The sequence below is a fragment of the Amphiura filiformis genome, chromosome 8, assembly GCF_039555335.1.
Source record: "Amphiura filiformis chromosome 8, Afil_fr2py, whole genome shotgun sequence".
Lineage (NCBI taxonomy): Eukaryota > Metazoa > Echinodermata > Ophiuroidea > Amphilepidida > Amphiuridae > Amphiura > Amphiura filiformis.
In genome coordinates, this window is record NC_092635.1 from 24275709 (window position 1) to 24564066 (window position 288358).

General features: G+C 34.5%; 4 protein-coding genes and 1 non-coding gene across 13 annotated transcripts; 3 read left to right on the forward strand and 2 right to left on the reverse strand.

The window, feature by feature from the left end:
- The first annotated feature begins 8520 nt into the window (after nucleotides 1-8520).
- Nucleotides 8521-211641, forward strand: LOC140158830 (protocadherin-15-like). 9 transcript variants are annotated; one of them, XM_072182069.1, is made up of 43 exons: nucleotides 8521-8879; nucleotides 35497-35655; nucleotides 141750-141770; nucleotides 157752-157793; nucleotides 158800-158859; nucleotides 159873-160027; nucleotides 161054-161131; nucleotides 163263-163358; nucleotides 164153-164263; nucleotides 164923-165033; nucleotides 168062-168220; nucleotides 168954-169056; nucleotides 169662-169774; nucleotides 175594-175803; nucleotides 176446-176583; nucleotides 176939-177121; nucleotides 178072-178283; nucleotides 178658-178790; nucleotides 179610-179692; nucleotides 180084-180168; nucleotides 180918-181046; nucleotides 181532-181837; nucleotides 182918-183133; nucleotides 183734-183853; nucleotides 184153-184278; nucleotides 184770-184876; nucleotides 185204-185313; nucleotides 185595-185759; nucleotides 186249-186379; nucleotides 187036-187272; nucleotides 187964-188214; nucleotides 189286-189501; nucleotides 190440-190460; nucleotides 191829-191921; nucleotides 193281-193316; nucleotides 195016-195054; nucleotides 196299-196319; nucleotides 198336-198372; nucleotides 198496-198555; nucleotides 200534-200646; nucleotides 201889-202171; nucleotides 207410-207463; nucleotides 210381-210494. In XM_072182069.1, the coding sequence occupies exons 2-42, from the start codon at nucleotides 35541-35543 to the stop codon at nucleotides 207416-207418; spliced, it is 5034 nt and encodes a 1677-aa protein (XP_072038170.1). In that variant the 5' UTR covers nucleotides 8521-8879; nucleotides 35497-35540; the 3' UTR covers nucleotides 207419-207463; nucleotides 210381-210494. The 9 variants fall into 9 exon arrangements, with proteins under 9 accessions (XP_072038170.1, XP_072038171.1, XP_072038163.1 ...); XM_072182070.1 differs by having other exon boundaries at nucleotides 207410-207458; nucleotides 210381-210484; XM_072182062.1 differs by lacking the exon at nucleotides 207410-207463 and having other exon boundaries at nucleotides 210381-211641.
- Trnas-aga (transfer RNA serine (anticodon AGA)) lies at nucleotides 194343-194415 on the forward strand. Its single transcript has one exon. It is a non-coding gene; the product is annotated as a tRNA-Ser (tRNA).
- Nucleotides 211642-226135: 14494 nt separating the features above from the next.
- Nucleotides 226136-240487, reverse strand: LOC140158832 (glyoxylate reductase/hydroxypyruvate reductase-like). The gene is made up of 8 exons (XM_072182072.1): nucleotides 240147-240487; nucleotides 235794-235924; nucleotides 233594-233666; nucleotides 232447-232563; nucleotides 231698-231888; nucleotides 229408-229543; nucleotides 228667-228797; nucleotides 226136-227949 (listed from the first exon to the last, which is right to left on the reverse strand). Exons 1-8 carry the CDS (start codon nucleotides 240416-240418, stop codon nucleotides 227828-227830), a joined length of 1173 nt encoding a protein of 390 aa, XP_072038173.1. The 5' UTR covers nucleotides 240419-240487; the 3' UTR covers nucleotides 226136-227827.
- A 458-nt stretch (nucleotides 240488-240945) lies between these two features.
- Nucleotides 240946-260272, forward strand: LOC140158833 (transcription factor A, mitochondrial-like). The gene is made up of 7 exons (XM_072182073.1): nucleotides 240946-241035; nucleotides 247361-247497; nucleotides 252914-252984; nucleotides 254570-254740; nucleotides 255478-255582; nucleotides 255936-255971; nucleotides 259269-260272. The coding sequence occupies exons 1-7, from the start codon at nucleotides 240953-240955 to the stop codon at nucleotides 259449-259451; spliced, it is 786 nt and encodes a 261-aa protein (XP_072038174.1). The 5' UTR covers nucleotides 240946-240952; the 3' UTR covers nucleotides 259452-260272.
- An 8915-nt stretch (nucleotides 260273-269187) lies between these two features.
- Nucleotides 269188-278372, reverse strand: LOC140158834 (carbohydrate sulfotransferase 14-like). The gene is made up of 4 exons (XM_072182074.1): nucleotides 278273-278372; nucleotides 273237-273393; nucleotides 272555-272784; nucleotides 269188-271671 (listed from the first exon to the last, which is right to left on the reverse strand). The coding sequence occupies exons 2-4, from the start codon at nucleotides 273331-273333 to the stop codon at nucleotides 270838-270840; spliced, it is 1161 nt and encodes a 386-aa protein (XP_072038175.1). The 5' UTR covers nucleotides 273334-273393; nucleotides 278273-278372; the 3' UTR covers nucleotides 269188-270837.
- Between the last annotated feature and the right edge of the window lie 9986 nt (nucleotides 278373-288358).

Consider the following 288358-nt stretch of genomic DNA (forward strand, 5'->3'; position numbering starts at 1 on the left):
ATATAAAAGTCATTTTTAAATGTTTTATAAGAAAATGCTACAACAACATTTTAAAATGTCAAAATGTTATTGTAGGATATTTTGGGCAAACATTCTTGCCAAATATTTTGTCAATGCTGAAATAGCATTGTAGTAGGATATTTTGTGGCAAGTTTTCCAAAATAAATTCCAATGTTATTAAAACATTTGATACCTTTATATGCCTTTGATATAACCCAACATTTAAACACTTTTGTTTACTGGGATGTTCAAGTTTAGAATAGATTTGAAATATACTGTAGGACTATATATACTGCATACCTATATGAAATCAATTTGATATTGTATTAAGAACCATTTGTACTATTTGTATATAGATATTTAAAGAAAACACTGTGAATTGTGTTTATTTATTATGCATAAAACATTGTTCATATTTATAACTGAAATTATTTTTGTGTTTATATGCATATATGTGTGTATCATTTAAGTATTGATGTTTATGTCATTATTTGATGGTTCTTTGTGGGAGGTCATGACCTTCACTGCAGATTCCAAAATAAAATAACATTCTTTTCAACAACAACAAAAAACATTTGAAATGTAGAACAATCCTGTAGGCTGATCGATCATCCTTTGTGTTTTATATTCTGTATTTTTTTGCTGGAATCAGGGTAGTACATTTCAACTGATTTTAGAATATAGAGGCATGAAGTCATGGTGCATTCTGTTTGCAAAATAAATTGGTCAAATTGGCCAAAGGCTATAACAGCCCAACAGTGCCAGTTTGGTCCCCTCTTATGACAATCCTATATGGGGATATCCCATATGGTGGTGCATGTTAATATTCACCATTTTAAATTCTTTTGTTTCATCATAACATTTTCAAACAAAATTGACTTGCATGTTAGCATTCAATATGACTATAAATACTAGACATTTTTATACTAGTGTAAAGATTTTTTTACTTCAAATCACAAAAAGGGAAAGACAGAAGTGAACAACATACACTATGGATTTGACCATGGGACCTTCAGTGCACTTGACCAATTCTCCAATAAGAGGCTGTTTGAGAAGCTATAGTGCTTTTGGCCTACTGCAGTTACATTCCATTTGGCTTTCTCAAGATGGTAGCATCCTTATGTGGTACATGCGCGATGAAAGGGGTTGCATCTGTAGTGCCCGATGCGGTGTGAACTGAATACCCTACTAAAATACTGTCCTGGATCACATGTTTATCACATGCAGATGTTATTGTCTCGAGGAATGTACTATAGTTATAAAAAATGGTTGCCTTGACGTGACATTACTTACTGCACTTAAGTTTGTTCAGCTTATAATTGGCAACAATTATTTGGATGTTGTTACTGCATGCGACAATAGAGTCCCAACTGCATGAATGCTATTCTAATTCTATATCAATACATGATGCTATGAGTCTTATTACTTTCGCCACTTATAAGCCAAACAAACTTTATAGGCCAGAAGCACAAGATGATTTTTAATCAATCATTTGGTGTACAATTCAAATCTTTTTACAATTTACATGTCTTATTCATGCTTACTTTAAGAAATCTCAAGCATGTTATGTGCAATTTACAGTATTTTGCTATGTGTGCAGAGATTACAACTTTCATGATTTTTCCTGGCCATAGATATTGATGAATTTACTGTGTAAATTTAAGATCTGTGATTGCAAATCAATCCTTGTATTCTTATCAGTTACTTTAGCTGTAATTATGATGATTGCATCAGGGCTGTACAGTACACATGCCAGCTATTTCCAGTGGTTGATAATTGATAAAAGGCAAGTAATATTTTAAAAGAACTGACTGGGGATTACCAAGTTTTGTATCAAATAGCAAGAAAACAATGTTACCTGAATCATGTTAAGTATTATATCCATAATGTAAATCATTGTACACTTGTTAAAGGGCTAAATGGTACTAGCTTTGCAGGCAATTATGGTAAGATACTAAATCATGCTGAAAATCTTGAGATGATCGTAAAAAACTAAACAGAACTAAAGAAAATGTAACACTATGAGATTATATGAGTCGTCACCTGTTACAGTGGATTCTCCAATACAAGTTTACTGGTATGAATGTCTGTTTTGGTTTCATACCAATAAGCCCATAGGAAGTGTTGTGTCCATAAGACAGAGGTTCCCAACCAATGGGTCCTGACTCCATTGTGGGTCACCAGCTCAAAACTTGGGGGTCATGAGACGTCACAGTTTCACAATTTTGAAATGGGTTGCAAAAAGTCAAGGAATGAGATCGAATTAGAGAGTTTGGGGATTCCTGCCTTCAAATTATGGATGCTGCATACAACTGCTAAGCAAGTAGTACTGTGGGCAATGCATAAGTGAATAATAACTCCACACAAGTGAATAATAACTACTGGTCATAGACTATGGTCTGCATTCTGATAGGCCTATTGTTAATGTTTCAGTGATTGTAACATGCATACTAGGTCAGCATGAACATTTTTATCTCGTCTTGTTGAAACAACTGAATGAATAAAATCTGACCAAACCAAGATATATTGAAAACATATTGAGTTGTCCTGTAGTTTATTTGAGTTCTGTGTATTATTTTTACCAAAGTTTGTAGGATTTTTTTTTGGGGGGGTGGTAATTTCACACTAGCAAATGCTTGGATCGATTCTACAGGCATGTACAACCCTCTACCTCTGGGTTATATCAAATAAGTGTGATGCAAATTATATAGTTTTCCTTATGAACAAGTCTTTTTTTAAGTTAAATAATTATTGAAAGAGTCAACTATCCCTGCAAAAGACCATCGTTTCTGTAAGGAGTGTCACCGAAAGACCACAATCTTCAATGTAAGGGACTCCAATAATTAACTGGCCACCCTTTGCACATGCCAAATTTATGTTTTTCTTAGCCTTTTTAGAGCATTTTCAGTCATGTAGGGGACCATAGATTTGAACATTTTAAAAATCCCATAGAAAAATTGACGAAAAATGGCTTGTCCCCCCTCCCCACCCAGATCATGGTCAGTGCTCCCGCCAGGGATGCAAATTGTGCAGGAGCAGGGATCACCGCTCCTAGGAAATGGCAGTTCAAATTGAGGAAACAATGCCTTGAGAAGAAAAAGAAAGAGGAAAAAAAGGGGGAGGGAGAGGAAAAGGATAAAGAGGAAAAAGAAAGGAATGGAGAAGAAAAGAAAGTGGCATAATGAGGCAGAATATGACTCGGAGGGAAGCAGATTTTAGCATAATATAGTAAGTTACGATGCGGGGAGTGATGCTACTAAATGGAAGCGAGGAAATCAAGACACTGGTTGTGCAAAATATTGAGGAATTCACATGATTGTTCAGGAAATAAGAGCCTTATATTTAAAAGAGGAGGGTGTTGGTGTTGGGATATGATATGGAGATGGTTAACACAATACATATTTGAGGAAATTTACACATCAGAGGAGGTATTCAATGTAAAACAGGAAAACAGAAGTTGGGGCCATGAAGGCAGGTGGAAATAGAGCACGCATCTCAAGAAACTTGTATAGAGGAGGCAATGGGGATTTTATGGAAAAAAAAGTCATAAAGGAAATTGAGTGTATTGTGATGTGCCCTGAGTAATTTAATTTAATTTAATTATTTAACTTTGTTTACAAGCTGAAAGTATTTCATGAGATGGGAAACCCCCTTGTATTTTGGAATTCCCCAAAATTATTGTAAACAAAGTCAGAGCTATGTTTGGAACTTGGAAAGCCCCAGTTCATTATTGCACCATCAGGAAAACCCCCCAGGAAGTGATGTAATGTGAATGTGTATAATTAATCTTGGGAAATCCCAAGATTGCAGCAATGTTGTGAAAATGTGATTGAAGTAATGGTTTATTAATAGATGATGGGTTTTTTGCATGAGTACTGATATAAAAAGCTGGAGGTTTTTGTTGGGACTTTACAGAATGCCGTGGGAGATTGAGATACTCCACATGTGTGTGATGGTCTTCGTGCTTCAAAAAAGAAGTACATTTTAACCAGTTTATATAGCCAATAATTGAGCTAATTTTAATACAGCAACGAAGAAGACAGCGAGCACACAAAAGTGCTCTTCCTCATCAAAGGATTAAAAGTTCTTCTGTCAAATTGCTGGAGTTTGCTGGGTTTGTGAAGGCCACGCATCTGTCAAAAAACAGCGGAGCTGTGTTAAAGAAACCTGTTCCCTGGAGAAAGAGAGAATGGTGAAAGAAACACCATTTTTGGAGAAAGCAGCGCAAGGAGATATATTTGTGGAGAAAGCAGCGCAAGGAGATATATTTGTGGAGATAGCAGCGCAAAGGAGATTGGAGGAAGCATCATCATTTTCGTATGAGGATTTTATGTGCAAGGATTTATAAATGCAAGTGTACGATGGAATTCGCTGATTTTCGCAGAACAAGTGAATAAGGATATATTACATCAGTCGTCCAGAACATTGCAAGAACTCTAGGATCACCAACAAGAAGACAGCTGGTTAAGTACTGATATAGTAAAACTGTCATTGTGTGATTTTATTGTATATGCGATATTGTTATTGTATGTACCAATCATACTCTGTTTTCAATTAAAGACTTAGATTTTGTTAGCTTAAACAAACAGTGTATTTGTGTTGTGCATTCGTGTGAGTTCGGGAAAAAGGTGATTTTTGCCTTGAGTCAAGTACCCATCGTAACAGTATCAATACTAAAAAATCATAAGTGCCAATGAGAACAGGACGACCAGGAAACTTATAGAGAAGAACCATAAATCACCTAACAAATGATTGTGTGTTAAAAACAAAGAGCAAGCTTTTAGGCTCACGATTTCCTCAATCTTACACCAGACATACGAGCGTAAAATAGATTTATTCTGCACTTCGAAAAATGAGAATGGTATTATACTCACATTCATGCATGGAAGAACCAAACGAATTCAGCGCATCATTGGGAATTTTATGGGTTGTTGCTGGATGTTGGCAACAGCTTCTGAAATTTCAATGCGATACCTGACAAAATGTTAGCATTTACCATCAAAATGTCTGTCAAAGGCTTTCCTCACTGCATTGTCGCAGCATTTCAGGACCATTCCATGGCACAAAAATAGTCTCTTCGTTAACACTTTTAGAGGACAGTTTTCCCTCTGGTTTATTGTTGTGACTTGTGGATTCTACTACATATTCAACTGCTCCCTTAGCACTTCGAACACAGTGGAGGAAATCTGGAATGGCATCATACAAGGCCGGATCTTTGCAGAATTAAAAGGGCATTTCGTGATCCACAGCATCATCCCCCCACTTTTCTCAAAAAAAGTTGAGATTTTTATACCACTGGAAACCTCTGGCTACATAATATTTATGTACCAAAAATTTCTTGCAGATCAATTCGTTTAGCAAAAATATCGTCAAATTTGAATTTCGTTTTGGTAAACCAGAACGAAATTACAACAGTAGCCTAAATCTTTGAGGCTGTTTTTCATACAAGTGAGCCATTCAGTATTTTTGACAAAGAAATTCCTCTGCCACTACCTTTTCTATTGCTTTTGCTTCTCCCAGTGTTTTAACAACACAATATCATTTTTAGGTGATTTATGGTTCTTCTTTATAAGTTTCCTCAAGATTTCCTGTTCGTCCTGACATCACTGGCACTTTTTGAGATGCGAGCTCTATTTCCACCTGCCTTCATGACCCTAACTTCTGTTTTCCTGTTTTACATTGAATACCTCCTCTGGTGTGTAAAATTATGTATTGTGTTAAGGGATGGGGTATGAACGTTTGGACAGTATTTATTGTGGGACATTAGAGCACATCAGACATATCGAATTGCATTCTGATTACGAAGAATGTCATTCTGATATCAAATAATTTTGGTTTTTGTTATTCGCAATTTAATACACATTTTATGGCAAATCATTAAAAATTGATATTTTTGATATTTAACAGGACTCGAAGTAAACTTTATAAATCTGATGATTTATACTTAACGTGTATGTAGGTGGGATGAAATGCCGACGATCAATTGAAAATTTTGACCTTTCGTATTGAAGATATGGATTTTTTTCCCAAAACACCAAAAAAATTAGGTCTTTTTGGGAAAAAATCTATATCTTCAATATGAAAGGTCAACATTTTCAATTGACCGTCGGCTTTTCCTCCCTGCTACATACACTTTAAGAATATATCATTAGATTTATATCATTACTTCGAGGACTGTTATATATCAAAAATTTGAAAAATATCAAATTTTTATAATTTGTCATAAAATTTGTATTATATTGTGATTTTCAAAAAATGAAAATTATTTGATATCAGAAAGACATGCTTCGTATTCAGAATGCAATTCGATAGGTCTGAGGTGCTCTCATGTCCCACAAAAAATACTGTCGAAACGCAATAAACGCTCATTTTAGATCCCTTAACCATCCCCATATCCCAACACCAAAACATTCCTCTTTTGAATTTCTCAATATTTTGCACGACCAGTGTCTTGAGATTTCATCTCTTCCATTCAGTAGAATCAATGCCTTCACCTTAACTTCCTATGTTATGTGCCTTATGCTGAAATCAATCTGTCTCCCTCCAAGTCATATTCTATCTCACTCCTCCTCCTCCTCATCTTTCTCTTCTCACTTCCCTTTTCCTCTCTTTTTCCTCTTTCTAGCTCCTCTTTTATTTTTCCTCTCCCTCCCTTTTGTTCCTCTTTCTTTTTTTTCTTCTCAAGTGTGCATTATTTCCTCAATTTTGACTGGCATTTCCTGAGAGGGAGCGGTGCTTCCCGCTCCTGCACAATTTGCATCCCTGATCGAATTTAAAATATAGGCCTATATGTTATACATGAATATATCCAACCATATTATAGGCTACAGCCGATCTCAAGAAGATTTAATAAAATGTGCACTTTTAATGATAGTAATCCACGAATGTGACCAACATTATGCCTGGTAAAATCAGTTTCAGTGATCATTCTCATCAGAGCATCTGCTCAGTAGAGTTGTCTTTATTTCCCTAAAACCACCTAGATGAAATGATGGCGCACATCATCATGACCTGCCAACATATCTCTGCTTCATCGACAGTACATGTAATAGCACAGCAGCATGTAACGAATAATGCGGATACAAATCCGACTTTTTATCATTTGTGTGCAAAATTTACCATTTTCAACCATTTTTGGTGGAAGTTTCTCTCAAAGTTGGTCAATCCCCCCCCCCAAAAAAAAACCCCACAACAAATAAAAAATGGGTCCTGGATAGGTCTATTTATATCTAGTTTAAAAAAATTAATAACATTTTTTTTACTTAAGAATTGGTTTGTTACGTTGCCCAGAAAAATGTGGGTAAAAAAACAAACAAAGAAACATTTATTTTGGTGGGATTTTCTCAAAAACTGAGAATGTTTGCCAACATTTGACCTCACTGATGGATTTATCAAGTTTTTGCCATGAGGCCCACAATTTTCCATAATTCTAGTGTTAAGACCAACCTTAAAATGAGACTTGCTTTAAACCTGCTTTCTTTATGGCTTTACTCCCCATTCCAATTCCAGAAAAAATTTTGATTAAAAATAAATCTTAATCCTTAAGTTAGTTCTGGCAATAAAAGTCAAATTGTAATATTTTTGCAATTTGAGGGAAAACGGTCCAAAAACGTGCAATTTTGCATGTTTTCTTACAATTGTAGTCACAAAATTGTAAGTCTAAGCATTCAAAATCTTGAGTATAGGGTAAGAGTTAGCTCATAATTTAAATATTTTATGTTATTTTTGCTAATTGGTTATGAAAAAGATTGGAAAATGCGTTTTCCAAAAAATTGAATGTATAACTTGATTAGTCTTTGTTCAAGTCTTTGGGCTTGATTGTTACAGAATACGATTCCCCATGGAACATGACTTGTCTTTCATTTTACTTCATTAGTTTGACTTAATTTGACCAGAAAACTACTTTCCTGACAGTTGTTACTAATATTTGGCAACGAACATCCAAATTAAAATTGGACTGAAACCGTATATTACGGATTTGTACCCTTTGAACTCATCCACTCATCTGCAGAAGGCCTATCTTCAGTAGATAGCAGTTGTGCTATGTTATGGGTTATATTATTATTATTAATAATAATAAGTGTTAATAAATAAATAATTTAATAATATTAAACTAATGCACTGATCTTAACATTATAGTTGTATCGTCAGAAATCGTCAGAAGTAGTATAGCATAATAACAGCAATATTTCTGCTATCAGCAGTAGATAGCACAGCATGCTGGCGTCATGAAACACTGGCCACGCGACCAATGCAGTTCCATTTTAAGAAAAAACACCTAATGACCATATCAAATTAGTAAACACGTAGGACAGTAAATTACACGGATTTCATTTGTTGCATTACTCCATTGAAATAGTAATCAAATGAACCTGAAATAAAATTCTCAATTGTTCTCCAATTGCGATAGAACAATAGGTTTGTATTGGTTAATTATAGAAACACCGGATTCATTCATCCATGCTTACGCCGCCGGGAGATGCGAGCGATTGATAAATAAAAGCATCAATTGTAAAAACGTTGGATACACGAGATGTTGTGTATGAGCCGATTTGTTGCCAACAACTTGCCAGACATTTAGTGAATTTTAACTGAAATTCACCGTGTTACAATGCCTTTAAGTGAGATATATACCAGTGTGTTATTATCATCAAGACATTTTGTTAAATTTCTATTTTGATCCGGATAAAATTTGTATCGAAAAGAGGACGGAGGACTTCAAAGTACCGGTGTCGTCTGCTGCCGTGTCCGCCACCGATTTCGCGTTGGTACATACTGGATTCGTGTATTAATGGTATATAACTCTGTATTGATATGGCTTGGATCTTTTTTGATGATATTGTAAGCTTTGCCAGCTGATTGATCAACCGGGATAATATGTAAGTATTGTTGTTAATGATAGTAATTTTAATTTTATGGAGATAGCTAGCTGAGTTATATACCAACTCCAAGTACAGGTTTTGTTCTGATAATCACACATACTGATCATTTCAATGGATTCAATAGCAACTCTTTTGGTTCATATTTTTTGTTCAATTTAGATTTAGGTTGATTGGCATGTTTTACATATTTTTTGTGTAGGCCTATATAGGCCCCATGTGACTGTGTATCTCCCCCATGGAGTTAGTTAGGACATTGAAAAGGTACCATATTTCAAACATTATGAAAGTCTGGGTAATCAAATTGAATGAAGGCTGCAGGTCTAAAACAGGACTGAAGCATAACATAAAACAAATTGTATGTGATGCAGTGGTGTTCAATGGCATAGCCAGGGGAGCAATGGGGAAGCTGCCCCCCTCTGAAAAGTCTCCCTCCCCGATGTGGCACGATAACATAGTCATAGATTTGTAGGCCTTTTTGTACTTTTTCGCCCCTTAAAATTTCCTTCCCCCCCCCCCCACCCTCTAAAGAAGTGCTGGCTATGCCACTGATGTGATGGGTAATTCTGCTCTCAAGTGGATACATTTTCAAAAGTACTTGCCCATCAGCCCCCCCCACACACACACACCTACAGGCGCAACATGCAGGCTGCATGGTTATGAGCCCGATGCTGGTTTCACTGCACCCAGGATGTCAAATGATTTAATGGATGCTTACTGACTTTTTCTAAGAGGCTAAAAATTATACTCTTTGAGACACTTTTGATTACTAATTATCACTCATGAAAATGTTTAGTAATTTTGCGGAATATTTACATAATTGCAAGTCAATGAGATAAAAAGACTTCCATCTGTTTTACATACAGTACATGTACACCAGTTGGCAATACTAAAGACTGCACATGTAAGTTAGTTGTGTATTTGTATTGTTCTACATTTCTGGGTTCATAAAAGCAGGGCAATATATTTGTATTTTATTTTATATTTTATTTTTATTTTGATGTAATATAAATATAACTTTTATATTCAAATTTTGGACATGTATAGACTTGCATAATTTTGGCAAAATATTGGCTTTGGATTCTCAAGATTTTAACATGATATAGATTTAGGCCTGGGTTTCAGACATTTTTGTTTGCACTTTAGTGGATTCTGTGCTTTGTATGCAAGCAATTTCAGTGAATATAATGATGTATAGTCATACTTAGGGACCGTTCACAAACACTTGTAAGGGGGGCTGCAAAAGGGGGCCCTGAAAAAATGACCACAAATTTTCCTGGAAAAATTGAGTTTATATGCTTTTCTATGGGGTTGACTCATAATTTTCATGTCAAAAAGGGGGGGCCCTGAAATTTTTGAGGTCTGTAAAGGGGGGCCCCAAAAAATTTTCGCGATGAAATTTTTTTGCATCAGGCCCCCCCTTACAAGTGTTTGTGAACGGTCCCTTATATTCATTTCAGTGAAATTGCTATAATTATCTTACAGATTCTTATATTAGTTCAAATTTCTATTGATTAAAAAGAAAAACATATACCATAACACATAGTTACTGTCTTAAATTGTTCATGTTATATAGCAGAAAAGGTTACTTGGCAAACATGTTGGCTCTTTGTCTTGAAAATGCACAAATAATTCAGTTTTCGACATTAAATGGAACAGGTCCATAATCTACCTGGTCATTCTAATGGAACAAACAGCTCTTGAGTGGAAGATTAGAGGTAAAACAGGGTGGGAAAAAAGACTGATTGGGCATACATTTTTATTCCATATGTCTTTATGTCAACCCAAAATACTTGATTCGATCCACTTGTCACCCCCAGTGATGCCCCTGAAATGCAACTAAACTAAAACCATTTACTCTCTACCAGTATTGTTCAAAAAAAGTGCATACATTCAGTGGAGGTATGTAACATAAAATCAAACTACCTATTCTCACATCTTTTATACTGGAATTTGATTTGAAAATGGTAAAATAATATACCTGTGCTGAGAGTATTACATGTTCACAGTTTGCCAGATTTAATGGACTATTAGCTACTATTTGCCAATGTTTGAATCTTGTCTCTTGTGTAGGAAGACTAGAATTGAATGTTTGCATTTCATACAGCTTTAATGCGTATGAAATATAGAAAGTAAATAAGAAAATTGTATTTGCTCTATACAGTAATGGTGAGATTTCAAATGACACTCTGACATTTTATTGTAAACTTGAAATATGAAAATTCCCAGACAGGCTTGATGATAGAAACAAATTTATCATTTTAGCAAATACCGCTTATAAACTGCTTTGCATAAGGCTGTGCATTTTTTGTCCACTTTTTTTCTGCTTTGCAATCAATTATTTCACTTTTTTTCTGCGTTGCAATCAATTATTTCACTTTTTCAGGACAACTAACAAAAACATTAAGACATAAAACACTGCAATAGTGATTTTTAAAGCTATGAGTATGATATCCCCTTTTCCTCTCTTTTAGCTGTAAAAAATAATTTATTTTATTCATATATTTATGGGTTATGATAACAAAATATTGCTATTCTTGTTTGATGCACAATAAATAACAACGATGACAACAAAAATAAATGACATCTTGACTATGGGTAAAAACATATTCAAGGTCAACATTATTTTATGGCAAGAATTGAGCATAATACAGGCATGCCGGTGCCCTGGCCGGTACACACACTTCTTTTGTTTACAGGTGACTTATGACATGTTTAATGAGCCTTGTCTGTTGCAGGGAACCAGTGTACTTTCATTCATTTCACTCAGTTTATGGGAACAGTGTGTAGACATCTTTCTCACTAATTAATCATATTATATATTGAAATGTTAGTGAACATTTGAGACATGTTCCCATGTGAAAAAATATTAAATTTATATTTGTAAACATTTTGATAATTATACAATACATTACACAAAAACCTATCTTTTCAGTCTTTGTATTCTCTTCAGTCTTTCTATTTTAAACAATGAAACTGAGACAAAGTACAGATACAGAAATTCTATGACTGGTAATAAATTATATAAATGTCTTTGGTTAGGCAAAAATGTGTATCTTAGCTAGCAAAGATTTTGTAATCCTTATGTATAATGTGTTTTTCTCTGTTGGTGACATAAACTCAAGCAAATAAGTTGCGATGAGATGTCCAAAACTTACATTTCTTATACAATTTTAATAAACATTTTTGCAAATTTAAAGTGTTAATTACAAAATTCTTCCAACAATAATATGTTTTACTAATATTTTTGACAAAAAGAGAAATTGGGGAAGAAGTTATTTTAAATTTAGCCAATTTATCTGATACAAATGCACACTGCCAAACTAACATACGTCATACGTGGCAGCTCTGAAACATACTATTTGGGGGATTACCTATGATACAATAGAGTTCAAATTCATATGCACATAATTATCCTAGATTTACAGCTGCAGATATGTTTTGTGTGCAAAATTTGAACTTTAAAATGTCAATATATAATGGTGTTGACTGTAACATATTGCTAATGACTCTACCCAAATATGTATTCTTTAAAAACATTTTTTTAAAGTGTACAATATTAGTTATATTATAACTATAACATTGACAAGTTTCAACCAATTATACTTAATATTTCATTTTGTAATTTCTGTTAATTCATATATCTTTTCTTTTAATTCTCTCTGCTTAACTGATATGTTTAGTTAAGTCCAAATTCATTCACAAAAATAGTATGCCCCATTGAATTTTGACAATTGTAAAATGCTGGTGGTATCCCAGTGCCACCTTTGCATGGGGTATAACAGCATGAATATGAATATGAAATTAAACAACAATTGTCACATGAAATCACCATTAATTTTAACATTTAACAATAGTATTCCCCAACTAGTAAGTCATATGATGGAAATAATAACAAAATATGGCATAGTTTCTGAGAGATGTTTTTAAAATTCATGCTTCTAAAATAATGAAATATCAACAAATTTACCTTTTTTTTTAAGTATCTCTAAATCAATTGTACAAACAAGGGATTCATTCCTTATGAACTATATACCTGGCACAAAATAATATTTTTGATAGCATGCAGAGGGTGTTCAGATAGGAGTGAGTTGTAAAATCTAGCCATATTTTTGTTAACAAATTTAGTTGTAAATATATATAATTTAGTTAGACAAAATTATCAGTACTATATCAGGTATAGTTCCAAAGACTAAGTTGTATTACAGTACCGGTACTATTGTTTGATAGTGTGTACAATATTAATTTGCCTTCTTTATACTTGATCACTCACTGTTCAAAATGAGACTTTGTGGTTTATCTTTGTAGAAATTTAACAAAACTGATACAAAACACTCACAAAGAAATGATAAGTTCGACATTCATTGACACTTTGTTCATATTGAAACTTGCCATCTGCCCTTCTAATTAAATATAAATTAATTCAATTAAAAATTACTTAAAATTAAACTTGACAGTTTTAGCATAATTTTGTATACCTAATATTTTTCAATGTGTGAAATTCTGATAATTCACACTATTATTTTCTATTGGAATTTTAATGCAGTAAATTCACCATAGCTTTGTATTAAGCATATCAACCTAGTGTAGCCTTCTGTTTTAATTGATCAACATTGATCCGTGTAATTTCGATCGGCCGTCCATCCACCAGATGTGGATAATAGCATGCATGAGTAATGTAGTATGGTAGGGAGGGTCTGTTCATGATGAAATACAATATATCTGGGAACACCCATATGAATTACGTGTAAAGTACATGTACTACTAATCAATACTTTTTTTGTTTTACTTGTGTTATGTGAATTTCATGTCCATATATTTTTATTTTTATTTCTGACATACAAATACCATGTGCAAAAATAGGCATACACATACCCACCCCTCATCCCTACATTTTGTATGATTTCTACAATCCCCTTTTTGTGGCTTACGAGGAACAAAACACAAAAGTAAAAAACAACAACAAAAAACAACCCAAAACCCAAAACAAAGAAATACACAAGGAAGGAATAATCAAATTAAATCAACAAATCAACATACATCTATTCACAGTCTGCTTTCTATGTTGAAAGCTTTATGTTTTCATTGCACAAATACACTTAAAATAAGTCTGTTAGCTTACAAACTAAAAATATTTAGAAGAGTTTTATGGCCAACAGCTATAATACAACTGAAGGGAAAAGCATCAACAATCAAATAAATAACAAAATATATGCATCGACAATCAAATAAGAAAAAAAGATATATGGTTTTCAGTTTAAAATCTATATACCTTTATGGGTTGAGATTGGAGATGCATCTTACTGACCAGTGCTGTCGTTAGACCAGTCAGAATTCGGGATTGGGTGGTCAATGCATTTTTTGCTGACAGAAATTGTGAAACGGTTTACCCGAATTACTTACGCCCACACCACAAATCTGACAAGTGGATGAGGAAAAGCCAAAAATTATTTTTCTACAAACATGTCATGCGACCAGAAATACACATTAAACATTTCTAAGCCACATTGCAATTTGCTGATCAGTTCATGATTTTGCCAACTAGAATAACTATTTGCCATCAAAATCTATTGGTGGACGTGAGCACCCCCTTAGCGACAGCCCTGTTACTACTAACCCATACAAATATGTTATTTTAAAGAAAGTAAAGGACTGATTTGTTTGTTTTTTAATATTCAATAACATCCAATCTAAACAATTGTGTTGTTGGTTGCTGGGTGGGTGCTTCATATATAGTGATGGATAGTTGCCTGCTCATAATGCCAGCTGCTTAGAGGTTCCCTCCCATTGGGTATTGTTAGACATATCACCATACTGTAGCTGATATTAAATTATTACCTGGTTGCATTGTTGCACATTAGTTTATAAGCGCACAGAATAATAATTATCATTTTTGGCCGATTTCCTGCTGATGACCAAGCGAACAAAAAGCACATGGTGGTTTAACATATCATGTATTTTTCCCGCATATGAAGGGCACTTAATCATTAGGCAAAAAAAAAAAAAGGTTCGTCTCAAAGCTTGCGCGCGCGTTTGTAAAATCCCACGATTTGACAAAAAATAAATGCGGAAATTTTTTTTATTTCAGAATTTTTTTTTTTATAGTTTTTTCCAGAAAAGGTCGGCGAAAATCAGACTTTTCTCTCAAAATACCATGAAAAAAAGTCAGGAATTAAAAAAAAAAAAAATCGCATTTCGCATTTGTTTTTAAATTTCTCGTGAGCTTTGAGACAAACCTTTTTTTTTTGCCTTATCAAACATTTTCACACATATGAAGGGCGCTCAAACATTTTCAAGAAGGGTCTGTATTTTTTTCAATAACTTTTCTAGAAGCTATTAAAGTGACCCTAAAATATCACTGATAGCTTACAAAATCTGGCCAAAATTTGATGATTTTTTTGAAAACATATTTCAAAATATTTTTCAAAAATGTTTCAAAATCAATTGATTTTGCCCCCAAAATATCCCAAAATGCAAAATCTGGCTTGGTCAGGCCTGTAAAACAGGGTGGTGTTTTTTTCATCACCTTAAGCTGCAATTCTCTTCTCTCCATTTAGGTTTCTATCAAGTGAAACAAATGTATTTTTAAAATAGATTGACTAAATAAATTCTTTCTGAATTATTTTGGAAAGTGATATTTGACAAGACTATATTTAGAACGAGGGTTCATTTTTTAATATACTGTGAAACACACACCTTATTTCCAGTTATTGACACTGTTAGCTGCTGTGAGCATGGTGAAGTTAAAATCTTTTTAAAAGCTTCTGATGCTTGAAGCAAAACAGATACAGGTTACAAATACAACTTCCCAAAATCCAACCTAGATACAATGCATTCCCAACTTGTGGTTAATTGAAGTTCCTCCAGGTTAGCAAAAGCAACATTTGGAAATGTGTGAATAGTAATACATGCAATGTGATAAAGAAAAAATATATTATTATTTCAAACAGACCAAAGAAAGAAAGGTTTTTTTTTTTTTTTTTTTTTTTACGACATGGCATAACTGGGCATTAACAGCAGAGACAAATAAATCATTTAGAAGCTGCTGACGAGGATGCACCCAGAAAGCGATTAACCTCCCTGCTAAAGCTGGCCCTCGATCTAATGGCTGGAATTTGGGCAGGTAGAGAATTCCATAATTGGGCTGTAGATGGTAGAAATGATCTTTCATGGCTGACAAGGTTTGATCTTGTCTCCTGAACTTTTGGAAAAAACAACAATTATGTGTTACATGATTATCTAAATTGTTTATTGTCCATCTAGGAAAGGCCTTCGCTCTGCGCTGGATAGTATTACTAGTCTTGTCATCATGGTCATCCCCAGGAGTAATAGAAAAATTGGTGATGGTTCATATAGTGTGTCTGGTCCTACCCTCTGAAACAAGTCACCGGTTACCCTACAGACTTCTCTTACAGTTGAATCTTTCAAAAAGGGGTCTTTAAACATATATTTTCTAATGTATTTTACTGTTGTAATTTTTGTATTTGTTTGTAAAGCGCAATGTTCATATTTTTGGTTTTGCGCTATATAAAGTGCCGTTGTTATGTTATGTTATTTGTTAGTTGAACAAACAAAAAAAAGCAACAAAATTATAAGCAATACACAGAATTTCTTTCTCATTACAGTTTTAGCCTACATTTCTCCACTTTTTTTCTAGCAACTAAATTAAAAACTGTCCAAACTAGAGAAATTACAAAGTGCTATCCAGCATTTTCTTTTAACTTGTTGGAAGTTACTATATGTAATTATTTTCAAAATTTTCCAAATTGTGTTGCCATCATTATGTTGGCAACAGGTACTTTAGCTAGCGGAAGTCGTTGCCATGGGGTAATTGAAATTTGGACATATTTAGGGTAGTCAGGTGGTATCTTTACAATAGATCTATAGAGGATTATTTGAAGAGACAGGAGAAATGGTGTCAGAAACTGATGGATGGGAATCCTGATGAATATCCGTTCATAGTGCTTGAGCCATTATGATAGTAGGCTTGTAACTAAATTGAGATGAGTTGTACAATATATTGAGGAAAAATTGAAATAGTGAAATCATCAATGCCAATATCAGCAGCAGATAGCTACTTCATCAATACCGATATCAGCAGCAGATAGCTACTTCATCAGTATCATTATCAGCAGTAGATAGCTATACATTATTGATAACAGTATCAGCAGTAGATAGCTATTTCACCAATACTTTTATCCATTCCACCTTTGATGTCACTTTCAAAGAGCTATTTGATATTATTTGATGAGACCAGGTGCCCTGTTCAATCCTTAGCATGTCAAGGTTGTATTGATTACAAATTTATTTGCTTAATTGGCATTAACACCCACAAACACAGTGAATAGAGTTTGTATCAGCATCAGCATAACAGTATCAGCAGTTAGATAGCTGCATCATTAAAATCAATATGACAGCAGTAGAGTTGGGCGACTAAGTTGCCAATAGTCGTTAGTCGCGACTATTACTGATAGTCGTGACTACGACTATTGAAAACCAAAAAGTCGACTAATGCAATTATCAAAAAGTGATAGTCGCCCAACTCTAGACAGCAGCAGATATCAACTTAATCCATATACCAACATCAGCAGTAGATAGCTACTTCATCAATAAGAGGATCAGCAGTAGATAGCTGATTATTTCATCAATACCAGAATCAGTAGTAGATAAATGATTATGTCATCAATACCAGAATCAGCAGTAGATAGCTACGGTACTTCATCAATAACTGAATCAGTATTAGATAGCTGTTTACTTCATCAATACCAGAATCAGCAGTAGATAGCTACTTCATCAATATTAATATTTAAAGCAACAGATAGCTATTTAATCAATACCAATATAGATAGCTATAATACAATGCTAGCAGTAGATCTTCTTCATCAAATATTGTTTCAGCAGCAGTTAGCAACTTAGTACCAGTATTAGCAGTATGGCTAATTCATCAGGAACAGTGTCAAATCAATGCTATGGTAGAAGTAGTGGACAGCTACTTTATCAATACCAGTATCAGCAGTAGACAGCTACTTCAACAACAATGCCAATACCAGTAGTAGATACTCAGCAAACAAACTGTTTTACAGAAAACGTTGAAATGTTAGGTTACGTAAAGGGCATATATTATTTTAATATCATTCAAAAACATATAACTTTCTGCAAAACATTTTAACATTTTGTTATATCAGTTTTGACAAGACAGTGCAAAAATGTTTGCCAACAAATATTTTACAATAACCCCTTCCTATTATGCAGACCCTGCAAAAATGTTTGCCAACAAATATTTTACAATAACATTTGACATTTCTAAAATTGTCTGTTTTTCGTATAAAACATTTTAAAAATGACCAAAACTAAAATATGTTTACAACAATTTTCAATCAGTGCTCTCTTCAAGTTCAACTGTGTACTGGTAGTTAATTTCAGTTAATGTGTCCAAATGGAAAAAATATGTATAATCATCTTCAAGAAGAATTCTTGTTCAATCCTACACTATTTCATAATTTTCTTATTTAGGATCAAAACTATCCATCCGTGTATTAATTAGATTAATGGGCAGCAAATTACTGACTGACAACTAAAAATTTATTGAAAAAACTATAATGATGACTAAAATTGATTGGATCTAACAAAAGTTAAAACGGGTAATAAAAATGGTAATAAATTATACATTAGTCCATAATTTGTATTAGGCCAATATGAGCGTACTTGATAATGCACTAAGCTTCCTGCTTGCAGCCTATAAATAGTCCTAGTACACGTCTGTAAAGCAATTAATTAACATTTTTAATAAACAGGGGAGCAATTCTTTTAGAAACCTTGATCCAGTGGCTAAACCAAACATATATTGGGAGTTATCATCAGAATGGGTCCACACAGGACCTGTATTGGCACAAAATTTTGACCTCAATCAACACATGTAGAAAGACCAACTTAATCTGGGCATTGGGGAGGGGTCTGCATAATAGGAAGGGGTCTATATAATCATGGAAAGGGAGATGCTTCTAACCATTATTATGGCATTATTTCTCTCAGCCCATAATTACAAGAAAGATAGACAGAGAGAATTTGGTCCAAGAAAGGGCTGGTTGTGAGTGAAATTTGCAGTATCATCTCCCTTCATTCAAAAGACAATATTTCTCAAATGCAACATTTGGCAAATCTAAGCAAATTAACAGATCAAGTAGTACTATAGACCATTTTACTTGCCAAATGAAATCATTTTGATACAGCCAGTATTGATGAGATTGGAAACTTAGATCCTACAAAAATACAGTCTTAATATTACTTGCATCATAACATCACCTTAAAATACAAATCAAATCGACTCTTCCTGCCCGCCAGCACAGACAAGAAAATTGTCTCTATACACACTCTGGGTTGCATTAAAATGGAACAAATTGACTAGGATTGGCTTTCAGATAATGGGCTATTCCAGTTGAAATCCATACACCCTATGGAAGACATGACCTTAATCTTCCACACAGGGGCCTGAATGGGTGACTCCATTTGAAATCTACACCCCTTGTGTGGAAGATTAAGGTCGTGTCTTTCATAGGGGTGTATGGATTTTAACTGGAATGGACCAATGATGACAGGTCTTGGTGCCTAAATGCTATTTTCTAAAGTAATATTGTTACATTTGGTGATGCATGAAAAAAAAATTGTATGGATCCCAAGTAAAATATTTCATCAGATTTATTTTCACAATGTTTGTGAAATGTGTGAATGTGTTCTTTTATGCATGAATGTAACTTGTAAGAAAACTTGAAGTTGTGAATTTGAAAACAAGTGAATTAGTTCAACATGGGCAAAGCATGAATAATTACACACACAAAAATGACTATAAGTATAATTAGGCCAAGTGTAATTGGCATGATGTAAGCGCACATTGAAATGATGGGAGCAATTAATATCTGAAATCACAATTGTCTGTATAGCATTAGCATGCAACAAGATGTCTGCCCGGGAATGTCTGTAATATTGTTTATGGAACATAGATGAAATCACACTTTAAGCTTTCAATATAAATATTTGAACCAAATGTTGTGAATGTCAATATTTTGTTATTTTGTTGAAAATCTTTTTCAAATGTAGGCCTATTGAAAGTGAATACACATTATTGCTCAAAGTCCTTGGTGTTATAAGTGGTCTAAAGTAGACTTATGTAAGCCTAGAGCTGCCTTTCACAACAAAAAATGTCTGCGATATATGAGACAACATTAACCACATTCACACTATTACATCTTCACATTTTACATGCTTTTTAAAAGTCAACAGTGTTAGCATATATACCTTAAAATTGTAATGAAAAAATGATTCCAAAGTTATGTTACAATAACAAATTTATAGAATAATTATGTCAACATTTTCCCATATTTTGAGATAGTAACAATTATTTTTAGATTGTTACAAGTAGATCAAGAACTAGCTAATAGTACTTGAAAACTTTTGAATACAAACGGCAAAATTGGTTATTAGTGGAACCCGAAGTTGCCAACATACTTTTTACCAGATGATCAACATTTAAGCTATAGTCCATTTTGCTTCATCAAGACAATAGCGTATATGTGTCATACATGCTCGGTCAAAGATGTGGCATCGCAAAGAGACTGCGCCTACTGATGCACAGCCTTTGATTTTGATCACATGGGTATCACACGCGGATGCTTCTGTCTTGAGGAAGCCAAATGGCCTATAGCTCATTCATAAGTCATGTTCACACTGTAGTTACTCCAAGGGGTAAACTTATGCTAACTGTAATAAAAATTCCATACATTTTCTGACCGTATGTCCAAACTAGCCTACTCTGACCACAATGCTGACCAACTTACTCCAAGAACCAGCTTCTGGTTGAAGCAAGTCTGCGGCAAATACCAGAAATACTAGCCCCACTTGCATTATAAACCTTGGTATTAAACTAACCAATATGCTCAAGTTGCGTAAACAAAAAGATAAAACATATGTTGAGTGCCAGGAGTAACAGCGTTCAGATGGTCAATTACTCATGGTGGTAACAGTGCACTACTGGCAATTGTAAGGATTAAATTGTCAGAAGTGCAGGTGGTGTAACTTATGCTAACTATCGTTCACACAGTCACTAATCCAACCGTTACTCCACAGCTACTCCTACCAATATTGTGCAAAAGATTTCACCAGACGTACCTCCAGCAGTATGTGTGCACAATATTAAGGCACCTGCCTGCAGTGCTTGTGTGTGCGATGATGCATGTTCAAGCCCACTTCAGATAAGCTTGTTAAATTGTGTGAAAAATTTGAGCCAGCTGGATATTCGCTGTTGTAGTGCATGTTAGAATATGACCGTTGCCAGGTCAACTGGATCACGCTTCTTTCTTACGAACCACTGATCGAAATGATCACAACACAAAGCCTATGGCATATCAAAATAATTCAGAACAGGTGTATGTGCCCAGGCTTGGAGCAGTAACAAATACTAACGTGCACTACGACAATGAATTCTCCTGTACAAGGCATTTTATCCTTATTGTCCAGATGTATGAAAACTTAGAATCTGATCCTGGCTGTGATAGTTATTCTATATGATTAGGGTACTGTGCTGTGACTGATGCCTATTGCTATATGGGTCACTATTATCTTGATCGCCATAGGCAGTGATTATCGGTGAAGCACAATGATATTCGTCAGCTGCATCACATACTGTATCAAAAGGCTGCCTTCTTTATTATTGCCATCGTATTGTGTTGAGATCTTCATGTACAATTAACTGTTGTATATTTTATCAATTGACTATTATTACAATATTACAATACAGTGTCCAATCTTAAAAGAGAGAAGCAGCCCATATAAAGATAACAGATGCAGTAACAGGAGTATAAACTGACCAGTTGTAGTCCTAATAATTCATGGCATATTAGATGGCGTAGGGGAAAGGTAGCCCATATTTGCAAGACTATCCTTGCCTTCAAGGTGAAAGAAACCTACTCATATGTTACCCTCTGGCTATGGTCTGGCCTGCTGACAGATCTTACCCAGGGAAAGATGACATTCCAATATTCCCCTTTAAATATCAAATAGTTTTTTATGCACTTTTTACACTAATTGAAATTTGAATCATAAAATTCAAAATCTTATCACTTAGATTATGACTGAGAATTGCAAGGGTCATAATCACATTATTGACAGATAAAAATTTAAAGGAAATATCTTACTAAATTATTACTAGCCATTTCCTCAATATTGTACCCCAAGCAAAATAGTAATGGTGATATGATGCTCTGACTTATCTTCTATTTTTACACCTAAATGGCCGGGAACTACAAGCTAGTTAATGGGGCACAAAAAACGGCATTAAGCACGCTTCATTATCACACACATCAATGGAATGGTGTTGTTAATAGTATTTGCATGGCCACTTTTCTGATCACATGTCATTTCACTTATAAAATTCATTTTGCTAAGTAACATTAATTTTAGATATTCCCAGAAGTCTGTCATTACTGATTGCTTACAAAAATTTAGTTATTTTTAGTCCGTGTCGAGTCAGTAATTTAGATATTGTTTTTTATTGTATCTATAAATGTAATGATGAGAAGTATAATAAAGTATACATTTTCAAAAAGGAAATGATGCAAGGAATCCAAATACCATAACAGAAACCTGCCAAAATGAACAGATTTTAAGAAAATCTCAAAATTTGATTGACTTTACTGACTCAAGGAAGTATAGTGCTAGTGAAGCTTGATATTGAAATTACAGTCATGCCATGTCTTTAAGGTACCATATCAGAATTCTGTTCCTTTAATCCAAGGAAAATGTTTGCAAATTACGTCTTGATTCTTTTCCAAACTTCAAGCATTTTAAATGTTTTATTTAAATAATTTGTTTTTATTGTCAATCAGGAAATGTGTACTTGAAAAATGAGCAGAAACACTAATAAAATATACATGTTAGGCCAAAAAAATAAAAGTTTGTCTCAAAGCTCACGAGTGGTTTGAAAACAAATGCAAAATGCAATTTTCTTTTTTATTCCCGACTTGATATTTTTATGGTATTTTTTTTTTCAAATCACACGATTTTACAAATGCGCGCAGCTTTGAGACAAACCTTTTTTTGTTGCCTGTTTATATATCAAAATAGACGTGACATGAAACACAAATAGACACTTGGCATTGTTATCTGATGTAAAATGCCTATTAAATGCACTGAATGGAACAAATGATATAATTTATCATGTCACAAAATAAACCCCCAGGGAAGAATGTGCACATTAAGCAAAGTATTGCATTAAGTATGTAACTTCCTATTTGTCAAAGTCATGATCACAGATGGTTAATGGAGTTAGAACTTAAGGTACCCTCAGTGGGGCACACATTTGAAGTAAACCATTTTGTTGCTTTGGGATGTAATGAAATTTGGATGGTCTATTGAGAAAATAACTTCTGATTATTTTCATGTAACACACAAACAAAAGATGTTCTAAAAAACATGTAATTTCATCAATGAGTAAAATTAAAACTGAATATGGATGCTGATTTTGATCAATTTCTGATGTGGAAATCAGATTTACTTTTATGTTATTATGAGTTCTGTCACCAAACACTTACTTAGAGTAGGGCACATTGAGTATAACTATAAGATAAGTCTAATATTTTGTGTCAAAGGGTTTCTTAGCAAACAAATAAATGTAAGAATTTAATTATTTGACATGTTTTTGCATTGCTTGAATCACTTTCATAACTGCAGCTCACTCAAAAACAATTGGTGCAGTTAAATTCTCAAGCCTTTTGCCAGTGTCTCCAATAATCCTTAGAACTATTACTTCTGTGGGATTATTTGCTATCTTCAGTAGATGTCTATTCTAAGTACATCAGGAAGCAGTCTGAAGCAATATCAATCACTGGTGTGCTTTTTTCTAAAGCTTATGTCAAATTGTCCAAACCTACCTTATATCAGGGGGCCCATGGATGTCAAGTGAATTTCAGGGTGGGAAAAACACCTAAAATTTGACACCATGGTCTATTTAAGTTATTATCTTTTATAATCATCACCATCAGTATCAACATCATCATCATCATCATCATCATCATCATCATCATCATCTTCTTCTTCTTAATCATCTTCTCAACCTTTAACCTTAGACATATTAAGACATTTTTCCTTCAAAAAAGCATCATGTCATCATCATCATCATTGATGTTAACAATGTCATCTTCATCTTCATCTTCATCTTCATCTTCATCTTCATCTTCATCTTCATCTTCATCTTCATCTTCATCTTCATCTTCATCTTCATCGTCATCGTCATCTTCATCTTCGTCATCTTCATCACCACTTTTGTCATAAGACTGTTATCATCATCACTATCATATAATTTCCATCATATTAATAACCAGCTTCTCAATAATTTTGTTCATGAAATTTAATCATAAGTAACTATGGATGTTACAATAGAAATTAGCAAAGCCAATCTGACCCAATGCCATGACCATTTGCCATCTTGCATAATACCATCGCAGTAGCATTCACACGTGGAATATTTAATTGGTTTTATCTTTTGACATAACCTTTTAAAAATAGAATGCATTACTTCCAGTCTGTGCATATGTATTGTTACTAAGCTCATATGGAGAAATGCGCATGAAGTTATTAAAACCGTTACCATGGATACATGTGACTTACAATTGGGAGGAAGGAATGTTATTTTCATTGTACCTACATTGTGATATCTGTAGTCTAGTTGAGATGACTGTCAGGAAGTGGGAACTCCAGTTTCTATATTTCCCGTCTCTATGCTTCATTATTTGGATAAATGGCATTAAAACCATTTTATATGGTGGCAAGCACCTTGTGATGCAATGAATCTATTATTAGCCGGTGTATTGAATAATTAGAATCTCTAATTTTTAAAAATTAAATTGTTTCTTGGTATCAGAAATTCTACAATATTATCAGATTTCTTTTCCTGAAGATTTGAGTTACAAATAAAAATTTCAGAGAGGTCTATATATAATCTTCCAACAGTACTAAAAGTCTAGTTAAAAACACAAGTGGATTACTTTTTTTCACAAGTTGACTGATCAGTGTCAGAAGTGGGTAAGTGCAATAGCTGCCTTGTGAACATTTGGCAGTTTACACACATTATATTGTGCTCATCTACACATGGCAGCTACATATAGCAGCTATTTCACTTACCCACTTCTGGTACTGAGCAGTAGATGTGTATGTTTTTATACAGGTTTTTTTTAATGGAATGCAAGAACCTGGAGACATTCATTTTGGAAAGTACACAATACCAATTTAAAGCCATTCAAAATATTATATTAGCAAAATTGGACTTGGGGCTCCTGAGAGTCTCTGAGATATAAAAATGTTCATGCTACTGGAACCTATTGAATTGTAACGAATTGCATACCGTACTATATTTGTTCCCAAATCTTGAGTGCGGCGTTTCCAACATATAGCGCATTTTATTTTATCACATTACTCGTCATGCTGTATAATCTCACCTCAGCTCTTCACTTCACAAGAAAATGGGCTATTGCAGTTGAATTCACCTGCCCCTATGGAAGACATGACCTTAATCTTATATACAAGGAGTGTGGATTTCAAATGGGGTTCTTGAATGCATGTTGACTCCATTGTATAGGAGATGAAGGTCATGAATGTCATGGAGATGAAGGTCATGAATGTCATGGAGTCTGAATTTCACACGGAATAGCCCAAATGTGAGATAAAGGATAAACACATTCAACAGTGCTCTTGAATTATCTCTGGCAGCTCCTTAGGAAAGCAACTTGAGAAAAACTGGAAAGTAGAATGTTTTCGTAAAAGAAATTGACAAAAAGCTGCAATTTGCTAAAAAATGTGTAGGGAAACATTAATTTTCTCAATGCAATATATTACATCAATAAATTGAGCAAATCTAACAAACAAGAATGTGAAAGTCAGAATTAATATTATCACAAAAACTCTTGTGAAAGTCAGTGTGAGGTAATTATACTATTACTATTATGATACCTAACACTTACAATTCTCTAAAGCCTTAAAGTGGCATTGATATCTAAGGAACTAAAAATAATGTTGAAATAAGTTAAATAAAAATTAATTCCTAAATATTTATCCCTGGTATTTATCGTAACATCGTTCGTGCACAAGATCATTGGAAATGCTTCTTGCCTCATGTGAAAAATTGCAACATGATTTCTTAATTTTGTCCATGACCAGTGAGAGCATCATTTACATGCATAACATGAAAAACTTCAAGGATGTATGTTTTGAGTGCTCTTATTTATACTAGCATTGATCTTGAACAACTCAACACTTCTTGAAACATAAGTTTAGGAAATAAACACTCGACTTGTCTCTTACATATTCATCATTAGTGTATCATCATCATTCATGCATGGAATCCATCCTAAAGTTCCTTAAAGGTAACTATATAGAAGCGATCCCATTTATCTAATAATTTGGCATACAATTTGAGATACAATATTAATATCCTGTACACAATCCATACAATTAGCAATTAATTTGTAAGGAATTCAGATTTGTGCAAGTAAATTACTGAATTTTTTTTTCCTTCAATTTATTGTCCAATTGTGTGGCACATGAAATTCTATTAACCCTTTGTACAGATCCACCATCTTGCTACCAAAATGAGGTTCTTGATGCGTGCTTGATGTGCAAGTCCATGCATGATTTTTTTGTGGGTTGGGTGGGGAAGGGGGATGGAAAGTCAAACTTTTTCAAATGAAAAGTGCACCTGCACAGATTTGTTGTAAGTATAGGACCTAATACCCCTAAAAATAAATTGCCCTTTTTGAATGACTTTCCACCAAAAATGGGACCCTTCATCCATTTTCTCCCGCTTTGAACCGTTTAATTGAAAAAGTAGCAAATGGTGGACCTTTGTGGATTTTAGGGGGATGCTGCCACCTTTTTGAATGACTTTCCACCAAAAAATGGGACCCTTCATCCATTTTCTCCCGCTTTGAACCGTTTAATTGGAAAAGTAGCAAATGGTGGACCTTTGTGGATTTTAGGGGGATGCTGCCACCACCCCCCTGCATATGGGCCTGTTGATGTGGATTGATTTTATGTGACACATTATAGTACCAATGTTGTCTTATCTCATTATTTTTTCATCCATACTTTTTTCTTTATTATCTTTAAATGTGTATTCCCAACATCTGCCATGTAACAACAAAATGGTCACCTATTTAAAACACACTTAGATCATTTATTAATTCAAGACACTTGCTTTCAAGCAAAAAAGGTTTATCCATGGAGGATTCTGCATGTGTTGTAAGTGACAGGATACAGGCAGCCATTTCATATACAAAAATGCCACTATTCACACTATTCAGGATGTTACTTAACACCAAGGTGTTACGCCAATCCCCAAATCAACCGTAGTGGAATTCCATTAATGCATTGGTGCGATATTCCATCATGCGTCATCTCACATTACCAATGTTAGCTTTTGTTGTAAATGACTTTGATAGTATGATACAAAACATAATCTGGGTGTTAAGTTTTGTGATTTGATTACTAGGTGGGTGACAGTATATCATGATAGTGTAGCTTACGCATGGTTTAAACTAATTGAAAATTGCCTCTGATAAAGTGTCACATACTAGTGAACCAAAGTGACGATATCTATGCACATGAAAAATTTCATTATAAATCACTAATTCAGTCATTTTCATATGATTAAAATATATCATGAAGGATGTTGACTAAATCTTGTAAAGGATATAGGTCTAATATTGAAGACTTAACATTGACGGACAAGGGCAAAGAAGGTGTCTATTGTAAATAATAATACTGTAATCCCAGGGATTGTAATTGATCTTAATAATTAATTGGGCAATTACAACTGTCAAACATGATTACAGAAGCACTTTGAATATATTTTAGCAGTGGTGACTTTAAGTTACAGGTGATCAAATATGAAATATAGTAATAATGGGTTTCTGTTTCTTATGAATGACACATAGAGACAAATTTTCAATTTTTTTTCATCATGTTTAAAAATCATTTTTTTAAATATGGTGGAAACCAAAATGAGATTTTAATCAAAAATTACTGATGTGATAAATGAATCTAGAGAAAAAAATGAATGATTAAAAAAATTCACATACCATAGTTTCAATAATTGGAAGTGAATGTTTTCTTCTAGTTAAGCACATTAAACAATTCATGTTAACACCAATAATAATGATAAGCATGTGAGTTTTTTGATGGAAAATAATATACTCAATGTTAATCATTACTTAGCTAGGTATTCATATATCAAAGCTGTTACAGCTCTAACAATAAGGTTCCAATAAATGCTAAATTATTCATGATATACATCATTAAACTATCATCATGCACTATTTAACACTAGTGTTTAACATTGAGGTACATCAATCATAGCAAGCAATTTCACACTTTCCTTACCATAGTGTTGTAAAGATCAATCTTAACAGTAATTTAAGTGGCAATTCTTAACAAATATAGACAACTTTCCCCATTTTCATCATCATTCATCATTTTAAATATTAAACTAGAGCGGTTCTCGGGTTGCGCGGTTTTCGGCATACACGGTTGGTGTGTAAGGTTGTTGGGTGATGGTGTGGGGGTGGTTGTGTTTAGATGTGAGTTTCTTTTCAGAACCCTGTATGGGCGAAGCCTGGATGGTGGATGGGGAGTGTGGGGTGATTAAAGAATAAGGAAATAATATGGAAATGTAATATGCCGCACGGCTGTGTAATGTTTATGTTTTACAAGATGCCCAGAGCACGGGTTGGGATATGGGATATCCCCTCGTGGTGTCGAGTTCACAACAGGTGTTGGTATTGCTTTACCAAAACAACCCTGTGGCGTTAAAATACCCACACAATTAAGTTTCTGACGATACAGTTCTTTCAGGGACACCCTGTATATAGCATGTTTGTACTACAGTGTCGATTTTATTGAAGGTCACTGGTAAACAAACACTTGATAGTCTGTGCCTCGGGCCAGACTGTATGTGGCTATCACGATGTTTGTTCGGATCGCCCGACACAAATTGGCTGTGCAGGAGACTAGGTTTGTGCAAACAAATTAACGACTTTATAGCGGGAGCGAGTGTTTCCAAAAAGCAACACAAAAGCAAACAAAAAATACACCCATTGCCCGCTATTTACCGCACGAAATGAACGACTCTAATCATGTACCGCACGAAATGAACGACTCTAATCAGCTGCGGCAATTCCCCAATGGTGGATAGGCCTATACTATACACGTATTCTTATTCGTGCATTTGACGGACTTGGGTGTTTTTGTTTTTGTTAAATATCTCCTCTCCTGAACACATATTATTATAGAAAATCTATCTACTTCTTCATTCGATTACATACTATATACCCTGCAACTTTCAATCTATACAGTGGCTAGATAAACCCTTAAACGTGCGAACAAATATTGCAAAACAAAATTAAAGTATGGCTCTCCGCCTATGGCTCCGCCCATACAATTAAATGTATCTGTGCCAGCCAAGGCATGGAAACTAAACCTCACAGCGATAGCAAAGTGTAATGCAATGCTTGTCTGGGATTTAGATTATGAGAGAGCAATACAAAATACTCATAATATAAAAACACAGCGGAATGAGACATGCATTTTTTCAAGCTTGTTTTATAACATTATATAGATATGAATTTATGGATTTTATGCATGTATGTTTGATTTGTTTGCTGGAAATCATGTTTACGTTTTACTTATTTATGTGCTGTTGTCTATATTATCTACCTCCAGTCAGTGACACTAGCTTTGAAGTTCAGCGTGTTTAGCTTAGTGTTACTTGGTGCGTACATACTTTTATGCGTGCAATCAAAGTGGACATATGCATACGCAAGAACAATGCTAAGCCAACGCAATACACGCTGAACTTCAAAGCTAGTGCCGCCGACTCTAGGTAGATATATAAACTCCAAGAGTAGGAACATTCACTCTGTTTTTTAGGTATTGATTTTATTTTCATAGATTTTTGGATGTAATTTATTGAGAGCAGTACTCTATCTGTGTATATCATAATACTTTTAGTCCAGGCCCTAGCTAGAACCCGGCCTACACCGGATAGGGTAGAGATTTTGACACTTGATTTGGGTTATTGGACCTTTGACGTTAAAGAATCACGGAGGTGCTTTTGCGTAAAGCGGCTTAATTCGAGAGTTCAAGATGGCCGCATGGCGTGCCATTTTGAAAATTTTAAATTTTAGTTTTCACTCAATATTCATGTGTAATACATCATTCTATAGGTTTTTGCATACAAGGAATCAATTTCTGACATTATTTTTATGATTGAAGGTCAGTATAACATGTTTACATTTAAAATGGTCGCCAAATTGTTGCCAAAAGATGGGGTTTTCATTAAAATGCATTTAGAATTCAATATTTTAACTTATTTGATGTTAAAAATAACCATGGGATGCTGATATTATGGTGACAACAAAGCATAAGTCATCTATGTCATTTCTATCATCTCCTGGATATGTTTAAAAATCAAAATGGCTGCCAAAATGGCCGCCAAAATAGTCTTTTTTTATTTAATTGTGTTACAGGAGTATTATAAAGTACCAGATTTACAATGAAATGGTGCCAAACATTGTGTTCTTTTGTATTCAAAGTATCCCTCTGGTAAAGGGGTAACAATATGACATCGGCATCAATTAATATTATCTCATATGGGCATGTAAACATTCAAAATGGCATAAAATGGCTGCAAAACATGATTTTTCATTAAAATGGTATTTAAAACAGCATTTTAATAGATGTTGTGTTAAATATTTCCATGGGCGCTGATATAATGTTAAAGGGATATTTCTATCCCAATTTCTTCCTGCTCATGTGTTTTTACATTCATAAAAGAATCTTAAATCCTAAATTTCATGCAAATCGGACATTCCGTTGGCGAATTATGGACTATAACATACCGTATATTTCAATGGTCCATAGGATTGTGTGTTATACTTTCGTTGGCGACAGAATAAAATTCAAAATCGAACATGTTGGCGGTTTCTCTGGAAAGGGAATATATTTGCAAGATTCCTCTTGCACATGATCATTATGCACCTAGTATATAAGGGGTCCCGTTGGTATGAGCATGCCGGCAGAATCATTTTACGACAGAATGTTAACCATATGCCATGAAGCTGAAAAATGACATCTCCTGTAAAAACTGGTATCTTGAAAGTTGGTGTAACAGTCATTTAAAAGAATATAATATACTCTTTTAAATGACTGTTACACCAACATCCAAATATTATTTTGGTGGCCAAGTTGAATTTTAAACATGCCCAATTACCCATAAGTCCATGCTGTTTTCCTATTACTGCTATGCTATAATGATTATGTGGGAAAATACTCTCCTTCTATGGCACCATCCCCTTGAAAACCAGATACCTAGTGTCGCTGTAACAGATTTTGATGAAAAAATAATATTTTGGTGGCCATTTTGGGAGTCACTTTTATTTCTTTGAACTTACCCATGGGATAATTTTGAATGACATATTTTACGTTACCCTTCTGCCACAAAGATATTTTTGGATCTCGAAGAAAGCACTCATGTGGCACCATTTCCTTAAAAAATCAGATAAATTACATGTTGTTGAGACATAATATTATCAATTTAAAAACTACTTGCATGGTCATTTTGGAGAAAAAAAAGAAAGGAAAGAAAGCACTATTGTTGCACATAATACATTATGTAAATTGTAAGTTGCTGGAAGGTATGGGTCTTGCTTAAAATGCCATAGTTGAAAGCTTTCCATCCTGTTTCTGTTTTGCGGAATTTGATGGAAAACAAAATATAGACTATGGGGCAGGTTGGCCCACTTGTGCTGGGGCAGGTTGCCCCCATTGTGTTTATGGGCAAGAGTTATGCATACTTTCTCCATTTTCACCCATTTTGTGTCAAATGAAGCAAAATACAATTTACACACCAACACTAGTCAGTTCCATGGATAAAATTGTTCAAAGGCGGAGTATAGTACAAACAAATCTATATTGTTGTCCTATTTGAGCACTTTTTGACTGGAAATAGCAATATTTCAATATCATATTTCTTTATAATTGGGAATTTGTACATAAAAAGTAATTCATCACTCAGAATAGTTAATAATGAACAAAAAGTCAATTACAATTGTTATCCACAGCCTTTCAGTTTTTCGTTATGGGTTTTATAAGATGATTGGTTAACGTTATTTCCTTGATTTTAGCTATTTCCTCAAGAATGACCCATGATGGCATAAAATGAATTTTATTTTTGATTATCTTGGAACTATGATAGGTGATATCGTACCGCAGTTGTACCTTTAGTATGTTTTATTGGAAAGAAATATGGCAATAACACACGGTTGTGCATAGAGGCCAACCTGCCCCGTTTGGTGGGCCAACCTGCCCTGCCTGGTTAATTTTCTTTTCGCTCTCTCCTACAACTACTATAACTTTTGTATAAGTCACAGAGCCATATAAATTTGTTAGCATTTACCTAGAGTAAACAGCTCTCAAGTATCAAATTGAGAGCCTCCTAACCCACAAACTGAGCTCTCCAGATAAGTGGGGAAAAAGGGGCCAACCTGCCCCGGTCTCCTTACTAGGTGCATAATGATCATGTGCAAAAGGAATCTTGCAAATTTATCTTATAAATTTATAATTTATATCTAGAGAAACGGGCCGAAATGTTCGATTTTGAATTTCATTCTGTCGACACGAAAGTATCACACACAATCCTATGGACCATTGAAATATATGTTATAGCCCATAATTCGCCAACTGAATGTCCGATTTGCATGAAAATTTGGGTTTAGGTTTCTTTCATGAATGTAAAAACACATGAGCAGGAAGAAATTTGGATAGAAATACTCCTTTAACATTATATCAGCGTTCAATGAAAATATTTAACACAACATCTATTAAAATGCTGTTTTAAATATCATTTTAATGAAAAAATCATGTTTTTGCAGCCATTTTGGCGGCCATTTTGAATATTTACATGCCCATGAGATCATATTAATTGATGCTGATGTCATATTGTTACCCCTTTACCAGAGAGATACTTTGAATACAAAAAGAACACAATGTTTGGCACCATTTCATTGTAAATCTGGTACTTCATAATACTCCTGTAACACATTTTAATGAAAAAGAGCGATTTTGGCGGCCATTTTGGCAGCCATTTTGATTTTTAAACATATCCAGGAGATGATAGAAATGACATAGACAACTGACCATAATATCAGCAACCCATGGTTATTTTTAACATCAAATAAGTTAAAATATTGAATTCTAAATACATTTTAATGAAAACCCCATCTTTTGGCAACCATTTGGCGGCCATTTTGAATGTAAACATGTTATACTGACCTTCAATCATAAAAATAATGTCAGAAATTGATTCCTTGTATGCAAAAACCTATAGAATGATGTATTACACATGAATATTGAGTGAAAACTAAAATTTAAAATTTTCAAAATGGCATGGCATGGCCATCTTGATTTCTCGAACCAAGCAGCCGCCGCATAAAAGCACCTCTGTGATTCGTTAACCTCAAAGGTCCAATAACCCAAATCAAGTGTCAAAATCTCTACCCTGTTCGGTGTAGGCCGGGTTCTAGCTAGGGCCAGGACTATTTAAATAAAACTGAAATTTATCAAATTTAACTCAACATGCTCATCATAGGAGTTGTCAAATGTGAAAGGCTAATGATTATTTATATACAGATTTTAATTAGACTGCACATTTCTCAAGATTTAGGTATAATCAGACGAGATATTAATAAGATATTGAATATTTATAATAAATATCTTATTCATATCTTATTTGATTACAGAAAAGAAAAACTTTGTTTTCTTTAAGACTGAAAGGTAACCATGGTAACAATTAATATATCAATATTAAATATCTTATTAATAATACCTTATCTGATTACGTAAATCTTGATCAATGTCATCATCAAACAGTTAAGTTTACAAATCAAATAACACTATTTATTTATAAGCAATTAACAATTTATTAAGGATGATAAGTATCCTATGCAAACATCTAAATTCTTCTTCTCTGATACATGAAACAAATCCTCTGGGCTCACCCTATTATTGCATAACAATTTGGGCTAATTAAACATACATTAATTGAAATAGGGTATCTATTAGTCTTGAATTGATAATGTCACTTTATCATGTAAATTGCACGGGATGAGTTGTATATGTGCACTGTTTTGATATTAGACTGGAACCTTAATGTTTTATATTGTGATGATCGATACAACTGGTTTGGAATTACTTCATTTTCTGTGACACCGAAAGGTAACCATGGTAACTCATTGATGTGAATGGACTGATGAAGAACTGATTTATCTACAAAGATAGTTCTTATTGCGGCTTGATCAAGAGGTATCAAACAGGATATTTAACTTCAAATACAGTTTCAAAATAGGCTAAAATGGTCACACCAGGCAAGTAGGAAAAATAATTTTGATTTCTTCAGTTTATATTATATAAGGTGATAAGGTGTGGTAGTGATTGGTTTGCATAGATTTAGTGATAATATGTCAAAGTTTTTGTCATTGTTTACCAAACATTTTGTGTTCATGTTTCAAAAAAGGTCCACTAGCAAGTTTTCTACATATTATAAGCCAGACTTGAGGATATGACATAGGGCTTAGCGGCTCATTTTTCATTTACTATACTGTTGAAATGAAACAATTTAGATAGAATTTTAGTAATTATTGTCATTTTACATGTAAAATTCTAACAGTGCTTATTACTCTGAATAGAATCTATAAACAAACAAACAAACAAACAAACAAACAAACAAGCCAACAATTAATGAACAGGTGACTTACTTGAGGCAATAATGAATTCTTGATTGTAACTTACAAATGGATCCTATCAATCTTCAACTTATGAAATGTCATCTTACAATTCATATTGGCAAACACAATAATCAATCATCATATTTGAATGTCATAATAAGCATATAAATTAGTTGTATTTTTAGCTAAGCTTTTCTAGATATCTTGGCTGTGATCTAGGCTGCAAGCATCACTTTATATAATAGCTCATGTCATATCATTTCCATTTTCTTCAGATGAAGTAGACCGGAGGAGGCAGACTTTGCCATGTTTGTATATTGGTTGCTCATGGAGAGAATGTGTACCTCTCATGTTTTGTCATCTGCCTTGGATACTATGGTGCATGTTTGTTTGTTTGTTTGTTTGTTAGTGTTCCGCTGCCATTTTGCTTGTAGTGTAGGCACAACAGAAAGGAACACCCCTACCAACCGATCTGTTACAATTAAAACTGCACACAAACAAATGAACAAGTGCTGGTATAACTGAATTTTTGCATTGTTGTCTGGTAAGCATTATTATGCACATGCTTTAAAAGATGTCAGATAACAATTTATTTCAGCTTCTGGGCCCTGAGACTATTTTGGTCTCTATACTTGACAATTCAATATGTCACATTTCCCACAGTATTACACATGTATAACATATATTCTCTTCTGTTCAAATCTTTGGTTTCATCTCCATTTTGACATTAATGTTTTCTTCCATGTTACTTATATAAATGAGATGAATAAATTTGATTTTCTTCTCTCTTTTCACAGATTGATGTGTTCTTCCTTATGTTGACTGACTCAGAACAGTAGAAATGGCTTTTGAAGATATGTGTGTAAGAAGAAGCAGGACATATGCCCACCTTATACAAAGCTGTTTAGTCTGGGTTATACTTACATTATGGCAGATTCAATACACTGGTGCACAAGGTAAGGAAGTCTATATCATAGTTCAAATTTGTCATCCTTTACGAGAATCAATATTTTTGTCATCATTTACATGAACCAATATTGATTCTCACACAGTTTTCTGATGGTGTAAATCCGGGGAGAATTGACTGATTGCTGTAACCTGTGTACTACATCATAGTACATGCAGAATGAACATGATTTTAGGAGAAACTTGCAAACAGAGTTTAAAAGAATTTTGGCGAGAATTGATTTTCTGATTCTCACAGAATTTGACTCCACAAGGTCAAATTCAAAAAGAAATGTTTACTTCTGTTTGGAACTATAAGAAGTGTGACACCACAATATACAGTTCCCATTTTGGTACACAAAATAACATTAAAAAACAAATTGTTTGGTATAGATGTGGGGAGTGGATGGCATGTCCAAGCAGGTGAATTCCCCATTTTTCTCTACCATGATCAGTCAGGAGAATCAAGACCGTCTGTGGTTCCGACTTGTGAAATCTTCCGCACATATCAGGATGTAATACATAATAGCTATGATCATGATGATGGTTGAAATCAGCTAGTAGGCCCCTAGTATCAGATCCCTCAGCCAGGGAAAAATAAAAGTCAGCCAATCGTTTTGAATGGACCTCAAAGACATGGTAACCTAGATTTACTTAATACATGTACTGGCAATATACACCAGAATTTCCTAAAAGAATAGGGAAGAAACAGTGTGCTGGAAGAAAAGATAAGAAATATGTTCCAGGGCCATTGGAGCTGATGCGGCAGTATTTAGCTAGACTTGCTCATCGTGTAAAAATATATAGGCCAATGTCTTTCTTGAAATGTTTTGAACTATCCATATGACATTAAATATTGGTCTTTTTTACTCAACGCATGAAATTTGACCACAACATATCATATACACCCACCTGTTTTATCTATTTTATAGGAACAATTGACAAGATAAGCAGAAATCTGATATTTTCCCCAATATTTTCTTCTTACAACTTCAACATTATGCTGACCATCTCAAATTACACCAAATTGCAATATTTTGAAGCTGTGTGTTTCACTTGTCAATATATTTCCATGAGTGTCCTGCCATGGCAACCTTTAAGCTTTAAGATGTTGTCAACTGGATTTCTAAATTAGGTTTGAGTTGAATTAGAAGCAACATGCAGCAAGTAGTTGCCTTCAAGGCATGTATTGTGTTATTTCTTAGCTCTTTGCACAAGGATATCCAGCCTTGATAAACAAGTAAGGTTGAGACAATTTTGAAGCTGTTTGGCCATAATTGTTGGAATTGTAGCAAAAAACAACAACAACAACAACAAAAAAACACACCAAAAAACAACACCAAACTATTTGTGCATATATTAGGTATAATATTTGTTTTGATACACATAAATCTGAAAAGTTGGTGAAATTCGACAAGTTGATGGTATATGTAACGATTGCAGTTACACATGAACAAAAGTAAGAAAAAGGTTGCTATCTTGCATGTGATGCTGATAATGAACGAAGTAATTGTTTTTCCATTTGCCCTTATAATTATTATGTCTTAAATTATTATTTAGTAAAAAGACAAAGTAAAAAATGAAAATTTAAATTACACAAATTGGCTAATTCCAAAAAGTCTGATCTGTAACCATGGTAACACTAAATCTGCCATATTGGATTGCCATTGATGGGGATCAAAATATTAAACCTCCCGTATATTGGCAAAGGCCTGAAATTGATTGAATATTGGCTCTTTGATCTTAGTGTTACACTAAGCATTACACACAGAAACTGAAATTTGCTAGGAGCATGGTCAGATGGTGTAATAATAATTTTTTTAAAACTGTTTTTCCTTCCATGAGACTCTGCAGACCACACTTCTTTGGTTAAAGCAGTGACCTTTCTTTACAATATTTTTAATTTAACTTATGTACGCACATTGTGCAATCTTCAAATGATGGCCGAAACATTGCTGACTTGATTACAGATTTACAGAACATCAGGTTGCATGGTCTTATCAAATCTGACACAAACTTAATGAAAAATGTGCAAGCAACAGCGAATGATTGTCATGTACGCTGACTGGACACTGACTGAGTGTGTTGTCATGATACAATCTATTTAGTAAAACTTATCTTATTTTGAATTTGAGATGTACTATATTTGTTAACCCTATTTTACATAAAATACTTCACATTTTACCGGTATAAACTGCTGATGTATATTACCTCTCTTAGAAACGTCCAACTGAAGTACTCTTGTAATGAACTCTTCTTCTAATACCAGGCCTTTAGATAATGTGATGCGTAATATACTATCTATATAAACTGATCTGCAACACAAGTGTATGAAAAGTAAATATTCCTTGTCTTGATCAATCCTGCAACAAAGTTGATGAAATATTCAGAGGTTTCCTCTTTGAGAGCATTTAATGCAGCAGATCTGCTGAAATGACAACAAATCTGTATTTAATGCATATTATTAAAGCTTGAAGAGTAAATATGCCAGATTTTTGTTAGAAGTTTGTCTTCACCTGTCAGTTTAGTCGATATGGGGCCCTTTTTTGTAGAAAAAGAGGAGAACGCATAAACAGACCTGTATGCTTTTATCAGTAAGTTTCAAAGTAAACTCAGTGTCAAGCTGATCTAAATAGATTTACACTGGCTTTGTCAATTTGTACACATTACATTTCGTTGAAACAGACTTACAAAGCATTTTCCACCCTGATGTCGCAGTGACATCAGTGCACATTTCATTGGCGCAGCAACAAATCGCCAGTGCTTGCTCAAACTGGTGTTACTCTTAACTTGAGATGAGACACCCCCATAGATATACATTGTGATCATGGTGAAAGAGATGTTGTCATGGGACAGGTAGCTGGGGAAGGGCTCCCTGTAAAAATCTTAAGGAAGGTAAAATCCAGAACATAATAAGTGAATCTTTTTTTGCCATATTATATACATGCATTTTCCAGGAACGCATTTCAACCATACACATACATCGATGATCGGTATACAAAATTATATATTTTTGTAAAATGTTGCCTTTAGTGTTAGTTTCATAAAAGTATTTGTTTTGTAAATGACTTTTAAGTCTATATCTGATCTTTTAGCATTTGATTCTATTGTTCATCCAACAAAAAACATATGGACTTGGCAAGAAAATTATTGAAAGTTGATCAACCATAAAGGTAATAGTTATGGTTGAACTTGCATGAAGTTCAGTTGACACTAGTAATTGAGTGTTTGACAGTTATATCTTCTTAAAATGACTGTTGCATGCACTTTTATATAAACTTCATTTTAGTAAAAGTAACAAGTGTCCCTTAAAATGACCTATTAAAGCACTTAGGGTGTTAATTTGGTGAGGCAGTGATCCTGATTAATATGTCGCTTGACATCCTCAGTGCGTTTCAATCTAGTTGTGGTTGTTATATTGGAAAGAAGAAATTGACTTTATGTCACTTTTTCCATCCCAGTTACACACTTGTATGTGATCAACTTGAAGTAACAGAAATTTCAACAACCTTTTGATAATATTCTAAAAATTATTGGATTTATATATAAATGGCTGTGTGCATCTTAGAATCTGTTGAGGAATCAGGCTATTCCAGTTAAAATCCATACACCCCCTATGGAAGACATGACCGTCCATACAAGGAGTGTGGATTTCAAGTGGAATAGCCCAGGTCTGTATTGGTCTAGAGGTTCCTGCATAAAAGCCAAAAAACTGAATTTTTTTTTCATACTTTTCCCTATTTTTTCTATAATAATTTCGACACACACCTCACACTCTAAAACTGGTGTTAATATATTACCAATACCTAGGTAACACTTTGTTAAAACACTTAAAAAGACACTTTCAAAGGAATTATGGACCTCTTAATATCACTTTGTTAACACATTATTGTTTAAAACACTTTAACACCAATTTTAACATTTATGTTACACTTTCACACTATTTTATACTACTTTTAACATTATTTACAAGAGTTCTGGTGTATAAATATTAATAATTTTAACACTTCTAAACTGTGAACATGCGATGATTGTCTATGTCTTTATTAACATGTTAATATTTTACACTTGAACATGCTAGAAGAATAGAAGATGGATGTTCATTAACAAAATGTTCAAATTTTGACAGAATAATGTGTTAATAAAAGGATTAGGTGTTAAAAAAGCATTGGTCAAATAGTGTTAATATATCAACGCTTGTTTTTAGAGTATGCAAGAGCCACATTGTCTTTAATCAATGGTTGCCTGCCCACCTTTCCACAGTGAAATGAAGATCAGGAAATGGATGTAACAGAAGCACTGCTATGTTATGCTAGAACAAATGTGCAATATGGGTCTGCAGTACTTGAACTTGCAGTGAATGTCATGGAATACAAATTATACAACCTGATGAAATAAGTTCTTGCATGTACTGAATCTAAATCCAATATTCAGACTTGGCTTTTCGAGTGTGTGACTCACTGGGTTCAAAATGTGGCTATATTGACCAAAATTGTTGCAAGAAAAATGAATATTCAAAGAGTTTTCTCAAGTAAAGTTAATTAGCCACTTGAATGAAAAATGCATTTATGTGAAGAGTTACTTCTATTTGAATGAAATAATATATAATGAAGGCATTGAAAATTTTGGGGTGGAAAATATTGTAGAATTCCCTGGGATTGCATTAACTTTTTTTTTTATAGATTTTTCCATTTTTTTAAAAACTTTATAATGATTTAGGAAAATTTCATGCATATACTCCTGACCTAATTCTAAGGCTCCAGGCTATCATCTTAGAAAGTGTAAAATCTGTCTTATCACAAGTTTATAAATAATTCAAATAATTCAACTCGTAGTTGTGTTGTTTCTATTGTTCTTCAAGGGGTTATTTGTTTTTTCTTTCTTATTTTGTGGCAATGCAAATTAAATACAAGTATATACTTATTCCTCTGACTCATCACCTAACAAAATATGTCATATTTACTTTGTTTAAACAAATTGGTCAAGATGATCTGTCAGATCAGCAGTATAGTTGTGATAATTTGCATTAATTAGATTGCCTAAATTAAAAATCTAGAAATTATGTGGTGGTACTGCAATGATTAATTTAGAAACATGTTTGGAAAGCTTTTCGCTGATGTAGTGCACGTTAGTAACCAATGGTTACTGGTTCAAGCCTAGGCTCATACACCTAATCCGAATTATGATATGCCATAGGTTTTGTGTTGTGATCATTTCGATCAGTGGATCGTAACAAAGAAAGCGTGTGCCAGTTGACCTAGCAACCGTTATATTCTAACGTGCACTACGCCAGCGAATAAAGGTTGTAACAAAAAAGTTATAAATTTTGAAAAGATTGTTGGGCAAACATGTCACTTATTGATTGTATTGGCCTTTACTTTGTTATCAAGATAATTTCTTAAGCTACTACATACATAACCTTTGTTTCAATAAAATTGGTAGTCTGTGAGCGAAGATTTGGCAAATTGTGTAATGTAGTCCTAAAATAGCTTTTGCCACTTTCATGTCTCTGTGTAGCAAAAGGAACTTGAATCATGAACCATCTGCAGGTCAGGGCTCTGAAAGCCATAATTATAACATTTGCTGAGGAGGACGCCCTCAATATTTTTCAAAATTCTGCTTTTTCACACAATTATGTTGTACTTTATTAAACCAACATACCCTGCAAAAATCAAAACCCTAGGTGCTGTAGTTTTGAACAAAAAAAGAAAGATAAGAAAAGGCAAACAATTGTCAAAGCTATCAATTTGAACTTAAGCAAAAACAATAGTACTTCATGAAATAATTATTCCACATACATGCGTAGACATTGCCTTATAAATAATTTCACGTTGGATACAAGAAAGCTCAAGTCAAACGTCACGCTAATGGAAATTGTGTGTGACATATGAATAAATTGTACATAATTGACCATGTCATAATGAAACAGGTCAATTGACCACAGCAAAATATGGACCAAGTAAATAGAACAAGCGGGTGGTTCTTTGTAATTAGTATTGATTTGACTCAATGTGGTCTATATAATTTTCTTGGGAGAGTAAGAAAAGTAATTGCAAAAAAAATGCAATGGCAAAAAAGTAAATGGCTACCTTGTCTGATATTTCAATGGGGAGGGGTCACTGGGTATTTTTGTATCTGGTATGATATGTTTACCACCCATCAGTTTTCTCTCTGGTATTACATTTGAGCTGGTGAAGCCTGTTTCATTTCCCCCATACATTTTGCCCAAATATTAGCTAGTATTTTGTAAACTGAAGTAAGTTTTTGTTCTTTTAATTGTGAGAACCCTTCTCTTAGCTCTACCTACAAAGTAAGCACTGGAATCCCTGGTGAAAGTTTTGTCCCCAATCCCACCTAACCCACTTTCTGTTATGTTCCCATCAAACACAAAATGTTTTACAGAAAACGTTTAAATGTCGGGTTATATAAAGGGTATAACACGTTTTTAAAACATTTTTGAAAACTTGATACAAAACATTCTAAACAGAATGTTATTTTGGGGTTGAAAAAATATTTTGCAAAAATGTTTGCCCAAAATATTTGCCCAAAAAAATGGTTTTAGGATTTGCTCAAACACAACAGTATTAGCTACTTGCATGGTTCCGCCATTATGCACTATGTGTGGGGAGAGCCTTGAACTGGCAGCACACATGAAAGGAAGAATTACGTATAACCTTACACAGAATGTTATAGGACTGGTTCAAATCCCATTCATGTATGCTGCCAGTTCGAGGCTCTACCCGCACATAGTGCATAATGGCGGAACCATGTAAGTAGCTAATACTGTTGTGTTTGAGCAAATCCTAAAACCATTTTTTGTGATGTAAGAATAGCAGCATTTTACCCAGGGCAGCCATTAAATTGTCATATAAATGAGCCTTTCTTGCACAAACATGATGAATTCAAGTCCAAGCAAAACAGACCTAATGGAATTGGAAAGATGGATGGATGGATGAGTAGATAAATTGATTGATGTAATAATTAGTGTGAATAAATACTTCCTGACAACCTTTGAAGTAAGGTTATACACAAACTGTTAATTTTACTTCTTGTCTAACAGCCAATGAACTTAAGACTATGGATATTTTGAATGCCTTTTATCAAAAAGACCTCAAGTATGGTAATTAAAAATGGATTAAAAATATTTTGATCGTTCGTATTGACGATATACATTTTTTCCCCAAAAGATCTTAAAATAAAATAATGATTTTTAAGCCAAGAAGAAATTTAAGGAAATATTAAAAAGTTGTATTTGATCAGTTTCAAGTGAAAGAATACATCTCAGCATTGGTAAATCTTGTATCTCAAATCTGGGTGTTGATGAATGTGTCTCCCCTTATCCTGCTCTAAAAGCACACTGGTTGATGGTGAACTGAACAACCATCAGTTTAGATATGCAGTGAAGGTATAGTGTAAGAATTTTAAACATCCTGTTTATTTTTTTTTTATATAGGGGAGGGGGCCTAAATGATTTAATATACTGTTTAGTTGTTAAAACTTTTAAACATCATTTTAACTTTGTAGGAGATTATAGATTGATGTACAAGATCCAGATATTGTTGTTGAAGTAGTGCTAAAACAAACAAGTAAACAAGCTTATTTACAAACATAAAAACAAATAAACATTTGAACATTTAACAAAATGAAGGCATTCTTGGATGTGTGAGAAACATTTTTGGAACAATATAGAGATGTAAGCAAGGTGGTGACTTAATATGATAACTCTCAAAGCTAGACAAATGTGCTACCCACAAGAATGTAGATACAATATTGATAACTTGATAATGATAGTAAACTTGATTAATAAAAGTCTTGAATGAATTTTTATATTTTAATATACACATAAGCTTGAGCTGATATCTGAAACATATATGCACATTCTCTGACAGTAATTTCAATGTATATGAGGTGGTTTTAATTATGCCTGATGAATTGCTTTGAATTTATAATAGCTTCTGGCGCCACACTTTTAATGTTTTTCTGCTTATGAGAAAGTGGATGTATTTTAGTTAAAAACCTGTTAGTTTTACCCTTGACATTAGCTTTAAGAACAGCATTAATAGATGACTTGCTAATAAGTCATTGCAATAAGCGATAATTAGGAAAAAGAAATGGCAATGTTTTTCTATAGAACATCCAACTCTCTTATTCTTTTACGAGATGAGCTGGGTGCCCAGGATTTGTAGGTTAAACACAAATGTCACCAACATTATCGCCCCAATTATTGCTAAAAGTCATCAGTATTCTTTGTATTACAATGGCCCATATATTTATTATGCATACAGGCTTCCATAAGTTTCAGACTAAACATCAGTACTTCTTGGGGTATAAATTAAAGCGAACTATTCAGAGAATGAAAGTGCCTGATCATTTGATAAGGTGAAATGTCAGCACGTTTTACAAATCACATGGGTTAAATACCTAAATGTGTGCTAAGTGAACTCATGATAATACTTCTGAATGAAAAAATACCATGTATACTTACTAGAAAGAAATTCAGTTTAATTACAAGAAGACAGCTTTTACACCCCTTTTGGACTCAAAATGCAACTATGTTGACAAAATACCCAATACTTAAACGTAAACAGAAAAAGTACCATTTTGGTATTGTTAACCATGCAACTCTGTAACTTGTCAAGCCCATTGCTTGCTCATATCCTGAGACCCTTATCCCCAAAACACCTTGTTTCATCTTTTCTTTGTAAGTATGAATATTTGTAGGGGTGTGTCACTAATGTGGACATTATACTTTCATGAGTAGGCTATGGTTGAAATCAAGTGCGTTGCCGTAGCATGATGCATAACATCCTTCTCTCATGCCATAACCTCATAAGACAACACTTGCTGCCATGCTCAATTTCAAACAGCATTATGGCTTGAATGACAAATTACTTTAAAGATGTCACATGAGCAAAGTTAACTTGTAGATGTGTGTAACTGAAGAGTGCTTTCCACACTTGCTTAGTCCAACATTTAAACTTCATTTTAACCTGTTTGGGTCATTTTGTAATAACCTTTTTAAAATGCCCCCCCCCCCTGCCATTTTTGGCGTATACAAATGTAGTTTAAATAGTATTTACCATTTCAGACAACAATTACCTGCATTTCACCTTGTAAATAATATTGGTTGTTTAATAGTGACCATAAACAGTACCGGTAGTTATGGAGGAACAAAATTATTTCAGAAAATAGTCTTCATTTGTGCGTTGCTCATAGTGTGTTGTAGCTGATGGCTAAAGATGAAGAAAAATCAGGATTAAACCTATCGTTTATATGTTTTAACAATTACAATTGTTTATGTGCTTATAGATTGAATAATAAACTTAATTTGTATACAAGCACATTATCTCGCATCATCTTTTTGATGTGACAATGAAAAAATTGAGGGAAGCTCAATAAATTCTTAGCAGACATGCATAATTTCTTATTGCTTTTTAACAAGATATTACATAATCTCACCTACAGTGCAGTGCTTACACTAAAACCATACCAGCCCTAATAAACTGTAAAGCCTAATGAATATTTCAAGTGTTTGCTTTATTTGTCCCAATTTGCTTTATTAATTAGGAACCTGCCTGACTTAATAACCCATTACATTATTGCATCAGGCTAATTACTGCAAAATCATTCCATTTTTACTTTGATTATTTTTTCTCGACTATAAAAATTTCCACTGATTAAAAACACCATTTCTTATTATCTGCTCTAATAACTTACACAGAAATATCAAATTAATTATAATTTAATTTTGAAGCATTTTTAGAACTAAAATTTCATGCAAATTTATTGATTTGTAAAATCTTCAAAAAATTAAAGTGCTTATAAAATAAGGTTCTACTTTTATTCAGGGTCTAGAAGTACATGTGAGCGAGCTATTTTAATTACTAATTCACTAAATCAATGTCTCAATTGATTTGACATTGTGGTATTTTGTAAAGTGGATCTGTTAAGTATATCTTACCAGCTTAATTATTCCTGTGTGTTAACATAATTCATTGATTGAAAGACTGACTGTTTAATTGGCACGGTTGACATGGTAACAGGGTGTTATATTAAAACACAGAGGGTTGTTTTTTACTGATATTGAAATACAGCATTTTTCTTCAACTTCACAAATAGTAACGGTGAAAGTGATTTTTGCACAATGTGCTATCTTCAGTAGATATTAAAATGTAGACAAATTGCTTTTTATACCTCCACCATAAAGCATACTGTTTTACAATATCCATGTGTACGTACCTCAAATAATGTTTTTTTTTTCAATATTTGTCACATTTTTTCCAACAATTTCTTTTACAAATTTGGTACAACAAAATGCATCAACATGAATGAAGCAACAGCGTAAGCTGGGAACCATGAAATTCTAGTTATTTTGCTTTTTTGCAATAATAGTCTCAGTAGATATCAAGTTACGTGGAAACACTTTGCACAATGTGCTATCATCAGTAGATAGCAAAAGGTGTAAAATGTTTCTCTTTTTATTTGTTTTTACAATCATACTACTAGTATAGACACCAAATGCACTTTGTGCTATCTTCAGTAGACAGTAGAAGATGAGCATGTCCATTCTTTACTTTTAGCAAATCCTAAGTGGTTGTTTTTTTTAACTAGAAAATATTCTAGTCCTGTGATAAAATTAAGGTGATTACAATATTGGAGGGTTTCATTTTGACTTTTTGTCTGAATGGAGATATTATCTTCAGTAGAAAGTAAAACAAAGCAGAAAAAATAGCATGTCTCTTTATTTGGGTAAAATGGTTAAATACATTAACTTGTTACAGAAAAGTAGTTTTAGCAGCCCAGGTCATTGACAGATATAGATGACTCAAATACACCTCATTTTATCCTGAAAGAAAATATTCCTTTGACTTTTCCTTTCTGTAATGAATTACACGGATTATATTGCCTACAGCGTTTGCTAAAATCACAAGCAGGTAGTCAAATTGGGTGATTTTAGAAGATTTGTACAGTAATTATTTACCATTTCTGATCTTATAGACACTAATAGTTCACTGAAAACAAAAACTCGTATTATGTAAGCTGAACTAAGCTTTGTTTAGTACCACTAGTTTCCCCTGGTAAACTAGTTTTTAATGTCGGACTAAACGTCCATCTAGTATGCTTGGCTAGTACAGCATGCAGTGAGGGAAATTGTTAGTACGGACATGCCGAACTATGCCAAATTATGGTACTTTACTAATAAGTGAAAATTAGTTGCACCGCAAAAGTTGGTCCAACTAACTTTTCTGGCTTTACTGAATTGGTAGAACGAATCATGGTTGTGGACCGTACCAAGGGTTGTACTAAAGTTGAATTTACCGCCCTTTTGATCACATGACATGACTCTTATGACAAATTAAGCTAGTAGAGCTATAGTCTCTACTAGCTTATAGACGACATTTCACACATGCAGCTGTAGACATAGCACATCTAGCGTCTTGAGATGGACATTTTAGCCCCGATTCTAGCCCGTTAGAAATGGTCGAAGAAATGGAAAGGTATGTTTTATTGACATTTTTCCCAAGCTTGTTTTTGAATAACTTACAAACCGTTAGAATTTGAAATGAGATTGTAAATCGGAACACAAATGTCATGATCATGGACCGTGGGTTTGTGCATGCATGGTTGAGGCTGCCATGGCTGCCGAATTGCGTGGAAACCTTCATCATGCCGTGTGTAGTAGAAAACAGGGCTCAAAAAAGCGGGCCAAATCTGTTTTTCAAATTCTAACCATGCTAAAAATGTTTGTAAGTTATTAAAAAATACAAGGTTGGGAAAAAGGTCAATAAAAGCGTAAGTTTCCATATAGTCGACCACTTCTACCGGGCTAGAATTGGGCTAGTTCCCCAGGCTATTGTTCAATTAGTTGAACTAGTCAAACATTAGTACAGAATGCCCTATTAAAAAGAATAGTCGTACTTGACATCGTTTTTGATAGTAGAGCCCATTAGTAGAACACCCCAATATATTAGTAGAGTCCCTAGTAAGCTCTAGTAGGTCTAGTTGAACTAATTTATTATATTAGTAGGTCAAGGTTGAACTAGTATTTTGATAGTTAAGTCCCTAGTGTATCCTGACCTACTAACATATAGTTTAGTCCAGTCCAGCCGTATTAGTTACAGGTTAGTCGTACTTGACATTGTTTTAACTAACTTTTCCTTAGTTAGTCACCCCAAGTTTCGTTTTCAGTGTTGAGGGAAACCCTTTTTTACTATGACATGGTGACTTTTGACTCTTCCCTGTATCATAGAATCCAGTGGTTAAGAGAAACATTTGGAGGATGTTTCCTTGATTGCATTGAAATAGGTCTGAAAATTGTATGGCAACACTGATTGTATGGACACTATATAAATCTCATTTTCTGAACTGTCATATGTGTTGCATGATCTCTTACACTCTACTCCACTCAGTGTACATGTACTTCTATTATGTTACATTATTACTTATGTTACTCCATGATGTGATGCAATGCAGTGTCTCGGTCAATTTTGTTAACTCTTGAGAAAAAAATCTGCACCCAGAATTTTGAATTTGCCCATTTTTTTTCATACACAATTAATTTTTATACCCAGATTATAAATTGTTTGGGCAAAATGCTTTCAAGTGAGTACAGACATGGGTCACTTCATATGAAATCAAGGAGGCGTCCCACCTGACCCCTTCAGATTTGCTTTATATTTTAGTCATATGTTGTACCTGTAAAATATTAAAAACCTGCAAATTTGAGGTCTGTAGCTCTTATGCATTTTCTGTGGCAGCCATTTAAAGTTGGAGTAGGGGGGCCTAAATTTGGACCCAAAAGTTGCCCTTTAAATAAGTTTCATCTTTGGGAGTCTGTGCCTTCTTTATAAAATGAGAGAGAGGTCTGAAACTTTGTATACACACTAACTGCATGCCCAATTTGTCAAAAAATAAAAAATAAAACATTTCTGTAATTGTGCGTTGTGTCACGGGGTCATTAAATATGCAAGAAAAAATTTAAGGTTTTGTAAACTGGCAAGTTTAGCCCCCTAAATTCACATTTTGTGTCAGACTAATTATTTTTTGTTATCACTGATGCTATATATAGGATCAATACAATGCATATCCAAAAAATTGAGGTCACAACTCATTTACATTTCGAACAGCGCCCTCACTAAGATGAAATTTATTGCAAATTCAACATTTTCAGGGGGCCCAAAGTCGATGTGGTCCACCTTCAAAATTTATAAAACATCACTTTTATATAACTACTAGTCTTAAATTACAGTAAAAGTCCCAGTAATTGTATAGGTTGACTTCATATAAAACGACAAGCCCAAAGTTGACCATTTTCTTATGATTGCATGTACTGCAAATGTGCCGAATTTGGAAGGCTTAAAAGTCAAATTGGCCCCAATATTGAAAATAAAATGGAAATAAAAGTAAATAGGGCCAATAACTACGCATCTAGTCATTCATTTTCAATATTGTGGCCATTTTGACATCGACTTTGGGCCCCCTGAAAATGGTGAATTTGCATTAATTTTCATCTTCCCGAGGGCGCTGTTGGAAATGTAAATAAATGTTCACCTCAATGTTTTGGATATGCATTGTATTTGTCCTATATATCGCATCAGTGACAACAAAAAACAATTAATCCGACAAAAAATTTAAATTTAGGGGGGCTAAACTTGCCAGTATACAAAACATTACATTTTTTTTGCATATTTAATGACCCCGTGACACAAAACGCAATTACAGACATTTATTTTGTTTACTTGTTGACAAATTGGGCATGCAATTTGTGTGTATACAAGGTTTCAGACCTTTCTCTCTTTTTATTAGGAAGGTACGGGCTCCCAAAGATGAAATTTATTCAAAGGGCAACTTTTGGGTCCAAATTTAGATTCCCCTACTCCAACTTTAAATAGCTACCATAGAAACTCTGTATATTGAAAATGAAATGGAAATTAAAGTAAATAGGGCCAATAACTACTCATCTAATCATTTATTTTTAATATTGTGGCTAATTTGACTTTCAAGCCTTCCGAATTCGGCACATTTGCACTACATGCCATCATAAAAAAATGGTCAACTTTGGGCTTGTCATTTTATATGAAGTCAACCTATACAATTACTGGGACTTAACAAGGTTGTAATTTAAGACTAGTAGTTATATAAAAGTGATGTTTTATAAATTTTGAAGGTGGACCACATCGACTTTGGCCCCCCTGAAAATGTTGAATTTGCAATAAATTTCATCTTTGTGAGGGCGCTGTTCCAAATGTAAATGAGTTGTGACCTCAATTTTTTGGATATGCATTGTATTTATCCTATATATAGCATCGGTGATAGCAAAAAATAATTAATCTGACAAAAATGTGAATTTAGGGGGCTAAACTTGCCAGTTTACAAAACATTACATTTTTTCTTGCATATTGAATGACCCGGTGACACAACGCGCAATTACAGAAGTTTTATATTTTTTATTTTTTGACAAATTGGGCATGCAGTTAGTGTGTATACAAAGTTTTAGACCTCTCTTTCTTTTTATAAAGAAGGCACAGACTCCCAAAGATGAAATGTATTTAAAGGGCAACTTTTGGGTCCAAATTTAGGCCCCCTACTCCAACTTTAAATGGCTGCCATAGAAAATCCGTAAGAGCTACAGACCTCAAATTTGCAGGTTTTTAATATTTTTACAGGTACAACATATGACTAAAATATAAAGCAAATCTGAGGGGGTCAGGTGGGCGCCTCCTTGATTTCATATGGAGTGACCCACATGTCAGGTATTTGTTCATTAGTTCTAGAGGCAAATCTTTGAAGAATTACAATATGAATTTTATATGTGTGTGAAATGTAGGGCCTAGATCTTAGTTTCCAGGCGGCGGATGACATGATCGAGCCGGCAACTCGTGAAACCGCCCGACCGTATGGCATTTTCCATATACTCGGTTCGTTTTGTGGGGTTCATTATCGACCCCCAACGGTTTTAGCTTGTATTTATATTATTTATCAACATAGGCCTATTTGTTTGTGATATTTCAAGCGTTTTAAAATTTCAAAATAATCCCATTCAATTACACGGTTGTGATGAAAATTTACTGAATTTAGGGACTGCACGTCATACACCACCTGTTAGTTTCCACTTGTTACATGATGATCTCAAACAAGCCAATCTGTAAGAACAGTTCTGTAACCTCATCTTGCACACACATCAAACGACCTTTGAATATGTTGGGTACAAAAACTCATACTCCTGAACTGAAGGTCACATTTTAAGCTATGATTGTATGTAATTGAACTTTGCAATTGGAAGTGAGATCATCTTAGCTATAGTTGTAGCTCATAATGTCCCTTCAGACATTGATTCTATTGCTACTCTCTAGTGGATCTAGTGTATAACAGGTCATTGTACAACCAGATTTTGAACTAACCTTCTGGGGACTGTTCTAAATGGATGAAAAGTCCCCGGGAAAAGTCCCCTTACTAGCAATTTTTGAAACACACTGGTACAATGTAATTGTTTTTGACTTAGAAGTAGTTTTATTGGGAGGCTGTCAAATCTAATATTGGGTTACATATGACATCACTAGTCATTATTGGGTGGTAGTTTGTGACATCACCAGGCTAAAAATCAATGTCATGTTCAATTTTGAGTGACATAGTGTGTTAAAAGTGTATAGTCACATGAGGAGATGTGTAAATACCTGTCATAATTCTTTGATAGTTGTTGATCTGGGCTGTGAGCACCTACATCACATAAAAAGGCACAATAACACATTGCTTGACCAAATGGTGATATTTTAAGTAGTAAGTTATAGTATTTCTATATCCATTATCACTGTACCGGTGCAGCCAGTCCCAGTGTGAGTGGTCAAGCTTTTGTCAGATTGATGAAGTCAGAGACACCTGACGAAAGCTTGACCACTTTGGAAGTACAAACATTAGGCTATCATATATTGTAAACACCAAACGTCTAGCATTCATCTTAGTTCTAAAGTTGTGAAGTTTTGTGATGTCTATTTTCCTATATATTTAAATTGTGTTTTACTCCATATTTTTGCCTCTATCTCAATATCAAATTTGCTCCATGGACCAGATCGTGTCACATATCGTAATACTATAACTTATTATGAATTTCAGTCAAGAATGCCTATCTACTTATTTTGTGATGTCTTTAGATAGGCCTACGTTTTGGACATAAAAGGTCAGAATCTCAATGACTATCTATGGCAAATCTATAGCATATCTGGTGTTTGTAAATGATACATGTTTTATGCTTGTAGATATGAGGGTTTCAATTTAACCAACACATTTTCCCCTCTGGATACATTCCTCTTTCATATTTAATAGAGTTGATTTTTATATCATTTTGGCACCTGTTTCCGCTTTCCACATAGATATTAATTCCATATGTCTCATCATCTATCATAGAATTGTCTTTACAAAAATTACAATAGGCCTAATGAAAGTGGTACAAAACTGCTATACATTCTAACATTTGTTAGTAATTAAGCTTTATATCTAAACCCGTACCAAACAATTTACTCATTTTGTTGGAGAATTCTGACGCCTTTAGTATACCATAAAAAGTAACATGGAAAAGCTTGATATTTTGCACATGATACAAAGCCAATGAAAGCTAGTCTTTCACCTAAACCCACATGAATCATGCAAAAAACGAATATTAATAAGTATATTGTACACATGGTTGTAAAAAATGGCTTTTGATTCATATCTGTAAATCATTATACCTTGTGACCACTTTTACTTGAAACAAATCCTGATGCAGATATGGACTTGCTTTTCTTCCCTGATTAGGTTACCATAGTAATTACAAACATGCTACAATTACATCTGTACATGGCATTGTATTCTCAACCAATTACTTTGTAAGGGGTAATTTTCACAATGCTGTTATTTTCGCTAATTTCACAAATAGAGGTTATATCGCAAATTTAACAACGCACGACTATGAAATTTTGTCATATGATAACTTTGGTAAGGTATGAATTCATGAAAAAATCAACACATACAAAAGTCTTCTGTGTTGGAAATCACTAAAATATATGAACGCAAAAATAACCATTTATACAATATCCTACATAATGGACTCTCATTAGAGATGCAGACAGACAATTCTCTAATATCAAGGCTATGTAGACATAATGATGTTTATTGTTTCAATTTAAAATGATCACACGATGTCTGAAGATATGTAAATTAGAAATTTGTGTTATGATCAAAATTGGTATTTCCTTTGGGGACAAAAAATTCAAAGTTTAAGGTAATTTTCTAAAAACAAACAAAATCATTATTTCATGTCTTCCCAGAAATTGCATTTTGACCCAAAATATAGGCCTAAGTCAAAAATATAAAGACAGAAAATGCATTGAAAATTGGTAACAAATAGCTGCAGCACCTCAATCCTGCTCATTGCCCCCATGTCAGACAACTTATGCTATATACACCTCTGATCCTGATAAAATCAGAGTCACACTTCAGATAAAACTTGATAACTTAAGTAGTCTGAGGTTATATTGAAACTGTGTTAATGTAAATGGATTTGTAAAAGCATTTTCTACTAGAACACTCATCACTACCATTTGAGCAATACTAATCACATTTGATTGATGTTATATTAAGTGACTTTTGCAATTACTTTATTTCAAATTCAACTCCAGGAAATTTGGTTTCCCTCTCTTCAATTTTCTGCCATCATCATTAGTTTTAGAATATCTAAAATGACAGCTAGGATATTTTGCCATCTGTCATTTGTTTTTTCATTTGAAGAATTTTGACATAAAAATTTCATTTTATGTATGAGAATTGGATTGATCTATATGTGTTATGATCGATGGCTTGTGCCTAGGTTTTAAACATGTTAAAAGGGCCTCTATTTTCTTTCTGTAAAGTGAAAGAGAGAAAGATAGAGTGTGCAATTTGCACAAATTTAAAAACAAATTCATAATTCTATAAATGTCAATTTTATTAAAATACAGTAAAAGTTTAAATAATTATTTACTAACAGTTTCTTGATTCATCTTGTAAAAGACATGGCTATAATTAGTATAAGATGCTACCAGTAACACAATTAAAATCATCATCACAAATTATTATAATTATAAAAATAAAGACAGACACAACATACATTTTTTTCATCCAATAGATGGCCTAAGTATGAAGAGTTTCATTGCAAAACACTATAAAAAGCCATTTCTGACATTTTTGAGTTACGATCACCATCCATCATACAGTTTAAAATGGTGCCTTTAAAATGACACTTAATTTATTAAACTCTAAAGTATGCTTTTTGAGATATGGTCAAAGTATCACATATTTGCTTATATTTTCCCTATATTTTAGCAGCTTAATTTGCATACATTATCTCAAATTGGTAAAAATAGATATATCGCATTTTGTGATGAAACTCTTCATATATTCCTCAAGAATTGTGGCAGTGAATTTATTAAGGTTAAACAAAGTGTTGAAGGGCTTTACCTCCAGAAAAAATATATTATTACCTTATACGTAAGAAAATATGTCTACTTATCATATGAAATAAAAAAAACCGGAAAAAATTGTGTGAAAATGTGTTTTTAGCCTATTTTTTTAGCTGTTATCAAGCACTATTATTCGATTTGTTTACAAGCGCCAAGCAACTGTCGTCTGGGAGAGTGATTGACATCTTTATTATTAGAGAAGAATGGAATCTGTATAGTTCATGAATATTCATGTAGTATTTACACAACCTGTATCCCAGCCATTTTTGCCTAGTTATCGTAATCGTTCATATAAGACGCCCATATGATCCATGGTGTTAAACTGATATTCAACAACTTTATATCTCTCGATCTTTGCGATCCGAAATATTGAATTTCAACTTTAGGCACATCTCTAGCAAGGTAATAAATACCTGTCACAAATAGAGGTCTTGAAATGTTACTTGCAACGTTAAAAATGTGAATAGAGAACAAATCGGGTTCAAACATGCTTCAAAAATATGAAGGTAATTGTCAACGCCTACTACCAGAATAGCCGGAAGAGGGCAGACTTCATAAGGGAGTGTTCATATATTTTAGTGGGGACAAAGAATTTGGAACTGATTTCGGGAAATTTCCTGGGTTTTTGGTTTTGTTTTTTTATTTTATCTTCCTGTTCGGGTGTTTCGGTTGGCACATTTTCGGGGCATTTTCATGCACTTTACAGGAGTTTTTCGTGGTTTCTCTGTAGCTGCCGTGTGTACTTTTCCCCACGTACAGGGTATAAATCCCGGGGTATAAATAAATAAATGAATAATAACATATAAAAAAAAGAATCTGGAACTTCAACGTCAAAAAACAAGACAAATTGTACCCTGCTAAAATATCAACCCATATCCTCTCTGAGAATAAAAATAATAAGACTCCAACCTCACCTGCAAAAAATATTTTTCGGGGATAATTTGGGATAAGTTCGGGCCTTTTTTATTGCGACAATTTTCAAAATCTATAAGGTGAAATGTGTCGTGGGGATGTGCGGCAGATTTGGGGTGCATTTTCAGCCATTTAGTTTAGACTCTGTTGTATTTTTAGCCATGATTTTATTGACCCTCAGTGTCATGAAAATTAGGTTCAAGAAGGGTATTTTCAATAAGTTTCTCGAAAAAGTAAATATTTGCGAAAACTTTCAGTCCAAAAGTTGATACAATTTTGGGTCTGTTTTCTTCAAATTTGGTTTAAAATCGTACCGTAGTTTTTCGGAGTCACAGCCTCACATCCTTACCCAAACCAGCTTGAGAAGGTTCCCCCGGGTGTGTGCAAATTTGTAATTTATAGGCCTACACTCGTTATTTAAGCCTAAAATAAAAGTGTTAATACCATTAACACTGCCATGGCCCGTTTTGTCGTGATGACTGGCTTCCAAAATGTAGGCCTATTTTAAATTATAAATCTGGTCCCGCTAGAGGTGTGTTTTTACCCCGGAGGTCTCTCCCTCGGGTTCGTGGATGTGCCACAGTTTTGGGGTAGGCCTACCTTTTCAACGACTATGATGGGTGGGTTTACAGCGAAGACCAACTTTTGGGCGCATTTTGGCAAAAGTGCCCTTAAAAAGCGCCAAATTAGGCCAAATTTGGATGACTTTGATCCTCAATGGTACAAATGTTTTGAAGAGACCCGCCGAGGTGTTTTTATTAAAAAAATGGTCGGGCCTGCAAAAAAAACCTCCCGGAATCAAGCATGGGTAGGCCTACCAAAATGCCTTGAGACCCCCCCCCCCCCCCCCCCCACCCAGCGCCGGGACCTACATGACATGATATTCTCCATGAGTCCACCAGAAAATATAAAAATACAACATTTTGATAGGCCTACTATATTTGTCTGTATAAAGAGCTAGGCGTGCAGGATTTGCCGACTCAATGTTCATTTTGAACCATTAATATTTGAGCCACGGCGCTCGGGAATGTGAAAAGGGGGGGGACGACGGTAGGAGCAACAAATTATTCAGGACGATGCGTGAGATTTTACTCATTTTCCAGCTTTTTGCGTGAGATTTACTACCGAGGCGTGAGATTATACTACCTTGGCGTGAGACCGTGAGAAAGTGACCCAATCGCGTGAGACTCACGGCCAATGCGTGAGAGTTGACAGCCCTGCTTGTAGGCCTACCGCGTATGTCTACCGTGATGACAGTAGCGTAGCTGCCGGGGGGGGGGGGCAATTGCAAAAATTGCCTATTTGGGCCCCCGCCCCCTAGTGCAAGGAAAAAAAAGAGGGAAAGGGGGGGGGGGGAGAAAGAGGAAAAAAAAGAGAGGAGAGGGTGAGAGGAGGGGCAGAGAGATGGGGAATCCAAACGATATGCAATACAGCTCAATAGGCCTACCATATACGATTATGATAAGCCTGGCAAAAATTGTCTATTTGAGCCCCCCGCCCCCAGTGGGAAATTTGGTGGATATTTGGGCCCCTCCCCATAGGGCCTACAGTCTTGCCCCTCCTGGAAAAAATCCCAGCTACGCCGCGGCGTGATGCGTGTTGCAAAGTTGCGGAAGTTCATTCATAAATTTCCCATTTCCACTCGACAACAACAGACCAGCACGCAGCCAGCAGTAGCTAATCCCCGAGCTAATCAGAGACATGTGCGTTTCTCTTTCAACAGAAAATAATGTGACCATGTGACTGACACGATGTACGCTTCAAATAATTATGCTCTCAGCGTCAAAAGTATGATAATGGAAAATATTTATAATGAACACTCCCTTATTTAGCCACACCTTTCTCGTGTTGCCTGGTATATCAGCAAAATCCTACACTATCGCCTTCCCTTGGTAAAATCCCTGATAAAAACTCGTGATATTGAAATTGAATTTCAGCGCCAGAACTTCCGTCATTCTAGCATCATGGATGGATAGGCTATGCAGTGGCGCCGCTGGGGGCAGTATTTCCCCAATATTTTTTCTTTCTCATCCAGTTTTTAGGCAAAATCCCCACAATTATGTAATTTTCCACTTTTGCGGCAATTTCAAGTGCAATAAGTGCCCCGTCTCAAATTCACTTCCCGGGCCCCATGCCCGAAAAAATTCTGGTTCCGCCACTCACGGGTATGGCCATAGCTAGGGGCCCCCGTTGCCCTTGGTTATGCTGGACGTATGAGAAATTTAGAGCTTGTTCAATTCCGCCAATTTTATAAATTTTAAAGGTAGGCCTATATACAGTGTAGGCATGTATATAGCCTATAGAAAACGGATCACAGTCAAATAAAATATAAAAATCGTAGGCCCAATAATTTTACTAATGGCATTTATTGAGCTGCTCACTTCTTGAAAATCCTATGGTTTAATATTGATATTATATAATTGAGCTCCTTGTCAAGCTGCTCAGTAGGCCTACACATAGGAGAGTGACTAACTGAGCTCCCGATATTTTCAGAAATGAAGGCCTGGCCTATTAAATGAATAATTAGGATTGAGGCAGCCTTTTGTTTCATTTTACAGAACTTTTTTAATCCCCCAAAATTAGTGGGTTTTTTAATGGGGAGTAGGCTTTTAAAACGAAATTCAAATTTGGCAATATTTTCCATTGCTTAATGAATTGATCTCATGTGAAAATGCCTAAACATGTGGCCAGAGCGGGATGACTGGTATAAAAATCTTAACTTGTGAGAAAGGACGAGGCCTATGGGGTTGTATGAGGCTGTGGATCACGAAATGCCCCTTTAATGTGTGCTAGGTAAAGTCATTCTTCCTTTCGACCTGCCAAAATTTAATTTTATTCCTCCCCCGGCCCCTGCTTGCCAACAAATTGCTTTCTCGCAAGGCTGTGCAATCAGTACCGGTATTAGCCTACTAATTATAAGCCAAAATTTCCAAGCGACTCGCTAAAAATCGCTTGCCTCCCGTCTCGCCAGCCGAAAATCGCTTGTCCGCACCCCCTGGACTGCCAAATTTTTGTGGCCCCCTCCCCTTGGCCTGCCAAAATGCCCCATCCCTTTGCATATAGCCTATATATAGGCATATGCCAATTTTTGGGATCCCCAATTTCCATACCCATACCCATACCTTAAATGGATTTCTAAATATCTACCTGTTGCAAGCGCAGCATTGTTTTTTGGCGCTGGATTTTAAGCTAGAAAATACCTAAATATTTTAAAATCCAAACTCGGCAACACCACTTGCCCTCGGCAACACCACTTGGCAAATACAGCCCGTCAGAATAATGTAAATGACGTAAACATGTGTTTTAAAAAGAAATGAGAGTGTCACTTCTGTCCAAAAAATTTCCAATTTTGGCCTTGAGCAGCGACAATCAGAGGTAAGAAAACACAGTATGACGCAGCTCGAAATATAGAATCACTATATCAATTTTGAAGTTTGTACTTCAAAGCAAAAGCCGAAACGAAGTGAAATGGTTCGAAAAAAAAATTGATTTCGCTGTATCTTTTTATCGCGAAACTAGACAATTTGGCAGCAGCGAGTCGGAAAAATAGCAAATATCTCAATTTTCTGCTATCGAAATGAAAATTTAAATAGCACCTGCATGCAGAAGAGGGTTTATAGAAATAATGTAGGTCAGAATTTTGTCTATGAAATCTTGCACGGAATTATTATTACTGGTTACAAAACGACATACAAGTGGAGGCCATTTTACTTCAAATTCGGCCAACATTTTAAGCTTACATAAAAATCGAGACAACCAATATCAAGAATGAATATGCACATTCTTTTATTGACTTGTTTGTAATGTGCGTCGAAGTTCCCAACAAAATCGCCACTTCCAATGAGAAATTATGGCGTGTTCCCAAAAATCTTGATGCTCGGATATTGAAAAAATTTGAAATGTTTGAAAAGTACATTTCATTTTGAGCCAAGTGGAAAATTCAAGCATAATAATGACCCTTACACTTTCAGCTTTTAGACGTAGTTTTGCGTTTTCTCTCTCCGATATTTATTTCCAGAAATAGATAAGTTTAAAGGGGGCTACGTGCATCCCATTTTGCTTCTGAAAATGGCAAAATTGTGTATAACCTTAAGAGCTGTCAGACATTCATAGAGATGAGCAATCTGGTGCTAATATTGAATTTGATCACATTTCTTTGAACTAGTAGTAGTACTAATAGTGACAGTAACCTAGCAAATGTTAACCTATTTTCATGAAATTGGTTGTGGCATGTACACTTCCTTTAAGGTTATTAATTATTTTAAACTGTTGTGATTTGGTAGTTCACAGCATCTTACGAATGGTAGTGAGCTTTGGCAAAAACTGAATTGCTCAATTCATAGCGAGCATGTAGAAGAATTAAAATATCACAGATGTACTTTTATAGGTGCTGTGGTTCTTGAGTTACGTTGTAAAGAGGGCTGAAACAACAACACTTTTGTAAAACGTACATAACTCATTAACAACAATAAATTAAGCAAGTTTGCAAAGTATACGATTTGTAGAATGAACTTTTGCAAAACATCAAGGTGTTAATTTTCAGTAATATATTGATCTAGATAATGGAAATCGATTTTTAGGTTGCTTCGACCAACAATACCTCGTCTACCCGTAAGTCACCTACTAGAGAAAACGAGTGTGATTTGTCCTAACTATATACTCTGTTCTCAAAATTGTAAGCAGTTTAGTAGGGTTACAAAATACAATGAGCATTAATGGGCATGTGTCATTTACCACTGCTTCTTTCTCTTTTGTGATTTATTTCTCTGCTATGGCTCCTGACCCATTTGGCTGATTTGTTTAAGACACTCTTTTTTACATAGAGAATTTATGGTTGTTGTGAGTGATGATTATCATAAGCAATGTTTCCATTGCAACATAAATACTCTTTTTCTTTTATAACATTAACATTTTGCTTGAATAATTGAAATATATTTGGTTGAAAATTGGACTTGAGTTGCACCACATCATGAAAGTTCAACTGCAGATTGGTATCATCAAATTAGTGAATACTCTTGATAATGTTTCAGTCACCAAACAATTTTATTGAGATGTCTTTTTCATATAATTCACATGCATTTTCAATCATTTGAATGTCTTGTAATTTGGAAATGAAAGAAATTTTACTCTAAATTATATTCACTATCTTTAATAGATAGCACAGGAGAAAATCGGTAAAAGAAATCTTTGTACTAAGTGCTTTCTTTAGTAGTTAGCATATGTTCTATATGTTCTCTATTAGATAATGATGTTGAAAATGTATATTAAAAGTTCTTGCTTTCTTCAGTAGATAGCAATGGTAAAAAGGTGTCTTTAAAACTATCCTTAGCAGATAGCCATTGTAAAATATACTTTCTTCAGTAAATAGCAGTAGCAATGGTACAGGGAGTTCTATGCTATCTTCAGTAGATAGCAGTGTACAAAAGTAATAACTACTCTCATTGGTTGATAACAAAAGTGCAAAGGTGAAAAGTATTGCTTTCTTCAGTAGATAGCTGGAACAAAGGTATATAGTTAGATTATTAAAAATAAAAATAGTACATGCATACTTGCTGCAGTATCTTTTACTTTTGTAGGCAGAAGTATTAAAGCAAAGAATATTGATTTTGCACTATCTTCTGTAGATAGTAAATATAACATTTGTTTTTGTCTTTTACCTTCACATTGAATACTATCATAATATGGTTTTTTTTAATCGTCAAAAACCCATCTTTAAGGTAAAAAGGAACTCACTTCTGTGAATAGATTTGAAGTGTTCAGTGTATCTGTCATATAGCACAGAGTAAGATTCAAACACTTCAGACTATATCTATTTTTGACAAGATTAGATTGTAATGAAACACATGCATGACTTATTTTCCAATCTGATGCACCAGCATTTCACAGAGATATAGCCAAGCAATGATGCACACTGATACACCAGCATTCAGCATTTCACAGATATATAGCTAAGCAATGAGGCAGATAAATCTTAGGCAGTATACATGATTTATCCTTGACCAGGTGACAGAATTACATGCTCAATATTTCAAAACTAACCTGGAGAAAAACAATGTCTATTCCATTAGGAGTAATGTGTGATATCTTGTTTGCAATATGTATGTATTATGTTACAGAAAAAAAATTCAGTATATCCATTCGATCAGGTGAGATACATGAATCTCAGTGGTAATACTCATGTTTTCAATGTTTTAAAATATAAATGTAGAATGGATGTTATGTTATCTCGTATTTCATAGAGAAATGTTTGCATATGGTTTTGAGTTTCAACAAGTGGAATAAATCAAAAGGGTGAAGGTGGAAGGGGATGAAAAAGGGAAAGGAGCATGTCTGAGAGATCGACACAAAGTGATACTTAAGAGTAGTTTTTATGGGCATGACACATATTTGAGTATAAAGTGTGTAATACAAATTGAGAGAGAGGTCTTATTAGAGGGGTTATGTATGTATGAGAGAGAGATAATTTAGATGATTTTGAGAGAGATGTTTTAACAAGAGGAGAGGTAACAGGGAATCATGGAGGAAATTTAAGTTCCCAGCAAACACAAAACGTATTACAGAAAATGTTGAAGTTTTGGGTTACATAAAGGTAACACTTGCTACAAAATATTCTAAAACAATGTAATTTAAGTGGTGACAAAATACATTTGTCAAAAACTAGTTTACAATAAAAGTCGGACAACAAAATGTAGTTGTAGTGTTTTTTCATATCAAATGTTTTAAAAACAATTTTATGACCTTTATCGCTCATTCTACAAAATCGGGTGCCAATAGCCTTTTTTCCATTCTTTGGTCCACAAAAACTTTGTCGAGCATTTAGGGCATCAAATATGTTGTTTTTCTGGTAGAACGCAACGAGATCTACACGGACATATATAGTTTTCCATACTTTAAATTCTTTCTTCAGCCTGATTAACCCTTGCAAAGGCTCAAAAATTGCTAAAAATGCGTTTCCACTGCTCAAGTGTCAAATCTGACCCTTAATATTTTCTTTGAATAAATGCGTTTCCTTTCCTTTTTTGTTCTTTTTTAATTAGATAACGCACCATCATATTGTTTATCAACATTATTTTTTAGTGATTAAAACGTCTTTGTGTAATTCTAAAATAAATTGCACTTTCCACCAAAACGCTGTGAGCTACGTTACCCTTTTTTAACACACGTTATTGGAAAGAAGTAAAACAGAGGTATGAATGTAGTGTGCTGTTTTTGAAAGGAAACACTCATAGGTTTTTAAAAATCACAGTAAAAATTGTGATGCTGTAGCATTTTTGGCATAGAAATGTTGGAAACATTGAAATTTAGACCGACCATGTTAAGAATGGTGAGCTATGTTACCAGAATTCTATAGTATGCACTTGCATAAGATGAACTTCCTAATAATATGTGATAGGTACCAGTGATCGAACACCATTTATATTAGAATTAAACGACATAACGCTCTAACGCTCACAAATCACATCAAAACATTAAAACCCGTGAACTACGTTACTGTGAGCTACGTTACGCACTCATCCACGCATCTGTAAAACTTCTATGAAATGGTGAAATCGGTTTTACATTTCACTCAAGTGATCTTTTGTTTGCTTTTTATGACCTTGGATTAAGTAAAACCAGCCCATTTTGGAGCCGGTAACGTAGCTCACATTACATTGAGTTTTAGTGTTAAAAAACATCATGACTTCCTGAAAGAAAAATATGCAAGTGGTGTTGGCAATCTTTTACATCTGAAAGTAGTGATACATTTACTCTTAAAAACACAAAAAGCAGGTCTTTTTGAACAACTTTTATTTTTTCAATTTTTACAGTGGATTGGCACCCGATTTTGTAGAATGAGCGTTATATAAACAGCCATTTAAATGTAATTAAAACTGTTTTACCAAGGCACATTTATAACATGATTGTAACATTTAAACACATTTGTTTGCTGGGTTAGAGAATATCAAATATTTTGGTTATTTGACTCTCATCTCATGGAATAAGAAAAGAAATATCTTCCTAGTAGTGTAGAAAAGAAGTATTTTGTGTAAACTCGACTCAGTACATGTGTCTAACTCTAATGGCAGTTTCCACAAATTTCACATTCACTTAACTTCCAGTTGAACTGCTAAATTGAAAAGCCTTATTAAATTGTGCCTAGCCTTTTGACTACACAATCAGTGATAGAATTTAAATGATTGCGTGTATAAATAATTCTATCAACTACAAATGATGTGCATATGGCTGGTAGCAGAGGGCAGGTGTACTTTGACGGAAATGCCATTTGAGATATGAAATGGTGTGATCAGGGAAATGTTAATTTGATCATATTTTAATGAAGTAATTGAGTGATTTTTATATAAAAGTCACATGTAGTACATACAATAAACATTCAGAAAACTAACTCGAGGGGTTTGTCTGGGGAATTTTGTGCATTTCATCTTTTCATGGTTATAAAAACTGAAAGAAATGATAGATATATTAAAAGCAAATTGGTCATTATGTATTAAAATAATTATTTCAGGAGCATAGATAACTAGAATAACATGCTTGGATAATTTTAGCACAACTTACAAATTTACCAGTTTTATTATAATTCATCTAAATCAACCATGAACTATGTTAATTTTTCACAATGGGTCACTGAAATGTCACCACATTTTATGCGTTATACACTATTGATTTTGGGTAATGATTGCAATATATATCAGCACAATTATAACGACACATGCGCATGGAGGCAAATAAATAACACAACACCCTTGATGATATTGATTATATGGGCTGCGTTGTATGTAGTAATTACCGGTGGATGGACATTAGTGAAATTTACGCAAATGTTCTAGATCCAGACCGGTTTGGATCGATGTAGAATTTATTGTCCAATGTGCATACAAGGCAAAGTGTTAAGAGTAGTTACAGTATCAAATGAAAACTGCAATATTTTAATTTGTAGGACATCTGCGCGAAATATGCAAATTTCTGGTCATATGATGCTGCCAAATTAGTGTCTGTAACTGACTTTTAGCAATATAGATTAGTCCAGTTTGGTCTGTCAGATAGGTTCATTTTGTGAATCACCCACTAAACTCCATGGGTGGTGGTTCTTTGAGTCATTCATTTTGCTACTTCAAAAGAATTTTTTTCCAGAACAACAATCACTTTATATGAAACAGCACTTAGGCAGACATTGGGTTATTCCAGTTGAAATCCATACAACCTCAGTGGAAGACATGACCTTAATTTTCCACACAGGGAGTGTAACTTTCAAATGGGGTTACGGTACCATAATGGGTGACTCCATATGAAATGAAATTTGCATCCTTATATGGGAGTTGGGGTTATATGGATTTCAATTAACTGGAATAGCACATACATGTATAATCATCACTGTGCATTAGGATGCATTTAAACAAAATACCATTTCATTTCAACAAATTTCACTTTTGAAGAATGGTGATTTTAATTTGTAAAGTAATTCCCTTATAAAAAGGACAAGCATGCACAGCATTTACAGAGTAGATTATAAAATATTAATTTCAAGTAATTTGGTAAACTGTTTCATGGTTCATTCAGTAATCTCACCTTGTAGGCTATAGCTTTTAAGATTTAAAAATCTTCACAATGTTTATGTTTAATGTAGAAAAAAGTCACAATTTATAGTATTCTGTGTCTGGCCAATACTTAGCATGTCTCTACCAAACGAATACATTTTCATGTAAAATCTGATATACATGAAGTTAAATTATACTTGCTTTTACAAACTTGCACCACTCACGATGTGACACAGTGAGGGCTAAAGAATATGCAGCTCAAGGCGATATTACTTTGACTAATTTTTAATTGAATTTGCAGTCTATAAAGGTGAGACCATTCTCATCATTAATGAACTAGGGCTGTAACTGAAGACAAATCATATCACTCTTAATACTGACAGTGAAATTAAATTGAGTGAAGTTCACAGGTTTGACATACTTAATATGGTAGATGAAAGTTGTATATTGGTAGAATGTGATATATTATCTGCAGATTATTTCAATCTTGTCGTATGGTGTAAGATTGCAGGGTAAAAAGTATATGCTGGAAAAAATGTTACAGGGGTAACATGGCTTAAAGCTGAATTAATTTTAAAGGCACCAAGGCAAAATGCTTAAACATTTGAAATGTAAAAGCTAAATGGGTACCAAGGAAATAAACACAATTTTAGCAAAACCATCGTCCCAAATCGCACATTCTATTACCTCCACGACTCATTATTCAAAATCGCGCACTGTGAAACGCGTCACGTGAGAGCCCATTATTCTGCAATAATGGGTCAAGCGCCGTAACACATTCTACGCACAGCATTACGCTTGGTTACGCGTGCAATATTTCCGCGACACACTGTCACTTACGCTAACGCGCTTCCACCTTGAAGTAAACAACTTAAAATATTTGTGCCAAAAATGACATTTTCTCTTTAAATTGCACTATTTTCTGGTAATAGAATAGAAATAAAGGGTGCAGCATTATCCTTTACACGCAAATAATGTGTCCTCGGCAGTAAAACCGTTTAAATAATTATTTACGTTTTTACTTCCTCGGACACATTATTTGCGTGTAAAGGATAATGCTGCACCCTTTATTTCTTAAATCTAGGTCGGTTGGGCCCGTAAAATAGGGTGTTTTTTTTGTCACCTTAAGGTGAAATGTGTCTTGGTCTATGCAGATTACACAGTGTTACCAAAGTATCCATCTCCAAAGTAGCATTCCCATATATCACAAGATGCCTTTCTACTCCTTTAACCAAAGCTTTTTTCAGATTGTGTGGTGTTACTCCCATTCCCAAGATCTTACTCCATATAATAATCTGATTGCATTCATGTAATAAATTCCAAAACAATAAAACATGTTTAGTCATATTTCGATTATAGCCGCTGTTTTCTGGGCTAATGTATCACAGTGCGTACCTTGGGCTACAATACTTGGATTGGATTGCACAAAATAGAACTTCTTTGTTGGCAATATTGAAATATAGATCTCTTTCTCTCAGTCCCAGGTCTTGATCTTTAACATTTTACCATGTGATTTGATATCAAAGATTTGTTATATTTATAAAATGAAAGAAATAGAGTTTAAACCAATTATTTTGAATCCCGGGGGTTTGAATATTATAATTTAATTTTGATCCAAGTGTGTGTGTCCTTTGCACTAGAGATTTGGTTGAGGCATATCTTGCTTTAACAGGTAAACTGAACAGCAGTTTGTTTAAATAATTAAACAGATTGTTTAATATTTTAAGCTACTGGTTTTCAGTTAACCTGTTAAACACAAAGCAAAATTAAAATTCTATGCTAGTCATATTTGATACACACACCAGAATGCTTTCTCTGGCTCAACCGGTGTCTTTAGCGGATGTTATTGCTCTGAGGATTTGTTGTTGCTAGTGATATTGAGATACCTCCAATGAGATATTTGTAGAAATTTGAGAAGCGTAGTATAATTTTGCAAAAGTTCTAATAACTCCTATTGCTCTGTATGAAGATACATAATTATAGCATAGAAACCATATCAACATGATAAAGTAGCAGTCACTTGGGGTAAAAAGCAATCAACAAGTTATTTCATAGTTTGTTGCATCTTTAAGCTTCAATGTTTAGCAGAGAGAGGACATTGATATCTGTGGTTGTTATAATGCGGCTAGATGTGAATCTACTTCTACAAATCAGGCCTGGGAATTGGGTTTATACATCAAATGTCAAATGAGGTGAAATTCTTACACAGCCAGTATGCCTCCTTTTTGGAGTACCACATAGTCAAGCTATTTTTATGTGTACTGTTTCACTTAAGTGTAATGGGTTCTCTTGGAGGTACATTATAGGTACGGGTACTCGAGAGGTAAATGTATATCTACACATCTAAACTTCATGGCAGGAGGTGTAATGCTCACAAATCTAGATCTGGGTCTCACAATACTGGTGTTTTACATTCTGTGTTTGTCCCAAAAAAGATTAACTGGTTTTACTGGTTAACTGGCAAAGGATTTTGGTTGTGTATTGTAAACTTCATGGCAGTTGGCAGGAGGTGTAATGCTCACAAATCTGGATCTGGGTCTCACAATAACGATGCATTCTGTCAAGTGTTTGTCCCAAAAAAAATAGTAACTGGTTTTACTGGTTAACTGGCAAAGGATTTTGGTTGTGTATATCTAGCGATGTACAGATATAGCCCATAATAGTCTCATATAATGAAATTGTTGCTGCTCTAATTGATAGTCTTGCCTCACACTCTTCATCTATTATTCATTTCACCACGTTTCCATTTAATAAGGTTTTCACTGGTAAGTGATTGTGGAAGTATTTGCTGATGGGAGGACCTAGTTTCAGAAAAGATAGTTGTTACAGTTTTAGGTTAACGAGAGCAATCTGTGGCAGTGGGGAATGACTAGAATTATGTCTTAATTAGTTTGTGAAAGTAAAATTGTGAGAAACCTATATTTGAATAATACCGGGGATAACTCAAATAATTTTGTGGTAGGTTTGAAACCAGATTTTATTTTATTATGATATTGTCAACACATTCTATATTGTTAACTTCATTTGTTTCTATTTTTTAATGTATATTGTCTTTGTGAATCATTCCAAGGTCATTTTAGGCATAAGGTAATCTATCAAGCCATTGTCATAAACATCCTCTTCCTCCTCCTCCATCTCCAACTTTGATTACATACAGCTATCACTGTTCGCCTGATATGCCGAAGGTTCGATATGTTGAATGTTTGCTATGTCAAAAATATGAAAAATAGATTTGCTATGTTGAATATGAAATACTGTCAGCTAGGGTTATGGTTAAAAGGGTAATGGTTGGATTCAACATAGCAAACCTTGTATCACGTTACACATGGAACCTTATTTGTGAAACTTTCAATGTAGTTAGCCTTCGACATGGAGGGATGTCACCTTAAGCATCATCATCACCACATCACCACATCACTATCAATATCACCAGTATTCATTATGACCATTATCAGTACTATCTTCATTAAAAAAATCATCCTTTGTTTCATTAATTTATTATCTATATCATTTGACCTAAGACTCATAGGTTAACAACCCACCAAACCACACGCCCCACTCTTTTATTTACTCCATAATCACTTATAGCTACCACCATCATCATCATCATCAGAAATTATCAATATCACCATGTCCATCAATTTTACTATTATCACCATTAACATAAACATCTTTTCTTTCATCATTATTATATCATTTGACCCACGACTGATAGGTGAACAACCCAATGAAACCACACTTCACTCTTTTGTTTACTAAACACAAGTTTTATTGTCCTTGGGAGGCATCATCATAACAGAACTCGGATCAATTAATTAATCAGGCATAATTAGCATTGGATGCACGTGCAGCATGTGATGAGTTCAATTTACGATGCTTGATTTATATTATGTAATTGATTTCTACTCAAAAACACTGTATATGCACTCATGACATCATCTGATCCAATCAGACCAAAGTCTGCATTAAAGTAGGTAAAAATGAAGAGAAAACAGCAAATTGAAGCAAGAAAAATGAAATATAGGCCTAAAAAGTTAATAAATTTGCAGCTAAATAAGCAAGCTTAGGTTTTAAAACTTTAGTCTGAGTTTGAGATTGTGTCACATATTCGCTGTCGTAGTGCACGTTAGAATATAACCGTTGCTAGGTCAACTGGATCATGCTTTCTTTGTTACGAACCACTGATCGAAATGATCACAACACAAAGCCTATGGCATATCAAAATTCGGAACAGGTGTATGAGCCCAGGCTTGGAGCAGTAACCAATGGTTACTAACATGCACTACGACAGCGAATTGTATGCAGTGAAAGTCAGTCATATTTGTTTTCCCTTAATATTGTCTAACATGCATCAATAATGACTGGTAGTATACATTTTAATTGGATACAAGGCTAAGAGAAATTTTCTGGTAAATTATTCAAAAATGATATTGATTGGTTTGCAAAATGCACTTTCAATTAAAAGTACAGTGAAATGGTATTCTTATTATATACACACCATTGTCATCGGCCCAACTTTGTGAATACAACTTGTTTAATGTTGGATTCATGAAAGTGGATGTGACCTCTTGACCATGTTGTATTAAGGTTCAGTAATATGTCGATAACCCCATAAATTGGTGATGGGTAAATTAATTGTTTTTGATGATTACTTTAAGTTAAAAAAAGCCCATGAAACCACCCAGCCATGAATCCTCTTACTGTCATTAAGGTATACTACACAATGAAAAAGGACTATATTTAATATAGCAAATTTCTGTTACCATGGCAATGTGTGGGTTGTGAAGATCCAAGAGGGCTATTAAGCAGTGAGGTCTTTCTTTTATTACACACTAAAGGAATGGTGGAGGAAAAGAGCAAGGGAAATTTAGCTAAACATATAGGAAGCTAATGAGATTGTTTGGCAAGTACTTGTGGTATCCAAATTAATTTAGAGGCTTGTTCTAATTGTATTGATGATTTATTTCCGACAGTAAATAGAGAAAGATGAGGAAAGAAAAGGGCAGGGAAGAGAGTCAAGAGAAATTAGGCTATAGCTAATGGGAAGGGCCAGGCGGATGGGCCAAAGTGCTTCAGCAGAATAAGATGAACATTTATGGCAAATGGGTCCTGTTTTACAGAACACACTCTATCCAGGATAGACTTTCCTTGGGGTGGTGTTTTTCCCCTAATGACCCCTAGCAAGGTCATCTCAAAATAAAGATCTACTTCCAAAGTGTGTGTTGTGTTGCTTGTGCCTTTCATTCTGATGCATTGCGTTAATGCGGGCAAAAAAACATGTATGTGATGTGATCAAGCAAAATCAGTCGGAACTCGGAAATATTGATTTTGAGATATAGCCAAACAAAGGAAATATTTCCTTTTGTTTCCTCTTGTTTTGGAAACTCTTTAATTGCTCATATCTTTGGAACTGATTGTTCAATTTCAATGGGGTTTTCAGCAAAAACCAGCTTTGCAAATGTTTTTTACTATCCTGCAAGAAACTGAAAATTTATTATTGCCGAGTTCCGACTGATTTTGCTTGATTGCATCACATATGTGCAGAGAACTTTGTTTTGGCAGCAAGATAGGGGATTTGTGCAAAGGGCAAATAGACCCAACTGGCTGTCTGTATGCCTATAAAGAGAAGTAGATTTATGCCAGTGATAAAGTAAAGTACAGTAACTGGAGAATATCATAGTAATAGCAAATATATAATGAGAGAGACACACAGAGAGGTAAAAGATTTTCAATTTATGCAATTTTGTGAGATTTATTTGAAATGATAAATTTAAATTTATGCATGATATAAGGTTCCAATGTATCAGAATCCTGCAAGATATTTGATAAAAAGTGTTTTAATATATCATGCAGCAGCATGTGAGCAAAAACAGATTCTATATTATATAAAATGAAATCTTGTGGGTGTTTCATTATGAAATGAAATCTTATAAAAGTGTTTTATTGTGAAATAATTCCTAACACACAGGCTGTTCAAACTGCTAATGACTTCAGGTATATCTACAAGGAGTCTTTTGGAAGATATAAAATGCAATAGCAATTCCTTGTTTTATCTTTAATACTGTATCTAAACAAAGCTTACACACTGAATGGTGCAGCGAAATTGTTCATACAGCATTAGGCAGCATGTAACCGACTTTGAAATGTGTTGTCAAAGTAAACTCTTTGATGGCATAAATATTCATGATGTAATATGCAATGCATATTTTGTATGCAACTAAGCCACTGAGAGCACCTGAGGTACCTGAGACCCATGCTGAGATGCTACCCCAGGATGCTACCAGACAATATTTGACAAAGCATAAGGCCAAACAAAAAAAAGGTTCTTCTCAAAGCTCACAAGTGGTTTGAAAACAAATGCGAAATGCGATTTTTTTATTATTATTAGTCTGATTTTCGCTGAATTTTTCCGGAAAAAACTTAAAATTGTGTTTTTTGAAATAAAAAAATGTCTGCATTTCTTTTCTTTTTTCAAATCTCAGGATCTTACAAATGTGCGCGCAAGCTTTGAGATGAACCTTTTTTTTTTTTGCCTAAGATAGTTATTGCATGCATTGAGATTACACATTGGTATTTTGCTATCTACAGTAGATAACACGGATTAACTGTGTTGAAGTATGTTAATATTAACTACATGCATTATTTATGTGCAAAGCTTTATGAGGACATACATGTACCTAGCTCAAAACTTAATTCAGGAGGAAGCATACATACCAGAATAATTATTTGCAGACAAACATGCAATGAAATATATTAGCAAAATCTAACAGTACAGCTATTTTCATATTGAAATATAACAAAGACAGACAGCCTTGTCAAATCAAACTCAATGGTACATCTACTAAGACAACTCATCACATTGTATAATAAAATAACATTGGAAACTTGTAAGATCAAGAGTGTCAATTCCTACTTGTATTATCTTCATCTCAAATCAAATAGAGCACAATACACCAGAGCCCTGCTAACACTGCTGTCTACAGTAGATAGCACTAGGGATTGAATCTGTAAGTCTATTGAATCATGAGATATGAACATGTTTCTCCCACAAGATTTGCAATGCATGATTTGTGGATTTGTAACAGACTGTTGGATGTTATGTGTTTGCTGACATATTTTGTTGGCAATATAATGAATAAATTTGTAAGTATTTGTTTTCTCAAAAACCAATCTTTCCTGAGTATGATCAATTGCATGTACATTCCAGCAAACACAAAATGTTATATAGAAAGTGTTTATATGTTGTGTTATTTAGAGGGTATAAAACATTTTAGTAACATTCAAAAACATTTTGGAAACTTGCTGCAAAACATTCTAAATATAATGTTATTAAAGTGTTGACATTTTGCACAAATGTTTGCCAAAAAATATATTTTCAAAATGTTGTTATGGTGTTTTTGGGTGGTTTTTTTTCCATATAAAACTTTTTTACGACTCTTATAATATACCCAATTACGTTTTTTGACCAAAACCAAAACATTTATAACATGCTTATAATATTTTAAAAAACGCATTTTGTGTTTTCTTGGATGCTAAATAACATCAACTCAAATGGACTATTTGTTAAGAAAAATCAGTCTTCCCTTCGATATTTTTAGCTATTGTACAAAATACAATATGTTGAATTTTCAATCAAAAGTTTAAGTTTCTGAGAAAAACCTGAAACACAAAATTAGAAAGGAAATGACAATTGAAGAGTAACAATAAAGCCACAAATAACTCATTTTGCTTGATCACATCATGCATTGCTTGCTTTGCAATGGATTGTTGGCTTGTGAAGTCTTAGTTCTGGAAAGGTTTAAGAGATATCTAAAAATCTATTGACTCCTTAACACCCCATGTATGATAGTCACACATGAAACAATGTTGAAATGCAGGGCATGCTAAATCACACATGATACGCAGATAACCATCTCCATGGCAACATTGAATTCAGAAAACTTGCCAATTGACAAAATCTCACAAATTAAAGAATTTAATATTTCCAAGACCATATTTGACATCTGTATGAAAAATGCATTGAAATGAGTACAAATAAGCCTACTATTGGTTCAGTGGTTTTAGAGATTGCTGTCAATTTTAAGGATACGTTTATTTTTTTTGTTGTATCTTGACATATAAAGTAATGGCAGCATGGAAAGTGGTAATAAGTCCAGCTATACTGAGGCTGTAACAAGACCCACTTTGTATGTGGATCACTGTCTGTTACAAAATTAGAGTAAACAATTTAGAACAGATTCTCTACAGCAATTGTTGCTAGGACACCTTTCTTTTAACCCTATCTCTACCATATCAATGTATGGTACTCATGATAAAAATGTAACATTATTTTTCCCTAAAATTGATCCAGAAGTTTGGACTTATGCTGTATCCTACATGTGCATGATTATTGATTTTGGTCATAAAAAGTGTTTTTTTAATAATAAACTTTAAAATTGACAGAGTAATTTTTAGAATTTGTGGTTGTGTATCAGCTGCATGAATTCAGGCATTAACATTGTTCACCGCAGATGATACTACATGATCCCTAAATTTAGAACAAAATCAGAAATTTCAATTTTGAATGAACATTACCAATAAACACACAATTAATAGCTAGTGCTAACACCCCTAGTTCCTGTTCAGTTGTAATTGACCTTGACATTTAAAACAAAATCCCAGAATAAACCATTTTTGTCATTAATTTCTAGTGAAATTACAGTCGCTCATACAAGTAATAATCTTTCAGCTGTAAATAATGCAAAAATGTTGCGGTGTCTTTTTATCTCTATTTTTTTCTAGGCCAAGGTTAAGTGAATTATGCAACAACAATAGCCATATACACACATATTGAAATGAAGAATGATTTATTTGGAGTGAAATGCATTCTGCTCCTTTTATTAGATGATGTGCAGTAATTGCAGTGGTCATGGTGGTGGCATCAGAATGTTTTTTGAGAGTGAATTTCAGGGGGTCAAAATCATGAAATTTCGGCAAAATTGCTGTGATTTTTTAAAATTTTTGATGGTGCCGCCAAAGAATGATTGTAGGTATGCCAATGAGGGGGTTTATAGGGATGTAGACAAACAAGTTTAGCAAGCCAAGAGGGGAGGAGAAAACAAGCTAATTTGGGCATTACTTGGGAGGGCAATTTTTGGAATGCAATTTTTGGGCATCTTTTTAATATCACCGTACAGTACAAATATATTACAAATGAGTGCAAAAACCGTACAAAACACTAAAATGAATCAATACGTAGAGTCAATATTTACCACAGAGCAATGCTACACTCAAAATGGCTGCAATAGTTACAAACATTTGCTGCAAAGCATTGTAACATACTGTTATTTAATTCAGTACTGACAAAATATTTTGATTAAATGTTTTAAAAAGACTATTATACGTCACATTTACAAACAAATTTGCAGTGTTTTTTCATACAAAACATTTCAATGACCTGTAAAACACAATAATTAAATGTTTAAAAACAGCACATATTTTCTTATTATTTTCTATATAATTTGCCTACATCTCAATTTGAGAAAAATGGATTAATGCATTTTGCATCTGAACTCTTAAAATGTTTTAGAAACATTTTTGTGTTTGATGGGAGCACGGTTCATCTATTCATCTGCAATATAATTTAAACGCTACTTATACTTTCTTTCTCAATCCAGATAACTTTCAAAATAAACTGAACCAAATTTTAGTCTGTGTCAATTCAATTCAATACAAGTTCAAATTGGTGTCTGCCTGGTAGTGTTATTTGAGCATGTCAACAATAGCACAGGATAAATTAAGCGTGTTGAAAGTTGGTTTTTTCGTAATAAGAGGAGACTTCCTCCTATTTCATTTTAAGATTATAACAAATTGGCAATTTTTATAGATGTGCTTTCTTGATGGATATGAGATATCAAATTCATGTTATTTGAGTACTGTACAAATGTGCTAAATTTTATTTTATTTTGGTAAAAGCTCTTGTTTAAGCATCTGTTTGCATAGGTTAAACAAAATCACATTTTATTGAATTTTATCTTTCTCAAGGGAGTATAGTTTAAAAACAAATATTGTAAGAAAAACAAAAAACAACAAAATTTGGTAACAAAGTGGTTGAAAAAAAGAAGATTCAAGGGAGAAATTCCACATAGCACATAGCCTTTTTTTACCAAAAAAAACATACAAACAAGAACAAATATGACAGGGTTTCAGGCAAAATTCACCGAGAAACCTGCTTTGTTTTTGCCCAGTAGAAATACAAAAAGGTCTTATGGTCTTATAATGAGCATTCAATGGTGGCTTTTAATTATCAATTATTAATGAATAAAAATGTAGCTTAGGATTAGTCATGTGTAGCATGACACACCTGATGACAATCAAGAAAAACAAAAGAATGACACGTAACACCCACCTGTTGGTATGTTGTGGGTGTGGTCAGGTTTGGAATACTGTAGAAACCCGTCTATAAGGAATAGAAGCGACTGTGATGATAGCATATTTCACGCTAGCGCCCTCCACAATATTATATCATTATGGAATTTGAGCAAATCATTTACCGACACAAGCAGGTATACAATGTATTATTTTATCTTTATTTAGCATCTCACGAGCATAGCTCACTTGGCAAGGCATAAGACTTTGGTTCTTTAGATCGGAAGATGGTGAGTTCGAGCCTCATCACGGTCACACAAACTTTTATAAACAAAATATTGTTCAAACTTTTCATTTATATTTTCTTGCATTTTCTAAAGACTCCTTTCGTGATCATTTTTTTTTCATATTTAGTTTAATTTATTCTATTGTTTTTCTTTTATTGTTTCTTTTCTTTGTCTTTTTTCTTGTTTAATTTTATTTTTCTTTATTTTTCTTTGATTCATATAATATTGGCAGGATAAGGAGAGGAGGGAACTAAAGACCCATTCAGTGATTTGCTCATCCGGACGATCGTAAAAATCATCAAAATTCACCTTTGTCATTGTCATAGATGTGGTAACATAGCCTGCTAGTGGTTCAGCAGAAAACCGTGTGACACATAATATACATTTGGCTACATTTTATTATACGATAAATACTGAATTTATTAAACATGGTAACAAATATTCTCTAGCAGATCGGTTATACGATGGAACTGGTAGGCATAGGCCTATTATAAATTCGGGATATTAAATATCTTCCTGACGAGACAGATCTGCGCATGTGGTCAAAGACGATTCCTTACTAGCCACAGACCGTCCGCTGGAATTAGTTGAATCGCTATGGCTGTTGGTCGGACCTCTCATCTCTCCACATCGATTGTGACCTATCCCCGACATTGCCCTTATGAACTCACATCCTCCTGTTTTATTTCAATACGCTGGCGAAGTTACGTAATAATCGGATTAACTATTATAGCAATAGGTGAAAACAATTTTTGAATATACCGCGTTATACACTGATACGTTCAGGCGGTACCTCTTCATTGAACCATATCATGCTGCACCTGTAAGATCTTTGAAAAGACCAGTATTGTATTCAATCTATGATTGCAGACATACACAGTACAGGTGATGAGTGTAACCTGCTTGTAGCGCAGCGCGATATGTTCAAAATTGTTTTCACCTATTGCTATGGTAATTAATCCGACATTACTTAACTTCACCAGCGTATAATGGCCGAATAAATTCTGACCATCACTTGGCTTGTTGGATTCGTCTATACTACAATTCGCTGTCGAGTGACGTAATAATCGCAATAACTACCATCAAGCAGATTGCACTAATCACCCGCGTATGTCACCAAACATAGATTGAATACCACTCTTTTCATAAATACTAATCTTACATGGCGAGTGATTAGCATTTCTTTGACAACTATGGTTTAATGCATAGGTGCCACGTGAACGATGAAGTGCAGGGCTATATATTCGAAATTGTATTCATCAATTGCTATGGTAGTTAATCCGATTAATTACGCCACATCGACAGCTTAATAGCCTATAGTATGGGTTCAAGTGGAACAAAAAATAGTGTATGTCCATTGCTAGCTATGGTAATTAATCATGTTAGTGTTTACATCACTACTTGTAGACAAGAGAAGTGTGCCTTCTCTACCAACGCCTGTGATATAACAGGTGCAAGCGAAACAAAATTGAATGACCAGAACAGTTTCCTTTGTCAGATGAATTGATTGAAGTTTTTGAAGACACTCTATTCTTGATGGGACAATAGATTCAAATATGGAATAATTATTATTCCTCATCTATTTTTTTTTTATTGAAAAAACTGCAATTGTGGCAACAGAACAATATTTATTTTGATTTCATTTCAAGTAGAAACAAAATCGTGCTTAAGCCAAAAACGCACCCTACCTCAAGAATTGGGATGGCACAAAGGTGGAACATAGGTTTTTATTGCAAAGACGAGGACAGACAAGTAGTTACAACACATCTGTCTAACCGTGGGTTTCGCTATTATTTAGAATAAATGCTTTTACTAGTTTCTATAAAACCACAAAATTACTAAAAAAAACTATAAAAAAAACTAAAAAAAACTAAAAAAAAAAAAAAAAAACGCACCTAAAATTAAAAGTAGAAAGGTAGATTTGAAGAAAGATAAAAAGAACATGTCAAAAAGTTAAAATTAAACGAGAATGAAAAAACGGAACGGTGCCCGGACCATGCTCTCTTCAGCATGTCTTCAGTTCCAAAGTCTGACGCTCTATCAATTGAGCTATACGATCCTGATATACGAAACAGTCGTTATTATGTCAATACAATTGATTGGTGTTACAACATACTTAGATGGAATGCATAGCCACCCAGTGCCAGTATATATTTGCTCAAACTCCAAATACAACAAGCAACCAATTTTATTGAGGGCGTTTCTTAGGTATATCCTTGTAGACGGGGTTTTACGGTACTGCCGTAGAAACACACTATTAATTCTAATACTATGACTTAAGGGTAGATGCGGTATTGTTATTGTCTAAATCAATATATTATTAAAAATAACACTTTGATGTTTTGCACAAGTTCATTCTACAAATCATATACTTTGAAAACTTGCTTAATTTATTGTTGTTAATGAGTTATGTACATTTTACAAAAGTGTTGTTGTTTCAGCCCTCTTTACAACATAACTCAAGAACCACATGACCTACAAAAGTATTTCTGTGATATTTGAATTCTTCTACACGCTCGCAAGAAAATGAGCAATGCAATTTTTGCCAATGCTCACTACCATTCGCAAGATGTTGTGAACTACCAAATCGCAACACTTTAAAATAGTGTATTACCTTAAAGGAGTATTTTGTGATTTTAGCATCCTCTTTTTTATGGTATGTTTAAGCATATCCATTAAAAAAGTTTATTCCCACAATTTTGGTTGATTCTAATTTTGCGTTTACGAGTTATGCATGATTTAATATGTATATTACATTGCTCCATAGGCTACTGTGGTGTAATTTTTTACAGGACAGGGTGCCCATCTCTCTTTCGTTAGCAATTAGGCCAGACTCCACCATCAAATACTGCTGTGGGGGGATCGCCACAACTTCTTCAACAGCGAGTCTGTTGCCTTCCCAGCATTGAAGCATTTATACACCTGGGTGGAGAGGAGTAATTGAGATAAAGTGCCTTACTCAATGGCACAACACAATGGCGTCACCGGGCTCAAACCTGTAACCTCACAATCAGTCTTTCCTAGCTATTTTCTTCCATTTCGTGCTTTGTTTATCAAAGCTATCTAGGCCAGCATGCATATTTATTAGCCTACACTGGCTATCCAGGCTTGTGCTGTTTTATAGTATGAGCTTGGAACGGTCTATGGTTTCCCCATGGATTAGTATGTGTTCCTCACGGACCAACCTGGGTAAACAAACAAACAAACAAACAAGTGAGTCAGAGCCTGTTCCACTTGCCCACCATGCTCCCACATGCTGTTAACAGAAATTTAAAATACAAATTAGTTGATATTTTTGTTATATATTCATTGTCCAGCAAAAATGCAGGTGCAATGCACGTACCTTCACAAATTAAACTGATTTCAACCCAAATTGATTAGTACCTTGCTTATTCAATGGGGACCATATTGCAGATGTCTGTATCCATATTTACAAGCTTAAGTTAACAAACATAATAGCATGCTTGACTAGAACTGACCCTGAACAGATGGTCACTATGAACTTGAATAACTAAAACAACAAAAGTTCCAACCTTGATAACCAGTTATCATAAAGTATAATCTTTTAATTATATGTTATTGTCTGGAAATTATGTATCCTTTTATAATTTAATAGTATTATTCAATTTCCACTTTTGGAAGGTTTATCACGATCGTGGAACCAAATAACTGGGCATATTTGTACTCATTATAATGTAATTTTTTCATAAGAAACTTAAATTTTGTTTCATAATGTAAATTTATGATTTTTGGTGGCATTTGAGGTGTGTGTGTGCATGTTTATTAATACTCTGCATGTTAGCCATATGCTTCAACATAAAAAGTCCCAAGTTTTGAGATATTTTCTCAAAATATCAACAGCTATCTCAAGAACCACTGAACAAATACCAGGCTTGTTTGTGCTCATTTTAATGCATGTTTCATGCTGATTCCAAATATGGTCATGAAAATTCACATTTCTGAAATTTTGGACTTATTCAATGGGGACCATATTGCAGATGTCTGTATCCATATTTACAAGCTTAAGTTAACAAACATAATAGCATGCTTGACTAGAACTGACCCTGAACAGATGGTCACTATGAACTTGAATAACTAAAAACAACAAAAGTTCCAACCTTGATAACCAGTTATCATAAAGTATAATCTTTTAATTATATGTTATTGTCTGGAAATTATGTATCCTTTTATAATTTAATAGTATTATTCAATTTCCACTTTTGGAAGGTTTATCACGATCGTGGAACCAAATAACTGGGCATATTTGTACTCATTATAATGTAATTTTTTCATAAGAAACTTAAATTTTGTTTCATAATGTAAATTTATGATTTTTGGTGGCATTTGAGGTGTGTGTGTGCATGTTTATTAATACTCTGCATGCTAGCCATATGCTTCAACATAAAAAGTCCCAAGTTTTGAGATATTTTCTCAAAATATCAACAGCTATCTCAAGAACCACTGAACAAATACCAGGCTTGTTTGTGCTCATTTTAATGCATTTTTCATGCTGATTCCAAATATGGTCATGAAAATTCACATTTCTGAAATTTTGGACTTTTTAATATAGGCCGCCTCCTTCTTCATTATTTACTATATAATTGGCCGCTGAGACACAATGAGAGAGTTATCATGGGGACTTAAGTTGAGATTGCCCGAGTACCGACTGTGAACTCAGGTAGTACAGTGGTAAAGCTCTGGACCGGTAATCCAGCGACCGGGGTTCAATCTGGAATTTTCATATGCCAGTTTGCTCGAGCCCCAATCACGTCATTTAAATTATAATTTCTCGGGCTTGCATCGTTTATTTCCGATCCTCGCATATATTAATTTTTGTGTTTCGTGATTGTCTTACGCCCTGCCAGGGTGAAGCATATAGGCCGCCTCCTTCTTCATTATTTACTATATAATTGGCCGCTTGAGACACAATGAGAGAGTTATCATGGGGACTTAAGTTGAGATTGCCCGAGTACCGACTGTGAACTCAGGTTGTACAGTGGTAAAGCTCTGGACCGGTAATCCAGCCGACCGGGTTCAATCCCGCTGAGTCCTGATTTTTTCTCTCTCAATATTTTCATATGCCAGTTTGCTCGAGCCCCAATCACATCATTTTTTTTAACTTGTCGTCTGCAGTCGACACCCGCGTGAAGAGAGTTAACATCAGTTGCACTCATGCAGCATTATTCATATAAAAGAGAGTTTATCTAAAACACAACTTGTACTGTAGCTTTGTGCATTTTGCAATCATCATGATTGCAATAATTTTAGCCAATGTTTCTTTGTTCCCTTGCATCCTATTGCTCAATGTGTCAGATGAAGTGGTGACATCTTGTACAGAAAAATGACCTCATTTATATTTTATGGGTTTGATTCAATAATAACATGTATTAACTTTCAGTCAGATCTACTATTATCATTATAATTAGGTTACACATGTTCTGTTAATGTGATGGAACAAAATAAAAAATTGATTGTTTTTATGTGATTTTGTAACATAACTGACTTACTTTTACTCTTATGATGATACTCTCAAACACCTCAAGTTGAGTCAGATGAAGATACTTACAACTTTAAACCAAAGATGTGAGACACTGAATAGTCAACAGAGATCATTAATTGGCAGGGCTGATCTAGCCTTTGCAGGCCTGTTTGTAGGAGTAAATTTTTTGGGGTGCAGGACTTCCAAAAGGTAACCTTTTTTGATGAAAAATATGCTTATGAAGATTTTTTTGTATAGGTCGACCTAAATCCCCACCTAAAATTAAACCTGTTTTGGGCTATTTGAACACATTAGCATCAAAAAGTGGACCTTTGTCAATTTTTTCTGCCCACTTTTGGACCTTTTTATTTTAAAAATGTCAGGTCAGAAAAAGGGCTTGTGTGGATGGGGGATACTGCTAGTCTGCTGTACCCCTCTTGCATGTGGGTCTGGGTCCTTGTGCCATAGCCTGCGCAACCCTGTCTTACACATTCACAAGTTTCAGTAAACGAGGCAAAGTGGATGCACTATTTGGATGAATGACCGCCCCATTCAGCACATGTCCAACGACAGTCAATCTGACATTAGCAGGACAATTTATAACTGGTATTTTAATAATGCTTAAAAGCATGTTAAGTGATGGTAACATCATCCACATTAAGCTCCTTAACTGAACTCATAATTCCACCTTACAGCCAGGATATGAGTTTGTTTTTCTTAATTCATTATCAGATTCAATTAATATGCATGCACTAATGTTGACTTTATATTCTTGTTTTCTTTTCATGTGCTGTCTCTGTGGAATAACCAATATAACCAGGTAAGAATAACAGTAGTAAACAATATAAGAAAAAGATATGTAGGCCTAAATGTGACCAATGTTTATGGTATGATCAGCAGCATAGCCAGCTTTTTAGTGTGAAGGGGTAACCCAAATTTTCGTCCCCATTTGTCAATTTTTTGTCCCATTTTTAGTCATTTAATGACATTTTACTCTTTGCCAACCCTATTATCCCTGAAAAATTTCTGTATGGGGGTAATTTGACCCAGTGGGTATGATTGTAAATCACTCTTGTTTGGTAAGTTTACAATTTGAGGCTCAGCAAATTATACAAGATTCTTAGGGGTGGTGATTATTTAAAAGGGGAGCTAAGGGGCATGGTCCGATTTGTTTACAACATTTAAACAAAAATACCTCGGGTATTAAATTTTACTGAGATAATGAGGAAGATATGAACTACCTTTTGATACCAACATCTCAGTTTTGATGAAGAACAATGGGAGATAAAGCTATCGATGGCCAAGGACCTATAGGCTGTTTGTTGTATCAAAAGATGTCTGTTCCAATTCATTGCTCATTTCAAAGAAATTTGATATTCTCTACTCATTAATATTACTTTTCACTACGTAACTTAAAATATTACAATTTTAGATTTTGTTAATAAATGGAAAATAGATAATGAAATCCATGTGGACAAATGAGTGAAAAATTTATACTATGAAAATTAATATAGGAAATAAAGGCAACAGCAGTATCAATTTTTGTTACAATATTGAACCAATGAAGAGGAACTAATTTACATTAAATGATTATAAAACCATTCATGCAATTTGAGTAGACAAAAAGGAAATGACATTATGGAGGTTCCTTATTACAAATTTATAGCATTTTACAATAGATCTATGTAGCTATTAATACATTCCATAGTTCAGGGCCGTAGCAAGGTTAAAAATGTGGGGTGGTCATCACTAATGTTGGGAGCCCAAAATACAAATATATGCCCGAATTACAAGATATAAAGAAAACCATAACAAATGTCTCAAAAAGTGGGATGGCCATGGCCTCCCTGCTTGCTATGGCCCTGCCATAGTTATCTCTTGCCTCTACAAAAATAGGAAAGTAAATATAAAACACTTAATTAATTTACAATAGCAGTCACAATCGACTGCCATAAAAATAAAGAAATTATCAATTTGTTCATGCTGTTTGACCTAAATTTGTTGCAAATTAACTTAAAAAGTAATAACGGACCATAAATTGATACCGGTAATAATTGTTAATTTCTTGTCCATCTCAGAAACTTATACAATGTTTGAAAGTCAAGGCCAAGTTCAAAATAATGAAAAGTACACTGACCCCGATGAAACAACGCTGTCTGCATCACTATGGCAACCATTTCAAGTGTGAAGTAGTTTAAGCACACCGGTCATGATCGCAGACAATAAAGTTACTTGCACGTCAGTGGTCACTCTCGCGCCTCTCGCTACATTAAGGCTTAGATGTTAATAATAGAAGCAATTCTTATGAAATTTTAATAAAATTAGAAAAATAATGTTGGAGTGGATGTATTTATAAATACAAAAAAGACAGATGTGGCATGCATTTGTGTTCATTATAAAAAATGAATAATGGGCAATTGTTTTTAAATGTGTTTATTTATCTTGTCAAGCGTGTTGGTATTTTTTATTGAGGTGGTCAAAATACGGTCAAAAATTGATGTATCAAATTGACAGACTTGAGAACATTGTAGTTTGTTTTAAATAAATAATGGACTAGGGTTTGGATTGCTAAATGTTTAATATGTCAGTACGTTGCTATTAAAAATTAATGTTGAACAGAGAGTTCATGTTTATAAATAGGAATGATAACATGAAAATTAAAATCTGCTTCCAGATTATCACATTCTGAATTTGGTAGGACTAATTAATGTAAAAGAGGAGCAATGACGTTGACAAACTTAAAAATTAAAAAAATGAACATGACTGAATGTTTTGTATAGATTCAAGTTAATTGAGAAAACACTATATGGAAATGCCGGAAATGTCAGACACTGTACATTGTGAGATTTAGGCAAGCTGAATGGCTTCAAATATGGGGAAAATCATGGCTAATTGGCTATTGGGCCTCAAGGAAGAACAGATGATTAATTGTGTTTTCAATCAATTGAGTGTCCCAGGATAAAGAAGAAATAAAACAAACAAACAAGCAAGTAATAAGAGTAATGTAGCAATAATGTATAAAAACAAACATAACACCCACACTTGGTTTGCTGCATCTACCCTATCAGTGAAGATTCAATCATTTGCCTATTTACCTTAATTATGTATCTATCCATCAGACTTTGTGCAGATATAATATCCACACCTTTATTTACAGTAATGGAATGTAAATGTATCTTTCTTATTAGATATTATTTGGTTAATTAGCGTGATATTAATGAGGTTTAAAACATGCTCAAGGGATGATGTTTTATTTTATGGAAAACTTCAGATAGGTGTATGAATTTATTGAGTGGGATGTATAATGAAGTCATGGAGAATGTTGGCTCAAATTAAAGATGCAAACTGTGATATAGTCAAAGTTTGCCTTGTGTTAATTTTGCATTAATACTGTGTTTATATAAACCAATCCTTTGTAATGGCTGACGGAGGTTACTAAAATACAGTGATGGCATTTTAAAGCAATTGATTATTGGCAATTTGAAAATATAGGCCTAATTATCTTACTATAAATAGGGAAATGTTGTATCTATGTATGTATGTATCTATCTATGTATGCACATAAAGGCTCCATCAGTTTCGATCCAAATGTCACCAAATTCATACGGGAGATCGAGGAATATACGGAGACAGTATAATGCGAAAATTTGGTTTCAAAATCAGTGAAAATGTGGTCCGTTGCTATACTAGGTAAACAAAAAAAGGAGTCAGTTACTAAGCTAGCCCTGCAAAGGCCGCATCGGGCGTATCTAATGCCAAGCCGCTCACAGAAGCGCAGCGATACCGCTGCTGGTAATGCAGCACTACGCCCGGTGCACAGAACGACGAGGGTCACGTAATGAATGATATTACGGGTGAACGACCATAGACACGCTATATGGGGAGGGCGTAATAAATACGGGAAAAAGATGTGTGTTAAAAAGTACAAACAACATGAAGAGGAAGACCTAGGCCTACTATAAATATAAAATAAAATAAAATGAGGACAAAAAGGTACGATATATGTGGGTTATAGTTAGTCACAGTAAGAAAATGAAAACGGGAATAAAATAGGCTAAAGAAGGAAAGAAAGAAACTGATCATGTACGGAAAAAAGCTAAAATAAGATCAGGAAATTTAAATAAAAAAGCTATTAAACTGAGTACAGAATTAAATAAATAACATGAAAACGGGAAATGACAAGCTAAGCAGCAAATAAAAAAAAAGAAGCTAAAAGGGAAATGTAAGAAAGGACAGATTTAGAAAATAACGGAACGGGATTGAATTGGTAAAAAACATGAAAACGGAAAATCGCAAGCTTTATAGCAGCAATTTTTACCTTTTCAATTATTCTACCTGTTCAGTAATTCCTCCTGTTTTAGTGAACGCTCCCATTTACTCATCTAGCAGGGACCCGCGCAAAGCGCGGGTGTCCCGCTAGTATACTATAAATATAAAATTCAAACAATTCAATAAAATTCATAAAAAGCCAGACATATAAATTTCTGACCGAACCTTGAAAGAATAAGAATATTGATGTTCATTGTATCACGGATGTAGTAATTCTATAATGAAGTACATGAGCAGCTATACATTATACAGCCTAATGAATAAATTTTATACCACAGTGCTAATTACTCTGGAAATATTCATGAAAGTTCATCTGTGTTGGTATAAATCATGATTTTGATTTAAACTTTTGATCCAAACACAAGGAAATAATTCCTACCTCGAATTTTCAGATGGTACTCCATCTTTCATCAGCAAGTGAGTGACTGTATCAGGTCGTGATTTTCTTGACCTTTGACCTGATAACAGTCACTCACTCGCTGATGAAAGATGGAGTACCATCTGAAAATTCCGAGGTAGGAATTATTTCCTTGTGTTTGGATCAAAAGTTTAAATCAAAATCTACTCTGGAAATAATTTGAAATGTGTTTTGGGAAAACGTGTGAGGTATTATACAAGAAAATTGTGTTGTAAGTACCATAAATCACAATTGGTTTGAGATGTAGCCTTGAAGCCTATATTATTTGAGTTGATTAATTTTACCACCATTCATCATAGAATTTGGTATACCAAATCTATATAATTATTTTTAATAAAATCTGTGTATTTAAAAAAAATTTCAGTAGCCATGTTTAAATGCAAAAGGTATCAGCTGCTGCGAATGTGTGAAATGCAGGTGTATTGAATGCTAAGGCATGGGAAACATGTATAGCTTGCCCAAACCCCTTGCATTGAACATACTTCATCAGGCAGTTTAAGGTTTTGAATTGCGAAACCACCTTACAAATTACTTGCAGATATAATGAAATGGATTGTTGTAGTCCCTTACACATCCTAAAAGCATGATTAGTTTTTCCTAACTACTTTCATCAAAAGTAATTGTTTTCTTTAGATCATAGATATAAATACTTTAAAATGGAAAAAAATTAGTTTGGATGAGGAAACAATATATTGGTGTATTCATAAATTTGACATTTTCAGAACCTTTATGGTTATAATTCTGAGAAAATTCACATCCATTAAACCACCTGTAACATTGTAGCGAGTCTAATACCACATGTTCTAAAGTACACCTGTCATCTTCTATTCATACATAATTTAATACAGTGGTTAAGAAAACTTGCTAAATATTTTATACAACATACACTGTAAACATGCATATTAAATACGTAAGCAACACTTTATTGTGTTGTTTGGTACTTAAATATTTAAAATAACTTAATATTTTAACAACATGATTATTAAAATTTACTGTTCAGTATGCACCTATCAGAGGAATTGTGTAAATAAACTTGTATAATAACATCTATATACGAAATTGTTAATGCATGATAAAGGCTTTTAGTTTAGTTTAGTTGGCTTTAAAAATCAAACTAAACTTCCAACATTTTCTGTTCTTTCAAAATTCAATATCAATAATTAGTAGAACTAAAAACAGCCTCATTACAACATTGTGTATCAGTTTTCTTTGAACTTGGTGGTGATGTATCATAGGAAACATTCACCTGTAAAGTCATTACTATCTTCAGTAGACAGCTCAAAATACATTCATATCTTATATTTGATAAAGTAATTTTGTTAATAACTGAGCTCATTACACCTGACTGAGCACATTATGATTGATATAACAAGTTTTACATAGCTAGGGCAATAATATACAGGTCATTTGACTGGAAATTGAATTAATAGTCCAGTCAATCTAAACAAATTAGTGGTGTCACCCACCACTAATTGCAACAGAATTTTTTTCACTTTTATACATTTTAGAGATGTCCCCTGAACATCATACCAAAAGTATACCGAAATATACTTGGTGGAAAGGTAGTTTTTTGGCGGGAAAAGGTCATACAGGGGTCAAATTTCAAAATTGCTTTAATCTTTTTAAAAACTATACCAAAGCATTCCTCTAGTCTTAAGGATTCAGAAAAAGTATAGTTTGTCATATCTGTGATGTACCATTCTCAAGTTATAAGCAAAAAGGTCAAAGGTCAAATTTTGGGCTCCACGTGGATGAACTTCAAAAAAATGCTCCGATCTCCTTACAAATGGTCTCAATGTCTTCGTCCTTTAAAAACACTCCAAAATAAGAATAGTTTGCCATATCTTGGATGCTTTGTTACCTAGGTAGCAGGGTAAAAAAGGTCATTGACCATTGAACTCTATTGACCCCGACCTAGTTTTCGATGTTACGCATGTAATTAAACAACCTAAACAGTGCAAATATTCTCTAAATGAATTATGTTTGCAAGCCGAACAATTTGAGACCATTTTGGTTTAAATCAGACAATTTTTAGTTTTTTTGACCTCTGTTGAACCCAACATTTGACCTTTGACCTTTTCGGCTATAACTCAAGAACCGTACATCACAGGTATGGCAAACTATATTTTTTCTGAATCCTTATGACTAGAGGAATAATTTGGTATAGTTTTTCAAATGATTGGAGCAATTTTGAAATTTGACCCCTGTATGACCTTTTCCCGCCAAAAACTACCTTTCCACCAAGTATATTTTAGTATACTTTTTGTATGCTGTTCAGGGGACATCTCTGACATTCATAGGAGTGAAAAAAATTCTGTTGCAATTAGTGGTGAGTCAAAACCCACTTTGACTGGACTATAATGGCATCTTCATTAGACAGCAAACCGTTCATGTGAATTTCACTCACATGCTTTTCTTTACTGATTGTCATAGAGAAATAACAGTACAGTCATTGTGAGGCATATTATGTGTTCTCATAGGGCAATAACATCTAGCTCATGTTGACTGATCTAAATTTAATCTTTATCTCCCAGCCTTATCTACTCCTTACGTAGGAATTACATTTGTTCTGTGCACTACATTTGTAGACATATAGTCAGGGAAGTTCAATGTATTATGAGAAGGGCAAGTGGAGTTATGTCATGATTCAACAGCATGTATCCCATGCAGCTCGTATCCACTCACTAGAAGTGAACAGCATTTTGCTTCTTACTTGATATTTATTATTCATGTGTCATAATACTTAGGTACAAAAATACATTTGGTTAACATTTTTACAATTTGAGTGTACAATATATTCTGTAGTAAAGATGGGATATTTATTCATTTAATATGACTGTTAACCTGAACCTGTACAGTGTGCTGAGACTTGTGGATCAACTTCTTATAGGCGTTGTGCCTGTGCAGTATAAATCATTGCGCTTTTTTTGTTGAGGGATGTATATTACCACTTTCGATGGGTTAAAGGACTTGATGCACAACTCTTGGTGAAATAAACCCCAGGTCACATACCATATTGGTATGAAGCAACTTATACATACTAACTTATCATCTGTCAGATTCAAGTATTCATGTTACGATAGGTCAATAACACTCAGATTAACTTGAATATAAAATTTAATCTACACTAAGTGTATCAGGATTTCCATAGATATTATTACTATTTCCATGATCTACCACCTGCACTCTAGACATTGCATACTAAGCTAACAACAAATTATTCACTTTGAAGATGATGTGACATGAATGTTTGTGAACGGCAATAGGACACAGTTCAAACAACCCGGAAACTTGCTATTTGCATTTTAAAGTGCTTACTTTGTATCATCATACATACTGTTAGCTACTGTTGAAAATCGAAGTAGTTTTACTAAAAGTTGGCTTATCTATAAACAGCTGAACTGGTGGGTAAAAAGATTCCATTGAAAATTACAGAAAAGGTTTTACTCAATCAGTTGGGTTGTTTATAGTTGAATCAAAGTTGGGCACATGCTGTATCAAACTGATTGGTACCCATCAACGTTGATGTTTATAGAAAACTTTGCCTCTTTAAAATGCAACATTGAATACTCCTGAAATGTCTAGAATGTATAGTTTATGACTTGCTATACAATTAATCTCATATAACATAATATAATGTCATTATTGGAATGAATTTCATTATACAAAGCCACTATACTCTAAACTTGATCATTCAGATCATTCAACATCATATAAGTGCATTGAACAGGGGAAAGTGCTACTTTCAGAAAGCTGTGTCAAAGTGAGCAAATTTCCAGTTTGTAACAATGCAGCTGCACATGAGTTGAAGATGGCAAAATAACACTTCAATCAAATAACCTGCAAATTGTATTCCACGTTGAGTGCTTCCTACAGCTTCCTTCATTGCCTATTTCTTTAATTGTGCATCAAATACCACCTGCACATTCAACTATAAACCATATATAAACCACGCTGCACTACACATCAGATGATTCCACTTGAAGATGCACACTTATATGCTTAATGTCCTCTAAAGGTAATCACATGCTCAAACACTTCCTGAAATTTACGACATATTATGTAGAACACGATGTAAAACAAGCCCTTATTTTATTTTACAAGTTGATCAACTCTCAGGGTGAATTAGATCAATGTTCCGAAATGGTAATGACATATTCAAATTGACTCTTCAAAAATGTAATTTGCATTAAGTGCTTTCTTCAGTAGATAGTACTTCAATCACATTTACCCCTTGCATAAGCATTTCTATATTTGATCATCCATTCTTTCTCTTTTCTCTCTCTCTCTCTCCCCTCTTGCTATCTTCCCCCACTCATTCATTTTTCTCTGTCTTTCTATTTCTGTAGGTCTTTGTGTCTCTTTGTTCATCTGTCTGTCAGCATCCCTCACTGCTTTCTCTCTTTTTGTTTCTCTTTCCTTCTGTCTCTGTTTCTCTCTCTCCCATTGAACAACACCCAATCATTCAGTTCAACCTGATTTCAAGATGTCACCTGAAGGGCATTATCATTCTTCTATAGGCAATCACATTTTTTTATGACGTCACTTCCATCGCTGATAGGCAATGTGACTGCCAATTATTTAATCGATAAGTCCCTAGCATGCCTGAATGTCAAGTCGCAAGCCAGTTGATTTCAAGGCAACTTTGATGTTCCTACCCTTGCAAGCAATTGCACACTGCTGGCAATTGTAAAATTGCTACCAGCGTTTGATCACTAGTGATTTTTTAATCGCACACTGCGACTGCAAAAGTATCATGATATGCCCTTCATGTTACTACACATTTCACTTCATATTGAAATATTTCATTAGATAGCAGCAAACATTTGGTAATTTAGTATGAAACAAATTGAATATGTGAACTAATGTTTTCATAGGTCGATAACCCATAGGTCAAATTAATTTAAATTTTCCCATTTACGTTAAGTGCTTTCTTCAGTAGATAGCAATTTAATGTACTAGATGAACATCTTTGTATCTGACTGGCATACTATGCTGTGTTACTTACACATACTCTATGTTTAGTATCATATCCGCTGCCATACTATACCTAGGATTTTGTAATTATGGACTCAAGAACTAATTAGAGAAAACAAGTTTCAAAACATCTCAGTGAATATAAAATTTTGTTTCTAATGAGTAAAAGAAAAAAGAAAAAGATGCTCAGTATTGGTTCATCCATTTTATTAAATAGTGCACCACACCACAGGGTTACAAGCTAGCCACCGAGAGTTGCATGGGCAGGTGGCAGTGTAGAAAAATTCATGTTGGATATAATATAGAACATGCATAAATACTTAGCAAATATTAGGTGTGTTTACACACACAAGGCACAAAAATTATATTTTACGTCATTTTTTTCTCAACTGAGAAAAAACACACTTGATTTAAATTTGGAGCAAACACCAAAAATGTAATAAGAAAGAAATACCATGTAACACGTTTTCCCCAACTGTAAAAACATCTTGTAGCACTAGCTTTTCACCAAATAGGTCTGAGACGATATATTTGCCTTCAACCCCTCAAATACTATGTGTGTGTTCTGGTAATAACATATGTGGGAGTATTTATATTCTCATATGTCTGGTTTATTATATCAGCTTGTTTACCACTGTTCAACCCCTCTCAACATGCTTACGGGTTTCAAGTGTTGTTGACAAATCCAATAATATTTCAATAAATGAAAAAATGTTGCATTTTTAGGATCTTATTGAACCTGAACATCTGCACACTTGATATGCTTGGCATCACTTTGCTCACCTCATTAGCACACCTCGTTTTACGCATACTCTACGAGTAGTGTAGTGGTATTAATCATTTTAAAGGGACTCTAAGAGATTTTGAAAGTTAATAAAATGAGGAAAATTGCCTTTTTGATAGATTGAATGAATATTCCAAGAGCCTCTCCAGTAGTAATTTATAAACATCTGTATTATTGTATAGAAAAGATATATTGTGAGCACTGTGTTAAACTTTTCTGCTATCGGACTGTGTTGTGGAATAAAGTTCTGCATCTAGAACTTTATTACAAAATAAAGTTTAAGACCGTGCAACCAGTTAAACTCATTTACCACCGCTGAGAAATTGGGCGATCCTTGTTATTGTTTACCGGGTCAGAGGTCAATCATTGTCATGCCGATATTTGTGTTGATTGGCTCTATCGGGAACCAATGGGATTGGTCGCCTTCGCAGGTTTCGGTCGTGATTAGGTGATGATTTATTCACTGTTGGTTTTGTATCGGACTCGACAACAACACAAATTTTCCCACCCACCGCTCCCTATATGGGCGGGTGAGAAGGAGTTAAAATATAATTGTGTGTGACAGTCATAAGATAATGACCAGTTTAACAGCAGAAAAATTTTTCTACATAGGTACAGTCATCTACTACATAGTAGTGTGTTAAATAGCTAAGTAAAGCATTCAACTGTCTGCAAGTTTAAAAATCAAGAATTATGATTCATATATATAAGGAAGAAGGAATGGAGTGTTGACGCCAATCATTAGAATTACATGTGACTTGCAATTATTTTCCCTTTCTCAGATCTTCAAAGTACTGTCTAATAGATCATGTGTTCAATATGTTGCTACATAAAATTTTTATATATTTGTTCTGTATTAACCAATGTAGGATAACAGTTCAAGAGGGAAGTAAGCCATCGAAATGCTACAAATAATTTATATATATTTATTCTGTATTAACCAATGTATGTTCAAGAGGGAAGTAAGTCACCAAACTTATATATTTCTTAATATTTACAGGAATTGAGAATCATATTGTTACATGCTGGCACAGGTGTCTTCAAAGACGGTGTTAATAGAATATGCTTTCTTTTATATGGTCAAAGACTTCACACAGTAAGCAAAATAAAATAAGGTGGGGTTTTGAATTATCTTTTCTGTATTTATTTATTATGATATATGTACATGTCATAGAATGCTAATATTAATACTTTATCCTTTGTAACTTCAGGTCAATCACCTGTTGAGAGTCTCGAGAATTGGTACACTCGGGAGCGTCTGACCTGTATGCACCAGTAGCGTAATTTATTGTTGAGTTTCCAGCCATTATATTTGATTTAATGATCCAAGGGTTCGGGGTCAAACGCTCAGAATTTGAGCTTCGGGTAGCGGCTACCCGAATGCAAGTTTGGATCACGTGTTGGTTTATCCAAAATGAGATTTCTCTGCGCCTTTGGTCGTTGTATCGCTAGAGTCTTGGGTTGGGTATTGTTCGCTCGATTAGAGAATCTCCTATTATATATATTTTGCTATAGTACGGCTGAGAGTGTAGGTACTTGGTGCGGGTCCTAAACAAAAGTCAATAAATGGTTGTCGTGTCCGATTGCCAATATGCATGCAATTTTGCGTCCGATTGTTTTTGTTAAATTTCTCTGTCTTAGGGTAATCATGAATTATGACACAAAAGATGCTGATTTAATTTTTTAGATCATGATTAGTATTTGGACAAACGTTACATATAAAATGTTAAAAACTTGACTTTGACAAAAATTGAGGGAACAATTTTTGTGAAAGAAATGTTTGGAATAGGATTAATACGTATATAAACATATTCAACGAGCGTGCCCCGAATGCCACAATACCCATTGCCATATTACGTTATAATATATAATATTATATTATATAAAGAAATGTTTGGAATATAAACATATTCGACGAGCGTGCCCGAATGCCACAAGACCCCTTGCCATATTGTCTTATAATATATAATATTATATTATATAAAGAATTATTTGGAATAGGCATAATACGTATAAACATATTCGACGAGGAATAATACGTCAATAAGCATAGTTATATTTACTGAATATATGCCAAAACGTACTGAGAGTAAGGAGAGTAAGTAATATTTCGTGTGTATTACATGGAGGATGAACCCATTTTTGAGTAAAGGTACCAGGATTTCAAATAATGAAATCACCTGCCTTGCTGATATCTGACTAATGCAGCATACTCTGCTTACTTTACTTGATAAGGTACTGGTAGTAAGGCATGTTCACATAGTCTCAATATCTGACTGATTATGGCTGTGCACAGGTGTCTAAACCTCTTCTCCTCCCCTTTGGGGTCTTAAGTGTAGGTGGCAGGTTGTGATAAAATTCAATTTTTAATATTGAAAAAAAAAAGTGGGAAATGTCAGAATTATCTATGCAATCCAAGATCTGTTGTAAATCTCATGAATATATTATGTGTGTTCCCATTTATGTAATAGTCTGTATCACAATGCAAAATGTGACTTAGTCATTTAAAAACTCTCGTATGGTTATAAATGCACAGTGTATATGTATTTCCTTAAATTGACTACTTGTGTTGATCTTAGTCTTTGAAGAATTATGATGACTTTTTGCTACATCTTCCACCAAATTAGCTTCAAATTTGAGCTCCAAACTTATTTTATTTCTGCATTCTTGAATTCTAAAAGCATCTTAAGCCCAGAAGTAGTGCTATTTACATACATTTTCTGAACACACAGATTATCTACGATATATATTATGTCAACTCAAAAATGTGTTCATGCAAAGCCCCAGCACGTCCTGGTTCATGACAGAAATCACAGAATGTTGTAAAAACTTGTTTAAAATGCCTTAAATCTCATAGGATAAAATATCCTCAATACCAAATATCTTACTCCCCTTATTTTCAGACTGTGCCCTCTAGTTTCTGTATATACACCAGTTTTAAATAATAGAAGAAGAACAGAAAGGAAGATAATTGGATACATGATGATAACATTTCACAGTTCATAATATATATGGTGATTTTATCGTCAAACCTCTCTGAGGAAAAAGAAGATTTCTTGCAGACTCTCTATTTGAATCCCAAATAAGGCTTCAAAATCTGGATGAACATTTTGAATAAACATAAATTGTTTAGAGTTGGAGAAAAAATGATTCCATATCATAAATTGTACATTTCTTATTATGAAATAAACTATAAGCAAAATAGATTAGAGGTTCCCGATTCAATAAAATGACTTAGTAGTAAACCCTAGAGACTTATGTGCTGGTAGCAGCAATACTTCCATGCCTGTATGTGACAGGACGCAATGTAAATTGGATTGCATCAATGTTTAAAACAGTCAAATTTAACTTTTCTACATTGCTGAATTATACATTATAAACACTGTAATATGATGAAACCATCATCAAATTGAATCAATTATTTTGATATACAAATGCTTAAAGTGTTGCTTTTAACAATAGAAAACAAAAGGAATTGCATACTTGATGTGACCATATCTCAAATTCAATATTCCCTACATGTTACTCATTTTGCTTGATATATGCATGAACGCTGCACATTTCTTGAAGTGTAATCCTATCCCACCTAATATTATCACAGGTGCTTATACTGTCTACATAATTAAATCAAATGCAATGCTAGAGATATTCAATTTGCTATTGAATCATTATCGAGAATTATTTTGATAAAGAGCATGACTTTTGTCTAATAATATGTCTAGGCTATATTCTATCAGCTTTTATCCAAAAAAAAAAAAAAAAAAGGAAGAAGAAAAAAAAAGATGAAAAATAACAAAAGGTGTAATTAGAAACAAATATGGAGCTCTTTTCTAAATACAAAGCTCATTTGTATTTTTGTCTGTCTCTCTCTTTTTCACACTTCTCTCTCTATATATCTCTCTCTCACGCTCTTTCTCTCAATCAGCATGTTTATTCTGAGCACCTTTCATTACCACACTTTTTCCTCTGCATTTTTAATTAAACTGGGTCATTTCTGCTGCATTGCAAATGCAGAATACAGTTCACTACCCACATAATTATTTGGGAGGGTGGAAGTTCAGGAAAAATAAATCTGACCTTCAAGCTACTTTAAGCTTTTGATTGTTTGTGTTGTATTGTAGATTGTCACATTTTAAGTCTTTTGGTGACACCCAGTAAGTTGTCATCCACACTGTTTCTTCTAGCCATGTCACCGTATGACTATTAATCACCTCAAAAGGTAGCTGACGCACTTGACTGTGAGGCTTAGGCTCGCATCTCCCTGCATCACCCTCCACCCAATCTGTTTCTACTGGTGCCTTTACTGCATATTCCTCATATCACCCTGCATTATCCGTCAACAGTTTGCTAAGTAGAAACACACTGAATGTCTCGAGGGGGAGCGAGTTAGCACAGCGGTTGTTCCCTCGCCTTGCACCACTGAGGTCCCGGGTTCAAGCCCCGGCCCAGCCCAAGGACTCATGTGCACTTGGTTTATCCCGATTCCATGCTCGCTCTCTTAGGTTTTCTCCGGGATCTCCGGTTTCCTCCTGTATCACAAAAATCAGTGATTAGTTATCAAAAATATCCTTCACTTAATGGAATTTGGGGAGCTGCACAGATAATTGGTGGATGTTACAATCAAAGTGCGGATAGGTTTGCGCCGTTCGGCAGCGATCTGATTGTGATGATTCACCATGGCAGTGAAATTACAGCGCTTTGAGTCCTCTAAGATCTGGAGAAAAGGTGCTATATAAATCCAAAATGTAAATGTAATTTGCTATACCTGCCTGTCTGTCTCTCTCTCACTCCATATCTCTCTGTCTTCTCTCTCCCTTCTCTCACTTTCACTCTCTCTTTTACTCTTACAGTCAGGTGTGGGTATGTGAATCCATAAAGCATGATTGAATTGATCTCAGTCAATACAAGCAAGTTACAGTGTCACACACAATCTTCCTACTTGTCAAACCAATATATTGGACTCAAAACTCATTTGAAAAGGCACAATTTTAAGTGTCATCCATAATATATAGGTGAAAAAGGTTAATATTGGTTATACAGAATTGAAAGTCCCATAAAAATAGATTTTACCGCTCAATGAAATCAGTCAAACTTTTATGAAACGTGTCTGCTGGTCTGTTGTAACATGTGATGGAGAAAGTACAGTAGACCTGCAAAGCTTTTGACATTTCAGGGATGAATGCGGAGACATGTATTGATTCTTTCAATAAGGCTGTTTTGTCATATATGCCGCGCAGAATGTTTCACTTCTCTACAACATATTCCCTTGTGGCATAAAGAACAAGTGATACATCGCATTTCTTATATTAAATAAGAATGTTACTTTAAAAGAAGATCTCTCTTGGCGATACATAGTAATTCTGTGACGTTTTACCTATTTCTGTTAAATAATGGAGCAACTTATAGACAACATTCAATGGTTTGTAAATTTCAAAGGACATTAAGGAAGAGGATGCTTAAGGTTAGCCGAGAGTTTTTCATGCGCTTGATTTCAGAGGGCGTAAGTTCATAACAGAAACAGCCATGCAGAAAATGAACAAGCGTGCTGGGACGAGGGCCTACTTACAATAGAATATTGATCCACGGTCAAGACATGAAACTTGGCTTAGCTTCGTGCCGGAGCTCGTGAGTCGGGGCGGGCGGGGGTTATGAGGGGTGACATGCCGGGTCGGATGACGGGGGAGGGGTACAAGCCATTTTCGGCAATTTTCATAAGGATTTTATAAATTTTAAAATTGATTGGGGCACTTCGTCAAGCTACGCCCTGGAAAATGTGTTGATTTTGAATTTATAGCGTTGATATCTTTGATGAAATAAATCAATGCTGCTATTCCCCTGATTACAATGTAATAGGGTACAACAATAACATCAACAACAATATCAAAAAGCAATTATTTGCAAATCGAATTTGGGAAGAATATTCAAAAAGACAGACTTAGCAGGCCTACAAATTTCTGAATTATATAAAGTGAAAAACAATCAATCACGATTCACTGCAGTCAGCGAATCAATCAAATAAAACTAAAAAGAAAGGAGCAAGAAAGAATAAAGAAATAGTGAAAAAGAGAAAGAAGAGAGAGAGAGAGAAAGAAAAAGAACGAAAAAGAAAGTAAGAAAGAAAAAGAAAGGAAGAAAGAAAGAAATGAAAAAAAAATGAAAAAAGAAAAAGAGAAAGAAAAGAGGAAAGAAAGGAAGTAAAAATGAGAAAAAGAGAAAAAAAAGGAAAGAAAATTCAGCCACATGGGGATTCGAACCCACAAAAATTGTTCATAACAGATTCCCAGTCCAACGCTATATCCACTGGACCATACATCAGCTTACATAATTTCATATTCTCAAGCGGATATGTAACTATAATTTGATGTAATTACTTGATTACAATCGCGTCCGCACAATGGCTCTTAGAATAAACACACATGTCGGGCGCTGAAATTTTGAACAAACTGATGGAGGAAAAACCTCTTTTTTTTTTTTTTTTTTTTCAATTTGGAATGAAAATCAAATTTAATATCAATTTTCAGAATGTTGAGAAATAATGTAGGTATTCAGATGTCTAAATTAACGCCCGTTATCAAGATATCGATAATTTCACAAAACAGTTTTTTCTCAGACAAGATTCTCGAAAATGTTCCCCAAAACGGGCTTTTTAAATTTGATCGGTACTGTATTTGGTTCTTCCCCATGGCAACATTATTTCTTTAATCGATTTGTAGTACAATACAAAAAGGAGAAAACAATCACTCGGCGTGGTTTTATACGGAGCTTAACATTTGAAAAAACTGCATGGAACGTGTTTTTGATCTTGTGAACATGGTGCGTAAAAATGATTTAAACGAAGGATTTTCAAACGGATTCTAAAATTTTTATAAACACACAAAAATAATGTAAAGATACATCCATGCACCAACATTTGACTCACTGCGATATTTGATTGCTGAGAAAACGCGGTTTTAGAGAACAACTTTATACGTTTTTTATACGTTTCTTCGTGTAACCTTAAACAAGCAATATATTTTCTTATTTCTGTTTCTGATAGTCCATACAGTTTCAGCATTTTATTATGGTAAGGATATTTTGCACTTCAAATGATTGGAGTCAAAAGAGTATCTTTAATGCATATAGATACATTTCTGAATATTGTCACATCACATGCACACACCTAATCCACACATAATCCCTACCCACACCAGTGGTGTAGATTTCTTTTTGACATGGGGGGGATGGAGTTGGAAAAAATTCTTAAAGTATAGTCTATGCAGCACCTTTTGGCGACAGCATAAGTTTATGGTACAAATGCGCTCAAAGCGCGCGAAAAATTGTGCTATTTTGAAGCTAAACTGATGAGATATTGTGTAAAAGTGGACTAAATGCACACAGAGCGCGCAAAAATTTGCACTTTTGGGGCTAAAATGGGCAAATATGAGGTTAATTTGGTCAGAAACCCATTATCAGGCATCAACATTGGGGGGATGATTGCATGGACCATCCCCCCTGACAAAATATTGGGGGGATAAATCCCCCCATCCCCCCGGGATCTACGCCTATGACCCACACCAAATTTAAATGTGGAATATTGTACATTCCATATATATATGTATTAAAGCTATTAAGGGCTCAGATAGTGGCATTTTCACATATTTTTTGTGGGACCTAAGACCACATCAGACAAGTTGCATTTTGAATTCAAGGAATGTGCTTCTGATATAAAATAATTTGGATTTTTTGAAATTCGCGATATAATACACATTTTATCATGGCAAATGAAATAATAATGAAACGTGTATTATATCGCAAATTTCAAAAAATCTAAACCATTTGATATCAGAAGGACATTGCTCGTATGCAGAATGCAATTCCATATGTCTGATGTGCTCTCAGGTCCCACAAAAAACACTGCAATGTTGCTATCTGATTTTTTAAGCTTTTCAAAAGCATTAAAATGTTTTTGAAAAGTCAGTCAGTGGCCATTTAAAAGTAATAAGTAGGGCAGAATGAATAAAGAAGGCCACACCTACCAATCAGGTAAACAAACCACGCCCTAATACACACTCAAATTTGATTCAATTGTCTCATTTTGTTTCTACTAATAATAAAATTGCGTATAATCTGAAGTGGTGAATTTGCAGATATATAAGAATACAAAAAACACAGAATGCTTGCTGCAGGCATGGCTGGATAAAAATAGCAGCATCTGATAGCATGGAATCATATTCATCTAGGCAGACAGAATTTCTTATCTTGTAAAGAGAACTGGAGCATGGTCATGGTCAAACTTACTGAAAAACACTCAACTAAATATACTTGTATTTAGACATTATTCTTGCTGATGACGTACACACTTCTTGTTATTTGCATACTACCAATACTGTGCAGGTTATATAAATAGCATGCAAGTTGCCTAATAGCCATATAAATATGTGATAGCTTGGAGAGATTTTGTTGGAGAAAATGTCTATATTTTCAAAATTTTGGACCCATAAAAGGCCTGGTGTTTTTATGAAACAATTTATTATATATGATATCCCCATCGTCAAGATATTGCAATATCTTGACGATGGGGATATCATATATAATAGATTGTTTCATAAAAACACCAGGCATTTTATGGGTGCAGAATTTTGAAAATGTAGACATTTTCTCCAACAAAATTGCTTGCATGCAAAAAGTGGACTCTCCCCTCCCTGTACACACACACACACCCCCACACCCAAATGTGGTCCCTTTGTTTATGTCCCTTCTAATTTGGACCTTTTTGTGGACATTTCACCATATTTTTCAACCTGCAAAGTGGACATTTCAGGGTAAAAACTTCAGGCTAGAACTAAAAAAAAATTAACCCTCAATCTCTTTTTACTTTTTGTTGGCTGTAAAGGAAATATTTATTTCAAATGCAAATTCAAAATTGTGGAATTTATAATGCATAAAATCAACACAAATAATGTATATGTGATGTCATCACTTCAAGATGGTAGATCTTAGATGGTAAAACTGAAATCGGACAAGGACAATTATTGCAAAATAATTTGATTTAAAGAGAAAAACAACATTTGCATTTTGCTTTTAAGACAGGATAAACATGTGCTATATAGTGTGCATGTGATGTGCCTGAGAAAAATACACATCTCAAGAAATTGGAAAATGATTAAAGGCCACTCTAAATGGATCAATCCTTTGATTTTGTATGACCCGCATGGCTTAGCAAAACAAGGCCAATATTACAGAAGTTATTTTTTTAATTATGTAGAATAATTTAACATACAAATCGTTACATTTTCATTGTTTTTACTTTATAATTTATAGCAGATTTGTGCTTTTCATTGAGAAGAGAGATACCTTGGTATAAATTGCTCTAATCTAGAAGGTCATTCAAAATTTTGATCATGTTCTTGATGCTTTTGGATGTCCTTTTCATTAAATAGAAGAGAAAACAAGAAAAATAAATTTGTACAGGAACTCTGTAATCAGGGATAGATGGATAGATAACACCACGCATAATACCATACAAGTGTGCTATCAGGGGTAGATAGCAACACACACTGCATCATGTATATATTGTGCTATCAGGGGTAGATAGCAACACACACTATACCATGTATATTCTGCTATCAGGGGTAGATAGCAACACACAGTGTACCATGTATGTTATGCTATCAGGGGTAGATATATAGCAACATACACTGTTGTATGTTATGCTATCAGTGCTATCAGGGGTAGATACATACACTGTACCATGTATACTCTACTATCAGGGGTAGAGAGCAACATACACTGTACCATGTATGCTATCAGGGGTAGATAGCAACAAACACTGTACCATGTATGTTATGCTATCAGGGGTAGATAGCAATATACACTGTACCATGTATACTCTACTATCAGGGGTAGATAGCAACATACACTGTACCATGTATGCTATCAGGGGTAGATAGCAACATACAATGTACCATGTATGTTATGCTATCAGGGGTAGATAGCAATATACACTGTACCATGTATACTCTACTATCAGGGGTAGAGAGCAACATACACTGTACCATGTATGCTATCAGGGGTAGATAGCAACATACACTGTACCATGTATGTTATGCTATTAGGGGTAGATAGCAACATACACTGTACCATGTATGTTATGCTATTAGGGGTAGATAGCAACATACACTGTACCATGGGGTAGATAGCAACATACACTGTACCATGTATGTTGATTGACTTACTATTCTGTAAACAAGAACAGTTACACAGAAATTATGCTTCTTATCTATTTTTGTCTGTGTGTATACTAATATTTTTTGCATGATAAGCACTGCTCCAAAGAAGAACAATTACTTTTGTTAAAGTTGGCCTTTGTGTTGAAATAAAGCTGAATATGTAGGAGCCCTAGCATCTGCATATATGACACTTGCACATCACTGCTCTATTTTTGTCTTGCAACCTGTCCAGACTCAACCATGCAATCAACCGCCTTCAGTCACACACCATCAACAGCCTCAAGTGATGTAACAGGAATCACTTAACTATACTGATATCCACAACTCATTCACAAATTTTCTCTTACGCTATTTCATTTCCAAATCTCATTTCCTGCTGACCTGCCCTGTGTTCATATGACGGATATTCAGCTTATATGAGTTTGTTATATTTTAAGAATTAAGTACACTTTGTATACACATACACATATTTTGAAGAAGCATGAAATGTGCTCTTGATAGTACAAACATGCTGAGTATTAATTGTTTTTGTGAAAGTCCTTAATTTTTTTTACACTGAAGCCTATAGCAGCATGACACAGTGTGCTAAGTTAGAATAGCTGTTATCTAAGCAATGTGTTGTGTGTATGGGGTGATTGACCTGCTGCAGTAGGAGTGGATAATCTTGTTTAAAAACATCTTCTGATATTGCCAAGTCTTCTTTTGCTAATTATGTGCCATTTCGTTGCTAAGGTGATTATGGAATTTCATCAAATTAATATTTTTGTTACAAAACCAATTTTTGTTACAAAACCAAACTAAATAAAAGGGAGCTATGGTGAATGGTAATTTGTATCTTCTTCAAATATTAATATTAAATATCATTTCTTTAAATCCTATATAATTCATGCATTTCAAGTAATCAGACAAAAGAATATTTACTCTGTCTCATGGGATCTATCAGGCACTAAAAAGAGCATGAAAATGGTCAATCAGTAACAAAAAAGTACAAATCCCCATAATGTCATTATCGTATTGTATTTTTTATTGGCCGACTTCATTCAATTTCATTCAATTTATTAGAGTCAAGCGGTAGCATGACCAGCAAGTTTTAAAAAAACGACTGATAAAGAAGAATAAACAGATGCACCGCGGACTATATTTACACGAAACAAAAACGCTATTGTTCTGTGATATTTTTAGCTGGGTACAAAATATATCTAAAACCATGTTAAATCTTATTTACTGTCCAAAGTGTAATATTTTAATAACTCATTAATTCAAAAAGTTACACCAATCTTACAGTCAATCCAATTGTTTGATAATAAACAAACATTCTTGTATTATTTCACGCGTATTTCATAGCCAAAATTAGTGTAAAATCATAGCTAATCATACTGATATCCAGAATCTTTCGTCACTGCTACAGCCATACATGGCTGTCACTGTCGCACTACTTTTTGAGATTCACTTTCAAAATATACCCTAGCATTTTCCTGGATACCCTACATACAAATTCTGGATCCCATTCGCCAAAAAATCAAGTTTTTCACAATTCTTTTATTCTTTCCGGACCACAGCATACATTCATATTAATAAATACGCCACTTTCACACGTCGTTATATCGGGACGCCCCGTGGCGAAGTGGTTAAGGCCATGGACTTCTAATCCACTTATGAAGTTTTGCCCAAGTTGAAACTTCCCACCACTTTTTTAAATGTTTTATTAACCAATTTATTATCATAAATCAAGAATAACACCATTTCGAACATCCATTGCTATTGTGATATTATATTTTTTTTCATCAAACAAACATGTTTGATTTTTTATTCACATTTAGGCCTAGGCCTAGGGCCTAATTTCACCATCCAGATGCTTTCACCATGCCTGACTATCATGATATCTTCGTCATTTAAAACACATTTATCAGTGGCTCTGTTCACAGCTCAGACTGAAATTATATTTGGAATAAATATTATAAATTGTCACAAATTAAAATCACAAACAGCGAAAGATCGCCAACAACTGCCGCTGAATATTGTTATCCAACTAGATTTCCCTACAGGGCTATAAAGAACCACAAACCGCTAAATTTGGATATATACTAGATTGCCCTGCAGGGCTATAAAGAATCACACACCACGAAATATGGATATCCAACAGGCTTAAACTATACATTAGCTCCCGATAGAGGGCAGGGCTTGATAAGGGAAATTAAAATCACAAACCGCGAAAGATCGCCGACAACCGCCGCTTAATAGGGATATCCAACTAGATTGCCCCGCAGGGCTGCAAAGAACCACAAACCGCACAATTTGGATATCCAACCAGATTTCCCACAGGCCTATCGATTATAAAGAACCACAAACCGCGAACTATGGATATCCAACAAATTAAGACCACAAACCGCGAAAGATCAACAACAACTGCCGCTCAATATTGATATCCAACTAGATTGCCCGCAGGGCTATAAAGAACCACAAACCGCGGAATTTTGATATGCAACTATTGCCCCACAGGGCTTCAAAGAACCACAAGCCACGAAATATGGATATCCAACATGCCAGATTATAAAGAACCACAAACCGCGAAATATGGATATCCAACAAATTAAGACCACAAACCGCGAAAGATCAACAACAACTGCAGCTCAATATTGATATGCAACTAGATTTCCCCACAGGGCTATAAAGAACCACAAACAGCGAAATTTGGATATGCAACTAGATTGCCCCACATGGCTACAAAGAACCAGAAACCACGAAATATGGATATCCAACAAGCTTAAACTATAAATTAGCTCCCGATAGAGGGCAGGGCATGATGAAAACCACAAACCATTTAAAGATCGCCGACAACCGCCGCTTAATAGGAATGTCGAACTAGGTTGCCCAAGAGGGCTACAAAGAACCACAAACATTAAAACACGATTATATTGCGTACTCGGGGCATTTATACGCTTCCGTAGTATAGGCTATATATATAATGCGCATTTACCAGTTCCGACTTGAAGTTGGCCTAAATCTCTGTGTCTCTCGGCAATTGGGTGTGTGTTGTTCATATTTACATTTTCTTTACATATTTACGTTGCCTTGAATAATTAAAATATATTAAAATGTATATTGATCATTGTGTACGCCTCTTAACATTACAGTCACGTGTGACAAGCAAGTTTTAAAATAAACGACTGATAAAGTTTTGTTTAATTATTTATTGTCATGAATCCAGAATTGCAACTTCAAACATCTATTTTTCGTTTTATTTGTTTTTTTGAGCACATCCTAACCTGATGACTTTCCAAGCTTGGAGCTGCTTGGCTACATTCATAAAAAGAAAAGAAATCTACCAAAAAACGTTGACAACGTAAAGAAATCAGCAAGTTTAAAAACACCCACCTCGGCTCACTTTTTGAAACTTGGTCCCATTTTAAACACCAACAGCAAATCAGTGTTTTTATTTTATTTCAACAGAACACAGCGTTTCCAACAAGATTACAAGCCTACCTGTTATTTGTTTAATTCAACCATTAATCATGATTATTATAAAACAAAACACAATAGGATATTGGCTTACCGTGCAAGAACAAGATAATAACCTTTCAGGTCGTTCCAGAAAGCTTACAAATTAATATCGCATCTGCACATTAAAGATACATAACACTTCTGGAAATGTTTTAAATTTATATAAATATGATAAAGTTTAAATCAGTACCTTTTTACAAATGGGACCAAGTTTCAAAAAGTGAGCCGAGGTGGGTTTTTTAAACTTGCTGATTTCTTTACGTTGTCAACGTTTTTTGGTAGATGTTACATTTACTGGTTACCAGGACATCTATAAAATCCCTGTAGGCACTAAAAAGAGCATGGAAATGGTCAATCAGTAACAAAAAAGTTCAAATCCCCATAATATCTTTATTGTTTTGTATTTTTTATTGGGCAACTTCATTCAATTTCATTCAATTTAATGTTACATTTACTGGTTACCAGGACATCCATAAAATGTGTTACTGCCTGTCTTAAGCTGCATGATATTATAACCCATTCTGTTTGAAAGGCATTTTGCTATCAGCAGCTTGTATACTACTTGTGCACACCAGTTTGACACATACACTTTTTAAGATGCAAACTACTGTTTTCATTTTGGCCAGAGACCTTTCTTTCCAACACTTATAGCCTCTCCCTGGGTCCTTATATAGCCTCTCCCTGGGTCATCCCTGGGTCCAGATGAGCTACCACAATGTTTCAGCATTTAAAATTGAGATTTACCAGAAAATTTACTTCAAAATATACTCAAACAATTATTTGTATTTATACCAAATACAAAATCTCTCTGACTGCTTGAAATATTTGTTTGTTTGATATTATCTATAATTATTATGTATATTTTAAAATACTCCCATAAGATTAAGGGCTGGGGTATGAACGTTTGGACAGTATTTATTTTGGGACATTAGAGCACATCAGACATATCGAATTGCATTCTGAATACGAAGAATGTCATTCTGATATCAAATAATTTTGATTTTTTGAAATTTGCAATTTAATACACATTTTATGGCAAATCATTAAAATTGATATTTTTGATATTTAACAGTACTTGAAGTAAACTTTATAAATCTGATGATTTATACTTAAAGTGTATGTAGGTGGGATGAAAAACTGACGATCAATTGACAATTTTGACCTTTCATTATTGAAGATATGGATTTTTTCCCAAAACACCAAAAAAAATTAGGTCTTTTGGGAAAAAAAAATCCATATCTTCAATATGAAAGGTCAAAATTTTCAATTGACCGTCGGCTTTTCCTCCCTGCTACATACACTTTAAGAATATATCATTAGATTGATATAATTTACTTGAGGACTGTTATATATCAAAATTTGAAAAATATCAAATTTTTATAATTTGTCATAAAATTTGTATTATATTGTGATTTTAAAAAATGAAAATTATTTGATATCAGAAAGACATGCTTCAGATTCAGAATGCAATTGACAGGTCTGAGGTGCTCTCATGTCCCACAAAAAATACTGTCAAACGCATAATAAACGCTCATTTTGGATCCCTTAAGGGGTACTACACCCTGCCCAATTTTGTGCCTATTTTTGCACTTTTCTCAAAAATTATAGCGCATTGGGGACAAGTAAGATATGTATATTATAGGGGCAAGGACTACAACTACTGCACTGGAAATTTTATTTCAGCACTGACAACAGTTGTGGAGTTACAGTCAAAAATGAGGGAAAACCAATATTTGATCAATAAATCAATAACTACTTGCTTTGAGTTGCTGAATTTTCAGTATAGTAGTTGTAGTCCTTGCCCCTATAATATACACATCTTACTTGTCACCAATGTGCTATAATTTTTTAGGAAAATGCAAAAATAGGCACAAAATTGGCCAGGGGTGTAGTACCCCCTTAAGGATAAAAGCAAATTAATTTCTAACGGTCATAGCACCTGTAATTGACATTGTGTTAGTTTTTGTATTCTGATAGAATAACTTATCCTGTCATAATTACAAATGCATTAAACTGTATCCACACTTAGTTTATCTATAAGCTGGTGTATCTTTAGTGTCATGTCTTTCGTTTTTTGCTCTCAGCAATATAATTTGACATTAAAGCACTGTTAGTGATCCTTGCAAAGGAGTAAAAATATTATTTTTTTAGGAATGGCTGAAAATTGAAGGGTAAGTTAATAATATTATCATTGATTATTTTTCATAAGAAGAAATTTGGCTAAAAACACCAGAATATGGCCGTGTAGCTACAAGTTTCTGTACAGACAGACTCCTGCAACCTAAAATGTGACCTTCTACACTTGTTACTAGTTGTTAGTTTGTGTAGTAGCCCAACTATACTCTACAAAAATTAAAAAAATACTCATATTTGCATTGATATGCAACACTAAAAAGATCTTTATGATATATCCCCAATATTGCAGGATTGAATTTTGCTTCAAAAATTCCCCTTCTTTAAAGACTTCTTTTAGTACTTTAAATGATCATATAATGACCAGACTAAATGGTTATAATGATTGCACAATTTCATAGGGGAGTCATTGACTCCCAATTAGCATAATTATCTTTTGAAGGTAAAATCATTATTTTGCTCTAGGCAATAAGTTGGTCATCATAGCAAGTGACCGAGCTAACATTATTTTGTTAATATTGCATTTTCTCCCGTATTAAGTTATTCATGACTACATTTGTTTAATAATTGGGATGATTTCAAATACAGCAACAGATAATGATAAAATACAATAATAATAATATTTTGGTAATGTGTTGTAACTTGACAATATTTTTGAGTTTGAGCTTCGATTAGCAAAATCACTTCCCAAATTTCTCACACTTCCGAAAGGGTCAGTGGCTTTAAATGTTAACTGTCGTGCAAAATAAAACAAGTTATGACATCTTTATAATGTCTGGATGGTGAGCTGCATCATACTTTAGCTTCAGGTCATGAGTTGAGCTAAATCTCTGCAATTCTTTAAATGCAATTGATGAATTATATATTGTGGCTCAGATGTTCTGTGACAATCTTAATATCATGCATGGTAGTGATAGCTTGGACATCCTTAAGAGCTTACAGCATTTATTGAAAAAGACCTTCAAGTTACCATAGTGGTCATTGACTTCAAGACATCTTACTAATTAGCATATATCAGCTTCATTATCTCACAGATGGTGTCAAATAATTATATGCTTCAGGTAATTATAAGCTTATCATCAGGATAATTAGATTCAAATGTATCATGTTAGATTATGTATTTTACCAGACACAGTTGGCTTTTTGAAATGAAGGATAATTGACTTGCCTGTATACACTTGATTAATAATAAGGCTTTGCATGCTATCCATAGGCTTAAACATAAAAATTTTGAGACATTTTCTCAAATTATTACTATCGGAACCAATACTAGGCTTGTTGTACTCATTTTATCATTTTAATGCATTTTGCATGCTGATTCCAAAAATTGTCATGACAATTTACAATTCTGACATTTTTAACTTCAAAAAATTAAACTTGTCGTCTGCAGTTGACACCTGCATGGAGAGAGTTAAGCTTGTAGTTTAACAAACAATCTTGATGAAATAATTGACAATATTATGTGTTTGAGCCATTTTGTTCAAACTGATTTTATTTGATAACATCACCTATACTGTGCTATCAGGGGTAGATAGCAACATACACTGTACCATATACTGTGCTATCAGGGGAAGATAACAACACACAGTGCACCATGTACACGGTGCTATCAAGGGTAGATAGCTACATACACTGTACCATACACTGCGCCTTCCGCATTTTAAAGAAATAATTTGCGCACTTCATTACATGCGTATATGCTGCGCCTATTGCGTTTTTCGCTAAACATGCATGCGTGCGTGTGTGTATGAAAAGAAATAATTATGCACTTCATTGCATGCGTAGTTGCTGCGCCCATCGCGTTTTTCGCTAAACATGCGTGCGTATATACTGTGTCATTCGTTTTTAAACATGCGAGCTGTCATGCTTTTCTAGTGAAGACGCGTACGCTTTCAACGCTGTGAATTTATTTGTTTTGTTTTGGAGTTACAGTTCAGTGTTCAGCTATTTATCTGATGATCGCCGTTTTAGGCGTGAAACTCCGAGTAATAAATCATGCTGTTATAACATAAGTACGCTGTTTTATGTATTTTATTACACTGTACCCTATATATATATTGTGCTATCAAGGTTAGATAGCAACATACACTTTACCATGTATATTGCGCTATCAGGGGTAGATAACAACATACACTTTACCATATATATTGCGCTATCAGGGGTAGATAACAACATACACTGTACCATATATATTGTGCTATCAGGGGTAGATAGCAACATACACTGTACCATATACACCAGGCACAAAAAGAAACTCGTCAGTTATATTCATCCTTGCTGTTCAATAACTTGATAATTTTGGATTATTCTGAAATATACATTTTGTTAATTGGACTTTGCTTTCTCATTTGACACCCTGTTCGTGAAAAACGAACAAGAATTGACCAAGATATGCGCCTCCAAAGCCTCAAACCCCAAAATCAAAAGTTGCATTTTCAACGATTTTCAATGGGAACGCATCGTGGTATTGCACACAAGCACCACGGGCCAATCAATAAAGCACACAGTGTAACAGGCACAATTGAATCGTTAAAATTGCAACTTTTCATTTTGGGGTTTGAGAGTTTGAGGCGCATATCTTGGTCAATTCTTGCTCAATGTTCACGAACAGGGTGTCAAATGAGAAAGAAAAGTCCAATTAACAAAATGTATATTTCAGAATATTCCAAAATTATCAAGTTATTGAACAGTAAGGATGAATATAACTGACGAGTTTCTTTTTGTGCCTGGTGTATATTGTGCTATCAGGGGTAGATAGCAACATACACTGTACCATATATATTGTGCTATCAGGGGTAGATAGCAACATACAGTGTGTACCATGTATACTGTGCTATCAGGGGTAGATAGCAACTATATTTAACCTAATAGAGTATAATATGCCACAAGGGTTTAATATAATAGTGGCATACAATGTACCATTTTGAACATGTATTTGTTAATTTTATTTACACAAATATGGCTGAAATTTTTTCATTAAACCTCTGTTAATTCTAGGAATCACTAATCTTATGTACCAGTAAGTGTTTACTACAGATGCTCCGGTAATCAGATTTGCATCTAAGTGTAAAATGCTGTAATCTGATGTCCATACCATAAGGTCAATGTCATTTGCCATCAATGTACTGTATTTCGAGGAATTGATATATTTTCACTGGCTATATATGGACTTATTAATCAATCACTTTGTGTTGTTCTGAAGCTAGAGTGTCCTTGGTTTGGATATAATTTACAAGTACCGTAAACTTATGGAGATTTTATCAATAAGTACAATTTGTTAAAGGTTTGACCAAATATTTTGGGTAAATTTAAACTGGATGCCCAAAACATGAAGATTATTATTTCAAAAGTTCATACGTTTGATCAAATTATCAAAAAAAAATTCAAATGTTAACGAATAGTAGCTTTAAATGTTATTTCCAAAATATTCCGAATGTTTTAATAACCAGATAAACCCCTTGTGTGTGCAAAAGAAAACCACACAAAAAAAAAAAAACTAAGAAAAAGTGATATTGCAAATTTGTAACTTGTATTCAATTTGATGTTACAGGTAGTTTACTGTCTATCCTTACATTCTGAGTGGCATGAAATGTACCCAAAACATATAATCCAAAGGTGTATGGATTCAACTGTTCAAGGTGAAATGAAATTCAATGTATTCTTTTATGTATCAAAACCATTTCATAAGTTTAATATTTCTGCTTTTTGCTCATATTTATTTCCAAAGTAGCGTATTGAAACCGAAGATGCATCTGAAACCTGGTACTTTAATGTAATTGTATTTTGTTTACAATGAACCAAATTGCCATGAAGGCTTGCTAGACAAATTGAAACATGCTATCCCTAGTGATTTTGTGAGTTATATAGATGTGGATTGATATGGATCAAGGTCAATATATTTGGCACCAATGAATACCCATGTTTAATGAGGATTGATGTGGTTTGATTTTGATCTGTTTTGGTTTCTCTGTATATAATGTTATGATGAATATCACAAATGGTAATCAAAATATCTGATGCACATTGCATTGGTGCATGTAAAATATCAATCTGATGCATTAAAAAAAAGCGCAGTGATCTATAGTGCGCTACACACAGGCACAATGCCTTGACATTGATCCACAAGCCTTAGCACACTTCACAGGTTGTCACTGTACATTACGGCCCCACATCATTCCATAAACCATTTAACAACTTAGGGACTTTGCAGCTTCAAGAGCGCACACCCTAGACATTCCACAAATGACCTTCACAACCAGGATCAGCTCCTGGAGTTTTGTACCGGTTACAGCAAGACAATTAGCAGTAAGTTCCTTGTCCAGGGGCATTTCAAGCTTCAAACTCAATTTTCCACGAGAATGTACTAAACCACCACCAGGGTTCGAACCCGTAACCTCTGGCACCATAGTCGAATGCCTTATTGATTGAGCTAACTTGGTTCTGCACACATAATCTTGATCAATGCAGTTCCAACCAAGATTAAAATAAATCCTGTATATACAAATGTGAAATGTAAAATATTAAGCTATTACAGTAACATAAAAGGACATGCATGTTTCTTTTATGAACTATTATTTGGACTGATGCAGTTTAGTTTAGAATACCCCATTTAGGTTATCTTTATGTTCGACATTTAGAGTCATACCGACCATGTTTCCTTTTATGAGCCTACTCAATTGATCAATTCCCAAGGGCACAAGATTCTCTTCATCAATATGTCAATTTAAAAGCTTTCAACTTGCATGTGTTTTATGTTGTGACATCCTACTGATGTTGCAGTATTTCGTTTAAATGTATCTTCAGGGAGAGTGGACGTTTGTCATGTGTAATTTGTTACAGAATTAGAGCAGGAGGGAAGGCTGTGTTTCAAGTCTGGTGGTTACAGCAATTTTATGGACAATTACTTTCTACATCTTGGGACCAATAAAAACTGAAGGGATTGGAAATACTGCTATGCTGTACTGATATAGCAATCTGCCTCTAGATATTCACAAGTCATTTTAGAAGTGCCTATAGTTTCTGTGGTGTGCATTGCTTATGCATTCCCAGAAATTAGGGATGAAATCAGGAGATCATAAGGGGGCAGACTGCCCCTTAGGCAAAATTGGGGTGAAAAAACATATTTCACACAAAAGAATAGTGTTAATTTTTAACTTTTACAATGTTACTGATAAACTTTGTCAAATTAAGTATCTAATTTGTGATGTGTGTGTGGCTTTCTACCCATATAGCATGATGTACGTATGTTGCTATCTACCCCTGATAGCACTGTATTCGTGGTATACAGTGCAATCTACCCCCAATAGCATAGTATTCATGGTACAGTGTGTTGCTATCTACCTCTGATAGCACAAAGTATATTCCAACATGTGTGTTGTTTTCTACCCCTGATAGCATGATATATGTTGTACCTTGTGCATTGCTTTCTACCCTTGATAGCACAATGTACATTGTAACATGTGTGTTGATATATATTGTAGTATATGTACTCCTGATAGAGTTTTCCTGGTAAAGTCAAAGATCCCTCGAAAGAAAATCAGAAAACATAATACCAGTGGTATCCATAAAATCTGTTCTTAAAAATTCTGATGATCATACTAGTTGTTGAATTGTCAAAATAACTTTGAAAATACTTTTCACAGCATTGAATGTGTGATGTGCTGCATATCTTTTATGTTCAGTATATTTTGAATAATCTAGCAGAATTCTAGCCTTGGTACTCAATTCTCCACTGACTTCATACTTGGTGAAATTAACTCAACACTTGTTGTGTAGAATAATATTCAATTTTTTCTTTGTCAAGGACATTTTCTTTGCAAAATTGAGGGAAATGAGAACAAAAATACATTTTAAGTACAATACATAATTCTCTATAACGGGTTAAGTGGTTGGCTCTTGCAGTAGCTGTTTATCATTTTACAGAATCTTAAAACCTTATTGGAATGGCAAATGATTTGATCAATAAAATCCAAAAATATAAAAGGATGATATTATTCTGCCAATTCACCCTATTATGAAATTGAATTGCTCATGTAGATCTTAATGCAAGTTGATAGAATAGAACCAACCATTTCAAGTGTTTTCTTTCTCTCATGCTGGTACCCTGGAATAGCATACCTTTTTCTCTCCTCATATTCTTGCTTTCATAATCTTTTCATAATTTTCCTCTTTTATCATTCCAGGAAACTCTAAATCAGATTCACTAAGCTAAAAGCCAAGGCCTAAATTTGTGGCAAGATTGCAATGCGTGAATAATTGATAACAGCATGTTTTTTAATCGTCTTCAAGGTTAAACAACAATGCAAAATCAGATCTAATGGTGTAAGGTGTATCTGCCTTGCAGAGCATGATGGGAATTTTTCTGGGTTTTCGTCTGATGAAAATCACTTAACATATTGTCTGTGAAATGTAGTCAACTTCTATAATTTTTCCCCTGAATTCTAGGGTGTAAACATTTTCTGGCAACTTTATCTAACTCTTTCGCGAATAATGTCAAAAACATTTTGTGTTTGCTGGGAATATGTTAAAAAAACATTTTTGAGACCCTTTATCTATGCATTTTTGCTTTAATATTATTTTACCTCCTCCATATCTGCACTAAACATCAAATATCTAATGCCCACATGGCATCTTCAGTCTCCACTGGTATCAGCATGCTGCTTTGGTTTAGCCAATAGCTATTGCCTGTTAATACAAAGTTGTCTGGTCAACATATTGTTTTTCAATTGACATAGTTTCTTTCAGAACATCTTTGTAAATTAACACCTTACTCATATATCACTAGAAAAATACAATTTTATCCAAATCTATGTCATTTAATCACCTGTTCTATGCAATCAGTGAAGATTGTTACATGAATCATACCCTCTTGGTTACAAAAATGATATAGAACTGAAACTAACTGATTTACCAGATGGAAATAAAATAATGATGAAGATATTGTGACCTGCCATCAAACACTGATTGCTCTCTTCTATTAAATAAAAGTATATTAACATGTAATAGTGTCTATACCATGTAACCTTTCAGTCAAATTAGGACCGGTTATGAAAGTTATAAACACATTACAGTACTAATTTGTGAAAAAGAAATGACAAGACATAATAAACAGGACGAAAAAGAAAGTGGTAAGTTGATCTTTTGGAACCATAGAGTAGTTTATTATTACAGATATATGGGACACTAGAAAATAATAGTTCTTGCTAAGCAGACATGGTGAATTTGTGTGGGTATTATAGCATTATACTATGATGTCTTTTGTTTTAACGTAATTGATTAAAGTATCCTCTTGTATCAGTGTATGAACATAGGTGTATTTTGTTTCTTGGTACTGTCATGTTAGATTTGCTATAGCCTACTTTCTTGTGTCTTTTAAAGGTATACTGTATAATTTATGTTACTTTGCGTGGGCAAAATATCAGTGAAAAATCTAAAATTTACAGAATTTAAAAGTTTTGTGAATTTGTGATTTTACTAGTGGAAATGGAAACATGAACATAATCTATGATAAACATGTATTCATGCCAGAAAGTTACATCATACATAAATCAATTCTATGAAAATTCTGGTGAAATTTACCAAAACTGGAAAATCCATACAAATTCTGTGCATGAAAATTAATAGCATATATACAGCCAGGCCCGTACGCAGGATTTTTTTGGGGGGGTGCTGATTTTGAAAAAGTGGACTTTTTTCCAAAGGGGGGGGCAATTTTGTGAAAAGTGGACTTTTGCCCCAAATTTGGACCTTTTGACCAAAAACGTAAAAACCCGATTTTTTTGAATGCTCCGCTCGCAAATTCTTCAATTTTGGGACTATTTGTATACTTTTGCAAATTTAGGGAGGTGCGGTCGCACCCCCGCACCCCCCCCCCTGCGTACGGGCCTGTATACAGCATTTCATAATGTCTGTTTACAAGATCTCTAACAATTTGTTTCAGTGGCACAAAATATTCAAGGTGTTTCGAAAAGATTGGTACCCAACAGTTTTGTAGTCTAATGAAACATTAGATTCTCTTCAAATGACTATAGTTTATTGTTTTATGGAATTTTATCAGAATTTTATATCATGAATCTACAAATTATGTGGATGTTATGCTGTATTTTGATGTAGTAGTCTTGACCATGCTCACTCCATATTGATGGGTACCAATCATTTTTGATGCACCTGTACCATAGCACAATGGTGGAAATACTTATGATTACTGGATATTTTAAATTTAATGCCTAAGTTGTTGAGATGCTAATTGCTAAAGATAGTAAGGCAGCATAGCAAATTATCAACATTATTATAAGTTACCTTATTAGGCATATTACTTATTAATTCTAGCAATTCTCTTTTTAAAGAGAATTGCTAGAATTAAAATATCAGTGGTGTATATATATACATACATACATACATACACATATAGCCGGGACATTATAGACATTTATAAAGCGCCTTTAAAATTTATCAAAGCACTGAACAAGGAGAGAAAGGATGACAAAAAAAAAGAAACACAGAAGGAACAAGAAAGAAACTAACTGAAAACTGGAATTGAGGGAGACTCCCTAATGACTTTAGGGAGTTTATATGATGAGGTACATGGGGTAATTAATTAGGTAATGAGTCAACCTTACCAATTGTCTGCCTAATTATTAGCAGGTGCCTATAACCTTTATTAGACCAAAGACCCTGGAAATTTGATTAGACTATATTCATCTTATAATATCTTGATGTGATGTTTTGACAAAAAAAAGCTTTCATATGTTCATATTAAAGTATAAATCATATGTATCATTTGGTATAATTGCTTTGTTGTTTTGATGCTAATTAGTAAATGTCTGTACGTCATCATGTATCACATCTGTTGAACATTTGCGCATGTAATATAGTAATTTGAGGCATCATTTCATTGAAGATGGAAACAAATTATATACTTTGGAAGAAACATTAAAGAAGCAATATGAAATGATGCAGTCCAGATTATTTGGGTAGATGCTTTCATGAAATAGGATCTTGCAGGGTCTATGGTGCAACATAACACAGGGGTTATTTAGATTTTTAAAGTGTTGAAGGTGCCAAAGGAAAAGAACTTTTCAAAAGCAGATTTCACTATTTTTGAGTTAAACTTTGGTTTGCAAGAGTTGAGTGTAAGTCGGAGCTAGTGATATATAGCCCTTTACAAATCTAAAAACTGAAATGAGATATTCTAGTCTTAGTCCATGTAACTATAATTTTAAAACACACAATAAGATCGTTAATTGTTTATTGAATCCACAGGATGCTAATAAGGCCATTGTAAAAATTCAGAAGAATTGAGAATTCATTTTATTTGTTCATGAGGGCATGGTGGTGCAGCGTTAGGGGATCTACCTTGCAATTGGAGGGTTGCAAGTTTGAGCTCCGGCGGTGCCATTGTGTTGTGCACTTGGGCATGGCATTTTACCTCACTTGCGTCTCTCTACCAAGCGGTGAAATGGAGAGCTGTCAGGAATATTGTCCATTGAGCGCCGCCAAAAGCAGGTATGAGCATGCCAATTGTGGCAGCTGACATCTCCTAACGACAGCGGAATAAATGTAAAGTATGTTGATACATGTGAAAGGCGCTATATAGAAGTTATATCCAATAAAAATTAATGATAACCAGAAGATGATATCTGTGATATGTAATGTTTAGTTATTCATCTGTTTGCCATTCATTAATTGTTTATAATGATAATTTATATCTTTTGTTTAAGTATTGATGATACATTTGATTGATCCCTAACCCGAGCATCTTATTAGATGTTACCGACAGTTTCAAACTTACTCCCTTTAGTTCATGCCTCATTAGCTCTTTGTTTCTAACATGTTACTTACTCTACCAAGCAAAAGTAAGGAAAGTATTAAAAGTTAGAATTGAAATTGAATTTTTTAATTGCTTACCACCGTCAGCACACATTGATGGGAGTTAGAGGGACCATTTTGTTATTTGCTAAATAATAAACCAATATATCCTAATGCATCAATTTGCCATTATTGTAACGAGCATGAATGTGCTAATGAAATGTGCAAATGGCAAAATTAATTAAATGTGCAAATGGCAAAATGTGAAAGCAATTTAATAAAGACAAAAACCAATATTCATCATGAAGGCTGGACCATTTCCCCATAAAGCACGATGCCAAGCCCTACACATTAAAAATGCAGTAATGTTCATAAATTCATCTTTTTAAAAATTTATTTGAAGCATTTCTTTGTTAAGCACCAATAGACCATTCAATTTGGCCACCAGATCAGCGGCTAAGGTGATGATGACTAGCAACTTAGTTTTTGACAGGTTTAAACTGCAAAAAGTATAGGAGGCATTGCACACAAATGCTATAATACTGGTGTTTTTAACACTTTTATTAACACATCAGATATACCATGAAAAAATGCAAAAAGACTTGAGGTGAAATTAAATTGTGTATATTGCTTAAAAGATATGTATAAGTCATTGAAAGTTTTTGAAATGAAAAATTTGGTCAAAAATAGAGAAAAACAGCAATATTGACAAAGTTGAAACCTCGTTCAATATGCATGTAGCTATATTACAATTTAATAATGTCCTATTTTGTCTTTAATGCATGTCTTTCAGCTTAACCACAGAAAACCACTAGCAGGCCAAGTTAGCAAATCTATGCTAGTAACAGAAGTGAAAAAAGCAGAATTTTGATGATTTTTATAATTTCTGAATGAGCAAATCGCTAAATATAAGCGTCACCTTAAAGTCTGTGCAAGAGTTTGCAGACAAGCTATTATTTTAACTGCCTTTTCTACAAAGAACATGTTTTCCTTTCTCACTATGCATGACATGAAATTCATATATCACATTTGGTAGACATTTTATAAAAAAAATGAAAACATCAGAGCTCTTATAAGAAATTTGCGATCCTTTCAGCTCCATTTAATGGCTGATGAGGCATTCCCTGTAATCACATTTTCTATTTGATGTATGAATTCGGTCCCATGATAATAGCATGCATGAAATTCATTAATGTCACACTTGCTCAATATTTTATTACTGAGAGTTCAAGTATGATTATAAATTATTCATGCATGGAGGAGCACTTTCAAATTTCACACAAGTTTACTGGTGCTTAAAAGTGTAACTTTACTTTTTTTCAAAATTTAGAACATTAATGTGTTGCATACACTCTGGATACAATTATGCATCGCATGTAAATCAAGTTGAAGTCATTTGTTTTGCAAGTCAAGTTACAAATGAATCCAACTAGCATTGCAGATTTCTGCAAAATGAGCAGTTTTTGAGAAAAGCGCCAAATATTATTTTCCATGCCATTTTTTTGGTCCACCATAACAACTTACCCTAAATATCCAAATTGACAAAAATCACATAATTTGTGATCTAAAGATATAAAACTAGTAACAGTTTTCTCAAATTTTTGAATTTTTTTCTTCCTTTTAAAAATATACCTTAAAATATTTAATCTTTTGGACAAAATTGAAAATAAAAGTCAAATTTTGATCCTGTTTGACCCATATTTATGTATAGGGGTCTACTGTAATATCGAAAGGCTGCTAACTGGCCCAGATAAGCCTATACAAGTTTCTGGAATATAGATTTAAATGCTTTGAAATGATACCATGCAAGATTCCCAATCAAGAGTAAAACAATTGCATGAGGCATTATATTACTATTATTTACAGAAATAAAAATTTCTGATTATCAGCTATATATACCATTTGTCATCCTGATGTGGTAGTGACATCAATGCATTGAAGCAGCTATTTCACTTGTGCATCTTTAAACGTGTGCGTGTGTACACCAGCGCGTTATGAACATTAGCCACATCAGGGTGAAAAGTTGTATAACTTGTGTACCCTTTTGGCATGGTCAGACTCATATTGTATAGGGCTGTTTGAATACATTTTACCAATATAACCACATGATTGATCAATATTTTAATATTTCATGTGCAAAGCCAGCACACCCTGCTAATTCACTTAACCTTCCATTTACCAAAAAGTCAAGTCAGCTAATATTTGCTCAAATTTCGGCTCTAATTACCAATTTGAGAGCGGGTGGATCTATGAAGTATTAAAGCTAGTATTGATCTTGTGGGATGTCATATCCTCCTGGTATGGTTGTTTGGTGCTGTCACTATAAATTTGCTAATGTTGTGTGCATAGAATGCCATTCTATCAATCTTTGGTACATTGCAGGTAGTGATGTCAGACCAACTTCAATCATGAAGGTTCACTCAAAGTATTGTCATCATACACATGATGATCACATTAATGAAGTCACATGGATGTAATTATCTGCTCATGATTGTCATTATCTGCACATGAAATAATGTAACTATCTATACACGAAATAATATAATTATCTGTTTGATGCATTGACATTATTGACTGTATTACCATAAGATAAAAAGCATAGGAAATTGTGTACCAGCCTCAGTCTTATTTTCTCATGTTATACCTTTGTTACATGCTATTAAAAAAAAAAAAAAGGTCATAATAGACAGTAGAAATCAATTCATTAGCCTACTCTGTATCACACCACAAGTGCATCCCAATCAAGTTGTTTGTTAGAGAACATATGCACACAGGCACAGAGGTTATATATCCATCATGATTTGCGCATGTGACATAGTCTGGAATATGTGATACAATGACTTCTGCACGCATGCATTTATGTGATAAAACTTCTTGCTCACGCAACTACCATGTACTGTATATCGATTGCCTATTCAATTATCCATAGCAAAATGCATTCATTTTTGTGATTTTAAATTAAATATATTTTAACTAGTTGAAAATGATATTTTTTGTTAATAAATAATTAAAGTAACTTTGCATTTGTTGTTTTTCAGGTATTGTGAAATGAAATCTAAACATTTTGCTTTAGACCTCTGAATAATTTTCACAGTACCCTCCGAATAACATCAGATGCACAGTTGATTAACTTCTAATTCATTACTCTGTGGATTCCACCCAGCTCAAATGTTGATTAAAGCTTAAATTTGATCAAATATTAACATGATTTCTCTTTCAAACAGTTGCATGCTATTCAGGATGCAATGAAACTTTCACACCCAGTCACTAACCTTTACTTTGATAGCATTGAACCTTTGAAAGAACTGCAAAACTACTTAAATTTCACTGAACATTTGTGATTAACCAATGACATGATTTCAAGAGGGACTAAATTTCAAGAAACTAGATTTTAAATGTTGCCTATTACGATTTAAAATGTAAAATTATATTAATTCACAGGCATTAAAATTTGTGAATCTGGGTATCTTGTGGCATATGCAAAATTAAAAGCCTCATAAAAATGAGTTTTGGTAAGAATGCTCAAATGACATTTCAACATCTCCTAAAAGTATCCATGAAGTTATAATAAAAAAATAATAAATGGCAATGATAAAAATATGATCAATTTTCAGTTTGTCATTTCAAACGTCATCACACATACATTGTTTAGAATAAATTGTCATTATCACCAGAAGCAGTAATGTCCCTACCATTTTATTGGAGTGAAATTTGACATAATTGAAGTCAACGGAGTGTGTGTTTGTACAGGAAGCGAAATCATCCCAAGGTCATGCAGACAGAAATTATTATTAGAAAATGACATACAAAGATAATATTTACATAGGCCTTCAGGTGTTTGAATCAAAATCATTAATGTGCCAGAAGTATTACTAGATCTGAACACTCTTAAAAATGGCAGGTAAAATTTGATCAGATATTCCTTGTGAAATAAGACCTTACAAGATGTCTATAGTCAAATTGGACTAGAATAGAAATGGTGCCAAATTTGTCACATTTCAAGTTAAATTTGTCATGAATTCTGGTCAAATTTAATAAGATCTTATTTTATTACATGTATCTATGTGTTAACATATTTTAAGAGTGTAGATTTTGTAAAAGCAAAATGATAGGTAATGTGGTGCTTTTGTATAATAATGAGGTGAGTGGGAAAATTTGATATGCAATAGGTTCTTCCAGGTGTTCTCATTGTAGATGCCATCAGCATGCATATTAATATGTGTAATCTATTTTTATTATAGACACACTTAATTTGTATGCCTGAAGAGTATTATAATTTGTGAATGGAATTTTAAAATGTTTTGATTCATGTCATGTATCTAGAGATCTCTTCTGAAACTTAAGTGTCTGTCATTTGTGAATAGAACCATAATGTTGTATTCTAATTTGGCTTCTGATTAAGAATTTTAAATATTATTTGCAAATAGAAGTGTATAATTTTGATTTGAATCATGAAATAGTAACATTTTGATTCCAGTCATGTATTTTTGATCTATACAGGAACTTAAGCACCCGCTTTAGCATCGTTATTTACTTGTGAATGGAATAATAAAATCACATACCTTATAATATAATTTGAATCATCATCATACAATTTCTATGTTAACCTCATAAGTCTTGAATAAGCTTCAATACCAGAGTGTTCCTCTTCTCCTTTTGACATTATAGAAGTATATTCAGGTCTATTGCATTGCATAACTGCCTTTATCCCTTCTTTTACCCATGCAGCTAGTGGGACCTTTAAAAACACATGATAAATACTTAGAGCCAGATATATTGCAGTGGAAACATCAAGATCTTTGCATGGATTACATGTATTATCTCAAGGTTACATCAAGTGTTTGAAATTAAACAACAAAAAAGATGTGCAAATTTTGTGAGAGATCTTGCAATCTCTCAAGCTTTTAAGGATGTATTTAGCTTTAGATGACCCAGAAAACTATGCCATTGATTTTTCTGAAAACAAAGTTACGTGGTATCTATATAGTAGATCTAGATTCATAGATTGTGCATAAAATTCATTCACTTTATTTTGGACGAGCAAAATTCAAATTCAAATTTTGTACAAAACAAGAACATCTGGTCATTGTTTTGTTAATGTGAATTCATTGGTGTAGGGTGTGTAATTAGTGAAAAAGTAGTGAAAAATCACACGTAATGAATTGTGGACGTCCACGGTTGTAAGACAGCGGCAGAGGGTGCTATACAGCATAACTTTGTATATGGAGTAGGGTCCTCTATCGTAGGTGTAATACCAAGTCCACGGTTAGCGGTGAAATATAAGTCCACGTTTGGATTATGATATGTCTGTGGGGGTGTGTGTGGGGGTGGGTCCACGGTTTCACTGTTAACAACCACACACACAATACGGATCCACAGTTGTCGGTGAAAACATGTCGGGGTGTATGTGTATGTGTGTTGAGTTGTATATTGTATAGAAAAGTCATCAAATCTAAACATGTCATCAAAAGGAAAAGACACACAACATGAAAGATGGTGATTTCCTCCCTAAAGATGGGAATGCTTGAGTTACATCTCAAGTTCCCTCCTACAACTGCTATATCAGACAGTATTGATTGAATTTCTTATGAACATCATACACCTTAACCATCATTTCACACTATCTGTCACTCTATCCTCATCCTATAAGCTTATCCGGTTTATTTAGCATGACCTGTATGCATAAGGGTTGTGCAAAAATAGCCTTGCGTAAGAGAAAGTAAGGCTTGGATTTCAGTGTCTAGAAAGGCGTCGTCTGTTCAATTGTCTGTGTAATTGATCCATTTCTGCTAGTTTCTTAACATAAAAACCACTGGACATTACGGTAAATGGAAATCTATGATGGTGAGTAAACATAGATATGCTATACACAGGAGATGGGTAATATGAGATATCAAGTTGGAGACATAGATCTTTAAAGCTATAATGTGCCCAAGATTTATTGGGAATTGTTATCAATTTAATTTTTGTTTTTTCTAAATGTGTGGTTTTTTTTAGATCATATATGTCCTTAAAATAATGTGCTTTTGAATGGCCCATGACAGTGAACCCATTACTTAGCCTCAAAGTATGATACAAGCATTTTTGAGAATTGTTTTTGTTTAAAAACTAAAATATTATTTCAGGAGCTGCAGAATTAGATGGAGTTTATCTCTTACCCTAAAGCTGTAAAATTTTACAAAATGAAGCTATAGTATGTGCCAAGTCATCCCAAGTGACTGGCTGGGCCAGCAAAACACCTGTGGCTATTGATCCAGTGCTTAGCACCCGAGGGGTATGTGGTTCGAATCCCAAAGGAAACACACAACATCTTTGTTCATCCTGTCTCTTTAAATCTCCCTTCTTTCCTTTTCAAGCACTTTCATCATATTAGGATTAAGAATATTTTTTGATATGTCCATCACCAGAGTGATAGCTTATTCTGTTGCTCAACCTACACACTTAAAACTACGGGGTCAAAAAATGACCCAAACGGGGTCATTTTTGACCCCAGCATAGTTATCAACTAAACACCATACCACTAACGGGGTCATTTTGACCCCATTGGTCGGGGGCATTGCAATGACTACGTATTTGGGTCAAATAGTAACCCCATTGGGGTCAAAATATTACCACATTTCGGGGTCAAATGAAATGACCCCTTCAAAAGGGTTGCCTTATTGGGTTACTTAATGACCTCATTTCTGGGTCAAATGAAATGACCCATTTGAAAGGGTTGTTTTATAGGGTTACTCAATAACCACATTTAGGGGTTGTTTGGATTTTTTAGTAGGCCTATGGTCATGCTGGTCCCACCAGGACATAAGTGTGTTTCTGCACAGAGAAAGCATTACATAAACAGCAAACTGCAAAATGCATCTGTGTATCACACTCACACACAGTCAGTCATCGCCTATGACAGTTCACGTATTATAAGCTTACATGATATAAGCTTATAACAACTGCAGCCAAGACACCAGCCACGACAGCATGAAATTGAATGAATCTGCGTGCATAGACAAGGGTCTATGCATCCTTGCAGTCTCACTTTTCAGCTAACTTTTCATATTCCATCATGCAGACAAGCACACACGACAATCCGCTGAGCTGCACAATCAGAACAAATATGGCGCTGATGTGACCACGTGAGCCGATGCACACCGTGTGTGCAAATAGTTCGAAATGCAAGTCATTATAAAGTTGACAAATTGGGTAACTTCGGTCAAAAATTAGTTTTATTTATTAATCAACAAACATTAATTGCAGCTCATGTTTAAACTCATTTATGAATTGAGATTTTCAAAGCGGAAGATTGAAACTGATATCAATGCACGACGGTATCGGCAAAATGACCACTAAGTTTTTGACCACGTTAAATGTCGTGGCTAAAATGACCTCGTGAATGTGGTCAAATTAAAACAGTACAACCCCCTTGAAGGGTCAAAACAACCCCAAACGTGGTCAATTCAAAATGACCACGGAAAATATAACCCCGTAGTTTTTAGTGTGTACATGATGTCAGTATACCCTCATGAATGCCCCTTTTCACCGATTTTATGTGATGCTAATCAAAATATGATTTGTATCTTCCTCTTATAACTCTCTCTGGCAGTTGGCACATACACAAGAGCCTCATGCCATACTACTGCTGATTAACCACACTGTAATTGTGAAATTGACTATATCAAATAACTTTGGTCAACAGCAAAGTGTCCAAATTAAACCTCTATGAAACCCTGCAGGCCAAATGTGCTATTTTAGAAGAATTAAATTTGTCAGTTTAGAGCATCAAGGAAAGAAGCATGATATGAAATTGCATAGAAAGGTCCTTCAAGGCATTATATGCTTAGCTGCTCATGTTAGATTTTGGTGTCATTATACACTGATTGAAAGCCTTTGGAGCACACAGAAGAATAAGGTGTCTGCATAAGGTAGCGTGCAAGTGTTACGGTGACATTTCCATCAAATAAGAAGTTTACCTCATAGATGGATGTGTTTAAAATTTTGCACATTTGTACTTTGAATGTACAAATTGTAATAAGACCAATTAAATATCTTCAGAATTAAGCAAATATTGATTTTTCATTCTCTGGGTTAAAGTGATGTATTCACAATGATGTCTTACGGGAAGTTGTGAGAAAAAAAAATTATGCTTTAAAAGTGTTTTGCATGTTGACTTTATGGGCATTGTGCACAAATAAAGACCTCTAGGCTATATAATGTGATCTATCTAAGAGGCCTTCTGCCATCAGAGTCAATTTTCACTTTTTCATATGTTATCTTGCCCATTCAAAAGGTTACAAAATACTAAAATATTATTGAAATAAAGCATGTTTTTTAAATGTTGCTGCAAAACATTGTAACATATACTATTATGTAAATGTTGACAAAATATTTTGGTTAAACATTTGCAAAAAATATTTTACAATAACAGTTTGACAACATATTTTGTCTGACAAAATGTTTTAAAACACTTTACTGATGGGGTTGTTGCATAAATATGTTGATGTTGGTACCCAATTTGTAACCACGCTTCCAGACATATAGCATGAGTAATTATTCAAACTTACTCTTTCCCGTGACCACTAAAGCCTGTTAGCATAGTTAGTCACAATTTGTTTTCTAATATCATTAAAAGAAATCTCATTAGCTTAAGGCGCTCAACAGCTCCGAGCTCAACAGCTCAACTGGATTTTTTACCAAACCTTACCTATATATCTATTGATTATCACCTCATGTGAATGTCTGTGGCAACAAAATGAGGAATTGATGAATACTACATGTCCCTCAAGAAATGAAGATTTGTCTGAAAACCCTTTTTGTGCGTATCCATATATGGATTCTTTCCACACAATTATTATTTAAAAAAACACCACATTTCTTTCCAAAAAAATGATGTAAAAGAAAGCTCTTTCAGATGTCAAGAACCTTTTGAAAAGCAATTTATCCTTAGAGCTACGAATGTTTCTGTCACACCAAGAACCTTTACAAGAAGTTTGTTTGTATCAGTCGTTATTTACAACACCCTGGTATGCATCCCTGTAATAAATTCTCACTACTTTTTATGTAGTATGACAAATCCATTCAGGGAATGGGATCACAAGCATCTCTACCATTTGTAAGAAATAGATAGGATGATGGATATCTTTATCCATGTGTTGTTCTTAGGCACTTCTGGGACAGACCAGGGAATCTTTTATTTTGGGAAGGGTGAGTGAGTTATATGTGTGTGATAGTATACCATCTCACGTGACCAATCGACCTAATTCAGTCACCTGATGATGTCCGATGGTTTCGGACGAAACGTTGTGTTAACGAAACGTAAGTTCCAGTATTTGATTTATTTCTGTACTTTTGAGTATACCATCTCGTTTGACCTTTTCAGAGATGTTGTCATAATTTAGAGTAACATTATGATGATATCACTTGACTCTTGAAGAAATAGTTGGAAAATGTTTCCCTCACATTCAATATAGTTGTTGTGCAGTACAAATCATTATAATCATGTTTGTGTATCTTAGTGAACTTGATTTGAATTGTGTGAACATTAAAATTTCTAAATTAAAATGTACTATAATAGAATCCCACAATACAATGGGTGATGGTGGTATGCCATCTCTCCCCTAGTGTGTGACCACCTACCCAACATGATTGCCTTTATGACTCTCACCCTCCTGATCAAACAAACAGGTAATATTTTATAAGTCATTAGGTAATGGTGAAATTGTGACGTTTGTGCTCAAAATTTGTCTTGTGCTCAAAACATCTATATCTGCTCTTGGAATAATGTGCATATCTTTTGAATAATTTACATGAACAGTGTATTTATGGTAAATTGGCCTTTGAATGAACTCCAAAAGCCCATGCGACTAGCAGCACAGATCACCATTTAAATCTAAGTCACTTCTATCAGATCTTATTTGAATTGCAGAATTCTGTATTGGTATCAATCCTTTGAGGTGTGTGTGTTGATACATGCAAATTATACCAGACATAAAGCACATAGAAATGGAAATGAACTAGCCTGAAGCATAATTGGAGAGGATGCCTAGAATACCTAATCAGTCCAGATTTACCTAATGGTGTCTATTACATGTGACACAATCAAGCAGAAGGAAGCAGTTGTTGCTCAGATATATCCAGAAGCAACATTCAACTTCTTGAGTGTATTGTTGTTTTTGGAAGCATACAAATATTTTATATCTCTGGAATGACAATTTTGATTGTGTTCTCAGCATATTATGCCCTTAAATGGGGACAATATTGAATAGAAAAATTAATATTGATTTTTTGACAAATGCCTCATTTTGTTTGATTGCATCACAACAGATGAAAAAAGCTGGGCAAATTACTCTAGGAAACTTATGTTGAATATTTTGTCACAATTTTGAATAGCTTTTACAATATCACAAGAATATTCTAACCGTTTTGTTAACATACAAAGCCTGGTGCATTTTTCATTGATACAAACAAATGGGTAGACATGAGATAGTGTCATACTATGCAGAAAGCATGTTTGCTGTTCCATATAATCAGATATATTGATATACTGTGGTATTAGGGGATAGAGATAGGAACATACACATATTGTATCATGCCCTTTGTGCTATCGGGGGTAGAGAGCATCACACATTGTATCATGCATAGGCCTACTGTGCTATCAGGGGTAGATAGCAGCACACACTTTACCATACATACTGTGCTATCAGGAGTAGATAGCAGCACACAATTTACCATACATACTGTGCTATCAGGGGTAGATAGCAGCACACACTGTACCATGCATACTGTGCGATCAGGGGTAGAGAGTATCACACAATGTACCATGCATACTGTGCTATCAGGGGTATATAGCAGCATACATTTTACCATGCATACTGTGCTATCAGGGGTAGATAGCACCACACACTGTACCATGCATACAATCAGGGGTAGAGAGCATCACACAATGTACCATGCATACTGTGCTATCAGGGGTAGATAACTCTGTAGCATACATACGGTGCTATCAGATAATCCCAGGTAAATAAAAAAAACACTATGCAATTTATACTATGCTGTCAATAGTATATACATTTGTAGACACACTATTTGAAGAAATAAATTCATATTTTGATTTTTTTTAAAAGATTAGCAAATTGTAGTTAATCCGTAACCAGAATGCATTTTGATATAAATTGATATGAAAATGTGTTTGAAATTGATGAAGCATCTGACATTGTCATTAGCATTTAACTCCATCACTACCACCATCATAATTGCTATCATCTGTGTTCTTACCAGTATTGGTCGTAAACAAATCAATATTAACAAGCAGCATTGATAAAAACAACTGAAGAATAAAATAAATGAACAATCTCTTTGCCAAATAAGATGAAACAATGGCCATGTTTCTCCTCCTACTCCTTTGTTTTCTCCTCTTACTTCTGTGGGCAAAACACCACATACATGATTCATTTATAAGAACTCATTTTGATGAAATTAAATATTTATCTAGTGTATATTTATGTATAAGCCAAAAACGTACTAATCAATATAATTTAGGAAGTCGGGAGTAGCAGAACATTAGATAGTGGATCAATGCAAACTAAATTGACAGTGAACCAGAGTAGTGAAAGAGCTAATTTTCACATCACATCCATTTTTGTGTTCTTCTTAACATAACTTAATCATGCAATATTAAAAATGTAAAAAAAAATTCAGGGTCTGGAAAACCTGTAATTCATGAAAATATTTAAAATTGTTGTACTGTGATGAATTGATAAAAAATAAAAGCCATAAAACCTTTTAAAAAGCTAGAATCAGTAAAAATATTGGAAAGTTCTGCATCATGTAAAACAAGGTATAAAAAATTATAGTACATTATTTAACCAGTATGCCTGATAGTAGAAGTATTTTTAGTTTTATACTTGAGTGGATGCAAAAGCCAAATGGATTTTTTTAATCAATAAGAACTTCGATCTCAAAAACAGTGAACCAATAATGAGTAGAACATGTACTCATTATTAATTATTATTTTTTTCATGTTATGGTGAAAAAAGAAAACCTGAAATTAAAACACAAAAAAGCATTCTTTAACAATGATGGACGTCATTTTGAAGGAAAAGATAAACGTTATTTGTCTCACTTTGGCAAAAAGGTCAATTTGTATACTTGTTTAGCTAAAATTAAGTGGTTCTAAACGGATTGGAAAATCAACTGACCAAGATAAGGGTATTAACTTATCATATAGAAAACAGAATATTGACATGTCATACACCAGCAGCAATATTAAAAATTGTATTAACCTAGTCTAGGTCTGATAGTATCTGTATCTGTTGACTATTGCTTTCTTACTCTACAAATCCATATAAAATATGTGACATTTCTTCAACTTCAATATTTGTTAAATATGGTGGAGAGAATCATTTGAGAAAAAAAACACCTGTAGTAAAATAATTGGTTTCATCAAGTGTTAATGGACAAGACTGAATAAATTATGCCAACCCATAAAATACATCTTGATACACATTTGGTTCAAAACATTCTTCAACATTCTTATTACTGTATGTAGTTTTTAGTAAAAGCATTCGGAAACATATAGACCACTTGACATGTGATGTCATTGCCCGGCATTATGTGCGCAAACTATGGCAATTTCCATTGTTCTTTGTCCTGCAGTGAGCATCATAGTTTGCTCTGGGCATGTGCATTTTAAATCGCCCACCACATTTCATATAGTACAAGAAAGCCATTGAACAGTGTAGCAGTTCGTTCAAGCATATCGATAGATCAGTCCCAATGATGTCAAGTGGTCTATACCAATAACCATTGCCATTTTCTCATATGGATATTATGAATTTGATTTTTATTACCTCTTTGAACTCTGAAATGTAATTTCTCTTATCTTAGTTTGATACAATATATACAACAAGACATGTTTAATTTTAATCATTAAGGTCAAATTCTTTATGGTCTAATTAAGTTCCATGCTTTACTGAACATGCTGAAAGCCTAATTACTAATTGGAGAGAAAAACACATTAGTAATAAATAAGAAATAACTTGAAACCACAATATACAGTCAACTGAATGGCAATCATTGCTTATTGCAATATATTCTGTACATTTAATACTATTTCACCTCTCTTTGATCTTAGGCTTTAAAAAAAGCTGTGTCTCAAAGCCGCTGTGCGTTCGTTTTTCTTAGCGTGTCCAAGTCAGCTGAAACAGCAAATTCATTTTTTGTTTCCCTTTTTTGCTGTCAAATCATGAAATTCTGAGACATATTTTGAAGAAAATTACTTGATTCGTTGCTAGCATTGTTTAGGCATTCATAATTGTGTAAATCAACCAAATCACAAGTTTAAGCTGTGTACTTTTGAACAATTGGTCAAAATTAAGTTTTAAAAATCTTTAAAAAAAAAAAATCTTTATTCGTTTTTGAAACTGCCATGGTCTTTCAGACACAGCATTATTTTTTTATATTTTTTTGTAGCCTTACATCCATTTCATGACAAAAATTAACCAATTTCATTTTAGCAGATCTTACATTATGACTTTAATGTGCAAATTGGCTGTCAAGAATAATTTATGAATAGGCAGGCGCCAAAACACTGCCAATTTGATGTTGCAAGTGATTTTGTTTCATGTTTAAGGAAAAGTGATATACATGGTATTCATTGATATGATATTATATAGCTTTGTTACTTGAACAAAATGTCAGATATTGCACATCAGAATCAGTAGGTTCACATTTATAGAGGTTTAGTAACACCAGGCTTAAGATTCTTGCCTCTTTGGTGCTCTCAGGCCGGTCTATGAACCAGGATGTTTTTGTAGGGGAGGGATTTTCAAATTGTGGACTTTTCCCAAAAAATAAATGTGCTTAAATGCAAAAAGTGGACCCCTTAAAATTGACATGTTTGGGCTATTTTGTATGGTTTAACATCAAAAGGTGATCCCTTTGTTATTTCTCTTTATACTTTAGATCATCTTGGGTACATTTTTCCCCTTGAAAAGCATGCTTTATTGTAATTGCACCCTCCCCACTCCTTTGTAATAAGCAAAGTATATGCAACGGGAGGATAAAGTGAGCCTTTAAAACATAATAAAGCTGTAGTGCCTGGTGTTAACCAATGCAAACACCCATGTGCCACACCCATTAAGATGAGTGCTACACCCACACATAATGATTAATTAATTCACCTTTTTTCATGACTTTACGCTGAAAATGTACATGATGAAAAATTGGTATTTGGTTTTTTAATGTCACTATGTACTAGCACTGAATGTCACCATATTTAATTATGATCGAAGACTGCATTGATATTGATTAGTGCTTATTTGATCAATTACTACCTACATCCGACAGAGTAATAATGGGTTAATTAATCTCAATTTTTGTTGCAGTCTATTTCCAATTTCTTTTAGGAACCTAATTTATGTGAAGTGCAAAGCCAATTTTGAAATGTTATATTTGTTTTTAAATTCACATTTGTAGAACTTTCCTTACTTTGTTTAACAAAAGAAATAGCTTCCTTACTTTGTTTAAGAAAAGGAATATTTTTAGCATTGTTATTTTCACAGCTGCTTGAAACACAAAAACCACAAAAATATAGGTAACACAAAAATGTCCATGTTTACAGAAGTAAAAATGGCTTATTATTAATAACCTTACTTTTTTGTTGCTACCTATTTTCATGATCCTTTTCGTGACCATTATGTGAAGCATTTTTAAATCATCTCCCACATAAATAATGACTTAATCGATCATTTATATTTCAGTGCTGCCTATTTATATTAACTTTCTAGGAACCTAATATATGATTTGTGGGAAGTAGTTTTGGTTTTGAACATAGCATTAATTTGCACTTTTTTTTATAGCTGTAAAAAAGCTCATTTCATCAAGAATATAAAAACTCAAATATAATTTTGTAAGTTGCGTAAAAAAGGTTTGTCTCACAATCTCATATAAGCTATCCTAGCACATGGCAAAAACAATAAAAACGTGGGCTCAAAACACAAACAGGGTTGTACACAGGATTTGTTTGTGAGGGATGCGGAACTGTGGATGTTTTCCTCAAAAAAATTACATACAAAAATTGACTTCTCCCCCCCCCCCCCTAAAATGGGGGCTTTTGCTTTTTTGGGCTATTTTGAACAGTTTAACAGCAATTATTATATTATGAACTACTTGTATTGTATAATAACACAATTTTGTTGCACTCACATATCGATATATATGTGTCAATCATTCTATCATAAAACCCTATTCATATATGGACAAAGTATCCATTGTTTTAAACCTGTTATAATCAATGAATAGATTAACACAGGTCATTGTTTTATTGATTTAATTGTTTTGCTAATCTATGGAGATATGAAGTAGCTAATTATAAGCAAAGTTTGACCAGTTCTAATATAAGAGTTGATCAATAACATGTGACCTGCTACAACCAGGGAAGTATTCCTAGTGGCACTTCCCTGCTACAACGAAACGTCCTGGCTAAATTGTTATTGTTAGCCTATAGCAACTTATAGACAGCAAAACAATCCTAACAAGAACAGTGGCGTGTCCAGGGGGGGGGCTTTGGGTGCTGAAGCCCCCCGCACTTTGTTAAAAATCATGTAAAATCAGCCGTTTTTTGCCGATTTTAGCCATCAAGCCCCCCACATAAATCTGAAAGAGGGGCTGAGCCCCCCGCAGGAAAAGATCCTGGACACGCCGGTGAAGAACTGTAACAAACTTCTTGCAATCTTAAGTAAGTTTAGTATTAATCAGTCATAATGGTAAAAGAAGACCGGGAAGGCAAAGAACATCCTACTTGTCTTATGTGCAAAAACTGTTGGGGGACTTTGACATCATTTTACTGCCAGATGCCATTACCACTTTGGCTTCAAATCATAAGACATGGAGAAACTTTGTATATAGTTGCCTGCTTCGCAGTCGAATGAAATAAAATGATGATAAATATCAACGAAACCTCGAAAAGTAGGAAACTACAGAGATTGCTCATATAGTAGTAATGTTAACTTTAAACAGATACTGTTTGTGTTATCAATGGAGTGAATCTCCTTCAAGAAATGCACACCAATTTCAGTTATCACATACCCATATTGCATTATTCATGTGTTAATTCTGAAACAACATGCACTTACCTGATCTGAATACCTATAACATCTCAAATGTTACTAATGGGTCTTTTGTGCATGCAGTGGAAAGCTTACAAGGACCCTCCACTTTTCATGCAATTCCAATTTACTGAAAAGTAAGGGGGCCAGAGTTTGTGTATATAGTTTTTTGACCTGGGGATGAACCTGATGTTAAAGAAAATAATGACAGAAAGTGAGAATCACTTTGGAGGTAATTGAAAGGTTGCTGAACTACAACATTATGGGATGTAAAAATACATTATAGTGGGGTCTGGTCAAGGGCGTCTTCTCATCTAAATGTGATAATTTTCTTTTGAGGAACATTAAGGCGGGTCAGAGCTGTGCTTGAGCTAGCGAAGTATGTGCTCAAATATTGAAAAAATTAAAGCCCTCACTCATAGAGAAAGGGATGGGCAGGGGGAATAGCGAAATCTTTTGTTTTTACCTATTATTTGTCGTCATGTCTCAATAACTAGTATACACATGGAAATATAAATGTGACCAGTGGATTCCTTCATGTGCATTTATTTAAGCAAAATTACTGTGCATGCTGGACATGTGAATAATAAATAAATGGCGCTATTCGGGTTTTGATTGAGCAAACTTCAATCAAAACCAAAATTGTCATTGGCGTAATAAGCCCTGGGTTTTGTTGAAAAGGGTTTCATTGTCCTGTAGATCAATAAAAGGTGGTGCCATGCGTGTTGTGACATCAGTCCGACACCTGTTGTGCATCCATGCCTGTGTCGAGTCGCGTGCCAGTAGCCAATCATAGGCAGCGGTTCTGGGGCGTGGCTGTTTTCTCAGAAATTGTTGCCGCGAAAATTCATAAGCTGTTTCGATACCATCCGAAGAGGTCAGGAAAATTTTAAAATTGAGATAAACTTAACTTTGAAGGAAGCCTACGGCACGTCGCCAAGTGTTTTGGAGACAGAAAGTGGAAATAACGATGGGATATCGTGTATTAATTTCGCAAAATTAAGAAGGATATAACCCGTAAAATATTGCGAACGAAATAGAACTTGAACTTCCGGACGGTATCCATCGTGTACAATGGGTCGTGAAAGATGTACGAAAAGTCAATATTCTTCACATTCGCTATGGACGTAAAAAGTGATGTTGTAAAATCGACATTTATTCATGGTGGTTGACTAAACAGTGCCGTGACTTCGGTTTTAACAAGTTGACAATCTAGTATTTATCATCGTGGATTTGTCGTATCGTCAGCGGTGAAGTGAGAAGAAAAGGCGCCATCTTGTATTCAGACGCCGAGATTGGACAACTTTAATCATGGCGATACTTGGAAAACAAGGGTGAGAAAATTATAGTAGACATGATTATGAATTAGATGCGGTAATTTGATGTGTTGATATAATTAATCTAAGCTGTTAAATGGGTCTGTATACATTAATCAAAAGCCCGGGTGAAAACCGGACGTCATATTTAGCCATGGCGAATAATTGTTTATTAAAATCCAGTGAATCAATTTACTGAAATCGAGGTTGAGATCATGTGATCGCTCTTTTTATGAATGAAACAGGCATAGAATCTTTGACACGATTATAATTGAGGTTGTTTAGGTTTAATGTAACGTAATAAAATTTGATCAATAAATTTGACTATCGAGCTATAGTAGTTACATAATTCACCAATTTGGGCGAAAATATTGATGTAAATTTTTGACGACGCGATGGGATCTGAGTTTGTTGTTGTCACAAAACTTCCGGGTTGCGTTTCTAGATTTCCGCACGTTCATTCCCAAATTGTAAATCAAGAATTGTTATTTCATCCGTAGTGGGTTTTTCGTTACTTGTTATAATTGATACATGGTTTTTCTAACAAATAAGAAAAACTGATTGAAAATTTCACAATTTGGTGAGTTAAATTATCACAACACAATTTACTTTAGACATTGCATTAAAAACACAGCTAGATCGCGTTCATGCAAGCAGTTTGATGTTTGTCCTCCAACATGTGGGTGACCCTAGTTGCTCAGTGAGGCGGGTCTTACATAATTTGGTGTGACGTAGTATTGAATACCTTAGTCTGATGGCTGTTCAAGGTCATTAAAAATAAATACACGAATATAGATCGTGGGTTTTTTAGGAAACGCGGTGAATATGAATAGGATTGCACAATACATTTAAGCAAAATCCCCGCCTGATCGGGAGTGAGGTCAGGAAATGGAACACAAATTATTGACAGATGCAATTTTTTGTTGGTCATCTCAGTTCAAGGTCATGCTGAAATCAAATAAGATGTTGGTTTCTTAAGATGGAGAAAAAGCACAAGAACGTAAATTAATAAATGGGGAAAATATCCCATATCAAAAAATGAGACCTTTTCGGATAACTTCCCGATAGTCACCGGGTAGACACCGGCAAATTTCACATGCAAATTAGATAGGTAGCGGGTGACTACCCGATAAATTTTTGGGAAACAATAGTGGATACCTTTCGGGTAATAGGTACCGGATGACTACCCGATGACTGTTTTGGGAAACTAGCGGGTAACCACCCGTTGACTTTTTGGGGAACTAGCGGATAACTACCCGATAACATTTCGGGGGACCTAGCGGATAACTTTTGGTGACGATATACCTGGTGACCTCTTTGGAGATTTCCTGTTGACCTTTTGGGAATGCAGAAATACAAATTCATGAGTATGCACAAATTTATTAGGCAATTTAGCTTATTATTTGAATTGTAGATTTTGGAGAAATATAACTCTGCAGTCATGGCAGTTGAGCTTTAAGAAACTTGAAAGTGTAACATGTAATTTTAGATATTCCTGATTTAATTTAATTGGTTCACACCTTTATAAGGTGCATACCTTTCAATTAATGTATAACCAAATTGTTAGCATATACATGTATTACAGTACCTAAATGTGATCACATCACTGACACAGCATAATAATTTTCATATCAAATATTATAATTTATTTACAACAAATAGCTTAACATAAAGCTGATCAGTTATTGACACATTAGCTGATGATTAGTAATTTAATTGACAATAATTTACTGTCAAAATCATGTGTGATTAGAAAAGATATAAACTAAAACATTCAAATGTGTCATATATTAGGCACATCAGTGTATAAAGACTGCATCAATACAAATCATTTCATACAAATTTTCCTACCTGCATTGTCATATGAAATCAAGCATTCAATGCTTTATAATTCTTACAGCATGTTCCAGATTAATTAGTAAACATCTTGTAATGTCCTACATGTAAATCCTTACATGTTGGACCACAAATAACTTGCATATTCTGCACAAATATATTCCAACTGCCAACAGCTATAGCAACTCCATGATTTGAATTCATTCAGTGACCTTTGACCATATACCCACCCACGCATTCTTAAGATGCTTAATGCTATTTTCAAGGTCAAATTAAAAGCGGATAGCCACCGGGTAACTCCTGCAAAGAATATAAGTTTCTGGGAACCTTCTGGGTAACTCATTTGAAATATTTGAGTTTTTGGGAGACTTCCGGATGTCTACCGAAAACTTTTGGATAACTTCATTAGGTATCCGCAAGGTATCCGCTAGCGGGCACTTTCGGATAACTCTTGAAAAGGTACCCGAAAGGTTTCTGATGACCACCGAATGGTCATCGGGTGGTCACCGGGAAACTTTACTTTTTGCTATGGGACGTCCGGAAATAGGGAATGGGTGTTAGAATTCAGAAAAGGGGGCAAAATAAAGGTAACGAAATAAATAATAATAATAATAAATAAATTAAATAAAAATAGGGAAAATAGATAAATAATTAAATAAAAGCAAATAAATAAAGAAGAAAAAAAAAAAAAAAAAAAAAATTAAAAAAAAAAAAAAAATAATAAAAAAAAAAAGAAAGCAAATAAATGAAAAAAAATAATAATAATAATAATTTTGGAAAAAAAAAAAAATAATAATAATAAAAAAAAAAATATAGATGAATAAAAAATAGAAAAATAATAATAATAGCTATAAATAAATAATGATAAAAAAAAAAAAAAAAAAAAAAAAAATTCTGGCGGTCTATCAACATCATCGGAGGTTAAATAGGCTAAGAATTTTGGATTCAGAACTGCAAGTCAAAAAATTTATGTAAAAAGTCAACACAAGTCAGGAGAAGGATTTTCATGAAATATGGTAACATAGAACACAATGGAGAGGCACAATTTCTTGCGGGTCAAAATATATAAGGCAAGATCAATGGAATTGCAAAAAACTTAAGGTTAAATAAAATAAAAAAAAATAATAATAATAATAATAAAAATAAAAATAAAAATATAGGTCATCAAAGGACATCGAATGGCAAATATATAGCTAAAGTTAAATGACATTTTATGAAATGTAGGGGTCACCTGATGATCAAATTAGTATTTATATAATATCAATGAATGTCAAAAAAGGGTTGGAGGCCATGAAAGGTGGTGAAAGGGTGCAATAATGAAGGTCAATTGTGATCATTGGGATGGCAAATTATGAAACTTTTGGAAACTCATGAGATTGGGGTATATCGCAAGTTAACAATTCAAAAGGTAAATTTAGGTTGCAAGTTTAATTGGAAGCAGGAAGTAATGAAGCAATCAAACAAGTAAGCAAAAATGGAAGGAAAAATGCAATGAGAATTAAGTAATGGGTTGGGAAAAGACAGCAGTGACAAAACACTTTTTCTCCTTTTAATAATAATACTTTTTAGTAACAGCAGGAGCTCCTACATGTTTCCTAATAGGAATAAAATAACTTTGTTTTCATTCATATTTATTCATTCATTCATTCATGTCATTCATATTTCATTTTGCTAAATCACCATTCAATAATACAATGTACATATACATATAATGTTTACATGTGCATGTATGGCGAGTTGGTTCCCTTTCTGTCTTTGTTTTTTCTAATTTATTTCAGAATATGGATATCTTAATGCTGGTGATTAGAAATGGAGGCTTGGCATGTCCGGAAACTTGGAATTAATAGTGGCTACGAAACTGAAAGACTGTATAAGAATGCAGGGGAAGGTGATACATTGAACATTTTGTTATCGGAAGCTATCAGATTCAACACCTAGTATCTGAGTCAACTCATGGCTACAATAAGTTGGAAGTATCAGTATCTTTATGCGAACCATTGATCAAAATGAGCACAACACAAAGCCTATGGCATATCAAAATTGGGAACAGACGTATGAACCCAAATTACTACAATGGTTACTATGTGCTCTACGACAGCAAATTACAATGGATGACGAGAATGACTGACAACAATGGCCAGGGCTATGTAAGATCCAAGAAGAAAAACACATGAATTGTTACAGTGATGATGTAAAGTGATGTTACAAACAACGGATATTATACATCGTAGGCGACTAAAGCAATTGCATAGGAAAAATAAAAGATACAGTCGTACATGTATAACGATATTGGCATTTGACAATTTATCAAACAATAAAGCGATAACCGAAATAAAACTTATTGCAGTATAGATGATATCACTCTTGAGAAGTCGCCACACTTCAAAAAGCAGCAATGTCAATTGATGCATTGGTACATGTATAATCAACACCTAAAACTCTGTCATAGGTGGCAATTATAAGAAGAAAATAGTGATTGAACAATGAACATTGAATAATTAAATATTGATAGCAGAAATGCATGAAATGATTTAAAGGCCACAATTGAGTACTACTGCACCACTTTAATAATGAAGAGGGTAATCGTGTAAATGGCCCAGATGAATACAAAATTGCAAACATTGGATTTAAAAAGGCAAAATATACAGGTATCATCTATGTTAATGTCTTAACGAATTGGAAATTTGCTTGGGATTGATATTTGCTAGCCTATTCTACAGGTTATGATAAACACAAATATGTGAAAAATGGTGTATATATGTAAGGTAATATTTTCTTCACCTTAATAAAGGCTCAAAATGTCCAGGTAAAGGGGTGCAAAATGCAGGTCAAATATTGCTATGGACAGCAAAGTGGAGTGCCATTTTACACAATATTTCATATTGTTAGATTTACTGGGGCCATAAATATGACCACAAAACGGGCAGAACTGTAAGCTCATATCATTCAGCCCTGATCAGTTAAATGATTTGTTAAATTGAAATAGAAGCTGGGATAATGCATTTTCAAATTAATGTAAAATGTGCAGAGGTCTGTGGGTTGGCACTGCACTATATATCCCAAATTTAACTGATCAATGCATTTCATGGCATGTTCCTGGTAGGGATGCTCTTTAGTAACTAGAACAGATACACGCTGCCATTGGGAGGTTTTCCTGTTTTTTCTCACAGTTTTTTTTTTTTTTTTTGTCCAGGTTTTTACTTTCCAATTTTCAGCTATCCGGTATTGTTGTTAGTAAATTCAAGGAGCACCAACTGTTCTCAATGCTTCAAATGCTTCAAAATTCAGTAGCCTTGTACACCCTATGTCTTTGCAGTAATGATAAACTGTGGATGTGGACTTTCCTCTTTACGGGGGAGTTAGGCAAGTCACTAGATTAGGTCCTTGGTTGGCATTGTTTCTTTTGCTTTTTACCATTTTGTCCAATATATGAATCAAAATGGAGATACATTGCTGCATTTGAGCAAGTCATTGGGAATGTTTTCACATACTTAATATTTAATGTCAATTCCAAATTAGGCTGTTTGGAAATTGAATTGGGTTGTCCTAATTCCGGAAATGAGTAATGATTAGGTCCAAGCCAAATATGCTGTTTGGGATTTGAAGTGGGTCGTCTCACTTCAGGACCATAAATGGCATCAGATGATATAGCTGTCTGATTGCGTAAAAAGGGTATCAGATGATATTGCTGTCTGATACATATATGATTTCAATGATTGATATATATTGCTTTTAAAGAATAAGCCAGATGATATAGCTGTCTGAGGCGCTAATGAATTTGAATTTAAGCCAGATGATATAGCTGTCTGAGGCGCTAATGAATTTGAATTTAAGCCAGATGATATAGCTGTCTGAGGCGCTAATGAATTTGAATTTATATCTATTTAAAATATCAGATGATATAGCTGTCTGAAGTGATATTAAAAGTATGAAGATAATATAGACAGTTGATTTCCTGTCAACTGTGTATACTCTCAGATGATATAGCTGTCTGAGGTGATATGTGATTTTAAATTAAGTATGAAGAACACAGTTGACACTTGATCAACTGTGTAAATGAAAGGAAATAAAAGATTCGGATGGTAAAGATCCAGCTCCGGCAATAGTTGTGTTTGGTCTACTTATTGCGTCCATAGGACAATAAATATTTCCTTAAATGAATTTTGAAAACATGTTTTTATAGTTTTGCTTTAAAAAATAAAATCAGAATTTGTGAAAAAGTATTTAGGTTCGAAATCACTGGAAGAGTCTTTACGTGATATCAATTTATGTGAACATATGCACACTCACCAACGCCCACAGAACCACATTAATACCACCTGAGCTTTTACGTAATTTAGTTCGGAAAGTTTAATAAAAAATGTTCTGATAAACAACACATGATTAATTGGCAAGGGGAAAAGGAGCATTTATCACATGTGAATGTTTGACCCTTAGACATAGAATTTAAAGAGACACACAGATATTCTGAATAAAACTGTTTGCCTACTGCTTCAAAAATTGATTTCTGAAGGGGGGTCACTATTGGCTATCCACTATGGATGGATAACCATTGAAAATGTGCAAATAAACTGGAAATAAGGGTCATCTGCAATTGACAGCATGTCTCTTTCTACTGTTTTATACTGAGCACCTCGCATTATAGTGCTTTCACCTTCAACTGCATTTTAATCCTCTCACCTTCATCGGGTCGTTTCCACTGCGCTGTAAATGCAGGGTAACAATTCACCTGCGTATTTAGTGGGGGGCGGAAGTCCAGAAAATTGTTTTTGTGACCTCCAAGGTCAGATTTTGAATGCTCGCACTGTATTGTAGTAGGCTAACTTCCAGTGTCACCCACAAAATCATCACCCAAACTGCAAACGTTACTGTGTATATTTACCACTATTAACCACCTCAAAAGGTGGTTGAGGGATTCACTCGCATCACCGTGCATTCACCTTAACCCAAACTGTTTCTGCTGGGGCTGTTACCACATATTCCTCGTATCACCTCAAATTCACCTGCAACCGTTTGTTCAGTAGAAACGTGCCTTTTATCACCAACTTGTCTTTTTACATCTATAGCTGTATATTGGGATATGGAAATCCATACTGATATTGGGAAGGCATCGTGACTCTCAGCAGAGCCACTATGATAGATAATGTCATAATAAATATGTCAAGCTTTTCCCCCTAAAGCTGTGTCTGAGCTCTTCCTGTCATTGTGCATCCTTTGATATTGTTTATTTCCTTACTGGATCTAAAACAGTCTTGAGTTCAGTATTAGGACTTTTCCAGTATGGTAAAAAATATTAAGAATAAACTGGCGACCTGCATTGGGCTATTATAGTTGAAATCCATACACCCCTATGGAAGACATGACCTTAATCTTCATGGTCTTGCTGATATGCACTTATTTTGGTTGCAAATGTTGATGAGGAAATTGCCAAAAATTCATTCAAAGAGAGCTACCTGACTGAGGCTTTAAAAGTGACTAAAATCCAAGAGCATTAGGAAGCACTGTCCCTTGGAGCACCATCATATATTTTGCTCATTACATGGCCCCTGGATCCCATTTGTCACCCCACCATTGTAGGTCCACAGTTTCTAAGCACACTACTGTTAGTTTATCTTATACTAATGTACATTTTCTATCTTTCTTTTCTTTTTCATGTTCTTCAACTTGTGATGTACAGAAACACAGCAAGCAAGACCAGGTTAGTTTATGCTTTATTTAATTCTTAATATCAGTCAGAAATTGACTAAAACAATACCTTTTATGAATGTTTTATAACAATTTTATCTTATTTACATGCATGCAACTGTCGCCATAGTCCTTTCAAGTTTAACCAGTAATTAACTATATATGTAACATTTGATTTTACCATAACTTAATGGAAAGAATATTGTGGTGGGATCACTACCAACTTACGAAAACAATCATCCATATAAATGATTGGATCTAGAAAGCTCAGGGCTCAGCGGCACAAAGGCTTAGGTCCATCAATAGCTGCCATGCTCAGTGGCACAAAGACACAACTCCATGTACTGAAAGTTTTTATTTTTACTTCCCCTCCACCCTAAATGCACCCAATTATAATTTTGGACAAGAAAAGCAGGTAAACAAGAAACTTAATCTAGTTACTGGTGAGGCCACCATACCATGCCTCTTCCTATGTTATTTTGCTTCGAAATTTCTTCATATTTATACATACATGGACACCTTAAAGGATGACTCCGGCAATCACAACATTATGCCTTATATGATAGAAAATTAATTATCAATCACGAATCACATGGTTTTATTTAAAACAAACTCATGTTGACCATAAAAATGAATTAATACAGTTGTCTCTCAACACACGATATTCAAAATTCCCGGGCGCCAAAATAGTTGAGTGCAATGATGTCTCAGTAATACAATGAAGGCTGACAACAATTGAGTACAAGTAACCATTACGTCATTGCACTAGACAATTTCGGAACGGGAAGTTTGAATATCGCGTGTTGAGAGCCGACTGTTTTTATTAATTTGTATGGTCAATATGAGTTTGTTTCAAATAAAATCATGTGATTCTACTTGATATTTGTTTTTCTAACATATAAGGCATAATGTTGTGATTGCCTGAGTGTTCCTTTAATCTTTAGCATGCAACTGAGTCTATCTTGAAATCTATAATTTCAACAATGTTTGTCACGTTCAATTGTATTTTCTATGTATATACATACATATATATAGACATCAGAGGTTTTTGTTCATCATAATCCATTATATTATGCAGGAAGTCCAGTTGAACAGTTCTGATTGAAAAATAACATTATGTTTTGTAAACCTTTGTTGGTATCAATTGATTCAATTTTGAAAGTAAATTGACATTATTGCATGCATTGCAGGAAATATGATGTGATTTAGCAAATTGAGTCGGAGGTTAAGCATATTCTTTTTGATATTTCTACAATGTTTGGATGGTGTTATGAAGCCACCATCTGTTTTGATCAATGGCTCAGCGGCAGAAAGGTGTATGTCCATTAGCTGCTATATGAATGATTGCAGTAGATATCCCATAGCTCAGAGGCACAATGATGTACGTCCATTAGCCACACTTGTGTAGAGCTTCCAGGGTATAGCTCAGCAGCAAAAAGACACAACTCCATATCCCATTTGAAGAATTTTAATATTATGCGACCCCAACAACGTCTGGTTTGTTTTTTTGTGATCATTCACAATTTTTTTGTAGATGTAATTTTTCTAGCTAGTTTGTTAATGGCTACAAGTCCAATATTATAAATTACAAAAAGCAATACAAAAAGACAGGTCTGCATCTGCTGTTGGTTCTTATCTTCATGAAAATAAGACTTTTTCAAATGTCTCAAATGGAATTAATGGGCTATCTACAATCAACGAAAAAAGTCCTTGGAACGCTTGGCACACTCTGTCGAAATTCCGTGCAGAATTTCTTATGTTCATGGAAATGACCTATATTGTGTTTGGGAAGAAACATGACATCTACAACAATGATTTACCCTTCCCTCTCCCCATCAAGCAATGTTGGAACACATTGGGGAACCGCTGAAGACATTGGCATTTCTCAACATTGTATGCACGGGGGGAGAGGGGTGACAGTTTTCCGTTATTTACACGCAAGCGTTCCAAGACTTTTTTTTTTCGTTGATTGTCTCTACCGAATGCAAAATATTTCATCTAAATTTCGTTTTTGTTTCATAACTCAAAAACGGAATGTCATATGAGCTTCAAATTACACACGATTTGAGAGTGGATTATATGATTTGTAATCATAATAAAATTGTTGCTAAAGAATTTGGTTTATTTAGGGAGTGGTCATTTTAAACACCCCCTATGCTAAATTACTCATGTTTCTTAATCATGGCTCTAAAATGCTCTAAAATGTTGTTTTTGTCCATTACTCAAAAACAGAATGTTGTATGAGTTTCATATTGCACCAGATTTGAGAGTAGATAATATCCTTTTGAATCATAATAAAATTGTTGATAAAAATGTTGGTTTATTTAGGGAGTGGTCACAGAAAATACCTCCTATGCTAAATTACACAAGTTTCAGTAATTATGCCCTCTACTGTAAAAAAACTCAAAACACTACAAATACATTTTTTTACAATATCACAATGTTTTACAGCATGTTTCCAAAATATTTTCAATGTTATTAAAACTTAAAACATTTTGTACCCTTTATGATATAACCCAACATGTAAATGTTTTCTCTAAAACTTGTGTTCGCTGAGTATAGGCATATATAAATGTCTTCTGGAAAACTTGTGTATGCTGAGTATAGGCATATCCGAGCTAATCAGAACGATTATGATGTAACAATTTGAAACAACTCATTTCTGAATATTATTTATATTAAAACACGCTTTTGCCATGAGAAAAAACAAGAAAAGAAAAAAAAAACACAATTGAATATACTTTTTTTTTTTTTTTCTTCACTGGAACTCGAACCATTCACATCGATCTATAGTGAAAAGGTTATCAGTCTCAGGACTAATCCGCTCACGCCACGCTGCCATTTCGCAATCAAGTAACAAGTTTTGTTCTTTTATAACTTTTATAGTAGTCAGATATCGGGAAATTGTAAACTTGTATAGAGTGCTTGCACGAAGGTCATGAGTTCAAATCATCCTCCAGACACGCTCCATAAGATATGCTAATGTATGGAGTACAAAGAATTACTTTGATCAAAACCAGTTAAACAGGTGATTGGTATTGTACTCCGTGCATTTGTATGTCCTCTGGAGCGTGTCTTTAGGATGGTTTGAACTTTATGATCTTCCATGCAAGCACCCTATAGTAGAAACCTCAAAATGTATCGGTTTACCATAATGACAAAATGGTCCAAAATCGACATTTTATGTTTTTAGGCCGCATCTCACGAAGCGTCACGTTCGTTTACATTTGCTATACCAATTGAAAATGTTTTATTGCAAAAGGAATGAAACATTCGTTTCATATATGAAATTTGTTAACAGTTAAGTTTATTACCAATTTAAATTGAAATAAATACGCATAAACAACTCATTTCTGAATATCATTTACATTAAAATACGCTTTTGCGATGAGAAAAAAAAACAAGAAAAGAAAACAAGAAAACAACAATTGAATATACTTTTTTAAAAAAAGACCACCAATGGGACTCGAACCACATCGGTCAATAGTCAAAAGGTTATCAGTCTGAGGACTAATCCGCACGCCACGCTGCCATTTCGCAATCAAGTATCAAGTTTTGTTCTTTTATAGTAGTCAGGTATCGGGAAAGTGTAAACTTGTATAGTGGAAATGGCAAAGTCTATCACTTTACCATAATGACAAAATGGTCCAAAATCGACATTTTATGTTTTTGAGGCCGCATCTCATGATGCCTCACGTTCGTTTACATTTGCTATACCAATTGAAAATGTTTTATTGCAAAAGGAATGAAACATTCGTTTCATATATGAAATTTGTTAACAGTTAAGTTTATTACCAATTTAAATTGAAATAAATACGCATAAACAACTCATTTCTGAATATCATTTACATTAAAATACGCTTTTGCGATGAGAAAAAAAAAACAAGAAAAGAAAACAAGAAAACAACAATTGAATATACTTTTAAAAAAAGACCACCAATGGGACTTTCGAACCACATCGGTCAATAGTCAAAAGGTTATCAGTCTGAGGACTAATCCGCTTCGCCACGCTGTCATTTTTAATCGAAGAATCAAGTTTTGTTCTTTTATAGTAGTCAGGTATCGGGAAAGTGTAAACTTGTATAGTGGAAAGCAAAGTGTATACTTTATTTAATGACAAAATGGTCCAAAGTGTTAACAAATTTCATATAAGAGATTAAGGTCCGTCATTCCTTTGCATTAAAACATTCTCAATTGGTATAGCAAATGTAAACTAACGTGACGCTTATGAGATGCGGCCTCAAAACATAAAATGTCGATTTTGGACCATTTTGTCATTATGGTAAACTGATACACTTTGCCATTTCTACTATACAAGTTTACACTTTACCGATACCTGACTACTATAAAAGAACAAAACTTGTTACTTCGCTTGTTCAATGGCAGCGTATGAGTGGATTAGTCCTCCGACTGTTAACCTTTTGGCTATTGACTGATGTGCGTGGTTCGAGTCCGAATGGTGGTCTTTATATTTTCTTTAAGTGTATTAAATTGTTGTTTCTTTTTATTTTATTTTTTCTCATCGCAAAAGCGTATTTTGTTATAAATAATATTCAGAAATGAGTTGTTTCAAATTGTTACATCATAATCTTTCTGATTCGCTCGGATGTGCCTATACGCAGCAAACACAAGTTTTAGAGAAAACATAAATTTGATATGTTAGGTTATATCATAAAGGGTACAAAACGTTTAAATAACATTCAAAAACACATTTTGGAAAACATGCTGCAAAACATTGTGATATTGTACGAAAAATGGATTTGTAGTGTTTTTGAGTTATGAGACAAAAACGAAAATTGACTCGGTATCATACAGAAGAGGGCCATAATTACAAAACTTGTGTCATTTAGCATAGGAGGTGTTGTCAGTGACCACTCCCTAAATAACTCAACATTTTTATCAACAATTTTATTAGGATTCAAAAGGACATTATCTACTCTCTAATCGTGTGCAATATGAAGCTCATACAACATTCTGTTTTTGTGTTATGGACAAAAACGACATTTTAGAGCAGTTTAGAGCCATAATTATGAAACGTGTGTAATTTAGCATATGGGGTGTTTTCAGTGACCACTCCTTAATTAAACCCAATTCATTATCAACAATTTTATTATGATTGCAAAGCATATAATCCCCTCTCAAGTCGTGTGCAATATGGCGCTCAAACAACATTCTGTTTTTGAGTTATGGACAAAAACGACATTTTAGAGCAGTTTCGAGCCATAATTATGAAACGTGTGTAATTTAGCATATGGGGTGTTTCAATGACCACTCCCTAAATAAACCAAATTTTTAACAACAATTTTAATATGATTGCAAAGTATATGATCCACTCTCAAATCGTGTGAAATTTGAAGCTCATACGACATTCCGTTTTTTTTGAGTTATGAGGCAAAAACGAAATTTAGATGAAATATTTTGCATTCGGTAGAGACAATCAACGAAAAAAGTCCTTGGAACGCTTGGCACACTCTGTCGAAATTCGTGCAGAATTTCTTATGTTCATGGAAATGACCTATATTGTGTTTGGGAAGAAACATGACATCTACAACAATGATTTACCCTTCCCTCTCCCCATCAAGCAATGTTGGAACACATTGGGGAACCGCTGAAGACATTGGCATTTCTCAACATTGTACGGGGGGAGAGGGGGTGACAGTTTTCCGTTATTTACACGCAAGCGTTCCAAGACTTTTTTCGTTGATTGTAGATGCAATCATTCATAAGGTAGCTAACAGACAAACATCTTTGTGCTGCTTGAGCCATCCGTTTTGAGATGCGAATGTAGATTTGCTTTAAAAGATAAAAAACAAGATAAAGTCAATTTTCATCTTGAAATCAATTTTCTTGGCTGCAATTCATCTTGTATGATTGTATCACCAGTAAGCTTCATAAACATTCATAGTTATGAATAACAACATGGATGGGATACAATCTTTATACTGAAAAGATATATTCTTTTCTGATTAAATTTTTTTTCAAAGAGTGTATAATGTGCAATCTTGATATACACTGTAAAAAACAACAGATAACACTTAATAAACACTAAAATGTGTTTATATTGCATACAATTAACACTATAACATGTTTATAGAAGGATCTAATGATGGATTAGTAACACTTCAACATGTTTATATCGGTGATATAAATGTGTTGGAGTGTTTATTATTTTTTTCACAAATACCTCTATAAACATGTTATGGTGTTAATCGTATGCAACACTTCCCATACCTCTGTGTGTAAAATATAAAAATAAACATGTTTTAGTGTTTATTTTAGTGTTATCAATTATTTTTTACAGTGTATGTTTGCTTCCAATTGAAAAGGACACTACTATTTGTAACAAAATTCATGTTACAAAAGGATATTAGTACAGGCCTAAAAAAGTGTTCCAGAGGTCATAAATACAAATGGAAAATTTGACAGAATGGTGACATTTAATAAATATTAATGCCTAGGATAACTATTTCAGCAAACAGAAACCATAACTACTATCTTTTCTGCTATTCCTTTTCTCCGATCGCACCAGGTAAATCGATCTTCCTTGTATGCGCTATTAACCATTCATAACCTCATGAATATGCATGATGCGTGTGATCCAATCATATTTTATTATTTGCAAAAACGCGAACGCAAATCGAGGTCATTAATATCTCACAATTGACCGCAAAATGCGTAATTGTTCCAATGTCGCACACAATTGACATCCGTGTGCGCCGTATTGTGCGTCCAACAAACTGCGCGCACGCTGGCTGCCGTATTTGGATTGCGCGCTACCATATTTGCACAGATTCTGATACGCACTTTTGTTATTGGTCGTTCTGTTGTAGCCTGATCGATTTTTGGAAAGGGAAGATGTAAAAATCATATAGGTGGATAAACTTTTGAGCAAAATTTGGTGTTATTTTGGAAGGTAAAGAGATTAAAGTGACGGTTATGAATGAGGTTAATAACTTTGCATCGGTAATATATGGGCATTGTGAAAAATCTAAACATTTTGCTTTGGACCTCGGAATATCCTCGGGGCTACGCCTCGGGATATTCCTCGGTTCCAAAGGCAAAATGTTTAGATTTTTTCAATGCCTCCAAATAACCGATGCGCAGTTATTAACCTCTAAATAAAGGATCATAGAGAATTTGATTGACACTGACGTCAGACGCAAACTAGTCTTTTTATCTCTGTCTTCAATTATACAACTGTATACATTTTTACATACAGAAAAAACCCCAGCAATTTGACAGAATGGTGGAATTTAATAAATGCCTATATCTAGATCAGCAAATAGAAATTAAAACTACTATACATTTTTACATATACAACAAAAACCTGGTCTACATGCATATGTTACAAAAGCATCTGTTTTATGAATACAGACAAAAGCATGTGATCTATATTCATGAACATTTTACACACATGAATAATGTTACATACAATATAGCAATAATAAATTATGTATCACTGCCTAGTTTCGAATACATTATGTACACATATTACTGTATAAATGTTTCAAATCAATACAATATTGAAACTTGTGTTTTGTGTTAATTAAATTATGTTTTTAAACAGTGCAGCGACCGACCGACAAAATAACACAGTCATTCTAAAAACAATGAAATGGCAGATAATTAATTAAAACAAATAATGTTATAATATAATAATACTTTTTAGTATAAGTTACATTTTCTTAATGTTGCAAATTCAATAGGTATTGACTTTCACACAAAGGTAATGTCAATAGGGTAGCTTTGGCTGCAATTATTATTCATGTTGCCATATCGTCTTTATTCATATTTCTTTCATTAGTTTGAATTTTAATCACCCCAAGTTAATTGCCTTATAATCTGAAGCAAGATAAAATAATCATAATTTTGAGCTTGAAATGTACTAAGTGGAACAACGAATATTGGAATTTGTCGGATTGACAGTTAAGAATTTTGATTCTATTCTAAAATGCACAAAAAATAATGATTTGAAAGACAAAGGTGGTTAGATTTGGAATACAAATTCTCACTTATACATAATAGAATTTAAAATCACCTAATAATTTCTCAAATATTTCATTTCAAAGATTTTAGACTGTATTAAAGATCACTCAGTATAAGGCAATGAAAAAACTGTTTTATGATCCTGACTGATCCAGATTTTCATATTGGCAGAATGTTTTTTAAATTTGGCTAAAATCATGTAAAATCACCCAAAATTTATTGAAAAAAATTATAAACATTTTCAAAATGTGTTTGGAAAATATCATCTTATATTTGTCAGCTTTGTCAAGCTGTCATTGATATTTTACAGCCATTTTAGCCTCTATTAGCCTCCAAGAAGAGAAAATCCTGACCGACCAACTCTACTTGAAAAGTCAATCCACCCATTGTCACCTAATGCATAAGAAAACTGGATTAGACAGATATAGAGCAAACATATGGAGTAAATTGCTATCACTGAAATACTATGATGTATTTTCATATATTGCCCTTCATTGCTTTCTTTTGTTTTCTAATGGTTTTAGCCCATTTCTGGGAACTAACAATGGGCATTGGGCATATAGAATATCGATCTAAGTAAAAATAGAAATGACATTTAGATAGAAAAGCACCTGTTTAGCACTAGATAATTGGATCCCATCATCATTATGTTTAGTGATATTCTTGTACAAAATGACGTCAATGCAAAGCGCAGAATCTCTTTTTTTAATCTTACTATATGTCATTATATCCTTTATCCTTTAAAGAAAAATGGAATGTGCAGAGTTGCAATGTTTTGCAGGTATGCATGCAGCAGGCACACACTCTATTGTTCAGTACAGTTTTTATATCATCCAGTTACAAACACTATTGAAAAAAAAGAAATGATACAAAATTGTGAGAAATATAATTCATTTAAAAAATAATTATGACAAAGTGTAAGGAGCAGTGGATTAGGATGCCACTAAATGTGATGTTGTGGCATCCTTTACATATAGTTTCAATATAATACAATAATACTTAATTAAGCAGAAATGACATTAGATGGACATAATTTAATACATTATAGAAAACAAGCCTTGTAAGTAGAATTTATAAGATGAAAGATGGAGTACCATCTGAAAATTCCGAGGTAGGAATTAATTCTTTATGTTTGGATCAAAAGTTTAATGTACCAACACAGATGAACTTTCATGAAGAAGTCAACTCATTTAAAGGTTAATAAATAGGATTAAAATGATGCCTAACAAAATGGGTAGTGCATAGAAATTCTTGGCTTGATAATTCTTTAATTTGTTACCTTCCAAAATGATAATATTGACTCTCAAAGCAATTTGGTCCCAAAGGCTCTTGATTACTTGCAGTATAGTATTGGGTGAGAGAGATGTACCAAATTAAAAGTAAACAGCTCAGATTCTGGAGAACGTAAATTGATTTCAAAACATTGGGTACAGTAAGGGAACCAACAAAAAGATCAATAAGACTTGACCTCTGCCTTCTCATTGTTAACAAACCCAGAAGTGAGTACATTGATGATTTTATATTAAGATTAAGCGTACAATATTAACCCCTTATTATATTGGTATGGCTTCATTGATATTTAGGTTTGCTCCCTTCCTTACGGTTTAGCATTAGAGAAGCACACAAATACCTTAACTTAACTCTTAACTACACGACCAATATATTACACTCATTCATTCACTCATTTATAAGGCCAATAGTTCCCGGATGATAGACATGATTTCAAGTATATCATCATCTTTGCACTGAAATCAATATCAGCATGCCAATATTTGCTGTCTACTGTAGACAGCAATAAGACAATGTTCCATTTTCCACAGAGAGCAAATATATTGTCACCTCGGGATAAATTTGTCCCACATAATTACTGCCGGTGTAAAAAGGCTGCCAGTTATTTTATCTAGTGATTATCATGGAGTATTGTCTAGTGGCTATTGAGCTATCTACATGGAGCTATTTAATCCATGATAGTCTGGATTAATCTGGTTCAATCCAGGTCAAGTATAAAGTTTGACCATATATGCCTGAAATCAGAGAAGATCTTCCCTGCTGAAATGTATATTATTTTGTGACACAGAGTGATGTGCTGTGATGCAGTCAGATATAGGCAGTGGCGTGTCTGGGGGTGGCTTTGGGTGCTGAAGCCCCCGCACTTTGTTAAAAATCATGTAAAATCAGAAGTTTTTTGGCGTTTTTAGCCATTAAGCCTCCCGCATAACTCTGAAAGCCCATCTGAGCCCCCCTGCAGGAACAGATCCTGGACACGCCGGTGATAGGCATACAGTGTGTCAAAACTGCCGACAAATCTTACATCAAATTGTCACAGTCCCTGTGATTCATATGTAGTTGAAACAAGTATGTTCATGAAACAAGTATATTCATGAACATTGTTCATGTTGGTTAATCATTCTATTACACATGCTTGGTAGAGTACATTATACCACTGCATTTATTAAAAACATACAACAGTACTTTTAGAATTTGGTAAGTCAGCCACAAGAATACCTCCCCATCCTTCTGTTTTGGTGTTGCTTACTATTCAAAATAATCAGTTTGCAAATTGTGTAATAGTTTAAATTTAAGTGCAAATACCCAAACTTGGTCACTTTAAAGTCATTAAAAAATGATGCTTCATTATTTTAAATCAGTTATTGCTTTTTCAAAAGTAACAGCGCTATATTGCTAACAAATCAAGTATAAATGTCACTATGAACAACATTCACTTTGGTTTACCTCAAGTTTTGTAATACTGAGTGTTTTTCACATGTTTATGCCGCAAGCATACCAACAAACTGTCCTTGTGTGTACAATCTCTGTGGGATAAGGTTGGTGTGAGTGATTTGATACTGTATAGCATGATTGAAGGGGCACTAAGTCTTATTGAGGGGGTAACTGTAATATTGATGCGGAGGGCATGTCCCACAGGCTAACTAAGCAATGTAACAGATCCACATCAATCTTGATGTATCTCCTCATGTGAGAGCATTAAAATTATCTACAATTATTGCTCAGTGAATGTAACATGATTTTGGAATCGTGAGTTTACGGTGATATTACTAATTGGTTTGTTATCCATAAGCTCCCTATTGGTTCAGTCATCTGAGGATGCGGAATCAATTCAACATTGTCGGGAGTTGACAACATGTATAAGCTGGGGTGCAATACTATTGCTTTTGTTCATGCAATGTTTCATGTAACATATGCTTTTGTGAGACAATCAAATGCCACTGAATATTTCACTACCTGAATCAATCAGCCAATCAAGATTTATATATCGGAATTATAAACTGCATCAGCATTGAGCATCAGTAAAATTGTGTGAAAGAATAATATGACAGCACCTATAGGCCTTTTCAGCAAATTGATTGGAAATCTTTGGAAATTGGTTCAGAAAAGTGTGGCATGCACATCCATTCACACAATGATTGATGTTTTTAGTAATAGCTCTCCTAAAAAGGCCTATAGTCTAAAGTTAAAGGAGTAATTCCTGATCCTAGCATCCTCTATTTATAATATTTTTATGTAGTTATCCACGAATAAAGCGTATTCCCAAATTTTCAGTTGATTTCGATTTTGCGTTTGCGAGTTATGCATGATTATGTGTAACTCTGATCCATGTGTTGTAATTTCATTCTGGTAGTGGTATACCGTAATTCAAATTTCACGATATTAAAATGAATTAATCGGCAAGAAATGTTTTGTACATATACATTATGTAGCCAGAGGTTTCCAGTGTTGTAATAAAAACCTCAACTGTTTTTGAGAAAAGTGGAGATAGCTCACATGATTACATCATTAACTGAATTATGTCATAGAGATGATATTGAAAAATATGGTCCATGTCTTACAGTGTCAAATGCCACTAGCAATCAATATCTTGTGCTATATTTAATTACTAGCTTTTACTAACTCAGCTCTACATTAGAAATGTATATAGATTCAAACATTGTTGCCAAGAAATCCTGACAAGAAACATGTCTCTTTTTAATTAAGTTTTTGACAGCTTTTTATAATTGTTTATCGACTTTTTAAAACAGAATACATATTAAAATTTAGATCATGTTCTAGATTTGAATCCAGATGGACTCTATTTGATTGGAAAGATTCTATGTTTGACTTATAAGCTGCATTTTAGAAGAAAAACTGCATGGATGTAAACAATGATATTTTATGAACCAAGAGTTTAAAATCAAATGGCAGTCAAGACCTAAAATACCCAGAATTCAAAGTTAAGGACTGTTAAATATCAAAATATAACAAAATAAAATTTTTTAATAAGTTGACATAAAATTGGTATTATATCACAAATTTCAAAAAATCTAAATTATTTGATATCAGAAGGACATTCCTCGTATTAAGAATGCAATTTGATATCTCTGATGTGCTCTAATGTCCCACAAAAATACTGTTGCTATCCCATTCCTTAAAATGAACATTATTAGATATCTTGCATAGATATCTTCCCTGTTTACTGCAACTGCTGTCATAATGAGATATTTCACAAACTGATCAAAAATCTATAACCAAACCATGCACCACTCTCTGTCAATACTATAGACAAACTACAAAACAATTTTATTTATAGACCATGCACATCAAGGATGTACACAACAACAAGCAAGTTACACAACATTTCCGCGCTTTAACAATATTGCCCTACAATGGCACAAAATCAATTTCCAACTTGGACTTTACATTCGTATTGATGAACAATTTTCCTGTTTTTTCTGCATGTTACAATTTCTCCTACTCTTATTTCTTCATGGTTACATAATTTTGAATAAAAATACCGGAATTTGATTAGAAGGAAAGTGTGAAGGCAAAAGCTGCTTCTTGTATGTTAAGAAATTCAGCAAATGAAAGCTTCAACCAAGTATTTATGCTTTACTGTGATAAAACCAATTAATTTCACACACAGGGAACAGTTTTACAAATAATGGGATTTCACCTGAACAGGTTTTGGCATAGAAGTAGCATCAATCCCAAGAATGTTCATTGAGGTCTTTGTTTTTCCCAATTTGCCTTATTTCAGTAGATATATTGTATTGCACTTCTGTAGTTGAATTAACAGAGTTTGGTTTTGATTTGAAGAGGAAAGTGTAGGATGAACATTTAGCACTTCTATATGTTACTATTACCAATACTTTGCATATCATTATTATTGACCAATTGCAATTATTGATAATATCACAGTACATCCACTCTCACATATTCAGTAATTCCAGTAAATGTTTTAGTGATTGATTGGAAATGTAAATACTATTTGATTTGTCAGAAGTATATAATTCACTTCAAGTTATAGCAATCATTCTAAACAAAGGTCTAGAATAAAAATCGGAATTAATGATGCTAGTATTTCACATCTGATGTCACCTATCAGTCAAACTCAGATATGGATTGTTTATGATTTGTCATACCGATTGAAATTTCTGAATGTAGCAGAAAACAGTGTGCCCAGTGCAGGGGCTATTTTAACGTGTCTCACTGTCATTTTCTTGCAATGAGATAAAAGTGTTGATGAAGTAGAGTGCGTTTCAAAAATAAAAAAATTGACATTGTTACCTGAATGTGACCGTAAGAAAGGCTCTACCATTGTCTACTATTAAAGCATATCTACACGGATTGTTAATTGTCACTGCATGAATATTTTATCTCGGCACGAATGTGACAGTGAGACACGTTAAAATAGCCCCTGGCCCAGTGGTTAGTTTTTCATCTCCGCACATACATATTGTCTCCAAAGTTAGGTCTTACCGTCTTAGTAATAGGAAACATTCTTTGCTGAAGGCACCATGTCACGCAACAATGCCTAGAAAAGTTGCCTTTTGCCCACATAAAAGTACCAAAAATCATCCACCATTTTAGTACGATTTCTTTTCTCTGATAAATTTCCACACTTTTATTTATTTTCAATCTGTTTTGAGGCTTTATAGTCCAAAATTGCACCCCTTTTCAGGCTTTTCCTGCAAAGTCACTTCAGTACACTGGTATCCCTGAAGGCACCAGACGAATCAACCTTCCCTTTGCATGCTACTAACCAACCATGAGCTGTGTGAAGTTAGATTGATCCAGTTTCTTTGTTTTTGGCTGTTAATTATTATAGCACATATAATTAGACACTGATGGTATAAAGAGAGATATCACATAAATTTTCAGTAATATTTGACACACTTTCAGGTAAAATCATGTTTTAACTCATACTTTACTTTGAAAGGTTTATACAAGGATTGAATATGAGTGTCACGGTTCATTGTGGATGATGCCTTTTTAAGAGTGAAGGGCTATAAAAACATACCACCAAACAAACATACAACTTGCTTGAAATTCTCCAAACCCACCTGATCTATACAGAAAAGAAAACCATGTCACACCTCTGGGTCAGATCACCCATCCATGCATCCCTGGGTATTTGAATCTTAGATACCCCTAGAACAGTTGCTGCTTACATGACCCATGTTGTGCAGTAGCTTTAACAGAAATATCTTTTGGCAGTATAGTTGATGATTTCTAAATGTCATGTTATGTGAAGAGCCTAGAGTGACAATTGAATACAAGCAGCTATAGATAAATATATCACAAGGGACGTATCCTTGAGTCTTTTTTGTATGTCTTGTTTTTACTGAACATTGTATTGGAGAAGTGGTAGTTTTCTTGGGTATGAGTTGCCAGACCTGTTTAGAAATTATTGTCTTCTGAACATGACATGAATATAATTGAAACATTTTGGGTTATCAAATAGGAAAGAATGCAAAAAAAGTAAATAGTAAATTAATTTTGCTTTACAAATTTGACATTTTGTCGGATCATGCTACTGCTTAATTTGTCATATTTGTCAATGCGCTTACGGGCAAGATTAAATCAAGCAGACATATTCACCAAATTCTTCCAAATCTGTACAAAGACCTGCTGACATCTAATTTACTCTAATGTATTGGCTAAGATATGCTGCCTTCAGTAGATAACAACAGTTAACTATATGATAAAGAGCTTACAGCATAGGCCACAAATGCTATGCTGTCTTCAGTAGATAACAGCAATAAATCTGTTAAATCTGCACAAGCTCTGCTATAGGCATTTGACTATCGTCTTATAGCTTCACTGAACATTGTTTTGGACAACTTCAACTGTGTTGCTATTTTTTTGCAGACAGTGCCAAGTCTGCCAAATCTGACTTAAAACCTTCTGTTGGGGATAATAAATCTCACATCAATCTTTGTTAAAACCATGTGGATAACATTGTTTTTAAATCTGTAAAGCGCATTGAGGAATCTGAGATTCAAAATATGCTATATAAATACTGTATTAGTATTAGTATTATTATTATTATTATTATTATTATTATTATTATTATTATTATTATTATTGTTATTGTTATTGTTATTGTTATTGTTATTGTGGTAAATGTCTGTAGATATTTTAAAGAGTCAAAATGAAGATGTACCCTTAAATTCAGACGAGTGTATTACCCCCATGCAACTAGAATAGGAAAAATGGTTCAGTCTATAGATGAAATTGTGGTTATATTGCCACTATATCTTGTTCAAATTCAGTTGTATGGCAATAAACATATGATGTTTAGACATTTGACAAGTGTTGTGTACAGTTGTATGTTTGTAGGCTTGCACACCATACACTGAAACTGCCATCATACTTTGGAATTGCATCAGGTGTACAAATCTTACAAATGAAATATAAAAGCATGTTAAAGCGATGTCAGAATTAACGGCATATTTGTTCAGTTTTAGCCATTAAAGGAAGCCAATACTTGCATGTATATTTCCATAGGTCTTGTGGTTCTTGAGTTAAGGCCAATAATATATCAAAATGAAAGCTTTGGATGACAGCAGTATTGGATGACAGATGAAAGATTTATTTCCAAACACTGCAGTAATAATATATAATGTTAATAACTTAATTTAATAACATTCCTATTACCCTGAAATTATTCTTAATACTTCCCTACTAATACTAACTATCTACTAACTTTATGTTTTAACCTTTCTAACAGATATACACATACGTACAAAACGTGAAACTACAAATTATTTTGGTAAGAACTCATTTCTTGTGATTTGATTTATTTCTCCCATTTCTCCCATGTAATAGTTTTATCTGACTAACTTTTTAACAAATGAATTGAAGTAAGTATTGTAACAATAAAGCATTTTTATGACATTTTTGAATCCACAAATATTACCATCTTAACACAATATACCTTTTGGATCAAATATTGCGGTGGTCTTTTGAATTCATGCTTCACTTTTTTGTGTGATCACTAAAAGCATCAAAATAATTACCCTATATACCATTGACCATTGTATAATTTAACCTGATGTATGGTATAAATGGGGATATCTAAAGAATAATCTCTGATACATCTCTTGATGGGCTATTCCAGTTGAAATCCATACCCCCTCCCCCTGGTGGAAGACATGACTGTATTCTCCCACACAGGGGGTATAGATTTCAAATGGAGTCACCCATTCAGGGAGATTAATTATTAAGGCAATGTCGTCCATAGGGAGTGTATAGATTTCAAATGGAATTGCCCAATGTTGCTGAGATGGAATCATGTCAAGTAACAAAAATCAGCATCAAGTAGCAATGTTTTAATTTTCATCAATTTTTATAAAGTGTATATATTTCTTGTTAGCATCAAGTGAGGTTTCAAATTGCAGCTAAAAAATTGTGCACACATTCGGCTTGGATCAACTCTTTTATATTGCATAATAACAGATTTCTGAGACAGGGCCCATTGAAGTGTTTGGATGCGAAAAACATCTCAATTGAACATATTGCGCCTATAGGCTTAATATATCTTGTAACTGAATTCTGAATTTGATAGACAGCTCTCTATTGTAGACTCGGATTTGTTTGATAGATCTTTTCTGGAAAATGCTAAAACAGAATAAATTTTTCAATGAATAAGATTGAACTGATATCAAATTTTTATGTAAAATAAAAAGAACAGTCAAAAGGTGAAAACTTTCTTTTTTTTGCAGGTTATTAGTAGATAACATACTTATCACATTGAAATTTTGATTTCTCTTTTACAGATTGTTTTGGAGACTTTGGAAGTTTATTAAATTATAATATTAAAGAAACGGATCCTCCCGGTAAGTGTATTGCTTCTATGCATTATTTAGGCAAATATGTATGCCCAGTTAAAATAATACGCAGATTCTAGAGGAAACTTTATGGACCGATATGTTTTTGTTCAACATCTTAGTTGATGTAGTGTATCTTCAGACAGAGAACTACTAAAAATAGGACACTGTCGTTAGAGTACTCGCCTCTGGTCATGCTAGTGCATGAGGTCCAGGGTTCAGTTCTTGGTGTTGGTAACCTGTTGGGGTATGGATTTGGGAATTGTCTAATTTTAATTGTCTTAAGTTTAATTGGCCACACTTGTAGATTAAGTTCATACATTATGCGCTCTCCCAATAGTACATTTACATGGGTAAATGAACCAAGAGAGTACTCCATCCTTTGAAGGGACAATAAACTATTGGTCCTTTACACATGCAGATTGTCATACCTGTAGAAGTCTGTATTATAAAGAGTATGGTGTTAACACCTTACTGTCCAAATGCATCCAAGTGCTGTTTGGATATCCACAATCTGTAGATACATATAACCTGCACTATTAGGCCTAAAATATTGTTTGATTGGCATTACCCAACCAACCCTGAAAGTAGGCCCGACCCTGACTTTTCTTTTCTTTCTTTTTTTTTTCTTCAAAAAAACAAATATATATATAAAAAAAAGACGACAAAAAGTTCTGAGGTCTTTATCAAATGTAATTTACAGCTTTTAAAAGTAAAAAAAATAAATAAATAAAAAATCCCTACCTACCTACCTACCCTAATTTATTTTTATGTTACTCCAATCAAACAATTTTAGGCCTTAATTGTGGTCATGTGTATGAACTGATTCTGATATCCACCATAAATTGGTAAAGCACTTACAGCAAAATCGATTGAAGAATGAACTGATCATATGAATGGAAAGAACTTAAAATCCCTAAGTTTATAGATAGAATTATTGAAGTTATTTTAAAAGTTTTCAATTATTACCAGCTTATAATTTTTTATTTTATTTTATTTTATTTTGATTTTATTTGTTTCAGGTACAATAGTGGGGATCATACCAATAAATGGAATAGCTTATGGTGCCAATGCTACAATAACCCTTACATTAAGTGGAATGCCAGAAATTGATAAATACTTAAGAATAGATACAGAGAATAAGACATTAATTCTCACACAAATGGTGGACAGGGATGTAAGTGTGTCTTAATTTGTTCATTTGAATATATGAAAAGTTTCATCGCAAAATGCTATAAAAGCAATTTCTGAAATTTTTAATCAAGATCATACAGTACAAAATGGTGCTTTTAAAAGGACACCTCGTTTATTAAACTCCAAAGTATGCTTTTTACGATATGGTCAAAAGTATTACATGTTTTGTTATAATTTTCTTTATATTTCAGCAGCTTAATTTGCATATATCTCAAATTGGTAAAAATGCATATAACACATTTTGTGATGAAACTCTTCATATAATGTTACAATTATGCCCCCAGCAAATACAAAACATTTTTAAATGGGTTATATTTTGGATTTTGGTTTTGATAATGTTAAATTATTAATTAACATTTTAATAATGTTAAATGTTAAATGTTAAATGTTAAATGTAAGTTTATTCAAAAAAGGTCATGAAAACATTAAAAAATTGTTTTGAATGAAAACAAACTATAACTTTAACAACTTTTTTTAATGTTGTCAAAATGTTATTGCCAAATAATGTGTCAGCACTTAAATAATGTTATATTAGAATATTTTGCAGTAAGGTTTCAAAAAACATTTTTTTAACCTTATGAAAACATTTTATACCCTTTACTCGTATGTCCATTTTATAACCTGCCATTTAAACATTTTCTGGTAACCTTTTCTAACATTTGTGAATAATGTCGAAAACATTTTGGGCCGGTGTCATAAAAAGATAAACAAATGTTTTTCTAAAGTAAGAAGCCAAGGAATTGGGTATTTTACAAGAAAATATCTTGAAATCATGAAAATGGACTTCTTTATAATAATGTCAAGTTTTGTGGTTTACAACAAGTTTGGTTGCTATTTTTGTGCAAGTACAGATCTGAAGAGTTTAATAAACAATCAAAAAACATGTACAGTGCATTACAATCAGCAAGAACAATTTTTTTATAATTATTTGTATGTTTTCCTTATTATGATAATATGAAATTTACCTAACTGGTTTTCTCCATTTGATTTTGATTTTGTCAATTTGCAGGAACCAGTTGGTCTAACACAGTTGACAAGCACACTATTTTGTCAGCAATTACCTAAAGATGGTGTAACAATTATACCAGTGAGTATACAATGATTGCTGTAATGTATTTGTACATCTTTATGCAGTTTTATACTAGATCGAGAAAACATTTTTTTTTCAGACACCAACTAACAAAGCTATGTTACATTGGAGTTACCGCACAAAATTATTTGTCACCAAAAATGGAAAAGTGGCAATAAAGTGGCTAAAAATGCAATTTAAAAACCCAGAAATCTGGAATAGGTAATTGCTTGTCAAATGTTTCTGACACAAACATGTGTCTTTGACATGCGGCATGCAAATTTAAAACTACAGGATATGTTATAATGACACTACATTATCAGGAATTACTTAAAGATCGTGTTACAATTATCCCAGTGAATATGGATAAAATATTTATACAAGACTAGAGTAGTGAGTATGGATGAAATATGCATATATAGACTAGAGGGTGATGGTTCTCTTTGCTGTAACCAGGTAACCTGCTGCACGTAGGGCTTGTTGTGAACTGGAGTATATTTGCTTTCAGTTGCCTCAGCAGCATAGCTAGGATTTTTTGTAAGGGTTGTGATAGGGGCAAAACCATTTTTGTCCCCATTTGTCATTTTTTTTGTCCCATTTTTAGTCATTTCAAGGACACTTTACTCTATGTTGTCCCCATTTTATCCCTGATTTTTTTGTGGGAGCGGCCCCCTCCTCCAGCTTCCCTTGGCTATGTCCCTGAATTGTCTTGTGATTATCAGCTAATTGTGACTTTTTACTACTATTCTTTTTTGATGCCAACTTTGACTGAACTACTTTACTTTGATAACAAGCTGAATTAGCTTGATGCTCCTCAAAAAGGAGGAATTTATAACAAAGCAAACCAAATCTACGACTGCTCTAATGCTTTTATACATCATTTTTCAACTTTTATATATGAAATAAAGAAAACACTTTTTTTTTTCAGAAACCCACAAATTGGCAAAAAAGTGGGCCAAAAATGCAATAAAAATAATCAGGAATCTGGAGTAGCAAATTGCTTATCAAATATTTCTGAGACAAGGATGACGTGTCTTTGAGATGTAGCATGCAAATTTGAAACAAATGTGAGGATAAAATATCTCATATGTATGGTTGATGAGTTTTGGTTGATTGGAGGTATTTACCCATGGGTTGCAACTTGAACATGGAATGTGCTTTTACTATGTTTATTTTGTCTTTTATTCCTGTTTGTTTGGTTCATGACTTTGAAAAATTGTAAAAGCCACAGATATCCATGATCCATGGTAAATATGAAACTTTCATTACGATTGTAAAGTGTACAAAAAGGTATGTACACTGTAACGTAAACGAATGCAAATGTAACTTATCTTACATAGAACTGATTGATACACTATGTTGCACTATGTATCTTGATAAGGTAAAGTAAATATGAATGGGAGGACCAGTTTCATAGCATCCTACCTCTCCTCGTTTCAAATGATATCTTAATCAAACATAGCTAAGCTAGAATACATATTTATTGCAAAGAACAATGCAAGTATTTGAAAAGTGTCCATTGACATGTGATTCATTTCTTTGTCTTGTTATTTACTGTAGTTTTCAAACTTAACTTTCAAATCATGTTATATTTGTACATCGTTTCCTAAGATTAAAAAAATCCATGGATTGGGGTATTCGATTTGCAACCCATACACCTTCTATGGAAGAGATGATTTTAATATCCTACACAAAGGATATAGATTTCAAATGGAGTCACCCATTCAGGTAACCCCATTTGAAATTCACACTCTTTGGTGGAAGATTAAAGTCATGTCTTACATAAGGGGTGTATGGATTAGCACAGGTTCTGTGCTGGGACTCTGAAACCTGTGATGATCATATATTCCAAGCTCGCTTCGCTTACTATTCATAGGGCATCACGGTTTGCGAACGGGGCTAGTTCTAGTATGGATTTCAACTATAATAGCCCAATGTAATGCTGTACTGTGTAACATTTATTTGTCGTAACTGAATATCAATAAAATTAATATTGCAAACCTAGTACGAAAACTTACATTACTTGCATCAAGAAAAGTTGATTTCAAGAGATATCATCATTATAATATTTGGCCAATATGGGCAAAATAATTTACTGGGTGAGCATTTATGAGCATTTTTTGTCTTGTTTTCTTTGTACACATTATAGATTCCACTTCCATATTCAGTTCAAGTTGATGTAGGTGGTGTCAATGATAACACACCAAAGTTTTTAGGTTTGCCGTATCAAGTCAGTATATCAGAGGTAAGTAAATTGTCATTTCTGTGCCTATTTTACTGTTTTCCTTTTTAATATGAATGGATCATGCACAGATTTTAATTGCTTACTTGTTTGTTTGTGCTAACTGGTAAGGCCATGGTCAATGCAACAACTCTTCAACACTTTTTGACATATATTCTAGGAAATAAATCTAAAAATATCACTGTGCATGTATCTCAGAGAGAACATGTCTAGAAATTCAAATACTGTATTTGCAAGTTCATGGGTCTTTTGGTTCCTGAGTTATAGATTGTACATAGTATCAAGAACCACCAAGTTCATGACTCATGGGGCCTGTTGATCAGAGAGCACAATATTTGAGTTCCTAAAAATCAGCAGTGTAGACAAAGGGGGGCTCAAATTTTTTAGCGGTTGGTGGAATTGACACCCATGGCTCCACTTTTGAAAACCTGTACATGACACTGCTGAAAATAAAGTATTTATATGTTACTTTTCAAATTGCTATTGTGAATTTTGGAGAAAATCTGGAAACTTCCAGAACCGGATTAGAGCCCTTGCAATCACAGACAAGAAAATGCAAAGTTCAATGTTCCATAAGATATGCATAGCATACAATGGAGACTTGTAGACAATGTTAATGGAATTTTAATAAAAGCGTAAGATATTCATGAGAACACAAATGTTAGAATTTGTGATACTTTTTCATTTTCATCATACCTAAATGCCCTACAATGACATTCCTAGTAATAAAAACAAGATTTGAAATCAAATTTTAATTTGATACAAATATTTCTTTCTTTATCATACTATCAATATAGCTAACAAGAGTAGGCACAACAGTATTTAAGGGATTTAAGGCAGTAGATGCTGATGGCGAGAACAGAGATGGTCAAATTGTTTATAGTATAGAACCCTATGCAGAAGATCCAGTAAGTATAATGTGTTTGCATCTTTGTTTACTCAGATGGCCAGTTGAATCGCAGAACTTGAGACAAGGTCAATTTAGTGCACAGTATCTTTTTGTATTTTGTATAATATTGAATCCCAATATTTGTGATAATCTTGTCTTGAAGTAAGACTGTGTCTTCTAGACTTTTTTTAATTGTAACCTGTCAATTAAATTAATGCATATTTGCATAATTAATGACATTGTCTAATATCATAGATATATGGGGCATATAGTTTTGGTGTGCCCAACTGATTGGTACCCTGGTAACAATATGAATCAGATTTATAACAAGCAACAACAAAAAGATATTGAAGATATAACAAAGAAATTGATAAACATTTCATGTTAAATTTATTAAAATACAAGAATATGGGAAAGAGCCTTCCACATCAATTAAAAAGTCTTAATATTTGGACAACGAGAATGAATTAAGTAGGACAAAAGTTGTTGAATTTTAAAATTAAAGCTCATAAAATGAACAATTTCTACTCACTGTTTAGACAGATTTTTAGACTATTTTAACTTCATTGAAGCCCATAGGTTACAAATATAAATATAATTATGGCTGTCATTTATGTATTGGGGATGTGTGTTAAAAACCATTTATTTTCTAATAAAATTTTCTGTCCTTGTTTTCAGATGTCAAGCCAATGGTTTTCAATTCGTAATTCTGGTCGTAATGAAATCACATTGGAGAGAGAATTGGACTATGAGAGAAAACAGGAGTGGTTGGTACTACTACAAGCAAGGGTAAGCAAGAAAGAAGTATCTGTGCAATGAGAATTAAAAATCTGTGCTTAAAATATTCATATACAATTCAAGTTTCAACCCGACAAATAACCAGGATATTAAAGAAGTTCCTTTACAAAGTAAGACTGATCGAGTCGAAAAATCCTCTGCAAAATGGGTATAGTTTGTGGTAATCAGTGAAACATACATTTTGAAAAAATTCTAACAAGATTATTGCCGTACAATACCTCTGGTGAAGCCCTTTTCTGAGCCCTGGAACGAGCAGATCAGTGATTTTGATGATTTTTGCACCATTTTAAAGAAGACACTTCATGGTTTTGGAATCTTCAAGAACGTTTTAGTTTTACTGCCAATATTTTAAGTCCCCAATCCACATGGCCTATTTCTATTGAGATATCATGAAGACACTCCTGATATTCATAAAACCACGCTAGGCCTAGTTGACAGCTAAAATTGACTTTAGCAAGCTGCTAAGCCTAGCTGATTGCTAATTCTTATTCATAAAACCCAGTTAGAGTTAGCAACATTCTAAAATTTTGCCAAAACTTAGAGTTGATCTGGGGCAGCGCTAAGTCACTAGTTGACAACTAGTCTTAATGATTTTGAACTAAGTTTGACATGATTTATTGTTTTAATTTCATATTAACTGTTGTCAATTATGAAAAATAATGTTCTCAGAATATTCTGTTTCTGAGGTCTTCAGTGTGTTTTACACATAAGAAACTGTCTTAAAAACACACAACAAATTTAGGGTGAATGAATAAACATTGAACTAAGCCAGTATTGTTTAACCAAATTTGCACAAGAAAAATGATTATGATATAGCAAGTAATTTTTAGTTAAGCAGATATGTTCAATCGAAGCAATTCTGTTCAATTGTTTGATACGTAAAATATATATTTTGGAGACATGTTACCAATGTTCTCTTTGGTAAAGATGCATGACTTATTTTCAATAACAAATTATATGTCAATTTGATAAAGATAAATCATGCTTGGCTTTTGTCAGGACAACAAGCAAGATATATCATATGCTATTAAATTATCTAATATTATTTACACAGTGTTGCTCATTAAGCTAAATGAGCAGCGTTAAGTGGATGCATGTTGTTTTCTATTTGATGAAGCAATATAGTATGTATAGTATGTTTTTACAACAAATTTAGGGTGAATGAATAAACATTGAACTAAGCCAGTATTGTTTAACCAAATTTGCACAAGAAAAATGATTATGATATAGCAAGTAATCTTTAGTTAAGCAGATATGATCAAATCATTTGTGTATTTAACCTTTATGTGTATTGCTTGTAGACAACTTAACACCATGTTAAACGTTTAGTTCATAAACAGTGCGTTTAATCTTTTGTACTAATTCTTGTATGCAACTTTGATAAATTTGATAGAATTTGCAGATATCTTATATGTACTTTTGCATGTCACTAAAGTTACGATATTTACAGAAATCTTATCACATTTTGATAATTTTAAGCAGCTGCAACATTTAAAGAAATTGTAGGCACCTTTGCAGAGTTTGAATGCGTTTTGAATTCTGATTGAATTTTTTAAAACATAATATTGTTTAATATCAGTAAACTAGCCGTGTCCATTTATCAAACTACAGCTGGGTAATAAATTATAATTCAATTAAATAAATTTATATTTAAAATTAAAACCTACCCTTCAAAATAACACCACCCAACCAATTTCTTTTCTAATTAACATTGTAAAACATAATACCGTTTTTAAATATTTTTAAACATAATATCGTTAATTTAGTCAGCCAGGTGTGTACTTTTATTAAGCTATAGCTAAGTGAAATTAATTACAAGTCAATTAAATGGATTTACATTTTAAATGAAAACCTACCCTTTTAAATAACTCCCACCAATATATTTTCTGATTAACATTTTGTAAAACATATAGCATTAACCTGACATTAGTGAACCTACCAGGTGTGTATTTTCATAGAGCTCCGGCTAGGTACAAAAAATAAAAACAAAAATCAAGTCAAATGCACTTTCAAAGTATATATATTTTATTTAGCTATTTAGTTTTGGCAGCATAAACGTCACATCACAAAATAATGAGAATGGTGGACTAACAAACCATTTGGTTAACTCTTCACGCGGGTGTCAACTGCAGACGACATGTTTCAATTTTTTTTTTCAAAATTCAAAAGTGTCAGAAATTTAAATTTTTATGACCATATTTGGAATCAGCATCAAAAATGCATTAAAATTAGTACAAACAAGGATAGCTCTTGATATTTTGAGAAAATATTTCAAAATTTCAATTTTTTCTGTTTAGGCGCATGGCTAGCACGCAGAGCATTAACATGCTTATCATTTGCAATATACTTTTATATTGACCTATAAAATATGACCACAGACTCATATGCCCTTCATAGCAACATCACTTCCTGAGCATTTGAAAATTCCATTGAACCACAGTATAATACTGGACTATACATACAGGTGTTTCTCAGCATATGATGAAGTATCATCTCAGAGTCAGTTCCTTTCTGTTCATTGGTATTTTCCTCCAACTTGAATGAAAATATGACTCACTTCCACATTGTTGTAATGGCTAATAAAGCTGTAGAACATAGCAATTTTCAACGAGAGTATTCTTTGACAAGGTATTCTGATTATTACTTTATGGTCGCAAATGGACAAGAATTTCTATCAACTTGTGTGAAATAAACTGATAGAATTAATATAAATATGATTGACCATCGGGTACATTTTTATTTAATCATGTTATTTTGTTGACCTGATTCTATAATGAATTCTGTCAGTTTGATTGTATCCAAATAAATATTACCATACCATTTTTCACCCTGGTATGGCAGTGACATCAAGGCATAGAGGCAGCTGTTTCACTAGGAAGGTACATTACATTACATTACATTAGGAAGGTACATTTTTGAGCCTTGATCCATTGCAATTGTATTCAAACTTCTCATCTAACATGTCTGAAAAGGAATGAAAATTGAGTTTTAATATCTGATTTTGTTTGTTTCCCTTCAGGATAATGGTATTCCCCAGAATGCAAACCTGACTGTGTTAACAATTAATGTATTGGATGGTAATGATTTACCTCCCATCTATGTGCCTTGCAATGCTACTAATATTACTGTAGAAGACTGCACCAATCTTACCTACTCAACTACCATTATGGAAAGAACAGTAAGTATGGTGTCATAGTATGTAGGCTATAAATTAACACACTCTCACCCCTGCACACAGTACCCAAATGACACTCATGCACATCCCCACCCCAACATACAAAGAAGTAAAACACTAATACCCAAGCCCGTACGCAGCATTTTTTGGGGGTGCTGGTGGACCTTTTTCAAGGGGAGGGGCGATTTTGTGAAAAATGGACTTTCTTTCCAAAATTTGGACATTTTTTGACAAAAAAAGCAAAAAAAACACGCTCACAAATTGTGACATTTTCAGACTTTTTGTATACTTTTGCAAATTTGGGGGAAGGGGAGGGCTGGGTGCGGCCGCATCACCACACCCCCTGTGTATGGGCCTGTTAATATCTGTACAGCAAAGAAATACTGTAAACTGTGTAATTGCACAGGTTTAAACCATAACAGTGGCGTTGCAAGGACTTTTTCACAGGGGGCAAGGGAAATTTCTAGGGGGAAAATTTTGATAAAAATGGTCAAAAATGGACTAAAAAGGCCTCCCACTGAACCTTAACAATGTATAAAATGAACTTGCAAAAATGATGGATGACACTTGTGCCTGTACTTACACATGAAAGTATATGATCTGTTGCATACCCTGTTAACACTGTGCCATATTTAAAGAGGTATTTGTGTTGTGAATGTTTGCAATGTTACTTGTGTTCAATAAAAATGTGATTGAGTATACATTTAGACTAATTTCCTACATCAATTTGTTATAGGTACTACCTGATCCATTGGAATTCTGGCCAGGACCTGTGTATGCTGTTGATGCAGATGAAAATGTCACAAATGCTGAACCTATATATTACACATTATACGAAGGTATGCTCATTTATATACCATATAATGTTTCTTGTCCCTCAACATTGAGAACCTTTACTTTGTTAATATTTTGGTGAAATGTATACTCTTGGTGATAAAAAATGTGTCAAGTAGAATTATTTCCTAGTAGTTTACACTCTTGGTGATGCTTGTCAAAATAGGTCTTATGGTGACAAAAGTATGAAAATGTGCATGGACGACTAAAAATATATTCACTTTTAACAGTCATATTGGGCTGTCCCATTTGAAATCCATACTGTGGAAGAATCCCTCTGTGGAAGATTGAGCTACTGAAAGCATCCACAGAGGGAGTATAGGTTTCAAATAGGTAGGCAATTGGGTAACTTTCATTTAAATTAAATGCACTCCAGTTGGGGAAGACATAGATAAAGCCATATAGGGAGAGTATTAGTGTCAAAATAATGAATCCTAGCTATTTCCATCTTAAAAACATACTCCCTTTGTGGAAGACTTTTTTAAATATTTTACAAATTTTACAAATAACAAATTTCAAATGGAATAGTCCATTCTTCCCTTAATGTCTACCAAAATATGTACTATTTAGAAATTGCTCTTAATGTTACATATTTTTGTTCTATACATAGGTACACCAGATAATTATGCCGAATATTTTGCCATTAATAGTAGCAGTGGTGATGTGAGATTGCTAAAACCGGTGTGCTATAATGACATACAGAGATTTGATATTGAAGTTAAGGTGAGTCTTAATCGTTTTATCATGTGCGTTAAAAAAGAAGATGGTACTGGGTCAGGTCGGGGGGGGGGGGTCCCTCCAACTTGTCTTTTGGTCAACAATACTGGGATAAAATTGACCACAACTTGCATTTTGCTGCAACATGTTGAAGACTAGTAATTAATTCAATCGCTCGTTTAAAAATATTTTTGCAACTAGTCAGTTTGTAAGTTGTTTGCTCCCTTTAAGAATTTTGTCAAAATGGCTTGAAATACGAATTCTTAAAATTTTGTGACTATATTTATCCCTTTAATATCAGGAAAATGATCACAATATCAAAAACTATATGTTTGGTTGCTGCATCAGCTTACAAATGGAATCTATATTCTCAGGTCTAATTTTATTACTAATTTATTGGTAGAAATTGGATTCCGAATTTGAGCTAATTTCCAACTGAATCTTCCAGGTCGGATATGCATAAATACACCTGTTTGGTGCTCACCCAACTTTTTATGCACTGTATATAGTCTTTGATTAAAAGCTAACCATAAGAGGATTTCCTGTGGCATATTTCTTTAAGAATTTACATCACATTTGTAGCAGCAGTTAAGAAAGTAGTTCAGCATGTATTTTTCATTAAGGTAGATTTAGAGATATGCACGATGTAAGTAGGCCTACAACCATGGCCAAAATGTGTTGGGACACTTACGGAAAACGTACACTATATTATGGCCTTATTTCCGTTATTGTTAACGTGATAAAATGGAGGTTTCTTTGGTGACAAGCCTAAAGCCTTTCCTAACACCCCAATCCTCCCCCTTCCCCACCAATCAATGTTGGGTGCCACTAGGCGCGTGTGACCAAAAAAGTAGGATTCAACATTGATCGGGGAGTGGGGGCTTATTTACATTACCCTATCAAACCGTCCCAACACTTATGGCCAGCATTGTCTCTAAGCTACAAAAAATCCAATTTTAAAATGTGTGTTTTGGCCCATATCTCCTCAACCATAGCTTGGATTTTCATCAAATTTTACATGAAAATGGAGAAACTGTTTATCTTTTCACTTATATAAAAACTATTGGATTTTCCTCACGTGATATAACAATACGGTCACTTTTTATATGCAATATCATGTATTTTACAGGGCGTGCTGTACATTATTAGCCTACGTGAACTACGTATTTTGAATAAAATGACGTTTTATTTTGAAAGAGTAGTGATTTAGTCGCCAGAAATACATAATATTTGTTGACAGGAATTGATTGAAGTCTTTTAAAAGAGTGACTTTGGACAAAAAATAATACTTAAATTAAAAAAAGCTTATTTTTAGACTAAATAACAAACTTTAATAATTGTCATCGTTTGCATCAAAAGCGTATGTGGTATTTGCAACAAGTATATCGTGTAAATATAATTATAGTCGGCAGGAGTGGGCTTAAATTACGTTTTATGACTGAAATCTATTAAAGCGCTTTCAAAGAAACTTACGTTTGAAAAATAACATAGCACATAAAAGAGTAATTATTATAACATTACACATAATTCCTAAATCAGAATTTCATCTTCAGAAGATAGCAAACATCATTGACTATTCACCTTCATATCCTATTAGACTAGTCGACTTCCTGCTGAGAAATAGAAGTCTTAGGTGCATTTTTTAGTTAAAAACGGTATCTATGTTTTTAAAGTCAATTTGAGTATGCTGAATCCAACAATCATGGATACCATAAATAATTGTAATGTTTTGACATTCTAATTTGCATAAAACAAAATAACCACCAAAATCATTAAATTAGTATGTAAAACTCTAATTATTTTTGTGGTCATTTTGTTTGATGCAAATTAGCAGGTCAAAGCATATACATTATTTTTGGTATCCGTGATTCATGGATTCAGCATAGGTCATGCCGATTTTAAGGATGAATACTAGTAAATATAATAGTTCATGATTTAGAGATAAGTTACAACAAAAGGTGAATGATCTTCATGATACAACATTACCTATATAACACAACAAACGCAGTATATAATACTAAGAAGCCACAATAAATGCCCATAATAGTGACATTTTGCATTTTATTTGAAAAAAGGAGTTTGTTAGTCTGCAAAGTAATTTGAAAGAAAATTGTCACGAAATAATTATAACAAAAAAAAAAAATTGGATGGAGTCGAACCCGCTGTCTATTGGAGATGACCAGCGCGCTAACCAATTGAGCTATCGGAGACCACTGGTGTTCGTATGGTTTTGTTTATTGACAAGTGTCAAATTAATCATGATATTTAAATTGACAATATTGTGCTAAATAAGTTGAATTTCTGAAATGATCATATCGGTAATCCATATTGTTGTGAAAATATTGTGTCGATTTGTAAAACATAACGCCATGAATCCACGATATATACCACCGTATTCTTAGAATAAAAGCAATTGACTATGATCAGACTTTATAGCAATGGTTTATCGATGGGATGCATTCATGTGTGTATGGTCATGATGGTGTTTCGTTGGTTTACCGTCGCATCCTTAATACAAAGTCCATACAATATATTTAAATTTCATGATTAGTCTTACTTTAGGAACGAGACTGAATGCGGACATGCTTGAGTTCATGTCACGGTATGTACTATAATAAAAGAGAATCACTACTATCTCTTGATTCAGTTTACGAGTCACTTGAACATGTTAGCTCAGTTGATAAGTTGTCTGTCTTGTACTCAAAAAGTCCGAGTTCAATTCCTAACTATTTAATTTTTTTTTTTTTTGCTTTCTTTTTAAAATAAATAATTTCTCATATCACTGAATTTCTGTTGAAATGAAAATGTGTAGGATTTTTTTTCATAAATAAGATCACAAATAAAAGCAGAGCATCAACTGAGCTAACACACTGTACTTGTTCATCCATTATTGTATGTAGTCTAAATTAATGCTAACAAGTTGATTTGCTCGTTACTTCAATTGAGGTAGACAGCATTAAATTGGAAAAACAAGTGTGCATGGGTTCGATTCCTTTATTTGTTTTTTTATCTCTAGATGTTGTGATAACTTTTATTTTCTTCTATAACTTTAATATAAGATTTTAATTGGTGGAAACAATAATTTGTCATTTTAAAACCTAACTTTTGACAGTTAAAGTGACGAATAGTGAACTTCAACATGGCCAAAAATATGGCTTTAAGACTTTTAAGTGACCAGTCCCTAAATTTAAAATGTAGCCATTTATATTTTTTGTGGTCAAGCATAATTATAGGATCTCTTACTGCTCCAAATTTGGTGTCAATATCATAATTACTTTTTGAGTTATAAGCAAAAAACTGAAATTAGATGATTTTTTTCAACTTTTCAAATACAACCATGGCCAAAATGTGTTGGGACACTTACGGAAAACGTACACTATATTATGGCCTTATTTCCGTTATTGTTAACGTGATAAAATGGAGGTTTCTTTGGTGACAAGCCTAAAGCCTTTCCTAACACCCCAATCCTCCCCCCTTCCCCACCAATCAATGTTGGGTGCCACTAGGCGCATGTGACCAAAAAAGTAGGATTCAACATTGATCGGGGGGAGTGGGGGGCTTATTTACATTACCCTATCAAACCGTCCCAACACTTATGGCCAGCATTGTAGATTTGATAAAACTGGAGGCTTATGTGACAGCTAGTAGTGTGATTCACATAGCTTTGATGTAATCCAACGCATCTGCCCTCAGCTCCGGAAGTAATAATGCAGTATATATTTTGTTAATAACCAACAGGTACTGTGTTTTACTTTGGTAGTAGACTGATTTATACTAGACATTAAATATCAACCTCCTTGGGCTATTCTACTTGAAATCCATACACCCCATATGGAAGACATGGTTTTAGTCTCCCACACAAGGGGTGTAAATTTTAAATGGAAGCACTCATTCAGGTAACCCCATTTGAAAATCACACTCCCTATGTGGAAGATTAAGGTCATGTCTTCCATTGGGGGTATGGATTTCAACTGGAATAGTCCAATATCAGCTTCCGATATATAATCACAGTATTTACAATATAACTTAACCTACCTGCAGAAAATATAATCACAGTATATAATGTAATTAGGCCTACCTGCAGAAAATATAATCACAGTATCTATAATGTAATTAGGCCTACCTGCAGAAAATATAATCACAGTACTACAATGTAATTTGGGCCTACCTGTAGTTTCACTTAGAACAGACCTAGTCAAAACTACTTGTTTTCCTAATAAAAAAAGCAGTGTTTGCTATGTTATTACTCTACAGATACAGCATGGCTCACATGCAAACATCAATTTTATTACTCCTGTTATTACTGCTCCCTTCCAACATAAATGGATCCACCTGACAGAAATTACTTTTGCTATAAATCTATTTTTATATTTTGTCAATAAATATGAAATTAATCGGAAATTGCTACATCAATCAGTTCTTATTCACTGCTCCTGAAATGTTGCATTAACTCCCAGGGTAAATTTATGCTTGACAAATTGAAAATAAGCTAAACATAACTCAACTGAAGCTGAAACATGAACATATTCTACACTGTCTATAAGATTGATTTTGTATACATAGCAAGTCATGTGTTGTTGCTTTTTTACCATGATCAATACATATGAAATGACACTTTCTTGTGTTAACTTTGCTCATGCTGTCTCCTCCTCTGCTTCTGCTTCTGCCTCATAATTCCCTCAACAAAACAGTCAAGAAAGGTTCTCAATCGTTATTATATTAGTGTAGCCTTGGAATCTTTTTAAATCAAATCTTTATGTTAAAAAACTGGAGCACTGTTCAATTTGTAGTTGGTTCTTCATAGACCACTATAAAATTGCTTCTGCAGTAGCTGTTATAATTTGAACCACCTTTTTTTTTTTTTATCTTTGTACCATTTATGAGGTAAATGTATTATTCTAGACTAACTTGATTGTCTACTTTAAATTATATATATAATTATTTGCATATTTCTAATTTAATATTTGGTTAAAAATTACAAAATGTAAAAAACATCAATGGTACAAATTGAGAATAGAGTAGCAGCGATATTTGTGAAAAAAGACAAAATGTCAACATATCTGTTAAAAAACTCCTTCAATAAAGGTGTTGTTTGGTAAGTGTATTAGAAGCATAAAATGTCAGGAGCAGTGTTTATATTTTGTGAAATTAAAGATAATTACAAATTAATTCAAATTAGTAAAAACAAGTTTATTGTATTGATTTAATGGCTCTTAAAAAGAACAATTTTCACATATGCTCATCATGTTTTCATGTTCAGTATGTGAGCTTTATATAATTATATTCTTAAGTATTCTTGTATTTTCAATATCAAATTTGATGTTTCTTGGTCAAAGGACTAAGTGAATATGACTTAGATGGTTTGCAGTCATTTAAGAATAGACTTTGTAGAGTACTTAGTGCTTAGTAAGTATATGATGCACCAAGTCTGAAGCTTTTAAATCATAAAATTGAAGAAAATAATAAAATATTAAAGTGCATACATCTGCAGTGCATTTAGCTTTTGCAGCTGTATAATTATTTCTTAACGATTTGAAAGAAAATAAATTTCTTTCTTTCCAGTTGGTGATTTCACATTTGGATTCCATTATAGAAATAGGTTCATGGATCATTAAAGCTTTTAATTAGCCTTATTCTTATAAAATGGTAAAATAAAATTCCCTTTAAATGGGACAGAAGGTAGTAGGGTCTAAATATTTGATGTGCATGATCTGTCTTGTATATCATGCACCCTTCGTTTATGTAAAATTAATATTTAGCAAATTTTGATTGGACTTGACATTAAACATTGGTAATTCATTTCTTTTTCTTTTTTCCCCATGCAGGCATCAGAAGGACCACTCCCCACTCAACACAATTCCTCAGCATTCCTAGCAATAGGTGTGATGGAAAAGAATGAATATACACCAGAATTTAATGAGACAGAGTATATAGGATATGTCTATGAGAATTCACCTGAAGGAACTCAAATAAAAGCCTCACCAAATTCACAAGAACCACTGAGAATAGCTGCTGTTGATCAGGATATAGACCCGGTGAGTTCAAGTAACATGCAGAGAATTTGTTGGGATGGTGGATAGGATTTTCAAAATGTCCTTAGTTATAATTTGATCATGTAATATATTCCTAATGTAAGCTTAAATATCAGAGAAAATTGATAATTTCTGCAAACATTTCCCAGCTCCCAATAATTTTAATCAGCCATCCCATTACTCTTAATATGACCCACCACTTAGTAATAGTGGTGGGTCATGATCAGCATCTAATGTTTTGAACATAATTGCTGATACAAATTTTGAGTATGACATAAAGGTTATGATGAATATTTAATTTTATACCACCAGAAACTTTTGGCTATATAATTGTTGTGTGCAAAACATTTCTTGCAGATTCAGTCGGTTGGCAAAAATATTGTCAAATTTGTATTTACATTCTGCTAACATAACAAAATTATAACACAGTGGCCTATGACACAATGCAATAATCATTCATAACTCGTATACACAATGGAATCAACTGATGTTTTGGGAATCGTTCTTTTGTGGATATCTACTGAAACAAACCATAAAAAGAGCATGTTGGAATCACAAAATAATACTCCTTTAACTTGCAAACTTGAAAAGTGGGCAATTTACCATGTACAATGTTTTTTAATATGTTATTTTTATTTTTTTCAGGCCTGTGGTACAGCTTTGATGTACAGTTTGCATGACAGCAGTGGTTCCTTTATTCTTATGGAACAAGAAATAGCCTCGGCCTATGTTGTTACAAACAGAGAACTAGACAGAGAAACAAGACAAAACTATACTCTTGATGTAAGTTATTATTTTTTATTAATTAATTGATCATTGATTGCCTGTGTACACTGGACACATATTTGCATTCATCTCATGTCTAAAGATAAATAAATGTGGTTATTTAATAATTATTTTGTAACCTTTGGTACAAAAAAGCAAGCATAATAACAATTAATAATTAATTAATAAGTGCCCTTGCAGAAGTTTTCAAATGCGAACTGTCTAAGCACCCTCTTGTCAAGGCACCTGTACAACTATATTCCATCAAGTAAACTTGCTGTTTATGTTGTTGTTGTTGTTGTTGTTGTTGTTGTTGTTGTTGTTATCATTACTATCATCAAAATCAATCATACCACCATTATCATTTTACTAGGTTGTGGCGATTGAAATAAACACTGAGGACCGTAAAGAGAGCACGCCAACCAAAGTGACAGTAGTGATTCTTGATCGTAATGACAATGCACCTCAATTTATGAGAAACCAATACAGCACAGAAGCCAATAGATACAAGGTGGATGTCAGAGAGAATCATCCTCTAGATGCTGCTGTTATTGCTGTAAGTATCATTGTATGTCATTGGGGTATCCAAGATTTGGACAGGTTCCAAAGAGATTATACCCAAAGAGTACCGACTCAGAATTGCCCCATGTGTAACGCTACAGTCTGTCCACATAGAAGTACAAACCAAATCTGTGGCATCGGGGGTTGATGCTTTGTGTCACACGTAAAGAGCATGGTGCGCTCAGCAAGTACAAATCGCCAAAGAAGCATTTACACATGCATTGCACTGAAATGTTTATTCTCATACCTCCAGCTTCCGAGGTCTATTTACTTTGTACTTCTATGTGGACAGACTGTATGGTAAATCCATCATAGAGATTATACAAAAAGAGTACCAACTAAAAATTGCCTTGTGTGTAACACTATGGTAAATCTGACATTTTGGTTTGTCACTCATGGAGGGGTATGTCTGGCATTTTTTGGCAAGAGCCTGAAATTGAAAGATAATTTGCATTCATATGCTTGAGCATTACAATGGTTCGTGGGATCACTTTTGCCCCCTCCCATGGCTCCCTCCGCATGGAAATCCAACCAAACTACCATGGTATGTCATCAATACAATGGGCCTATTATAGGATTTGATCATATTTTATTCAACATTATCATTATTAAGGTTAAGACTAACACATTTTGATGGAGTTATCAAAGAAAACACAGTTGTTCTCTTTAATGCATTATGGAAGAATACAATTATATTTAATGCTGCTTTCAAATAATGACATTTATTACAGCAAATTTTGAACAATGCAATCTTTTCAGATTTCCCAATAATTATATGTCACAATTAATATTGTGAAAATAAGTTTTGATAGATTAAACCTGTGACATAATCAAACCATTCTTTTGCAATAATTACAAAAACATTGTGTGGCAATTAAACATGTGGCAATAATTGTAAACTAGCAATAATAATGCTGACTGTACTTTTGATTTCAACCGATTCAGTTGGTAGCGGTAGATGCAGACAGTCCTACCAGTGATTACATCCATATTTCCTTTGAGTACGTAACCAATCCTAATAGCGGCCGACCATTCCGTATGCAACGAATCACTAACACATCCGTAGCTATAATGCTGGAACCAGGGGTGTATCTAGAGCGGGGAGAGAGCCATGTTGTATCCCTACAAGCCACTGATGCCTTAGACGAGACTTTAAAGTAAGTTAAATATTGTTGTAATAACTAAAAGCTATTTATTTAGCAAAAATCAGTTCCCATCATGAAAGCTCCTCTTATTTCCATCGCTCCTCTAATTTCCAAATGAATAAATATGTTTACAACTTTGGTTAATATGTATTGCGATTGCGCATTATGCTTACAACACACTAATATGCGCACCTCAACAATCGAGTTCCATGACGACGTGGCCACTGAGGTCTATCGCCTCATCAATGACACTCATGAACCAATGAAATTTAAATCTTATAAGTTAAACCACACCCACTAAGAATTACAGGTACTGATATAACCTGTAACATCATCCCGTTGTTGGAAGAAAAGTTAAACATACTCAAATGTTGTCAATTTCGCAGGTCATCTGTTATTTATGTTGAGCTTGAAGTCCTGCGTAACAATGATACTCATGCACCAAGATTTTCACAAACAACCTACACAGCTACAGCCAGTGAAGGCCTACCCATTGGTGCCTTTGTAACCACAGTCACTGTAAGTATCAATGTATAACTCAGCCAATCAGAATGCACAAATGACATTTCATATTTTCATTATTGGAGGAATACTTTTAGAACATGAACACACAGTGCTAAGTGTGTATTACTCAGCCAATCAGAATGCACTAATGACATTTTATATTTTCATTATTGGAGGAATAATGTTAGAATATGAACACACAGTGCTAAGTGTTTATTACTCAGCCAATCAGAATGCACTAATATCTTCTTATAGTTTCATTATTGGAGGAATACTGTTATAGTATGAACACACAGTGCTAAGTGTGTATTACTCAGCCAGTCAGAATGCACAAATGACATTTTATATTTTCATTATTGGAGGAATACTGTTAGAGTATGAACACACAGTGCTAAGTGTGTATTACTCAGCCAATCAGAATGCACAAATTACTTCTAACATTTTTATTACTGGAGAAGATACTGTTATAGTACAAACACACAGTACTAAGTGTATATTATTACTTAGCCAATCAGAATGCACTATGCATTTACCATTTTTACTGTTGCAGTGTGAACAAATAATTATAAATTACTCAGCCAATCAAAATGCACTAATTGTAACCTAGCTGCTGAACTATTTTTTGGACTTGTGTTTATATATATTTGATAAATCATAACTGTATCAAAGTTAGTACATTGTATACTGATTGGTGAACAATTATTACAAAGCTTCAATGAACCATCCAAATTAAATTTGTAGTTGAGTAAGATTTACTCCTTCCAAATACCCTTGACTGTGTTGTTTCCTGAACTAATATAACACTGAGTGTGATGTGTGGTTTGTTTGAATTAGGCCACAGATCCTGATGAAGATGAAGTGACATACAGTTTAGATGCTGGCAATGAGGATGACACATTCCACATAGAAGCAAGCAGGTAAGATCACATTAATTTGCTCAATTCAGAAGTGAAAAAATGTCAATAATGAACACATTTATATTAATCTTACACAGTAGAGTACTTATTTTTTCCTATTAAAAGTCTAAAACTGTTGGTTTGAACAAATCTATAATTGAATTGCCGAATAGATACATCAGGTGCATGTCATAACCAATTGATGTTTACTCATAATAATATTTTATCCATCTCATTGGAGGACTTATCAGGTCTGATCATCTGATTGGGCTCATTCTTGCAAAACTGATTTTTGTCTCTTCGATTCTTTATGTTACGCCATGGATTTTTACTCACCCTCATTGATAATTGTACATTAAAAAGCAATCAAATCATACTGGAAAATATTGAAATACAATGTTGTTTCTTGCAGTGGTGACATAACAATTAAGAAGGAATTGGATAGGGAGACAACACCTACATATCTACTGAATGTCACAGCCTTTGATGGGAATTTGGTAAGTATGTTCTTCAATGTCAATCAAAACAATCATAGCATGTATGTTAAAGTCACATTCAGAGACTATGAAATTATATTTTCAGTTTCATAATGTATTAGGCTACTTTGTACATATTTCCAATTTCTTAAGTTCTAACAGGAAATATTGCAATTAAAATTGGTCTGCACACTACTTCTACTTATTAAAGTACTAATATAAATATTTTGGCAAAGAAAGGAGAGGGAAAAATCCAGGGTTGTCTGATTTAAATCACACCAACTTAAATCATTGATTTAAAAAAAATCACTTTATTTCATTTTTGATGCTTCTACAACTTTTGGATACAATTAAAATACCTCTATGATGTCACTTCATCTATTGCTAAAAATTCATCTTTAAGGTGCAGAATTCAACAGGTTTTTTTCCATGATTTCACCAAATTTTTCTTTGAAATTTTCATATGTAAAAACATGTTTTGATTTTTTGTAAATACCTGTTAGGATTGTGCATATGACTATTCCACTGGTACTCTTTTGACTTTATCATGGGGTATAGCAGTTCTTGGAATTTAAAAAAAATCAAAACAATTGATTTAAATAAAAAAATCTGATTTAAAAAAAATAAATCAATCAACAACCCTGGAAAAATCTGTCACCTTCAGTGTGTCACTGGTGTTTGCACTGCATCAATTTAAAACTATTGTTACTTAAGTTCTAATAATTTGAATATTGTGTTTATTCTTTCTGTGTGTTTGTTTGTTTGTTTAGAGCACGACAACATATCTAATGATTACTGTGTTGGACATCAATGATAACAACCCCGAGTTCAATACCTCATGGCCCACTACATTCCTGGTCTTGGAAGGAATGACAGAGGAATTTGTAGGACAAGTCATGGTAACTTACATTCTTTTTTTTAATTTGTTGCACTTGGAAAGTTTGCATTTCTTAACCATTCTACTCAAGTGATAACCCTGACTGCTATGATCCTACAATTAAAAATTCAAGAAGTTGTATAATGAATTTGATCATATTAATGAAGGTTCTAATATTAACAATCAAATGCAGTGTTAGGTGTCCACTGTTGAAAAGAGAATTGAAGAAAGCTTTTTTTAATACATAATACCGTAAATATTTTCCTAATTCATGTACAAATAGAGATCTCCCTCCATTGAAAAATCCCAAAAGAATTAAGGGTCTGTGCCCTTGCTGGTGTGAATTTTACAGGAGGGCTTCAGTTTGTGCCTATAATTCCAGTTCGGGTTCCAGTTACGTCAATTGAGCCCCTATGCAGCATTTTAGGCGAATATTTATGGTACATATTCAGAAGATTGAATCATTAACTAACTACCATCTTTTCATGATTCATTATTCCCATCAAGGCTTATGATAAAGACCAAGAGGACACCAAAAACTCTCAAATCATGTACAGCATCAACTCAGATTACTTCAAGATTGATGCATTAAATGGCTCCATCTATACCAAGTTGGCATTGGACAGGGAACAACAAGAGCGATACGAGCTGTCTGTAGCTGCCATAGATAGTGCTGCAGCTGCCCGTAGCTCAAATCTACTTGTGACAGTAATAGTACAAGATGTGAATGACAATGGACCTGTGTTTGAGAAAACGGAGTATTCTGTGGAGCTAAAGGAAGAACACATGACTCAGGATTTTCTTACACTTCAGGTAGGCATGTGTGTTTGACTTTCTCCATTTTGACAAATGCTATAACAGTGTCAGTATAGCATAATAATGTGATGAGAGAGTCAATTATTACAAAGTTTTGAGTTAAATCTTTTGCTGGAACTTACTTTTACAACATGCTACGTTGCGTCTGATACCACCAGACTATTAGGCAACATGCAGATCTGCTGGGCTGGTCATGTGATACTTGAAGACGACTAGGGATCATCTTGTTAGCCTGGTCCTATGGGTGAGATAGGTGTGTCGCAGTCCTCCTTTCTTGTTTAGTGCAGTGGCGTTAAACTAGGGGGGGGGGGGCAATGTGCCCTGGGTGCTACCACTAGGGGGGGCACCAAATCGCCAAATCATAATGCCAATGCCATTCCCACACCCCCACATCTAAGATATTCTCGGGTGGGGATAGGGGCGCCAATTTTGTTTCTTGCCCCGGGCGCTACCAACCCTAGTTACGCCACTGGTTTAGTAATGGCTGCTCCACTCTCTCCCATATGGCTTCCTTGATGCCTCTCCTGTGCCAATGCTCCTCCTTATTAAGAATCACTGCATCCACAGTATCAATATATAGTATCACATGACAAGCCCAGGTGGGTCAGTTGCCCGATGAAGTCTGGTGGTATCAACATAGCAAGATGTAAAAGTAAGTTCCAGTATAAACATTTAATTCAAAACTTAATTTTAATGACTGTATGACTGAGAATATTCACTAAAGAGTCAATTATATTTCAAAGAGGTTAGGCTTGGATACTTGAGACTCTGTACATTGCCCTGTGTGATAAATGGGATTTTTACTCTACCATTTTGGATTGTAATGCATGGGACCAAAATAATGTACCTCCAACACTTTTTAGTGAAGACCAAAATATCATGCAAATTATATGCACTTTGAGTACTACAAAGGTTTGTTTGTTTATTGCATAGCCAACTGATATTTCGGGGGCATTGAGGGGCAAAATGAATTTCAGGGGGCAAAATCAATTTTGGATTTTTACAGGGGGGGGCAAGAGTTCCGACTCTGGTGAAATGTAATGGATCTTATGTAGATTTCTTTTCTTTTCTTTGTAGGCTTTGGATGTTGATGAGAATGCAGTGTTAGAATATGGCATCACAGCAGGAGATACTAATATATTTACAATTGATAGAAAGACTGGCAAAATGTCTCTGCTACAGCCATTGGATTATGAGATGGCACAAACACATAAAGTGAATGTGACAGTGACTGATGTAGAGATTAATAAGATGGAAGACAATTCCACAGCTACTGTTGCTATAACAGTTCTGGTGAGTCCTAATACTGTCTGATGCAAGTTTTAAACAGTTGTTTTTTCTCAAAATTATATTAGTTCCACAAGTTCTTAAAATAAATCAAGGCTATTATACATTGAATTTACTTCATTTATTCTTTTGAACAGCTATTCAGAATAGGTAGGTTAATCAGCTGATCAGACAAACTGTTAGAAAAATATGCAAAGTGCACTGGGATTGGACCCTTAGACTCCTCGGGTGCCAAGCACAAGATCAAGACCGTTAGCCACAGGTCTTTCACTGGCCCGGCCAAGGAAAGCGTGCATATATGACTAAGGGTGATTGCATCATAGCATCACGTGGGATGCATGCATGTGCAGTGGTTTTGCTTTGTAAGGCTGCGATCACATAGAAGTATACGGTATTCGCTATACGAAATACTCTCATTCGATCAGGCTGAGTTCACATAGTATACTCCTATGTGAACTCAGCCTGATCGAATGAGCGTATTTTGTATAGCGAGTACCGTATACCGTATACTTCTATGTGATCGCAGCCTTAGATTTTATAACATTTTATAGCATTAGGGTTAACCTATAAAATAAAAGATCCTTGCTATTGAACTTCTTTTCACAGGATATAAATGATCATCGCCCAGAGTTCACTAAACAAGAATACCAAGGTGCTGTTTTACGAACCGCAGACCTATCAACAGTCGTTGTCAATGATATTCTAGCTATTGATGGTGACATGCCTGTGAGTATTTATGCAATCATATAGTTTTGTATACTAGTTAACATAATATTGTGCTGTAGTGTAGTGCATACTGTTACTTTTGATGTGAAATAAACTTTTCATGTAATGAACTCCAAATCAATCTCCACATATAAAACCAAATCAAACATAACTTTACTCAAGTGCTACGTAAAGTCTGTGAATGATTGAGAAAAAACCCATTTAATCAGGATATAAATCATAAGATGAAAATAGACATTGTCAAAGGTCTGAGGACCATTGCCTTAAAAATAAAACCATACTATGTTCTCAATTTTCAGACATCTCTAAATGGGCAGGTTCAGTACAGAATCAACCCACCCAATGAATGGTTCATTATGCCTGACCTAAATGAAGGAATTGTTGTGACAAAAAGCAGCCTACAAAATGTCCCAGAATTTTTTAATGTAAGTATATTTCTTTCAACATTGTGATTATAAAGAATGTTTTGCCATTCATATTGAACATTTTGCATCACACAAAATTTACAAAGTCATGCCTTGTCATTATTAGATAAGAATTCCTGTTATTAAGTTAAATCAAGATTGAGAACATCATATCATTATTGACATTGAAAATATCTCATTATTTCCATATCAAAATCTACTTTTGCTATTCTCATTATATTCTGTTCTTGTTTAAGTCCCAATTCAGGTATAACTCATGTTGTCTACTCTCTTATTAAATGCATTTTATGCAATCTTTTTCTACAGTTGACTGTTACTGGCTTTGATCAAATTGAAAATGCAATCTCACCTTTTTCTTATCAAAATGCACTTTTATCCGTTTCTAGCCATTCTCATATATTATGTTTGTTATATCCTTGTTTAAATCCCACTTCAGCCAAATGTTCTGTGTCCTTGTCCTAAATTGAATTTAATACAATTTCTTCATACAGCTGACAGTTGTTGCCTTTGATCGTGGAACACCAACTTTAGGAGCTAGAGCTCATGTCATCATAGATATCAGAGTAGAGAAACCAATTTTTCCTGATCCAGTACTCAGGTAGGCTACATTCCCATATTTCCACACTGGATTTTCAACGTTTGTTCAATATCATACCAGAATGACCCACAATCGACCAACTGTGTGTTGAAAAGTGAAATTGGATCCATTTAAAAATACCTGTTATTTTCCAAGAAGATAATCGAATTCTTGTAATGTTCATTAATTGTTTGCAGTTCTTAATCTAGTTCTTTTTTTAATTTTTTTTTTATCTCAATTGCTCTCATTATTTTAAAATTGCACATTAGTATACCTTTATCACATTTGAGGAATAATCAGAGAAATAATGAAAAATGATAGTAATGTTAACTTGGATGTTCATTACAGAGTGAATAGTCTGATGGAAGGTCAACCAATTGGATCCCATGTGGTTGATGTTGAAGCAGTAGCTAACAGAGGAGATGAAATCACATATAGTATCATCAATGATGAGCAAGGTAAGGAAGGAACATTGAAGGCATCATCAGTCAGTGGTGTAGCGTGAGTCATCCTATTGGGGGCGGGCACCTACCATGATTGGGGACACCAGGGTTGATGAGGGTGGGGTGGGGGCACAAGCCATTTTTCGTCAATTTTCCTTTGGGATTTTCCAAATTTTCAAATTGATGGGGGGGGGGGGGGGGGCGTACTATGATACTACGTTATCTCTTTGCCCTATAATGGGAAAGGGCAGAATGTGCCAAGGCTTATGAAACTGTTATTATCTTCTTGTTTTCAGATCTCTTCAGAATTGAGTCCAAAGCCAATGTTGGTAAAATCTATACCACTCAGATCCTAGACAGAGAATCTATCAGCACATACACTATTGATGTACAGGCAATCCTGAATAATGGAACTAATAATGTTGTGGATGGTAACCAAAGGAGAAGGAAAAGGGCTACTGGTAAGAGATCACTGTAAAAACTGTGTTTGAGATTTGAGCATCTTTTATATCCTGCTCTTGTGTTACAAGCTTAATGTATAGCTCCTAGATTCATATAAATTCAAGACTTTCACATTCAATATATACATATAGGCCTACATTTAAGACATCTTCATAGTTAATATATGTCCAGAGTTTACCAGTGATATTTCAAAATTTGTTTGCAGAGAACTTATTGAGACAAATCTACAATTATTGTAGAGATCATGCCTATTTGACTAGTTGAAATCTCCAGGACACTGATGGACACAGAATTTATGGTGACTACATTATCTGTATACTGCTGATAATAATTTCAGCATACACTGTGATTCTTGACTTGATATTGCTTTCAATTAGCTGAGATTAACAAATATATCTTCTTTTAGAGCTTGGCTTTTATGTTTTTTTTCTTTTGTTTTACCTAAAAATTTATGGTGATTACACGCCTATCTTTACTTTTTACTGCAGATACTAATGTAATTGAGGTGATCATTGAGCTGGGTGATATCAATGATAATCCACCAGAGTTCCTACAAGACAAATACTTCATTGGAGTATCTCAAAATGCTGGTATAGCAACCACTGTCATCAAAATGCAGGTAAGGAGTTATATAGGCCAGGGATGAGGGTTATTGATATTGGTTTATGTGGGGACTGTGTCATAGAGATACAGAAAACTCCTGATCCAATAAAATATCTGATGACAAAAGACAGACCAAAAATATATGTTTTGTCTGTATTAAGTTTCAAATAATAATTATTCTATTTGAAATGAAGTTAAATGTGCTGATTGATTGATTACCCAAAATCTATATTCTTTCTTCTGGTAAACAAACTATTATTTAGGTAAACAACCACAAATGCAGAGTTACGCAATTTCATACAGGGCTCCCGCACCTTGAAGCCTTTAAAATTCAAGGACTTACCACAACACAAAAATCATGATGCGGCTCTCCATGCGGCACATATTAACGAAAGTGACAGCTCATCTCAACTCCCCAAATTTTGTCAAAATTATACTTAGGTAAAATTCCAATTTTCAAGGACTTTCAAGGAGGTTGTGCAAATTTCCAGGACTTTCAAGGCATTGAAAAGGTGTTTTCAAATTCAAGGACTTTCAAGGACCATGGGAACCCTGTATCATAAGTTGTGTAGTTATAAAATATGTTGAATAGTGATAAATTAAAAATATTGAAAGATAAACATTACTAGACCAAGTGTCATCAAAGCCATCAATTTCTTTTATACTTGACAGGCAATAGACAGTGACAGTGGCAACAATAGTGCCATTAGATACTCTCTGGAACCATCCCCTACAGGATCCAGTGATGAGGATCCACTGGATCTCTTCACCATCGATAGTGACTCCGGTATCATATCAACAACAACAAAAGCATTACCAATGACAGCAAAGGCTACAGCATATGAAATAGGAGTGCTTGGGATGGAGAAGTTCAGTGACAAATTTGATCCTGCCAGTACAATTGTGTCTGTAAGTATTTTAGTATTAGACACAAAGTTATGAATATTACATAAACATAGGATTCACAGGGTTTGGGAAATGAATCTAATACCGGAACTTACTTTTAGCAACTTTGCTACTTTGCACCTGGAAAAGGCAGCTGTCCCGCTGTACTGATGAAATCTGGTGGTTCCAGACACTACCTACCAGAGTTGCAAAAAGTAAGTTATGATATTAAATTTATTTCCAAAACTCGGTTTACAACTACTGGATGACTAAAAACATTCACTCATAGAATCCACATGGTACTTAATCATTATCATCAGACTGGTGTGCAGGGCTGCTTTAGATGGGGAAACACCTTGATGGTTTTCAGTGGGCAAAGCCACTGGAAATCTGTCTGAGTAGAACAGTTTCTTGCAATAGAAGAAATGAGTAATTATTTAATTTTGCTATTTTGCTTCTTAGTTAGAATACAGCTAGCAAGAATAAACCTGACTAAAAATTAAAGCATGTATAAGATCTGTTTGCCACCAAACTGAACCTCATTGTGGGCCAACTAATACGTTTTGTGCACACTTGTCAAGTCAGAAGCAGGACTTTGGGCCTGTAACACCTGAGTATGTTTAGTTACGCTGACAATCACTTCCATTTGTAACCCTAACATGTAGTCTAAATCATCTTATTTTTGTGGACTTTCACTCTATCATCATTCAAACAGATTGCAATAATCAACAACTTGTACAGAGCTGTATTGGTAGGGACTGTTCCTCCTGATCTCACAGAGAACAACATCAATTCAGTGAGGACGACCCTGGAACAACTACTTGATGCTTTGGTATTTGTGGATGATGTGAGTACCCTGAAATATGGAGAAGATCTTTCCTTGGTTGACCCATCTGGATCCGACACAACCTTCTATGCTATCAATACCACTTCAGGGTTGCCTTTGGAGACAGAAAAAATAATAAGGTTAGTTACTTGTTTGTGAATGTTCTCTAGAATACTTTTAACCCCATGAGAACTACCTGCTGATGTATTGACCAATCAGAGGCAATGTTAGATCGGCATGTAGTGCTCAGGGGTTAAGATACAAAACTAGTCATAGTTGATCCAAGGTAGCATTGTTACCAAAGGTAAATCTTTTAAGATAATAACTTTGATTTAAAGGAAGGTGACCAGATATATTGGAAAATCAAATTCTATAAAACTTATGTATTTTGTCCCTTTCAAGCATTCATGCAAAAAGATCATGTTAATGTTCCTTGTAAATGCGACTAATTCTTTATGGAATCACTGACATTTAATACAGCATGAAACTGGCAGTCTGTAGTGTTTTTATTAATGATAGTCATCATGATCATTTAATAAATTGATATCAAATGAAAGATCCTATTTTTCTCATTAACATACTGAAATTGGGAGTTCCAAATCAGTGAATTTCCGAAAATATCATAAAAAAACTGCTGAATTAGTCGAAAACGTGGTATACCACAGTTGAGACTAATTCAATAGTTTTTTGACGATTTCTTTGGTAGTATACCAATTTGGAACACCTAATTTCAATATGTTAATGAGAAAAATATGAGCTTTCACCTGATACCAAAATCTGCGTTTTGATAGGTTAAAGTTGGGGATAAGGCTGTCAAATCATTGTTTTTTTATTAAAAATTCACATTACAGCCAAAGCTGAATTGCGTAAATTGTTTACGAATTATGTAAACAACATGTTACAATGTACATACCTTGATGTTATAGAACAATTCTTTGTCCAATTGCATTAAGTTTGGGTTCATTTTACAACTTGGTTATTCTACTTTCCAAATATGTTTCACATTTTGGAATTAACATTGTTTGATTAGTGAAAAATGAATGTTAACCAAGGTAAACATGGAGGATAAGTGGTGGAGGAGTGGTGGTGATGGTGCATGTACACACTCCATAAAATGTCCATGGGAAATATGACATACTTTTTGTTACATAATAAAATTATAACAATAATTCATTCTTTACTTAGAATAATATTGTGCAATTAATCCACAGTAATCTCAAGGACAATAAAAAAGAGTTAGATGCCTTATACTCCAGCATTGTCTCCAATGGTACATGGATAGAGACTAGGCCTGTTGGTGTGGGCAAATCACAGCAAGTCAACAACTCAGAACCAACCATTGAAGCCATAGCACTTATATGTCTGGCTATTGTGCTATTTGTAGCCTGTGTCATAGCTATCTTGGTAATCATTATCTCATGGAAAAAGTAAGTACTACTGAATTTATACTTCTGCTGCTTGTGACAAGAAAGGATTTTTGACTAATGAGCTGAGCTGTTCTTTCCCGAGTAAGCAAAACGGATCCATCTCATTGGTCAAGACTGTATTGCTGTATGAATCCAGCATTATGGTTGAAAAAAAAAGTGATGTCAAATAATTGAATGTAAAGTTATCAAAGACTGAAAAAGAAAACACATTTTCTGCTGAGCATTTTGCCACACAATGTCTGGTTTGGTGAATTCAAATTTTCTTTAAGTTAGACATGTCTTTGTCCACATAAAGAGCTTTCAAAAAGTAGCACTTCCATGTACGATAAACTGATGTGAATGCTGTCTCTTGACCAATCAATCTTGGAATGAGTGAACCAATGAAGGTAGTACAATGATTTAAGGGTTTGTCAAAAATTCCTTTTACCAAGTATATGAATATGTCATCATCCTTTGCCAAACTCTTTCGTCTACTATCTGCAAATCACATGAACAGTCAAATTTAGTGTGACATGCTTAAGCTTGAAGTACCAATTTGGTAAAAAGAATTTTGATAAACCATCTGTATTATTCTGGTGCACTTTTCATATAGGTTACAATTGTATGGTATTTTGCTTAGGTAGCAAGCAAGATTAGTATTTAGTATCCAATGTGAGCATGACATTGAAGTAATCAACAGAATAGTGTCAAAAGATATGATTACAAAATTCTGTTTGAAAAAAAAAGTATTGGCCATTATATTAAAAATAAGAAATTAACACAATTTATGAAGGACCATGATGGACATTGTCTTAAATAAAGCTTATGTTGCTTAGTGCAATTTTACTTTGATTTGAATTATTTTTGTTTCTTAAAGTTTAAGTTTAAAATAAACCAAACAAACTAAATAAACTAAAATCCTTTCCCTTTTGGTTCCTTCGCATGTCTTTATATAATAGGACCACCAAAATGAAAAAGAGGTATGCTATTAAGATCAGCATGCATACGCATGTCTTTACCCTGCTTCCATATAGACCTTTGATATCAAGCTCACCTATCCCAGGAGAGTGGTTAATTACTCTCCTCATCAGGTATTATTTCTAAGAGGGCTTTTGACTACTCATGCACCTCTCAATTCACATTGAGGAGAGTGATTGTGTAATAACCACTCACCTGGAGATGTTAGATTGAAAGGTCTGCTTCACCACACCACTTTGAGCATATTTTAACAAGATTCAAACTCAAATTTCTCTGCATTATCATGTTTTTTGTGATTTCAGGTACTGCATTAGGTTGTACTTTATATATTATGCAAAAGAAGTAATTTACTGAAGTATTTGTATATTTTAATATTTGTGCAAAGGAGAATGTTTTGTTCCTTTCAATATATCTTTCGTGGTCAGAATAAAAATATCAGCACAATTATAATTGGAAAGGTGCAGACCTAAAATAAATCATGAAAATTTCGAGTAAACAGTTTGAAGTGAAAAGAAGAATAAATTCAGTGCATGCAAATGCAAGTTTGTATAACTAACATGTTGAGCTGAATGTTGGGTTTGATCCCAAGTTGTGTGCAGTTGATTGTTATCATCCAGTCCTGTCAGACCAAATTTTTTGACCGAAAATTTGCATATGCAAACTAGTACATGAACAAAAAAAGCACAGCTCATGGTTGGATTAAACTTAATATTCAGCTCTATACATAATAGCTTAATGCCTTCATATATCAGCATACCAGCATGGATAAACTTAAGTGTTTATTTCGCAAAGCAAGTAGCATTATTGCATATAGGCCTTCATGGTAGGAGCTGCTTACAGTGGTCCATAGTGGTTCATAATAAGAATTCAACTGTTTCTTGTTAACAGCTTTTACTCAAACAAGTTGTTTATCAAGTGTTTGATATTATGTTTAGTGACACAACTCTTCAGAATTAACCTTTTCGTTAAATCCCATAGCTTTTGTGAGTATACCTGAGATGTCGTCATTTGACGTCAGTAAGCATCATGCCGATGCGTACATCGTTTAGTGAACATAGTTACTGTGCATTGAAAGTCAGCATTACGTAAAATGACAACATCTCAGGTATCACAAAGGCTTATGGGATTTACCGAAAAGGTCAATAGCAGTCTTACATAAGTACAATTTCAACGTTTACAGACCATACTACACAGAGAAACAAATTTGGCACATAATAGTGGATCTCATTGACCATGTAGACAGCTCCTCTATGAAGCCAGAAACATTGTATATTTCATGCTTTATAGCTTACAAGCTGCATACCATAAGCAATATGACTATGATTGTGCAGTTTGCATGTTTAATGGAATGCTGTGTTTTGCATGTATAGGAGAGAGATGGAACGTGAGAAACAGGCTCGGGTCTACCTGCCGATGTACTCGGGATTCAATCCCTATGCTAATAATAATGAAGAGATGGAAATGTAAGTAAACTGAGATTAGAAATCACATAATTGGTTTAGAGGAAATAGATCCAATAAAACTCAGCATTAAATTTGAATCATCTCTATCCATTTTGTGCATAATATGATACTTTTTATACATTTGTTTGACAATTTTAGTCTTAAATCATAATGTCACTTAATCTTATTTTGTTCTCATCACCTCTAACTTTGTTTAACTTTTCACAATAGCTGAACCTTCTTCTTGCCAAGCAAGCTTATCCTTTAATAAAAGCTATAATATACAGCCTGTATTGCATTTTATGACATGTTTATTCTCTCGCCAGTTTTTCATCCTAGCTTTTTTTACAGTACTTCATCTTATGATTTTGATACTCATATATCCTGACTTGAATGGCACCCCTTAGAAGCTGAATGTTACCTTAAAATTGGCATACTTACTGTTTGCTCATGATTTGAAATAAACAATTAATTTCACATATTTGACACCTGTTGTATTTAATTGAGGCCTTAACCCCCTCAGCACTACTTGCCGATCTAACATTGCCTCTGATTGGTTAGTAACATGATATTTTCACTTTAATCACCAATCAGAATGGAGGTTTGCAAATAATTCACCCCAAATTTTGTGTGATGAAATTATTCTTACAATGTTGCAAAATGGGCCAATTGATAATGAAAACTTCTTTTTGGCCAATCGGCAGGTAGTTCTCATGGGGTTAACCCAAACCCATTTTTGATGTGTCACGAAACCTGGACCATTTTGCCGAGTTAATTTAATTTTTGTATCAAATCCAGTTTGCTGAAGAACTTGGTCCAAAGATGTTAACTTCAATGACTGCTTCAAGTAAATATCGAGTAAAACTTGTCCTCAAAGTTATTTTTTCAATTATGAGCTAACTACCATCACTTTGCCCGTCGTAGATCACAGTTTGAGGGGAATAAGACCAAAGTAGAGGCAATCGAAAATTCTTTTAAAGTACCAAAATGTAAATTTGAACTATCCACCTTTGTTCTGATTTTGCTTAAATTTCCTTGTCTTTCAAATTAGTAAGCCACTAAATTATTTTACTTCTCAGCAAAATAGTGATGTCAGTGCACATTTCAGTGGGCACAGCTTCAAAGCACAAGCATTTGCTCAAAGGGCTAGCATTTGGCGATGCCGAATAGATGCAAGTGCAATACAGCTGCCTCAACACATTAACATCACAATCTTGCCATGAAGAAAAATAGTATACCCATTTTGAATGCTTGTGAATCTATAATAATGTAAATAATTCTTCCTTTCCTGATCCGGCCATGCATTCACCTGTTGATTTCATTTATACTGATCTTGCTTTTGCTTCTTCCTTTTCACCCATCCTTCCTTCCACCCATCAGGGGCAATGATAATTTGGATGAGGGCCTGTTTGCATCGTGAGTTGATGACATGTCACCATAATCAATATATTTGTGTGTTTCATAGACATAGTGTTCTATAGGTTCCATATTTTCAGTTGTCCTTGTAGCAATTACATATGTATTTCATTATGTACATGACAAGGATTGTGAAATGTTAGTACTTAATTTTAAATATCACAGTTTTGAGATGTTTAATTAAGATTAACAATGTCAAGGGATAATTGAAATGTTTAAATTCATTGCATTTGAGTTCTAACCAATATTATTGTAGCCTTACTAGATAGGACCTTTTGACCGTGGCAATCCATAAAAAGGATATGCCCCAAAAGCAGCTAAAACCCAGTGACCACTCCCCAAAAATTCTGGGTGGAGCGATCACTGGGTTTGATCAGTTTCTCAGGGTATAGCATGTTCAAAAGGCTCTAAATTAGGGCTATGTTGCTGTCTACAAAGTTTCATATAATTACCAGTCGTTTAACTACTTCAAAACTTGTTACTCATTGAAATTCATGCAAACAAATTGAGGTAAAAATGATTCTATTCTCATAACATAAAGTTATTGCCTTTCCAAAATTAAAACCCTTGTTGATTTTTTCAAACGATAGCACTTATTTGAAGGACATAAGGTGAAACATATGGAACTAATTCATTTTGCATGACAAATCAGATAACGAGTAAATGCATGTCCCTTGCACATGCACATAGACTTAATAGCTTGTAAGGTTCATAATTCTAAAACTTGTAGTAATAACAGATGTGCACTGTTTAATATTTGTTTTAAGTTGAACTTTTATTTAGTAAGTGACTAAAATTGGTTGTGAAAGTAGTGTGATAGACTTTCTTATTATTGTGATATAGTTACTGAATACAGAAGCTTAAATTAAAAACATGTCATAAGCTCAACATCGATATAACATGCATTGGCTGGCAGAATGGCAAATGTCAAACACCACCTGCTCTTCATCTGCTCTGGAAGTGGGAAAGATATGATTTAGAATTGTGGGCCCTATAGTATATTCTAACGATTCGATCCCATTAGCTTCCTTGATAGCTCAGTGGTAAGAGTGCTGGTCTAGATACCCAGGGGTCCCAGGTTCAAATCCTGGTCAAGGATGAATTTCTTTTTTCCCTTCTTTAGCCAACTTAAGGGAAATTTTATGTATGAGCATACAATTAGCATCAAGCACTAAATAACTCCTACTCACATGTTCTTCATGTTGTTGTTAACATTAATATTAGAATAGTATATAGTTTGAATCCTGGAATGCCCATGAAATTGTTTCACTTCTTGCTGTAATTTTAACAAGTTGGTGCAATATCACCTTTTTCTATGTTATTTAGGCCATTTTAAGGTTTATAAGATTATGGGTAGGTAAGGGGATATGATAAGGTTTATATATTGTTAGGGTAGGTAAGTGAATGGGTTAGATCATAAGGTAGGGTTAGATGATGAAATTGCACTTGGTTAATAATTGTGATCATGTAATATGTTGTAGCGAAGTTTGTGAACCTTTTAAGAAGTTTTCTGATTTGACGTAGCATGTTATTTATCCATGTAGGGTTTGAATTTTCTGAACAAATGGGGTTTTTTTCAACCAAGATAACCAACCTCACACCGCACACAGACACACATATCTCTTTTCTTTGTTACTATCATTCAACATGTTCAACTTGTAATGAGGCTCTCTGCTTTTGCTTTCTCTTTGATTTACAGAGCAAATCCTGTCTACTTTGATGACCAATCTGTACAAGTGTGAGTTGCTTTCTGTGTATTATTTATTATAGATGTTATTAGTCCATTTCATCATCATTTCCTGATTGATTCCATTCTTGTGTATTTGGGTAAGTGCAGTCATTGTCAATTTCATTGAAAACCGCTTCAAATTGCAAATGAGTTGATATGTGTTCACATTGGGTACAACCCCTTTTTTTCCTGAGATAAAAAAACACCTGTTTTGAGTTTCATTAGCTTTAGTGTCAAAGAATGAAATACCAAAATACCAAAAAAATGTTATCATTGCTTACAGGTGCTACAAGATATGTAATAATATCACAAAATTAAAAGGACAAAGGTTTTACAAGTTGGTTTTTAAGAATTCACATGGTCTGTCATAGTCACTGTTGTATTGTTTTGCTGTGTGTGAACAAAGGATATCCTGACTGTTAACACATAGGTTAACTCACCCCTACACAGGTGTTTAATGATGCTGTAGGCTTAATTGATGGCCATGCAAAACAGGTGTCTCAACTTGTTGATGCAACTGACTGCACTTAGTAGACCAAAAGTATAGTACAAGAATGATGTAAAGTTTGCTACTCAATTTGCACATGTGTCTCTGTTTAGTTGGGCATGTTCATCAATCATGTTTGTGAAAGTAGTAAATTTCCATGTTCAAACTATTTTATCCAACTATGTTTCATCTCATGTAATCTTAAGAACAGAATTTGAAGAGAACAAACTGGTGGTTAAAATAGCCTTTTCATTCACCCAAGCCTTGTTAAAGCCATAATGTATGATCTTATAATACGAAATTAATTATTTTTTTCAAACTTGAATTCTTGGCATGTTTATAATGTTTACACATGTCCCAACTTACACCTAAATGGAAGAAGCCAAATTGGTTGTGTTTGTCAGGTCAGCAGAGCAATTTGACATAATGCCATATTCAGACATAAAGTCTCAAATAGAATTCCATGTTAATGTTAAACACCCAAAATACGCAGTAGGGGTTCTTTCACTTTACCTTGTTAATTCGTTATAAAATAGACAGAAACCTTTCCTGACAGTTATTACTAATATTATTTTAGCATTTTGAGTAAAGAATAACAAAATTAAAATTTGATAGAAATCATACATTATGGCTTAGCATGCCTTGTAGCGTTAAGAGCACAAAATACTCTTTCAATCTCTAGGTGGATTCCATACTGATATTTGTTTTTCATGTTTCATCTTCTTTTCACATTCATAACCATCCCATTGATGTTGACATGATGTAGTAATGATGAACTGTTTCCAAAGTAAGTATAGTTGTTAAATCGGTATCATCTACGTTATCATTTGTGTGTATATTTCACTTAATTTTCAAGATGAAAGTTTGCCATCTCAGCAGCTATATCAACTATTTGAGATGATTTATTGATACAAAAATAGCTGTCTTCAGTAGATAAGACATAGACCTAGACATATAAATCTTAATCAAAAACATTGCTAAGTAAAGACATTGCTCAATTTGCCTACCTTTGGAAGGTAACAAATTAGTCAAACCTATAGTGGTAGATAACATGCCACTAAAACATGTTTTAAAGCAAAAATATTGTAGAATTTTCTGTCTTCAGTAGATAGCAACATAGACATTTTTTACTTGTTAAGCAAAGCAAAAACATTGCTAAATCTGCCATCTTCAGTAGATTTAAACATAGACATGATATTACTTGGTATAGCAAAGTAAAGCCATTTCTAAATTTGCTATCTTTAGTAGATGGCAACATAGATATAATATTACTTTGTACAACAAAGCAAAGACATTTCTAAATTTGCTATCTTCAGTAGATAGCAACATAGACATATGTGACATGATCAAGGGGAATGAGTCACATGTCAACCCTGGTCAAAAATGTGTTTTACATATCAGTATGTTTCTAACGAGGACATTTAGAGCTTTCTGAAACTGAAAACCCCATGTTTATACGACTTTTCGTGGCAAAGTTACATCAATTTATCAATCGCTGAAAACAGTATAAAACAAAAAGAATTTTAACACTTTCTTTTCCAATATCTCAAAATCAATATTAGCGGCATCCCACTCACTTCCCTTGATCGTGTCACATATTACTTGCTACAGCAAAGTAAAGTCATTTCTAAATTTGCTATCTTCAGTAGATATAGACATAATATTACTTCTACAGCAAAGTAAAGACATTTTTAAATTTGCTATCTTCAGTAGATAGCAACATAGACATAATATTATTTGGTAGAACAAAGAAAAGACATTTCTAAATTTGCTATCTTCCGTAGACAGCAACATAGACATAATATTACTTTGTACAGCAAAGTAAAGCCATTTCTAAATTTTGCTATCTTCAGTAGATAGCAACACAGACATAATATTACTTGGTACAGCAAAGCAAAGACATTTATAAATTTCCTATCTTCAGTAGATAGCAACATAGATATAATATTACTTGGTACAGCAAAGCAAAGACATTTCTAAATTTGCTATCTTCAGTAGATAGCAACATAGATATAATATTACTTGGTACAGCAAAGCAAAGACATTTCTAAATATGCTATCTTCAGTAGATAGCAACATAGACATAATGTTACTTGCTACATCAAAGTAAAGACATTTCTAAATTTGATATCTTCAGTAGATAGCAACATAGATATAATATTACTTGGTACAGCAAAGCAAAGACATTTCTAAATTTGCTATCTTCAGTAGATAGCAACATAGACATAATATTACTTGCTACAGCAAAGTAAAGTCATTTCTAAATTTGCTATCTTCAGTAGATAGCAACATAATTTTAATAGCAACATAATAATATTACTTGGTAGAACAAAGAAAAGACATTTCTAAATTTGCTATCTTCAGTAGATAGTAACATAGACATAATATTACTTGCTACAGCAAAGTTAAGTCATTTCTAAATTTGCTATCTTCAGTAGATAGCAACATAATTTTAATAGCAACATAATAATATTACTTGGTAGAACAAAGAAAAGACATTTCTAAATTTGCTATCTTCAGTAGATAGCATGATATGCATAATATTACTTGCAAAGCATAGACATTGCTCAATTTACTATCTTTGGTAGATAGCAAAATAACCAAACATACAGTGGCGTGGTATTATAAAAGAATTAAAAAGATGCACTATTTGCCAATGAGCTTCATTTAAAGCAATATTGTTTCACACACTGTTTGATGGCATGATACTCTCTACTGAAATCAGTAATTCTCTCTTCTAATATCAGTAATTTTGCAATATTATGTAATAACCACAATGTTTCTACAATTGACTATTTTCCAGTGGAGCACCTACATTTTTACGAGAAGCAGAAGTACAGGTAAGATATCAAAACTTAATATTTTGTTTTAACTTTCCCATAAATATTTCCATGTGTAAGGGTCCTTCCTCATTTCCATATCTTCTTAATCTTCGTGACAGTTCTTGCTCAATTCACTTTCAGAATCTTTCAACTTTTAAATCTTGTATGCTGCAACAAAAGAAAAGTAGTACAAAGACTGTTGTAAGTAAAAAGACAAAAATATTATTTTCTGCTTTGTGGTGGTGGACTTTATTAAACACATCAAGGGAAATTAGACTTTTGCATATTGAATTTTTAGATTTTTGCACATTGAATTTGTGATTTTATACTAATATTATAAGTTGATATCCACTGTCTTGAAACAGCAGCTTAATGCTCTGTGTGCTAGCCATGCGTTTCAACGGAAAAAGTTGAAGTTTTGAAATATTTTCTCAAAATATTAAGGGCTATCTTAAAAACTACTGGACCAATACTAGGCTTGTTTGTACTCATTTTAATGCATCTTTCATGCTTATTCCAAATAACGTCATGAAAATTTACATTACTGAAATTTTTGAATTTTTAAATTTTTTGAAACTTGTCGTCTGCAGTCGACACCCCCGTGAAGAAAATACATGCAGTGTTACCCTATTAAGCAAAACAGTGAGAAATTTCAACTTAAAAAGAACATCTATCTTCTGTAGTTTGTTCTAACTTCCATACAACTAAACTTAATTGTATATGAAACTAAACTTAGTTGCATGTGAGTTAGAACCAATTGCAGCTGATATTTGTTTTTATTCCGCAACATTTAAGGTAAAACACACCCTAAAAGAGCACTAGCTGACCAGCAGGGGCACTTTGGATGGATCAAAAATGATTCAAAAGTGTACACATCACGAGGGGGTCACATTTTGACAGGGGTGTGCTGCTGGAATTTTGAAACCCCCTACCCTAAGTTTAGGCCTTTTTAGCTAAAACAACAGCTGATTTGACAGTTTTGGGCCATTTTTTTTTCAAATTGGGACCCATGTTTAGGGATTTTTTAAACCTAAAAACGGCTGATTTGACAGTTTTTGACCATTTTTTTCTTCAAATCGGGGCCCATGTTTAGGAACTTTTTTCTCAAATCGGGACACATGTTTAGGGTTTTCTTACAAAAAAAGTGACCCATTAGAGTAACATCCATGTATACCTTATATACCAAGGAAAATAAAATAAATTAATACAACAACATCCAAAATGACAAGACGACCTATCGCAACATCCATAAATATCAGAAATAACAATAATGAAAAACATAATTGATTGTAAGCCAGTCTGTAAGCCACAAATAGCTTTAGTACATTATTCTTATTTTGCTTGGTTGTGTTACATGGTTTATTATGCTTCCCCCAGGACACTTGATATACTCTATCCAGCATGACTTATGAAGTAACAACAATGTGTTAACAGAGCTTTTCATTTTGCTCTATTTTGTGTTGTTTCCGAGAAAGAAACTGTTAAACACTTGCACTACAATGTTGCAATGATTGCAGACTATTCATAGGACTGTGTCTTAATTGTACTTCATTATTGATGGAAGAGAGTAACATTAGGCTGTCCAATCCAGGCAGATACTTTGATCTTTCCTGTGTCCCCTAAATCTTTATCATGTGACTGATACCCGAATACAGCATAAATCACACATTTTAGGGGACTAGGGAAAGATCCAGGTTATTGCCAAGCCCAGTGATTTCTAATGGATTAATCCTGTCACTTGCTCAGATTATTCCTGTTATAATTTGTTTTGTCTTAACCCTGATATCATTGCTACTGCACACCCACACTGTAATATTGAATCCCTACATATCCCAAGCTACATCCAAAACAATATACATGCATTTGCTAAAAGAGTTACATTTTTTAGAGTCTTGGCTAGCAGTGATGTATAGCTTTAGATGCAATTTTTATCTTGTAATCAAAATCTTTAAAAAAAACATCATGGTAGACAGGGTTTCAAGAAATTAGGAGAGACGGAGAGCAAGATAGTTATTGATTGAGAAATCATAAGAAACTTGCAGAGATTGATCAAGATTGAAAAGGAGAAAGAAGAAGAGATTAAGTATATGCATACTTGTCAATGTAGTCAATTTTTCACTTTCTGTAATATTTTCCACAAACCTCATTTTTAGAGTGTAATCATTTTTTAAAATTACAGGAAGCAACAATGGAATTTGCACCTGAAGAGTCTGATGAAGAGGCTAATGCTGTGGCTAATAGTATTGCTGCAGCATGTGTAGGAAGTGACAGGTCATCTATCAAAGATTTAAAGTAAGATTTTGTGTAGGCTGCGGACACATTTTGCTGTATGACTATGATAACCTAGAAATCTATAGTGTGCATAATTTATGAACAACATAGTACTTCCAACTACAATAAAAAAAAAATGAGTAGATCCATAATACCCTGCTGTGATTTAAACTGAATCTGCTGTAAGGGTATCCTTACTTTCCTTTGTGTAGAAAGAAAACAATTGTGCATCCATATCAAATTGATGCCCTTGTCGGCTGCTACATGAGTCTCATTTCAAAATAATAATAGCTAGGAATAAATACCAGACTCATCTCAAGTGGAGGTCATAACTCAGTTCCAATCATCCCCAAGTCACATGGTTAAGGAATGTTCTCTGAATTTCTAAACCATGTGACTTAGGATGATTTGAAGTGACCTCCACTTGAGATGAGTGTGGTATTTAATATTATTAGCTATTATGTTAAATGAGATACATGTAGCAGCCGACAAGTGCAGCGTTTTGATATAGATGTACACAATTATGGATTTGCTTACCGCTATATCTCTGCCATGTTTTATGGTATTTCATGTGGTATTTGCTGGTGAGAAGCTATTTTTATCAGAATCAATCATCTACCCTGGTAATCTTACTGTATGTCTAATGGGCTTACTTTATGTTCTGTTAAAGACTGCATGAGTTGTATGAATGGGCTATGCCAGTTGAAATCCACACTCCCCCTGTGGAAGATTTTGGAAATATCTTCCACCGGGGGAGTATGTATTTCAAATGTAACTAGTCAGGGTTAATCATTTTGAAACACATACTCCCAGTGTATTATGGTTTTACCTATATCTCACACACCTGGAGTGAGAATTGTCTATTCTATTCAAAACTCATACTCCCTCTTTGGAAGACTTTAGCTAAATCTTCCACAGGGGGAATGTGGATTTTAAATGGAATGGCCAATGTATTACAAACTAAGTTAGAATGAATTATAACTAAGTTAGAATGCATTACAAACTAAGTTAGAATGCACTACAAACTAAGTTAGAATGCACTACAAACTAAGTTATTTTACTATATTTCAATGATCTTGAATCATCCCAGTTTTGAAATATATAATCTTGATGGTGAAAACTCACAACAACTCTATCCCACTCTTGCTTAATTTTCATGGCTGATCAAAGAAATTGTTTATAATATAACTAATTTATAGCCTAAATATTAAAAGATACACCAAGTATTTAAAACAATCTACTTTCACCATCACCCATTTATAGGGACATGTATCCTCCAAGCAGTGGCCCACCAAGCTATACCAGTCAAGAGAACACACCATTACCAAACCTTGTCTATGATGCAGATTCATTACCAAGAAAAGTGCCTCCCCAACCTGACAGACCACCTCCATTGCCTCCTGCTCCATCGGAACCACCGCCGCCTCCACCATCTAAACCGCCAGCATACGATAACCAAGCGGTAGATATAGCTGATGAAAGACCAAATCATCAAGATCTACCGACCACACAGCCTAGGACAGATTCTCTTCCAAGGGATGATAAGGTAAATGAACCTGTAAGCATGATCACAGGTGAACTGAATCCACTATGCTGCCTGATGCAATAATGGCCATGATGCTATTAAGATTGAAATTGCTTTACCCTCTGCAGAACATTGCAAATGCTAAGCTAAATATTTATTCCCAAGTTTTCATTTTGTTTGCAGTCATAAATATCATTATGGATTCTGCATGCAGACAAAGATCTTTATGTCTTATTTGTAAATTGTAACTGTTTTAGGACATTCATAATTCCATTAACAAAGAGTGGATAGGGCACTTTATGAGACAATTCACAATAAAATATGATAATTTTTACCCGAATCCAAATGATTGATTTTAAAGTGAATTGATCAAATGGACATTTATTTACTTATCTGTATGCCAAATCCATGATGGTATGATTTACCCTGTCATTTGATTCTTGATGTTCTGTGCCTCCACACAGATATCAATTCAGCAATTCCAGTTGAAATCCATACACCTCCTATGGAAGACATGACCTTAATCTCCTACACAGGGGTGTAAATTTCATATGGAGTTACCCATTCAGGTAACCCTATTTGAAATTCACACTCCCTGTGAGAAAGATTAAGGCCACGTCTTCCGTAGGGAATGTATGAATGTCAACTGGAATAGAACTGAGCGTGAAAAAACCACATAAAGAGGCTGTTTAAGCAAAGGCTGAACCCAATCCCTTAGTGGCATGCGCAAGGGGGGGGGGGGATGATAGATCCCCTTGATGTCAAAGTCTGCTGAAGAATTTAGACACATATGTTAAGCATACTGTGAGAAAGGAAACCCTGCAACTTTGCCATAAGTTAAAAACCTCCCCTATCTAGTGTTAAAATATGTGTCTGTTGTGCAAGTCAAAGAATTATTGATGAGAAAGTGAAAGTTTCAATTTTGCCATACCTTTACCTCCCATCTCCAATGTTTGAAAAGGCTTTTTTTGTGCAATCATATTTGGATGGTATATATTATAAAGTCATCAACAAGTAAAACGCTTATTTTCCAATAAAATATAACAATGAGCAATTTTAATATACTTTCAACAACTGTGTATTGTATATGCATGAACATTTATCTTAATAGCTTGAATGAGATTTGTTGATATGCAGATAAATTGTTCATAATTATGTAAGCAATCTAGTAAGTTACATAAGTTGGACAGACTTGATCTTCAATGATCATTGAAAAAGAGCAAGTATCATTATCACAGAGATTGTCATATCAAATGAAATTAAAATTTTCAGGGCTGCCAACTAGTACGATTTTTCCATATTTCATGCGGAAATTGGTTAAGAATATGGGAGTACAGATTTTTGTCCTAAAATACATTTTTCAAAAAGTTCAATATAATTAAAAGTAGGGCTATTTGTTATGTGAAAATAAAATACAGTAAAAATTGATTCATTGTCTTAGTTTTTTAAAATCAATCTCTTCCCCTGCTGTTAAGGTCCCGATGAGGTGTCATTTACATTGACCTCGCTAATGCGATTGTATAGTGTGTTTTGTTGAAGAGGTGATTTATATACCACAGGCTATATGTATACCACGGGCTATTACTTGGCCAAGATCGGCAGCGTGGAAAAACTTTTTGGTTGGAGTATTTCAGCTGATACTGATAGATATTTTGTACTGTATTTTTGATGTTTTGGAATGAAAATATGGCATCTACAAATAATGAAAAGTACCAGCAGGAAGCAGGCAGGAATTTAAAATGGACAATAACTAAAGGTGGCTTTTTATGGCACCGGCCAAGTGCCAAGAGATAAATATCACGCACGATGCACACTGCAATAGCCATTTTAGTATTACTGGTCACGGAGATATAGCCAATAATTGCTTCCAACTTTCTTTGTATTTTATTGTTTTGAGCAACACTAATATGCCTATATCTTGAGAACCGTACGTATATTTTCAAAATACTGATTTTGTATGGAAAATATTGATTTTGAGGTTTGAGAATACTGAAATGTGTTTTTCAAAGTTGGCAGCCCTGGATTTTGTTATATTTTTGTGTGGCATGCGGAATGAGTTGACACCACAACCAATATTATGACAGCACAAACCAAAGCTTGTTTCATATTAATCAAGAACTACACATTTGCATGCTGAAATGAATGTGGCATAGTAACAATTTATTACATGAATAGGTACAAAATAAAAAGGTACATGTATAGTTGAAAATTCAACTTAGTTTTTATATTGGCAATTTAAGGTCATAATTTAAGGGATAAAACTTTTGTACCACAAAACTGAGACAGAAACGGTCTGTTTTCACAGGATTCTTTAGCTGACGTTCATTTCTAAAGTCTTGATGCATTGGATATGTTTTCAAGTTTTAAGTATCAAATGGCAACATTTAATTGCAAATCTTAATTTTTTGTACTTTTAAAGCAAATAGGAGATTGCACAATTTGAGTTTTAACCAAAGTTTGGTTGCTAAAACTGGGCTTTTTAATTGGCAGCAAAAGCTGAAATAAAATGTATATGCCATTTTTGACTGGCATAATATTCTTACTATAAAGTTTGAATCACCTCAAAATAGATCTTGTTTTTCAATTCATCAATGAGTCCATGTATGGGATTAGTTGAAAATACACAGACAGAAGATTTATATTATTCAAACCATTCATTTATGAACTTGTCCATACAAACAAGATATAAGCAATATTGAATGGGAACAGGCAAAATAAAAGTGAGTAAAACGGCATGAAATTCACAACGCATGTAAGAATGAATGACCACAAGACAGAACAGAGCATGAATATATCCAGACCACAGAACCATGCACCAATGTACAGAATTGTCACTTTGCACATGCATGATTTTGAATCAGAACATATCCATATTAAGAAAAATTGTATAAAATAGGCCTACAATAGCCTGATTTATTCAAATCATGATTTCTTAATAATCACAAATTTTACGTTACAGCGATTTTTGTAAACTTCATCATTGTTAATTTTTTTTAAAACCCAATGCTTGCTAAGTGATCCTTGACTTGTTGCATACTCCATACCCTATCAATGCATACCCTGCTCATCATCATTTTACCATATAGTTTGCATGTATTATTTGCATTTTATTTCTATACCACCCGGTGTTGCCAGAATTTTGCACAACCAATGCTCTCACTAATGATGAAAAAGTAAATGATTTTCACTATAACCATTATGTTTCTGTATGAGATCAAGTGTAAGAATTAGAGCCCAAAAACTTGACATTGTTTAAGTGAAAATCATCCATTTTTCATTTATCGTGAGAGGAATCAGTCCAATATATTATTTAATCTGTAATACTGGCAACACCAGTGTCATCATCATCATCATCAGTTTGTATCATTGCTACATTTGATTCCATTTTTATTATGTCCATCTTTACGCAAAGGATACAAACGAAGGGATAGGCAACCATCGGTTGTCACAACGAATAAAAGTCCTTCATTATTATTTAAAACCTCGTTCCAAGGCAAGTGGAAAATAATAGAAATGATTGATAGAAATAAAAAGGATTAGCATATTATAGAATTACTGACCGGTAGAGGTGCAATGAGATCAGCTAATACTATCATAGTAAAAGAAGAACATTAAGATACACAATTGTCTATCAATAAGTTGATTTAAAACATTTTTCAAGAACGGTGACATTTTTGAAATTCAGTGATAGACATAATTGTAGTTTTGTCCATACTTAATAATTGGAATAAATCTAATTTAAAGAGCATTTTGTTCTTAAAATGACATGATTGTTAGTTACAGAAAAAAAACCCAAAAACCAAAACATAAATATGTTTTGGTGTATGTTCCATTGTCTTTCGGAGTGCTGCATACATGTGATTGGCTTGAGCTTTATGGGTGTGGCATTGTTTGTAAATTCTGGGTGTGGCTTTTACTTTATTGCTTGACTATGCTTAAACCAATCACAGTGGTTAGCATCTCTGATTGACAGATACACATGTGACTTTTATTTTTTGCTATATTTAAAAACTTTCTTTGGATTCATAAGCCTGGATGATAATTTGAGCGATACTTTGTCAAACATTTGTCATACTAAAAGTTGAAAGTTCTAATGGTTTGCATGATGAGCATTCCATGAATTTAATATTTTGTTGGCTTTTGTAATTTACGAAATTACCTATGATGGTATTGCCGAGATCAATTGCAAAATAGGGATGCTGTGGTTATATGCAGCATGGGATAGTCATGCTTTGGGTTATTCTCATCTATTAAAACAATGGTTGCTGGACAGTGTGACGATTTTAACCACTCCCAGCATGCATTGCAAAATGTCTTTTTCTCCCTTTGTTTTACAATAGGTTAGCTAAAACAATTCTTTACACACTTTTACATCTGTTTATTAGTTTGCAGAGGAAGATTCAACATATGAATCAACATATTTTTAGGTAATCAGTGCACCACACCTTCTGACTGGAATTTATACTTTTTACAGCAACTTTTGCTTTTTTATTTATTTAGAATCAGTAATTAGCATAATCACTACATGCAATGCATGATGGGGTGAGGTTTAAAAGCACACTGGTCAAAATGGTTTATATCCGTCTGTGGCAGTCAGGGAGAACAACTTGTTGGTTGAAGCTTTCTAGATATAGCAGAACACAACAGCCAACCTCACCCTACTTGCTTCCAGTGGTTTAAGAATTCGGCACACAAATCTTTTAATGTTGGCTTTCCTTGAAAACCTAATTTAGGAAGAAGAGCTTAAAGCTGGATTTAAAACAAATCTTACAAGCTTTTTGGTCAGTTACTTGCCTTTAGTTGGACACTGAATAGTTTATTAATGGTGGATGGTTGCTCCAAAGTCCTGACAAAAATACTGCAAATCAATGCAGGAAAAATCAAGTAAGGTGCCTTTGTGTCAACCTGGATATCTTTTATTAATACTTTTGGAAACCTGTTTTATGAATATTTCATGGGGCTCCAAATTTTGAAAAAGCCAAAATTATTACTTGAAATGCATTAACAGGTTAAAATTAAGCATTATATCTAAATAATGCTTAGAACTAAATCCCTCACATTAATTCAGATATACATAGGCCAAAGTGATTTCCTGAAAACAAGATTTCTTAACCAAAAGCCAATGGTTTAAAGATGAACTGCACCTTCACTTTACAGAAGCACACACTTTTCATTCATGCACTCATCACATGGTTTTTGGGCACATATCTATAGCTCCATTCCATTTTTTGTCATTCTATCTTACTATTTTATAACCAGGTTCTCTGATCAATGCAGTGGGTACTATATGCTTCTTCGCTTCGTTGACGTAAGGTTAGCTTCACCGTCGTTGGTCGTCACCACTCGTACATGTCATGTGTGAAATACCATTGTTAACACAACTAACTATTATACGCAGCTATTTTTAACTGAACCTTTGTCAACTATATTTTCATTTTTTTCTGTACCCACTGTTAATTGTGTCTTCTATAGACAATGTTATTTTATATATCAATCTTTGTTACAGCCATTAATTGTGTGGAAATTGTACATGCTTGATGTAACCATTCTAGTTTTACAGTGATTTTCATGACACATTGGGTATCCCTGCTTATTTTGAATCTGTTTTCATAATTTGAGGGTTGAGAGCCAGAAAGCCTCAACTCAAAAAGGATTCCTTTGTATGTGAGTTAAGGCTTTCTGGTTCTCAACCTTAGAATTGTGAAATGTGATTGCTGATTAACTATTTTTGTAACTAGTTTACAGCTTTCAGTTTGCATAAAAGTTCTGTCATTTGGTAAATTTAGAAAGTTTTAGCACTGAGCCTGAGAGTGGTATCAAAATACATATAGTATTCAGATGGTTTCATTACACTGGCTAGATTGAAGTTGAATACTGCATCGTGGTAACATGGTCCTTAATGATGTTGGTGAAGCATACAAATTGGAACTCTGTCAAAAGAATTATGCATCATATGAGCTCTTTGATAAACAATTTTAAGTTAACTTATGTTGATTTATAAAAAAAGAATTTTGAAGTCCAGATTAATACATTATGGTGTGTACAGTTTCTCGTTGATAGGCAGGATGGGAATAGAGGTCTATATGAGATGAGAATATAAGATGCAAATGTTGAACAAGTTTATGGTTTTCTGGCACGATATCAAACTTACACAGAAATACAGCAGTCAAGTTAGTGTACAGTTAAGTTTGCTAATAGCAAGGTACAAGACTTTCTCAGCTGGATTAACTTATTGAGCTTCATGTAGTTTCTAATTATCTGGAATAAAATACTGCTGTTCATGGCTCATGGCTTTACCGTTGTCTCAGGGCCATGTTTCACAAAGTTTTATGATCAATCTTACAGTTGATTTACTACACAATCCGCTATCAAATCAATTGTAAGAACAATCGTATGTCTTTGTGAAACGGGTCCCAGCTGCCATGGTTCAGAACTTACTTAAAACTTATCTACAAAGTTTCAAATCATTAATGCAATATTTGCTGAGAAGGATGCCCTCAATATGTTTCAAAATCCTGATTTATACACAATTGAAATATACTTTAATAAACTAAACTGATGCTTCAGTTATCTGTACAAACACTCAGTTATAAAGACACTGAGCAAGACACAAAAGGCAGCATTCTAGACTTTTCGCAAAATGACCTTGTATTTCTGGATGATAAGATGTCTTGGGCCAAAATTGTTATAAATTTTCAGTAAAGCAAAATGAGCTAATGTTTTCTTTGTGTCTTTTTAGTTACTTTAAGCCTCTAAACAGTTTGACACATGATACCACTTTGTGCCTTATATAAACTGATATTAACTGAAGTTTTGTTATTCTTCAACTTTCAAGCCTTCCCCCTTCCTGTTACCACCCAACATCACAGTTTTCTTTTACCCCACCATTTCGTGTTGTTGATGTGTCCTGTGTGGTTTGTGTCAGAAAATCCTATTATTGCATTTATTAAAATCCAATACAAAATAGCTTCAAATTTTATTTGCACATGAAATAACAGTTTTAACTCACACATTTTAAGCATTTTGCATGAAATTTGCGTTTGATAGCAATGGACTAGAAAAGAAAGCAAACTTGCATTTTATAATTGGTTTGATAAGAATTTGTCGTAGATATACAATTTTGTAGTACATGTATATTTCAGTAGTTGACAGTTTTAGTAGCTACACGGTTGCTGGTAGCAGAGTTTTAGTAGCTACATGGATGCTGGTAGCAGAGTTTCTAATACTTTTCAAAAATGCTCTCTGTATGTTTCTTATAATATTATTTCAGTAATGAAGTTTTCTTTTAATAGTACAGGTAAACTAGTTATTTTTTTGAATATCACACAACTGTTTTTGTGACAACTTATGATAATATTTCTTTACTGTCTAAATGCTTGTGTGAATTAAAATCAGTAGATTAGCATTTGTGACTTTTGACTTTCGAAAGGTACACCATATCTATAGTTTAGTTTGGGAAACCAGGTGCACTTATTTCAATCATATGAAATTTGGTTTACAGATTCAGAAAAAAAAGACACTTTAATCAGCTTGTAATTGGCGAGAATTATTAGGCTTTTACCACTACGCCGAAAAGTAGGCCCATGTTAAGAGTGATAGAATTGATCTGCCTGGACTATATTTTGTCCAATTTCTCCAAATAAAATATATTGATATTTATCCGCGATGTTATAAGGCCCGCCGATTACAAGCTGATCAGCCTGTCTTTATTTGTTGGTCTGTCTGTATTAGTTACAGCAGACAGGCACACATCTACCATACAAGATTCTCACCCATTGAGATTAAAATAGTGTACCACTGCCAGCTTTCTTCAGAGACTGCAATATAGACTGTTTTTACAATATCTTAAAATATAATGTGAATAACAAAGATTTGTGCATTAGGCCTCAAAATAAATCCTGTTTTACAGACCTGACCGACCCAGATTTTGCATTTTGGGAGAATTTTTTTAATTTGTTACTTTTTGCTAAAATCATGTAAAATCAGATTATCAAATTTTTGCCAAATTTTCAAGCTTTTGGTGATATTTTAGGGTCATTTTAGCCTCCAGAAAAAAAAAAAAGATAATTCAAACAAGTAAAAGTGATTAAGTGAGACAGCCCCATGGACAGACAGACAGACAAATGTGACAAGAAGAAACTTCAATTCTATGCTTCAACTCACATTCTTATCTTTAAGACATACCTGAAGAAAATCAACTTATCATGTGAACCACCCTTTTTTCCAACAGAATTATTCACCCAGTCAAGAAAGTAGTTATCGCAATGGCAGAGGCAGCGTGGAACCCAAGGACTTGGACGATGATCCAAATAATGTTCACCTTGTGAAGATCTACAGACCACCGTCCAGGTTTGATGATACACCGCCAAGTACAACAGACTCTTCATCAAGAGAACATAAATCTCCTAATGGTGGGATTGGTAACCATAGTAACCAAGGTAACCACATAGGAGAAGGTGGTACTAGGCCTAATGATAGGAGCAAAAGACTCCCCAATGGCAAAGCAGCTTGGGAACCAGAAGAGGTTCTCACTACAGCTCTATGACCATTACCAATGCAAGAGAGATTGAAACTCTAGCAATAAAGCTTTTGCCATATGGAATATATTTTTTGAAAGCTGCTGAAGACTGATTTGTGATGTGACAATCAAGCAATATATAAGTATATTACTTCTACTGGTGGCGATTGAATGACGGAGCATTTTAATGCAAAATGAAAATCAGAGCTAGATGATAATGTCGCCATAGATTTGGGACCTGGACAAAATTCATTTAATTTTTTTATTTCATTATGATGGGATAGCATCTCAACTAACCTATTATGCATCCATTCTGTGACTACAGGAATCAATATTTGTAAAAACATTCAAAAAAGGAAGAGCTTTTTGTCCATATACTAAATCTATGACGATATGTATACAATGATTTTGAAGGCTCTAGAAAATGTAAGTACTATTATCGTAATTAATATACTTTTGCCTTTAAGAAGCTCCTTCTATCCTGTCAGCGAGACAGTTAAAGCAGATGTCGGTTGCCATGGGAGGGGTGTAGAATGAGTTATTGGATGGGGCACTGCCTCTGATTTGGTGTGATGGAAAGGGAGCAGTCATTTTTTACATTTTTTAAATTTAACATGAAACTTTTCATATTTTAACTTTGATTCCGGACAGTAATCATGCCATCTCATATGATTTTACTATCTTTGTACCAAGTTATTTACCGGACTCTAAAAGAAGCCAGTAGGCAGCCTCTGGTCCAGCAACATTTTGCTGTGGCCTTCATTTAGAAAGTTGACCTTCTTTGAGTTCAACAAAACTTCACCAACAGCTATAGTTATGGATTAGTTATAACTGTAATATAATTTTGCCTACCAATGGGCAAACTGCATGTCCCAAATGGATGGGTTGCAAGCTAGGACACTGCTTGGATGACATCCCAGCAAACACAAAAACGTTTTAAAAACGTTTTAAATAAGTTATATTTTGGCTTTTGGTTTCGCAAAACGTTTTAATAACATTAAAATGTCGGGTTATATAAAGGTCATGAAAACGTTTTAAAACGTTTGGTATGAAAAACACACTACAACAATATTTTTAAAATGTTTTCAAAATGTTATTGTAAACTATTTTTGCAAACATTTTTCCAAATGTTCTTAAAATGTATTTTTCAAAACGTTTTAATAACATTTAAATGTCGGGGTATATAAAGGCCATGAAAACGTTTTTAAAACGTTATTGAAAATATTTTGGGCAAACATTTTTCGCAAAAATATTTTTTCAACTCCCAAAATAACATTCTGTTTAGAATGTTTTGTATCAAGTTTTCAAGAATGTTTTTAGAATGTTATTAAAACGTTTTTATACCCTTTATATAACCCGACATTTAAACGTTTTCTGTAAAACATTTTTGTTTGCTGAGCAGTAGATTATCAAAAATGTTTTTTAAGGTTATGACAACGCTTTTATACTCTTTATATAACCCGACATTTAAACGTTTTCTGACAACTTTTTATAACCTTTTGCGAATGATGTCGAAAACGTTTTGTGTTTGCTGGGAGGATGGATGGTGCTTCTTAAAGGTTCATACAACTCTGTGTTGTAGATTTTAAATCATGACACCTTGAAGAAGAAGTGCACTCAATGACAAAAAATGATTTTCATTTTCATGGTACATATCATTAATACATTTTATACTGTAAAATAATTTGCCCAAATATTGAGAACCTGAGTGCCTTTGTCTTAAAACCAAAAATTATAAACAGGAGTGCTTTAATATTTTGCAGCTTTTTTGGTTAAATTTGTGGAATAAGCCTCCTTTGACATAAACCTTGAAAATGTTAATATCCATAACCTCTATTATTTCACTTCAAGTAAAAATGGCCTTTTAATTAGTTACAAATGAATCTTCACAGTTGAATCTACTTTTATCTGCCACCCTGCTTCAGTTACCCATGTGCACTATATATATACCATAAATTAGGGTGGTGGGTAATTTCCTTCTGAAAGGGAGTTATGAATATGATTTTTATATCAAAAATAGGGGTGTCATAATCTTTTTATACCCAAAGTATGGGGGTCATAAATTTATCAAGGCTTGAGACTATCAAACTTTCTGTGTGCTATGCCTCAATCTTTGAGGTTGCAATAAAAATGTATCCATGCTATGTATGCATTCCTTGCACTTACAATCAAATTGTTCACTCATTACCTGCCTTCTTTCCAAATAGGAGACACATTTTTTGGCTATTTGGGAATAATTTGCTTAGGATCTGTGTGTGGGGTCAAAAAATTTGATTCTGGTCACCGATATATTCATGACCCCCCTTCTGAAGAAAATGGCAGCCCCCTATGTATGTGGCTGAGCCTCTTGACCACATTAAAAAAAACCTGATTAATATTTCCCCCTAGTGGAAATGGAGGGGGATTTAGGGGGACCAAACACAAGTAAGGATCCAAATGTTTAAACCTTTCCTCAGCATAAATATTGATCTGACCTATTTTAAATACAGTAAAAAAAGCAGCTCATTTCATATTCAGTAGGTGTTCTTAATGTGTGCACTCTTATGTCATGTTGTAATGTAGCTGCAGGAAAGCCCCTTTACAATATTTAATGGATACACCCAATATATATGATATTTATAATTGACCCACAGCACTCATGAACCCTAATTCTTAAATTCAACTCAAATAATGTGTCACAATTTTGTCACAATTGAAATTAGCATATCAAAATGTTTTATAAGACAAAGGGTTTATCTTAATATTTTGTTTATTTTATTGTCATGTTTTTTAAACATTATTATGAAATGTTGTAAATACTGCCTTATGATTTATATACTAACTTTGTTCCTGTTTTTGTGAATCATTATGTTTTGATCTTACTTGATTTCAAAATGTATACAAAAGTTATAATTTCAAGAATATGTAGAAAATTCTCTTTTTTTTCTCTTTCAATTTTACATTGAAAACTTATTTAGTCATCTGTATTTATGAATGGAAAACCACCTATATTATACAGCATTATGACATAAAACAGTATAAGAAGGGATCAGAAAAAATATAGCATGACCAAAACCTGTGCAACATTATGAGCAATGATGGTCAAAATACAACATTATAACAATATTCTTGGTCCAATTAACAATCCATCCCCACTTTTTCCACATCAAAATGCAACTTCTGGTATATTGATTCACATAATGTTGGGACTGGAAGGTGTTTATTTGGATTTTGTAAGCTGAAAATGGGCCGAAAGTGGGTTTTACCCTATTATTAACAGAGTGTTCTATGGGAGGGGGGCTTCTTACATACCGTAAAAACTTGATAGTTAGCATATGTGCTTACTATCGAGTGCTTTGGAAAACATGAAATTGAACCGTAAGTATGGCGCTTTACCAACTGAGCTAATGGAGTTGAGACACACATTTACAGGTTTACTTGTTCATATATAACAATGTGTATCGATGATTTGCTTAAAACCCTTTACACTTTTGTGGATGAGGCTCTTCATCTTTGCATGTTTTAAAAGCGCTCGATAGTTCGATAGGTATCATAATCAAAAGAGATTGAAACACAAGCATGAAACTCTATATGTTGGGAGTTGGGATCAAGTTCATTCAACACAGGTGGATATAGCATATGATGAAATCAGACCATCTTCCTTTAACTGATGTACAGAATACACAAGTTGCTTTACAAAATATTGATCGGTTATTATTTTTTCTGATCCCTTAGTATATGTCACTGCTCAAATAAATATCAAAATGGGTAAATATATATTGAAACAAATAATATTATTATTGTATTAAATGAAATAGAGCTCATTAATCACTCTTTTGTTAATGTGTAAAGTATCACTGTGTGTTTGCACCATTCTAGTTGTTACCTGTCAAGGTACAACAGGTAAAAAGTTATTGGCCCTAATTTTAAGGCACACAAATGCTAACTGCATTAGCTGTCTGGAGCACAAAATGTTTAACTGTCTTTGTTTTACCTTAGTAGTTAAAACCTTTTGGGCACCAAGCAGCCTACGCAGTTAACATTTATTTGCTCTAAGAAATGGACATTAAATTACATATAAGCAAAAACTGCTCAATTTCTAATATTAATCTGTTGAATAGGGTGATGTCCCAAATAGGCATACATTTCAAAGACACTAAACAATTAAAACAATTTATTTATCTTTGATTTAAGATCTTTAGTTATTCCATCATCATTATTCTATTTCCTCTAGGTCACTCTCTTATGTTTTCTTGTCCTTTGTTTAACTACAACAATATGCTTATGCAAGTGTCAATTTGAAGCTTGAACCTACCCACATCAAGCCTCAGCATATTATTGATGTTGATTTGATGCCGATGATTAAAGTCACCAAAACTAGGATCTCAATCATCAGAATCGAATCAACATCGATAATATGTTGAGGTTTGAGGTGGGTAGGTTCAAGCTTGAAATTGATGCTTGCATTAGATAAAGTATGACAATCACATCACAACTCAACATCAAATCTAGATGTAATGTAAGGTAAATAATGATATTTTTTTCTAATTTCCTTTCTCTGTTTTTGATGTTTAATATAAAAACCTGTGTATATATGTAAACCATAAATATATTATGTAGAATATGGTGCAGGCACCATAAGTAATTTACATATGAATTGTGATGATAAGGTGTCACAATTGAAACTACACATATTTACCTTAAAACAACTCTAGTGTATCATACAAACTTGTTGCTCACTCAATTTGAAACATTACTGTCTGAAACTACTTAATTTACAAATTGTCACAATTTTATTTGAAACTTCAGACTTGTTTTAGCTTGCAGAGTTGTCAAAACTCAGTAGGGAGGGAAGTCCTATCCAATATCTGATATTATAAACATGCCTCTAAATAAAGAAATTTAGATAAAATTAATCACCATTTTATTTTTTTGATAAGCTATGAACTGTTATTACTCTGATAACTATGTGAATTTTGGTATAGTTACAAGTTGAAACAATATCTATTCACTAGTTCTTGTGTGCCCAAAGATGTCAATATAACGAGGACAAATGTTTTTATCAATTAGCAAATGTTGGACATATTCTTACCATATATATTTATATTAACATTACTACCAAAAAGTGTTGCTGATTGGGCTATTCCAGATAAAATCCATACACCCCTATGGAAGACATGACCTTAATATTTCACACAGGAAGAATGAATATCAAATGGGATTACCTGAACGGGTGACTACATATGAAATCTATACCCTCTGTGTAGGAGATTAAGGTCATCTTCCATATGGGGCTTATGGATTTTAACTGGAATAGCCCATGATTACAGTGGCTATCAGAATCACTTCACTAAACTGGAGAGAGTGAAACAGGTATATGTACTAGAATATAATACAGATCCCATGCACAACCAGAAATTACATACAACTCAGTGCTGTCTGAATGAATTACATTTAATGCCTACACACTAGTTGCTGTGGTACAACAGGTTTTCTGTAACTCATTTGTTGGTGAATGACAAATTTATCAAATTTATAGTTCCAGGTATAAACACATACAAAAACATGATTTATATTTATTCTAATAGTTCCAGGCATAAAAATGCTGTATACAACTTCTATCCTTTTTCTCCCTCCAAACTAGTTGATGTACGAAAGTCCATTAATCAACAGGTTGTAGCGTAAATTATGTTATCTTTACATGTGTGTGGCAAATATAGGTCATCAAATTTGTCTTAAATAGCAATGAAAAATGTTAATCAATTAGTGCCTATAATTATGTCTGTATGTATAAATCAGGGCGTGTGCAAATGTTTTTACAATTTGTGTAAATATATGTAATTTTTGTATGTAAGAATTTTGTTTGAAAATTTTATGAAATGATAATTTATATGTTACTGATATCATCTCCTTGATTCAACTCACATAATCGTGGAATATCAAGTTTGAAATGTTAATTAAAGACTCATGATAATTCATGATCAACTCATACTGTAGTGCTTTGATTGTAAAGTGAAGTGTTTTCTTTATCTCAACTATAATCATACTTCTTGCCATGTGCACACACCCTAAAATTGATGTCTATTTCTTGAAAGTATTGCAGATAGCAATATGTGACCCATCACATAAAAATACAGCAGTTGTCAAAGAAACTGTTTGTAGATTTTTTACCAAATTATAAAACAGCTAAATTCAGATTTCCCCCCTCAAGAACCCTCAAATAAATTAGATCCCCACTTAAAACTTCCACTTCCTCTGGTGTAAATAATGAATTATTCAATTTTTTACACGGGGTAGGAGAAAGATCCTCCCTTGTTTTTCCTTTTTCTCCATTCACCCTTATGATTCAAGTAAAAATTCAGATTTCCTCACTCAAGAACCCTCAAATAAATTAGATCCCCCTTAAAACTTCCAATCCCTCTGGTGTAAATATTGAACAGACCCTTAATTCCAAATGACATCTCTCACATGTAGCATATTGCATTTAGGTTATAAAAATAGTACAAATTCCTTATTATTTTTCATACACATCTTCGTTATGTTCAAATGTCAGTTTCCTACCACTGCTATGATTAGATATGAAAAGCCTCATTAAGACGTATTTAGAGAGATTGCGATTTCCAAACGTACGTATCAAACGTACTGTGGAATCTATTCAAAACCACTCTCTTGTGACGGGATTTTAGATAGATTCCACATACGTTCAATGCTCCCTCCACACAAACCAACTGAGAGCCTTGTTTCAAGTTGTGCTGGATGACGCCATGGGAAAAGTGTTAGCCAATCAAAAAGAACTTGTTCGTTATCGTTGGCAGACTGGATGTGTGGAGGGAGTGGAACCAGTATAAACATTTCTTTAACAATACAAATAGTAACACAATTGATAACTTGGTTGAATATTTTACATATTTTATTGCCTTACCAAAACCGTTGTAGACACATACAATCTATTTCGCCGGCTGATCCGCCATGAGCTGTTATGGCGTATGGTGGTGAGCCAACGACATGTAATCGTTAGTGCACGCTGGTTCGAATCCGAACGGTTCTGATTTTTCTCTCCTTTATTATAATGCCAGTTTGTCTGAGCTCCATTTCTTTAATTATTATATATTTTCTCAGGCATGTATCCTCTGGATCCTCGCATTTAATATTTAATGTCTCATATTGACTGATGTCATGCTATGACACAGCAGATAGGCCGCCCTCTCTAATTATAATTAAACATTACATTGGCGATGCGACATTTACTAGAGAATAAAATCATTACATGTTCAATTAAGCCGGCTGATCCGCCATGAGCTGTTATGGCGTGTGGTGGTGAGCCAAACGACATGTAATCGTTAGTGCACGCTGGTTCGAATCCGAACGGTTCTGATTTTTCTCTCCTTTATTATAATGCCAGTTTGTCTGAGCTCCATTTCTTTAATTATTATATATTTTCTCAGGCATGTATCCTCTGGATCCTCGCATTTAATATTTAATGTCTCATATTGACTGATGTCATGCTATGACACAGCAGATAGGCCGCCCTCTCTAATTATAATTAATTTACATTGGCCGTGCGACATTTACGAGAGAATAAAATCATTACATGTTCAATTCGCCGGCTGATCCGCCATGAGCTGTTATGGCGTGTGGTGGTGAGCCAGCGACATGTAATCGTTAGTGCACGCTGGTTCGAATCCAACGGTTCTGATTTTTTCTCTCCTTTATTATAATGCCAGTTTGTCTGAGCTCCATTTCTTTAATTATTATATATTTTCTCAGGCATGTATCCTCTGGATCCTCGCATTTAATATTTAATGTCTCATATTGACTGATGTCATGCTATGACACAGCAGATAGGCCGCCCTCTCTAATTATAATTAATTTACATTGGCGTGCGACATTTACGAGAGAATAAAATCATTACATGTTCAATTCGCCGGCTGATCCGCCATGAGCTGTTATGGCGTGTGGTGGTGAGCCAACGACATGTAATCGTTAGTGCACGCTGGTTCGAATCCGAACGGTTCTAATTTTTTATCTCCTTTATTATAATGCCAGTTTGTCTGAGCTCCATTTCTTTAATTATTATATATTTTCTCAGGCATGTATCCTCTGGATCCTCGCATTTAATATTTAATGTCTCATATTGACTGATGTCATGCTATGACACAGCAGATAGGCCGCCCTCTCTAATTATAATTAATTTACATTGGCCGTGCGACATTTACGAGAGAATAAAATCATTACATGTTCAATTCGCCGGCTGATCCGCCATGAGCTGTTATGGCGTGTGGTGGTGAGCCAACGACATGTAATCGTTAGTGCACGCTGGTTCGAATCCGAACGGTTCTGATTTTTTCTCCTTTATTATAATGCCAGTTTGTCTGAGCTCCATTTCTTTAATTATTATATATTTTCTCAGGCATGTATCCTCTGGATCCTCGCATTTAATATTTAATGTCTCATATTGACTGATGTCATGCTATGACACAGCAGATAGGCCGCCCTCTCTAATTATAATTAATTTACATTGGCCGTGCGACATTTACGAGAGAATAAAATCATTACATGTTCAATTCGGCGGCTAATCCGCCATGAGCTGTTATGGCGGGTGGTGGTGAGCCAACGACATGTAATCGTTAGTGCACGCTGGTTCGAATCCCAACGGTTCTGATTTTTTCGCTCCTTTATTATAATGCCAGTTTGTCTGAGCTCCATTTCTTTAATTATTATATATTTTCTCAGGCATGTATCCTCTGGATCCTCGCATTTAATATTTAATGTCTCATATTGACTGATGTCATGCTATGACACAGCAGATAGGCCGCCCTCTCTAATTATAATTAATTTACATTGGCCGTGCGACATTTACGAGAGAATAAAATCATTACATGTTCAATTCGCCGGCTGATCCGCCATGAGCTGTTATGGCGTGTGGTGGTGAGCCAACGACATGTAATCGTTAGTGCACGCTGGTTCGAATCCGAACGGTTCTGATTTTTTCTCTCCTTTATTATAATGCCAGTTTGTCTGAGCTCCATTTCTTCAGTTTTTATTAAAATTGGTTACAATTGCATGCCAAGACTAAACATGCTGTACTATATGCACAGGCAACATTAATTCAGTTATTTAAAACACTTCATCTGAGTATAGACCTTTTTCTTGTGACATCGCATAATCGATATTGGGTCTTAAATATAAATCAAACAACACATGCGTTCCCCACGTGCACCCAGTGTGAAAACACATTTACACTGTGTGTTTTGTCCTCATGTTGTCTTTTTCACTTCAACTTCCACAAAACTACATTTGTTTATCTTTGTTTCAGCTTGTTTTGATCCTACAAAATACAAAATTGTGAAGAATCATTATGTTTACTTTTTATGGCAAAGTTGATCATGCGCACTGGCGGTGCAGTATTTGCATTTGGGTGTGGATAACTGTAATGCTGGACCCATATCGATTGATTGGTGAGATCATGTCTGGAAAAAAGATCTATAGAATCTCATTTAACTTTAATTTAAAGGGCCAATCATAGATTGTTTATACAAACTAATTGAACAGGTCAATTTGATCATTATCACAAAACATTGCAAGTCATTCAATGTTAATAGATATCCCTTATTATGTCATTTGCTTGCATTAATCTGTTATAAAATACTTTCTGAATTAAAAAAAACAAAAAAACCTCAGATGTGCAAAAATCCACTTATCCACACTTTTATCCTATCTTCAAGTTAAATGTCACATTTTATCTTGATAAGAATGTATTTGTTTGCCATTTGTAGGTTTTACTCACATTTATGTTTGATCCAAAAATGACAGAATCTAAATTTCCATACATTTTAGGATGTTCTTATTAATTAGCAAATCACTGATAGCAGCTTCAATTGTGCATACAGCTGTATTTCACACACACCCTCAAAGAGGTATCTTAACATTTCCAAGGTTTGAAAACTAGAAAACCTGAGTTAAGGCTTCTGTGTTCTCACATGAATAAATTGTGTTACTACATTTTTTCTCTGTGCTGTTAGGGAACTCTACAATCAAAGCCGGGAAAAAAAAGATCCATCATAACACTCTCTCAAGGTACCCTGTTTAAGACAATTAATTTTGAGGTATGCAGAAAGTATAATCCAGACCAAGAATACATTGTATAAATAAAATAAGCCACATGTGCTACATTTTGACCGAATTGGAGGGTTTACACTTCAAATAGTACACAACCAACCTATAATTAAACTGCTCCAAAAAAGAAACTTACCAGGTAAGAAATTTGTCTGTCAAATTCAAACGACAAATTGTGTTACACTAAATGGGATATGAGTGGAAGCAGTGTTAATTGACGCTAATTTTACACCTCATTTGTTGCAAACGGATGAGTATTTTTGAAGTTATGCTTATTTAACCGAATCTATCCACTGGAATGAAAGTTGCACTCATACCACTTGAGATGGTTGGCAGTATACAGGTGTAATCAGTGCTCTCCTCTTCTTCTTTGCATGACTAACTTTCCTATTGCTTCTTGTGAGTTGACAAAGAATAAAAGTTCTGAACATCCTTTCATGTGTCTGTTTATTGTGTGAATTCATTGGGGCGGACCTGCAACTTTCAAATTTGATAGTAGGCTTGTTCAAATGAGCATAACTTCAAAAGTTGATCTGTTTGCGACAAATGAGGTGTCAAACTCCGCGTAAATGTACACCGCTTCCACTCATATGCTATTCAGTATAATACGATTTGTCGTTTGAACTTGACAGACAAATTTCTTACCTGGTAAGTTACTTTTTGGGACCAGTTTAGTTGACATGTATGCTTTATATAATTTTAATATGAAATGAAAACTTGACCTGTGCATTTAATTTGTAATTGTAAACCCATATTATTTGGTGATGAGAGCACAAATATACCGTTTTGGGGTGTTCTTTCCTCTGATCTTATCTCAAGTTAATTGAGCTGTGCATCAGCACAATCCATCTCAACTTCAAGTCTGACATATAAATGAAGCACTTGTGGGCTTTGTGCTACTCACTGACCTGATGGGGAAAAAGAAGTATAAATATACAGCGGTGAAAATCTAGAACTATTTATACCAGGGCATTTTTAGTTAGAATGATATTGCATAGCATTTTCAGGCTCAAGTGGTAATTCTCTTAAACAACACATCAAGTGGTAATTCTCTTAAACAACACATACATTTTTCATAACAAAACCTGCTTTATGTACAATCTAAATTTTTTTATAGCATTTTGATTAATATATATATGTAATGTTTTTCAATGCGATATCAGCTAAATTGTGCCCTATACTGTAACACAGAATAAAATATTTTATAATTACAAAAATGTTCTTTCGATTTCTATGTGTTTTGATGAAGTTAATAAGTGGTGGTCAAAATTAATTGGTACAAGGGACACTTTCCCCAAAGACAACTCCATAAAATGTATTTTTAAATTTACATGAATGAGGGGACAACTATTCCAAGAAATGCACATTGTCAGTTTCCTGAAGCCACGCAAACACCTCATCTCACCACAACACACTGAGAATTCAACATAGTCCAATATTTAAAAAAAGAGGTAACAGGGTCAAACCTGTGTTTGCAGGGCAGAGTGCCCATGGATCTCTCTTTTGAAGCAAGTGGGCCAGACTCTTCCTTTATGTTGCAACGGGGGAATTGCTATGCCTCCACAGCAATTTGTTAACTTCCCAGCATTGAATAAAGCTGGTACCCATTTGTACACCTTGGTGGGGGAGAGGCAATAGGAGTATAAAGAGCCTGCTTCTTGCCACCTTGCACATGAAAGAGCAGAAGATACATGCTTTGATACCACCAAACATTGTTCAGTTATTCATCCAGCAGTCCTGTACTATAACTTTGACTTACCCAATGAGGTATATCCTGAACAATCCAATCACCAACAGTCCAAGTCTACAAGATTCAAGTCTAATTCCATTTCTGATGACAAGTGGGACAAGACTGAAGGGAACTAAAGAAGGACTCCTCCAAATTCCATGGTGGACACCAATGAAACTAAGAAGGAAAAGGTCAAATCACGTAACATATTAATTAATATAATTAAGTTATTATTAACATAATTCCATTATTACAATTTTTGTTAGAATTATTATCAGTTTCTATTAGTACTAATAGTATTATCATCATCATTATCATTCTTATTATTATGATCATTATTATTATCATTATTATTTTTAGCAATATTACTTTATATCAGAATGTCTCTGATGGACCATTGCTATGACTCTCAGAGCTAAAATTACATATTGGTAAAAATATGTATTCAAAATGCTCAACCGCATTCATGCTATGAAGCCTAAACCTAACCATTCATAACACTACCTTTACCACATAAGACATGTGGCACATTATTGCATCTGACCAACCACCAAGTACTGATCCAAATAATACCATCAAAGAGTTCCAGGTCAACAATAAAGGAAGTTAAAAAGAGTTCAATGGTTAATTTAAGTGAACTTTTGGACAGAACTGAATACTGATGCATATGCTTCAAACACCAGGAAACAAATTTGGTTCGCTGTCAGCTGTTTGGAGACATATCCCATCTTTGCTGAGATTTCTCTAGCTGCATCTTTTGCCAGATGAAGAACTTGACCAATTTCTATCGCAATTTTTCACCAGACTGAGAAAAGCAGAAAGAACTTTGTACACCAAGAAGTCAATGCAAGGAATAAGATACGGTCTACATCGCCATTTTTAAAGTTGTGAAAGATGTTGATATTACCAAGTCAGATCAGTTTCATCGCAGCATACAAAGCATTGAAAGCAATGATGGTTACAGTGAAGAAGGAGAGTAAGGGATCTGTTCAGCACAAAAAAATCATGTACAAGATATATGATTCAGAAGCGCTCAACATAACAACACCACTGGGTTTGCAGAACGAAGTTTTCATGAATGTAATGATATACTTCGCCAACAGAGGATAGAAAAAAATCTTTGGGACTGTTTTTAGCAACATCCCAAAGCTAACAACTCTCGCAGAGGGACCATGGTACAGCAATGCACTACAAGGTATCAATATTATTGGAAACAAAATGAAAGACAAATCAGAATACCCGCTAAAGCACTATTCTATATAGCACAAGCAATGATAAAAAGAAAGAAATGAGAAGTAAAATCGCTTATAAAATGATGCAAGAACTTATGCCTAGCCCTAGTCATGCTACATGTAGTACAATGCAGCCTACTCAGTCTGGCCCACAGAATCCAAAAGAACAGCTACAGGATGATTCATTGGATTCCCTCTTGACACACTCACAAGAACAATTGATTTTGCAAGAATCCAACTTTAGCACCTGGAATGCAACATCTTCTTCGGTGCAGCACTTCCTTTTTACAACAAATAGAAGTACAGACTTATAAAAACATTTTGTACATAAGTTCTTCAATGTTTGAAAATTACAAGTTGACTGTTATTTGAAAATGTTGAATTGGATTTACCAATTTTGAACTGAAGTTGTGTTTACTTTACTATTTCATGGAACCTAGGAACTTTATCCTTTTGGAATTTTTATATAACTTAAGTAGTATAAGTAAGAAATGTAAGTATTTTCTTTTCCTGTCTAAACATGTTTACATAACATCAAATGACAAGGATATATTTTAGGTATCATCTACTAAAAAACAAATTTACCTCATTATGGTTCAGTTTTAAAATTGTGATTATTTTTTCGAACTGTAAGGATACTTTTTGGCATAGTATATTTAAATTTCATTGTCAATTTATCTATTTATTTATTTATTTATTTGTATTTATTTTTTCTTCTTTAATGTATGAACTTTTCATTCCAGTCTTATTCATTGCATGAAAACACAAACCTAAACTCACCCCTCCCATGCATCCCAGATGCACACTTAGGCCTATCCCATACACGCACTACCGCCCACCTATAATGTAATAGCCTCAAATGAGAACGGAAACAGTCAAGAGAGCGCACCACTATTTCACTGGTACATATTGTCAATATATAATCATGACAGATCAAGATCACATCCAGTAATCAGCTGCTGATAGGTCTAATCACAGAGATGAAACAAGAAGGAAAAAAGTCCCCCCTCAAAAAAAAATGACCAAAAGGGTTAATGGACATTGGGTGTGACCAAATGGATCAAACACCATTACTGCAAAGGACTTGGTCAAGCTACACCAATGTAAAGTTATGGGCTCTAATTCACCTGCTGTCCTTCAAAAGAAGGTTTACTTTGACATTACTTACCAATTTGGGAGAAGGGGTTGTGAAGGACTACCAGACCATGGCCACCATGCACGACACACCACAAGACAAAGAAAACTGTCCTGTACGCTCTTTTATGTTTTTCCTAAGCAAGTTGCATCAATCTCCTATTTCAACGCCCCAAACCAGACATCCCCAAGCACCGTCCCTGGTACAACAATGCCCTCGTAGGCAGTAAAACCCTTGGCAAGATGATGGCTTACTTGTCGCAATCGACTGGATTATCCAACCAATACACCAATAATTGCATTAGAGCAAGAACCTGTATACAACTGGGCCAGACTGCATGGCGAGGTTGTTCCGCCATGTTTGATAGCTTCGAGGGGCCAAGGGACTCAGGCTAAGTATAAAAAATACGAAATATGGGTATGTTTCTTTCCCACTATAGTCACGTAAACTCGCTGTTGAGTTTTGATCCATCATTTTTTTTTATTTCCTTTTGTTTTTTCACTATACCATAATGGTTAAAACCTGTGTGGTACCGGGTTGTAATAGAGATCACATTTTCAGTTCCATAGGCGGGCTGGGATTTTATAGAACCCCAGCTCCTCGCTTTTCTGAGCAAAGGCGAGCTTGGTGTGATGCAATTTCCCACGGTGATGGACTGGCAAAGGCACAGCAACTGTCAGATGTGCGTGTATGTGGCCTACATTTTCAAACAGTTTTCACAGAGCTTGGTCTGCTGCGATTAATGACAGTCTGCGACATTGCTGAACTTAAGTATTCTGCGTAATGGATATTTGCGTATAAAATTGAGCTCCATGACCTTGCGTACACGTCAACCTGGAACTCATGTTAGATGTTCTTGCGTCACATATATGGTACATGTAAACAGAGCCAGATAGAACTTTGTCCATTTTTGCAAGTAAAGAACTTATGAAGAAGATAAATACCAGCAATTATGTGATTAAAGATCAAATCTTCTGTAAGATACAAAAACTCTTGCGTCCTTTGTCAAATTTTCCTGCATCAAATTCTTCTTGCGGCATTGCGATCAGTTGGCGTATACGCACACACCCGAAATACTCATCAGCTTAAAGAACTCATTTTTTTACGTTCTGCACATTTAATTACACATCTTTCACTAGAAAATTATTTTTTGTTAGTTTTCAATTATTTGTATTCAGAATGCAATTTGGTGTGTCTGATGTGCTCCCAGTTCCCCCAAAAAAAAAACTGTGCATATGTTGCTATCCAAACCCTTCAAGCTAATTTTGCCTCACCCATTCTTTACATTTTTACTGCCTCATACACATTATTTGGGTGTAGAGGATACTGCACCACCCTTTTATTTCTTAACCATTAATAAGGATTTGCTTTACACTTTATTGATTTTCAGGAGAAGAGAGAGAGCGGGAGAAAAAAATTATGTGTTGAAGGTAATATTACTTTTTTTAAATAGAACAAACAGAGCATTCCCCTAAAAGTAGTATGGCACACTCATCAAAAAAATCAACCTCATTTTTGTCAAAATCACATTCAGAAGATTATCTGCAACTCTACAATGTATTTCCACACATCATTTTAAGACTACAAAAGGTTAATTTACAGTAAAAGGATATCATACCAGGAAGGTGAAAGATTCACAGATTAATCATTGATTCATCATCAAATGATAGAGAAAAAGTGAGTTATTGATAAGCATCTTTGAATCAATATGTTTTGAACTGCTCAGTGGTAGCAGAGCTCCATACATGGTGAGGGAGGGTATTCCATAGCACCAGGGCAAAGACAGCAAATGTTCATTTTCCGTTGGTCTTGATGCGAGAATGGACAATTTGTTATTAGCCTTTGGGTGTTATGTATCCTGCCCAAAGATTATGTGGTGGAATAATATACAGGGTAATCAGATCTCATAATTAAAAATTAAGGCGGAGACACTGAAAGCAGAGCATGATCAGATCTGATAAATTAGAAGGCATGCAGAATATTACTGGCAGAGATATTGTAGTTCTGTAACTCACTGTGGTTAACACTACTTGACCTGCTTGGGGACCTGTATGCGATAATCTGTGAATGATGAGGGCTTCTTATTGAGGTATATCGGCACCGCAATGCTCGCATATATGTTGCTTCCGATCTGTGTACAGTCATTTTGGAAGTTCAGCTCCTGGTTTGGACATTTTGCTCCCTGAAACCACATTTTTTGCTGCTTTTGCATCGACAACTCATACCAAAATCTCTGACATTCAGACATTGATTCTCAACAGAGGTATAATTGAGTCTCTATAGCTATCATAATTTTCCATATAAATATATATTTTTCTTTAAAGTTGTAACCGAGTCACTTTTAGTTGCCTTATCTCACAGACACACCCCACACAAATAAAAAATGAATTGTCTGAAATTGTCAAGTTTCCATAAAATATAACTTTTACAACCCAACCTTTGCAGAATAATATAAATTGATTCAGTATTTAATACACTGATTCAGTATACGCTGGTGAAGTGATGTAATAATCGGATTAACTACTGTGAAAACAATTTTTGAATATGCCGCGCTGCACTGGTACGTTCATGCGGTACCTCTGCATTGAACCATGTCATGCTGATCACTCGCACCCGTAAGATTAGTATCTTTGAAAAGATTGTATTCAATCTAAATTGCAGACATACACAGGTGATGCGTGCAACCAGCTTGTAGTGCAGCAGGGTATATTCAAAATTGTTTTCACCTATTGCTATGGTAGTTAATCCGATTTATTACGTCACTTCACCAGCGAATATAATATACTCATAATATAATATAAATTTCTATTTATAATTTTTTCCTACAAAGTTGCAATCAATTCACCACTAGTCACTCTTAGGTGCCTTAATCACACAGCAAGGATTTCCATTAGTACAGCAATGGATTTTCACATGATTTTCACACTCAGCTATAATGTCACAATTACCAATGTCTACTAATCCATCATCAAAGTTTGACTTGTGCAGGCATTGGTTCTCCTTTCAGTCCTGCGAGCATGTTACGAGCTGCTAGCACTGCCATCTCTGTTCTTGTTTCAATAGTTGCACTTCCTATATGAGGTAAAACGGCTGAAGAAAAGAAGGTTGGAAAACTTTGTTATTGTCATATTCAGTCAAGTGTAAAATCACACATATTGTCACAATTATAGATCAGGGATGCAAGCTGATCTGAAGGAAAAAGCCTGAAAGGTGTGTGAATCTGGGCCAAAAGCCTCCAAAACAGGCTGAAAATAAAGAAAAGTGTGGGAATTTGGACTTCATGAAAGCAGGAAAACTTGCATCCCTGATAGATAATGCCAATTTTGCAACTTGCATTCACAGTTTGGTAAGTTAGTGACTTGCAGCCACCAAGCTTCTTTTTGTAATATTTGCGAAGTAAACCAAGTCATGGAAATGAGTTCTGAGACAAGCAAATGTGGTTGTACACCCACCTTAAAAGCTGTACCATATCATAGTGCACATTTATTGCACCCCTAAAAATAATGATCATTGATATAGCATGATTTGAAACACTTCTATCAACAATCTTGTCATCTATTTATATATTTTCAGGAATGTAACTATAACACACCTAAACCCAGCCATGTGCACTTGTTTATTCTGAACCTCCCAATTTCTGGTTCCACCTTACATGCTTAGCAGAACCATTGATTTAAAAAAATTGAGTACCATACATAAAACTACCTAGTTTCAGAATGTCCTGTGACTTGAGTTACAAAGGTGTAGATAGTACATATGAAACTTCATGTTTACAATGTATGCAATTTTACATAAAGATCAACTTACTACAATTACTAAGAGTTAGCAGTGGGTGATCAGTTGGTAAAGGTTCTGGGGTTGTGACATCTAGACCAGCCCCTTTAATCAGTCCAGAGGTTAATGCAATATATAGATCATCTTGATTTACAACACCACCTCTGAAATAAAAGAAATATGAATAGAAAGAGTTAGTACTGGTAGTGAATGATTAGTTGGTATATATAGGTACTGTGGTTGTAACATGTAGACCATTTAATTTTTTTCATCCAAGATGTTATGCAACGTTACAATATCTCCTTTGAAATAAAAGAAACGTCTCTGAAATAAAAGAAACAAGTTGCTGAATTTACTACAAGATAGCAGCATCAGTTTGTAGCTTCTGGTGCTGTTCTGTGAGACACTGATTTAATCAATATCACCCCATAAATATTTAAGTTATTGTTGATTGATATCACCACTGGAATACAAGACATACAGTTGCTATACAGTTTTTCATGCTTGCAACATCGGTAATGATTTAAATTTGTGTTTGTGTAAAGCACCCTGAGGCCTTTTTGGTATTGGGTGCTATATGAAGCGCCTTATTATTATATTATAATAATAAGAACAATTTGTAAAGTTTGTAAGAATGAGTGATGGGCAACTTTCTCATCCCCATAGTTTAAAGCCTAGTCATAATTTGCAATTGAAATGAGCATTTCAAGTTATCAACCAATCAGAAATGCTGTTAGATGACCAGTCGTGCCCAGGGGGTTAAATTGTACTCACCTGCTTGTATTGATTAATATTGAGTTTGGTTTCATCTTGGAGAAAGCACTCTTATTGAACATACCCATTGTGTCAGGTGTCAATGCACAGCATACAATAACAAAATCTGATGCACCAAGTAAGCCATCAAATGACACTGCAAAGATTAAGCAATTCAAGTACACAATCATCTCAAGGTGACCCTAACTGGCTGCACACTTACTGTAAAGATAATTAGGCACAACATTTTTTTTTTCACGGCAGTGAAATGATGCCACTTGCACCCACATCTCATATGCACAGTTTATCCCTTACATACCCTGTGTCTTGAATAGCTATATAGCCCACCAACCTTGTGCTTAAAGAGACTAGGAAATAATTCCTAATATCTCATACCTAAATTTGTATGCCTTTATCTAATCTTGCCCCACTGACAACTTACTATTTAGCCCTTGGCGAGGAAGAGTCTGTTAAATGTAGGAATTTTTTAGCCTTTTTTATAAACATGTTTGTAATTGGCTTATAGCCATCACATGGTGACAATACACATAACTGATTGGTTAGCAGGTCATAGCCAGACCTGATCACAAAATAAACATCATCTGTATAGAAAACTATGCAGTAGGCGATTTACTTCAGAAAATTACTACATTGCACAAAACTAAGTCCATTATCTTTAGTTAATTGAATGTTTATTGACTCTGATAACCCATGTGTATAAACCTGTATAATATTGGTGTTCAGTTCATAAAAACAGGACCATGACCCTGACAAAAGCTAGCAAGAGCAAATGGCTGTGTAATCAGTGTTTACTTTAGTGATGAAGGCATCTTGCAATTTTCTTCTTATAGCCAAATTTGTTTCCTGTATAGGTAGCTTAATCAAAATTCCTTTAAAAAAGGAACGGGGCGCCCAATGTGAGCTTGGTCGTGATGTGGTGAATTTCATGGTGTTTAGATTTGATATTATTATCTCTTGCAAACCCGGTGACACCTCATTATAGAAATCAGACCTGTCGATAGGTTGTAAGAGGGATAGCCTTTTCCAGGCACAAATTGGCGCCATATAAAGAAAGTTTTGCTACTTTGCAACACAATAAAAACTTAAATGCAAAATGAGATCCTGTAGGTGGCTCGAGGGGCTTAAAAACTAAATGCAAAATGAGGTTTTTAAAAATATTGTTTTCAGAGTCAAGGCATGAGGTATCATTATTAAGCCTCATATCACTTATTTATTGTCGAATAAGTGCAGAGTAGGTTAGATATGAATATTAAATGTTAGACCAAAGTAGCTCAAAGTACATGTACTATACACCTGATCCATGAACTTGTCTTTTTTAAAGACAAATTCTTGTTTGTTCCTATAGCGCTATCGGTGCCCGAAGAGGTACCAATGATACTTTTTATCATACCCTGAATATTTGTACAGTGCACTATGCAACTCTTAATTATTATGCTTGATACAATTTATAATATCTCCAGGAAGTGATGTTAAGAGTCATCGGTACCTAACCGGGCACCGATAGTTCTATAGGACCTAATTAAACGTGGTGCCCTAAAAGAAGACAAATAAATTGACACATAATTGAACTATTTCTTATCCGGGTTTGTGGTTCAAAGACACTTACCCTGGTTTGATGATCCCAATCTCAGCACTTCAGTTACCTTTTTTTTTTTTTTTAAATATATACTATATATACTACAAAGTTTATGGAACAAACAGGTGTCTAGATGCCTGCCTGTGTAGAGTCCTCTTTCTCTATCTTAGTCTTGTCAGAAATCTACAGGCATGATTTCCCTTCTTTATTTTAGTTATCAGGCCTTTTTTGCCCTTGATCCAGCCCCAAATATCCTGAAAAAGTTTCTTGTCAACCCTGCATTAAATACTCATGGACATATTTACTCAATCTTTCAAAATTTAAAGTAACCAATGCATGGAATACCTGTTTACACAGTTGTCAACGTACTAAATGACTATATGATCAAGGCATGTGCTTACAAAATGTCTTAGGTCCATAAATGTCTTCCCTTTTTTCCATTTTAATAATATCTCCTTTCTTTTGCACAAAACTTCTTCTCAGAAATATTATATTGCCTTAAATTAACATCATTTCCCTGTCTCATAGTACCTGAGCTGCAATGAAGAGACAACAATCACTGTATTGCAAAAAATGTTTCAAATGTTCCTACTCAACACCGTTCCTTTTTTCATTGCCCATACATGCAGTTTGGCGTAATCCAGGATTATATGGTTTACACACAGACCTCTAGTTACATTTCACTATAATATTCAAAATAACTAAGGGCCTTACCATATTCAGCTCCAATTTCTTTTGCTTCTTCCCTTGGGTTTCTTGCAGTATACAAGAATTTGTTTACACCAAATGGCTTCAGGCACCTGCCAACTGCCATACCAATACGTCCTAGTCCTACAATGCCTACTGTGCTTCCAGATAGACCACTACCACACATCCATAGAGGTGTCCATGTACCCCAACCACCACTACATGATAGAACATATCAAGATGTTAGTGTTAATTAGATCAGAGAGAGTTATGTCTAAATATCTTTTAGGAGTGATTTTGGTCATAATGATTCAAGTGCCAATACATGTAGGTAAAAAGGTATGAGGAGATACACAAACAAATTCCAAGAGCCCGAGTCAACTCTACATATATTAAGTTATTGCATTAACCCAAGAAATTTCCAGATTTCAAATGTAAGATGTGAATTTAACAAGGCTGGTTTAAATTAAATATAACCCCTGAATATATGGGAACCATAGACTAATAAACTTATAGACTTATGCGAGAATTCTCATTGCATACAAAACATGTGGACTTTGCCTTTTGGTGTGCTTATTTTACTGTAGCTCTTTACTCTATGATGGGGACATAACTTAAAAAGGTTATCAAGCTGTGATAATAAGACTAGACTTTTGAATTGTCTTGAAAAATTATATTTTGGGTTTTTTGTCAAAAATTGTCAGATATTCCACCGTTGTTTACAGCAGGTTGTGCTAAACTCTGGCTCACCCCACCTTTGGTAGAGATATACTTACTTTTTAACTTCTTGTACACCTTCTGCAAGTCTTCTAGATGTACATAACAATAATGCAATGGTTAATTCAGCGGTAGCATCTGTGAGAACATCTGGAGTATAACCAAGAGGGATATTTCTGTACAAAAGAAAACACAGATGCTATAGATTAGAGATCATCAGATTTCTTTTTCATCAGACAACACCAATCAAGATTTATTTCATCTCAGGATGTGAACTGTAGGACCTTCATGCTCAGGCCAAGAAAAAAAAATTGTTTGCTTGCCCTCAATTGAATTTTAACAATTGGGTCGGTCGGTCTGGATTTTTTTTTTTTTCTTCTTTTTTTTTTAATTACTAGGAAACTCTAATGTTTGCATTAATTAAGGCTCAAAATATGAAACATCAGACAATTTTGGTGTCAAAATGAATCAACTAACATTAGAAAACAACTAAAATGTTGAACACAAGCTCTAAAATACATCTTCAGAATGCAAAAATTTGAAAAGAAAAAAAAAATTTCAGGAATTTCCAAAATTAGGGTCGGTATTCTTTTGTACAGTAAATAGAAAAAAACCCTTTTTTCTGATTTCCAAAATTAGGGTCGGTCGGTTGAGGGCAATCTAACATCTTTTTTTTTTGGCCTCATCTATCTGCTCCACCAAAGATAGAGGAAGATACCAAACAGTTAACACAAGTTAATGGATGTCATTAGTGTTTATATGTGGGTGGTAAGTTTCTATTATCAAATGCATCTTGTAATTTATCTTTTGGTGGTGGATGCAGGTGTTATTGTTTTACCAAATTATTTCTCTCACACTAACACCTTCCTGAATTGGCATTTTTATATAAGGCCAAGAACTAAAAAACATATCTAATGGTTTTTTTTCTTCTTCTTATATTGCTATCAGTTGTGTAAGGAGGAGAAGTCTCTTGTAAATAATGGTTCTGTAGGGTTGACTAACACAGAAGCAAATCTATTTCCAATATGATAACTTACAAACATTATGCATGAAATATTAAGGGAAAACATGAACATTGCAGAATCTATAAAAATAAGGAAGCGGGCAGGGGTGCTAAACATGAATTCTTTTACTTGGCCTAACTTTCTTAATTGTTTCTTGACTTTTTTAAAACCAACCCCTGCACATTTTACACTATAAAATTACCTTTTTCTGAGTTGTTGAAGATCAATATGATCATAGCCTACTGACATGGTGCTGACAACTTTCAAAGTTTCACCTGTGGAATGAGATCAAATAGAAATTATAATATGTTACACTTTTATTTCACTCATGTCAGAATATTGCACTCCTAGAAATTTCTCAACAGGCTGCCCGCTGGCCAAATCTGGCCTACGAGTGCATTTCAAATGGCCTGAGAAGAGCTGCCAAAATAAAAAAAAAAGTAAACAAATAATAACATTTACAAAACATTAGAATGATCTCTTGCCGGCAGTCGATGTATCATAGCTACATGTAGGTCAATCAGAGGGGTGTAGCTATTGGTGTGTGGTAGCGAGGCTGTTACACTTGCATGACGCAGAGGGGGCCTGAGCGGGGTTGGCCCCATTCTGAAGTTTGCATTTCAAAATGAAAGCCCTAATGGAGCCATTTGGTGCAAGAATTTTACACTTTTATTGGTTAAAGCTCAGGCCCCTAAACTTTTAAATTTTACTTAAACAGGCTATTTTTGTGGATAAGCAGTTTACAACAGCTCACCTTTTAACAGCATATATTTTTAATAGATTTCCAACTGGGCCACAAACTGGGCATGCTCAATTACTCGCAATTCAGCCTTGGTTTAAATTGTTTGATTTGAAGTACCGTATTCGTTCCAATAAGCGCCTGTGCCCCAATAAGCGCCCACCCAGGAAATTTCAAATTTGCCAAAGGGTACATCAATGTTGAAGTGACAGATAGTGAGATAGACGTCGATACGGTGAAATAGCTGGAGGACTACAAGTCCTGTGTAAACATGCAATACATTTTCTACATCAGAAAGGCTACTAGAACGTCTCAGGACCCTTTTATAACATAAATTTGTCTCTAATTAACACCATCACACTTACGAAAAATTAGGTAAACCAGGTAAAAAGTAAGCGCCCACCCAAAATGACTTTGTTAAGCGCCCTGGGCGCTTATTGGAATGAATACAGTATGCACAAGGTGTGTTCGAGGGGTATGTGTTCCTTCAGAAGTTGGGAAAATTTTCAAACTAAAGCCCCAACAAAGCCATTTGCAATTTAACCTTTTCTTTTTTGACAGAGGAGGGTGTCTGAGGAGGGATGTGCCTCCTCAGAAGTTAGGGAATTTTTCAAAATGAAAGCCACAATGAAGCCATTTGGTGCAACATTTTTACACTTAGTATTATTTTGAGCATACAGATTTTCAACCGACCTGACTTCTGGGCAGTAAAGCTTGGGTATATGGAAAGATCCATTCCCTGCTCAATTCAGTTAATCTTAATTCAACCTTTTTCTCTTTTCGAAGGGGGTGTGTGAGCGGAATGTTATCCTCAAAATAACACCATTTGGTGCAACATTTTTAATTAACTATTATTAATTACTTTTCAGAGCTGGCGATGCGTTTGTAAAAATATAAATGCGTCACATATGAGTAGGCCCTAAATGAAGAAATATGCACCTATATACTGAACTTCTAGCTATTTTTAGGCCTACTATATGTATCTTTTGATAGGCCACCCCTCTTTATATGAAACCAATTTTTGTTAAAATGGGTGGCAAAACAAAATTTTCAACCCAGTTTCGGTCATTTTTATCCTGATTTTGATAACATTTTCATCACCGTTTTGTTAAGTTAGGTTATTTTGCATTTTGTCAACAAAGGGGTTACTTGTTTTCAATTTTCTGGAAATTTCTTTCAATTTTCAGGAAATTTGATCGGAAAAGTGGGCTCCAGGTATAAAAAAGGTTCAGTTTACTTCAAATTTTTTGAAATATGGTTCCACTTTCATTTTTTGGGGTACTTTTTCTTTCCCTCCCTTTTCCGCCCATTTCAAATTTTTTTCAGGGGGCACTCTTCACCCACTGGCTACGCCACAGCTCTCTCCCTCCCCTATTCCCTCCCTCTCTACTCTCTCTCTCTCTCTTTCCCTTTTTTTAAAAGCAGGGCCTAGATTTCGATGAGAATCCCTGAATCGATTCTCGTAAGATTCGGTTGCAAGAATCAACTTTTCCCATTGCATCACACAGTGCAGTGACTAGCTATGATGGATTTTGATTCTTGCAAACCAAGACAAAATCTAGACCCTGTAAAGACCCGGGTGGCTGCAGCCCTCAAAGCCCCACCCCCATAAATACAAAAACACAAGTTAAATGAGCACATCATGATATTAGTAGAATAGTACCTGCAGTGTCAAATACTTTTTCATCTATCTTGTCCGTAAGTAAGCAGTAAAGTCCATCTATGCCTGGAACGCCTTCCAACAAGGCTTCACGAGTGATTGGATCATCAGATTTCCACTGGGTTACTTCACATCTGGTGAATAAAAATTTTTCAACTTATTATTTATATGTTGATTTGTTATTTACATATTCTCAATCAATAAAAATCAATGAAATATTGATCGATAAAAAACAATAACTTACAGAACATACTGAATGTAGCGGTATTATATAGATCTTTTTCAGGAGCCATTGGAAATGTTCGCAGATGGACGCGAACGTCTTTACACGCTCGCGTAAATACACATAAACACTCCTCAACTGCGTGCATTGACGTAACGCACAACCGGCGTAAGTGCGCGCCCAAGAACTGCGTATAATGATGACCCGTTTTTAAAACTGGGTCATCACTTCGGAAAAATTCGATATGAAAATGGTCTATAGGTGCCAGCAGTGCCGTACTATTACGCTGACTTTCCTATTCGGAGAGGAGGGCGATTTCGACCTCCTCGTTTGTTTACTAAACAGAGAGGTAGACAAAAGGGCCTGTCAAAACTGTTCCGCTTGTCCATACTCAAGTATCCAAAGGATCTGGGACTGGGACTGATTATTCGGACTAAGGTGCCAGGAATAGGTGCATGCATGCAATCTTGACCGCAATTTCGAGTTCAACTGAATGCGTTCATCACAATAACATAGTTTTATTTATCAAAAATTGACTATGGCATAGTCTAGGAGGGTAGCAAAATGATTCTTCTATTCACAGCTGTTTGAATTTTTCAAATCAACAAAATGTACCGGTATGGGAATGTCAAGTTATGCAAAGAAATGTTTTGTAACTTTTTCTTTTTTTGAGGGGGGGGGAGGCGTAAAAAAGGAGAAAATTGTGTCACATAGACATAGTGGCGCATATCGACGTCGTTTATATACTATACACCACTATGATGCACTTTTCTGTAAACATAGGAAAAAGTGTATCAGTAATCAATATCACAACATCATGACATAGTGTTAGGACCGGTCGGACAGGGTGCAGGTTATTTATACTGTTAATGTTGAAATTTGGATGAAAGTTATTTCAATGAATCAACTCAGTGTATCTTTTGAGCAAGATTTGCCTATTTTGGACAGTCTAAAATTTCAAGTGTAATTTTTTTATAAATTATACAGCTCAACTTACCATACTTTTCCTGACCAGACAGTCCATGCCAAAATTGTTACTACACCTTTACATTTCATCGAATCTCTTTTTGATGTCTGTCATTTTGAACATCACACTTGAAAGATGTATGCTATGTAGAAACTTTATTTTGCAATTTCATAATTTGCATATTATTAGCATATTTGCAAGAAAAAACATGAAAATCAATAAATACCTATATTTTTCACAATTTCAATATTTTATTAGAAATTAAGCATGTAGGCCGTTTGTTATGACTTGATGAATGAAGCTGTTAAACAGATTTTGATATTTTTGCTTATTTTTCCTTTTTTGCCCCAAAATGTGTAAAAATCACAATTTTTTGGATGACCTATATTTTCTTTGAATATTTATAAAAATTTCTTAATTTAGACCTGTATAATACAGTGCAGAAAAAGATGTCAAAAAATCTGTTAAACAGATTTCCAATAAATTGTTCCATTTTCCATTTTGGGTTAAATACTCAATTTTCATGCGCGGGATATTTGAAACATAAAATGAAAACATGTCCATTGCACTTTTTCCTCGAGATATACTATAATATCAAGCAGTGTGGTAAATAAGCAAAAATGACCACGGGCCATTTGGGCCCTTGTTCTCGAATCTTTAGGGGCCCTCACAAACTTTTGCGTGCCCGAATAAATTGAGAGTGGAAAATAAACACATTTTTTGAAAAAATCAGCATTTAAAATGTATCTCCATTATGAATTAGTGTAGTATGGACGATGTCTTGGAAGATTTTTTGTATTTTCAGTTCCGTTTTTCAGTAAGCTTAAATTTATTTATTTATTTACTTATTTTTTTCATGGGCCAATCGGGCCCTCATGGCACATTTTCGTCGGGCCCGCATTGATTTTCACGGGCTATGGGCCCCCGGGCCCGCCTTATTTACCACGCTGATATCAAGGTTACGGATATATTATAATCCCTTCTTATCTTCACTGATCCATCAGATGCCTATTGTTATGAATGATCAATGTAAAGGTTCAGAACTGGGCTACTAATGGTCTGTCAAGTATCTATAGTTATTTTCATGACTGTGTCAACTCAAAAATCATGAAAGGTCGAATGTAGGAAAAGTATGATCAGTTGAGCTGTACTAGCAACACTTTTGATGTGATTGCCAGTCGTGATCGGCTATGTTTACTTCTAGTACAGGGAACCCATACCGTAGTAGCTCTGCACAACGGTATGGGACGAAGTGTATACGGGTTGTTTTACAATCAGGGTACACAGATTGTCTCACTGGGGGTGAAAAATGAAGTGTCTATTTTTTTCTCAATTTATTTGTTTTTGTGTTGTAGATGGGTCAAATAGGAAATCTGTAAAATTTTTAGGCGTCAAGTGTTCAGAGTTTTAAGTTATGCCAGAAACATGTTTTTGATACACATGTTTCTGTATACCCAATTTTTCGGAGAGGGGTCACATTTTGACGGAAACCTGACGTCCAACTTTCAAACATGTGATACATGGAAACTAAGTGTAAGTGGATTAAGTGTTTATTATGAGTTTGTAGGATATATATAAGTGTTTTTCAAGAAAATATAATTTTAGTCTTGGGTCAATTTTAACTATGGATTACGAGCTTGTTTTCGGAGAGGACATTTTTTGATGGAATTTTCAACATAAATTTGAAGAAATGGTACAATTAATGAAACAGTCGCAATCTTACATGGTTCTCAATTTTGAATAATCATGTTTCAAACATTACTTCTGAACTGTCAAAATATGTTTTTATGTTATTGCTGGCAGTGATATGTCATTTGCAAAGTTCACAAAGGTCAAATGAGACGGCTATTTTGTCCCAAAATCATACAGAAATGTATATTTTCATCATTTGCTAAGCATTTCAAACAGTTTCTTTGTGGCTGTAGGTGGAACTAATAGGGGCCAATAATTAGACATGGCAACTTTTAATCATACATGTAAGTTAATCTAATATTTGAAACAGGGCACAATATGGTGCTCAGCCCAAATGTACCCTGATTGTAAAACAACCCATACAAAAAGCTAGTGCAACGCAATTGCATGATTTCAATTAGAGTTTGCACTAAAAAATGCAAGGCTCCTGTAGCTTAAATAGTTGCATGTTTGTCATAATATTAATTACACAGCTTCTTGTACTTCTTACCTAAACTCCTATGCTTGAAATTGTAATAAATACTCCATTACTTATCCAGAATAAATAAAAATTTATTTAGCACATGATCCAAGTCGGCGCACCAAAACTGAGATGGCACTTCAGTGCAAACTTAGATAGGGCTAGTCACTATTATCGCACTTTCAGTTTCCCACGCGTTTGAACGGGAATTGGATTGCGTACTTTTTTCGATGTCTAGTGAGCAAATTTTTTCAATATTTTGAGAAAATGATGTCAAATTTTCTATTCTGTATTGTTTGGTAATAATGTCTTTTGCCAATAGTATGTTTAAAGTTGTAATTTTGTGTTTTTGATAAAGATCGGATATTTTCGTTCGATTCAATTCTGAACCCTTCAAGGGTGCCGATTTCGACAGAACTTTGACGATAATTTTGCCTTTTGGACACTAAAATGCTTTCGATCCTTAATTTTGTTTCAACCGAGCCTTAAATTAGCAAGCACAACACGGTTGGTACCACTTTTATATACATTGATGAAATTTTAAAGATTTTTTTCAAGTTTCTAACGGCGCAAATCGTTAAGTGTGTATTTCCCATTGACATCCAAAATGGCGTAAGCCAGTCCTCAATATACATAGGTACGGCGTATATAGGACTGGCAAGCGAGTCTAGATAGGGCAGCACCAATAACGAAAATGTCATACCGATAAATGTCTGTTTGGCCGTTTTTTTAAGTTTGCCTTGCGAACTAGTTTACTTCTGAACTTCCATTGCTTTACATGGACTGGTGTCGATGCTTCAAAAAATCAGACTAGATTTTGAATGCAATGGCCTCAGACTGTAAAGCTATCAGTGAGCAAATTCTTGGCTAGACTTCTCGAGCAAGTGTACGCTTTGCCGCCTTGACCCTGCCTTGCCCTGGGCTGGCCTTGGCTTGTAATTTTTGTTTATAATTGAAAATGACATCGCGAAAGTACGACAAAGGTTTACAGCAAAATATATAATACATACGTACTCTTTGGACAACATTTCAAGTGCTTTCTGTGGAATATTTCTGGTGACAAACACCTTCTTCTTGCTTTCTGCACTCATTATTGTGAATTGTCTAAATTTCAGAATCTGATTCTCAGCCTGAGACTCAGGCCTGGCTAGGCTATAAAGCTTATCTGAAATATGCAACGAAGCAGCACACGTTGACCACGGCCTGCAGAACACTGGATCTGTTAAAAAATTCTGACGGATATTGAATTGTCTCTGTGTTCTAAAGAAAAGCTTCACTGCAGTCATGTTCTGCCGATGTAAATAGCAGAAGACCAAGGGCAAAGGTCGTCGGCTGCTACAGAATTCCCAGGGTCGTGAAATCAGAGAAAATAAAGGTAGAGAAGCGACACTCCGTACAATTAACGTGCAGACGGCCTAATACCGATGTGAGGACAGAAAATGTGACTCTCCTGCTAGTCTCGGGCGCGGGCCAGACTGTGTGCGGTATGAACAAAAACATAATTAACTGGTTGTGTAGGAGACTAGCAGGAGAGTCACATTTTTCTGTCCTCTGCTGTCCTCCGGAGTGTCGCGGTCCTGGTGAAATTTGACACGCTGTGATAGACGCTGAACTTATTTGTATACATTTGCTGTATTGACAAAATTAAGCTACTCTTGAAGTATTTTTCCTCCCCTAATGTGACAAAATATATTATATTACATTTTTTAAATAAGAAATACAACCTATTTTGGGGCAGTTTTGATTATTCAATTCTTATATATATATTTATCTGGCTCATACGTTTAAAGAATAAAAACATAAAATACACCGATGTAAACATGGCGGCTTCCTTGCAAGTGATGAGATCGTTGGCTAAATTTTCCGGATTATTTATCAATGAAAGTCGCTTTAGTTTGACAAAGTATGTATTTATGAACTAGCGTTTATTCGTTTTAGAACTGTAATAAGTGTTTGTAGTTTACTGAAATGAAACACATTTAGAAATGCAAGAAAAGGTTGGCTTCAAATCTGATAATGAGCAAGTCTGCCGAATTTGGCAGGCTACACACATGCACACAGCACAATTACACAAGCAATCAAGCATGCATGTAGCTCGTTCACGTAGCGGTTCCGTTGACTGTCCCACTGGCCTACTACACGTTACTACTATATGTTTTAAACGTAGATTGCATGGCGATCGGAGTGTTATCGTCAGTCAGAGCACCAGGTCATGTCTCGCTATAGGGTCATTCCATATGAAATCAAGGAGTCGCCCCACCTGACCCCCTCAGATTTGCTTTATATTTTAGTCATATGTTGTACCTGTAAAAATATTAACAACCTGCAAATTTGAGGTCTGTAGCTCTTACGGATTTTCTGTGGCAGCCATTTAAAGTTGGAGTAGGGGGGTCTAAATTTGGACCCAAAAGTTGTCCTTTAAATAAATTTCATCTTTGGGAGTCTGTGCCTTCTTTATAAAAAGAAAGAGAGGTCTGAAACTTTGTATACACACTAACTGCATGCCCAATTTGTCAAAAAATAAAAAATTAAAAAATTCTGTAATTGCGCGTTGTGTCACGGGGTCATTAAATATGCAAGAAAAAATGTAATGTTTTGTAAACTGGCAAGTTTAGCCCCCCTAAATTCACATTTTTGGTCAGATTAATTATTTTTTGTTGTCACTGATGCTATATATAGGATAAATACAATGCATATCCAAAAAATTGAGGTCACAACTCATTTACATTTCGAACAGCGCCCTCACAAAGATGAAATTTATTGCAAATTCAACATTTTCAGGGGGGCCAAAGTCGATGTGGTCCACCTTCAAAATTTATAAAACATCACTCTTATATAAGTACTAGTCTTAAATTACAACTTTGCTAAGTCCCAGTAATTGTATAGGTTGACTTCATATAAAATGACAAGCCCAAAGTTGACCATTTTCTTATGATTGCATGTAGTGCAAATGTGCCGAATCGGAAGGCTTGAAAGTCAAATTGGCCACAATATTAAAAATAAATGATTAGATGAGTAGTTATTGGCCCTATTTACTTTTATTTCCATTTCATTTTCAATATATACAGATTTTCTATGGTAGCCATTTACAGTTGGAGTAGGGGATCTAAATTTGGACCCAAAAGTTGCCCTTTGAATAAATTTCATCTTTGGGAGCCTGTACCTTCCTAATAAAAAAGAGAGGTCTGAAACCTTGTATACACACTAATTGCATGTCCAATTTGTCAACAAGTAAAAAAAAAAAAAATGACTGTAATTGCGCGTTGTGTCACAGGGTCATTAAATATGCAAAAAAAAATGTAATGTTTTGTATACTGGCAAGTTTAGCCCCCTAAATTCACATTTTTGTCAGATTAATTGTTTTTTGTTGTCACTGATGGGATATATAGGACAAATACAATGCATATCCAAGACATTGAGGTGACCATTTATTTACATTTCAAAGAGGGCCCCGCACGAAGATGAAAATTAATGCAAATTCACCATTTTCAGGGGGCCCAAAGTCGATGTGGTCAACCTTCAAAATTCATAAAACATCACTTTTATATGACTACTAGTCTTAAATTGCAACTTTGCTAAATCCCAGTAATTTTATAGATTGACTTCATATAAAGCGACAAGCCCAAAGTTGACCATTTTCTTATGATTACATGTACTGCAAATGTGCGAATTAGGAAGGTTTAAAAGTCAAAATGGCCACAATATTGAAAATAAATGACTAGATGCATAGTTATTGGCCCTATTTACTTTTATTTCCATTTTATTTTCGATATTGGGGCCAATTTGACTTTCAAGCCTTCGAATTCGCACATTTGCACTACATGCAATCATAAGAAAATGGTCAACTTTGGGCTTGTCATTTTATATGAAGTCAACCTATACAATTACTGGGACTTAGCAAAGTTGTAATTTAAGACTAGTACTTATATAAAAGTGATGTTTTATAAATTTTGAAGGTGGACCACATCGACTTTGGGCCCCTGAAAATGTTGAATTTGCAATAAATTTCATCTTCGTGAGGGCGCTGTTCGAATTATAAATGAGTTGTGACCTCAATTTTTTGGATATGCATTGTATTTATCCTATATATAGCATCGGTGACAACAAAAAATAATTAATCTGACCAAAAATGTGAATTTAGGGGGCTAAACTTGCCAGTTTAAAAAACATTACATTTTTTCTTGCATATTTAATGACCCCGTGAAACAACGCGCAATTACAGATTTTTTTAATTTTTAATTTTTTGACAAATTGGTCATGCAGTTCGTGTGTATACAAAGTTTCAGACCTCTCTTTCTTTTTATAAAGAAGGCACAGACTCCCAAAGATGAAATTTATTTAAAGGGCAACTTTTGGGTCCAAATTTAGACTCCCCTACTCCAACTTTAAATGGCTGCCACAGAAAATCCGTAAGAGCTACAGACCTCAAATTTGCAGGTTTTTAATATTTTTACAGGTACAACATATGACTAAAATATAAATCAAATCTGAGGGGGTCAGGTGGGGCGACTCCTTGATTTCATATGGAATGACCCTATACTGAAATGCAGTAAACCTTAGACGAGCGCGTAGTGTAAGGATACATCGCATATTTACTGCGTTGCACGCACTTGTCTCTGATTGGCTGCTGAGGCGATCTGTTGTTGCCGAGTGGAAATTTATGAATCAACTGTGCGCCGTACGCGTTGTTAGCGCCGAATTTGCAACATCACGGTAGTCGCGCTCGTAAAAGGTTTGCTGCATTTTAGTATAGCATGCATTGCATGTCCATGATCATGATGATGTAGCCCGACATCCCTGAGGGGCCGAGGTCTCACAGTGACAAGCTCGAGTAGCCCGAGGTACTCACACCTCCGTCACCACGATTTCCACTGTCCTTCGGCGTACAAAGCTCTGAGACTCCTGAGCCTATCTGGTCAGCAGGGTACACATAAGTCATAGACTCTCTCGCCAGTCCTACGATACATACCGTACCTTAGAAGGACTGGCTCACGCCATTTTGTCTGTCTAATGGAAAATACACACTTACGATTTGCGCAGGTCAGATATTCGAAAAATTTCTTCAAAATTTCATCAAAGATATATAAAATTGGTACCCACTACCCACCTTATTGTTCTTGCTAAATCAAGACTCAGTTGAAACAAAATTAAGGATCGAATGCATTTTAGTGTCCAAAAAGGCAAAATTATCGTCAACGTTCTGCCGAATTCTCCACCCTTGCGAAGAGTGCAGAATTGGAATTGGGAATAAAAATATCCGATCTTTGCGATCAAAAACACAAAATTACAACTTTGAACGTACTATTGGCAAAAGACATTATTGCCAAACAATATAGAATAGAACATTTGATGTCAACTTGTCAAAATATTGAAGAAATGTGCTCCCTAAACTTGTGGCAAGTAGGCAAAATAATTCCCATTCAAACGCATGCTAAACTGAAAGTGCATAACACCGACTAGGTACACATAAAATACCACTTTTTCTCATAAATACCACTTCCTACCATTCCTCACATGAAGATGAGACTTAAACAAAACATATTTGGTGCATGTTCAGTAAATTTAGAGCACATTTGAGGATGTAAAAGACCAGACTTGTGACTGATATCGTCGCCGTGTTTGGATTCTTCCTATAAATAGATGCCGTCAGTGTGACGTCATCACCGCGACATGAGTTCACGGTGCCCCGTTTCTACGTACGTATGGCATTCATGGCCCTATGGTGAGGAAGGAACAACTAGGGCCATGATGTTTCGGGCTAAGCTGACAAGGTTGAAAAAACTTGCGTCCAGACAGATTTTTGTGCGTCCATCTGAAATTCACGATCAATCATACCGGGAAACGCAACAGCAACCCCTTTGCTAACACACGTACCCCGGGTCTATACCTCATCAAATGTTGATCTTTAAAATAAAATAAAAGTGCATTTTCGCTGTGATATTCCATCTCCAGTCGCTATTATGCCCAGCGAGGTCACGTCACACTCGGTGTGACGTGCCCTGAACTCCCAATAACTTTCGTAAGCGACAAATTGCAGGAAAGCGTGCCAATTTAAGCTTCCTGTAATATCTATTGCACATAACGTACGAAGTCACAAACTTACAAACTTCAATATGCACTTCAAATACAGCAGACCAGCTGTTAATTATTACTGATCCTGTAGAATAACTTACATAATCTTCAATTTCATGGCAATCCGTTGCTCAGAATTGCAAATGTCATTTTTATCTGTCAAATCCGCTGTGTATGTGCTCAGAGATTTTATGATATGCTCCATAAATCACAGGTGTGAAACTGACTTTATACCACTCGCGCGCTTTTAAAGCTAGCAGAAAAGCGAAGCCTCCGGCTACCTCGTGGCATGACGTCATCATGGACGTGTACAAAATTTCCGATGGGCGCCTTATTTATTTGTAACCCGTTTTGTGATTGGTTGCAAACACCATTCATCGCAATCGTAAGCCAATCAATGAAGGCGACGGCCTTTTACGGTATGAATTAATGTGACCCGCCAGTAAAAAACGTCTAACCTGATTGGTTTACAAAAATAATGGGATATTTGCTAAGCCAGTCAGCGTGCTCGATGCTTAACAACTTGGTCGTAGAGGTTTTTTTTTTTAATAGGCGAATTCACATGGTGATCCAGCGATCGAGTATAAATTCAGCATGACTTCTGCTTTAACAGGTGCAATAACAATACGTGGACACAATCAGTGACATTTACACAATGCAATAATGAATTATTTATGACATGCATGGGCTGGATTTTACGATCGAGGTAAGGTTTTCGGCCTGTCCCTGCGTGAATATCGTTACTTTTCAGCATCAAAGATACTTGCGATGACCAGTTTTTTGCGGACAGGTAACTTTTATAGGTCATAGGGTAGAAACGATAGTTGTACAATTGTACGAAAATATACATTTTGTTATAGGCCTAAAATGTTTACAAAAATATATTGGTCTGTACGTTGTGCATGTATTCAGTTGTTCGACGGATAAGTCGCTATGATAATTTGTCTCATTTCTGTGTCAGTTTTGGTCCGAAACGTGGTCAGAAACAGCTGCAAACACATGCGCAAAGTCTGTCAATCTTTAGCAAATTTTCGTACTTTTACTTCCGCATTTCTTTTTAAAATTAATGTGTTGTTGAATGTTGATGCTATAAAGGTAAAACACACTCTGCCACAAAAAATGTTATCATTTAGATTTTGTCTTTAAAATTGCTTTTATTCATCGTAACAATAATACTAATAAAGAACTAACTTGCAGCACATACTGAAGTATAATTAAAAACTGAATATTGTCAGCTTGTGATAAATAATTAAATAAACATTAACCGCACGTTAGCCGCACGTCATCAGTCCACCATGCTTTGTAAAGAAACAATTGCATCAATTGGGACTTTCCCATCAAACAGCGATCGTTACAGAAAGCATGCAAAAAGTGCATGATTTTCCTGACGTTACATTTACAAAATATTGCAGAATTTTGGGGCTTTTATTATCTATAACTATAAAAGAATACAAATTTTTTTTTTTTTATCGTCAATTAATGATTAAATTTCAAAGTTTTGTCTGCGTCCACATGCATGTGACATGAACGCAAAATACTTGATTAGCCATGTGAACTTGCTGTTCATGTCAGTTTGAGCCAGAAAATATTTTGGTAAGACAATGAAAAGTGGATACCCCTTAAAAGCGAGCATATTTTTGGTTAAAAAACCTAAAATCCAGGAGCTTCTGGGGTCATACTCAATCGCCAAGTGATTGCGATGCACCGCTTTTGGAAAGCGATGGGCAATCACTGAATTTCGTGATGCATCACTCGTCGCTTTTGCATTTGTACTTATCATGGCAATAGCGATTGCAGAATGCAGACGACTATCAAAATATTCTAAATGCCACAAAATACATAAATTTTCAGAACAGCCATTGCTGTCAATAATTATTGCTTTTCTGCAAAGCAAAGTATAAATTCAGCTTAAATAGGAATTATTAGCACAATTAGCAAACCAATAATATGTTGGGACATCATGTGGATTAAATGGATATAAACATAAAATTGTTGTTACATTTCTGGAAGTGTTGGTTCCTCTAAACAAGCATGGAGCACTTACATGTATGTAGTATTCACCAGAAGTGTTCCAATCATAAAATCTAATCATTTCTAAGGCTTACAAGGAGCAATAGGTACTTTCAAAATTCACATTTTCATTTGATTTATTTCAGGTCTACCAAAGTTTGTGGATCATGGCATCAGTCATGCTACTTGTCTACAGATCACCCAAGCATGCCCAAGAAGCCTTCTTCAGTCTATTTTCTGTTCATTGCTGATGTTAGACCTGAAGTTCAGGCAGAGAACCCAGGTAAGTACATATATGTACACTACAGAATTGCACATTGAGATCATTTAGGGCTCATATTGAAATTCCCTTACACAGGAAGGTGTGCGCCATCCTGCAGCTTTCCTGTGCTAGCCTTCTTTTGTTAAAATCCTGGGCAGGGTGTATCACTGATGCATATAATCCATCCGTTTTATGACCGAGCTTTCCTGAGGCGCACGCTTAGCGAGGGGAATCCTGCCTTCTTTCTGTGTGAAAACGTGATAGGGTATTTCAATATGAGCCTTTAAGGGGCTACTACACCCCTGGCCAATTTTGTGCCTATTTTTGCATTTTTCTCAAAAATTATAGCACATTCGTGACAAGTAAGATATGTATATTATAGGGGCAAGGACTACAACTACTGTACTAAAAATTCAGCAACTCAAAGCAAGTAGTTATTGATTTATTGATCAAATATTGGTTTTCCCTCATTGGCTCCAGCGAAGCTAAGGAGTCATCGTCATCAGAACCGTTGGGTTACACAATACAGTGTTGGTTTTTATGCTAAGGAATTTTTTGTGCTTGGCTTTAGGTTTTCAAATTGGTTTCTAAGTTTTGCTAAATTATTTTTTCATCGATTGCACTCCCGATAGAGTTGAAATTCAGTTGAGAAAATGTGATTTTTTTGTTTAAAAAGCCACCATAACGAGTTATTACTTGGTTCCCCAGTGTGCTAGAGATTATTTTGGTCTGTATAATTTAACCTTGCGTGACAATGGCGCAAACCAACGGAAGTTTAACATTAAAATGTCTTAAGATTTTAGTACTCTCAGGTTCAGATTCAAAAGTTATTTTGACTTTCTTAACTTTTCTTAACTATTTCTTTACAATTTAAATAAAGAAATAGTTAAGGAATATCAAAAAATAGTCATGAAAATTGTCGAATCTTGAATAAATCGGAACAAAATGAATTTCCTAGTGGACTATTTTCCTTTCATAAGTGCAAATTTTTGCTTTTTCGGTAACGCGGTTATCTCCCAATGATGTAATGCGTAATTATCCAATCAGTGCTGTCCTTAGAAATTAGCCCCAAAATGAACCAATCACAGACATCGTAATGAACAGTCCGGGCAGTGGAACAAGTCAACAAACAACCAAGATGTCTGCCCCCACGTGACAGATGTCGCCGGCGAAATTGCACCACGATAAGTCGTAAACATGGTTAAAACAAATGAAATTAAATATGTCAAAGGACAGATTGTTACTCTATTTGGTAAAAATATCCCAAAGAGAGATCGCAAGGTGTCTGGGAGACTAGGAGTAGGAGCAGTACTACCTCTACGATCGATGCAACTTTCAAAGTCGGAAACCACTCAGTCATCAGCCATCATCATGGCATATGCTCATGCACATGATGCACTCATGGACTACATAGCACTGGTACATCATGGGTACATGTACGTAAACCCGGGACGTAAACATGGTAAAGTCATAGTATTACTACTAGCCACTGAGTGAATTCAATCACCAAACCAAACATCCTTTTTCATCTGGCTTTTCAAAAAAAAAATAGATAATTACGATGGCCCAAATATTTTCTCAAAAATAAAAATAATACCCAAAGACAAGTAATAATAATATAATATTGAATAAATTATGCCCAGGCCACATTACATAACGTCTATCTGTCTGTCAGTTTACTCCAGAACTCTAGTTTGAATTAGCCTCAAACATCATGGCCCTGTTCCTTCCTCACTAGGGCCCCGAATGCCATACGTACGTAAAACCGGGGCACCGTGAAGCCACGTCGCGGTGCTGACGTCACACTGACGGCATCTATTTATAGGAAGAATTCAAAACACGGCGGCGATAACAGTTACAAGTCTGGTCTTTTACATCATCAAATGTGCTCAAAATTTATGAACATGCACCAAATATGTTTTGTTTAAGTCACATCGTGAGGAATGGTAGGAAGTGTATTTATGAGAAAAAGTGGTATTTTATGTGTACCCTGGACCAGATATGCTCAGAAGTCTTAGACCTTCGTACGTAGAAGGACAGTGGAAATCGTAGTGACGGAGGTGTGAGTACCTCGGGCTAGTTTCGAATTTGTACACGTTCTTACGCATTCCATGCTAGAGTGCTTTGCTATGGTTTTTCAGGCAGACAGCAGTGCAATTTTTGCAGTTTGCACGGAGGTTCATTCTGTTAATGTTGAAATTTGGATGAAAGTTATTTCGATGAGTCAACTGCATCTTTTGAGCAAGATTTGCCTTTTTTGCGAAGAGTGAAATGTAATTTTAGCAACATTTTTGATGCAATCGCCTGTTGTGATCGGCTGTGTTTACTTCTGAACTTCCATTGCTTTATACGGTGTCATTCTTCAGCAAATCCGACTAGATTTTGAATGCAATGTAGAATGTGAAGCTATCGGTGAGCAAATTCTTATTTTTTCGGAGACTAGGGGTCGCGTGTTCCTCAAACTTGGTGGGTGGGTGGGTGCATCTTGACCCGAGACAGAACAAGTTTGTTTTGGCAAGTGGGTCAAGGTCACCCAAGGTCATTTGAGGTCAAATTAGTAAAATTGTCATGGCAAGAATTAGAAACTTGGTGGGTACAGTCAACATTTAGAGCCAAATTTTTGGAAGGTCATTTCGGGTCACCAGAGGTCATCTGAGGTCAAATTAGAAAAAACTGTCCTATGGGCATGAAACTTGGTAGGTACAGTCAACATTTAGAGCCAAATTTTTAGAAGGTCATTTTAGGGTCACCAGAGGTCACACAAGGTCAAATTAGTAAAAACTTTTGGGCGGGCATGAAATTTGGTGGGTACAGTCAATATATAGAGCCAAATTTTTGGAAGGTCATTTTGGGGTCAACAGAGGTCATCTGAGGTCAAATTAATAAAAAGTGTTGGACGGGCATGGCAGGTACAGTCAATATTTGAGTCATATTTTTGGAAGGTCATTTTGGGGTCACCAGGGGTCATCTGAGGTCAAATGAGTAAAAAGTGTTGGATGGGCATGAAACTTGGTGGGTATAGTCAACATTTAAAGGCAAATTTTTGGAAAGTCATTTCGGGGTCACCAGAGGTCATCTGAGGTCAAATTAGTAAAAACTGTTGTATGGGCATGAACATTGGTGGATACAGTCAAAATTTATAGCCAAATTTTGGAAAGGTAATTTCAGGGTCACCAGGGGTCATCTTGAGGTCAAATAAGTAAAAACTGTCAATGGGTGTGAAGCTAGGTGGGTATCGTCAACATTTGGGAGTCAATTTTTGGAAAGACATTTGGGGGGGTCAACAGGGGTCATCTGAGGTCAATGTAGTAAAAACTCTCGGACAGGCATGAAACTTGGTGGGTAAGTCAACATTTAGAGCCAACTTTTGGAAGGTCATTTTAGGGTCACCTGTGGTCATCCAGTGTCTGAGGTCAAATTAGTAAAACTGTCATATGGCCATGAAACTTGGTGGGTACAGTCAACATTTTAGAGCCAATTTTGAAAGGTCATTTTGGGGTCAACAAGGGTCATCTAAAGTCAAATGAGTAAAACGGTCGGACAGGCATGAAACTTGGTGGGTACAATCAACATTTAGAGCCAACTTTTGGAAGGTCATTTTTAGGTCACCAGAGGTCATCTGAGGTCAAATTAGTAAAAACTGTCATATGGGCTTATAAATAGGTGGATACAGCCAACATTTATAGCCAAAATTTTGGGAAGGTCATATCTGGGTCACCAGGGGTCATCTGAGGTCAAATTAGTCAGAACTGTCTGATGGGCTTGAAACTTGGTGGGTACAGTCAACATTTGGAGTCAAATTTTGGAAGGTCATTTTGGGGTCACCAGGGGTCATCTGAGGTCAAATTAGTAAAAACTGTCGGATGGGCATGAAACTTGTTAGGTATAGTCACTTTTTAGAGTCAAATTTTGGGAATGTCATTTCAGAGTCACCAGGGTCATCTGAGGTCAAATTAGTATTAACTGTCATGAAACTTGGTGGTACAGTCACCATTTAGAGCCAAAGCCTTATTCAGACTAACACTATTCTTGACATAGGCCTACTCGCCTGTATATAATTATATTTTGATGTGTTTTGGCCCATTTGGACTCATTTCCACCCGCTTCGATCCATGTCGCTAATTCCCTAAATTGATTGATGTATCGTTGTATGCTCTGCAAATGAGATAGCTACCAACCTACCAGATGTACCTGTTGGGGGAATGTGATCTGTCACATTATACTCAAATGATTTCACTTGTTGCCCATGCGACTCCAAGAACAATTACTTTCACTGTCACCAAAAAGCGCAGAGCCACAGCGCCATTGGTGCTCTTGTTTTTGACTGTAACTCCACAACTGTTGTCTGTGCTGAAATAAAATTTCTAGTGCAGTAGTCCTTGCCCCTATAATATACATATCTTACTTGTCCCTAATGCACTATAATTTTTGAGAAAAATGCAAAAATAGGCTCAAAATTGGGCAGGGGTGTACGTACCCCCTTAATGGAATTGGATCTGGGGAATTCCAAGCAGAGGTCCCATGTGAAAATTGTCAAAAACTTTGGAACGAGATATGCCATGACATGACAAACATAAAAGCTCAATAAGCTCTTCAAGTTTTATAACATTAAAATGTGTTTGGTAATGATTTTCTTCACCAAGCCTGATTTAGGGGCAATTTGCATGAATTTTTCTGGTAAAAATATCTTTGAATCTCATTATTTCGCACCCCAAACACTTATTTGTTTGAATGATCTGTTTACAACTATCTGAAACATCAAAAATTTGGATTGAACTCTGTAGCCCTATTCAGTTACCGTATGTCCATACAGCAACAAAAATCGTATTAATGTTCACAACACACATTATTTTTGTTAACAATTGATGATTTTATAATGAAAGAGAAAAATTAAAGTTGTTTCAACATTCCAAACATTGATCCTGTAAAAGAACAACCCAGAACGTTTAATGAGGACCCAGAAAGTCCTTTTGTTGGAAGGGTGTCAAAAAGTCTGATTACGTTTGTAAAAAGTAGTTGAAATATTGGTCCAAGTTGATCTTTCTGATTGCAATTTTAGCATACTTACGTTTCGGGGAGGGATGGAGGGTGTTAGCCTCTTAACAAAAAAGCACTTTTGTTTATAAATAGGACATTATCAAATTGATGGTACAAATTCAATATAACTTTTCATTCAATATGTCTTTACAGAGGTAGACCCTATTGTTTCAGGCAGTATGAAAGTTATTTTCTCTACATCATGTCCATAATGAAAGTTTGCATCAGTCTTGCATTTTATGAGATAAGCTGGTTAAAGAAAGGTTTTCATATGATACCCTGGCCTATATCTTGTATGTGTAGATTGTATATGTGTATTATTAGCAACAAAACACAATGTTAACAAATCAATCAGTAACGATTCTGAATTTTGTAATTTTTTGTTGTTGTTTGTTTGCAGATGCAAAAATGTCTGAAATTGGTAAAAAAGTTGGAGAACTATGGAGGAAACTATCTGACAATGAAAAGAAGGTAATTTTACAATTGCTTGAGGTTGATAAAGAAAACTAACTAATGATTTGAATTTTCTTGTTTTTAATTTCTGCATTTTATGCTGTTTTAATCTCTGTGGGAAATTACGGTTATGCTAGGTCAATTTTATTCAGAGGTAAATAGGATGAGGCACATTTTATTTTGCCACATGAACTCAAATGCATGTATCTGCTAGGGTGATAAGGCATGATGAGGATTGGTGCTTTATTTTGTTGTAAATTTGCATCGCTGAAAACAATATCATAATTGGACTTACTGTTCCAGAAGTTTTTGTTTTGGTTAAAATAATAAAATACAACATTGATGTATAATATTTTTATTAGCTATATAGCTGAAAATCAACATTAGCGACAAATTAACTCAATTTACACTATCTTATCCTGGTAATTAATCCTTGCTACCACATAAAATAACAATCCATGAACTCAAATGCATGTATATGGTAGGGTGATATAGCATGATGATGATTGGTGCTTTATATTGCTGAGGCAATATGTTAATCACTTTCTTATTTGTATCACTGAAAACACCATATCGCAATTGGATTTGTGGTTCCAAAGGTATGCTATTTCACATTCACTTGAGAGGCTCACTGATTCCAGTTCCACACTATAAGAGGTCAATAACACTTAATTCTGTTACCTATTTTGGACAGTTGGCGAGGTCCAATGCGCTTTAGGGCTCATATTGAAATACCCTACCACGTTTTCACACAGAAAGAAGGCAGGATTCCCCTCGCTAAGCTCGCGCCTCAGGAAAGCTCGGCCATAAAACGGATGGATTATATGCATCAGTGATACACCCTGCCCAGGATTTTAACAAAAGAAGGCTAGCACAGAAAAGCTGCAGGATGGCGCACACCTTCCTGTGTAAGGGAATTTCAATATGAGCCCTTATTTACATGTATCACTGAAAACACCAGATCGCAATTGGATTTGTGGTTTCAAAGGTATGCTATTCCACACTATAAGAGGTCAATAATACTTAATTCTGTTACCTATTTTGGTCAGTTGGCGAGGTCCAATGCGCTTTAGTCTTTCCCAATGCTCCAATGTAATATGGAATCTAATATAGCTATAAACAAATCCAATTTTGCGCATTCCTGCACCTCAGTGGCAGCCTTAGCTGGGTCCCTGTCGACCTCATCCCACCTGAAATGTGAAATGATGCGGCCTTGGCAGAGATTTTAAACTGCATTCTATCACCCGTGTTACACGTAGACAAAAGAATGATGAAAGTTTATAACACAATACAATATAACACTTTTAAAGCGGACACCACATTGGGCAAGTCACAACACCATTTTGGTGCGGAAGGGACCCAGTAATGGCTGAATGAATTCTAACCATCACTTGGCCCGTTGGATTCGTCTGTAGCAGAAAATCAACATTAGTAATAAACAAAACCCTTAGATTGATAACATGATAACAGCACACTTGATGAATTTATTTATAGTGTAAAATTTGTTTAAATTCAACTAATTTCCTTTTTTGTTCTGTTTACATACCTACTCGTGGGGAACCATCAATTACCTACCACGTATATGGAATACCCTTGATGACAGGTTTACAAAGAACGATTTGAAGCAAATATGAAAACATACAAAATTGACATGGAAAAGTTTAAGGATAGTATAACAGCAGATGAATGGGCTGACATACAGAAGGAAAGAAATGATAAGATTGCAGCGACAAAAGAAAAAAAGAAAAGGAGAGAGAAAAGAGACAGGAAACAGGTAAATATGTTTATGTGTGTCTTTGCTTTTGTAAACACTGGCAAACTAGGAGTCAAGTACACATGAGAAATCTCTGCAATTACGAGTCAAATACACATGGGAAATCTTTGTAATTATGATTACACAGAAGCTGCTGATGTCAGTAGTTACTGGACGGTAATTTCTAGATCTGTTAAACAGCAAGAACGCATTATAGCCACTGACAGCATTTGGGGTAATGTTAGAGATTCACACTTAGATAGCAAAAATGTAAAGAGTATACAATATAGCGAATATATAATTAATAAACCTCAATGTTGTTGGTCAATGTACAGGGTTGCCAGCGTTTACGTCTAGTGTATGTGTGTGCTATGAGGATATTTATACACGAGTTGACCGATGATATCACATGATGTCTACATTCAGGATGCCCTCTGTTGTTTCACACAAGGCAAAATAATACAGCCAAGTAGTTTCCCTTGTTTTCATTGGATAAGCGCCCCAATTGACCGACATGATATTTCTCGTATCATACCCCCTGAGTGCGTCCCAACACGCTGTATCAGGTCAGTAGAAAACAGCGGATGACATGGAATACTCCATCAATATACATGTGAACTTATATGCCACTACTCTCCACCAATCAGATACTGGATGAAGTTTAATGGTATGTGTGTAAGAAAGTGAGTTGCAAAGCAATTATTTCTAGTATTACAGATTCCAGTTCCAATCGTGTGAACTTATTTTCTCTCCAACAGATGCTAGAGCGTGAGGGTAAACCAAAGCCTATACCAACCAATTATGCTATGTTTGTTCAAGACCAGTTTAAAGACAACCCATCTGTAACTATTGACCAATGTGCAGTAAGTTAACCAGTACATGTATTTTAGGTTTTAGTTTCGAATTCTAGAATAGGACCATAAAAGAGAATCGTCAAAGTTTAATTATAATGTGTCAGGCTGTATGCTACAACTGACTGGAGAAAGAAAGGCGACTTTCTGTCAGTTCATATTACATGGTGTAGCTGTGTAAGGGAGAGTGTGATACAGTGATTAGAATTCTAAATTCAGATTTTCAATCTCCCCATAAATTGACTAATTACTTATACAAGTTAGATGGCGGCTTGACAATAAAATCTCAATGTATACTTTTGTTTATAATTTATAAGAAATATAAGTATTTTAGATGTATTTATATATATATATTTTATATGCAGGTACTGTGGAGAAATTTAACAGCAGCAGAAAAAGAGGTAAAGAATCATACAATTAGGCTATTTCATTTGAAATTGATACACACCTATGGAAGACATGACCTTAACCCCCTGAGCACTACCTGCCGATCTAACATTGCTTCTGATTGGTCAATTACATGTTGTATTCATTTTACTCACCAATCAGATTGGAACTTTGCAAATAATTCACCCCATTTTTTTTTGTGTGGTGAAATTATTCTAACAATGTTGCTGATTGGTGCAATTGATAATGAAAACTTCTTTTTGACCAATAGGCAGGTAGTTCTCATAGGGTTAATCAGTTCACTTCAGTTTTATTTCACCACAATACACATTGGTACAAGTAAAGAATAATTTAATACAGAGGAGACATTTTTAGAATTATTAAGGCGATTTAATACCCTTATTTTCATCAGTACCCATCTTCTTTCTTTTGTTGCAAATTTATGAAGTATATAAATATGTTCATCATCTCATGTCCTGAACTTATAAAATATCTCTACATACAAAGTGGTTTTAAACCATTTTAGAAAATCATTTTAGCCCTATATATTTTTTTGTTTACTGTATCCTGGTAACTGAGATGTGTGTTTCATAACAAACCATGATTTATTCTATTGAACATGTCCAAGTAGAATACATGAATAGAATACATTAAATCCTTTGTTATACTATCTATAGAAATGTACTCACTGATTATAACAATGAACAAATATATTAGGCCTAATCTCTTCCACATAGACAATTCAATACTACACCATGTATGTATCTTCTATAATATGTTGTTAGGAAAAGAGATTAAAAAAGGCTATATGGTCATCAAAGGTCAGGTTATAGGTCAATTGGTTCAGGTCAAATTCAGGCATCCATTTTGAATACATGTGATAGTCTGTGGATATAATACATGTCATAATGAGGCATCAATTTTGATATTTTGTCTGTTACTGGATATATAATGGAAATGTGTGAGGTGGATATACTAAAATACCTTGGGATGTAAATGGTGAGTACAATTTAGATTGCCTAGTTGAGTTTGATTGGGCAAATAAATATAAAATAGTTACCAAAATCACAAAAATGAAGCTTACGGAAAACTACCTAATATGGTGGTATAGGTGACAAAAAATACAATCTTTTTCAACATTGCTGTAGTGTGGTTGTGGTAACCTGTTACCTATGGCTTAATTAAGTTTCAGTGACATAGTGTCGCAAGTTCAAAATTCAAAATATAGCTCGACATTGAAAATAGAAGCATTTTAACCGGTTTGTTTTTTGATAGTTGTGGAGCACCAAGTTCATGAATTCATAAAAGAAATCAGGGACCACTTATTCCCATTTTACATATCAACATTATTTCCCTAATGTGTTAGCAACACATATCCAAAATTTTAACGAAATCCGTTGATAGTAAGCGTTCCAAAATAGCTACATTGATACCGATGCCACCAATAAAACGAGAAGATTTGCCCCTTCATTTTGCATACCACTTTGTCCAAATTTTGTAATTTCTTCACAAAATGCAAAAAAAAAAAAAAAAAAAATCAATGGGTGTAGTACCCCCTTAAGTATCAATATACAAAATGCAATACATAATATTTTATATAGAAATGAGATAATGATAGTATCATTACAATTCGTGACATAATGAAAGATCAAGCAAAATTATCAATAATATTATCATCATATCCAATGTTTTCAAAATGCTGATTATATTCAACTGATCCTTTAATTCTTTTGAGGAGTGTATTATTGAAAAATAACATGTTGATGATTTGCAAAAGTACATTCTGCAAATCGTATACTTTAAAAACTTGCTTGATTTATTGTTGTTAATGAATTCTGTATGTATTACAAAAGTGTTGTTGTTCCAAAAAGAACCACAAAAGTATATCTGTGATATTTGAATTCTTCTACACACTCACTATGAAATGATCATGCAATTTTTGCCAAAGCTCACTACCATTCGCAAGATGCTGTGAAATACCAAATTGCAACAGTTTTAAATACTTGCTAACCTTAAGGGTAGACACGCTATTGTTGGTCGAAGAAACCAAAATATTGATTTTCATTATTCAAATCAACATATTATTGAAAAATTACATTATGATGTTTTGCAAAAGTTCATTCTACAAATCATATACCAAGAACCATAGGACCTACAAAAGTATATCTGATATTTGAATTCTTACACTCGCTATGAAACGATCAATTCAATTTTTGCCAAAGCTCACTACCATTCACCAGATGCTGTGAACTACCAAATCGCAACAGTTGTAAATAGTTGCTAACCTTAATGTCTCCATATAGGGAGTGCATGGATTTCAACGGGAATAGCCCATTTCTTTTTAAGCATGAACATGTGACATGGACACATATAAATATGAAAGTTGTGGCTTCATTAGCTGCCGTATCAATAATTGCACAGGGGCCTAGTGGCACAGAGATGTAAGTCCATTCAAACCATTTAAGAAATTGTAATATTATGTGAAGATGAGAATGAGTAAGAGATGCCGATATTGATATGTCTTAATTGCCTTGGGTGATTTTGGGCTTGTCTCCTTCTAGCTGACATGCTGATCCTAAACTACCTACCAAGAAGTAGTGGAGTGAAATCCATACATCCCAATGGAAGATATGACCTCAAAATTCCACACAGGGAGTGTGTATTTCAAATGGGGTTACTTGAATGGGTGACTCCATTTGAAATCTGCACTTACATTGTATTGTCATTTTATTTATTAAGTATTTCCATTTAAGTTAAGTTCAAAAACACAATTTTTTACTGTAAAATGTTCAAACATTTGTCAATAGTAGCCTTTTCAAAATGGAGGAAGAGCGTATAAAAAAGATTGACCTGCCAACCCTCCAAATTTTTGTTTTGGCAAGGCAATCAAACAATTTTTTTTTTGCCCAACACAGATTAATATAAGTGCTATAGATTGATCAAACGAGCCAAGTGATGGTCAGAATTCATTCAGCCATTACTGGGTCCCCTTCGCACCAAACTGGTGTTGTGACTTCCCAATTGGATGGATTTAAATTGTACTGTTTTGTAAATTTTCATCATTTTTTTGTCTATGTGTAACACGGGTGATGAAATGCAGTTTAAAATTCCTGCCCAGGCCGGTTCATTTCACATATTCAGGTGGGATGGAAACGACTGGTACCCAGCTATGGCTGCCATTGAGGTGTAGGAATGCATGGAATTGCATCTATATTATAACAATCAAAGATTACTAAAGTTAAAAAGTATTTCCTGTTTTTTTTTCCAAGACAAGTTTAATGATATGTTTTTGCTAAATCTTCTTCATACAGGCATACAAAGAGAGGTACAAACAAGCACGTGCTGATTATGATGCAGCGTTGGAAAAGTGGAAGAAGCAGATGATTGATGAAGGAAAACTTGAATTAATTGAAACCCCCAAGAGCCTGAAAAAGAGCAAGAGCAAGAAAAAGAAACCAGCAAAGTCAGCTAAAAAAAAAAAAAGAAAGCTGTAGACCACAAAGAACATAGCGAGCACGATATCAGTGATGAAGAACATAGCGAGCACATTTACAGTGATGCTGAAGAGCCAGGAGAAAAAGATTCACGATAACAAAGTTGGGCTATTCCGTGATCCCATTTGAAATCCGCACACCTCCGGAACAATTTTGGTATCCCAATAAAATCCAACTAAAGGAAACTATTCCTGATCCACAATTTGTTATACAAAATTGGAAATGTGATGAAAGAATTTTGGAACAGTATATCAAAAAGGTATACAGTTGGAATTTACCATAAAACAGGAGGTGTAACCTGCAGCATGCAGAAGGGGTGTGGATCTTAATTGGAATAACCCAGTGCATAAAGAAAGGAACTGAAGTGGAGGGACTTCATACAGATCGATGTCTTCTATTTTCTTGCAGACTGTCGATTTGCAATCATCAAGTGTTAATTTGCAATCAATTGCTTTTGCAAAATCCCAGTTTTCTGCAACTGGTAAACGCTTGTCTGAGATCCTGAAAGTGATGTTGCTTTAATTTGCCAATCGAAAGGTTCATGATGAAGGCTCAATACTTATGAAACTGTGATCCAATCAATTAAAATAAGGACAATGTCATGAAAAAGTCTGTATTAAGACTGTATTGCATCATGATCAAGAACTTTTAAATTGGCTTTTATATAACGCTGAATTTATACTTGATCGCTGAGCGATTGCGATGCACCGCTTTTGGAAAGCGATGGGCGACCACTAAATTGTTCAATGCATCGCTCATCGTTTTTGCATTTATACTAATCATGGCAGATGCAATTGTAGACGACAGTTAAAATATTCAAAAGGCCACAAAATACATTTTTGGAACATCCATTGCTGTTAATAATCTGAAAGTTAGTGATCGAGAAAGGTAAATTAATTCGAAAAATAATAGATCCAGTTGGTATGAAATCTGTTGATGCATTCACTTGATAAGCAATCGCTCGGTAGTTGAAATTTCTTCAACTTGCAAAAGCGACATCATTTTTGCCTCAGCGGTTTGTAATGATTAATCAGTTTGATGCTCTAAAAAAGGCAGTAAACACTAAGCATGCGTGAGAATGCTGAAGTATAAATTCAGCTTTATAGTTGAGAACGTGGGAGATTTAAAGAATAAAGATCATATGGATTTGAATAATACACCAGATCAATGCTAAAAAAAAGGTTTGTGACATACACTTGGTGTCAGAGAAGAACAGCAGTCCCTTGCTCAGATTGACGCGAGCGCCCTGTTAATGAGCGACATACACGGAGCTTTGTGTTCACTTCAAGGACGCCGATCTGCGCCGACCAACAATTTGACGCACAATCGGCCAATCGGATTATCGGTCTGTTGCTATGATTGTCAGACGATTGATTCAGCCAATCAGAACCCCACTTCCATGTTTCCACTCTCAAAATGTAAACAAGTGCCATTCTTTGACAAAAACTGTAGATATCCTCATTTTGCTTGACTGGGTCAGAAATAGCCTTGTGAGTCGCACATGTGACACAGACTGATCCACTCAGATAGCAAATATTTTGAAAATTGAGCTATTGCCATTACTAAGTTGCTCTGTACCTAAGCTGACTGACGTTGAAGTCCAAAGTCCCTGTCATACCTGGTTGCAAAGTTATCAACTTTTTATTTGTCTATTTCTTATGTTGTTTTTTTTGCTTATTTTTGCCGCATCTCATTTTTATTATTGCCGACTTTGGTCTGATTGGATCAGATCATGTCACATATGCTAAGATTGCTTTTGCAGAAGTGATCTTAATACATAATTGGTGCTGTTGGCATCCTTTTTCATGTTGACATGTTGGAATACCGTATTTGACCTATATAATTAGCACCCCTTCCTAATTACATCTGTTTCAGTGCACTTTTTTGTGGTTAGAAAATGATCTTGACATCAAGTTCAAATGACTGCAACAGTAAATCTACAGTTCCTTTTTTATTTTATTTTGAATTGTATTATTAAAGGAAGTGTCCGGCAATCACAACATTTATGTCTTATATGTTAGAAAAATAATTATCAAGCACGAATCACATGATTTTATTTAAAACTAACTTAGTCATATTAACCATAAAAACAAATAAAAACAGCCATATCTCAACACGCGATATTCAAAATTCCAGCGCCGAAATTTTCTAGAGCAATGACGTCATGGTTATTTGTGCTCATTTTTCGTCAGGCTTCATTGAAAAAAATATTAGGACATAATGCTGTGATTGCCGGACACTTCCTTTAATAGTGCCCCCTTAAAAATGATGCTCCCACACTCCTAAGCACTAATTATTGTTGAATATGGTAATTCAAATCTATGATGGAAACATGAAATTGGGATTGTCAGTTAGATATTAGGCCATCTTGATTCAATAGTTCATCTCAAAGCCCCACACGCATTAGTAAAATTGCCTGCATTTTGTGTCAAAAAGCTGATCGCACAGTGAAAAAAAAACCTTTAAAAAAATCATTCCGCATTAGGTTTTTAACTTGGGAAGGGCTTTGAGACAAACTATTAAATCAAGATGGCTTTGTTAATGTATCACAGGTAATTTATAGTGCATTTGGCTTCCTTGCGGCAGTGACATCAGTACTTTGTTGCAGTTAATTAGCGTATGTACAGATGTACTGCCTTTTATAGCAGGTGCAAACACACCAGTCACAATTTAATACTGCACCCACTGGACTAGCACTTGTATCACTGACTTCAGGAAGCCTAATGGACTATTATAGTAGGCTGAATAATTTTATCAGTTCAAGTTTACTACAACACATGTAAATTGGAATTTGCCAAATTTTGTATTCAGCGTAGTGTAGGTAGAATATTATAGAAAGAAACTATAAAAACAAGAGTCCTAATTTACTGAAATCATGAAATAAATGATAAATGTTCATAAATTGTGCTTCAATTAGTCACAATGCCATGAATCATTTTATATTGACATGTTTAGATATACAGTGCCAAAAAAGTGTCCTTACACTTGGAAGAAAAATCCTAATTTTAAAACTAAACCATATTTGGATAAATTTATTTGTTTAATAGATCTGGCACATTATGACACCCCATTGAATCCAATGTGACTTGAAAGCAAAGTTACAAGCATTTGATTAGACGAAGAACCAGTTTTAAAAGTGACAAACGGGCCTATTCAAAACTCCACGGACTAGACATCTGGTTTGAGAGTGGTGAATGGCTAATTTATGCGTACCTTTAATTTAAAACAAAAAGAAAACTGAAGCAAAAGAACTGACAAATAAAATGAATACTAGTATTATGAAAAGTAAAAACTGAAATAAAAACTGCTTTAAATAAAACTTACTTGAAGAAACTGTGTTGTCTCTTTCTTGTTGTGCTTGATGGAATCTTTTTGCGCCTTGTATAGGCTAGTTTGTCACTTCAAAACTGGACCTTCGTCTATTCAATTGCTTGTAACTTTACTTCTTGAGGTCACATTGGATTCAATGTGGTGTCATAATGTGCAGGATTAGATAGTGCATCTTAGTATGTAGTACTTTTGATTATACTTTCAAAAATTTAACTGGGAATTGTTAAAGTAATGTGTTAACTTCAAGCCAGTATTATATGCCTATTTTGTGGTCTCATTTTGCTTTGACACACACATGACCATATGCTTTACAGACTTGTAATGTAGTAGTGGTCAGTGAAACGTCTTATAAAATGGACTTGACTGCATCGCATAATCCTACATTATTTTTGTGCATTTTGCCCAATGTGAGCACATTATTTGCACAAAAACATGCCGATTTGAAGGCAATCTTTATGACAGACTCGTGAAGTATACAAAATCGTAATGCTGCATTGTGAATATTGAACAGTAGAAGTAATAGAAATGTAGATAATACTCCAACCACCCTTATAAATATGGATTTCTCTGTTACCTGGCTGTGTGGTTTTCATAGGATGATAGGAAAACTTCTTTTGAAAACTTTGACAACCTTGGGTTGTCCCAAATTTAGTACTTTGGATATTCAATGCAGAATTAACACATACAGGATGTATCAAAATGATTGGTACCCATCAATATCCAGTGACCATGGCTAAGACTGCAACATCAAAATGCAGTATAACATCCACCTAATTTGCAAAGCCCTGTTTTCTTTTGGATTGGGGAGGGAGGTGCAAATGTGGCGCTGTCACTGCATACTTGGCCTTACCAGAAACAAGTTGAGTAACATAGCAAAAAACAAACAATTGATTATTAAGCAATAGGTGAGGTGTGGTTTCGTTGCATCTTAAAAAGCAGCTTATCATGTAAAAATGTTAAACATCCAGGAAATAAATGTGGGATAAATAATAAATAAACAAAGAATATTCAGATGTAAATGATATTACCACCTAAATTTGTATATAGTGCTTATGATAGTGCAAAATGAAACTCAGTACTCCCAGCATAGACTGCTGCCCTCATTCGTAAATCTTCTGGTTTGACGACTGAGAAAACTACATGGAAAAAAAGTGGCGGACTTTTGCAACCAGATTCTGGTTGCACATGAATATTAAGTAGGTTGCAAACTTTCACTGAGAATGCGCAGTTGTGTCCAAGACCGAGTTTTTAGAACTTCAGAGCGTGATCTTGTCACAACGGCGCAGTTCACACGGCGCGGTACACTAGCACGCCGCTAGTGAGTCGCGCTATGGCGCATTAACCAAAGTTGCAAGCATAGGTCCGCCACAATTTGAACTGTAAGATAATCAGTCGTCACTATGAAGCATAACACAGTACATGCGCAGTGTAGACGGCTGGTGGAATAAGTCTACTCCCAGCATGTATTCGGAGGCCAGTAAGGTATGGAATATGGACGTAAATGATTGTTGGCAGGATTTGGAAACAGTATTACTTAGAGGTGAAGAGTTCAGATGCAAAAGCTGATAAGCACCGATTTCAAACTTTTTGAGTTGAGGCCACCAATATCTGCCCTATAATGCTAACTTAAAATTGATGTATTTGATTCCAAGGTAAATATTTGAAACTATGATCAAATGTAGCCTAGATCTCAGATTGAGAAAACTGATATCCGTTTTTACATCTGAACTCTGTAGATGATAAGTTTGTAAAGCACATTCTTGTGCAGTCTCGCCCAATCGCATGCTATTTTTTATTTATTTGTTGCATGTTTGTTGTTTTTCTTCTTATAGTTTGGTCATAGGAAACTTTGATGACACTGTATATTCTGCTTAATTGCATAGAAAACACTTTTCAAAAACAAGGCAAAGTGTTGGTATATTTACCAGCAATTTGTTGCATAAAAACAAATCCCCACCAATGCTAGAATTTTGTATTTTTTGTAATGATTTTGATCATGTATAAATGTATTATACTTGTTAATGGAAGTTTATAGGTACTATATGTGACACGATCTGCTCCATGGGGGCCAAAGGAGGCATTTTTGAAAATTGAGTTACTATTATTACCTTATACAAACACCTAAGGTCTAGCTTACATGGTTGATGCTTCTAAAGTTATGAAGTTTTGTGATGTCTATTTTCTTATGTATTTTTTTGTTTTTTCCTTCATATTTGTGCCTTTATCTCAATTTCAAATTTGCAGCCTTTGGCCCCCATGGAGCAGATCATGTCACATATGAAACTATTTTGTAATAATTTTAGTATGGAAGTGGTAAAAACAAATAAAAAAAATTGAGGGAAAGAAATAGTTCACAGAACTGTATAAAATATGATCACCTGTAAGGACATTGAAAGTAAACAATAGGAATGCCAGAAAGTTGTGTCTGACTTTTATGCATGCAGAGATTTGTCCATGAAGCCACAAATTTTCAACTTACAAAAGAGGTTCCCAGTTATCACTTCTTGTGTACAAAAATGTGCCCAGTGCCAAAATGGTCCAAATTTGTACCAAAAAGTAACAAGGATCCAATGTTGCAAAAAAAAAAGACCCCAAAACTATTACATGCAAGTATTTGGAGGTCCCACATCAAAAATAAATCCTAAACACAGCCCTGATGGTCACATAAAATTTGATGCCATCATACAATCCCTGTTGGGTGTTGTGTGTGCATGTGAATTTGGATGTGGGTTCATGATTGATTTCAGGTGTTTGTGTAAAGTTTGTTCAGCTTATAATTGGCCAAAATTATTTGGTCCCAACTCAGGCTAGCGTAAATTCACTTAATCGTGCACCAGTCACACATTACGCAACTAACGTGGACTGTGTGCTGCGCCCAACTGCGTGCTGCGCCCAACTGCGTGCTGCGCCCAACTGCGTGCATGGTATTTTATATCAATAGGAGTCTTATTTTTTACTTGCTTTTTCGCATTTGTGCGGCAAGCGTGCAAATAAGCCACTCCTGTACATATGTGCATATCAAGTGCATGTATCCTTTCTGGTTGATAACTTTACGAACAATGAAATATGCACCTACATCACTTCCGAACTTGAGGTGAACCAAAGTTTAGTGAGTGTTCATTTTCTAGAACAAAATGTCTGTCACTTCAATGTTTATGAATCAGGTGAATTTTTATGAAGTTCATGCAATAGTTTCTTGAAACAGTATTCTCAGATCTGTAAGGCAACATAATTATTTGGGAGTCCTTGCTGTGTAACCATGGTAACATTGCATCATGTAATAAAATTGGAAACATTCCAAATGGAAACAATTTTAATTGATAACTGTGTTTTTTTTACTGTCATTGTTGTACATGTATTGCATAGTGGCTCAGTGACATGGACTTTGGCTGAAATTGCAATCTACATGATTGCAGGTTCATACCTCGGGAGGTGCTATTGTTTTGTGCTCTTATGCAGCCCATACACATTTTATTTTATTGGGCAATATCAAAGATCCTAGATACAAAATCTACCATTGTGCAATGTACACACGATCATTTACAATGGTCCAGGGTCTTTGATATTGCTCAATAAAATGTGTATGGGTCGCATTAAGCAAGGCTCTTCACGTGTATTGCTCCTCTCCACCCAGGTGTATAAATGGGTACCAACAGATGTAGTGAGTGACCCCCTCATCAACTATATTGTACAGAGGAGTAATGTGGCCTAAATGCTTTTGAATTGGGATGAGTAGTATGGCTCAAGAGGTAATTTTGTACTGATTTTCCTTTCTGCATTTGTTGTTAAGATTGTTATACGCTCTCATTGCTGTCAACTTGTCACTCAAAAGGAACCAACATGGTTACCAGTATTTTCACTTGATTTACTCTATTGCTTCTAAGAACAAGACAAAAATTCCTTATTCAGTGTTTAAATTGGGTGGGAAATGGGTCTACATGACAATCATTGATCAATAGCCATTGTAAGACAAATTACATGTCATATTCCCATTTTATTTGTAACAACCAATCTATTCAGCACATACACAAGTTTCAATATTACAAAGGCAAAACAAAGGTTTCTACTAAATGCATACGATAGGAAGATCCTTGAGGCCTGATGCCTGTTAAACATATTTTGTTTTTTTGAGCCACAGGCCTCCATAGTATAGGCACACTCTTTTCGAAGACGCAAAGCCCTGTTAGAGTCACAGAAGAGGTCAAGATGTTTCATGGCACGAGGGGGGGGGGGGGGCACATGGATAAATAAATGGTACACTATGTTGCCCTCCATTCATGAGCAACAGGCGAGCATGGCAGAGTTTTGGTTCTTTTTGGATCTAATCTCTTTGTGGCAAACACAACATAGCAATGTTTGTCTATCACACTTCCTGGAAAAATTGGCCCTCAATAAGGGCTCAGATATAGTGACGTTTGCACAGTGTTGCATTGTGACTATGAGGAATATCCTGATATCAAATAATTTTGATTTTTGGAAATTCTTTGGTATCAGAAAGACATTTCTCATATTCAAAATGCAAAGGTGGGTGACCGACCCCTTAACGATGTAACATTTGTTGTTTGATCTGCTCCGGCCCTATAATAATGTATTGTTAAGGGGTGGGGTATGAACCTTTGGACAGTATTTATTGTGGGACATTAGAGCACATCAGACATATCGAATTGCATTCTGAATACGAAGAATGTCCTGATATCAAATAATTTTGATTTTTTGAAATTCGCAATGTAATATACATTTTATGGCAAATGATTAAAATTGATATTTTTGATATTTAACAGTACTAAAGTAAACTTTATAAATCTGATAATATGTACTTAAAGTGTATGTAGGAGGGATGAAAAGCCGACGATCAATTGAAAATTTTGAACTTTCGTATTGAAGATATTGATTTTTTTTTCACAAAACAGAAAAAAAATTAGGTCTTTTTGGGAAAAAAAGTCGGCTTTTCCTCCTAGCTACATACACTTTAAGAATATATCATTAGATTTATAAAATTTACTTCGAGGACTGTTATATATCAAAAATGTGAAAATATCAACTTTTAATAATTTGTCATAAAATTTGTATTATATCGTGAATTTCAAAAAATGAAAATTATTTGATATTAGAAAGACATTCTTCGTATTCAGAATGCAATTCGATATGTCTGATGTGCTCTCATGTCCCACAAAAAATACTGTCGAACGCTTCATTCCAGATCCCTTAAAATCTGGTAAATTATGGCAATCTGTAAGCAATTTAAATGAAGACAAAAAACAACATTAGTTTTTGTAAAATGGTTAATATTCATACAACAACATATTTATTATACCCTGAAGATCATCATTTCTTTTATAAAAGAGATATAAAAAAATTATATTTGCATATTACCTTTATTGCATATCATTGAGTTCTATTTTGATTCAATACTTTTATCTTCAAAATTACATGTACTGAAAAACATTTCAGTAAAATAAATACTTCTAGTTATTCAGTAGAGTACTATTTCACAGAACAATATATACACAATAAGTACCTGGATAGCTTTTAAATATGAATACATTATTATAAAAGGTTTCTTACAATGGGTACAGAATCACTTCACAAATTTGAATATCATAGTATAATCCCTGGCATAATCCTTTTGCATAATTTTTTTGCAAAATATACTAAACCTAAATCTCTTAATCTCAATCCTACTCAACCGTAAAGAGTGTACAGGGTACAATACAATTTTCACCCTAACGTGGCAGAGACGTCAATGCGTTGACGGAGCTGTTTTGCTCTAGCATTTAAGCGGCATGTGAATTTTGAGAGAACACAGGCAATTTGAAGCTGCACTCAATGAAATGTGCACTGACATCACTGCCACATCGGGGTAAAAAATGGTATGCAATGTTATGACTAAAAATACTTTTGGTACAGAAAAAACTTTGGATGACTTTGTTAACTGTATCACTTCTAAACCTCAGCACTTGACTGATCATGATATGAAGAGATTGAGATATTTCAGTTGAAAATCCATACACCCATAATATTATGGAAGACATAACATTAATCTTTCACACAGGGAGTGTGGATTTTATATGGGATTACCTGAATGGGTGACTACATTTGAAATCTACACCCCCTGTATGGAAGAAAGTCAGGTCTTCTATATATAGGGGCATATGGATTTCAATATATTAATACCTCATTTTGTGTAGAGGGTACCCTCACTGTTTCTTATTAATTTTGACTACATGTATGTAAATATAGTAGCCCACAAGTGTGTTTAATGAACAATTAAAGCGGGGTCCATTTCACTACTCAAAATCGAACGTAACTTATGACTCATAAAATCCATGTAACTAAAATAACTTATGATCAGTACCCTTCGTAAGTAATAGGAATTTACTACAGGGCCCCTTTATAAAGGTACACATGTACATCTAGCAAAAGGGTATTCATAACTTGCAAACTGTCACTTAAGTTACGAAGGGTTAAAAGTTTAATGAAATACATGCAGACCCCTGAAGTGTCAAAAAACATTCATCCTGATAATTCAAGTATGTTGATATTATTTAATGCCTGAAAATGCTCATTAAATTTTTTTAGTCATCTTGCGTACGTTACTGTTCTTAAACAGGTATGCGAGTCATAAGTTATAATTCTATAAGTAAGTTCCTTAAGATGTAAATCTTATTTTTGTTTTATCCCTTGAATTAGTACTACATCAAAAAATCACACACAAACACAATCTGATTGCTTCCTTAAATGTACAAACTACGATCTTAAATTGATGGGGTAAGGTATTGAAGTCAAATTGGTCCAAAATATTAACTGTTTAAAAAAAATTGATTTTATACTAGACATTTGGAGGGGAGAGAGGAGCTGCTAATTCCATAATGTGATTACAGCAGCCAATCAAAACCCACTCCCTCGGTTACATAGTATGTACCAGCTCTGCATCAATAAAAAAGAGTACTGATATATCAGTTGGGTGAGCCGGGCCATTCCATGGTTTCATGATGAGACATGTAATTAACACTTTTTTCTCTCTCTTGTACATGAAGTAGGTCATGAGAATCATGCCAAGGACAAGTCCTTAAGTGTACACCTTGATATAACATTAAATAGCATGTGACTTGCTTCGTGTTCAAGAGAGAGGACACAGTGTTTGGTTATTCTTTGGTTTGCCTCAAGTTCGGTAGTGGGGCAGAGTTCTTTGGTCACAGTATTGAATGTGTAAAGTCATTGGCACAGAGCATACTCCGCACATACTGTAAAAGTAGAAATTTTCGCGAGGTTTTATTTTCGCGAATTTCGCGAGTGGACATAAAATCGCGAAAATAAAAACTCGCGAAAATAACCTTTTGCATTAGGTTTCTATTGTATCAATATCAAAACCGCGAAATTGAATACTCGCGCAATTGACAAAATCTTCAAAATCGCGAAAATATCTTCTCGCGAAAATATTGACTTTTAAAGTATACAGGGTGGTTTGTCGGAACACTTGCAAAAAGCATTGATGTACGAAAAAGCATTGATGTCACTACCGAACTTGAGATGAACCAAAGAATAGTCACATTACCTACCTTTGTCCAGAAACCATGGCATGAATGGCCCAGTTGCAGTTTCAACTGCAACAGATCATGATCTGACGAGATCCACCTGATTCAACTGATGACATCTTAATTGATTCAATTGCACCGTATTCTTATTATGAAAGACAGAGATAAAAAGACTAGTTTGCATCTGACGTCAGGGCAAAGGTGTGCCGTGATTGGTTGCCGACCTGCGCAGTATGGTATTTTCTGTCTAGTTGTTAGAATATCAGACACGAACTAGTCTTTTTATCTCTGTCTTTCATTATACTAATACTACAAGCTGAAATCAACTTAAAGCTGAAAAGTTTCAGGTCTGATGTTGTTTCCCGTGTTGTTTATGGTAGTCAAGTTCGGCTAATGAAACCTATTGTGATGCAAAAAGCGTAATACATGTAAAACTAATGTGAAGTAGCAGTATCATGTTTTGGTAGTTGCCATTGCAACTTTATGCTCATTTTGTGGGAGCAGGTCACATAATGGCTACTTCAGCTACTATCCAATGTGAAAGTCTCCGGCATATCATATCCAAAAAGTGTGAAATCAGGTTCATATATTTCATACAACGTGTGCAAAAGATCTTTGGGAAGCTGTGAATAGTACTTCACTATCAGGTCATTACTCGTCTTCCTTGGTGGTCCTTTCCCATAGTCTGTCAAATTGTAGATTCCAACGCGTTTCAGTACATATGGGATATCTTCGTGTGCATCTTCTAATCTACCTATAATGTCATATTCAATCTCGCATGGGAAATTTTGTTTGTGAATTGGTTTCCAATGGACATTAGTTCGATGTCCTGCCTTATCCACTAAATATCGCACAAACTCTGTAAATGTGATATTGGGCGACGTGTTTGAATCCGTTCGGTAGTTTTTTACAATAAACTGCGCCATTTTTGAAAACACCGCATTATGATGATCCACAAATTTATCCTTATATCCTGAAAGTATACGAGATAGTGGATCTCTTGAAAAAATGAATTTAGTGTATAATTCTAATTTCTGTAAAGCTTCTGATGGTGAAAACTTTGGCATCCATTTAAGGGCCTGGTGACTGTAAAGTTTCTGATTGGGAACATTCTTGAAACCACCGAGATCCTGGACAATAACTCTTTCCCAATTGGTGGAGCCAACCTTGTAAACTATACTGTATATGAAATGGTGGTCATCATTAACTATTAGTGGTCGGAGATTACTTGGGTCAGCAGCCAGTTGCTCCCAGCTTTTGAAGTGTTTGTTGTATCTCTCTTCACAAACTTTCTTTAACAAAGCTTTCCTCTCTGCATTCCGTCGATCCATTTTGGCCGTCCAAGTTTTCTCATCCTGTAGAGTGACCAAAACAAACAAAACAATACATTATAAATAATATTAAAGAGTTTCATTTGTAGGATTGTTTCATAACGATTAGTGTGTGATCAAGATGACATAACCGGTCATCGAAAGCTCAGAAAGTGAGTACCAATTTACTGGATTTGCCTACCAAAAAATCACTAATCATTATAAATAATATTTGCTTTTTACCCGAATTTATTCACATTATCAAACATGCAGTTATAATATATACACATTGTTTCTTATAAGCATTAGTGCAAAGGACATTATTTTTTAAAAATAAGATTTTCTTCAGTAAACTATTGCATGACATATTCTATGTATGAAGCACATATTGTGCGAAATTTATGAAAAATACCACACATTTTTACAAGCCTAAAACTGAATGAAAACTGAGATAATACTGTAGCACCTTCAGTACCACTCTCCAGAGACTCGCATGTAAACCGTAAACATCCATTTTACAGAACATACCCCGCAAATTAAAAGAGGCATTTTGTTTTTCATAAAAACTGCACATTTTGTTTTTCAAACATAGGGGGTGTGTCATGCAATAGTTCACTATTAAGACCTTGTCCTTTAAAATTGTACAATTATGTGCTTTGAATGATAAAATGTCCATTTCAAACAAAGGTGTATAATATGATAATCCTGTAGAATGGCAAGGAATTTGCAATTTTGCATCCAAGTTTTTTAATAATGGAAGTCAAAATGGATTTTCTATGCAAAATAAAATATTTTTCTAAACGACCAGCCCATTTTAGGGCGTCACGGCAACACCCTAGGGCATCCACAGCAATTGCCTTCAGTGCCTTCATTTAATATAAGGGCTGCCGGTGACACACAATTATTTTTGTCCAGCCTAAGTAAGTACCTGTATTTCAGCATTGCCATCTTGTAAATCCTTTTCTGCATCTTGGACACCTTGAAGGTCTTCCTGGCTTATCTTTAAGTTCTTCCTGACTATCTTTTTATTATCTTTAAGTTGTTTTCCTTCACTTTTTTTGCGTTCCTTCATCATATTTGCTTCATTGTGATGATCATTAATAATTTTTGCAGGTGGTCTTGGTTTTTCTTCATTTTTCACTTGTGGAAAAGTTTCATCTGAAAAAGAAGTTACAAATATTGATATTTATGATAGCTTTTAGGTCCATTAAGGGGGTACTACACCCCTTGATAAATTTGTTATGTATATTATAGGGGCAGGGAATCCAGTTACTACACTGACATTTGCGAATATGATTGATTGACACCGTCCAGCAAACTTGGATGACATCAGTGCTTAGTCCTGAAAGCAGGTTCTTTTATCATAGTGGTCAACATCTACGGACCACATTTACAGAACTAGAACTAGCTAGTGCATGCCCCAATTGGTGGTTAGTACACACACACCCCGACACAAACATATCAACAAAAAGACTTTGTCCATACTTAAATATCAGTATGCAGCTTCCCCATGGGACCCCCCCCCCTATTCAATGGGAGCTATAAGCATTGAAGCTGCAGTTAGTTGCAGCTTGGCTGGGGCAGGCTTGTAAATAGGTATGGGTCCTTACCTGGCTTTTCTTGGTTGATGGTATAATGAAGAACTAGCACCAGTATTATGATAGCAGCTGCTAGCTTAGCAATACGGCTTGCACTAACACGTGGCATTGTATAAAATGATTGCACCTAATCTGTAGCTTCATTTCATTATTTCATGGTAGGTAGCACCTGAAAGAGCAATTAGATGCAAATTCAAATCAATTGATGAAATTTGGGCCTAATTTTAGTTTCAATTATTATGCGTTCCAGCTACGGTGACACTTTGTGATGTCACGCTGGTCAAATTTCATTCACTGTCAGAGGAGGTTTGTGGGTGTGAATGCAATAAAACATTTAATCTGTAATCAATACAGCCTTGATCACACTCAGTATATGCCATAATGAAAAGTGTTTTTACATGTAGAATAAAATAAAATGAACAGTTCTTTACTGCAGTCTTGGAAAGCCTGGAATAACCAAGTGGGAGGGTTTACTTTTCAATGAAATATTTTTGTGTGTAAAAACTGATGCATCCTATACGTAAAGGAATATAATATGAAGATTAACTGTACATTTGTGATACCCAATCGCAGCACAATAGATCTGATTTAGAATGCAGAGTATTAATTTTGATTTTATATACTTTAAGGCAACATTTTTTTTTAAATTTGGTGAAAATGAAGACTGAAAAGATGCTTTAATAAAAATTCCATAGTAGTACCCTCCAAAGATTACAGTTTTGTTTTTATGGCAATCTGATCTTTGATTTCTGAAATAAACTTTGGGGTACTATAATGAGTAATTTTTGTAAAGTGTAAAAATCCATCACCCTCCTCATGACTCTTCTGGTTCTGGTTCTGGTTGGGTACGATTCAACACTCCTAGTGGAGATAGGCGAATCGGGGTATGGTGTGCATAAGTTCTGCTTAAATTGTGAAGTGGTCTCTTAGCTGGTTCTTGAATGCTTTTGGTTCTTCGATGTTGGTTATTTCTTGGGGTAGATTATTCCAGTCTATGACGGTTCTTGGGATGAATGAGTATTTGTAGCAGTCTTTTGGGTTCATAAAAAGAAACTTACGCTCATGTACACAAGACATAAAAGATCTGGCATACCGCTCGCTAGTTAGACCATCACTGGAATATTGCGCAGCGGTCTGGGACCCCAGCGAAAGCAGTACAAAGGAGAGCAGCCCGATTTGTTAAGAACGACTATGGCAGATACAGCAGTGTTACCACCATGATTCAAGACCTTCAATGGGGAACACTTGCCAGGAGGAGGAACATCACCCTTCTAGCCTTATTTCAAAGTCACTTCAGGGTTACCTTTCCATACCAGTACGAACACTACTGCGCCCGGTACAGCGCTCCACTAGGAGAGCACACTCACACTCATTCATAGAACTTCACTGTCATGGTTACCAGTTTTGTGTTGAGTGGGGGCTGGACTAATTCCAACGCTGGTTTCATCTAGAACTTCACTAATACTTGCTCAACAGACATGACTTCAAAAGTTTATGATCCTTAGGCTTAACCAAAAAAAGTTGACTTGCCCTTATCGGTACATACATCGAATGTATGGAGCCGGTATATAAACCATCTCCAATTGTCAAAAGCCGTAACTCACATATACGATGGGTGTACCTTATCGGCATCCTGTGACAGCCACAAAAGTTACGCTGTAACTTTAACAGGGAAATTTGGGATGGAAATTGTGTTCATGCAGTCGCATTTCCTGCATGATAAATACACGCTTGAAGATGGTGTTGGTACCTAAAGGGCAAGTCAACTATTTTTTTGGCGGTCTTTTCCTTTAGACCACCCTCGCTATATAGGGACTAAATTATTACTTTTGCATCAAGGTTTACTTTTGCATCAAGGATAAACAGTTGTAAAACACTTTGAAGTCAAGGTTTAATGTACTGGAGCTGGAAGGAGGGCATGGCTTCCAATAATGAGGGAAATTATGGGGTAAAAAAACCAAGGTTAAAATAACTTTTTGAAAACAAGTGAAAAGAGCTATTCTGCTTTTAAGTTTTTGTCTCAAAAAACAATTTAAAAATAATTTTGCAACTATCTCTTTTACGTCCAAAATAGAGATAAAACATGGATTTTGGAACAAAATAAAGTTTGTTCAATGTATTTTAAAAGTACTTTTGTATCTAGCTAAAAACATGTTTAACCTTGATGCAATTGATAAGTTAGTAATTTTGACCTATTTAGCCCGGGTGGTCTAAAAGAAAAGATCACCATTTTTTCTATACGTTGTAAACAATGACAGGACAACGTTAGTTACGATTTCTTTGTACCGACTGGCTAAGCATGTATGTGAATGTACGTACGTACATTAAACACATATATTAGGTATGCCAGGTGACTTCAAATTTGCCATCAAACTGTATCATTTTATATATCAAATTAAAGCCCTTGAGTAAAGAAAGCCAAAACTGAAAACCTTTTGTCATAGCACTTTCCGTAGCAAAGTTACATCTTGTCAAAGATTGACTTTCATCAAAAAGATTCAGCTAACAAAACAGCATTTCGGTGGTGTTTCTAGATCTTAGTCTCATGATGATAGCAGCTTTTCTATGTGGAACTGCTATCAAAATCCCTCTAAAATTCCATGTGTGAGTGTCTCATTACCATAAAAAATCATATATTTGGGTCAAGTGAAGTATAGACAACATATATATATGTAGGTTTCCTTGACCTACCTGTTCTTTTAAATTTCTATGTATGTAAATATGTATTCTGTTCTAGGCGAATTTGGCTGACTAGCAAATGTGTTAATTAAGGTTTGCCTGGCATATCTACATATATGTACCGTACATACACAGCACTTGTTGGAACTCCAAGTCGGAGCCGGGAGTTTCAATTAGGAAGTTTTCAAACGATGGTTCTGTGTGAGGGTAAACGCTATTAAATGCTGATTGCTGTTGTTGTTGATTTTGTAATGCGTCGTCTTCCTCATTCTACAACACGTGAAGAGTCTGATAGGAGTGATAACTGTCGTGGTGACGACGACAACGTTTGGTGTTTTACCGTCGCAGAACCATCATGACCATCCGTCGTGGAAATCGAAAACTCCCTATTATTGGAACTGGGACAACGTATAATTTAGTTGTATTGTCATGATTGTTAAACCTGCTGTAGTGTTATTCTGTCGGTCCAACATCCGGGCTATCTCTAGTCTCGGGCCCAAACTGCATGTGGCCAGGGATATAAAGGGATAGGCATCGTAGCTATTACGTAACACACCGAATGATGTAGTTTAACTCTAGACAACGATCATGCGTTAATATTTACAAAATGGCGAATGATGTAGTTTAACTCGAACAATAGCGTGACGTAGTTGGTGGCGCTGTTCCTATATGCACTTTCACCCTCCTGATGTGGCTCACGGTTTGTTATGAACAACAGAAACCGGCTGCGAAGGAGGCTACATAGCGATGTTGTTGGAGTGACATTCATTTTCGGAAAAAACGACACTCGACCATGGAATTTAATTTTTAAGTTTGTCAGTATATAAACGGTAAATCAAGTAAGTTTCTTCCACTCTCTGAAGACTTAGAAACGGTTGTTTGATTCCACTGACTATTTGCGATCGAAATTTACATAACACCAATGACAGAAATCATCAACAAAAATCGAATCAGGGACTTGTTTTCACTCGACCGTGAGTCCAGGGTTCGATTTAGAAAATAAAATTTACATGCACAACTCTGATATTTTCCTCAAAATGGGCTGAATAACACAAAATTTTGCATGCACAGGCAAAATTCTACATGCACAGAGCCAAAGTTACATGCATTTGTGCATGTAAAACCCCTCTAAATCGAACACTGCGTGAGTCGCATCATCAACCGGAAGTGATGTGGCACGGACCGACAGAATATGGGATAATATGCCTGCTATGGTAACTAGTCCACCCTGTACATTGTGATTTCAGATTAAAGGCTTAAAGGCCCTTTCAGTGATTTTACAGGAACATTAAAAAAAATGGAAATTTGTCAGAGTTGCTTAGAAATAAAGAATAAGTCTACAGAATTTCATTAAACCACTTTTCCCTGAATACATCGACAAATTAGTCAAAAACAGAAGTTTTAGAAAGGTTTTCTACTTCAACTCAGATCGACTCGAGAAAATCGAGATTTTCGTACAGTGCGCCACTAATCGACTGGAAAAACTTCCTAGTCCAGTGTTTCTAACACGGGGAAGTAGAGTCTAAATTGATTTAAAACAGACGCTTAATTTTTGTAGTAGAAAACAAAATAAGCAATTAAAGGTCACCGAGGCAAACTAACGGTCAATTCAAATATAAAAAACAGTTAAAATTGTGTATTTTGTTTAAAATAGTAGCTACTGATGTCATAAGTAGTAGAAACAATACGCAACGCGCGTGTTGGTGCGATGGAGAGTGAGCTTTTTCGATCTCGAGTCGGACTTTTTGTACTGTCAGTATCAAAAGTCCAGAATCATGCAAATGCTTTATTTTGTCTAAAATACACGGCTTTCGAACGAACCACTAGCAGGCTATGTTAGCACATCTATGCCAATTACAAAGGTACCAAAATCTGAATTTTGATGATTTTACGATCGTCCGGATGAGCAAATCACTGAATGGGCCTTTAATGCACGATTTCCTTCAAATTTTAAATTTGTCATTATATACTCAAAATGCTGAAATAATACTAGTAATAATTATCGGGAATGGTTTCTGTTAATTTTGAGTTGAAATAACTAGGTAAAGTGAAAGAAACACTGCTTGTTATTTTGGCCGTTTAACACGCAGTTCTATGGGAGGACATAATGTCGAACTTTGCTCTGTTTACCTACAAACACAAGAAATTTGGGTGATTCCATTTAGGTGCAAGTTGTGACATGTGTAAACATTACAAATATGCCAAAAAATCAGGTTTGAAAAAAATTAACCAAATTCATATTATAAGATCGTACATTATGACTTTAAATCACCACTAACATGACTAAAGTACGAATACTACACAAGCTAAATGTCCACCTATTTTATAATTACTGTACACTCACATTACCATGATTAATGTACACTCACATTTGCAAGATTTTATGGATTTTAGTCCTCAAATGACTGAAACAAGCCACGTAGACAGCAAACAAATATCCAAAAAATAATTTCGGTAAGCTGCTATAGAGAGTGCACTACACTAAATCCTTCCGCATTTGGTGTAACCCTTCATAGTTCCGGTAAAAAATAGCGCCTATGCGAAATATATCGGCGTCCCAAGGGAACTAAATTTGAGTGACTCTTGGTTGTTTTGATAAAAACGATAGAATAGGAGCTCAACATTACAAATCTGTTCAGAAAATGTTCCGAATCGAATGTACATGGGCAATAGGCCCTCGGAACAATATCATGGCCGGAACTGGTAAGGAGGCGAGAGTGTCGGCTGAAATTCGGGATGGCGCTGTTCAGGAGTTCGTATCTTTTAAGCTTGTCTCAACTTGTCCAAAAAAATCAAATTTAAATAAAAAAAAAATCTTTATTTAAGACGTTGATTCGATCAAAATATTAAAAATGTTGTTACATGGGGTAGAAAAACAAACTTACTTTCTTGTATTTTCCCGTGTATTTCAATGGGACGATTATTTAGTGGTGTGCGCCCTTCGAAGACTCATTTTTATAGGCTATGGACATGATTAATACCTGATTTTAAGTGCCAAAAAGTTGAGATTTTTGTCTGAAACTGATGTCTTTGCAAAGAAAAAAGATCTGTTTTCTATTTCTGTCTACAAATACGCGATTTCATTCTTAAACATACGAGAAATTTGCTTCAAAACACAAGTTCCCGTCGAATTGACAATTTAAGACCGGGCTATAGAAATTGAGCTATTTTGGCCACAATATCATAGAAGTGGTCACTTTTGATTATCTCGGTGCAGAAAAAATGAAACATCTTTGGAATTATGTTGATGCAAAATGTAATTATAAGATCAAAACTCAATTATAACCGTTTTGAAAATAATCACGGAACCTTTAATTGGGTCTCAATAGACATTTAAAGTCAAAGTATACTATATTACGGCCTAATGGTGGAAAAATGATGGCATTTTTATTATATGACCAAATATTCAATTCCCAAGAGAGAAATTTATCAAACAATTCTAATGATGGGGGTTCTTAATTTTAGATCTTGCAAAAATAATACACGCAACTGGGAAATTTAACATTTTAGAGTGTCAAATTGACGTTATATCTACCCATACCCCCCCCCCCAATCTTTAAGCTTCTTTAGGCACATGCCTATTTGCACGTCTTTATATTATGCATGATATAAGAGTGGGGGGGGTGAAATGATGACATGTCGCTTTTCGGTCATGTTATATTTGTGATTGTACATATTTTTAGTAAACAAAGTCACTTTCCTGATGTTAATGGGATTATAAATACAGTTTAACATGGTACAGTTTAACATGGTCAAAATGTTGTTTTGGCCCTTGAATGCCGAAAATTGCGAAAAGTATCATATTTTTCACCCAGTCCCAGCTTGTTTGGAGCCCTGTTTTATAACTTTAGAGCGACTAGCGATAAAAAGCAATTACACTTTTGTAGGATGTTGACCACTGATTCCAAAAATAAAGAATATCAAAAATATTTTTTCTTAGAAGAGTGCACTACACTAAATCCTTCCGCATTTGGTGTAACCCTTCATAGTTCCGGTAAAAAATAGCGCCTATGCGAAATATATCGGCGTCCCAAGGGAACCAAATTTGAGTGACTCTTGGTTGTTTTGATAAAAACGATAGAATAGGAGCTCAACATTACAAATCTGTTCAGAAAATGTTCCGAATCGAATGTACATGGGCAATAGGCCCTCGGAACAATATCATGGCCGGAACTGGTAAGGAGGCGAGAGTGTCGGCTGAAATTCGGGATGGCGCTGTTCAGGAGTTCGTATCTTTTAAGCTTGTCTCAACTTGTCCCAAAAAATCATATTTAAATAAAAGTTTAATCTTTATTTAAGACGTTGATTCGATCAAAATATTAAAAATGTTGTTACATGGGGTAGAAAAACAAACTTACTTTCTTGTATTTTCCCGTGTATTTCAATGGGACGATTATTTAGTGGTGTGCGCCCTATAGACACCCCTGCTATAGAGAGCGCGTGACTCTTTACCAGTTGGTGGCGTCCTTTTTACCAAAACTTTTTTCGAGGCGGGGGGTGGGGTGGAGGAGCATTGCCTCTGGCTTTTTTTTTTTCAGGCCTGGCCTTTTCATGACTGACTTTTTGTTCACGGAGTGAACTTTAATGCCATATGCATATTTAAACCTTTACATGGCCTGTGTCTTGAATAGCTATTGTAGCCCTGATATGGTCTACTCACATCAATCAAACTGTTAGGGGCTGTGCAATAATTATGAGCAAAATTATGGGTAAAATTTCCGAACGGCCTGCCAAAAATCGCTTGCCCCCCCCTCTCGGCCCGCCAAAGAATATTTGCCCCCTTTGCCCCCCCCCCTTGCACATGCCAAATTTTTGGGATCTCAAGTTTGCAAATCTTATAGGCTATACCGCGGTATGGTCTATGTTGCTAGCGCAGCGAGTAGGAAAATTTGCAAATTAAAGCGTTTCCGTACTGTTTAAAACGCGCCCCATGATTGTGTGCCAAAATCGCTTGCCCCCCCCAAGCTTGAGTACTGCTCCGGGATCTGCCACAGCACAAATCAGATGGGGGTAAGTTAGAAAGAATCCAAAAATGAGCTGCCAGGTTTACTGTTGGCGACAGCAGGGAGTCCATTATCACTACTGAAATTCTTGCTGATTTAGAATGGGAACCTCTTCAGGACCGATATAGGACTAAATTACGCTTGACGACTAACGCCGTAGGACCCATTTATTCTTATGACGGAACATATTTTAAAATAGAATTTAACAATATTAACTTCTCAGTATAAATTATAACGTGGCTAATTAGTCCTATAATGTATATAGATACGGTGACCCTTTAGGGTTACACATAGGTCTATTTCTAAAATAATTACCAGTGTTTTGAAAAGTAATTGAAGGAACTCAAAAACAGCATTTAAATTTTAGCTCGTACGATAGTTCCTGAGCCTGTAACCATGGTAACTCCCAATATCTTTTGATTTTGATACATTTTTACTATAGGCTTAACTCAAGATCTTAAAATTGGCTCAAAGTTTTGAGAAACCTGAACACTAATACTTGATGAGGGTATCAAAGGATCATCCTCTGTTAATTCCAAAGTTTTCAGGTTATGTTAGACGTATCTAATTGAAGAAGCCCTAGACTTACTGCAATTTTGAATTCCTTGAAACGTTTCTTATGTCTGGATCCCGGGTCTGGATCTGGATCTGGATTTGTTACTGCCCAACGCCCCTGGGGAGGGGTCACACGAGCAGGGTGGTGCTAATCTGCATATGCTTTGGTTGCTTATTTCTTGCTTTCTTTATCTTTGATGTGCTGTTTGACTGATGATTTAAACTTGTCCTTGTCTTCTATGAAAAACTATATCTGAGACGAAGGTATTTTCGTGTCGGAACTGTATGCTATAGATGCTAAGTTTGCTTCAAATGTGTCAGAAATGCGCAAATGTTTGTAAGTAGGGTCTACTTGCAATGGTCACCATATCAGGTTTGTAGTATCTTTAAATAAAAGTTTAGAACTTTATAAGGGTTTTGTGGAATAATAACCTTAGTATATCACAAGTACTATCACATTAGTGTTAAATGTCTCTTGTTTTTTCTTTAAGCTCCATCTAATTAAAAGGGTACACTACCGGTACAGTGGAGGTAAATATATGCTATTTACTTCCACTATCCATTATTCAAAATTGCGCACTGTGATTTGTCCAAACGCGTCACGTGATGGACAATAAATCGCAACATACATTCTACACCGACCATTATTCGCGGTAAGTCCATAACATGGGCCTACTAAGCAGTCTGAAGAGCGTAGCCTTTTTTGGCGTACGCCATTTAAAAAAACCGCTACAAGCGCTATCAAAATGATTGGTACCCATTAGTTTTGATCGTTGTTGAAAAGCTTGCTTGCTTCTTCCCAATGCAACATTGGATCCTCTTGATATAACCATCAATTATTGTTATAGGACTGTTTATGACATTAATCAACAAATTATGTGGAACCTATGTGAAATTTTGATGTAGCGTACTAGCAGTCATGTCCATAAAGCGCTCCACAGACTCCGAGTATTAGACGTACAATATTGTATGTAACATATCTACGTTATTTAATCTATTACCATTCTATTTCCAGTAATGTTTAAGTTCTAACGAATGTTTGATGACGAAAAATCGATAATATGTTACATATAATATCTAGCAGAAGTACAATAAAAAGTCTGCATACTGCCGTAACATAGAGATTGCGATATGCAAACGTACGTATCGAACGTACGTGGAATCTATTCAAAATCACTCTCCTGTGACGGGATTTTACATAGATTCCACGTCCGTTCGATGCTACGTTTGGAAATCGCAATCTCTCTAATTGCTGGAAACTGATGGGTACCAATCATTTTGATACAACATGTACGCTCATTGCGACTGTTTAGTATGATATGGAATACAAGATGGCGGAAAGTATTTTCTGAGCTGAAAGTGACTGAAAAATTGAAGAGAAGATTGAAGAGGACAATTCACGGTTTGGTGTAAGTGGTATACGTTATTTTAAGTGTCTAAATATCTTATAATCATGCCGTGAAATACCGGAGGGAAATCTACCAGTGAATATGACAATGGATACAAAAAAATACCTGTGATAACAACTATTGAAATTTAAAGATGGCGACCCGGTAGAGCTTAGCCAAAAAGTAAATAATGTCAATAGCAATAGTGAATTGGCTAGAGGGGCACAATGGAAATAGAGCAGTTTGGGGAGAAATTTCGCACGATTTGAAGCACAATTTTGTGACATTTTTCGGCGTGATTCGTGTGAGGAAAACTGTCGATTTTAGCTTTATTTATCCGATTGTACTTCTGATGCAAATAAAAGACTGTATTTAGTGAGTATTGTTATTTCAATTTCGGCAATGTTTACGTCCGAAATGTCATTTCCTGGTTTTTAAAAAATTCCCGGTCCGGGCATGCGGCGCAGTGCATTTGCGATAGGTGGATTCATCTTGAAACAGTCTAAATTATACTGAATACTGCTGTATGCATTAAAACGTCTCTTTATCCGTCAAAATTATACATTTCATACGCATACTCTTTTGGAATCATATTATGATGAGGATATTTACTACATGTACCTTGAGATCTTGAGTAATTTTGAATTCGGTAACACTTGTGATTCCAATTGGCGCTGATTGTAGAAATTGTCATTATAGATCCAGCTCATATAGACAATAAGTTGCATTTAGACATAGATTGTTTGTTTGTAAAACCAGTCAAACAAGTAAATCTAACGTCTAGGATAATCAACTCATGCCCCGACATCATGGACATGGTGTAGCTTGCATATTTAGGGACTGTACAATAAGTATGTGTCCCACCAAAAAACCTGGTCTCCCAAAAATCTCTTGATCAGCTTTTGACATACCAAACACCTTTGCACCCTCGTTTCCACTTGCGAAAAAGTCTTCGACCCCTCCTGTACACATATCAGATATTTGGGGAGTCTCAATTTGTAACCTGAAATTGTCTAATCATGTGATGCGATGCGAGCGGAGCTAGCACAATTGTTTGCATATTTGAACGTTTCCTAAAATGTTTCTACACCTCCTATCATTCATCTCTAACAGGGGACACATGTTTATTGCACCACCCCTTAGATGAAATAAAATTTTGCTTTATGCTTTGAGTTCACGAAACAGGAAATTATTTCTTGCATCCTATCAGATATAAAAGTTCAAGAAGTTCACAAACTTGACCTGGACCACAAACCTTCTTTATAGGAGACGTACCTGAGTTGAGATTTTCGCTAAAATTCACTACTACTGAAATGGACATATCTTACCAGTTAAGTACTGCCTGTGTTGAGCAATTTCTTGGTGTTACCTCCATGTAAGCAGCACGAAATGTTATATCCCTAAACACTAAATCTAACCTTTACCCTAACTCTAAACCCTAAAACCAAACCTTGGAATTCGTGATAATGCTATACATGAAGGTTGAACTAATTTCTTCATACGCCAAATTATGCATCGGCGTCGTCGTATACTCATTGAGATTATTATACTTTTTAACTTGAGATAGTGTGTAATTTTAAAACTGCTCATATTCGGCAGAATAAGGAATCTGACTCGCTGCATGTATTAAAATATCTATTCATCGGTCAAAATATACGTCACCTCCGTATACTTTTCGGAATGCTGTGATGATGATGATATTTTACTACAACGCTGAAATCCATTAACTACTAAAATGAGCATATCTCACATTTTAAGGCTATGTGTCTGTCTGCCCATGTTGACGAGTTCGGATATACGCCAATATAATATGCATCGTCGCCGTATACTCATTGGAAAAAGCAATATTCGGATGTACGCCAATATATATGCATCGTGGTCGTATACTCATTGGAAAATAATATTGTTACTATTATAATATTGTATAATATTATACAACATCATTTTATATTTTAAGGATTTATTGCATTCTTTATACGTCAAAATATGTTCATTATAGATCCAGCTCATAGATCCTGCCGTATATCAGATTTTTTGGGAGTCTCAATTTTTAACCTGAAATTGTCTAATCATGTGATGCGATGCGAGCGGAGCTAGCAAAATTGTTTGCATATTTGAACGGTTCCTAACATGTTTCTACACCTCATATCATTCATCTCTAACAGGGGGCACATGATTATTGCACCACCCCTTAGATGAAACAAAAATTTGCTTTATGCTTTTAGTTCACGAAACAGGAAATTATTTCTTGCATCCTATCAGAAATAAAAGTTCAAGAAGTTCACAAACTTGACCTGGACCACAAACCCTCTTTACATGAGACGTACCTGGGTTGAGATTTGTGCGTTCATTATATGATTCAAGATTATTAATATCATATCCTTCCTTTAAAAATCACTAAAATTCAACCCACCCTCGCTAAAATTCACTACTACTGAAATGGACATATTTTACCAGGTAAGTACTGCCTGTGTTGAGCAATTTCTTGGTGTTACCTTCATGTAAGCAGCACGAAGGTTTATATCCCTAACACTAAATCTAACCTTTACCCTAACTTTAAACCCTAAAACCAAACCTTGGAATTCGTGATAATGCTTACATGAAAGTTGAACTAATTTCTTCATACGCCAAATTATGCATCGGCGTCGTCGTATACTCATTGAGATTATTATACTTTTTAACTTGAGATAGTGTGTAATTTTAAAACTGCTCATATTCGGCAGAATAAGGAATCTGACTCGCTGCATGTATTAAAATATCTATTCATCCGTCAAAATATACGTCACCTCCGTATACTTTTTGGAATGCTGTGATGATGATATTTTACTACAACGCTGAAATCCATTGACTACTAAAATGAGCATATTTCACATTTTAAGGCTATGTGTCTGTCTGCCCATGTTGACGAGTTCGGATATACGCCAATATATTATGCATCGTCGCCGTATACTCATTTGAAAAAGCAATATACGGATGTACGCCAATATATGCATCGTCGTCGTATACTCATTGGAAAATAATATTATTACTATTATAATATTGTATAATATTATACAACATCATTTTATATTTTAAGGATTTATTGCATTCTTTATACGTCAAAATATGTTCATTATAGATCCAGCTCATATACCAGGCAAACACAAAACGTTTTCTACATCATTCGCAAAGGTTAGAAAAGGTTGTCAGAAAACGTATAAATGTTGGTTATATAAAGGGTATATAAAGTGTATAAAACGTTTTCATAACATTCAAAACATTTTATGATAACTTACTGCAAATATAGCCTGCATGAAACGTTTTAAAAACGTTTTGTGTTTGCTTGGTAGACAATAAGTTGCATTAAGACTGACATAGATTGTTTGTTTGTTTGTAAAACCAGTCAAACAAGTAAATCTAATGTCTATGATAATCAACTTCATGCCCCGACATGGTGTAGCTTGCATATTTAGGGACTGTACAAAAAGTATGTGTCCCACCAAAAAACCTAGTCTCCCAAAAATCTCTCAGCTTTTGACATATCAAACACCTTTGCACCCTCGTTTCAACTTGCGAAAAAGTCTTCGACCCCTCCTGCCGTATATCAGATTTTTTGGGAGTCTCAATTTTTAACCTGAAATTGTCTAATCATGTGATGCGATGCGAGCGGAGCTAGCAAAATTGTTTGCATATTTGAACGGTTCCTAACATGTTTCTACACCTCCTATCATTCATCTCTAACAGGGGGCACATGATTATTGCACCACCCCTTAGATTTGCTTAGATGAAACAAAAAATTGCTTTATGCTTTTAGTTCACGAAACAGGAAATTATTTCTTGCATCCTATCAGAAATAAAAGTTCTAGAAGTTCACAAACTTGACCTGGACCACAAACCTTCTTTATAGGAGACGTACCTGGGTTGAGATTTGTGCGTTCATTATATGATTCAAGGTTATTAATATCATATCCTTCCTTTAAAAATCACTAAAATTCAACCCACCCTCGCTAAAATTCACTACTACTGAAATGGACATATTTTACCAGGTAAGTACTGCCTGTGTTAAGCAATTTCTTAGTGTTACCTTCATGTAAGCAGCACGAAGGTTTATATCCCTAACACTAAATCTAACCTTTACCCTAACTCTAAACCCTAAAACCAAACCTTGGAATTCGTGATAATGCTTACATGAAAGTTGAACAATTTCTTCATACGCCAAATTATGCATCGGCGTCGTCGTATACTCATTGAGATTATTATACTTTTTAACTTGAGATAGTGTGTAATTTTAAAACTGCTCATATTCGGCAGAATAAGGAATCTGACTCGCTGCATGTATTAAAATATCTATTCATCCGTCAAAATATACGTCACCTCCGTATACTTTTTGGAATGCTGTGATGATGATATTTTACTACAACGCTATCCATAGACTACTAAAATGAGCATATTTCACATTTTAAGGCTATGTGTCTGTCTGCCCATGTTGACGAGTTCGGATATACGCCAGTATATTATGCATCGTCGCCGTATACTCATGAAAAGCAATATACGGATGTACGCCAATATATGCATCGTCGTCGTATACTCATTGGAAAATAATATTATTACTATTATAATATTGTATAATATTATACAACATCATTTTATATTTTAAGGATTTATTGCATTCTTTATACGTCAAAATATGTTCATTATAGATCCAGCTCATACCCAGCAAACACAAAACATTTTCGACATCATTCGCAAAAGGTTAGAAAAGGTTGTCAGAAAACGTTTAAATGTTGGTTATATAAAGGGTATATAAAGTTTATAAAACGTTTTCATAACATTCAAAAACATTTTATGATAACTTACTGCAAATATAGCCTGCATGAAACGTTTTAAAAACGTTTTGTGTTTGCTTGGTAGACAATAAGTTACATTTAGACATAGATTGTTTGTTTGTTTCTAAAACCAGTCAAACAAGTAAATCTAATGTCTATGATAATCAACTTCATGCCCCGACATGGTGTAGCTTGCATATTTAGGGACTGTACAATAAGTATATGTCCCACCAAAAAACCTAGTCTCCCAAAAATCTCTTGATCAGCTTTTGACATACCAAACACCTTTGCACCCTCGTTCCCACTTGCGAAAAAGTCTTCGACGCCTCCTGCCGTATACACATATTAGATTTTTTGGGAGTCTCAATTTTTAACCTGAAATTGTCTAATCATGTGATGCGATGCGAGCGGAGGTAGCAAAATTATTTGCATATTTGAACGTTTCCTAACATGTTTCTACACCTCCTATCATTCATCTCTAACAGGGGGCACATGATTATTGCACCACCCCTTAGATGAAACAAAAATTTGCTTTATGCTTTTAGTTCACGAAACAGGAAATTATTTCTTGCATCCTATCAGAAATAAAAGTTCTAGACGTTCACAAACTTGACCTGGACCACAAACCTTCTTTACAGGAGACGTACCTGGGTTGAGATTTGTGCGTTCATTATATGATTCAAGGTTATTAATATCATATCCTT

What these genes read in the sequence shown, in the direction of transcription:
- LOC140158830 (XM_072182062.1), top strand. Translation starts at nt 35,541, where the DNA reads ATGGCTTTTGAAGATATGTGTGTAAGAAGAAGCAGGACATATGCCCAC. An exon ending in ATATTACACATTATACGAAG is followed by an intron (nt 169,057 to 169,661) that starts GTATGCTCATTT and finishes TTCTATACATAG; the next exon opens with GTACACCAGATAATTATGCC. An exon ending in GAGACAGAAAAAATAATAAG is followed by an intron (nt 188,215 to 189,285) that starts GTTAGTTACTTG and finishes ATTAATCCACAG; the next exon opens with TAATCTCAAGGACAATAAAA.
- LOC140158832 (XM_072182072.1), bottom strand. Translation starts at nt 240,418, where the DNA reads ATGACTGCAGTGAAGCTTTTCTTTAGAACACAGAGACAATTCAATATC. An exon ending in CTTCAACAACTCAGAAAAAG is followed by an intron (nt 232,564 to 233,593) that starts GTAATTTTATAG and finishes TCTTTTGTACAG; the next exon opens with AAATATCCCTCTTGGTTATA. An exon ending in AGAAATTGGAGCTGAATATG is followed by an intron (nt 229,544 to 231,697) that starts GTAAGGCCCTTA and finishes TAATCTTTGCAG; the next exon opens with TGTCATTTGATGGCTTACTT.
- LOC140158833 (XM_072182073.1), top strand. Translation starts at nt 240,953, where the DNA reads ATGGCGGCTTCCTTGCAAGTGATGAGATCGTTGGCTAAATTTTCCGGA. An exon ending in TATCTGACAATGAAAAGAAG is followed by an intron (nt 252,985 to 254,569) that starts GTAATTTTACAA and finishes CCTTGATGACAG; the next exon opens with GTTTACAAAGAACGATTTGA. An exon ending in TAACAGCAGCAGAAAAAGAG is followed by an intron (nt 255,972 to 259,268) that starts GTAAAGAATCAT and finishes TTCTTCATACAG; the next exon opens with GCATACAAAGAGAGGTACAA.
- LOC140158834 (XM_072182074.1), bottom strand. Translation starts at nt 273,333, where the DNA reads ATGCCACGTGTTAGTGCAAGCCGTATTGCTAAGCTAGCAGCTGCTATC. An exon ending in CATCAACCAAGAAAAGCCAG is followed by an intron (nt 272,785 to 273,236) that starts GTAAGGACCCAT and finishes CTTCTTTTTCAG; the next exon opens with ATGAAACTTTTCCACAAGTG. An exon ending in ATGGCAATGCTGAAATACAG is followed by an intron (nt 271,672 to 272,554) that starts GTACTTACTTAG and finishes GTCACTCTACAG; the next exon opens with GATGAGAAAACTTGGACGGC.